Source organism: Athene noctua, chromosome 1, assembly GCF_965140245.1.
Source record: "Athene noctua chromosome 1, bAthNoc1.hap1.1, whole genome shotgun sequence".
NCBI lineage: Eukaryota > Metazoa > Chordata > Aves > Strigiformes > Strigidae > Athene > Athene noctua.
The window spans coordinates 24,337,614-24,573,505 of NC_134037.1; the positions used below are offsets into that span (position 1 = coordinate 24,337,614).

At 40.2% G+C, this 235,892-nt stretch overlaps 3 protein-coding genes across 7 annotated transcripts; all 3 read left to right on the forward strand.

The window, feature by feature from the left end:
• The first annotated feature begins 38,873 nt into the window (after positions 1–38,873).
• Positions 38,874–45,626, forward strand: CLN8 (CLN8 transmembrane ER and ERGIC protein). The gene is made up of 3 exons (XM_074895722.1): positions 38,874–39,005; positions 40,370–41,023; positions 41,426–45,626. Exons 2-3 carry the CDS (start codon positions 40,481–40,483, stop codon positions 41,738–41,740), a joined length of 858 nt encoding a protein of 285 aa, XP_074751823.1. The 5' UTR covers positions 38,874–39,005; positions 40,370–40,480; the 3' UTR covers positions 41,741–45,626.
• A 14,117-nt stretch (positions 45,627–59,743) lies between these two features.
• ARHGEF10 (Rho guanine nucleotide exchange factor 10) lies at positions 59,744–175,410 on the forward strand. 2 transcript variants are annotated; one of them, XM_074895724.1, is made up of 29 exons: positions 59,744–59,831; positions 73,767–73,842; positions 91,152–91,322; positions 92,627–92,923; positions 94,176–94,239; positions 95,209–95,288; positions 96,364–96,420; positions 99,064–99,227; positions 102,368–102,484; positions 103,711–103,825; positions 105,692–105,804; positions 109,509–109,586; positions 109,799–109,978; positions 111,281–111,397; positions 113,498–113,590; positions 115,059–115,229; positions 117,051–117,196; positions 119,962–120,137; positions 135,321–135,436; positions 137,103–137,230; positions 137,705–137,805; positions 139,069–139,190; positions 142,306–142,392; positions 143,745–143,968; positions 145,142–145,299; positions 156,412–156,554; positions 162,497–162,671; positions 169,373–169,495; positions 171,490–175,410. In XM_074895724.1, the coding sequence occupies exons 2-29, from the start codon at positions 73,806–73,808 to the stop codon at positions 172,002–172,004; spliced, it is 4,068 nt and encodes a 1,355-aa protein (XP_074751825.1). In that variant the 5' UTR covers positions 59,744–59,831; positions 73,767–73,805; the 3' UTR covers positions 172,005–175,410. The 2 variants fall into 2 exon arrangements, with proteins under 2 accessions (XP_074751825.1, XP_074751826.1); XM_074895725.1 differs by lacking the exon at positions 102,368–102,484.
• Positions 175,411–183,172: 7,762 nt separating this feature from the next.
• KBTBD11 (kelch repeat and BTB domain containing 11) lies at positions 183,173–200,409 on the forward strand. 4 transcript variants are annotated; one of them, XM_074895729.1, is made up of 4 exons: positions 183,173–183,458; positions 192,019–192,113; positions 197,280–197,411; positions 197,836–200,409. In XM_074895729.1, exon 4 carries the CDS (start codon positions 197,911–197,913, stop codon positions 199,687–199,689), a length of 1,779 nt encoding a protein of 592 aa, XP_074751830.1. In that variant the 5' UTR covers positions 183,173–183,458; positions 192,019–192,113; positions 197,280–197,411; positions 197,836–197,910; the 3' UTR covers positions 199,690–200,409. The 4 variants fall into 4 exon arrangements, with proteins under 4 accessions (XP_074751830.1, XP_074751831.1, XP_074751828.1 ...); XM_074895727.1 differs by lacking the exon at positions 183,173–183,458 and adding an exon at positions 183,479–183,768; XM_074895730.1 differs by lacking the exon at positions 192,019–192,113.
• The last annotated feature ends 35,483 nt before the right edge of the window (positions 200,410–235,892 follow it).

Genomic DNA, 235,892 nt, shown 5'->3' on the forward strand with positions numbered 1-235,892 from the left:
TAGAAGTCTTCAGGTGAAGACGCAATAAGATGCGTAACCTGCATCCCCCGATTCCAAGGTTTGAACACTACTTTAGGTCAAAACAGTCTGAACCCAGTGAGACAAACAGCCCCAACTACTGCATTCCCTGTTTACCTGCTTTAACAAATGCAATGTATTTAGCCATAGGCAGAACAGCTATTTAATTATACTCGAGCACTTTGGTTCTTCACCTGATGAGCACTTTAAATCCAAATCCCACGCACCCTGCAGCCTGATGGATGACTGAAAACATGAAGTATCGTAGGTTATGCAGATCTGACATTGCTTCGAATCTGTTTTCTTTTTTGTTTGTTTGTTTTACATTTTCCTTCTCTTTTTCCTACAGTGTGTAGTATTAAGCATGAGTTCTGTCTTTGGAGCACAGCTGATAAAGCATGTTTAGCTTCAAGATATGAATCTTTAGAGATGAAGTTTTGAAAAGTTTCTGTGAGGAGAAAACCCTGTAAATTGAGCCTGATATCTGGTATATACTTTACCAAATAGCCTTAAACTATATTTGGAAGCAAAAACCAAGACGAATGTATATCCTTCAAAAATGGAAAAAAAAAAAAAAAAAAAAATCCCTGAAATATTCTTCTATAAATGAAAACATTATATTTCCCATCCCTTGTGTTTTCAAGGCATTTTCTATTAAGGAAAGAGCTGAATCCTAGGTAGTGTACAATATTGATGCTACTTCCTGTATTTGTTGTACTATTTTAAATACAAATGTACCTGCAGACATTGGCATCTTTAGTCTTGAAAACTGATATCTTATTTAAAGTGGAGCTGCTAATTAGAAATATCCACACAAAACTAAAGCCAGTGACTTTCCTAGATTTAAGAAATTTAAAATAGACACACACACCCCTATACATATATATATATATATATATATATATATATGGCAGCTGATACATTTTATCTAATTTTCCTGTACACTTCAAGGAGAAATCCCACTTGACTTACTCGCTTGAAAACCCCCACCTGCAGCAACAGGTCATGCGATTAAGACAAGTTGTATTTGATTCTGCCAGGAATCAGAGTTTATAAAGACAAATTGTAAAAACAACAGATTACAGATAAACTTAGATCTCAACTGACCTAATAATACTGACTTGGAGCTGTCTGAATAAGTCTTTAATTTTAGAATCATATTTTGATAGTTTTTTGATATGTTAAAATTTTATTGGATGTTCTAAGGCAAAAATAGGCCTGCATGAATGACGCCAACCCTGTATTTTACATTTCCCATGCCATTATGAGAAAATGTTCAATATAAGCTTTGGCTAGCTATGATTTCTGTTTGTTCCACCTTTGTTTCCAAAAAAAAAAAAACCAAAAAAGAAAGAATCAAAAGTAAACTAGATGCCTACTGAAAAATCTGATAATATGTTATCTGTGCATGTTACATTTCCAAGTGCAATATATTACATTATTGTACAGGTAACATTCTATCATTAAAGGCAAATAATCCATTTCTCTTTACATATTGTACATCTGGTTAGTTTAGAAAAATAGCATTATGCTTATCATACTTGTGTTGCAAATAAATCAAAGTCAAATTGGTTCAGTCCCTGACATGAGAAGCACAACATACGGTATCTTAATAAATGTATAAACAGAACAATTGTAATTTGACCCCACATCATAAAAATAAAATTCAGTCGCAAAGCCAATGTAGGAGGAACATAAATAAACATAAAGATGGAAAGTGGAATGCTTTCTACTTAGAGACTTCATGGTGTAGACCCACACAGAACAGCTGGATAGATGAAAATCATCTAGTGTTTAATTAAATACTAATCAGACTAAAATTTATTTTAATGGATGAAAATTATAGAAAGTCTCTGTTCATTTTTCATTGCCTGTAAAACACAAGTATAATAAACAGAATTCTGAAAATTTAAATAAAGAAAAAGACCCGACTGGTAAAATTGTTGATATTTGCCATACTTATTTTTGCTTTGTATATTTTTTTAGATTTGAAATTATTTGTAAATTGGTGAAGTACATTATGAAGTGTTTTATTATTTCATGTCAGCCTGATTAGAATGGCCTTTGGCAGTGTGTGAAGACTAATAACGTTGTACAGTTTAATACCAAAAAATGGCATTTTAATTCATGCTTAAACCTGGTCACTATGTTAGATTTGATATCAATCAGGAAGGAATTAAAGCGTGCATAGGAAGATGTGTGGATTTCATATATATATATATATAAAAAATACATTTCAGATAATGGAAATTATTTGTTTTAAAATAAGCCCATGTTCTGCTATATCAGTAAATTAATATTCTAGTTTCATCTTCTTCAGCACTGCATCTGGTATAAAGTGAGGGAATGTTCGGTCATTGGGTGATTTTGCCAGGAAAAGAAATAACTGCTACGCGATGACTTGCCATACGAGAACCGCAGTCTCCTCACGCCCTGCTGGAGCGGTGCCCTTGAGAGGCTCCTGGCCCCATGGCACCCCCGGGCAGCACCCCTGCTCCGCGCCAGGTCCTCCCCACGCAGGTCCACCCTGGCCCCCTCGCGCCCAGAGCAGCGTGCCTCCAGATCAGCCCATCTCAGCCCTTTGTGTTCAAAGCCTTGAGCCTGCCCTGCCCCGTCGGTGGGTTTGATGTCCTCCTCGGCGTTTCAGCGTGGGCGCCAGTGGCAGGGGGCACACCGGAGGCTCATCCATCGAGTGCTGGTTTGTGCGTGTTAATTTGAGGTCTGAAGCTGGTTTGGCAGCTCCAGGTGTCAAGCTGTGTGGGCTGAAAAGCTGCGAAAACCTATGTAGCAGGAGCCTCAGTATTAGAGAGAGCCAGTATGTAATGTGAAGCAGCATTACTCCTGTTGCTGTTCCCAGAGGATCTTATGATGTAGTGATACCACCTGCAAACTGCATACGAGGTGAGGAATATCAGTAAACCCCTTAATGTCTAGCGAGGTGCTTCCTGGTGCATGACAGGTTGACACTTACTTACATTTATACAGTGCCTTTCATCCAGAAGGATCTCCAAGCACTTTATTAGCTGACACACAAACTCCAGGCTGGGCTGCAGCTGGGACAGGTCACCCTGCCCATGGCCTGGTGAACCATCATGGCAGGACACTGGGGGCTCTCCTGCCTGTCCCCATTATGCCAGGGAGTTTCCTTCCACACCACCCTCCCAGCACCCGGGAGGACCCTTACAGTCCAAGCCTGTGCCAAAGGAGAAGCAAAGACTCGCTGAACCAAGAGAAAGGCCTGAGCGAAGCAAAGCAGAGGCGAGGACAATGCTCATATGGTCCCTCCAGGGTGTAAGCAAGGAATGAAGAGTATCGGATCAAGTTTCCAGAACAATCTCTACTTTTCCTGTTCACAGTTGCAGTGAGGGTCTTCACGGAGGAGGAGATCCCCTGGGAGGGCACCACAGGAGAGCCCTGGCCAGTGCCAGGCGGGGGAGCTGATGGCGCCTGCAGCTGAGCCCTCTCAGTCAGGGATCTTGGCAAGTCTCTCCCTCACAAGTGCATTCCCCCCTGGCTTTCTTAGCGGGAGAGACTCATCTGGGGCACATGCTGCAAAAGCAGCCTGCCCCTGTGGCATAACTGCCAAGTGCCCTGTTCTGTCCCCAGGTCTGCCCTCCAGCGAAGCTAAGATGTGGCACGGGATTTAGGCATAAGGATTATGCTTTGGTTTGGGCAGCTGCTCATTACTGAGACTCAGCTCTAACCCTAAGGGTTCTTTGTATGGCAGAGCAATGGGGACGCCTCTCTCTGCATTGGCAGGATCAGCAGACTAGAGACAGCTATTTCATACAGCAGATAACAGAAAGAGGCTATATACATGCACACATATATATGTAACAACCTTTCGGTGTCATGGTCCCAGAGAGTTGGACCTGGGAACCACAGTTAACACTCACGCTCCTCTAGACCATGCCACTTTCTTGCAGCTCAGCCTCAGCACTGACAGCCATGGCAAGTTCACTGCCTAGTGCAGCCCCATGGCCCATCTGCAACTATCCACCATGTTCACCTCCAGGGACCATCTTTGGGAACAGCTGTTTTATAGCATACTCATATGCATACACAGACTCCTGGCAGGAATTAAGCCCTCTGTATACACAGAAATTGCTTAATTTATCGCTGAAATGCAGCTACCTCTATGGTGTAATGCTGCAGCTGTTTAACTACATAATAGGCTGTTCAGGACAGCAAGTAAAAAACTGAAATTGAAATGGAAACTTGCCCAAAAGAGAATTTGGCCAGCATATTAAGACTGATTCAGCTTGTCTTAATGAGATAAAATTCTAATAGCTGCAAGAGGCCATGGCATTCGTTATATCTAGAAACCATATTCCAGATCCCTTCTCATTAAATGCATATCGCATTTCATAAACGACGATCACAGAAGAACACTGCACATTCACAGTCCCACCTTTCAACACAGGAGTGTTTCTCCCATTACCCTTCATTGCTGAAACAGAACTGGGCTTTTGAAGTCAGATAGTAGATAATGTAAATTAGTATGTATATGCAGCTTGCTCTTTAACTGAGCAAACGCAGAACAGTTTTCATCAGTTGGCAATTTAATTCTCTATTTTATTAAGGCCAAATTGTTATTTTTCTAAATTGGTTTTGTTGGACAGGATTTTTTACTTCTCTAGTACAAAACCATGAGTATTTTCACCTAAGATTAAACGAGGGGGAGGTTTATTTGAAGATATGGTCATTATTCACCAACACAGTAGTGAGGATTTTTCTTCTCCTTCACTTACTCTTCTTTCATTCAACACAGCATTTCCTATTCCTAAAGCTGAACTGTCATGCAGGTTTCTTATTTGTGAGATGAATTATTGCAGAGCTACAGGCTAAGTTCTGATCACAGCTGTATTAGAATCAATGCTAAGAAACTGAAATTAGAAAGAAATGTCAGATTCGGATCAGCATAATTCAGATCAATATCTGACTCAGCAAGTCCTACTGAGGTAGGAAAGACTCACTGTCGGAGTTAGCAACTGCATCACCACTTCGTAGAATGTAGTTCTTCCTTTCAGGTAGGTCACAATCAAGCAGAGGGCTTGGTAGTTGCTCCAAGCCTCTGATGATAGTCCTCACAAAGAAATACTTGCTTTGTTTATAATTACCTGCGGAATCCACATGCTCATATCCATGCTTTGATTTACCCTCCGGAGGTTTAATAGTACGGCCACCTCATTTTAAAAGGGCTCAGCATTTATGTATTCTTTAGTTCAATTTCTATATTAATTTCCTGAATTAATATTTCCCTTTCAAGTAGCCTGAATTATACTGCTCTAGAACTGTTCTTTCCTGAAGAAAAGCCACTATGACTGTGCAGGATTTTCTGTACAGTGACAAAATTCATACTTCCATTTATCATGTGACATGCCAAAACAATCAAGTGTGGCCTATGGACTAAATTAAATGCCTCCTATAGAATTTCAAGGAATGTTAGAACCAGGAAACTAGCTGTTTAGTTATCATTAAAAGTATATATAAATATATATAAATATATATATACATAAGAAATCATATCAACAATGAGGATGAACTGAGTGCCAAATATTCACCATCTGTATAAAGCTACACTTCACTAGAATTAAACTATTTTATGTAATTCTCTTTCTCATGCTTTTATGGTTCTTTTGATAAATTCTATTTAGTAGCATGCAGGATACCTAAATTGAATGTACAGTATGTTGTTTCATTGCTACAATAATTTCTCGCTTCTCAGTAATATCTTCTTTACCAGAATGTTATTTGTTACTTTGAAGACATATTTGAGAATTGTTTTATTATTGAGTTATTCTTTTTTCATGGTTCTCTACTCACCTCCAGCTGATTGTAAGAAAATGTGCTTCACTATTTTGCCCCATGGCTCTTTTATGAAGCTGCCTCTTTCAATTGGTTTATGTATTGTTTATGTTCATCTCCTGTAAATAATTCTGCAATTAAATTTTTTGAGAAAAATAGAGTATACTCTTTATTACATTTTAAATTTTGCATTGGGTAAAATATGCCATTTCCAATCAGACAATTTGTAGACCACGCTATTACTTTAGACATGTAGCTTTTTGAGTGTCAGGAAATTCATTTTCAGTAGAAGAATTTTTATAGGGTTTTGTCTGACTTCAAAGGAAGACATGTTTAAAACCCGAAGGAATTTGGCAAATAACAGAATCAGCTATGCAATGCTATTGATGTGTTTTGATTTATAGTCATTAATACTATAGGTATAGAATATCATGCACTGATTTTGAATCAGACCATTGTGTGTCATTAACAGAAAGAATAATAGCCTCTTTTGTATCTAAAATATCCAAAATTCAATTATTTGTAAGCAGTCATTATTGGGCAGAAGTAACTGAAAGAACTTGTTGTGGAAAGGTGAATCCTGGACTACCTCTGTGTGTGTTTTTTGCTGTTTGCAACAGAATCACCAAAAAGAATTTTTAGCCCACTTTATGTTTTTCAGCTCCTTCCAGGGCAGACAAGTCTTCTTCCGGAAATGGCTTTAGCATCTCAGCAGAAAATTTGATTAATACTTTGCATTGGCCACACCTCTTAATAAGACAGAAGCCACAGTAAGGCATGAAAGGAAAATGTGTGGAGTCTCTGAGTCTAAATAAAGGAGGTACCAGAAATACTATGATGAATATTAATTTATTTGGCAAAGTGCTTAGTTGCTGGAATCATTGGATTTTTATTACTTATTTATTCTCTATAGTATTGTAACACTTATGAGCCCTAGCTATGGACCAAGACAACATTGTACATTTACAAAATGGTAAGATTTCCATTAACCCGAAGAGTTTACAACCCAATCATTAGTTGAGAAACAACAGATAGGCAGAGAGAAACCAAGGGAAAAAGTGAGACATTATTAATTAAAATGAAGAGCGGAGGTTGCAGCAGCCCAGCAGCCCATCAGTTGTCAGTTGTTTCACAGCCATCAGAAAAAGAGAGGATAATGAAGTGGGTTGGAAGATACCCTCAGGGATCTCTTCCCAAGAAAGGAGGGAGCCCAAGAAAGATGTTTATTTGAAAATTTAACACAAAGATGATGAATTTTTGTGCCATAAGTCAACTGGAGGTGGAAGCTGACATCTCCATAATTAATGAATGATGCTAGTTACACCATGGACAAGTGGTATACGAAGAATCTGTGAAAGATCTTGGCAGTAAGACCAATAGAATTAAATATTCATTTCTCTGCTGGCTCATTATTTGTAAAAAGGAATTTTCATCTTTAATACCTGTTGTGGAAGGCTCTAAATTTTCCAGCTATATGTCAGCAATTCTAGTGAAAAAGAAATTTAGAGAGAGAGAGGTCATTAGAGCAGCTAAGCACTTCTTTTTGTCTGTATCCTAACAGTAGATGTTATGACCTAGAGCGTCGCCCACAGCAGTTCTGTACTGATGTTTTACAACTAAGAAAGGCCTTGATCACTTCTAGCTGAAATTCCAGTAACCACTTAGATTGTCTCAGCCTTGATGAGTTCCCTAAAATAGGGTGATCCTTCCTGCAATCTGGAAAGAATGTCAGGACTAACAAGCAAACTGTTTCTTGCACAATAGTATTACAGATTGTTGCACGTCAACCTTAGTATTATAGGCATACCCATATAAATTAGGACAGTCATTGCTGATGAACTAGTAAGGTCAGTAAAGCTGGAGCACAGAAGTGGCATATTTTAATTGCTGAACCAAATAATCAGGTGCAGAGTACATGTTCTAGAATTAGCATATTTATTCCAGCTGAACTGCACTGACACTGGCAGTGGGTTTGTGGAAGGCTGTTATTATTTTAACTGTAGCAGCACAGCTGAAGTGTGAAAATTTTGAAATGTAGACAAGTGCCTTACATAACCTATTTCAGCCCTAACACAATCCCTGGACAGATTCTGCTGTGAATTTTTAAACAATCAATTTATAAGTAGCTAGAGGATAATACAATGATAAAAACTAGGCAACACTGATTTGCCAACATCCTATCATGTCAACCAATTCAATTTTCTTCTTTGACAGGATGAATGGCTTAATGGATTGCATAAAAACAGTAGCCTGTTATAGATCTTCACTTCATTAAGGCTTTTGATACAGTTCCAGTGTAACATTTTTATATAAAACTAGGAAAATATTGTCTAAACAAAACTGTTGTAAAATTAAATCTGATGCAGCTGAAAATATTATTTTAAATATACATATATCCTTGATGAATTGTGGAATCTGAAGCGCTTCTGAAGTGGGAGAGAAAGGGAGAATCTTACAAAAATCTAACCTACTCTCAGTATGAGTCAATAATTTCATTGAAAATTTTGATGATTTACTAAAAAATATAACATTCATTGATCACATGATATGGATCTGGGAGAGAATCTGTAGCGGATCTGATCAAAATTCACAGTGATCCCCCCCAGAAACGGACACACTTTCTAAATCCAATATGATGTAATTCAGTGAAGAAAAAATGCAAAATGCTATACTGAAAAGATATGATCAAGCTCAGATATGACAGAAAATCTGTTTGGGAAAAAGTAGAGAAAAGAAGATGTGGTCTATGGTGGATCACAAGCTAAACGAGAGTCAACCTGATGCTAAATCAACACCAGCTAAATCACATGCTCTTAAGGAAAGGAGAAATCTAATAGTGACTGTATTACCATATCATTAAATTAGTGTGGCTTAACAAATTATTGTGCTGTGTAATTATCCATGTATACACAATCTTAAATTGTGGCATGCAGATATTATTGGACTTGACATTACAAGCCAAGCTAAAACAAATTACCCATAACAGGAAGAAGTCTTCAAATCCATAAAAATCAAACTCAGGTATCAGAGGTATGGCTCGTCCTCCTCCATCTAGGCTGGTCAGTAGCAATCTCCATGGGCACTACGTTTTGCTGTATGTTGAGTGTCTAAGGACTTCTAACAGGCTGAGCCCCTTTCAGGACCTTGGGTTGAGATTTTGCGTGTATCTGTCCTAGGTCTGAACCACAGCAGGGCTGTGTTTTGTGCTTGGCTGCCTAGATTGTCATGTTTGTGCAATGGTGGGATACAGACTCTCTGAACCTCTCCATCTTCAGTTTAGCCACATCCACCCAAGTCCTCTCTGAGATGGCAGAAATTAACCTCTGAATCTCAGGCAAATGTTCAGAATGTTAACAGGTGAGATAGGTAGACAGAACCATCTCAGAATATCTAAAAGTGACACCAAATGACCGAGTCCTCAGTCATGCCACTGAGGAAGTATCAAGCCAGATTCTGGGGATGTAGGGATGTCTCCTGTACACTACAGAGAGGTTCTTGCTTCACTCTGTTCAATATTGGTAAGTTTTTTCTTAGAGTATTAAATCCTGTTTTGGAGGAATTGAGAAGCATGTGGAGAAAATTCAGAAGAAAGTAACAAGGATTATAAGAGCTTTAGAAAGCATGACCTAAGTGAACAGAGTTCAGAAAATGGATCAAGAGAAGACCAACTTGTTTCAAAACAAAGAGGTTGTTATGAACTGCTAATGCAATTGCTTCCCCATTCCCTGAAAGGAGGTTATTATCTTAATTAGCATGAGTCTAGCTTTTTTTTTGTTTGGATAAGGGTAGTGAATCCTGGAAAAAAATATTTAGCTCAAGGACTCAGTAATACAAGGTAGCAAACATACCCTATGCAACCTTGCAGATGTGATCCACATGTCAGAATCCCTCGGAGAGCCATAGGAACCACCACCCAGCATCTGGCCGGCACACATGCTCTGAAAGGGATGTGCACAGATCACCACTCCCCTCCTCTCACTTGACACACTATCCTATTTATAAGCAACTGGCCATTTGCAAGTGTAAAAGAGGTATTCACCTGCCAAAGCTGCAAGTGCTGCTCGGAGGGTTGTTTCCCAGCTCTTCCCAGGAAGGTGGATGCAAGAGGCTAGCCTGGCCCACGACCACGGCTGGTCTCCCAGCATCACCTTGCTCACATGTACTTCAGCTGGCCCCAGCACTCGGGGACATGAGTGCTCAGGGTCATGGATGGATCTCCGCTTCTCCTGTGTATTACGGGTCTGTCAGATCACAAAGGAATGAAGCTGGGCCTCTCTTGAATAAAAGGCCCAAGTATTAAATAAAGGAATTGTAGAAAATCGATGATAGCAGCCAAGTCAGCAACGTTCTTTCCTCAGTATGAGGTTCATATCCCTTTTTATTATTAGCAGGCACTGGGCTGCTTGATTTCTGCTCCATATGAGGAGAAACGTCACCTCAGCCTTTACCACTGAATGGAAGCTCAGATCCTGACCAGGCATAGAAGTAATTAACATGCTCCACCAAAATCTCCTAGAAATCTTCTTGTGGCTGTTGTGTGGTTATTGTATTCTCTGCAATAACTGACATGCTCTGACGCTAACTTGCCTGCATAGGTGTGAGCTGTTTGGACAGTACATAAAACCACCGAGATCCTTGCTTGTCAGAAGGGCTGTGCACCCACCATTGCTGTACTTGGTTCACCTCCTTGCAACTGAACCTCATCATGCTCGCTGCAGAGCTTGGCACTGAAATATTTGAGGAGGACAGGCTTAGGTTAATGGAATGGAAAATAATGACAAATCAATTTAAATGCAGATCCTTGAGGAGTGTATGATAATAGGCTTCTTCAAGCAAATTTAAAAAGGAAATTAGCTTTGGTAAAAATCAAGGATTCTAAGTATTAAGAAGTGACATAAAACCAATCATAACAGAGGTGATAAACCAGTTTTGCCAGATAGGAAATAAATCATGAGTGAACAGTAAGGGAAGCAGATCAATGTTATGCTTTGGGGTTTGAATATGTCAAAGTAAATTTTGTAAAATATTTATAAATTTATGGAGCATTGACAACATCTTAGAAAAAGGCTGGCATTTAGAATTTTATGAATGTTTATATGTATATATTTGTATGAGTTTATATAGCTGTGTATGTATATATATACATATATGTATGTATATATCCATACAGAAATAAAAGAGGATCAGCTGTAAATTTTATATACATTTACTTTTTTAAAATTGCAAGCATTTATATTTGGTTTGGTTTGTGCATGTCTGTATCTTAGAATAAAACTATTTGCTTGCCTAAGTCATGGAAAGAGGAAACTGAAAAGAAGGATGAGGAGAACAGGGCTGAGGAAAGGAAAAACCAGTAGACCACAACAAACCTAAATGCTATATTCTTTATTCTTTGCTTAGTACGAATATATGAGTACTTTAGATGATTTGAAACAAGATTTTACCATAACTCTCCTTCAGGGTGAAAAAGCATTTTTGGGTTAATTCACACCACTTTTCATTTCTAGAGCCAGATCGCAAATCAAATACACACATCCACATTGTGCCAGAAAGCAAACAGTCTGTGCATGAGATGAGCTAATTCATGCATTTTGACACCTTCCAGACTAAATTAGGACAGGTAGTTGTATCATTTTGAGACAAGCTGCTATATAACAAATTCAAGACATTTTATTCCTCCACTCAGATTCACTCCATTCTCCCAAGAAAATCTTTCCAAAATACATTTTATGAATTGACTTACTTATTTAATGTGATATGGAATAAACAAAATTTACAAGAGCATACTCATTTGTAATAACTAGTAAGAAGCTGTAATACTCCATCAGATTCTGTAGTAACCAAAGAAGAAAAAAGTCTAATACCTAGAGACAAATGCCAATCTCTATCCCTTCAATCAGAAGAGTCATTTAAAGTCACACATGTACCAGCTGTGACAGCACATGTGGAGGGGAAGTTCCCAATGTGTGGCATTCCCCAGCTTACTTGTCTCCAGATATCAAAGTAAAATAAGTGTAATCAAAATGCTCTTGTAAGACAGGAGTTACAAAGTTCTCCCTTGAATTAACTGTTTCGAAGGAGAACAATGAAAGGACGGGGTTTGTGCAGAGGCAGACCTGAGAAGCAGACAGCGGCACTTCATGATCACTTGAAAGACTTGTTGTAGGAAGCCTCTGGGGCACATTTACCATCTGTGATGTATTTCACATAGATGGCATTTACCTTGTGAGACCTAACAGACTGTGACCCTTCCTGGGCTTCTTTCTGGGACAAAACTTTTCTCTTCTGTAAAGCAGAAAGCTGGCCTATAAACTGCTCAGGATTTGTCTTTGTTGACACAAATGAAGTATCTGTAAATATCTTCTGTGATAATCCATCTTGTTATCTAGTGTCAGATTCTACACTGGGACCATTGACTTTTTTGAAGAAAGATTAAAGGTTTCCGGTAAAGCTGCTGTTGTATTGTCACCTGTCAAGAAAGGTTAAGTGAGTTCAGGGACAAGAAGAGTGGTAACTCTGAGACAATTCGTGAAAGCATGCAGTTTGCAAGATAAAATATATGGGGGAAATCATTCCTGGGGAAGGGGGTGGGAGATGTCAGAGATGGATAGGAGGGAACAATAGCTGCTTTTCAGTCACTAGCTAAAAATGAAAGATTATTATAATCAAAATAGGATCTAGCTTGCAGTAATTCTCCTTGCATTAACTGAGAGTTCCCCAGGGACATCTGGATTTCAGAAAGCATAAGAGGGACTGATAGCCCTTTCACTCCCCATCACACCACCATACCCTCTCTGCTAATCTGCCCCCCCCTTCTGATGCTCTCAAAAGATAGAGGCATTATTTCTTTTTGCTCTAAACAAACAGACACTGTTAGGCTGCTGGGAGTACTCTCTCTGTACAACTCTGGTTAAAAGAAAACCTCCTTTGACCTTTCTTTCTTCATTTTACCTTATTCTGGAAGGAACCTCACTGTTTCTTACATTTAGCTAAATGAACCAGTATAACCAGTAGAATGAACCAGTATAAATGTGGTTCTCTCACCTTTTTTGGTCAAGAAGAAAACACAGAGATAGATTGAAGGATGCCTTTGAATACGGGGGGGGGGGGGGGGGGGGGGGGCCGACAGTCTGGGGGTGCACTATATTCTTCAGTTCTTTTTGGCTATGTCAAACAGGAGTGAAGAAGCATTCGGCAGCTTCATTTTGCTAATCGGGAAAGCTTCAGGAATGATAGGAATATATCACGTCGCCTCCCCTCCTGGGTGTCTTTCCAAAGGCGGGCGGCGTGCAGCGGCCGTGCTGCGGCCTCCCACTGCGCCTCTCGGTGCAGCTGGGCTGCGGCCCGCCTGGCAGGCGGCAAGGGGCAGCTGCAGCGGCCAGCAGGCTCAGCCCGCGCTGCCGAACATGGCTCTCGGCAGTCCAGAAGTTTATACTGCCACCCATTGCTCTGTCGGAGCACAGCTTCCCTGAAAGTAACACCAAACTCCTGAATAGATTTCATTTGCAACAGCACATTTCCCTTTCTAGAGTCACAGCAAACAGATACCTTTGGGAATAACAGGATCTGAAGTGTGTCTGGGTTGGTTGGGGTGGAAATGCTTTCTCCAGGCGAAGCAAGGATCAGACTGGAGTCACTGGATCTCTTTTAGATGCCTGCTTCTTCTCAACCAAGATTGGCCCCAGCTTTGTTCCTTTGCCACAGGGGTTTTATTCCAGATGTCAGCACGTTGCAGTGGTTCAGAGGAGAAAATTCAGGTCTTCATAACCTCTGAGCCTGAGCATCCATTGCCTGACAACAAGATACATTACACCACATGACTGGAAGCAACTGCTCCTGCAGGGCCAGCGCAATGGGAACTACGACTGCTATAAAATGAGGCAATAAGAAACCTACATTTGGTACATCTGGACCATCAGTGTGTGTTGCTGTAATAAAAGAATCTATGTTTTCCTGTAGACAGAGCTTACAAAAAAGGCATCAAAACAATATACCAGCAGTTGGGCCAATACAAAGCACCAAATTCAAGAATTTTCTTCAATGGTATTGATTTTATTCTTTTTCAGAGAGTTTGGGGAATTTCAGGTTGTCATATAGTTTTGCAAATGTTTACTTGCACCATAATTGTGTCATTCAATGACCTTTGCTTTAATTTTAATTTAATTTCCTCCCTTCAGCTTCATCTACTGTAACAGCAATGCACTTCAGGCTTGCACAGACACAAACACAGAGGCATGTATGTATAGATGATAAATTCCCTTCACACAAGTGCTTACTGTTAATCCAATTCAATCTCAGATTTTCCATGCCAATTGTCAGCATCTGGTGAAATCATCTGGCAGGACATTTTAGGCTAAAGAATTCATTTCTGTAAGTGGGACTAGGAAGAAAACGCATTTTGGTTGTATTCAAAAAGGTGAGAATCATTTCACCAACATTATAGTGCTGAGGAACCCCACGGTATGTCTGGAGTAAAGCTTGGCTGTGCATGAGCCGTGTGTGGAAAATAAAACAGAAGCCATTTGAACAAGGGCAGATCAAGGTGGCTGGACTTTGGGAGCTCCAGGGCACAGCAATGACCACAAGGCAGGACAGAGACCAGGGTTTACCCTTTCCTTGTTTCTCCCAGCTTCAGAGAGACTGAGAAGGAACTGAGGAGCTCTTGCTATCTGGAAGTCAGGGACTTTCTTTGGGGATGTTTGTGCTTTACTGTCTGGTGTTCAGGATACAAAAATGTGCCAGGGAAGAAATCCAGCTGGTACTGAGGAAGGAGGGGAGTAAGCCTGGAGGGGAGGAACAGGAGAAGAGCTGAAGGGTGGGAAGAGTATGCTGCAGGAAACAGGCAGAAATGCATGTGAAAGAGGTGCTGCACTTGGCCAAAGTGGGATGGAGCCGGACCTTCTCCTCCCCAACTCAAACTGACTCCAGGGCTATTCAATGTAAATGTTCAGCTACTCCTGTCCAATGACTCTGAAAAAACAGTAATCAGTACTTCAGCTGTATCTCAGACCTCTTACGAGATCAGTTCACATGGAGGCCAGCAAAAATTGTTGGCAGGATCTAGTCCTTTTAAACACCAAACTGGATTTCAGCTGGAGTGGAGGAGATGGGAGATTTTAAATAGTCTGCATTGAAGCCAACTGCAGAGTGCTTATAGGAGAAAAAGAAAAAGACAAAAAAACCCACCCCAAACCAAACACAAAACCCCTGTCCCTCATCCAGTAAAGAACAGATTTAAAAGAGCTCCTCTTTATGTCAAAGGAGCTGTTGGAAAGCAGAATGAGCAAGCTCCCAGCTGGAGCATGGAGGATTCCTCAGCATCCTCCCTCCTTTTTCCAGTGCTGCCACATAATATGCAGCTATGAAAAACTACAAGTAACCACAGGGATTTATAATACAGTGAGGGGAAAAATACATAGTGAAATTGAACAAAGTTCCTAACTGAACACAGAGGAACCTCAATAATTTTAATTAATGGCCAGGAGACACGTTACAAGGTACAAGACAAAGAGGCATAAATGAATAAATAAAAACATTAAGAGTGCTGAATCATAGAATACGTTTTTCTCATTTTATTTGTTGCTTTTCATTCAAATTACAAAAATACCCCACTCAGAATTGTAATATACAGAACTTGTTAATACTTTTTTTTTTAAAAAAAATCAACATATCTAACCCACTACAAAATATTGTAGATGTAATTTAATTTCAGTAATGCGTAATCAGTCATAGTGTATCAGGGAGGGTCAGCAGTATATTCACTGAACATAAGTCAAGACAGGTATGCTAGATATTACTAAAGTACCTGGTCACTCAGGCTTTGCTCCAGAGAACAAATTGCTATTTATTTGCAAATACATGAGGATTTTTGACATAAGCATTTGGGACATATTTCTGAATACTGGGGCAGGGGGAACCCTATTAGTTCCATATGGGAAGAAAAATCCCAAATTGAGAATGAAAATTTGTGGTAAAAATCAGGATGAACTGTCACAACTTGAAAACTGACACGAGAAAATATCTTCTACCGGGCTGTAATTGCCCTTCTTCCCTGCTCCAGCCCACCAACACAGGCAATGGCCAAGCACAAAAATCACTAAGGGCAGCTTTGTGCTGGGCTGTTTTCAGTCCATGCTGAGTAACTTTAATGAGGAAAGTAACACCATATTTGGGGTTAGAAAAATACTCTGTTCCTATTCTTGAAACATTAATTATCTGTTGTGTTTACCCACCTAGAGAAAAGACATAGGCCAGTTTAAAATTACTTTAATATACTACAGATGGATTTTCAAATCACTAATGAAGGATGATTTACTGGAGTCTGATACTAACTGGCAGAGTACAAAAAGTCAGAGAGTCAAAATGGAGTAGCCAGGGTACTAGTGGACATCCTGGTTGAGAGAGGACAAAGGAAATTCCTCACCATCTGTAGTTTTTATCTTCCATAAAATCTAACAGAGGTTTCCTTCTAGAAGTAGGCTGCTCTTGCACCATGTTGGATTAATATAGCTCCACTGCTATTAATATTACTACTACTTTCTTTGGATAAACACTATCTGTAGCAGAAAGAAAACAAGGTTGATGAGAAACCAAAAATTTTTTTTAAAAGTCAGTTCACAATGAACTGCCCAATCCATTCCTAATTTCTGCCTAAAATAGTCCAGTTTTGCAAATCATCTCAGTGCCAATGAATCAGAATATTCTGACAGAATGAAAAGAATGGTGAAAAGAAAAAGCAACTTTAAACAAGTATTTACATGTGAAACAGCTAGGAAAGTAAGTTCAGCTATAATTAGGCTTAAAAAATTTTCCTTGATATTTTTGATGAACTATTTCTGGTCTATATATCATATTTAAAAGTTATATTAAACTTCAGAAAATGCCTCATGGATGAGCATAGAAATAATTTAATCTGATTAGTTTATAAAAAATATCCACCCCAACCCACTCTCCCCCAAACTCAAAAAACTGGCACATCATCTGATTACAATATATCAGTATTTTCCCAAGGAGGAAATTGTGGGAATTAATAGGCTTCTTAATCTAGCATGGAAAAGTGTAAGAGGCAACACAAAAAAGGGAAGCTAGACTGCTTCGAACTACAGAAAAGGCATGCATTTTAAGACCGAGATTAGTCACTGGAACAAGCTGCTAATAAAAGTAGCAGATTCTCTATTTCTTCCAGCCTTCAAAAGCACAGTAACTGGCTTTCTGAAAATAAGCATTAGTCAAACTCAAATGATGAAGCCTGATAAAGGAACAACTGTGCAAATGTTAACCACTTGCGATGTGCAGGAGGTTAGATTACATGCTCTAGTGATATCATCTATCCTTAAATTCTCTGAGTAAATACAGCATTGTACTTGTTTCCAGCATAATGATCAGAATTCAGCAAATCCACCTTTTCCTTCTTTTCCATTTTATGTTTTTCACCAGAAAACAGGGAGACAATTACCATGTGCCTATCTATGATTGCTTTGTTATTTTCTATGCTCCTAAACCTTGATAAGAAACAGAATTCACTTTATGACCCCTTGACACTAATATGGCATTAATACAAATGAGAGCTGAGGCCATTATATTTATCACAGCAAAGTCCACAAAAATGACAGACAGTCATTGTGCATGCTGTAGCCTCAGGCATGTGGGATAAATGACAAGATTGTAGCAACTCATCGGGAGCTTCAGATCGCATTTCAATTCTACCAACAAATAAACACTAAAGATGTTTAAGTAACTGTTTGCTTAAAAAGCTATTTTTTCTTTTACCTGAAACATTAGGGAAATTTAAATTCTGAAGATTTGTATCATGTATGTTCCACACCAGCCTTCTGCCTGCCACACTGTTAAGTGGTTCTACCCTATCTATTTGCAAAGCAAGCTCCCACTGAATCTTCCACTCCTGAACGATTTCTAGCACTAATTTAAATGTGACAACAGATTTGTTAATAGTAATGTTCCTGGAAAGTATTGAAGTATACACAGAAACAGTGCCACTGCTACCATTTACTCTGGGGAGTCATACTGCAGATGAGGATCTGTGTCCCTTTTTGGTAGGCTCTTTCTAAATTCACGTGCGTCTGGCACACAGAGTCCTGATCTTAGCCTAGCAGCACTGTTGTCTATTTTCCAGAAAATAACATCCATGCATCCTTCCCAGCACCAGGTTCTTGCTGACTTGGGGGAAGAGAAGGCAGCCCCTGCTGCAGCCCTGGTTTAGGGTGCTGGCAGAGAGCGGGATGCGGGGCAGCAGCAGCCTGTGCTCAGGGGGACCCGCTGGGGAGGAGGTGGGTTACACAAGCAGACAAACGGTCGGGAGGTGCAGTAGCTGAATATATCACAGTCTGGAGCTTTGACTTTGGCATCAGAAGGTTAGCCAGCAGTGCCCTGAGAGATGATTGTGAACCGTGTTAGGACTCTGTGTACCACTGATACATCCCTGCTTCACCATCTGGGGTCGCTGTCATTTTGAAACAGGTAACAACTAGTTTCCTGCTCTGGGGAGAGTGTCCCCTCCTCTTTCATTGCAACAAGCCAGGATTAATGTTCAAACATGCAGAGCGAGACTGTCATCTCCATACACCACCAACCCCTTACCTCGCTGCATACGGACAAGCAGTCGGTGGAGAAAACGTGTGGAGGGGTTTAGGACTGCTGAGCTTTAAACCAGGTAGTTTAAGGCCCTTTAATCACACAGCTGTCATTTGTTGGGGGATTGGAAAAGCTGCTGAGGCAGGAAACACCCGGGGCACGGCCTGTCCCGCAACCGCCCGGACACGGCCCGGCCTGTCCCGCACCGCCTCTCGCGCCAGGTGGCAGCAAAAGAGCAACGTACGGCAGCGGCCGCTCCGCCCCGGGAGAACGCGCTGCCGGTGGGCGGGGCGAAGGCGGGGCGAAGGCGGGGCGAAGGCGGGGCGAAGGCGGGACGAAGGCGGGGCGAAGGCGGGGCGAGTCATACCCCCACCCCGAGCGCCGCCTGAAAGCGGCAGGGAAAAGGTGCAGGGTTTTTTGTTTGTTGGTTGTTTTTTTTTTCCGCAGAAGATGGTTATTTTTATATTTCTTTGCATAGTCTGAAAGTGAAAAATAATAACTGTGAAAAGTGCAAACAGTGAAAGCTGGGAGTGCAGGTGAGTCCTGCAACAAGTGAGGCGGGGGCCGAGCTGCCATGGCCTTGGCGGCCAGTGCTGGCAGGAGCGCTGGTCCCAGCCCCTTCGCAGTCCGCAGAGCTGGGGCCCGCAGCTCTGAGTCACGGCCATACGCTGTTTCTACAATGGGAATTCAGGGCGAGGAGAATTTGCCAAAAAGTGACAAATCCTGTGAAGAACTGTACAAAAACTGTCAGATCTTCATAAACTGAACACCGCAGCCATATTCCCATCCAGAAGACAACATCCCATTACATTTGTTTACCCTTTAGCCAGTCTTGCTGTGGTGTTTTGTAATGCCCCTTTGAAAATGATGTCTTATTTAGCAAGTGAGACACAGCAAGAAATGCCTTTTGTAGTCAATACATGTTAGAAACTGCACCCATAATCTTTCTGAGCAATGAATTAAGAGCACTGAAACTCAGGAGAGTTTCACTCTGTACTTGTATAGGATAGTCACAACACTTCTACTATGAAGCTCTTGAAAGTTTTTACCGCGAAGCTTTTATTACAGAGCTCACTCCTGCCCTGTGCTTGATCTTATTTGTAATAATTATAAATCATGCATTTAACCCATTAGTGGATAAGAATAGTACGGATTTTTTTCCATTATATTTCTTTTATAGGCTGCTTTTAAACTATATGAAATTGACTACTCAAGAACTACAGCAAGAAATCATAGAATTCTTGTACAGGAATTTAATCAGCCTCTCCCAGAAAATGCTGTCAAATTTTTGAATGACATAAGACTGCTTGTCCCCATGGCCATCCAGGGCCCCACAGACCCTGTATCGTTTACTGGATGTTGTGCCTTACAATCAACCATCAGGCAAAACTGCATCCCTCACACCTGCCTCAAACCAGATGTGGACTTAGACATTAAAGCTGAGAAAAAGATCGCAAATGCATTCCCTGATCTGTCCCTGAGCCAGCCCCCCCTGCCCCGGATGGTCAATGTTGAAAAGGCTTTGGCCCTACAGCTTCTGGAGGCATGTGACTATGCTGCAGCAGGTCCCTGGCTGCTCAGGAAGAGCCTGTAAAGCCAAATGCAGCCACAGGGTGGAGGGTAGAACTGTGTAACCAAAATTGCACCCAGTGACACAGCCTGATCCTACCTTCCCTGGGGACCACAATCTGTCATCCCTCAAGAATGCTGCCTCCAGAATATGGGTGCTACCCCCCACTTTGCTTCATTAGAGGAGCCTTTGGAAGAGTTGCGAGATACATCCATGGATGAGTTCAGTCTGCAAATATAAGTTAGAGGGCTTTCTGCAGACCTTAATTTCTGAAATAATCTAATATGCTTTATTTGGGACCACTGCAGTAGTTTTTGTGAGTAATCTCCTATTTTAATTAAAGTAAACAGCAATGTGGTAAAACCCAAATGTTAACTGGAGCTGCTTCCTCCCCAGTGGAGCTCAGCTTTCAGTCTGCCTTCATATGGTGCCTTGGGGTGTATGAACAGGTAGTACAGGAAGATAAAGCCTCCTGACATTACAAAGCTGTACTGACTGGACGTTTAGGCACACACTGCTAATGTTGAAACCTGTTCCACTGTGGGGCATGAATGTTAAGCACTACAAAGTCATCCCCGTGTGCCACGGCCCTGTCTGCATCTCCCATGTAGCTAAGCCCCTGCTTGGGGGGTCAAGGTCTCCTGGGACCCTGACGGCCACAAGGCCAAAGCCCTCCAGGATGGAGCCATGGTGGCTCCTTCCTTTCCTTCTCCTTTGGTACTAGATATGCTCTGGATCCTAGACCCTCTGCCCTCTATTCACAAGAGAGACACCTACCCTCTGCACTGCTCCAGGCCAGGGAAGGGTAAAAATGAGATAGCAAAGGCCTCAGAAATTCCTGAGGAAACATAAAAACGACATCTCTTCAATCAAACAAAAATATTTAATTAACTGAACAAAGTAGTTATTTAAGAGCATACAAGCGAGCTACCTAAGGAGCTATTGATCTTGTCCCTGCACTGTTGCTTCAACACAGTCTCTTGAGTCATGCTCTTCTCCAACACAGCAGTGCTGCGTACAGAGCTCAGGCTGTGCTCGTCCTTTGGCAGGTCTTGTCCCAGGCAGACAGTGTACCACACCGTGACTACAGGAGAGCATCATGCAGGATGGCGTATTGGCTATGGATCCCATGAACCTGGGGCAGCTGCAGTGACCTGTACAGCTCTGCAGCAGTCTGCAGATAGTCTGAAGGCAAAAAGAAGTGTGGATAAAGAAAGTGAGAAAGAATGAGCTAATTTTTACCTCCTATATCAGAAGTATAATGCTATGCTACTTCCTTGTTCTATTTCTTAATTGTCTGATCTGAGTAGATTAAGAACCAGCTGCTGCTTCAAACTCTCCTTGGCAAGTACATGGAGAATTCAGGGCAGTTAATGAAGTGCCAAACTCCATTAGCTCTGCAGCTGATGTGTCCTGGTATGCTCCTGGCCAGTCTGAACAAGCATGGTGGGCTACTGGAGATGCTCAGTCACCATGGGCTGCCACCATGGGTCCACAGCTATCTGGAGTGCCGGATGCAAGAGACATTTGTCTTCATTCTGTCTCTCAGATGGTCTTAGTACAGCAGATGATCAGTCAGCTGTTCCAGAAAGGGGCTGAAATACCAAAGTCCTGAGAGAGGGTGGTGAGAGGAACCTCTCCCTCTCTTTCTCAGACTTGCTGTGACGCTCTGCTCCTGTGCTGTCATGAATCTCCCCCAGCTGTTTCCATTTTGATACAGAGGTTGCTCTGTACCCTAAAACACCCACGTGAAGTGTCATGTCTTCCACTCCCCCTAAGCGATGCCAGATCATTTGTGGGGAGTGGAAGAAAAAAAAAAAAAAAAAAAAGAAGTAGAATATTCTGCACTTGAGGGTCAGAAATGCACCCTCAGACCTAAGGATGGTCATTCATGAAGATGGGTTGATGGGGTCCCATGTCAGACATAATGAATCCTTGTATGGTGTGGGTCTTAGAGGTCATGAAAACACATGATGGAAAAGCTGGAGACCACATCTGCCATGATTTCTCTTCTCTGAGTAGGCAGCTCTGTTAGGTTTCTGTATGGCAGGGTTTTGGTAGCAGATCAGGGGGCGACAGAGGTGGCTCCTGTGAGAAGCTTCTAGAAGCTCCCCCAGTTTCAAGTTAGATCCACCTCTGGCTGAGGCCAAGCCAATTAGTGACAGTGGCTGCACCTCTGTGATAACACATTTAAAAAGGGGAACCTGAGGGGAGAGGAGTTGTGAGAGAAATACCTATGCAAACACCGAGGTCAGTGAAAGAAAGGAGGAGAAGGGGAAAGTGTGCCAGAGCAGAGACTCCCCTGCAGCCCGTGGTGAGAGGGCAGGCTGTGCCCCTGCAGCCCATGGAGGCACCGGTGGAGCAGATGCCCACCTGCAGCCCGTGGAGGACCCCACGCCAGAGCAGGTGGCTGTGCCCGAAGAAGACCAGGACTCTGAGGGAAGCCCGCACTGGAGCAGTCTGTTTCTGGGAGGATTGCAAGGTATGGGAGAGGCCCGCACTGGAGTAGTTCATGAAGAGCTGCAGCCTGTAGGAAGGACTCATGTTGGAGAAAGTTCACAGAGGACTGTCTCTTGTGAGAGTGTGAGAGCAGGGGAAGAGTGTGAAGAGTCTTCCCTCTGAGGAGGAAGAAGCGGCAGAAACAATGGGTGATGAACTGACTCTGCCGCGCTGTGCCACTGTAGGGGTGGAGGTAGAGAAATCAGGAGCAAAGCTGAGCCCAGGAAGAAGGGAGGCGCGGAGGGAAGGTGTTTTTAAGATGTGGTTGAATTTCTCACTGTCCTAAACTGTTTGATTGGTAAATTAGTAGTGGTGATGGTGTTCAAATAAAATTGATGTTCTTTTTCTTCCCTGATCGATTCTGTCTTTTGCCCATGACCATAATGGGTGAGTCATTCCCCTCTGTCCTTGTCTCGAGTCCCAAGCCTTTTGTTTTATTTTTTCCTTCCCATCCCTGAGGGGGAAGAAGTGAGCAAGCAGCTGCATGGTGCTCAGTTGCCCTCTGGGCTTAAACCAGGACACCAGCACTGTAGAGAGATGAAGGTGTATGTAGAGGGTTTTCTTCTCAGCAAATACTATTGTACGTTTCATGTAATGGCCTGGTTGACAGAGCTCACCAAAGTACAAGCCAGCATGTTTCCAATGCAAACTGATGTGCTCACTGTTTTGTGACCTGTGTTGTACCTTCCTGACAATATCACATTTATTCTGCATCTTGGGCAGCTTCAGAGGGACATTGGGATATATGGGGCTGATAATCCAGAAAGAAACATCCCAGTGGCCCCACCTGACTGACTTTGGCAGGCACACATAGATCCCTAGCCTTGTCTTCAAAGCCTCACTGGTACTGCCTTGCCTCAGATCTTCTGCAACTCACTGTGAAATTGCCAAGGATACAAATCGCTTCCAAAGGCATGCTTGTCCTTTACAGGGATGCACATAGCTTTGACTTTCCACCATCATTGCTTGCTGCCAATGGTGAAGCTGACCTACGCTGACTGCAACACTATCTTCTTACTGCTGAGTTTGTGTTTCCAACAGCCAAGACATCAGGAGACATATGGTCCTCAAAGATCGTGACCAAGGCCCTGATGTCTTTTAGGTCCCAGATCACACAGAGCTCAGCTGCTGAGAAACACTTCCTAGAGTAGACAATTTCTCTCCATTGACTAGAGGGAAACTGGGGAGATAAGATTCATCTGACTGACAAACACCGTGAACATCCTTTCTGAAGACCTCCAGGATTTCTTTTCTCCTTTTCTCCTCTGCTCACCATCTACATTTGTGACTTTTTTCCACCAAATGATCTTTCCTAAATAAAGTATATATTCAAGCTGCACTGTTTTCTATTTTATAGATAAGTTGCCTGAAGCATGCATTCAAATCAAAGAAATCACAAGCACATGTCTACTTGTTTTTCCACATGCTAGGTGTAGGCCCAAGTCCTAGCTTAAGGAAAACTCTATAAATGTCAGTGTCTCATACATGAGACAAAAATGCTGAAATGTTGAAAAGAACTGATACATTTTTCATTCACTTAGGACAAACTATGCCTTCATATCAAAGCAACTCTCTAATGCATTGTCAATGCTTTATTTAGAATATACTTATTAAAATGAACTAACACATACAGTAAGCAAAACAACTGAGAAGTATTAGGGAAACCTATGGTAGAAAAAAACATGGCTGGCAAATAACAGTTTCACTGAGTCTAAGCAGACCTCCAATCTTCAGAGATAAATATTTTGTCATATTATCTTATTTTGCACATTTACTAAATCACAATGAAGAAACTGAAAATCAAGTCTCCTTTCAGACATATCAGTAAACATAATCTCAATTTTTAACTATAATATGAAAGTGAGAATAAGGCATCAAAGTGCAACACTGACAAGGGTGTAAAATCTCTGTTTTAAAGAATTTTGCACTTGTTTCCTATCAGCCATCAGTTTTAATATGGAAAAACAAGTTTAATACATAGAAACTCTACCCAAACTCAAAAATTAGATTTCTATTCTTCCTTTTGTTTTTCTGATGCTTTTCTAGAGCTTTTTTTCCCCACTAGAAACAGAAACATTAGATACCACAAATCCCTGCAATGAGGCAGTACACAATAAATATTGTTTGTATATTTAAAAGTGATATTTGATTCATTAGGCCCAAAATACATTTTAGGGTATTTTTCCTATAATTGGTTTTGTCTCCTCTTTTTAATTTTTTTTTCTTTTTCCTCTGCAGAGGCTTGTAATGTACTGAACAATGTTCAACACTACATGTTAAACATTTGCCTGACAGTCTGATGACTCTACCACATTATCTGGGCTCTGCTCACTACCTCTGTCCTATCAGCCATACTCTCCTCAAATATTGACACTGCCCTTCATACACAGAAATATTCGTATTTTAAATACTCTCCAATCCAAAAATACCTTGGATTTACAGGTCGTATTTTCTGTCCTCCACTTCAGGCAGTTGTGAAAAGTGTGATGTAAATCATCTGTGGCACAGCCTTCACAGTCCTCAGATGGTGCTTAATGACACCATTGCACAGCAGCTCATAAAATTGGGCACATATGTGTTTTTATGCCTATGGACTTGTATGGGTTTATTTCCATATTTCTTCCCAAATTTAGTACATTTCTGCTGAATTAGCTTCTGATCTCTTTTGCCATCCTATTGCACACCTCTCAAGAGGTTGGGGCTAAAAGCAGATAAGGTGTCAAGCCATTTGTGCCTTCAGGGTTGTCAGTCTCTTGAGAAACGTCACTCAGCTGTCGAGAAATGCTAAATAAGAAATATGTAAGGCCTCACTTCTTGACTATCTTAAATTTTTTTCTTCATGTGAGGAAGGAGCTCTTTTAAGCATTAATTTTAGAAGATTTAAGATTTGGCTGCAAAAGATTCCCTTCAGACTATCTCGTGCCATTATCCTGTCAGCAGGAAAGCAAACATGATACTAACTGAGCTGTCATAGCCTGCTCTGAGAAGTCAATCTTTAAGACACTCTCTCTTCATCTTTTAAAGTAGTCTTATGCAACCTGACCTGTCAATTGTGAGCAGGCCAAAACATAGGGAAGGAATACCAAGGAGAAGGATTAAAGGACTATGGCATGGAGATGCTGAGAGAAGGACACCCAGGAGCACTCACATGGCTTCCAGTAAAGGGCCTTGCAAGAGAAAAGGTTGATAGTTTGGCAGCAGAGTTTTGGGGATCAGGCATGGGGAAGAGAAGAGGTACAGGCTGGAGGATTGTTGTGGTAAAGAAAAGATGTTGAAGATGTAATACTTTGCAGTAGCAGAAGAAAGGGGAGATGGACACTGAAGTGAGGTGAGAGGGATTTGAGAATTGGGCCTGAGGGTACTGCAGAATGGAAGAAGGGAGTAGATGTGACAGAAGTAGTTATTAGACAAGCCTGATGACACTGACCATTGTCAATGCCCTCCCCATGAACACACAAGGACACTCCCAACACCTTCTTCCTGGGCAAGCAGCTACTGATAGTGCAAGAGTTCACATTAAGGTATGTTTACAGTAGTAGGCTAGCTGTCCTTTCTTTTGAGTAACCACTGTTCAGCAACAGCTAAAACTGGTTTATTTCAGTATGAATGTGTGCTGTTGAGTGGCTGCTGCACTGTAGATGGCTAACTGTCCGTGAGAGTCTAGTGGTGGTAGCCTGGTGTTGGTCAGCCGAAGACCCTCATGATCCACCTGATAATTTAAATTGTCCTACTGTAAATTTAAAAGTGATTTCTGACTAAATGTCCCCACATTCCTATTGCCTGAAGTCTTCTGGGCAAGACTTATACCAAACTTGGACCAGCAGTCTGCCTCACAATTTTTTCTGCCCTTCCCAGCTGTTTATATATCATCGCAGACAGGCTGTTTTGATATGGATCTGGAACATCACATCACACTTGTTTTTCTGGTTCTTTCAGCTTCATTAGTTTAATGTCTGTCTGTGAGCTGCTTTACTGAAAACAAAGAGTTTTCAGTTAATAATACGTTATAAAAGGAAGTTTTTTTAAACGTCTCCTTAATAGAATAGCTATGTCATGTTTTCTTGTCCAAAAGTGTTGACAGTACTTACAAGTGTCATTTAATGACTTTATTTAAAAATATGTGCATATATAAAGACACTTTTCTCTAAAAATGCATACCTTTTACTGACTATTTGCATGTAGATAAGACCCTCCATATTGTGTCAGACCAAAGGTCCTTCAATAATGTTTTAAGTTCACTGTCTTGTCTTTCAGGATTAGACTAGGAGAACTCACAAAGCCAATTACAGTTGAAGAATTATTTTTAAATCTATCACTTCTCAGCTACAGCATCTCAGTTAAAAACTGTGCTCAGGTGAAGAGGCTTAACACCTACTTATGTGTCCAGTGGGAATGTCAACTTGACACGAGCAAGCACACAGTGAATTAGTGAGAGATCAACATCTTGATCACATAGGGAACGTCTGCACAGCTACCCTAATCAGAAGTAAAACTGTGATGCCAGGCATTGAAGAACATAGGACATACCTCCATGACAGTGTTCAGGAAACAGATAGAAAGAAATTTGGAGATCATTCTGGTAATGTTTGTGTGCAAACAGGGAGATAGAAAATAGAAATAACATTTTCATAGTATTTTCCTACAGTTTGCTAGTAAAATAACTACTAGAATACTGTGTCCAAAGGGATAAAGATTAAAAAAAAATATAGATTAAAATGACAAAACCGGTTATACATTGCTTAATCATTCCAAAATCTATTTAAATGATCAAAGATTAAAAGCCCCTTAATCACAGTTTGTAAATGCCAAATCTAGCTGTTGAAGGTATAATGAGATTCAGTGGCTGGGAGATGAAGCTAAACTAATTCCGACCATAAATAATGCTCTGATTAGTTATCTGTGTGCATATTAACTGTTGAAATAATCTATCAAAGATTGCCCATCACTAAAAAGAATTAAATCAACATTGAATTTTTTATTTGATAGACATGCTTTAATTCAGCAACATCTATTGGGCTTGAAGCAAATTAATTAATGGATGTCCAGTGACCTGTATAACTCAAAAGGCTGGAGTGAATTATTGTAAAGCCTATATTAACCACTGAGTTCATTAATTTATCCACTGCAAATAACAACCTCATAGCTTGGTTATGTGTTGCAAGGTTTATGTCTTCATGGTCTTAGGAGCATTGGGTAGTGTTATGTAGTATGCTGTAACTTGAAGTTACATCTCAGCATTTCACACAGCTCAGCATAGTGACTTGTCTTTCACCTGTATCTGTGATGACTGACCAAGCAGCATAAAAGCATTTTTTTGTCACATTAAATGACTTGCTGTGTGTCAAGAACAATCCAAGACAACTTGGCTTTAGTCTGAGGAAGGGACAACTCTTAACACTGAAGGTATATCCCATTCTTACACACCAAACAATACACTGAAGCTCTGGGAATTGGACAAAAGCATTGACATGGTCATGTGGTGAGCCACCATACCGTAATGTTTATATGTACTACTCTTAGCAGTAAGATTTCACCCAACACTTTTATTACAGTTTGTTATTTCTCTTTCATTAGTTATTTGCTAGCAGCTACTGGCCTCACACCTGACACATGCAGGTAATAAGAAATGCATTTTCAGGGAGAGGCTGTTTCAATTTGCTGCTAGTATTAGCCAAATGATACCCTATTTTGCATTGGGTGCAGTATTGTTTTTTTCTTCTGCTAGTTACTCACATCACACACTGGCCTAACTTAAGGTCTATGGTGTACGATTTTCCCAAGGATTTTTTCTTTTGTAAAGCTCTTACACTGCTCTTTCCACCATCAAGGGCTGATGTTTTATGAATCTTTCTCATATGAAATTGTGCCAAATGGCAGTCATGGAAGTCACCACTAATTGTGGAGAGACAGATGATGGACACAGCTCCTTCTCCAGCTCCAGGCTATGTCAACTAGAAGGCCATTATGGCTTTCCTGCCAGACACTATAGTTCCCTCCCAGCTGTTAGCTGAGCTGCTTGGAAATGTTCCTTACCTACATGGAGCTAAATGTGACAAGTCAGAAAAGGGTTACGGTTCAAAGTAACCCAGCTCACTTTGATGGGCGTATCAGCAGCTCAGGAGCAGATTAGAAGGGGCAGTAAGCTGTAACATGGGTGGCTGGGGAGAGGAAAGGTGTTCGTTCAGCTGAAGATGACAGCTTCTGCTAGTACAGCCAGATCTTGGAGTGAACATGTGCCCCAGCCTTAATTTTGCTTGATTTCTCATGTCTCTAAAATAAGGAGCACAATAGGAAGCAGGATTTTCCTCTGGCAGCTTCTACCTATCCCAATCTCATCTGCATACCTCCCCATTAATGCTGAATTTTAATTTGCCCATCGAGCACTCTAAAAGCTCCCTTTGTTCTTATTCACTTCCCACTCACTTTTAAAGACACTGTCATATTGTGACTGCTGTTATGCAGCAGTACCACTCTAATTAGTACTTGAACTTATTCCTGCCTGTTATTTTGAAAGAAGCTGGAGGTATTTTCTCATTTCCATTCTTCAGGTCTGTTCATGAAAATTCACCTTCTGTGATAGAAGATGAGTTTGCAAGTCATAATAAGTCACAAAAACTTAATTTAATAGATTGCACTTAAGTGATTTGTTGCTATGGCCAATGTATTCCTTCTTTCATGCTGCTTCCAGCTACCTAATGCCAGCTCTGTATTGAATACAACATGGGAACATATTACAGCTTAAATGGGGTAAAATAAAGTGTATCTGGATCCTTATGGTTGTGCTTCAGGTGAAGTTGGTATTTTATTACTTGTTGCTGTTGCAATATGTTACTGTTGATCAGATTTCCTCAGAAATCTGTCATTCTGAAGTACTCATATTATTTTTTTTGTCTTCGAGTTTATCCTCTTCAGCAGTAGTAATGATTAATTTGATTCTCTTGGCATGCAGTTTTAAATCCAGTGACTTCAGCAGTCTGACTGTAACCTGACTAACTATAACCTTAGCAAACGGAAATCTGTTGCCTTGTCAGTGCGGAGTACCTTTATATGTGCTGAAGGGTTGAATGCTAAGCAAACTCTCCTACAATGAGCACACTTGCTATGTCCTTGGTAGTAAGCTTGATTTCTGGTAGTGTAGGTAAATTTAGGTTTCACTTTATAGGGAAAAGTGAGCTCACTCCTGCTGAAAGACCTTAAGGGACGTTTCATTCTGCACAGCCATTTCACCCCTTTCTGTTCCTGAGCTGGAAAAATGTTTTCTGAGGCATCTTTTATTTGTCCCTTAGGAAACTAATTGCCTCAAGACCAAATTAGAATTAGAATTACTTGGCAGCTAAAATCTGGTTTCTGATAATAGCCTATCTGTTGGATATGCTGGAACAGCACAGATCCTGCACCTTGCCTCTGTCAAAACTGCCTCCTTATAACAGAGGTGATGACTAATTAATTGGCTTCTATCTTCAGTTTGTTCTCTTTTTCAGACATTTATTTTATTTGGATTCCTTATATATATAAGATATGCCTGATGCGTGGGGGTTTGGGTTTTCTTTTTCAAATAACTGGTAAAGAATTTGGGCCATTAATTTCTGTATCTTGTGTAAGCAAGAATCACTTTTCTGTCAATTCACAAAAATAGCAACTTCAGTACAAAGTTCAGTCCAGTCACCTTTGTAGAAAAAAATGTACTCTGGTTACTCTAACTGGCTGCTCTAACTCTCAGTGGGGCTTTTCCCTTATTAACATAATTCATTGCAAAATAATGTCTTAGAAGATATAGGAACAGAATCAGTTAAAACAAGTATTTAGAAAATGGGGATCTTTTTTTTCAAGAGCAAGAATACCAGGCTGACTTCACCCTTAGGGAAGTTGTCGAGTTCTATGCAAGTGTGAAGATACCATCTAATTAGAAGTTAATCATTACACTAAGGCCTGCTTTATTTAGGAGTCTCCAACACTGTAAAACTGCAAAATTATACAGAATATATTCTCATTTTCCTTATGCTGTATTTTCAAATGCCTAAGTCCTCCTAAATACAAGGATTGCAACAAACAGTAACCAACACCCATCTCTGATATACCGTGCACACTTAGTAAACAGATAAAGCATTGTGCTGTAGCATTATCATTGTCAAAGAAAGGAGGGTGGGTTTGTAGCTGTAGCACAGCCTAGCCTTCAAAACACTAAAAACTGGCTCCTTCCACAGCCCATTGGTCATCAGCAGGGCTATGCTGCAGCCTAACCCTTCAAACCTGAGGAAATATTTACACATAGATTTAATAGATTACAGCCTCAGTCCACAAAGACTTACTTACGTTTTTCACTGTGAGGAATCCCACTGAAATCTTTACAGAGTTGGGTGTGAACTTTTCTGAAGACTAGACTTGAAAAGCCTGTTTGTCCTTCTGAGTAGCCATTACTAATTGTTTTAATCAAATTGTTTTGAGAGAAGCAAGGTAAAGGAAACTGGTTTCCCATGATTTTTCCACCATAGATTTCTCTCATACTTCTGTAACATATTACTCCTGGCTGCCTTGCATGGCCCTTAGCAACTTGCAGAGTGAGCTGCCCCTGTGGCTGCATCTGGCAAGGTGCTGCTGGGTTTTCAGCTATCTGTGATTACTGATGGGCCTGTAGCCAAACAGGATAGAGAAATGTTGTTTTGTGGTGCAGCCTTTCTTTTCATGTGGTACTAATTGGGGTACTACTTATTTTAAGAATATATTTTCTTTGGATGAAACTAGCCAACTGGTTCAAAAGGTACTATGAAAATCTCCTGTGGGCTGATGTGCAAAGGGTAAGTAAAACCTTATGTCTTTTAATTTTTTTCATTTGTTGATTGTGTGTTTTCCTTTAAATATCTTTAAAATACTCTAAAGACTACTATAATGGGTTATATCCATAACATGTTATGGTTTATTTCAGTGGGATTTTGATTAAGCTTGCAGGAAATTGGAGAGAATAACTTGGCAGAAAATTCTCTGCCACATTTCTGTTTCTTTTCTTCTCTTCTCACCATTGAAATATATTCTTTCCCCTCTGTGGATATGACTTTTGTGAATGGAAGGCCTTAAGTTTTACCCTTCACATTAAACTATCTGACAAAACTACTGTAGTATGCAAGAGTCTAGTGTAAATAGTGTAAATGCCAGTTTACATTTTACTGAAAGTGAAAATTCAGGAAGGATGGAATACAAAGAAATGAAAAAAGCCCACACAGGGCTTGACCATGAATTGGTATAAACCAATTCGGTGGTCATGTGCTGGATGATGACTTCTGTTTCAGCACACCAGGGTTGCTATATATAATGCAGTAAATAGCAGACTCTGATGAAAATTCTAGGCTAATGTAACACTCTGACAGATTTGTGGCAGACATCAAGTGCTTGACTCCTGACTGCTGCATGTAACGCTAGCTTTGGGAAGAAAAGAGGTATTAGGAAGGTTTTTCAGCACAAGAGGCTTAGTTTTAAATATTTATGTATTAAATATTAAGAGACTGGCTAACTGATGTTTACTTATACTAATTATAGTATACTAATAATACTAATATGGGTTTGTAGAATTTACTTTATCAGGAATAGCTGAAGTAAATGGTTAGAATCTTCTTATTCTAAATAAATTTAAATAGACTACATTAAAAAAAGGATTTCCATCTTTTGCAAGTCTAGAATAACCTGCCATGAAAGAATCTAATTCTCAGCTGCTGTTTTAAAAATATCTTACATTTCTCCCAACTATCCCTAGCAAAATTTTTTAACAAAAAAAAAAAAAATTTATTTGTCCTCTATTGCTAATATTAATTGTTGCTTTATATTGTTGTCATTATTGCACAGTACTGCAACTTGTGAAATACCTGAATGTCTCCACTTGGATGAAGCTGAAAACAGGAAAATAGCTTGTCAGCTTCCATCCTCTTTACTGCTTAGGGACTGCTTATTTCAAGAAGTAATTTAAAAAGTTGAGAACCTTGTCAATATGATAGATTTGCTGTTATTTTACTGAAATCCCCAAAAGTAAACTTATTAGTTTACTAACTAAGGTCACAGAAATGTTACTGGTTTCTGTCCACCATTGCCAAACAGTAATTGTAAGGTCATCTCAGATAGTTTTCACAGGAACTGTTTGAAGCTGTCTACAGATACAACTGAAAGATGGCCTGAGGTGGTAATCCGGGATCAAACCCCTGCTAGGGACCCACTGGCAAGCCAGTCACTGGCTGCTCTAATTTGACAAACATCATTTTTCCCTGCTGGTAGAGTCCCTAGTTTCTATTTAGGTGAGACTATCTGGAGCTAAATAAAACTCCAAAATGATAAGCATATAGCCCATGAGACAAACACAGGATTTTCCTTTGATTCTTGAAGAGGCACCTGTGTGAGAAATTAGAAAGGACTAGAGATTCTGGGTATACCTGAAACACCAGTTAGACTAACCTTAATGACTACAGCTGTGAAGCAAGAGCCTAACTACCAAGGCAGAATAACTTGTTCCAGTGAACACTGTTAAGACATGTAGATTGGTGAGGGAGGAATAAAAAGGTTCAACTGTGAACCCAAGCTTGTATCATCACCTCATGCTAGTTACCTGAATGAAGCCAACCAGAAGCAACTGAGGAACTCACATCCAGAACTGGATACAGTCAGTATTATTCTTATTTATTATTCCTACGGGCTAAAAAAAATGGTTATACTGTCACCAGTGATGCTGGGCACTAGGAGGTGAAAATCCTCGGGGAGGAGCCTAAAAAGTCATTGACTGGCCAGAGCACTAAGAGAGTTAGGTAGAAGAGGGAGGAAAAAAAAAAAATTATATATATATATATATATATATTTAAGCAGTGATTCAAGAGACATGTTTATGGTACATCGAACTTAAAGAGAAGCTTGCAAAATGGAAAGAGACTAAGAAGGCTTAGGAGTGAAGTGTGAACTTAAGCACACATAGAAGAGGTGATGCAGCAATGTCTTATACATTGCAGATTACTTTCAGGGCTAATGGGAGAGAGAAGTTGAGATTTAGAGAAATTCTTGAGAGAAATGGCTGGACCAAGCAGGAGAGACCTTGAGAGTGTCTTGTATCAAAATAGCAATAAATTAGGATTAGAAGAAAAAATGGGTAGCATATTTTACCTTGAATGGAAGTAAAATAATGAAAGGGAGGAAATACTGACAGAATAATTGCCCAAAGGCTGTACTGGTGAGGTCCAATTAAGCAGTGGGCAGGGAATGGCCAGACGTCACAGGGTCAGCACAGGTATGATAAACAACCTCAGCAGTGTCAATAAAGCTTTTTTAGTGATACTGGGATATACAGCACTACTCAACAGCAGCTGTACACCTCTAGCATTTTCATTAAATATTCATAAAGTAAAGAGAAATGGGAGATAAACTTAAGAGGGACTGAGCAAAGACTCTCCTGTTTTTCTACATTATTTGAATTATCTGGAAAGATTCAAGCAGGAACAAGCAGCCAGTTTAATTGCTGCAATTTTTCCCACAATTGGTACCTCAAAGTCTGGATGCTCAGCAAATCTGATTTTTTTTTAAATTTTGAGAATACCAAGTGCTTCAAGGCAAGCACTTGATATTACTACTATCTGTTCTGGAATTTAAGGAGTTGATTAACTCATTTAAAACTGACCATAAGTGGAATAGAAAAAGAGTTTGTAGAAACTAGTGCTAGTCTCCAGGTACTAAGCAAAGCAAACCAGCCTGGGTGGATGAAGGTTATGCAATGTAAAGACTTTCTGAATCCTTGGCACACATGAAAGGTGTAATACACGTTTTCTGAAAGAAGTCAAGTATGCTTCCTATTAGCTGAGAGGAAAAATGCCTTAAACAGTCATGTTCAAAGCGCTCATTGGAATAACTGTAATTTACATGTAGGAATACTGGATAAGTACTTGTTGGACAAGAATCAGGAGAACTTTGAGAGTATGTGTAAAACATTAACAAAGTGAGATTACAGATTTGGTATTGCCATGATGTTCTTTCAGGCGGGCATGTAATAGTAAACCTCCCACAGACCTGAAGCAAAGCTCGTACAATTAGTAGTAAATCTCCCATAGATTTGAATGCAGACTGCAGATTAGTAGGTGGTAAAGGAGCAAATCTCAGTTTAAAAAAACAATTCAAGAAGCATGTCACTGAAAATATATGATTACATGACAGGTCAGCACAAGTTGTGAGTATATGCATGGATCTGTGTCTGTAAATGTGCAAGCTTTTCTCGAACTTTGGGAAGAGAGGGGTAAAATCTTTTGAGAAGTCAACGAGGTCTTGACTTGTAAAGTAGCAGTAGACTTTTCATCCTCTACTGGGAAGATTACCAGGTCAGTTTTTATTTGTACTCATAGGACTCAGTTCAACATAGAGTACCACTGGCTACAAATTTTTGGTACTCTGGAATTAAGAAATGAATGAAAATAACCTAAGGCAGTAACCAGTTCCTTCATGTGCTACTCAGAGGATGAGAGAGTGCTATAAAATGATCAGAGAACAGCCTCATCAGGCAAGATTCCTTCCAATCTCCATCCCTTTGCTGCTAATGTAGATTATTTCTGGCCACTTTGCCGTCATGCCATGTCTCCTGCAGAGAGAAAACTCCCCTCTGTTGCCATAGCAAAAGGCAGAATTCAGAGTGGCTTGTTCTGGACTCTTCTACCCCTACATGTCCAAGGCAAATCTTTACAGGATAAAAAGTTGTCTGGAAGTGATAATGGGATTGAAACTCGTTTCTCAACACACCCCTAAAACACATTACTCAACTTTGGCAATGACAATAGAAGCACCAGTTGGCTATATTCTGTATTCCAACACACACACACACACACACACACAAGCACTCATACATGTCCTATAATAGTCATCCTGCAGCATCTTGCACAAACTGTAGGCTCCCTTCTCACTGAAGTCAGACTGCCAGTCAGCGAGGGACCTGGGGGTGTTGATTGACAGCAGGCTGAATATGAGCCAGCAGTGTGCTCAGGTGGCCAAGAAGGCCAATGGCATCCTGGCTTGTGTCAGCAATAGCGTGGCCAGCAGGGACAGGGAAGGGATCTTACCCCTGTACTCGGCACTGGTGAGGCCGCACCTCGATTCCTGTGTTCAGTTTTGGGCCCCTCACTCCAAAAAGGACATTGAATGACTCGAGCGTGTCCAGAGAAGGGCAACGAAGCTGGTGCAGGGTCTGGAGCACAGGTCGTATGGGTTGCGGCTGAGGGAACTGGGATTGTTTAGTCTGGAGAAGAGGAAGAAGGGAGACCTTATCACCCTCTACAACTACCTGAAAGGAAGCTGCAGAGAGCTGGGTTTGAGCCTCTTTAGCCTAGTAGAAAGTGACAGGACAAGAGGGAATGGCCTCAAGTTGTGCCAGGGAAAGTTTAGACTAGATATTAGGAAGCATTTCTTTCCAAAACGGGTTGTTAGGTATTGGAATGGGCTGCCCAGGGCGGTGGTGGAGTCTCCATCCCTGGAGGTGTTTAAGAGTTGGGTTGATTTAGAGCTTAAGGATATGCTGTAGGTGGGAACTGTGCTAGGAGAACGGTTGGACTAGATGATCTCCAGGGTTCTTTCCAACATAGATGATTCTGTGATTCTGTGAAGGTCTCACTGGGTTGGCTCTGTGTCCTCCATACACATCGCCTAACCCTCTGCCTTTAAGGTGCTCTCACACCACTGAGATGGTACTAGTCTACCTCTGAAAGTAGAGGGAGCTGGAAAAGGACCTGGGATCTTGACACTCTGAATTAGGGAATGAAGAAAAAAAAAGGTGATAAAACTAAAGACATTTTTAACTATCATCAGCTATCTGTATATACATAAATACAACAGAGAAGCTACTGATTCATCACTATGCAATATTTAATTATGAGTATGCTATCTGGAAGAAGTTTAGACTATGCCAACTGGTATTTTTCTAGATGGTTCCTGGATATTGGTCACTGGTCCCACGTGAAGCAGGAGTCCAGTCAAAATTACCTTCTGAAGCCAACAGTTCTATGGATGTTTTGGGAGACAGTGTGTGCCAAAATCATATTCAATGAGAAGCTGTGATGTAGCCACCCTGTTTCAAAGTAAGAGGCAGTCCCCACATGGGAGGCTGTATAGATGTTATCACTGAGACAACAAAACACAGATATTGTAAAGTGAAAAAAAATCACGTTCAGTTCTAGACTGCAGGCAAGCCCTACTGAAACAGTTATAAAGAGGGTCTTAGCTACAAGGGGCAGGTCATCCAGACTTGCAGGCAGGGTTCCCTGCCTGGAGGTGCTCTTTGCTCTTCCAGCTGTGGCATTTTGAAAATGCCAAGAAAGTCTTCCAAAGTTGAGACAGTGCAAATAGTAGGGAAATTTAGCTTTGTACGGGGCATGCTGTAGCGCCTAACCAGAATGGCTGTAAAAGGGAGAACTGAATATGACATAATATGGAAGATAAGCCCTACTGCAGGAAGACCTATTCTGAAATACCTGAAGTGATCATAATCACTATAATGAGGCACCTATTAAAAAGTTGTCACTAAGTATGGTTGTACTATCAGTAGATTCAGAAAGTAACACTAAACTATTTCATTATGGCTACAGCTGGTAGTAATTAAAAATGTAATTTTGCTTGAGAAGTCAAGAAAGGCAGCAAAGACAAGGAAAACCTCCAAGAAGGATATCAGCCTGTGATCTTGATTTTTACAGTACTATCACAGTTCCTCATATGTAAGTAAAAAAATCTTCTGCCTTAAGGTGTTAGAGCTTAAAAGAATTCTTTAAAGACAGCTATGGGAAAAATAAAATTAAGGGAAGCTAAAACACATGCTCTTGGTGCATTATATTACTTGAGAGACCAACTTCTTCCAACAATAGCTCACTCAGCTTTTGCTTGTTCAGATTTCTTATCCTTTTCACGTTACCTAGGACAGGTCCAGCATCTGTTAGGGAACAGAGGTTATTAAGTTAATATCCACCATGAGTTAGGAAACACTTCCCAAGTGACAACTCTCCAGATCTTCTACTTTGCACCTCTCAGGCCCTACCACCCTTTTTACCCTTCAGAGGCAGTAAGTGGCTCTGACCCAGAGCTTTGCAACAAATTTACTCTCACTTTTGTGCAAAGATGAATCCTTCTGTCTACAAGACCAATTTGACAGAGCACGTCATTAGAATCTGTCATTTGATCATGAGCGTGCTCTCTGCATGAAATAAGTATTTTAGCTGAAATTCCTTGCCCTATATTCACTGCTGAGCCTGGGCCTCCTGGGCAGCGGTGAGGTCACTGGCAGTGAGGTGGCAGGTGAGGTGGCAGGTGTGCTCTGGCGTGTGACTCACCTCAGTGGCACACAGGTAGTGTCTGGGTGTGTGGGCATGGCGTCAGCCAAACCCTGGCGCCCTTGGGGCTGTCTGTAGGGGAGCTCAGAGGGAAGGTGTAATACCTTACATCCAGAGCATTAAAAGGAGACACAAGTAGTAGATTTTGTTCCCAGACTTTTCCTATAAACTGCAGGGCTGACTGCTGGTGTCTAAACTATGAAGGTGGCATATGAACAGATTTTCCTTTTCACAGAGCTCGGGGTGTCCATCAGGGACAAGGTTATCACATCAGCAATTAAAAGCAAATGCACAAAACCTCTCCTGCCCAGTTATCCTGCTACTGTGGCAGGATGCAGTTTTCCACAGGGAATGGCCGCACTTCCTCTCCCCAGCTGGAAACCGAGCCTGCGTCAGGCTTCCTCCACTGATCTCCCACCTCTGGTCTCTCACCACAACTAGAACCAGTTAAGGATTTTGGCTTTTCTAGGCCAATCTTCCATGTAAAAGAAGTTGTGGCTTGATTTTATTTTAATTTTTTGTCACTCTTTGGTGGAACCACCCGGACTGTTGTGGGAGCGAGTTTTTCCCTGGCAAAACTCGCAGTGACTGCCAGTCACTCCTGCGGAAGCCACGCGGAGTCCCGGCTGCGGGGTGAACCCCCTCCGTGGTGTTTAGTGACCTCCCCCCCGTGAGGCTCCTAAAATCCAGGCGGGCTGAGTCACCGGGATGACAGCATCAAGAGAGAATCATGTAGCAGAACTCCGTGACATCCATTTAATAATTTGCTGTCTTTAATGAAACTGGATAATTACAGGTAAAGCTACTGTCTATGGCATCACTGCCACTTCTATTTTTTAGTATTATTGCTGATATTATTAACTTTTCAGCGGTGGTGATGAGCCTGCCGTTCGGTGAAGAAAACCACCCTGTAAACAAGGCTCCGCTCCGGTGGGACGGCGCGATGGCGAGGGCCCGGGGCCGGTTGCGGAGGCGCCGCCGCGTCCCCCCCGCCCAAGTGGTATCGCCGCGGCCTCCCCCCGCGTTGCTCGGTGGTTGGTGCCGGCGCATGCGCGGAGGGGCGTGTGGCGGCTGCCCAGCGGAGGGCGGCTGCGGGGGGAGCCGCGGCGGGTCGGGCCGGGCGCTCCCGGGAGGCCGGTCTGCTGTCCGGGGCAGTCCCGGAGCCGGGAGGGGCCGGCCCGCCATCGTGGGCAGCGCTGTAGGTGAGGAGCGGCGGGTGTGAGCGCGGTTTGTGCGCCGGGGCCGGCCCCCCGGGTCTGCGTGAGGTGCTCGGGGCTGGGGGGGGACGGCGGTGGGTTCTGCCGGTGCTTGTGTTGGGGGCAGAGGCGCTGCCCCGGCCCCGCTGGAGCCAGCACTTGCCGCAGCGGATCGCGCTGTTCAGGACCTGTGCGTGCCAGCAGATTAGTGTGTTTTACCCCCCTTTTCCCCAGGACACTGGGGCGGGGGGGCGCTGCTGGGACTCCACCTTCGAGTTGGTCTAGTCAGGTGTGGGGCCGTGGGCTGCGCGTAGGGCCCGCGGGCCGGGGCTGCCAGCCCACCCCCGTCTTGGGGCGGGGGGGGCATCTGCGAGCAAAGGCCAGGGTGAGCATGTCCCTGCAGGATCCGAGTTGTCGCGGTGGCATTTGCTGCGTGGTGAAGCAAGGCGACAAAATCTCACCAGGGGCTCCGTGCTCGGTGGTCGCTGTGGCTTTTTCATCTGGCTCCTGCCAAACTCGCAAACGCAATGTGGTTCTGAGCATTTACAGGCTGCGGTGGGCCTAGTGGTTATGCTCATATCGCTTAAATCGTTCATAAAATGAGCTGGCATTCAAATATTTCAGTATTATTTGGCTTTTCCCTTCCTAGAAATCTTTGTGTTTGAACTGTGGTGTGTCAGGAAGTTTCAGTTAACTTGAGGCACTTACTGCTGAGATGTTCAGTTAATTACGCTAATGTTGTTAATAACACACATTAATGTTGCTTGCCTGCATTCCATACTCTTCTTGCATTTTTAGAATATGTTTTCTGTTGGAAAGTGGTTTAATGTTTAGAAACTGATTGCAAATTCTTGTTTTGAGATGTGATTCTAAAGGCCCTTTTCTGTGTAAGTGGTCCCACTTATTGAATTAAGTTTTTGTAATTCTGTGTCCCAGAGCTGTATCTGAGATTCCGAATTGCACTCAAAGCCATAGAAAGTGGTGGAAAATCAGTGAGGGAAAAGCAGGGAAGTAGGAGAAAAATGGAGTAGAATAACTGCACACTGCTGTTGGAATACAGGTTTCATAAGTACAAAAACAGGGTTTGCTTCTTGTATTTTCTCTTCCTCTTTCTTGCCTTCCTACTTTGCTCTCTTCAGCTTTTGTTCCAATGCTTTACTTTGTACAAGTGTAGATTTTGGAGGCCAGCTGTTAATCTTTAAACACATTGCTTAGGTTTTTTTGTCAGTCTGTCTACCTGTCTTTGGGATGACTGTGGCTAATGGCAGCACGACCAAAGTTGTAACTGCAGTTGAAGTGAGTTCTCTGTGGTTTAGAAGCTATGTATATGGATGACTTAAATTCACTTAATTTTTTTCTTCTTGTTCCAGACAGAAGAGTTCGTGGTTTCTGGTTTGCATAACAGCAGAGGCGGAATAGACTATAGTGCAGGTGAAAAGTGTCAAGCCCCTTGCAAGGCTTTGCTCTGTAAAAAAGAAGAAATGAGTCCTGCAAATGATGATGCAGTGTTTGAGACCATTTTTGACTGGGACTATCTCTTATGGGAAGTTCGTTTGTCATTTATAGCTGCTGGGTTTTTAATCTACTCGGGAATATTTCTTCTGTCTCACTGGTTGTCTTCACTGATAAGTACCACTTATCGTGCCTTGTATGCAAAGGAGAAGGTGTTTTGGAATATGGCAGTCACACGTGGTGTGTTTGGACTTCAGAGCTGTGTTGCTGGTTTATGGGCTTTGCTCATAGATCCTGTTTTTCATGCTGACAAAGTATATTCACAGCAAAATTGGAGTTGGTTTAACTGTTTAATAGCTGCTGGATTTTTCTTGCTTGAAAATGTAGCTGTTCATATGTCCAACGTTATTTTTAGAACATTTGATGTGTTCTTGGTAATTCATCACTTGCTTGCTTTTGGTGGCTTGGCTGGTCTAGTGATTAATGTGAAATCTGGACATTATCTGCCTTTGATGGGAATGTTGCTGGAGATGAGCACTCCCGCAACGTGCATTTCCTGGATGCTTCTAAAGGTAAGAACGTGATAATTTTCAAATTATGTTTGTAACAGTTTTCACGCATCTTTACTTGCCCATAGGTAATCTGTGTGGTCTGTCTAGATAGCTTTTGGGCAAAACTACGTTCATCTGGCTGATATCCACGTTACTGTGATACCTGCTTTTGTTGTGATGATATTTCTGTAGTCCTACATACAGGTTTCTGTGTGATGCTGTGTGCATGTGGATAGTGAGATGGTATAGATTCATTCTGAGTTTGGGATGCCATATGCATGTGGAATATCATAGCACTACATGGGAAAAATGCCTGAGAGTGTGTGTATGTGTGAGTATTTGCACTAGTACTACAGATTGCTCAGTTCTTTATCTTGAAATTACAATCTAATTTCTGCATATTTTCTGTTCTTGTTTTTCTAGGCTGGCTGTGCTAACACCTTTTTCTGGAAGGCAAACCAGTGGGTGATGATCCACCTGTTTCACTGCCGCATGATTCTTACTTACCACATGTGGTGGGTGTGTATTTTCAATTGGAATTCTGTGATGGAAAATTTGGGACTTCTTCATTTTATTGTTTTATTCTCCGGATTATTTGCCGTTACACTAATACTTAACCCATACTGGACGTACAAAAAAACTCAGCAACTCCTCAGCCCAACAGACTGGAACTTTGAAAATAAAACAGTGGAAAATGGAAGATTAAATGGTGAAACACATCAAAAGAAGAGGATATAACACTGAAACAGCTGTATCCTATAGGGCAGCGGAAGAATACAATGCAAACTAATTCTTTGCCTGTGAACTAGAAGCTTTTGCAAGAAGCTCATTAACACAGTGATTCCTTGCTGGTAATATTCTTTATGCACCAGAAGTATTTAAAGCATTGTTTGTTTTTTGTATGTGCATATACATGAGGTCTTCAACATCTTAGTTAGAAATTATACCAACAATGTTGTCAGGTTGGACAGTTATTTCATGATTTAGTAGTGACATGCTCTCTAATGGCACCCTGTGTCCTAATGATTCAAAGTGGCTTTACAGTAAATTTGTCTATTAAGCTCAGCTTGAAACAAGTTTAGCTTGAATCCAATTTCATATATGTTGGAGATAGTGATACTGGAAATTATGTTGTTTATTAAGATCAAATATGACCCATGTGAGGTATGCATGGGTACCTTGTTCCTTTCTGCCATTACATCATTCCAAGTGGTTGAATTGATCAGTGGTAGAATGCAGTCAGGGCTAGGTTTTGGGGTTGTTTGTTTATTTGTTTGTTGTGTTGTTTGTTTTTTTTTTCTTTTAAGTGCACTTGAGGAAGATAATTGTTTGAGTGTTCACTGTCAAAGTGAGTTGTAGTTTCTAGCTTGCTCTCATGGGAGGAGTTTCCATCCACCACAGGTCTGCATGTGGGGTTGCAGACATTTGTTACACCGGTGGTCTAGCTAGGTAATCATGGTGGTCACTTCTGGACTTGAAATCATTGAAGTGCAAGCAGCAATGACAGAATGTTTGACTGTTTCATCGTGGAAAAGATCGCTGGTTGATGAGTAAAATTATTTTCTTTGTAGGTCTGACATAAGCAGTTGCGCAGTTGGTTCTACTAGTGCTCCTGCTACGATTCCTCTTATTTTTTGAAATTCTCTTAGTTATAGAGGGTTTTAGAAGCTGAGGTGACTCCTCTGTGGAGGAAAGCCTGTATCATCTCCTTTAGGAGTTCAGTTGTTCTTTTAGTATTTTTATTTTACTTAAAAGAACATACAGAATGACGCTAACAATCCTTTGCACTTTATCTGCCACATCACTTCCCTTGACCTAAGGAATAGGGTTGCTTTTTTTAAATAGAGGCTTGACAAATTGTGGTGAACGTCCTCCTACTACTAGTATTGGTCTGATGGTTCCTGGATGAAATCGTGTACAGCGTGTGAAGGAGTAAAGGTCGCAATAGAAAAGTGTGACACCTAGTGGCAGGAGAATGGCAAAAGTATTAATTACTGTTGGTGCACGGACCTAGTGGGATAAAAAGCCTGTCCTTTGGACCTTTGTTGTATAGTGTGACGACACTGCAACACAGATTTATTTTTCAAAGTAGTAAGACTGGGCAAGTCCAAGCTGTGAAGAATTTTAGGTCAAGGCATGTGTTAGAGGCTTTGTGTACTGATCTGTGGTGGAACATATCATTTTAAATGTGTAAGGGAAGCACTGTTTGGTGTAAAAACCCCCATTTTAATTAATTTTTGGTGGGAATGTCTTTGATTTTGTTCTGAGTGAAGGGAGGAAGCTAGTAGTCAGTTGCTATACTCCCTATTACACTTTGTGTGAGCACAGAGTTAAAAGAGCTGCTGTATGAGGGAAACCTACTACTGTTAGGTCACAAATGTATAGCCAGATCTTGTTGATATGATGAAGTGGTGATTATCTGAAATCACCTGTTCAAAACGGGGCTTAGAGGGTCATAGGAGTTTTACACAGCAACTCTATCTGTTATCCTGCTGATACTCAATACAGAAAATCTAAATTTTCCGCTATCTTCTTATTTTGAAGCAGACCAGTGTGAAGTTGCAGTGTGTTAGCAGTGTCACCTGTCTTGGACACCATTTTATAGAAAAAAATTATTCTCTACAGCTTGAAATTACTTTGCTCTCCTGAGGGGTTGTATGTGGGAGAGTAATGTTAAAAGTACTTTAGAAGAAAACAGAGGGATGAATTCCTCAGAAACAGAATCCAGATATGTGATCCAAATGCATATGTTGCAGAATCCAAATCTCACTTGCAGGAATTCCAGGGGAAGGGAGGCAGAGGATAAGTCACCTGATATCAAAATGATGGTGTGTTCTATGCTGCTTAAAACTTAAAGGTTTGGATTTGATAAAACGAGGTAATTAGTATAAAAATCCCAGCAATAGAATTCTGAAGAATCCTAACAAAAAATGGAAGCATCAGAAGAAAAGTAAGTTTGTGCCAAATGTGTAATTCTTATAATGACTGGCTAAAGGAGGTGAAATTTCTATGTGCTAAAATAAAAGAATATGGAGGGTTGGGGTTAGTAATGAATTTGGGACTGAAAAAAGAGGTTAGGTGTGCTCCAAGCAGACAGGTGGATAGTTATGGCAGTGGCACCAGACTTCTGAAGTTTAATATTTTGTAGTATTAATTTGTCTAATGTTATTAAATGGATTTAAAATATTTCATTAAAAGTTTTTTTTATCATAATAAGGCAATCTTTTTTTGTATACATCTTAGTGTGAGCTTTTTTTACATGACGACTGTTATGGTGTATCTTGAAAATCTTTTGCATGTCTTGACTATGTAATTAATAATACCTAACAGCACCTGTTAACCTAAGCACTGCTAGACCTCCTAGAACAAGAGAGCAATGCAATAAAGCCAGTTACAGCACTCATTTTGTTAGTTTGAGGGATGAGGGGATTTTACAGTCCAGCTAGAAATACAACAGGACATAAAAGTAAAGACAACCTTTCTTCTTCATCTTGATGGCCTAGAGTTGGAATTACCAGTTCTATTACACAGAGATTCTTTTTTTTTATATATACTAGAATGTTTTCTTCACTGTCTTTTGGCTGCTCTCATCAAGAGGATTTTCTAGTTTGTGATTGTGGACGACTCTCATTGCTTTGAAATAAGACTGAAAAAGCTCTCTTAACTGAGGGTTTTGCTATCTAATTACGCTCATAACCAAGTGATGCTTTTCAACCCAAAGGTAGACTAGCCATAGTTTGTTTATAATTTTTTTTAATGTGAAACTAATCCCAGTCCTCTTGGGCCAATCTTACAAGGCCTGATCTGCAATCCAATGTAGAAGAATAACACACTCAGCTTCAGTAGTGGCTGGATCAGGTCACAGGGTGTGTTGCTGCAGTGATTTGGACAACTCTTGCATAATATGTTTTCGGGTGAATTTTTTGTTTGCCTGGATGACTATTAGAGACTTCATCCTGCTTTCTTGTGGGTCAGGCTTATTCAAGGAGTACTTTTTTTGTCATCTTTCTGGCTAAAACTTTTTTTAAAAAAACAAATCCAAACCAAACCACAAACTATGGTGGGTGTGTTTGAGGTTTGTTTTGGAGGTTGGGTTTTTTTTTCGGGGGGGGTGGGGGGTGTGTTTTAAAGAAAAATGTGTGATCTAAGACACTCTGGCCAGGCATCTGGTTTTTACTGTCTTCATACATCATTCCTAAATCACAGATTGTGTTTGCCTCCATTTGTGTACTGTCTTATGTTTTTTCCAAAAGCTGTCATGGTTTCCCCTCCCACTCACCAATTTTTCTACAATATTTACTCTTACTTACAGTACTGGTCATGACCTTGCAACAGTCACATTACCACAGTGATGTCTTTGTCTAATAGTTTTCAGCTTGTACTGTTGGGCCCTTCTTCCACTAAATACTCATGTCCAAATCTTTCAGGTTTTTTTGCTTTTTCCTGATAACAGTGATTAAATATTGATGTCATGTGCAGTTATAAAACACCTTTCTTAAGCTCAGGGAGACTGCCACTTAAAGTGAATTTAGAAGTATTAAGCAAATTCAGGTCTGCTCTTGTACAATATAACTTCTGTTGAATGGTACAGTATCTTTACAATGTGTACATAAATAAAAGTATTTTATTGAGTAATTGTCTACTGTGAGTTTCATTTACTGATGAAAAAGCCTATTTTTTAATTGCTATTTGTAGCTTAAACAGTTTTTGCGGTGCATGCACCAAAAAGATGACTTGTTTATTTTGAAATATTCTGTTAAACTTGACAAAGGTGATGTCATATCCATGGAAATGGTTATAAAACCTTGTAAACTAATGTCCCTTCACCAACACTTAATATATTATTAACATGAGCATGTTTAGTTACATGACTAAAACACTAGCAGCTGGGCTATATGTAAATACATATTAAAAACTGTAGAAAACATCACTTGGAAGTGGCCCTTCTGGCTTGTGTATTTGAAGTGTGTGGTCTATTTTTGAATTGGGTTCTAACTGTGAAAACACTTTGTTTGGTACTACATGACACCTCATGGTTTAGTACGAGCCACCTTAAATTTAAAAAACCCAACCAAACAAAACCCCAAAAAACAAACCAGGAAAACCCACAAAACTTGTCTCACTGCTGAATAACAAAATACAGTTCTAAGCATTAAACCTGTGTGTCTTGTGTGGTGCTTTGCAGGAATGAATGTCTGTTGTTTTTCAGCATTAGTGAGTTAAAGGAAATATCATAATTACAGGTATTTTAATTATTCTTGTAAGAATGCACTGTGTAAGCAACTGGCTGGCATAATTTTGCTAGCTGCCTCAAGTCCCCAAGATTAATGGAAGCAAAAGTTCCTGTATAAAGCTCCATTAACTGGAATGTGCGTGGGTACAGATGGATGAGAAGAATAATGCATAATAGTAATCATATGAATAAAGTCCTTTTTTCTGTAAATGATCTGTAGAATGAATTTAAATGTTACTAATGTTTTGCTGTTCAGATGTTTTCAATTAATAGGTAAATATATTTTACTCCTAAGTTCCTACCATATTCCCAGAAAAGTATTAGAACGCACTTATCCTGACTATTATTTAGCAATTACAATCTTTTGATCTTGTGTCATGGCACTGGTATTTAAGTTGATAATTTAGAACAAAAAAGAAGTGATGGTCATTAAATTATGCCTGTTGTTCTAGTTGTCAGCCCTCAGATGGGTTTCCAGTGTTGGAAGGGACATTGCATGCTCTGGAACTGATTGACAAACAAGTGTGTTCTGCTAGTGGTAGTGTCACAGAGCAGAAACAAGTGTTCTTGCAGCGCACTGTGCCTTTCTGTTTTCTGCAAGTAAAACAGTTCTGAGAGAGGTGGATTGGCAAAGAGAATGATGGAGCAAATGTGCAGTGACTAAGCATTCAAGGTGGCAGACAGGCGTAGCTTGAAAGGAAAAAAGCAGGGCCTGCTCACATGTCCCTTAGGCAGAAGGTGGTGAGGAAATTGGCTGTGCCAATGCTTGCTGCTGTCTGTGTGTGTGCGTGTTTGTTCTGCTGAGTCAGCTAGGGTCACTTCTGAGTCCTTATGGATATGACCTGAGCAGAGAGAGCGGAAATTTAATACTAGCTTTATCAGATAAAGGCTGCATTACTTCTGGTCTGAAATATTTATTTATTCATATGACTCTCCTCTTAGCTGCCTCTGCTCCTTTGAATGCTTAGCTCATATTAGAATGCTGTATAAGCTGAGACTTTTCACCAATGTGTTCTCTGACATTTGCTGCAAAGACTTGTGAGGATGTGCCTTGTTTTAGTACTGATACTTGATTGTGGCAGCTCCAGCTACTTCACTCAGCCCGACTTTGATATTGCTATTGCTATATATGTCTGCAACTTCCTTCTCCTGCTTTTCTACTTCTGCTGCCAAAAGTGCTTTGCCCTGTGAATGCTGCATTTTGTTACCAGAGCTGTGCTTGCTGAAGTATAAGCATGGGGCTTGCACCAAGCTGGGGGAAAATATCTGAGAAAGGACTGGTTTTGTAGAAGGTAGAGGCCTGGCCTAGAAGCAATGCTGTGGCCGATGGCAAATTTGGTGGCCAGAGGCAGGCTGGTGCTTGTCTGCTTCCAGCGGAAGACGGGGGTGTTGAAGGAGCTGCCGCACGCAGCCATTTGCAGACCTGCACGGGCGAGAGGGACATGGGATGGGGTGGGGGCCCGCGGGAGTCTCCTGGGGCACCTGCCGAGCTGGCCCCAAGCATGGACATCCCCCTGCTCTGCGCTAGCTGAGTGGGGAGCTTGTGGCAGGGACAATCGCTGTGGGGTGAGCTGCTGTGCCAGGGGGATGGGTTTGCACACCAGGGAGGGGAAATGAGAGAAATGGGAAATTGTCTGTAAACGTTGTTGACTGGGCAGATTGGTCCTGAAAGAGAGGCCTGAGCAAAGGCTGGGGGTGCCATGGCAATCCCAAGCTGGCAGGGGAGGGGGCACGAGGGGACAGAGATGGAGGAGGGAGGCACTATGTTCCCCAAAAGTGTGTCCCTGGCCCCTCGGGGTTGGGATCAGTCCTTAACCTGCAGCAGTGAAGGTGTTGGGGAAGAGGAATGGCTGCAGGAGCCAGGGCATCAGAAGGGCCTGGGGGCCACACGGTGGGTGCCCCAGGGCTGGCTGGGCCATGGTCAGTGCAGTGGGCGCAGGTCTGGCCGCTTATGTTTGAGCATTGCTGCAGACGGAATGTTGGGGCTCCTTGTCTTCTGTCCCGCTACCAAGAGGTTTTCCTGCTCCTCCCAGGGAGGGTAAGGGTTAAGCTAAGACCTAAAAGAAGAGTTACAGTCTGGGGCTCCATGTCCAAGTGGAAACCAGTAAGGAATGATGTCCCCTAAAGGCACAGCACAAAATATGGCTTATATTCTTCTATATTTTTATGTTACAGAAGGCACAAAGACTGGAGGAAATAATTCCTGCAGGAGCAGAGGATGCATTAACACCCTTGGTACGGGCTAGTGGAATCCCAGGTGAGTCTAAATTGGCGGAACCAGTAAAAGTTGTTCTAAAATCTGGAACTGAACAGGTAAGGCAAAGCCAGCATCCTATGAAGTAGGAAGCTAGAAAGGGGTTGGAAGAATTCATAAAAAAATTTTTGAATTATGGATTGTTGATAAGAGTGTGAGTCAGAATAGAACAGCCCGATACTGCCAGTGAAAAAGCAAAATGACAAGGAATATAGATGAGTTCAAGATTTAAGAGCCGTGAACCAGATTGTTCAGGACCTTCACCCAGTAGCAGCTAACCCATATATCCTTCTGACGCCTTTGAAGGAAAAGCAGAAGTGGTTTCCTATACCTGATCTCCAGGATGCTTTCTTCTGCGTACCTCTAGGCAAAGACAGTCAGGCGATGTTCATCTTTGAATGGGAAAGCCCCGGCATTGGACGCAAAACGCAACTGACCTGGGCGGGGCCACCTCAGGGGTTTCAAAACAGTCCAACAATATTTGGCAACCGGTTGGCAACAAACTGGAAAAATGGAAAAAAGGAAAACCCAGAGGGAACGCTACTGCAATATGGATGGGATTTTGGATGTGGTGTTAGGGGCTATGATATAGGGGAGAACTTTGTAGAGTAGGGCTGATGGTTGGACTTGATGATCCCAAGGGTCTTTTCCCACCTGAATGATTCTGTGATTCTCTAATATGTAGGTGATGTTCTGTTGGCTGCAGAGACTCGGGGAGAGTATCTACAGATGACTCTAAGCCTGTTGAACTTCTGAGGACAAGGAGGGTATCGTGTATCAAAGAGCAAAGCTCAGGTAGGAGAAGAGACTGTGATTTCTTGAGGCTTTGAGGTTTCACAGGGACAACGGAGGACGGGAGCCGACGGAAAAAAGTGATCTGACAACTCCAAAAGCAAGACCCGTATGAGAGCTGAGGGCATTTTTGGGAATGATCAGGTGGTACAGACTGGATTCTCAACTGTGGGCTGTTGGTAAAAGCCCTTCATGAAATTCTGAAGGGTTCAGAAGAGAACCGCCTTCTATGGACCCCTAAATGCCAGGTAGATTCTAAGGACTGAAAAAAGGCTTTGATGTCGGCCCCTGCATTGGGACTGCCCGATTTGTCTAAACCTTTTGAGCTCTTTGTACATGAAGGACAACATCTTGCCATGGGCGTGCTGGCTCAGAGTGGGAACATGGGTAAGGGCTGTGGGATATTTCTCCAAACAATTGGACCATGTGAGTAGAGGATGGCCAGGATGTCTGCATGCTGTAGCCCCAACTGTCCTTTTAGTCCAAGAAGCCAGAAAATTAATGGTAGGACAAAGAATCACCGTGTACGTTGTTCTGCATTTGGTGTTTTTTCTGCATTACTAAAACAAAATGGATATAGGTATCTTCTGGTATTGGTTGACAACTTCTTAGGATGGCCAGAGGCTTTCTCCTGTTGCAGCAACAAAGCTAGGGAGGTTACTAAGCTATTACTCAAAGAAATAACACCAAGGTTTGGGGTACCAACTAGAATGTCTTCTGATTGGGGTCTACATTTTGTGGCAGATCCGGTTCAGGAGTTAAGTAAAATCCTCGGTATCAGGTGGGATTTACATACCCCGTGGAGGCCTCAATCGAGTGGACAGGTAGAAAGAATGAATCAAAGCCTGAAAGGGCAAATTAGTAACATACATCAAGAAACCTCTTTAAAGTGGCCACAGGCCCTTCCACTAGCCCTCTTAGAATCAGAATACAACCAAGGTCTGGGAGTAAAATTAGTCCTTACGCAGTACTCTATGGAAAACCGTACCAAGCGCCACTGATTGCAGGGGAAATACATGTCATGGAAAATACAGATTTAAAAAATACTTTTCTTTCTGATTTCTTCAGGGACAATTCTTGCAGCTCTGTGATGACACATCCTCTCGACAGGACATCTCACATTAGGCCCTCCTGTCTACCAGCATCAACCAGGAGACTTTGTCTATATAAAGACATGGAACTCTGAACCTCTCCAAGAAGAGTGGGAAGGACCCTCTCAAGTACTCCTGACAACTGATACTGCAATCAAGGTAGGAGAGATGGAACCTTGGGTCCATTATACTCAGGTAAAGTCAGCGCCATTGCCGAAAGAACCTTGGTGGCAGGTTGTCCCATCCAGCGAAGATCCTCTCTGAATGAAGGTCCAAAAATCAAGGTGAGGGTGTGTCCCTGTGAGCGCCTCGCTACCCCTAGACATGCCTGTGCATCCTTTCCAACCCAGAGAACAGGTGTATCTGAGGACACGATCAGATGAACTGTTGAAGGAGAACTGGAAAGGACGTCATTGGAAGGAATAATTTGTGTCATTCTAATTAGAGCTGTTACAGGAATCTGCATAGGTTGTGCGAAGAGAACCATTGAGAAAAACAGGTGAAAGTGGTAAGAAGATCTGCTCCGAAAGGTGGGTTTGATACCAAAAAACTTAAACAGTTTAGTTAATATCCCAATAATGGGCCCCTTTGTATAAGCTCCGTAGCAACAAGATAACAAGCCTACGTGCTGCAGAGTGACCCTTCCCCAGCTCAGTGCGCTTTGTACTGGCAAGACGAGCAAGTCTGTGTGCAAGGAGGCAGACTCACAATGTCTTGGTTTCCTGGAAATAGGCAGGTATTTAACATATGCATTAGACTCCTTAGAGATAAGCGGGTACTTTTCAGGAATTCTGCACATACTCATTTTTTACTGTCTATCATGAGTGTGTCTTTCAGGATTCAGGTTAGGGGGAGTGATCCCCCATGCATCCAGCACGGCAATAAAGAGAATGCCTGCTTCTTGATGCTGCGTTGGTGTGAAGAGGTTTGTTCCCGATTTTGGTGACAAATGGCCATGACAGCCAATGTGTATTCCTGTAGTCTGAAGTCTATAAATACCTTGAAGGTCTTTGGTGCGGCATGCTGGCTCAGTGGAATTACACCCAGCACCCAATTCTGCGCAGCCATGGAATAAATAAATTCCTCTGCTCCATGTGTATCTTGGCATAGTGCACACCGGGTAAACGACCCACTTGTGGGACAGCAGCAGCATCTCTGTGGGAGTCCCCAAAGACGACCGTGGTGAAACATCTGTATCAGCTCTAGGACTTGTTCACTGGTCGATTCTTCCTTTACATTCTGATGCCTTTATTTGGCTTTTCATCTTTTTAATGTCACAAGGGGAAGAAATAGTAAAACTCAGAGAACCAAGGTCCTGTTTTGAGTCTGAGCAAGGAGATCTGCATGACCTTAGGCCTGTTTCTGAGAGAAAGGTTATGAAACCTCCTATTTTTCTGCGTCTTCACCAGTAACACTACTTCATGATGGGAGAAGAGAGATGGAAGTGGAGAAGGGAATGGTTAAGAAGAAAAAGCTACAGGGCAGCCTGTCACAGAAGAACCTGTTATACCTTGGGGTATGCAATACACACACTGTCCTCCTCAGACAGAAATGTGAGGTCGCTACCGCTCATGCTTTTATTGCAAATCTCATGATTTGAAAGATTATCCTGAGACTCCCCCCAGGAACTACCCAGTATCTCCTTGTGTGAGAAAAGCAACTTTCATCTTTCCTGCAAGTTTTTCTCTCCTGGAGTTGCAGAGATATTCTTGGAGGAAAAAAAGGGAGCACTTGCGAAACCCAGGAGGTGAATAAAAACATTTGGCTCCCTTTCCCTAAAGTAATCCCATAATTCTGTGGACTAATCTCATGACTGCTCAGCATTGGAAGCTAACGTTGCTGAAAATGATAGAAATTGGTATAAGAACCAAACAATCAAAAAAACTCCCCCAGGGAAGGCTCCCAGAGCAAATAGGTCACCCTAGAAGCAATGTTGGGGCAGTTTCTGTGCCTGTGCCTTCAGCTTTGCAGTTCTGGTATTACACTGGGGAGTTTTTTCTCTGCTCTCCATGAGCTGTGAAGACAACTGTGGACAAGAAGAGCAGACATGTTGTTCCATAAAGGGAAGAGGCACGTTAGGTCTGCACTGTAAGCAATTGCAGAGAGTTGGAGAATTTTGTAGACAAAACGCCCTTTCCCAGAAAGGAGGGAAAATTTAGCAACTGTTTTCTCCTGTGGAATCAGATTTTTTAAAGCAGACAGGGGTAGATCAAATGTAAGTGGTGCACACATGAACAGCAGAACTCGCTGAATTCTCCTGACATTTCTGGTCATAGTCATTCTACTGGTGTAAATGGGCTGTTCTGCAGCAAATCTGGGATCCAAAGAAATAGGGAAACTTACTGAAAACCTGTGAAAGTATTGCAGAAAGCCAGGATAGGCAGCAATATATTAAAACTAAAAGAGAGAGTATTTCCCATTCCCTGGTAGAAGGAGAAATGCAAAAGGAAACAACAGCTGTTAGCGTGGCACAAGAAAAAGAGCAGTTGTCCAGTGTTGTAGGAGATGTGGTGTGCAGCCACTCAGTTGGTGGTGTTCTGGTAGGGAGTGAGTTCCAAAGCGATTTCAGGCAAGAGGGAACTTGAACAGTTTTGGGGAACACTAGCATGAACAAGAGCGCCAGAAGCCACAGTGAAGAATTTGCAGGATTTGCAGACAGAGCAGGAGAAGTAACCCTGATTGAAATCCAGTGCCAAGGCAGTTTACTGTTTCTGCTGTGGAGAGCTCATTTGTACCGGTTTGTAACTGCATAGCGACTGGGAGTCATGAATGCTTCCCAGCTGGTGACTGCAAAGCTAGAAAATGGGAAGAGCAGAGCTGCTGTGCCCCTTCAGCGACAGCCAGCGTGGCTTCCCTAAGGGCAAGTGGTGGCCGACTGCTGCGGTGGCCTTGTGTGCTGGAGGGGCGGCCTGAGTGGAGGAGGAGGAAGAGACCTGGGTGTCATCTGCCTGGAGCTGTGTGAGGAAGCCTGAGCCATGGTCCCCCCAAGGTTCTTCCCTGTTGCTGAGGACAGGCAGAGCCTGTGGCTTCTTGTCCCTGTTGGCTACTTGCCCGTGGCAGCCTGGAGGAGCCACCTGTGGGGCTGCAGCAGGTACCTGAGGACAGGGCAGGGTGGCTGGGAGCAGGTAGAGCAGCCTGTGAAAGCCCTAGGGTGGGAGGGTGGTGCCCAGGGTTGTGGGGCTCAGAGGTGCTTTCTGCGCGGGCCGTGTCCGTGAGTCCTGTGTAGAGCCATCTGTCCTGGCTGCCCCGCCAAAGGGCTGCTTCCCCTGGGGAAGGGACAGGGGAGTCCCCCTCCACGATTGCCTGCACCACTGGCGCTGCCTCAGGCCTGAAGATGGCTTGGTGCCCTTTGAGGCTTGGTGGGTCTGTTGTGGGGCTCAGCAATGCTTTTGCAGATCTTGGGTGCCATTTCTTGCTGCCACCTGCGCTCCTCCCCATCCCATGCAGGCACAGAGAGGGTCTGGATAAAGGGCTTTTAATGAAAAACAAAGAATAAAACAATCATGAAAAGGTAGAAGATTATCAGAACCCCCCTTCCCGCCCTCCCCAGAACCCCCTGATCCCTGCAACAGCCTAATCTCTCCCTTCTGCCTCAGCACTGGCTGCAGGGGCTTTGTGCTTGCCGCCTGGGCAGTGTCCTCCTCCATGTGGACATTGGTGTCCAGGGAGATGTCCAGACCGCATGGATGGGTGCCCTGGTCCATCGCTACATGGTTGCCTGGGGGGCTGTCACTGCCCAAGGGTGCTCCCGAGGTTGGCTGTGCTGGAGAGGCCGTGCTGTCTGTGCTGTCCCTTGAGGTGGTGGCAGCTGCGGAGGGACGGTGGCACACTGGAGGGGCTGGAGCCGCTGCTGTCTCTTGAGGGCTGTTGGGTGGAGCAGCTGTGCTTGGTCCTGGGGCACCCGTTGTTGTGCCCAGGCCTTGGGGAGCCGCAGCCTGGGGGTCCCCACAGGTAGAGGTCTGAATTTCCTACCTTTCTGGACCATGCAGTTCTGCTGTCAGGATCTGCTAAGAATAAATCAAGGTGATAATTACAAAACCTTGAAAAACAAAGCTATGCAGGCAGACTACACAAGTACAGAGAAGTGGTTTGCAGAGTAGACATGGAGCATCTAACAAGAGCTTGATCATCTTATCTTGTGGGTCATATTTACAGGAAGAAAGTGTATCCTGGAAAGCAGCAGTAGCCTTGCTTAGGAGTCAACACTGGTTGAGGATAAGTTTGAGGACCCATTTTAGGACATCAAAGTTCCCAAGTAAAGTATCACCCAAGGCTGATGTAGCCTACAGTGTATTCTAATTTATAGTAATATATTCTTATATTACCATTGCATTTTTATTGTAAATAATTATTTTTTACCCCTGGAGGCTCTTTTGCCTCATGAGTAGGCAAAAAGTACTAAATGTACAAAAATGTACATTCATGAGTACAAATCCATCTTCTTTTTTCCTAGCAATCCTAATAATTTTTATTTGCAATTTTTCCCACTTGAATTATTTTCTCTTAAATGTTCGTGGCTTAGAGTTGTACATAGTATTTCATAAAAAGTCTTCTCGTTACTGAAAATCTGGAATAGGAACTTATTGACACCAATTTGATGCAGATAAGCAGACACTTCTTTATTGACAGCCAGGTGCGTGGGTGAGTGCTCTCACCAACAACGCACACCAGTCACAAGAATCATTCAGTTTATATATTATTCGATCATACGTATTCATTAGGTATTCATACATAAACACAAGAATTCCTGGAAATCATTATCATACTTCCCTCCTTCTTCCGATTCTGTGCCCTAAAGCTTAGAAATCTCTAGAAATGAGTCTGAGTTGTAATTTGGGTCGGTGGTCGCAATCTCCCCCTGCTGGAATTACCTATTACCTAGTTTCACTGTTCCCTGGCAGAGATCTGTAAGCTGTTACAGTTCATTCTCCCCAGTTCTCATTAATTTCAGGTTGTGGTACATCTGAGACCTTATCCAATGTACTCTAGGTAATAAATTACTTCTGTGTCAGACATCTCTCTAACAACTTCAAACAGAATTATTTTCAATTATAAATCTAATTACCTAAGCAGTATCTAGGTGTACCTAGTAAATGATTACTGACCAATTCTTCAGCCTTGGTACAGGGCTATACAGAGGAATTCACAGTAGCATTGGTTTCTGGTTAGATGTGTGAAATGTAAGATAAATGTAAACATGTAACCCTACTAAAATATCTCTCATAATTCTGTATTCATAATAGAATCAAACATTATTAATTCTGATTGGTGGCAAATCAGTGACATTCTCAGTACGTTGTGTTACACTACTTCCTTTCCGCCAATGCACATGGCTCAGCTTCAGCTGAAGGTTGCATTGGTCTGTCATGGTTGCATGACCTTAGTGCTTCATGGTCCCCCTGTGGCAGTGAATTCATTACAGTTTTTTCCCTTTCTCAGCTTCAGAGTGAAGCAGAGCACCACAAAATAACCAAAAGTAGGAATTCTGTGTTTTAGAAGTAACTTGTACGTGTTACTGTACGGTGGGCAGGTGCGGTGCGGCGGCAGCGGGGCTGCCCCGTGCTGGACACAGCCGGTTCCAGCCGGCTCCAGCCCGCCCGCGGCAGGGCACAGCTGGGCCCCGGCACAGGGGCGCCTCGGTGGATGTGTGTAAGAAAGGGCAAGACCACCAAACATGCAGAGAAGGAGGGGGGGGGGAAGAGTGAGAAACAATTGTGTGAGCCCCAAGGTGAGAGCAGAAGGAGGGGGAGGAGGTGCTCCAGGTGCTGGAGCAGAGGCTGTGGAGGAGCCCACACAGGAGCAGGTTTATCCTGAAGGACGGCAGCATGTGGGAAGGACCCGTACTAGAGCCGGGGAGAAATGTGAGGAGGGAGCAGCAAAGAGGAGCTGTTACAGACTAACCACAACCGCTCTTCCCCATCCCACCATGCCTCTTGGGCTGGGGAGGCAGAGGAGTTGGGAATGAAGGAGTGAAGTTGAGCCTGGGAAGAAGTGGGGTGAGGGGGAAGGTGATTTTGCTTTTGTTTCTTACCATCCTACTGGCAATAAATTAAATTTCCCTGAGTCGAGTCTGTTTGATTCATGACAGTGGTTGCTGAGTGATCTCCCTCTCTTCATTTTGACCCATAAGCTTTTAATCTTATTTTCTCCCCTTGTCCTGGTGAGAGGGAGTAAGAGAGCACCTGGGTGGGGTCTGGCTGCTGGCCAAAGCCAACCCACCACAATAAGTTAGAGCAGCAGCTCTACTCTCATGTGCCGCCCATGACAACAAGTTGCTGATGTAACACAAGGAGTCTGGTGCTGAGGAATATTAAAATTTAGGAAAATTTGTACCTGGTGTGTCTGAATAGGCAGTCTGAGAATTTGACTTGCAAAGACTCCTCATAAGCAGAGAGTTTTTAAAGAGAAGTTCTAGTGCTGGTATTATAAAACTCAGTGGTCAGGTTAACCTGTACTGATACGCTCAGAGTTGACAAAACTGTTTTGCATTAGAGGTGCTTCAGGGAGACAGTGGAAGACAGTCCAGCAGTAGGCATCATATCAGAATGGGAATGAGCAATTCTTTTATAAAGCCAAATGTTATTTTGATGTGATAGTCTGAATTTAAGAAAACTATGTGGTTTGCCTTTTAAAAAATTATTTTTACATGTAAAGTATTGCCACTCAACCTTGTTTGGTAAGGGAAGTGGAGGGAACCTGTAACTTTACAAGGCTCCGGCATGAGTTCTGCAGATGCTCAAGTAAGGCCATTGGATGTCCTGGCTTTGAGTGTTTTCTGAAGCATTACAGTAAACAGATGACGTACTGTCTTCGCGGGGGACACAGTGGAGAACAACAGGAGAAACTATTTCTGAGTTTCCAGTGGATGAAAACTCCATAAGAGAAAGTGCCAACTACATCAGCTTGTAAATAGAAGGAAGAAACTGAGAAAATCAGGCTTCACTGGAGAGTTTGGTAATCTAAGTTTTAGTTACATTGTTCAGATTTCACGCAACATTTTGGAAAGCAAGCCATAGGAATGATGTTGTATGTCCTTAGATGTCATAAATTTAAGTCTACATTCAACCACCCCAATTTCCATGAAGAGAGAAAAAAGGGGTTTGTCCTTCACAGCATTGTGTCATGTGGGCCAGGACACTGCTTAGTGTCCATGGTATCCTTAAGATGCCTAGTACATGTACGGCAGTAGATGCATGACCTATGGCAGCTTGGAGGCGAGAGGTATCTTTGCTGAAGCCCCAGTAGGCAGCAATTAGAGTAAGTAAATTCTGGTGAGGTCTCGTTGTACATGTATCACCAGTGAAACCCTTTTAAACATCATAATTTTAGGACCTGGTTATGAAAAGCGTCATTTAACTCTGGAGACAGCCATTATCTGTACCCTAATTATTGACAACTAATTATAGGTGGATAAATAATGAATTTGTGATTGCAATGATTAGGATGCTAATTAGGACTGCCAATAGGATGTTGCCTTAGAAAATAGTAGGAAGAGTTAGTTCTTTTGAATGTTCATTTTGCTTCTTTATAAGTTGATCTGCTATTGTTGGATTTGTCCAACAAGGTTTCCACAGTGACCTTTTATTAGAATTAGAGAAGATTATTTATGTATGGTCACCAGAATCAAAGGAGTGAACGTCAAAGATCAAAAAGGTTCAGAAAAGAACTGCAGGAAGGAGTGTCTCTAATAGTGAAAGATAATTATGAAAGGGAGAAATTAATGCACATGGATAATGAGTTGGCTGCCAAAAGGAGAAAGATATTGCTAGTAAATTATATTTTTCATCATGGAAGTGAGCTAGTTGCACTTAGTCTAAATATGTGTCTGTTCTTTAACATGGCTTCTAATGATAAACTGTTTGCCAAAGGCTGATTCCCTGCCATTTCAGCTCCTGAAGTGATAGCTTTATGTGAATGAAGTGCAACATATAAAAAAAATTACAGAAACAACAGGATAAAGTGGTCTCTTTGCTGGAAGCTGAACTGATTGCCATAACAGTTTTCCTGGCCTTAACCTTTACATATGGCCCAATTTTTTAATTCTCATTTTCTTTCTTATGTAGACTCTATAGAGCTATGTGAGAACTATTTTATGTTCACACTGTGACAAATTGCATTCAGAAGTACCTCTCTGAAAACAAATAAAAGAAGAAAACTTTTAAATATTTAATTTGTAATTCAGGTTGTATGAACCCACCTGAAGACATGGGATACTTGTGAAAGGGTTGTTAAACTATAGGAAAATGAAAAATGTAGAAAAAAGGTGGATTAATCAAATATCTTTTGAAATGCCACCATTTCCTACTAACATTTTCATGTAATGATAATGAATTGAGTATACCTGAGCATATTTCATTACTGGCTGTAGCATGAATGCACTTAAATAGGCAAGGATTGCTGCTGGATGCATGGATCTTTGAACAGCATTTAGCTTGAAGTTTTCATGCTTAGAAGTGGTCCAAAGTTTTAAAATAATATTTAGCAATATTAAACTGTTCTAATTGATATCAAGAACTTATAATATATTTAAAGACTGGTACTTAAAGAGCATTTATTTTCATCAAAGTGTGATGGATGTGTACAGGGATATATTGTACATGTTTTCAAAATGATTGCATCTTGTAAAGGTTTGGGGTTTTTTCTTCAGTTTTGTGGAAGGAGCACGTTCGGTCCTAACTCATATTCACATGAATGTGCGAGTGCTTGACCAGGACCAGCGTCAGGTGCTTGTGTGACGGGGCTCTGGAGTGGCCGTGTGCGTGACACGGTCAGCACGGGTCTGCAGCGAGTCTTTGCTGTGGGGAAGCCACGCAAGGACAGAAAAGAGCAAAGATCGAAAGGTCGGGTATGAGGTGCCAGCATCTTTAGAAAAACTTTGATTTTGAAAACTATTGAAGAGTTTCGGGTGATACCCGAGATTAAATTCCAGAATAGCCACCGTGGCCTTGTGTGCCTCCCAGCATGCTCGTGGGCTATTCGGGAGAATACGGCTGAGGGTGGAAAAAAGTCTGTCCCGCGTGTGCCCCGTTCTCCCGGGGTGGGCCCGGCGGGCCGCCGCCGCCCCCCGGCAGCCGGGCCGCTCTGCCCTTCGCCCGTGACACTGCGGACCCCTGGCAGGTGCCCCCGGGGCAGCAGCCCCCGGCCCCGGCGGCGGGGTGACGTGCGGCGGCAGGAATGCGGCGGGGGTCCGGGGAGGGACAGACAGACAGAGAGGACAGACCCACGCACACCCCCACACGGCTGCCCGCCCCGCCCCACCGCGACCGGCGGGCCGCTGCGCCAACCGGGAGGCGGCGGGGCCTCGCGCTGCCCCAATGGCGGCGGGCGCTGCCCGAAAGGCCCGGCAGCGGGCGGGGCGCGGCGGGCCGGGAGCGGCGGCGGCGGCCCCGGGAGGCGGTAACGGCAGCGGCGGCCGGGGGCAGGCGGGTCCCCGCCGGGACTCAGGAGCTCCGCTCGGCGGTGAGTGAATGCGCGCTCGACGGCGGCAGCCCCGGGCCGGGGTGTGTCGGGGGGGAGGAGGGGAACGGGGATGTGAGTGACGTGTCCGGGGAGCCGGGCAGCCGCCGGAGCCCCGCCGGAGCGGAGCGGGCCGGGCGGCGGCTTCAGGGCTCTTGGCGGCGGCCTCAGGGCTCTTGGCGGCGGCGCCGGCCGCGGCGGAGGAGGTGGGTGTTCCCTCCGTGGCTGGGGCCGGCGGGGAGCGCCGGGGTCCCGTTCCGGCGTTCGTCACGGAAAGTTTCGTCCCCCGAGGCTGGGCTCGGTGTCGTGTGGAGACACCTCTCCTCGTCCCGGAGCTGCCTCCCCCTCGCTTCCCGCCGCCGTCCCCGGGGCGCCGGGGTTGCCTCGCTGAGGCTGCGGGGGCCCGCGGGTGGCGGCTGGGGATCGCCGCCGCCTCGGTGGAGGAGAGGAAAACCCGTTTTTTTAAAATGTATTATTAAATAGGTTCCGCCAGCGTAACGCGGCTTGGAGAGTCACCGAAGCGAGGGTGCAAAGGGGTTGTTAATAAACGCATTTACTCCTCTTCCGAACTCCTAGCTCTTGATCTTTGGTGAAGTCTCTTCCCCAGGGCTCTCGCTGGGGTTTTTGCTCGGGTGCGTGCCTCTTCATGGTGTCCGGCGTCGGGAGCTGCCCGGCCTCAGCTGCCCTCTCCTTTTCGTCAGGTACAGACAAAGCTAATGGAAATCCGAACTCCCAGGGGAACTTGACTTTCTTTCCCTTCTTAAAAACTCTGTCCAGCTTTGGAGTTGGCATCTGCAATTAAATTGGTTTTCTTGAAACAGAGGAAAAATGCTTCAGTACAATAACTGTTCATTACTTTTTTTTTTTTTTCTATTTTCAAAGGAGGTTTAAAATTGTCTTGCTTTCTTTGTAATTAACACTGTAACTGTTGGAGGAGCTATATAGTTGCTTGTGGTGATCCCAGACTTTTGAGAGATTCCCTGTTCTTACAGAGTAAATGTAGGGACAGCTTTAAAAGATTGGCCAGTCGTTCATCTGGATGAGTGAGTGAGGTTTGTCAGTAGGCTTGGAAAGGTTCTTGGGAAGTAAGCTACTAATAATTGGCCCCTAGCAAAGGCTTATTTTAAAGGCCTTTAGGTGGTGCTTGTATTTTTGACCAGAAAGATTTTATCCATCCTAAATTCTGTCCTCTTTCATTTAAATATTTGTTCAATCCTCTTTTATTTGTTCAATCCTTTTTTTTTTTTTTTTTCTTCTTTCCCTGAAGTTACTAAGATCGTGGCTTTTTAATTGCAATGTAAAAAGTACCTTCTTTTTTTTCAGTTGTGCAGTTTAACTGCTACCACGAAAAGGTACAGGATTTTTTTGCATGAATCAGAAAATAAGAAAGATTGACTGTTTAAAAACTGTCTCATGCTGAATAAATAAATAAATACAGTTAAGATATATCATTGTATGTTAATTTGTGACTATCATTATTGTAAATAAAATAAATGTTTTCCCAAAGCCTTTACTCTGCTCAGTGAACCCCAGTGACCAATCTGTTCTGCAATAGAAATGAAATACTACATTTAAAAATTTTTCTTTTGGTGCTCAGGAGACACAGATTTGTTGCCTGAACGTGGGATATGTTGGGCGCCTACAACTGCAAGCCCATTATTCAAGCAGGGGTTCTGGCTGTTCAGCTGTTTTCTTTAGCAGGCCCTTCAGTCTTTTCACTTGGGTGATCTGTTTGATCTTGATAATCTGTCTGACTTGCTTTGTTTAATCCATTTTGTGGCTTTTTTTTTCACCCTCAGGCTTAGTAGCCAATGAACTAGTTACATGTGTTTATCTGGTTATGAACAGTAGTTTTTTAGACACTACCTTGAAATCTGATGTTTCTGAAGGCTTTACAGTGAGATTTCAAGACTTTTATAGTACAGTCTATGGATTTCTTAACTTACCTGTGGTGTTGTATGAGAGACATGACCTACTACATGAGTGGCAACAAGTGTCTTGTGATGGGACAGGCACCAGGTGCCCAGTGTGTGGTGCTTTAATGGCTGATGCTCGCAGGTGGATGTGGTGAGAGAAAGGACTGGAAGCAGATAGATGCTTGAGGAATGTGCTGTCCATCAGCTCCTGCAGAGTGCCAGGACCTGGCAGGATCCTTCAGAGTTCAAACACCACAGGATATGGAGAGGACCCACAGTGCTGTGTGATGGGTGTGTGCAGGCTGGCATTGCAGCTCTGAGACATTGAGACCAAATGTGCAAGTCTTGTGCTATTCGCTTTGGCAGGTCGGTGGTGAGCACACCAAAGTACTGGAGAGGCGGTTCCCTCCCTCCTTGGCGATGCAGAAGGAGCTTTCTTCTGACCAGGAGCTGTGGTTGCTCCCGGCAGATAGAATATGGCTTCGCTTATTGTTAGACTGTGACAGTCCTTCCTGGAGTAGAATACTGTGAAACAAGCTTTAACATTTATTGAGATTAACTTTAAAAATTCAAAATACTACAGAAATCATATTTACATTCTCATTTTTATTGTGATTGAAATCAAGGGTCTAGGTACCTCAGCATCTTTTTTTTTTTTTTTTCCCCCCCTCTAGACTATTAATTTTCGCAGAAATGTTCTGACTTACACTGGGTTGGAATTCTAAGGCTAAACACTTACTCTAGTCATAGGTTGAATATAAAAGGTTCTGATTATCCTAAACCTAGTAGCTCTGTAGTGTGTCTTAAGGTATGGCTTTAGTTTTGAGTAGGCTGAATTTTTAATGTTAGATATCACAGCTTTTTTTAAATGCTTTTGGAGTTTTTTAGTGTTCTTCAGTCTATTTAAGTTACTCGTTTTTAACAGAGCTTTTCCTTTGTTTTCTTGGTTATCATTTTATATAAAAAATATAAAGTCCATTTAATATATAAAATCTTGTACTGATTTTTTTTTTTTTAAATTTTTGCCAGGACACTTCTCCTTACTGCTGGGTAGGGGGGATTGTATTTTGTTTTCCTTTTCTTTAACATTTGAGGGTATTTAGTCTTAGCACTGATAAATTTGATATGAAGAAATCTTAACACTAGAGAAGTTCTATTGAGTCTAAGCTGTGTAGGAGTCCTTACATAGTTTATAAACATTTGAAGGAAGACAACAAGCTTGTCTAAAACCTGAAGGGCAATTGTCAAACTTCATAATTGTTAATGGAATTTAATGCAACTGGGAATAGTGTGTTACTCATTTGTAAAACAGGAAGTCTATTAACTGCTTCTGTATACAGTAGAAATTATTTTTAGAATTTGTTGTAGAAAATTTATAAACTTTGGTATGTTTCTGAAGTAGCCAGGAAAAAAATTCTGCAATCCAGGAGGAAGAGGAGTAGTTTTGATTCAGATTTTCAGATGAAAATTTATATATTGTGTGGAGCTGCAGTCAGTTTATTCATGCGTCTGTAATACTACACTGCTCTCAATTCTGTATGTGATGGAAAAATGAGCAGTGTGTGGTACTTATTTTCTTCATCTTTACATATGCAGGATAGTAGTTTTCTTTCTGCTTCTGTAAAGTGACTTCTGTTTCATTTTTTTCTTTAATTATGTCTTTCCATTTTACAGTTTTAGTTTAGAACTGTGGAAGACGTCTCACAAGGTCTGAGGGCCTCAAATTTAAAAGCATTTTTGAAACTCTTTCCGTAAGTTCAGCTTACTGATGGACATGCACTTGCAGCTCAAAAAGCCATAGTATCCTTGAGTGCTTCTTGTGTAATATCTAGTGTAGCAGTTGCCCCTGAGAGAAACTTCCTTTGGAGTTACAGTGGAGTTAAATTAAACAGTTGTCAAATGAGTCTTACTTTTTGAACATTCTCTATGTTATAATGGGGCTTCATTGATAGTGTTATGAATTAGTCTTTCATTTTGTGTATATCCCACAACATGTGAGGGAGGCATTTTTCATATCCAAAACCGTCTTTTGTTAAAATCAGCATTAACTGCAGATACTTTTTTTCACTCCTCTTTCTATTTATACAAAGTTTTTTTTGTTATTACATCTGTTGGTGGAAAATTAATATTGGTAAATTCATTTTTGAATCTAGGAATAGTTTAAAGAGTGGAAAAACTACAAGCCTGGATGCTTGGAAGTTATCAGGTATTCATAAACTGAAGCTTGAGAATTAGGGAGACTGAAGGCATGTTATGAGGGTGAGGTGTTCTTTATAATAAGAGGGGAGGTACATGAACAAGATAAACCAAAATTCTCACTGTGGACCTGTACAACTATGTCTTAATACTCTTTCTGTTTTCAGATACATCTTTCTCACTAATGTTGTATGCATATGTGGTTTGCAGAGAGCAGAATCTTGGGGGTCAAGGTCTGTCACATACCTGTGGAAGGAAACTGCTGCATTATTAGCATCTTTCTATAGCATCTGCACTATTAACATTTAACATCTTTCATTTAAATGACTTGGACATTTTCTTACAGTAGACAATGAATTACTCAAACCAAAATACTTCAGGTTATTTTGAAACCAGGGACGTGTAAAAGTACAATTTGTTTTTAAGGGAGCGATGACAGGTAATGATAAACAAGATTTGAAAAATATATTCTCAAATTGTGTTTTCAGATCAAAAACTTGACTTATATTTTATTCGGAATTGCCTGAATAAGCAAGACTGTGGGAAGTGATGCATTAACTGCACAACATTGATTCATGTCCTACATGTTTGCTGCTCAGTCAGGAAGCCTGAAGCTTAATGTCAAATGCGTGGGTGAAGCAGTTAACCAGAGCAAAATAAATTGTTCTACTTTCGTAGTGCTGAATAGGAGCATTATCTTGGGAAAATCTGTTTCAGTGACTTACTGTACTGTACAATACTTGTTACTTGGGACTGAACCATGAATAAGAACTATTAGGATCCAGGCTCAAGGTCAAACATTCACTCTTTTTTCTGTTCTATAATCTCTTTTCTTGAAATGGTCTCAAAAATATTACAGAAATCCTTTGAGTTGTGGTTTGTTTTTTTTTTTCCTTAGAGATACAGAATATATATCTTGGAAATTTCAAGAAAGGGGATGAACATTATTTCCTCATCTGTAAAAAGGGATCATAAGTTATTGGGAAGTAGATGGCAATATTTAGGTTTCCTGCTAGGACCACAGTGAGTCTTGAGCTTATGACTCTTGACTTTATCTTTTTCACCTTCCTAAAGCATTCAGTGTCTCATCCTCAGTGTTCTTTTAGATTTTTATATGTAGTATTTAATGTTGTTGCAAGCCATGGACTAATTTGAGTCTTAAAAACTTTGAGTTTGAACTATAGAAGGTGTAGAAGAGGTCTACTTGATCATTTCCAAATCAAGGAAAGAGTGAAGATCACTGATGTTAGGACTAGATGCAGAACTTAAACTTCCACAGAAAACTGCCTTCCATTATACATTTTTTGAAGATGAGGGCTGTTTTGTGCAGGTGCTATTACTATTTTTCTTTCTTACTTTAATTGATTTAATGGCTGCATTATCAAATTTCTGGTTTATTTGAATAATATGGTGTTATAACAAGAAAATCAGTGAAAATTGTGCTATTTTCCTAAAGCATGCATGATTACTCTGATTAGAAATGTATTTCCATATTTTATTCCAAATAGTTATTTTAGAAACATAGAAATAAGAGTCTGTATTTATATTCTTAAGTTCTTCAGGTAAAACAAATTTGTTCAACTGGACACTTTTGTAATGATCAGATGTAATGGATTGTTCTCAGTTAGAAACACAGTGGTTACTTTTTCAAGGACAGTAGTACCCAAAGAACTGAAAATGTTTCTGAAAAGTGTCTGTCTCGGGACTAGGTTTGCAGAAAGCAATGGAAACTGAATCTTCAGTTCAATGTATCATTTCGTTTGTATCATTGGAAAGAGCTTCTGATGGAAATTTTTACCAATTGTCATCAGTACCTTGAAAGACAGTCTATGCCTTGTAAAACTAGGACTCGTAGATTTAATGCAAGCTTGACCAGGACTTTCTGCTTTTGCAGTGGATGTGCAGATGAACTACAACTGGAGGGGAAAATTGTACTTTATCAACCATGTCCGTAAAAAAAAAGTCTTTGCCTGCCTCTTTTTTTTTTTTTTTTTATTGAAGCTAAGAACTTGATTTACTGGGCAATCAAAATAGGTTTCAGGAGGGGGCATTTTCTCTGTGAGAAAAATACTGTATTTTGCACATGAGGATGATCAGAATTACTAGTGTAAATTACTGTTGTGGTGCACTTTAAAATAACAAAACCATATATAAAGTCTCTGCATAATGATGCTAATAATGTGCATTATAATTATATGTATGCAACTAAACCATATGTAGCTTTACATCACAACTGAAGTGTTGTGCAGCATGCTAGGATCTTCTCTGACTTAGAAGTCTTGCTGAGGATTTTTCCAATTAAGTTAATACTTGATCTCCAATATCAGAAGGGGCTAGTTCGAATTAAGTTTACAAGAGCAAATTTCAGAAATAAGATTACTTTTTCTGGATGAAGTTACTTGATTGTAATCAAATTAAGTAAAATGCTCTTAGTATTCATATATTTTTATTTTGCCTGTGCATGTGACATGGAAGATCATGGTCTTGAACCGGTGACAAAGTCCTCTAGTTTGTGTGGCACAGAACAACAAAAAAATTCAGTCCTGACTAAAAGTATGTGACACCAGCATTCACTTTTAATTCTTTGGATGCTTGTGATTTGTTATGTTACACTTGACTTCCAGGATGGCTTCCAAAATGCAAGGTGATGACCCTCTTCTTCTTTTGGGTATTCAAACAGTTGCCAGTGCAAAAGGTAGGAGCAAAGGCTTATTTACTAAATGTCAGGTTTCCTATGTGCATGTTTGGGAACCTGTTGCCTTCCCTCATTTCTTTTTACCCATACTCCCTCTCATTCCTTAAATATTTGTAGGTTTTGTCTTTCCCATCTGTAAATTAAGGATAGTACTACTGGGCTTAATAAAACTGTATGTTCATGTTGGTTTCAGCAAGGTCTTTTACAGAATGTTGTTGATCTGAGTGGGTGTACTACTAGATGGGTGAAAAACTGATGAGATGGTTGGGTTTGGAGATGGCTAGTTGGTTATAACTTACTTGAAGGGTCGTAGTCAGTGGAGTGCCCCAGCTGTCTGTCAGAAGATGTATTCTGTTTAGTGTTATGCATGACTTGGAAGTCAACAAGCCCTTGCTCATGAAGTTTTCAGGTGGCACGGGATTGGGGGAAGTGGATGTGCTTGAGATCAGGACTGTCATTTAGAAGAACCTGGGCAGGTTGGAGGACCTGGCTGGCAGAAACTTTATGAAATTCAGCAACGATGAGGGCAGCATTGTGCACATGGGAGGGAAGAGCTCCTCTGAGGGGAAGGGTTCCCCTTCACTCAGCCCTTGTCAGACCACACCTGGAGTATTGCTTCCAGCTTTTGTCACCACATCACACCTCACCCCACCGTGCCCCAGTGCAAGAAAGATTTGGATAAACTAGAGCAAGTTCATCACAAAGCCACCACGATGTCAGGGAGTTGTAGCACTGCCCTGGAGAAGAGGCTGAGGGAGCTGGGCTTCTTCAGCCTGGAGAAGAGATGCTTTGGGGGTGCCTAATGGCTGCCTGCCCCCACCTGCTGGCAGGTTTTCAAGATGTTGTCAGGACAAAAGGCAATGGTCGTAAACTGAAGTAAGAGTGATTCTAACTAGATATTAGGGCAATGTTTTTCTCTAGGAGGACAACCAAGTAGAAGAACATGTTGCTTGGCAAGGTTGTGCAGTCTCTGTCTTTAGAGATTTTCAGGATCTCAGTAGATAGAGCAGCCTCGTCTCACCTGACAGCTGACCTGGCTTTGAGCTGCAGGATGAACTACATGACCTCCTAAGGTACCTGCCAACCTGAATGAGTCTATCAATCAGTGATTATGTATTTCGCCTTGCAATAATAATCTGTAGAGGGAAAGAACATAAATATTTAAAAAAATCCATAGTGCTTTCTGCTTGCATTGTGGGTAGGAGCCCTCAGACAAATCTGCAAATGTAGTCTTTGCTTTCTTCCTCTTTTCTCCTTCTTCAGATGATGTATTGGGCAGGAATCTGCTCAAGGTGCAGAAATGTTGTAAATAATATCCTTTAAAAACAAGGATCAGAAAACCAATCTTCAGTCATGTTCTCAGGGTGTCCCTGAAGATTGCTGCTTGTTCAGGACTTGCTGCCACATGGTTCTCTAGCTTTGAGCAAGATGCTGGTTGGTGCAAGAAAGGTTGGCAGAAAAAGAAGCAAAGTAGCTTTTGGGGAAGTGGATTCTGCATGCAGTCTTTAAAAATGTGCATCTCTGTGGATCTGACCTTGTTTGCATTGCAGCTGGTCATAGAATTTCCCCTGACTTGAACTGAGCCGGGAACTGGCCTTCATAGTTATTTTCTACTTGAACCTACACAGTTCCTTGTTATTCTATTGCTTATGATTTAGGTGATTATCTCTGATAAATTTAAGAATAAAATTGGAACAGTGCAGGACTGTTAGCTATTAATAAAACAAAATATACATTAAAAGAAATAAATGTCTAGTCTTGATACAGCCTTCTATGGCTTACAGCATGTGATGACAAGCTGTCATAATTCAAATGCCTGTTTTATTCACACCCACTGTAGTATAAAAACATCTCTTAAAAAAATTTTCTACAGTATGTGTTTCTCTTTTAGCCTTGTGTGCTATCACTTTTTATTTTTTTTCTGTGTAACAGAGCCATCTTGAGGTATAGGGGGAAAAAAGGAAATGAACCTTCCTTCTTCTGTGTTCTTTTCTCTCCTTGCTTCTCTGCACTCCCCAAATAGTCTATATATCAAATTTCAGCAAGACTTACTTTACAGCAGGAGTTCTGTAGTTATAGGTGGAAAAAGACTCAATGGGGCGTTATGCAGCAGTAGTCAGTAGGTGATGTGGACATGAAGATTTTGGACATTCACTGGCTTTGTCTTCACAGTTTTTATTTTTTATTTTTTTTTAAATTGTATTTAATTGTTAGGCTTTCAGGCTTTCTCAGCTTGCCTGCACTAAGCTTTCTCTATGAGCTTCTTGGAAATCGGTCTCCTTGTTTCATCTTTTCTGTTTTCTATTAAAAAATGCTCACTGACTCATTCTTTCTGCAGTGTTAAGAATGAAGAATCCTGATGTCGCTGCAGTTATAGTGCACACGCCTTCTTAAAGAGAAGATATGTTGTCTTTGCAGTTCACAGGGTGATAGAGCTGGAAAAATTGACAGTGTGTGCCCCCTGGTCTGAATGCTGTGCTGCCTCATAGTTTTGGCAGAGTTTGCACTGGTCCAACTTCTGTTACCTAGTGACTATTGTACAAGTAATGGCTTTGGGAAAATAGTGTCAATAAAGTGGAAATTCAGATGTTGATCAGTATTGTATTCCTGTAGCTGAGAAGTGGTGGTCTGTTGTTCATTCCACAATTAGAGGAAACTATCAAACAAAATCTGTTGCACAGCTGTAGCTGAGAAACCTAGTCCTGGAGGCAGAAGGAGTTACCAGAGGTAATGGAAAAGGGAAACTGAGTCACAGAGAAGAACACTGACTTTCTTCTGTAGTCTTTGGGCAGGTATAAAGGTGTCTTTATTTTCTTTGCTAAAACTGCCATTTGCTGTGGAATCAGAATTTCAGTCTCACGGATGCCAGGCCACCAGCCTCTTATTATACACGTGTTAGAACTCTGAGATTATAAGGTCTGCTGTGGAACACTTGGGACTCCCACTTCTTTCCACACCAGCTTTCATAGTCGAAGGTGAGTGCTCTTGGTGGAAAATTTAAAATAAGTGTTGGGATGCTTCCTTGGGGATCATTTCACACTCATCTGATTCTGCTTTCTGTGCGAGTGCCATTTGAGATCTGACGGCTTTGACTGTGTGGGTATTCTCTGCATGAGAAACTTTGTCCAGGAACATCTGATTGTAATGTGGTTTTTAAATTTTTTTTCCTCTTAAATATCTATTTAAAATTTAGAAATCATTACAAACTTGGTGAGAACCTGAATATATTGCAGTGTATTAAAGAATCTGATATTTTTTCTTTCAAATGGATGCATTCAACAATGCTTATTGATGATTTTTAAAGCCAAACTTGTGAAGTTAATGGCTAAACAGCTGGAATAAAAGCATGTTACCCTGCTACAAATAGTTTTGGGTTTTGTTTTTTAACAGCAGTAGTCTCAGGCTTGGAGTATTTGGGATTTTCTCAGATTGGTTCAGTGACCAACCTGTTATAAGTTAAACTGGGAACCTACAGAGTTGGAAAGCTGCCTTTCCTCTTCCAGTCTGTAAATACGAGTAAGAGTTACCTGTTCCTCCTAACAGTTTGACAGGAAGGGACCAGGTTAAAACATCAGAAAGGAGACAGGGGAAGCAAGGGCCATTATTTTGGCCAGAGTGGGTCACCTGCCTTTCATAAGTGTCTGGGAGCTCCTTGGCTTCTGTCCCTGCATCTGTTCTATATTGGATATACAGGGGAAATGTGCGGGAAGAGGTGGAAGGGAGGCAGTCTGTAGACCACCACTGTGATCCACACCAGCCACTGCTACCTCCACCCACATCTGAAGCAAAGAAGGTGATAAGCACTGAATCAGGTAAATTAGTCAGACATCTGGAAGCCCATGAGAAATCTTAACACTTTGGGTTAGGTGACTTCAAGAGCTTCTTTCTGTCCCCGTGTTTCTGTGATTGCTGTGGAGCCTGGAAGGGAGCAGTTTAAATCATTAAGCAGAGGCTATACTACATTTGAGAAATCAATTTTACATGGAAAAAAGCTCCGTATTCTTATAACCTCTGTGTCACATCCAGTATGTCAGGGCAGTTGTTCAGTTATTTGATTCATAATTTTATAATGCAATACACATGAATATAATAGATCATATGTTTCATGTTTAATAGTTTTTTTTTTTATTTGCAGTTTTTAAATACATTTGGAACAGAATTTTAATATTCTGTGTCTTAAAAGCACATAGCTGTTGAATTTCTTAAATAATTTTATGTTAAACTAAATAACATCTACTCAGTGGTCATGATGTTGCATCTGGAATTCAGTGTTTATTGTGGGGCCCCAGTACAGGTGAGGGACTGGCAAACTGGAGCAAGTCCAGTGAAGGCCACTGCCATGGTTGGTGGTAGGAACAGGTCAGAAGAGGCTGAGGCAACTGGGTTTGTGTTGTTTTAAGAAAGGACTGAGGGGCATTGAATTACAGGCCTGTGCTCACTAAGGTGGGGTTGGAAAGAAAACATAGCCAGACTTTTTTCAGAGGTGCCCAGCAGGAGAATGAGAGGCAACACCTGCAAGCTGCTGTAAGGGTAATTCCAGTTGGGAATAAGGGAAAAACTTATCCCGGAGTTGTTGGCTACCAGGGAGGTGGTGAAACCTCCACCTTGAGAGGATTTCAGAACTTGGGTGGGAAGAGCCCTGAACAACCGGATCTAATTTTGAAGACACCTGTCCTGAGTGTATGAGAGAATATTCAGGGGTCTATTTCAGCTTAATTTGAGCTGTGATTGCCATGAGTATTGTTTGAATACACCTGTAGAGTCAAATTAAATCATATGGCTTAATCTTGATTTAAATATCTTTGACTCGAGTTGGTTCCCCTCTCAATAGAAGAGTGAAAAACTCTTCAAAGTATGGTGCAGTTAGAGGTCGTTCATGAATGTGCCATCTGCTACGTAAAATGGAAATTATTTTTATGGAGGGTGTTACTGGAATGTACAATACACAAGCTCACTTTGCTGCTGCAATGTTTTTCTCAGCATCTAAAAAGTAGAGAAAAATCTGTGGAACTTCAAGATGAATTAATGCAATGTATAAGTCAACCCTTAAGGCATTCTTAAGTGAGAAAGTGTATCTTTCTTCCTATGAATAACTGCACTGTTCAGATGGGAGCAAGCAGGTCAGTGGCTAGCACTCTAACACTGGGTCTGTGTCTTTCCTTGACATAATTCTTATGTAATTTGAAGTATGTCACTGTAAGATGTATCAAAATGGAAAGCAAGCTGAAGACTTCCATAGCTCATTTCTGCATATTGTTAGTATTTGAGGAAGAAACTGATTTTAAAAATCATTGTCGAAGTTAATTTCCATAGGTGTTTAAAAACTTGCATCATACATTTAACTGAAAAAAAATATTGTGAAGACCTTTTAGCTCCTCTCTTAAAGGTGTATTTGGAAGAGGTGCTGAGACTAAATTTCAGTGATTTGCTGGTTATTCAAGTGTTTCACACTTGAAAATCTGTGTTCCAGTGATGAATCAACTTTAAAAAAATAAAACAACCTTTTCTTCAAATCATAATTTTCCCTCATTTTGGCTGACAGTTTTGATGTGGCAAGATGCATTCCAGTCAGTTGTAAGCAGGAACACACCTTTGAGCTCTGCAGCTATAAATTGTAGAGAGAAGCTTTAGAAGCGACAGTGTATAGTGAAAGCACATAATGGCATATTTTCTGTGTTACAGACTTATGTTGTATATGTGGATGAATCCTTTCTGAGCCTTGGCTTTGAAGCTATTTGGTTTTGTCTAGGATTTGATTAAGAATTACCAAAGCTTAAGACGATTTAAAAGGGAATTTTGTATGCTTAGAAAATGCAAGTTGTTATGAATTGTCTCATTATATGAGGATCTTGTGCTACCAGAGTTTTTATCCTTCCTGGCATGTCTGTCCTGATGATTTGCCCTTGCATACCCGATGTCAGGGAGATTAATTGCCTGGTACCTCCTAAGGTTGGAACCTTTTTTGAGGCACTTCCTTCCATTCACTGCCACCTCTTCTGTAAGCAGCAATTGATTTGACCTCTGTATCCCAATTCATTTAGTTCATTATTTCTCCACCATACCTTGAATTTCACGATCTCCTTCAACTTACTTTTTCCATACTTCAGCTATGGAGACTTTCCAGGAGCCTGGGCTGTTTTGTGTGCTGTTGCCAGCAGAAATGGTAGCTTCTGAGATTAACATCTATGGGCTACTCAAGAGTAGGACAGAAAATTCAGCATTGGCTCTTCCACTGTCTTGTGTGGCTTTTGGAAACTTATTTTTTTCCTCTTCACCCTTGTTCTGAAATCTATCTTTTTGGTGTACTGTCTCTTGAATTAGACTGAAAACAGGTTTGGGGCAGACTGTGTGCATTGCTCAGCACAACAGGTCCAGTTTTTCCTTCCACATGATACTGGAATATCACTATTGAGTATTGTTATGGGGAAGGAAGGAAAATTTCTCTTGTGGGTTCTGGGCTTTGTTTTCTCCCAGTGTGTGATCAGGACCAAAGTATGGAAATGCTTTGTAGCTTTATCTTTTCCTCAAAATATGAGATCAACGGCATTTGAGAAAAGAGGAGGAAAGAGAAGGCACTCATGAGACAGCTTGCTTACTTCACTGTCTTCAGGAGAGGTGAAAGTAAAGGGGATCATGCGGAGTTTTTTAAGACTGACAAAAAAAAAGAAAAGCAAAGCAACTTTGTATAAAGTATATAGTTAAAACTTGTGATTTCTGATTGACAAATGGAGAAAAGCATCATTAAGACTGATGAGCTTCCTAGAATTTTTATCTCTCTCCTCTTCATGAAGATTTTGAAACAGAATATATACTCCAAACAGGCACTGAAATAACATGTTTTAGTAATCTGCTTGTGATCGTCACAGTGGGAGCTGCAGAGTACCAAATAGTTTGAAAACTTCATCTTTCTTCAGCTGGCTTATTGAGATCATTAAAATAACTGGCTTCAATACTGAGGGCTGTGTACATAAAAATTTGGACTAGATGTATTTTGAAGCAAGAAACCAGGCACATTTCCTCTTTCCATAATGGTATTAGCTAATAGATATGAGCTTGGCCAAATTGAAAAGGAGTGTCTCAGTATTTGGAAATTATGTTAATCTACAAAACATGTTTCCTTCATTTTTGCAGGGTTTTTCAGTCTCCTAAAGGTGCAGTGGATATACTAGGATGGACACAGAGGAATTTCCTCCCCCACCACCAGAAGGTAATTGAAATAGTTTGGGGTTTAAAGCCAATTTTATTGTAACAATTTAATTATATTTCCAAAAGTGGTTTTATTTCTCCAACACTCCCTTTCTCCATATCACCTTAAGACTTGCTCCCAGTGGTATTTTGGTGAAACATGAGCTCCTGTCATCTACCCTGCCTTGTTCTTGGACTTTGCTTGCTAGTATTGCAAGAGTATGATGGGAAGAAACCTGGGGAACAATTGGTCCTTACAGTCCTGCGAATATGTGTTTTCTAAGACAACACTGTGTAAACTGTATCATCACACCGTCATTGTGTTCTTTGGCAACCTCAAGTGTTCATGCACATGGTGCTCTGTAGAGAAAAAACGAGTGAAGTCTGTGGCACAGTCAGGATATTTGGATGAGTGTCTCAAATGCCAGGACTAGTTTGGAGTCTGAATTGGGAGGACGGAGAGGGGGCGAGTTGTTTTCAGTTAGAGCAATGCTGCTTCCACCAAGCATACTTAATCTGGGCAATGTCTGCTGAGGGCTTTAGCTGAAGGACCACCTTCTGATGCTGCAGTTCTGATGCTACATTCCTATGGGAAGCATGCACAGCTGAATCCCCCTGTGTGGTCAGAGCACAGAGACTTACGGAAGAGTGTTATGTATGCTGCACTATGGAGCTGGTTCTGTAAATCTAGCACTTGGTGCCCCTTGCCTGCTGTATGCTGGTAGCTGTATGGCCACTGGTATAGCTCAAGTTTCAGAGGGCACAAAGGTAAGATCTACAAAGACGTTGTGTCATTGCCTTCTGTGTTTATGCTCTCTCTAAGAGATATTGCATGTGGCTCTTTCTTTCCCTGTTTGATTTCCTGTAAACACACCTTTCTGTAGTGCTTGTTATTGCGGATTTTAAGTCTTAAAAGGATTTGGCTTTTGGTAGTTGGATGCTGGGAGACTTCTTGGAGAAGAATCATATGCTTGTTCTGATCACCCCACAGCACAAATCTACAGAGAAATAGGTTAATGGAGACCTGTGGTTGAACTTGGTACAGCTGTTCTTATTTCAGTAAAGTTGCTGGTATAGTTTGCATAGATAGTGACTTCCCCATAAATTGTTGATCTCTCACTTACATAGGACATTATTACTTATAGACTTACATTCTGTAATACACATTGATATATGTATATATTTATAAATAAATAATATACATTTTTTTTTACAGCACACTTTCTTTACTGTTCACACAGAACTTATCCCTACATGAAGCCGTTTAAGTATGAAAGGGAATTTATGTTAGTTTTATTCAGCCATAACTCTTTAGAAATCTGGGAATTGCCATCCCAGATCAAAAGTTCTCGCTCTCTAGCTTAGACACTGCCACAGATAGAGGTCTGTTACTAGGTACTACCTAGGAAACTGGGCATGTGAGAGAAGCAGAAAGTTGTGAAATCAGCTTTTAGTGGGTTAGATTTTTGGCCAACATTATTGACAGTTTTATTTATTCTCTGAAATGTCACTGAGGTTATAGTTGGCAAAAATGCTTTTCCTGTCTTTCTACTAATCCATGTGGTCAGGACCCTGAATTTAGCTCTGTTTTGTTTAGTGACAGTTACTGTGAAACTGTCTCAATTGAATAATCCATCTCCAAAGCAATGTAGTGCTGTGGGGGAAGAGTCATCCCTAAGGAATTAATATTTCCACTTGAGCAGGGGCTAAATATTTCAAAGACAGCTAATAATTGAGCAACGGCTCCAACTTTGTGTAGTATGTCAGTGTGTGGTATACTCTGACAAAAATTCAGAGTGGCGTAGTTCAGTACAATTCCAGAATTCAGGCTTTTTCTCTGCAAAGCTCTTTGTGACATGTAGAACTATGTATCACATTCTTATTTTCAGACATGTCACTCCTTAATAGGCTGATGTTAAATTTATTTAACATAAATTGTGATTCTGCTCTACCTGATCATGCATCAGCAGATGCTTTTTGCCTGTCATCTCAAAAAGCTTTGTCTGACACTGTTGGAACTTGCGTGTTTTTTTACTTTATCGTTGCTAACTCCGTTAAACACATTAATAAAGGGAATATCAGTGAATATAAATTTTAATAATTACACTTTAAAATGTACTAAAATGAATTAAAAATACACTTTAGTTCACTTTCTAGATAATTTCAGTGAGTCATTTTGTAGGTGGAAACTAAGTGAGGATTATAGGCCCAAGTACAACCACAAATACACATAACAATTAAAGGAAAGAAACATAGGATTTTTTTTGTAACGGTTGAGGGGTTTTTTGGCATGCATATACACTGGCTACCCATGGTGTCTGCTTAGAAGGGATGAGCAGCACCTGCCAGTACCTTCAGACAGTGGGTAGATGGGTGAGTTTCTGTGGCTTGTAGTGAGGATGAAGCTCCTGCTGGGTGCAGGAGCCTTTGACACATCATAAAAAAAAAAAAAAAAAATTAGTTTTTGCATAATGATTCTAAAATCCTGAACTGGGTCCACAGATTCACCATGTGAATTTTTTCTCTTATCTATTTGTTGTCCTAACAAATATAGCCGTAGTGTTTAAAGCTGCGTGGGTTCCTTTCCGTTTTCAGGTGCATACCTTGAATTATCAATTTCAATTTTATTCTTGTCAATTAGATTTTTCTATGGTTTTGACAAGTAAATGCCACAAATTTGTTTGTATCTATCCTCATGTACACAAAGAGGGAAAAAAATGGTAAACCTTCATCTTTGTCATGGGGATGTTGTAAGAATGTATAAGAAAGCTATACAATTAATGTTAAATAATGTATTTTAGCAATAACCATCTTAATCTGTGCCTTGTTTAAGGTACAGTTAGTATCAACAGTAGAGCTTCTCTGCCACTTCTCGATAGAGAATAACTACATGTGATGAAAGAACGGAAGGTAACATATTTTACCTTTATTTAATTTATTATACTTATGCAACATATCTGCTCATAGCTGTTTGGACATTCCATTCATGCATTGTTAATTACGCAGTGGCAAGTCTGTGCTGGATAATTCCCCTACCTCAGAGCAAATTCAAGTACTGAGTAACTTTGGAAAAATTAATGCTGATATGCTGTTTCCTCCAGACTACTTAAAAAAAAGATTCTTCTAGCCATGATTAAAAATTCTCTAGTATTTTTTTCTCTGTATATTTTGAATGAATATATGTGTTAGCAACCGGGGAGCAGTTGGAGAGGGATGGATGCAAAGGCTTCCTTGGATAAGAGCATAATCCAAAAAAACTACTTCCAAAACTGACACTTGAGATAATAGTACTAGCTCACATTCCCTTCTTTAGTGTGTCTGTGCATATGAATGTATGCACAAAGTGCTGGCGTTTTAAGATTTCGTAAACAAAAATTTTCTATGATTATTTTGTGAAATAAAATAGAGAATGATTCTTGTTCTCTTTATCAACAAAAAAAAATTCCTTTTTTAAAAGCTAAATGAAAATGGCAAATTTTATCATGGCTGTAAGTTATAATTATGTTTTTAATTGGTTGCTGTAATGGAGTGTCCTTAACCAAACCCATTTAGATGAGAAAAGGGTATGGTGTGGACTGCAGACTATGCAGCAAGGAATTAAAAAGCTAGTAATTCTGAGAATCAGGAATCACATTATGCTTCTCCTGTAAAGGAGTCATTTTCATGCTGGCCACCTAGGAGTGGAGACTGGATGCTTAATGCTAGGATGGTGTTTACATGTAACAGCCTGTGCTTGTGCTCTTACTGCTTTATTAGGAGATGTGGTCTATGGCTGTTTTTTATTTCTTTACTTGAAAAACACCTTATGATCTTGCAAAGTGGAAGTCCCTTTCTTCAATTGAGGACTTAAGAGGTGTTTATCTGGGCTTGTTTCAAGAGGAAAACCAGCTTTGTTTGCTCAGCAGGATGGATACCTGACAAACAGCTTTTTGCCCAAGGGAAGCTGGGAGGGAGAGTGTATTCTCTGTGTTAAATAGACTTCTGTTTTTTGCATTTTTATCTCTATTTCTCTCTCTCTGCTATTTCTGGTACATGGCACTATACCTCATATGATTTCTTCATGAAAACTATTAGAAAACGTTGGGTGTATTTCCTCATACTGAGTATACTTGCCAACAGTTCATCCAAGTTGTCATACACTGAGTTGCCTTTTACAGGAGTTGTAAGACATAAAATAAACTTTAAGCTCTGTTTTATAATTAATTGAGTCTATCAAGGTAGGTTAATATATAGTGAAGAGGTTTAGAGTATGGCTGGATTGCAATACAATTCTTGAATCATGAACAGATGGTATATTTTGTTTCCTATTTATAGGAAATGAACCTATTATTTATATTTGTCATAATTTAACCCCAGCTGTAAGGAAGAGTAAAAGTGAGAAAAATTGTGGGTTGATATGAAGAGGGTTTAATAGGTAAAACAAAAACCACACATGCAAGCAAAGCAAACCAAGGAAGTAATTTGCTGCTTCCCATCGGCAGGCTGGTGTTCAGTCATCTCCAGGAAAGCAGGGGTCCATCATGCATAATGGTTACTTGGGAAGACAAATGCTGTAACTCAGAATGTCCCCCTCCCTCCTTCTTTATATGCTGAGCATGATGGTCTGGGACATCCCTTTGGTCAGCTGGCGTCAGCTGTCCTGGCTGTGTCCCCTCCCAACTCCTTGTGCACCCCCAGCCCACTTGCTGGTGGGGTGGTGTGAGAAGCAGAAAAGACCATGACCGTGTGTAAGCACTGCTCCTCAGTGACTAAAACATCCCAGGATTATCAACACTGTCTTAAGCACAGATCCAAACCAGCCCCATATGAGATACTATGAAGAAAATTAACTACCACTGCCAAAACCAGCACAATATTAAGATTTTAATGTGAAATACGGAAATGTCAGTGTTTGTATAAGGACATTATGAGCATTAATTTGATAGTATAGTCTTTGTATTATTGCCAAATACTCTCTTTACCTGAGAGAAAAGTACTTGTAACTCTTAATTTGGGAAGGGTGAGGGGGCTTTAAAGACCAGGTGTAGTGGAAAGCTGGATGTTCACTCAGCTACACCACTGTCCTTGGTATTGTGAGTAAAGCTAGGTGAGAAATCTTGTTCTGGTGAAGTTTGGGATTTAAGATGTTCTTCAGTGGAATGAAATTTGGTTTGTTGGGATTTTTTTTAAACTGAAAACAGACTGAGGATCTCTCCTAGACACCGACTGTAAAAGCGCTTTATACACCTTTATACAAATGATCAACTCTCTAGGGCTATGAGTGGGATATTTCTTTGTTCCTGATATGGAGAGACATAGAGCAAGGAGGCCGAGGACTTAAATCTGGATATCCGGTATGTGATCGAGTGCTGTGATTGTGTCTTCCTGTGGTTATTTTTTGTTGTTTGCCTGCCAGCGCCGGAACACTAAAATAGTCATTGGTTCCTCTGTCCCTAAGAAGGAAGTCTGACTTGAGTCTGTGGGTAAGAGTGAAGTAGGAACAACTGTACTCTCATAAAAGTTCCTATTAGGATGACTTTACAAAAAAAACTTAGAAAAGTTTTTGATTAACCCTAGTAGGGAGCTGCTGGACGGCTGCCGTGTTTCGCTGTAGAGTGGACTGTATGTCTCTGCTACAGGAACTGCTTTTTATTGTGTGTCCTGTATATGTTTCTCTCAGATTATTTAGTTATTTCTTCTGCTGCTTAGTGAATGATTTCACATTTTAGATTTTAACTATTTTAAAAAGCTGATTTTGTGACCGAGACAAGAGGCAGTTAAATGGGGACTTTTACAATATTGACAGGAGAAGCGCTTGTATGTTTTATGGTTTAGTTTATAGAGGTGAAGAACCCTGGGAGTACCTAAGCTTGTATTTTGAACTAAAGTAAAATGAAAAGATGTTTCTTGCTATGATTAGGGGATTGAAATAAGAACACTGCTTAAATTAAACTGCGGCTATAAAGGGAGTTGGTCTTGGGCTAAACAGCATTGTTTGTTAGGTATCTATTTTCAGCATACAGACAGTTACAAATGATGGTAAAAGAGGAGCCAAGATTTCAGAAGAATGAGAACAGAATATGAATTGTAGTTATGAATGGTCCCTTGTTTTTGAAGCTGGCAGTAGCTTGCTGGTGTCTGACATCCCATCTGTAACAGAACAATTTATTTATTTCTAAACATCACATTTCTCTCAATAAATAAAGGAAAATGCATTGTTTAAGGTAAGGATCAATTATTTTGTGTGACAATTCAGACAAGCTGTGTAACAAAGAGTAACAAGAAAATTCCCATTGCAAAAACACAGCTATGGTGTCACTTTGCTCCTAATTATGTGCTTTTTCTTCTAGCCAAATATATTTGACTGTTGGGAAAAACAAGAAAGAGAAAGAAAATAAATAGATTAATTAAAAGCTTGTTTCTGTTTTAACATCCTCAAAGAAAACATAGTTTACATAGATGTAATTATATCTCATTTAGTTTTGAAGTAATACAGTAAAATCTTTGCTAGATATTTGTCATGTGTTAAATGATCAAATGTGATTTGCTGTCATAGGTTTCTGAAGGTTGACTTCATCCTTTTGATAGTATTTGGTGTTTTCTTTCTGAATAATAAGTGATAGGGTTTAGTATTTTTTTTCTACTCATGCAGCCGCTCTGTAAGTTGACTTTACTTCTGGACTTGTTAGCTGTGTGCAGGGATGAGGCCCAGACATGTTGATCAAAAAGAGCAACTGATGATGAGATAAAGGGCTTCCAAGGGATTGCAGCAAAACTTTATCTTTGGTCTGGGGTAACTGGTACTGTTTGCTTAAAATCTAAGCAAATTATGAAGGAATTGATACTGATTTTGGGGTATTCTTGCAATGAATATATATCTAAGTGAAGTTCTGAAATTTTAATTTCAAACAGTGAGCTAATGTATAAGGAGAGGTATGAATTGTCTTTTCCTTTCCGTCTCTTGCCTTTTAGGACTTGTATCTAGCATTAACTGGCCAGGAGAAATTGCTGCCAAATAACTGAGGCATTTTTTAGTTTGGGTTTTTTTAATTATGTTTCACTGATCCCAGTAAATATTCACTCACTATGCATAAAAGCTCTGTAATGATTCTACTCTAGAGTTTACTGAGATTAACTTTTTTTATACATGGTTATAATTGTTTTATCTTGTGCATGAGCATGGATAAAACTGAGGAAAACTTATCTGATAAACATTGTTTTTGAAAAAACCCTCCACCCCCTATATAGATTCTTTTTTTTTTCCTCATTGAAATAGTCTTTCCAGGAAATGAAACCTTGTCATAGTTTCAGTAAAATAACCATAGAAGATGATTTAGTCTCACAAAGGTGGGTTGTTTCAGGAATTCATCTCACTGTTGAATAGTCTGTTGTTGAGCTCAGTAACTTTGGTTGGTGAAAGCATGATAGTTCCTGAGAAATCTTCTGTTACGCTGGTGCAGGTTTCTCTGGGGGCTGGAAAAATGTGTGTGCGCTCCTGTGCCACAGGGATGCCGATGCTGCTGGTTGACTTCCTGGTCTCTGTATTTCCCAGTCCTGTATGTTGCAGGGAGAGACAAAGGGAAATCCAGGTGCTGCCCCGGGAGCAGTGATTTGGTTCAGTGTAATGTGTCCAGAGGATCTTAGCAGTCTCCTGTATTGCAGAGGAAGGTGGAAGTAAAATGAACTTTGGCTGGGATTGCTCTTTCCCACTTGCATGGTGACCTGCTCATGTTTGCACATGAAGAACACTTGCCAGCCAAATTCTTCAGAAGACTCTTCCTGGTGGAAGAAATTCCTTCCTGTCTTCCATGTGGACTGGCTGAAGCTCTGAATCATGAAGTTTGGTTATGGCAGTTGTCTTCAGCCGATGTTGGGCTTTTTTCCCCTCCATGGCCTATGAAAGGAGGCAATGAGGACTCCGAGGCTGATGGACTGAAGGGTTCCAAGGAAACACCATTTTGCCCAATTCAAGCCATTGTCCACTGCGGTGATAGAATTTCTGGTAGAAGCTGTGTTAAAGGGTATTGTAAAACAGAATTTTGGGGAGTTCGGTTAGTGAGTCTTGATGTAAGAATTACTGTTTTCCTGAGTTTCCTTGAATTCCACAGGTATACTTTTTTGAGCTATAACAGGATCTTAGTATGTTAGGGCAAAGAAGCGCAAGACACATTAAAACAATAGTTAAAACAAATGCTACGGAAGGGGATGCTTTATAAAACTGCCTCCCCATTAGTTGCCAGGATAATGGATTTTTCAAACTTTGCATATATTAAACTTTGTTTACAAATCAGTCTATCTGCATAGTGCTCTTCAGGCTGAGTGAAAGGGTAGTAACAGAAATGAGTGGGTCAGAAGCCAGCTGAAATCCACAGTATTTCTAGTATTGTCCTGGATTTACAGGACATAATGGTTCTGTTCTAGTCCATAAATTTTCCTGTAGTAAATGATGCTGTAAGTTGCTGTAGAAGTTGATTTCTAGATTGTTTCCTTGTTCAGAATATTTTGATCTAAGTTAGTTATTTTTAAGTGTGTGCACAGGCGGCATACAGTGCTCTGGGAGTGTCAGATGGAGTTATTCTTGCGAAAAAAAGGAACCTGTGACAGTGTGTCCAAAAAGATAAATTGATTCCCAAAGCTGCGTGCATCTTCTGAGACCTGCCTGGGCCATTGCCACAGAAGGAGGTTGAGCATATGAATGATGCTGATAAGCAAGTCAGATGCTGTTATGTGTTCAATGTGCTGATTTTGGGAGTGCCAGCAAGTGCTTCAGTTTCGACATTGCTAGATAAACTGTTGAGCCTGGACCAGTGACTAAGATTTAGGGATCCCTTTGCCTAAGTCATCGGAAGGTTCAGTCCAAGAGGTGTGTACAGTAGTTGGCAAAGTAGAGGAAGAAACATGACCTGAAAATGAAGTCAAATCCCTTGCTACTTCATATCCAAAATATGTCAGCCTGGTAAAAAGGTGTTGCTAGTCATGATACAAGACCTAGGATACTTAAGCTTTTGCTCTGGGTGGGTTTCAGCTCTTTTAGTACAATACACAGTTTATGTACCCAAACTGTATGTTTACTTTCTGTAGAAGTGGGATCTCATGCTCCCTGTCTTAGGCTTCCAGGGTTTCTTTCTGCCACTTTCTGTCCTTTCAGTCCAAGGTAAGAAGAGATGATAACAGCAGTTTCATGTTGCTAATTAGAATTAAGCAGACTGTATTAGAGAAATGCATAGTCCTCAAACCATTAAACAGTAATTGCTTCAATGTAAAAAGTAATTACTTGTAAAACTAGATATTAATAGATGTCTGCTAAAAAAAAAAAAAAGTGAAGAAATAAAAGAACAAGCCAGACTTGTTCTTACTGGTGGAAATTTCCTTAAAAATTGTTATTTTCTCAGAAATATATCAACTACTTGGTCAAAACTACATTTCCTAGAAAATTTTCCTTTTCCTTCACATGACACTTGTATCCTGTGGTTAACCAACATGTATCCAGCTCTGACAGTGCAGGGATGGAGCTTCATTTTTCCCAATGATTTTGTAGTCCTTCTGCTGTTTGATTTCTGTTTTATTAAATCTCTTTGGTTTTCCCATTCCCTGTGTGGATTGTCCATTCAGCAGCATGTTGTAGGCAAGTTCAGCAGTTCATATCAACTATGGAACCATCCTCAGCACCTGTCTTTACCAACAGACATGTCTGACAGCAAGGTAGCTTTTGTTATTTTGACTCATACTTCATGTTAGGTACCTGGTGGCATTTACACTAATTCAGACTGGTAACCTTGGCACTATAAAGGGTTAAATGTATTAATATTCCTTTATTACTGATAGAAAGCTAATAGCTTTTAATATGTATAGATGCTTTTCATTGTAAATAGGGATCTATCATGTATTTATGCAGATTTTCAAATAATTACTGTACATACTTTCCTTACAGCATCTCCTTTTGAGGACTTCACTTGCTGCACATCAGCAACATTTCTTAGTGAAATTTTAATGGCAGAATCTACTCGTATGGTGTTGAGGTAGAAAAGACCTGCTTGGGATCAGGCTCTCTGTTTCTAGCCATGGCAGGCAATACCAGTGTCACCAGTCTGCTGAGTGTTAAAGGTAGTTAAAGTAGGTGGTCACAAAATGCCGATTTCACATAGCAACTTTTCCAATTATAGTGTAGTCAGCACTGAAAAGCATCTTGTGGAGTCACAAAGGAGTACAGGTCTGCTGGTGTTGCTGCCACTACTCCCTGGGCAGCCTAGTTCATGTCTAATGTTTTTATTTTAGACTCCTGATTTTTGGCAACTCTATTCCTTTGATTTTTAGCTAACTTTGAGCTTAATTTTTAGCACTGTGAGTAGTTTGTAAGGTTCAATGTTTTCAGTACTTGTAAATCTTTCCTAACATCCACAGGTCTGGGCTTTATTTCAAGAAATAAATTTTTTTAGTATTAAGCATGCTGTTGTTAGCAGTCTCTCTCTGAAACTTAAGGAGGGAGATTTATCATTCTTTTGACTTCAATTTTGACTTTGTTTTTTATCCAGAAGAATGATCTGTTGTGCATGCTTGACAACATAATTAGTATGTAATGTGTGTGTTTATGAAATAGTAGAGAGGTTTTTTTACTTACTTTATTGTTTATTTGCAGGAAGAGCCTATTAATTCATGTGGTTTTGCTTTTGTTTCCATTACTGGAAACGCTTTTTGCATGAATGTGTACTGTTTAGTTTTGTTGGGTTTTTTTGGTAACTGTTTTCCACAGAGACTTGTAACACTGACATTGTGGTCATGCTTTGGATGCATCCATGAGCTGTGTGTAATTAGCAGCATGCCTGTACTGCAGGGACCTGGGTTTCCTGCAGCACCAGCTTAGCACAAGGGGCATGTAAGTCCTTGGCTCTGATCTGCTTCCCATGGGAAGGAGTGCTCACCTGTGTGTTTTTGAATACAGTTTTGTCTTAAACTTTTCTTTCCCCCAACAAAATAGACGTTTTCCATCTGTGTGGCCGTATGAGGAGTTGACTTATGTATGCCAGTGGTGTGCTGGCAGATGACATGGTGTGACTTGGAGTGTCAGTGAAGGGCAGTGTTTGCAGGAGCACTTGATCCTAAAAGCCAGCCTTCCTCTTAGGGGTGCCTGTGGTCCCCTACAGGCTCACTCTGCACACCTTGCCTCTCTCCCTGAGCAGCTGCTGGCAGAGGGGTCTCTTGGGGAAGGGCAGGAGAGAGACGTGTAAGCCAGGTACCAGAGCAAAAGAATATTTAACTTCAGGTTTATCTTCTGATACCGCAGTAGTAGTGGTCACAAGTGGGAGATGGGAGCAGGTAGAAAATACTGTGTTGCTTTCTATAGCTGTAGGAACGTAGTGTAATCAGTGCTAAAAAGTTGGGAGAAGCTAGAGGCTGTCCAGTGGTGACTAAGTCTCTTAAAACCTTTTTTGCAAGTTCCTGCTGAATATGAATCAACCATCATTTTCCAAAAGTTTACAAGTTGGCCAAATTTGTGAACTTTTGTAGGCATGAGTGTTTCCTAGAACAAGGCTTACCTTCCTGACAGATGCCAAGCCTCTGTAATGAAATTTCACCTGAAACAAAAAGTGAACAGCTTAGGAGGCCATTCATCATGAAGCACAGTCAGCATGGCATGTTTGGGCCCAAATGGTTAGTTTTACAAAAGTAATGATAACTTTAAGAAATCAGTTATTTCCTAGTATCTGCACATTTCCAGTTCTTACTTCTATTTAGTCCCTTGTACACTTACATAAGGAGCTGGGTATATTTTAACTCTTTAGAAATAAGGATCTGAAAAGGCAAGTGTGTTTCATCTGAGAATCTCTGGAGTGTATCCAGGTTAAATAGGAAGCATTTAGGTTGCTACACCTGGCCATTTGCTTTGATCTGTAAGTTATCAAATTTTATAATACCTAAAAATATTCTTAGATAGTAAGCTTTCTTTATAGTTTTTACTGAAAAGTTTTGCATATTTCAAGATACTCAAGAATTTGTAGAAGGTTGAAACATTTTGGGAATTCACTTTGAAGGAAGGTGGGTCCATGTGGTCCAAAGTGTCTTGTTGCAATCCAGAATAAATGAGTAAAAAAGAAAAATGTTTAAAACTGCACATTGGAATAAGAACAAGCAGTTCCTGCCAGTCTGCTTTAGGTTCAATTGTATTAATATTTTTTTCCACTAAATAATAATTAGGTATTTTCTATCTGAAGCATTGTACACTTATTTTCTTCACTGATCAGTGTAAGGTGGTGATATGGTAAAAGTGACTAAAAAAGTTTATCATTTAGAAAAAAAAAGAAAATTTGGCATTCAGTGAATATGCAAGAGAGATTACACTCTAGAGCCCTCCCCCTCCAGTTGTAAAAAATTATGTGTTGGAAGAAAAGTGACTATTAGAGGGAGAAAGGAAAAATAGTTTTCCCTTCTAAGAACATGCATATTTACCATGCCCTGCAGTCTTTAGAAAATTCTTTGTCATGGAGTCTTTCAAACCTAATAGATGCATTTCTTCTTTTTGTTCCATAGTTCCCTACTAAATTTAATTGAAAAAAAAATTAAAAAGACTACAACTGATTGCAAGAATGACATTCCTAATTATATGTAAGCCTTACTTCGATTTCTAAAGATACTTTTCAAACCTTAAAACATAACATAAAATATTAATATTTCTTGATGACAGTGTGCCTGTTTATGTCCAGGGCTTCCAGATTTGTTGTTACCATGCTCCAGACTGCTGAACTGTTCCTGCTTGGGGTTCTGTTTCTTTCTTTATCATGGTTTTCCATGATACAAACTTAGTTGACTTTCTCAGGATCATTTCTGATTTACACCATTGCAAGGGAGGACAGAGTTTTGGGGTGCTTCCCCCTACCCGTCCCCCATGTGTGTTTGCACTGTATTCAAAGGGCACTTGATAGTAAGTGCAGAGCTATTTTATCTTCTGTATCTCTAAAATAAACTGTTGAAGAAAACTATTAATGAAGCTTCACTGGCTTAATCTCATCTTTAAAATTAATGTCACTCTTTTAACTCTTTAGCTGTATTACATTGAACTATAAATAGTTTAAGGAAAATAAATGGGAAAGCAGATGGTGCCAAGAATGCTTTGCAGTTGGCAGAGCAACTAAAAATTGTTTAAATTTGCTTATGCCCCAGCAGGTCTCTGTAAACACAGCCTAAGTTAGCTTGGTTTTGAAGTAAGTCTAAGAAAAAGACATTTCACTAAATAACATACCTCAGAAAAAAGTAATAAATCCATGTGTTTTGCTAACAATTATGAGAGTATATATTCCTTTTCCTAATCCTAAATTTAGACTTTCACACTTAATTTAACTTGAATATAATTTTTCTATTATATCAGATTCATTTTTCTCATGCTTTAAAACTCCAAATAGAGATTTTTAGAAACACAAGAAATTCCTTGAAGCATTTGAAAAGCAAATGCTGCAGAATGGTATTGGCATAAGACAAAAAACTTTAATCAATTATTGTATTCTCATTGCTCTGGTTGGCACATGTAAAGTTAAGGATGTGAGTAGTGGTGAAAAAGCAAATTGGATTTTTAGTAAGTAATTATTTGAAGTAATTCCAGGCAGACTCTCTAATGCTAAGCAGTCTGTGATTATTACTTTGGAAAAAAAAATAGTGAATTTTAACATTATGTTAAAGAAAAAAGTAGTTGTCCTCTAAATGACTTTTGGAGAGGGGGCTGTGGGAGTGCATCGCTGGAAATACTCCCCTCACCTCAGCAATTTTTCTCAGCAAGCACAGTTGCCTGGAAATGAATTTTTGGTTTGATCCTTGTGATTTACAGTTAAAGGGTTGGAGGCACTGCAGCTTTCTTCATGAACATGAAATTTTGCAATATCTGTGGTGGTTTTTTGTAGCCAGATTCAGTCCAAGTGTAACTATGCTGTGTGTCTTCCTAATTTATTGTAGAACTTCACAAGTGCTTTTGCGTGTGTGTTGTTTTGACATAACACAAACAACTCTAGAAAAAATATGTATTTTCAAAACTGTAGTTATTTAAGACATCTTTTTTGTATGACATCTGTATTAATCTGTATGCTGAGCAGCTCTTCAGTTGAAGCAAAAAGCTCCCCACCTTCTCTTTATTTTTGTTATAAAAATACTTCTTCCATCAAATGAAATTGTATGCCCTTGAGATTAAAAACTTAGAGGAGTATGTATGAGACTGAAGGGATGAGTAAATTTAAAGACTTAAAGTTTATCCCTTAGAATTAAGCAAATACAGAGTGATGCAAAGCTGAAATACAGATTTAAAACTTTCTGTAGGGAGGATATTTGTCTCCAGTCTGCCCTTTCTAAAGGACATGTAATCTGAGAAAGGAATTTCTCTTTTTTTTTTTTTTTTTTTTTTTTTTTTCTGTTTTGTAATCTTAACCCATTGCCCCATCAGTGATGTGATTTGAGGGATCTTTCCAGGCTGTAATGCCCAGTTATAGGGTTCTGTGCCTTGTTTATTTATGATGCAAAGTAAATATTACTGAATAAACAAAACAGGGTAGCATTAATAGCCATAACAGAAAAAAATTAGGTGCCATCTTTTTTTTAACCTGAGATGAGAAAATCAATTCCTGTGTTAAGATTTCTTCCCACAGTCATAAAGTATGGGTTGGTTGCCTTTTAAGGGGGAATGGGGAGGCACATTGAAGGGGAATTGTGCATCAGTTGGCCAGGTTTTGCTTCTGGGCCCAGAGTAATTCCTTTTGCTTTTAGTGTCTCAAATTACCTTTTATTTTGCTTGTGGCAGGTCTTTTCTGTCTCTGACAAATGTCACTGGCACTGGACTTGAGTGCCTGGGGAATTGCATCTGTGTAAAAGTGCTAGAGTAGAGAGTTATCAGGCATCTGATACGTAAGTTACCTGTATATGCCTCGGGAAGTATTTGGATCTAGAAGCTCCCTGTGCTCACAGCCACAAAAACTCAGAGGTGCCTGCTGCTCCCACGATGTTTTCCTGTGTGGCTGGGATGTTTTGTAAACATACACACTTTTTCTTTTGCTGATGACTAGAATTCACCTCCAGTAAGCAGGTGGCTTCATGACTCTCAGCTGAGCCTTACTCCAGCAACATCCCAGTTTTCTGAGTGGTCCAATCCTGCAGAAATGATCAACTCATTCCAGTAACCTCATCATCCCCTCTTCCTGCCATATGAAGTGTAGACAGAGCTACTTCATGTATTTGAAGTGGTTGCTGCTGTGATCCAGTTGTATAGCACAGAGAGAGGAGTGGCAGATAGCAGTGCATATACATGAAAAGTTGTGGTTTTGTGGCTGTTACCTGCTTGTGACTGCCGTGTACTTACTTATCTTTCTAGTCTGCATGGCTAACCAACATTTCACACATTGGTAATCACAAAACCCACTCTACTTAGTATTTCACAGGTTTATGCTTTCCAAATTTGAAGTATGCAGACATACTGAAAACATAAACAAAAAAAGCATAAATAAAATACTACACACAGAAGTCTTTTTTCTTTCTTTTCTCCATTACTGTCAAGCAGCAAGTAGTAGAGTCTAGTCGGATGGATCACAAATCAAGAATAATGCTGTGGTTGTCTTAAATCACTTGGAAGAGCTCTGCAGGATTTTTTACATCTTTGAGAAAAAAAAAAATGCAGCTAATGAGCAAAAGCAAAAATGAAAAGCCTGAATCCAAAGGTTGACTTTGACAGAAAGATTTTTGGAAAGCATCACAATTAAATGTCCTGCTGCCTCAGCCATAAACCATGACAATAAATGCAGGATAACCCCTTTTTTGTTCCTTACTATTTTTGCAATTAGTTCACTTTTTCTCCTGCTGAGAGGCTGCATGAAAGATCTTGTTATTTGTGGCTGTGATAAAATATGCTGGCTCAGCCTGCCTGAAGAAACAGAAGCCTTGGCAGGAATGCTGATTACCATGACAATCTAAGCAGTCTAGAGCTGTGGTTTGTGGGTTTTATCATAACGATACAAAACCTGTCCTCGATGGTAGAAAAGCTGATAATATCATCATGACTCAGGAGATCCAATTGTCCTTGAAAGACTTTGTCTTTCATATTGTGTTACCTGAAGAGGGGGCAGGGGAAATCCTATCAACTTCTTGTGTATTTTTATAACATATTGGTGTACTTACATGTTTATCTATTTTAGTGTATATATGTATTTTTTTATAATGTTCTAAATACATTTTTGAACACATTTGTCTAAGTTAGGTGTCAATAGTGGATTTGGGGAAAGTTGTGGAAGGAGGGTCAGTCAGGCCAAAAAATTTCCACAGATGACATTTCTGCCTCAAGGGGACCTCTGATAAGAGTTTCTCTTCCAGAATGTGGGAGATCAGCTAAAGCAGGTCAAGGGAGGGAGGGATGAAGCCCTTTTTTGGGGGGGAGCTGTGGTGAAGGCTTCTTGAAGCAGGTATGAGGCTGGCAGGTTTAGGCATCCCTCCCTGCAGCTGCTCTGGCTATGTCTCCTCTGTGCAGTGTCTCTGACAGAAGCTTTGGATGCTGTGAGCAGGTTTCTCGTGATGTGAATGCACAGCAAAATCATCGGTAGGTAAGGCCATGAAGGAGTTTAAATCTTCATGGATTCTCCAGGCTCCTGCAAGTAAGAACAATAGAATGGAGGGAAACTGCCCAGTGCTTCTTTCTTCTTCCTGTCCCCAGCCCTATGTACAGTGCCACATCTGAGTTGCAGAGTCTTCACAAGCAAAGACAGAAAAAAACACTCCATGCTTACACCTCCTATCTGTATTAGGGTGTAATTATTTCAGCCATTACTTCTTCAAAAGTAAGAACTGAAAAGTCAGCTTCCTCCACCAAAGTGCACCCTGTATGTGGTAGTAGGGCTAATAGCATGCTGCAAAAGGTCGTTAGTTTAAACCTGTCTCAGATTGGAGTAGGAAAACTGATCTGCTGGTCCCTCATAATATGTGTGAAACAAGTCACTGTCACTGGCATTGTGACACTGTTAAGAAAGGGCAGAGTTAGAAAGAAAAAATGACTTGAAGTTATAAAGTCCCAAAGTCACTGTACAAATAAATCAATCTGTGAACTCTTCTTGTTTAAAGTATCTGCTACTTAAGTGTTTTCCTAAAAATGTTCTGGTTTTGGTTCACTATGACAAAAGCAAGGGTATTTGCATTATCACTTCTTAATTGATTTCAAATTATTTTCATTGTGTACACTACAGGACTGATTGAAAACTGCATGAAGTTATCTTGTTATGTTCCAGTAACCTAAACATCTAAGAGTTCATTGTATAAGCCTCATTTGTAATATGGAACACTTACTGGTCGCTTGAAATCATTATTAAGAGCAAACAACCAAAAGCATGTCTTTCCACACAGTTCTAGAGCATGAACCAAAAGCCACGGGTACGAACGATGAAGAGGAGGACGAGGGAGAACAGTTTGACTTTGACAGTGGAGATGAGATACCAGAAGCAGACAGGCAAGCCCTTTTGCCACCTCCTCCTGGTCCTGGAAATAACCTAGAGCACCAAGAGGTTACCGCCACAGGTAAGTCAGCCCATCAGGCTGTGCCTCTACTAGGCTAAATAGTGAAGACTGATTACAGGATGGATTTTCTTAACAATGCAATAAAAATACTTATAAAAAGAGGTTTCCATGGAAATATACAAGTGTTTTGAATATTCCTTCTAGTTACAGTCATGGCAGATTTGACAAGGCAAATATGACCATCCCATGTAATTCCTGTGAGGTTTCCCATCCAAAGCAATGGATTGGTCTCAGTCACAGTCCCATGCTATTGGAAAACTTTATGCCCTTGCAGCTCTAATGTCATGTGGATGGCTTGAGATAAGCTGCTTTCATAGCTAAGATTGCTGGTTGCTGATCTCAAGATGATGTGCATAAGAATAAATGAAGTTAATGTATGAATTTTGCTTATGAAACAGAAGTCTTATTTTATTAAACATAGAACATTTATCACACATGCAGATATTCCCAGTGCTGAGGTGTAGGGTGGAAATTGCTGTGTTCTGCTCAAATTGACAACAGGTGGTTTTACTGACTTTGATCCAATTTCCTTTTGTAAGCAGAGTCATTGTGCTCATGGCAATTAAAGATGGAGAACTCTTCAGGTTACTATGCAGTTTGACAACCTGGAAGTTAAACACCATCCTTTCCCTGAAAATTTATTGCTCTCTCTTTTGTGAAGTTGTATTTACAGCTCAAAAACTTTTGATTGCTTGGGCTGCAGTTCTGCAGCTTGCTTCAGAGGGGCCTTTGGTTCTGCTGCAGCTCAGCTTGTCTCAAGGAACATCAGGAATTTTGTGTAACAGGAAATAACATCTTTTCAAAGAGGACAACTTTGAAAGTTATTTTGTTTCCCCTTTTTTAAACAAAGCATTTTCAGGACTGTTCTTTGAGGAGTGTCTATCCAGAGAACTTCTTCTCTCCTCATGGCTATTCCTAAAATTTTTCTTGTTTTTGTGTTTTGTAAGATCCTAATTCATCTAGAATCCAGATTTTAAGCTTCAGGGTTTAAGCCTGTTTTGAGACATGTGCTTATGACAAGCAAAAGAGGGCCCTGGCTACTTGTCAGAAACCCTCCTATTTGGGATTTTGAATCCAGTTATCATTTTTCCATAGGCATCCTTGTAACCCAGCTTGTTTTGCTACTGTTGTGTTCCTCTTCTCTGTAATGGGAAGGATACCACTACTGTGTGATAATTTTATGATAGATTGTAAGCAATATAGTAAGGATCATATTAGTGTTTAGGATGTTTGCAAAGAGCAATATTAAGCGGCTTGAACAGGTATTAAAAATTAAACTTCATTTTTTTTGTTTGATTTTTCAGCTAAAGGGGTTGATAATGTAGAAGACAGTGAGAAACTACGAACATCAGAACCTGCTGCGGAGGGCACTCCAGCCAAAGCAAATCCCTACTCAGTCATAAATATTTCGCCAATCCAAGACAAGGATCCATCCTCATCACCAGAACCAAGTCCTCAAGATGAATGTCCAAGTCCAGACTTGTCTGGTGGATATTCTGTTCCTGTTCCCTGTGGCTATGCTGTGCCATCTAATTTACCTTTGCTACTGCCAGCATACTCCAGTCCTGTCATAATACGCAGTGTTTCTGTAGATGAGGAAGGTACTGTTTTCATGCACCTTACTTCATTTGAAGGGGAATCCTCATTTAACTTCAGTTCCTATGCTGTTTTGTAAATGATTGTGTAGCACTCAGCCTGGACGTGTGCGGGAGATTTTGTGTCAAAATAGAAAAAGAACTCTATTCTGCAGTATGAACTAAAATTTCTTGTTAGACTTGGAAGAAAAATGGCAGTTTCTTTAAAAGAAAAAAAAAAGGAAAAATGTTCCTATGGGACTCTGCTTGCCGTACTAGGATTGAGATACCTAAGTAAAGATCCATAAGAAAAATCAAATGTACATAGTCAGTTCTTTCTCAACCCTCCTTTAAGTTGGTGTTGTTTGACCTTTGTTTTGCTGGCACCATATTACAATATGTTGTACAAGGGAAGACTCCTGTCTTATCTTGCCATTAAGAGTGATTAATGCTAATTCTCTTTTAATGTAATGAAATAATTTCCAGAGCCATGCTTGAGTGTTCAAGCCAAATGGTTTCTTCTCAGACCTTATCGTGCTTTATCTAGGTCCTAGCAGAGTTCCCGTCCCTTTTAGATACACTTCTGTTTGTTTATTTTCCAGTCCTCATGGATTTGGAGTTACTGTGGGATTTTTTTTCCTTGACGAACTGATGAATTCTGTTTGTACTTTCATACAATTTTAAGATAGAAGAGGAAACTTGAAAGAGACATAATGATGGATTATTACAGAAACAGGAACAAACCCTAATTTTGTACCCAGAATCGGAAAAACTGACAGCTTAATGTAAAGAGAGCAGAAGGAACAGAAAGCTCCCCATATCCTGCCTTTCTTTTCTTTCATGTATTTTGAATATACTATTCTTTAGCTAGGCAGCAATTCTACTGTAATTCCATGTACTGTGATACTTTGTTTTTGCAGCCTTTGCTGCCTACCACTGTTATGAATATTGGCAAGTAAAAGCAAATGTTTGTGTGGTTGTTACTGCCTGTAGAGGAATATATGTTTGAGAGATTAGAATTAAATGCATCAGACATTGTAACTTCCTCTTATACCAAATTGCTGTGTCTCTGAATTCTTTCATTTGCAAAAATGAGTAGTGTGAAGAAACTTTTAAATATTTTTAGATGTGTTTAAGAATAAAAATGTTGTATAGAAGTAGATTGTTCATTAGCAATGAACTAGTAAAATCAGTTTCTTATCCTAAAACATACCATTTGAACCATACCAACATTTTATTACAAGCATTTTGGTGATATATATTTTTTTCTACTTAACAGGTACACAGTCAGCAACTGAAGAATGTCATTATAATTCTGTAAACTCAGAGGAGCCTCAAAATAGGTGATTGCCAGTTCAACATGTTTTAATCTGTAAAACCTTAATTCCGAAGAAAGCTTTCATTTGATAAGTATCTATTTTAATGTGTGGTGCTTCCATGTTTGATTATTTTCATTTTCTTAAATCCATAACTCTGTGTACCAAAATCGGCACTTATTGAGGTCTTGTATGTATAACTGTGCATGGCATTTTTGAAGGAACTAGGTTTAATTTTTATAGAGTCATAGCAACGTCAGCTGCTGGAGGTAGTCTAGCCTGCTGCTTTCAGCAGGACCACTGCCAACACACCATTAGATCAGCCATGGCCTTCATAGCTGAGCCTTGAAAATGAAGGATGGAGGTGCTGCAGCTTTCTTGGGCAGTCTTCCCTGCTGTACTACCTTTTGGTGATTTTCTTTTTTTTTTTTTTTTCCTAATGTCCAAACCAAGTCTTTCAGTGTGCAGTTGGTTGACCATTACCCCTGCGTATCATCTAGTACTGAAAAAAAACAGCCTCCAAAACCTCAAAACAAACCCGGACAAAAAAAAAACCAAACCAAACAAAAAACCAAACCCAAACAACCCACCTCTGTATCTCTCTTTCAGATAGTTGTAGCTCCTGTTGGATCATCCTATAGCATTCTTTTCATAAGACTAAATAAGCTCCAGGTCTTCTATCTCTTTCCTTGTGAAAGAGCAGCTCTCATTTCACTGCTTTCTGAGAGTTTTCTGTGTTCTGGTAGAAGAACTAAAAAGAAAAATGTTTCTTGAGATTGTAAGGGAAACATTTTCAATTTCTTGACTAAAAGTGTCAGACTTAATTAGGAGATTAATAATCTATTCTCTTTACATACTGAAGTAGTGTTTTTGAATAATCAGCTTCAGAACGGGAACTGGAAGGCAGCAATATATTTATTGTCTTATCTTCACAGTTGTTGAAAAACATTGTGGTGTGGATTTTAATGCTTTTATTTTATGGCCTTTTTTTTCAAGTGGCGATAACCAGACCAAGAGAGAGGATGATGCACTGGCTAAATGGGTTTCAGATCCTGCAAATACAGCATGGATGGACAGTAAGTATCAATTAACACTGAAGTAAAAGTATAGAAAATTGTCCATTTTACCTTTTGATCAACAGTGTGTGTGGATTTATCTATTATAGAGAAATGTCCATGTTCACTTTTATTGTATTTTTTCAGATATGTTCCAGAACATTCAGCAGTGTCATAAAACTCTGTATTTTAGAATAAAGTTAGCACTCACTTTTTTGTGAAGTGCTTTTTGGAGTCTGTGTAATCACTGTCCTAAGGAAATCATTTGGCGACATCAATACTTGTACAGTGGAAATTTGCTCAAGTTCAGAGTCTGCTCTGTGGCTGTATATGAAATTTTTCTTCTCGTGCAGTAACTGGCAAATATGTTCTTGGACAAGGTGGAAGGGAAGGAATTGCTGCTTTTTCTTGGTGTGTGCCCTTGGCTGGCAGACACAGAACAGAGCCTGTGTCGTCAGAGGACAGGTTATCTTGTCTGTTCTCAGCTGTTCCCACTGGGCTGGAGATTCATCTTACATATCACTTGAAATGACTGAAGAATTTGCACCATTTTTCTGCTTCTTAATGTACTGCAATGATCATTATATTGTTTAGTTTTGGTTCTTTAAAAAAAATGTCTGTTACAGCTTCTTTAGAGCAGCCCTTGACAAGCACAGAACATGCCATACTACTGTGAAAAAGAGAGAGAAATGTTGGCTGTTGAAGTGTATTTCTGTTTTCAGGCTACTGGAGGTGGTCATAAACAATGCAGATAAAACTGAAATTTCACAGATACCTTATACTGGTTTTGTGCAGTATTGTATTATTTGAATGATTAGATGTACTAGCACAATGCTAGAGGAGAATGAGTTATATCTCCATTGTATTCGTATGTGCCAATATAAGCAAAATTCTTTAGAATATAATAGAGTATTTCTGTTGGAAGGGACATACAGTGATCATCTAGTCTAACTGCCTCACTGCTTCAGGACTGACCAAAAGCTAAAGCATGTTGTTAAGGTCATTGTCCAAATGCCTCTTAAACACTGTTTATTGGTCCCGTTCAAATTTTAGCAGGTTTCTCATTTGGTTGTTTTTTTTTCTGTTTTGCTTTTAGACCCAGATGAAGTAATTTATGATGATGTGCCAAGAGAAAATTCAGATTCTGAACCAGGTTTGAGGTCTTTGCTTTCAACATGGACTGTATTACAATGCAATATGGAATTATGTGCATGTCGACTGAATAGATACATTAATTAAGGACCTAAATTATATGGAATTAACACTATGTCAGTAATCAGTAGGTCTTACAAAGTTCAGAATTAAACTAACTCTTGAAAGACTCTTCAACAGGTCTCCTACACTGCTCTTCTCAGAAGCTGAATTCTGCTTTGTTCTATAGATATGTCCCAAACTCTGGAGTGTTCTGTATATTAGAGAGTTAGTGTTGGGTGTTATAGCTATAGTGACCTAAACAAGGCAAGGTAGGTGGGAAAAGGGTATTTTCAATAGTTAAATAATGTATGATAATCCATCGTTGTCACAGTTATAGAGACACCTGTTATTTTCTTGAAAGTGGCCCTTCAACATGAAAATACCTGAAAGAGATGATTCAGAGAGGCTGTTTAACTTCCTGACTGTGACTCTACAGAAGTATTTTATTTCAGCTTTGGAGTGGTCCAGCTCCTGATGATGTTACCATGTTTGGGAGGAGCAGAATAGATCTTGAAGTACTTTCTGGAGCCAAGATTCTACCTTTACTGGGAATGGTGGAGATAGGGCTCAAGAAGCTTATCTGAATAAGCTTAGATTTGTTTTGGAGTTTTTGGTTATAGTGAAGACTGTCTTTAAAGATTGGTTGCTGCTAACTGATTTTGTGTTTGAGTGGATTGGTTTATTAGGAACTCAACATCTACTTTTCATGGCTCTCAGAATGTGTAGGTGTTTGATACTGAAGTTGTTAATAATTCAAGAAAACACTTAATCTTCCTTGTGTGAAAACCACATTTATCTTTATAGCTGTAATATTTTAATTTCTTGTCCTTAGTGGTGTTCAGGCAAGGTGATTTACAAATTATAACTGAAATTTGTTTCATTTATTATTTGAAAGTATTATGTTACATTTGTGACTTGAATGCTTTTATTACTGAAAGGTCTCTTCATGGACTGTGCTGCTTTGGGCAGGAACATCTTTGCAGTGTTGCTGCTCAGTCAGGAAACATGTACACCAAGGCCAGAAGACTGAGCTGGGGAGGTATATGGGACATGCAGCAAAGATCTGCTGAGCATCTTGGTCAGAATTTTCAGGTTAACCCAGAAGACAGTAATTAAAATTTTGGCTTTCTGTTTGTCCCCAAAGACATTGAAAGATTCTGAGAAAATAGGTAGTGAGGGAAACTTCATCTTTGTACATGCATGATCTTGATATTTATTAATTGTATATTTTGTCAGGGAGACACAACTATTCAAAAAAATTCACAGTCAGAGCTCAGCCTACATTAGCATGTGGACAAGAAAAGTCCAACAAATCACTGGGTAAATCCTGCCCCAATACTGACATTGCAAATGTTTGACTTTTATGGAAGTCTTGAATTATTTTGACTTACTGTGATGATTCTCTTAAATTATTCATTGTGCTAGATTACCCCTAAATTTTCATCTTCAGTAACTATATTTTAAGGACAGTCTTGATATGCATGGTGGTTTTTTTTAAAAAAAAAATCCTTAAAATTTGATTCTTCCAAACTAGAGAAATTCCTCTGTATTAATTATAAATAATTAATGTTAATAATAGAGTATTATTATTGCTCAAAATATAGGTTTTAAATCACAGAGTCCACGATTTAGAAGTGTGTGTAAAATATGTCAGCTTTTCTTTCAAGTATATTTTTTTCTCAATTTAAATAAAACTTCAATCTTAAATTATGTAAGCACAACTTTTGTTTATTGAATTTAATACGAGACAGTTTAAATGCTGCATTATAACGTCTGCCAATAGGGGTCCCTGGCAGAAGTGTCCACACTTCTCTACTTGAAATGACAAATGATGTTGTATGTAAAGTGCATGCCTGTTTACTGATAAATAATTGGCACTAAAAATTTTTCATTTTGTTTTGAGTCAGTTTGTTGTACTTGACATCTGTGCCAACGAAAAGACCTGTGTCTTTAACAGGTAATACTTTGGTCAGCCTTTGCAAGATCACTTTCTGTATATTGAAAAGGTTAATACTTCAAGCTCTTGGACTAAATTATGATGGGTAAAGCAACCTGAAGATATGGGAGACTACTAGTGATTGGTGGAGTTGCAAGAATGACGAGTCATGAAATATCATAATGTAACATGTTTCTTGCTACTTTGGTCTGATCTGTCCTACTTGAAGTAGTGACATTTTCCTTTGATTCTTGTAATGTTTTAGCATTTGTCATTTGAGCTGATGATGAAGATGTTCCTAGGGACAAGTGGTAGGCTTGCAAATGGAAGGATGCTTCTCAGTGCAGATGTGTGTTCACAGCTAAAGTTTGAATTTCCTTTGAATTTCTTCTAAAACATGTTGTGGGATTTGGACATAAGTGCAGTTTGAGAAGGGCATGTTTTTAAAAGGATTTGGTGTGTACCCATAACACTGTCCCCTTTTAATACTCTGTTTCAATAAAGATGACCCACTTTGGCTATTTGAATATTGGACTTAATTTACAGTTAAAAATGTGTGTACAGTAGTCTGTATATTTCTTTATAGTATATCCTGAACAAGTTTTTTGGTGTTAAAGCAATCACAAATTTCAGTGTACCTTTTTTATTTTTGTTTAATTCTTGCAGAGGAAATGATTTATGATGACGTTGAAAATGGTGATGATGGTGGAAACAGCTCGCTGGAATATGGGTGGAGTTCAAGTGAGTTTGAAAGCTATGAAGAACAGAGTGATTCTGAGTGTAAAAATGGAATTCCCAGCTCCTTTTTGCGAGGCAATCACAAGAGACATGTATGTATCCCACAGGGCTGCTCAATCATTGAGGTTATCCTGATTTCCAACACTTGCCTTTCTCACCTGTATTTCTCTTCTCCTCAATTCAGTTTCAAATGCCAACAGCATCTTTTTAAAGGAGACATGAATCACTGTGGGAGTGACAGTCCACAACAAAATGTAACAGAGAAGATAAAAATATTAAACAGAAGCTCTTTAAAAAAGAAAAAAATCAAATTGGATAAAAGTGAAATTTAAAAATTGATTATTTTTGCATGTGAGCAGTTTTTCACCTTTTCTTCTTTTTCAGTAGCTGGATTAGTGTAAGTTGTAAATGAGTGTGGAAAATGATGTGAAGAGCAAATGGGGGTAAACCTGACAAGACTTGAAGTTTTGGGGTCCTTCAGGTTCTCAAAAGTCACAAAACTATTCACCAGTGTTCCCTACCTTTCAGTCTTAGATCTGGATCACTTTGGTTGTTTGAACATGACAGAGCTGAAAAAAAAAAAATCCTGAAAATAAATTTCTGTGATAAAAGAGAAGTCTGTAACATTTATTAAGGAGAGAAGAGAGGAGGTGTGATTAAAATGATCCATTTGTGACACATCTCTGGTCTAGTGTCCTTGGCTACAACTGTGCTACAGGAAGCAGGAAGACACTGATGCCATGGGTGCCAGCCCTCGCTGCCTGTATCTGATTGCACCTCGGGAGGAGCCCGGAGCTCCTGTGCTCTTGCTGCTTCAGCTTCTCTCCTTCTGCCCTTGTGCCCTTTCTGTGTGATGGAAGCCTTGCCTGGGACCTGGGCAGCCTTCCACTGCTCTGAGCGCTTTGAGGACTGGGGTGCAGGGCACTGGGAACAGGCAGGGCCAAGCTCAGTGCCTGGAGTTTCTGCAAAATCCTCAGGGCCCCCCAGTGTGCTGGCTGGGGACAGACACTCAAAGGCCACTTCACAGCTGTGTACTGTTGAGTGCTCCAGTACCCCGGGGCTCGCAGCCAGGATGTTCTTCCATGGGACCCTTATTTTCATTTTACAGGTTTCTTATCTTCATGAGAATGAAAGTCTCACTGTCTGTGTTTCCCTCCAGTACACATTATCTGCTCTCCCCCCACCTCCATCCATGCTGTCTGCCCTTTGGAAATCAGGGAGCAAGCAATTAACTGCACAGCTTGAGCCCACTGAAATCAGCACTTTGTAAGCTGATTGTTCATCTTCTGATTTTGTTTTGGTTTTGTCTTGGCAAGTTTAAACTATTGCAGCTGTTTTTCTGGGGAGTTTTTTAACTAGACTGGAGAAAACTGAGTTTGGGTTTTTAATACCTTTGGAAGAGACTAGGAAATGACTTTGCGTGTGAGTGTGTAAGTCTTAACATGGCTGCTGGTTTGGTTTGGGGTTTTTTTCATCTGTTCCTGTTGTCTTGTAGCTTCAGCTTTGGCCATAGTCATAGGAATCTATTTACACATGTGCACAAAGCAAGGTTTAAAGCTTTTTAAACACTCTCAACCCACTTTGATCTGTTGGCAGTGGGTTGAGAGTGATGGTGCCAGTATCAGACACAGTGTATCTGAGCAAGAGATCAAGGGGTAGCAGGAGGAGAGAAGTGTGCTTGGGGGTACTGCACTGCAGCTAACTTCCAAGCCTTTGACAAAAGGTTTTGACAATTGTTTTGTGAGGATGGGGACGTGGAGCCTAGGGATACATTAGTTGGTCCATAGAAAAGTCAGAGAGGCCGCTGCACCTGGTTAGGGAGGTGGAGAAGTCAGGAAACTAGAGAAGGGGTTTTGCAGAGAATGAGGAAAGGCGGATACTTTAAATTTGTTGAAAGAAAAAAACCCACAATAAACCCAAACAAAAAAAAAAACCTGACCAACTGACCAAAACAAAAAAAAACCCCAACCCTCCATGCACCAGCACTTCAGCACAGGCAGAAACTACTCCACTTTATATCTTTTCTCTGTATCCATTCTTTGCACTAGCTTTCACTTCTCCTCGGGTCTTGCAGTGGATGTTTTTCCCAGTACATCTTCTGTAGCCTTTCAGAGTCTACGAGGGACTTGCCTTGCTTATTATTTTTAGTGTCCGTTGAAAAGTATGGGAAGGTTGGAGGTGGGAATTTAATTTTAAATGCCGGTATAACTTCCCTCAAAGTCACATTAGTCACTTTTTTATAATGACTCTTGGTTTGTTTGTTTTTTTTTTTTAAAGACAGAAAGGTTTTTGTGCTGTTAAATATTTCTAGTCAGTGAACCAGATGCTGTTCTTAATTATACTGCTGTAATGCCAGAATCATCATGTTAGAGGTAATCGCATCCTGACCGAGCCTGGTTGAGCTAAACAGTTGGACCTGTCCCTTTGTTCTCAACTCAGTAGGCCTCCTCTTTCCTGATGCTTTTATCTCTTGCCAAATAACTCTGTTGACATCAATCTGAGAGTTTTTTCATTGGAATTCTATTATAAGGTGCACCAAATATTTTCTTTTTTTTTTTCTGGTTACGTTTTAACCTCTCATATCTGGTGCTTTCAAAATGTTTAACAAATGTTAATTAGTATTCCAGAACATTTCTCTGCAATAGTTTCCTTACCTTACAAATGTATGAGATGGTTACACCCATGGTCATACAATCCTGTGATAGATGCATGTGGGAATTACAAGTCTGTGCCTCCTCCCCTGTTAGTGTCTCCTTACCCAACTTGCTGGCACTGTCAATCTCCGTGTTCTCAGGTGCCAGTAGTGTCCACAGGTTCTTCAGCCTTTGAGAATTCTCCCAATTCACTATTTTGGAGGATAGTCAAAAATGTACTCACAAGGGTTTGTCCTCCAATGAATGGTGCTCGTGGTTAAAGCTGATGTGTTGTTTCCATACAGTTTAAAAGAGATGTACGCAATACAGTTAATACAGTTAGCTTAGCCTAAGTGACTTTGCTTCTCTCTTTACATAATTGCCAGTGTAGTAGAAAGGCGCCTGTCTGAGTTTCAGAAAGTTCAGTGATGCACTGGAGTGATGGTCCATTTGACAGGTTGGAGCTTCCGTAAATTTTCCCTCAGTTGTCTGTGTATGAGTCGGCAGATGGGGCAACATGCATGATATATGCAAGTACTTTAGCATGAAGTTTGCACTACAGGATTTTTGAAAAGACTGTGTCTTTTTATACACTGTAGCTTTCTCATGACCTAACGCGTTTAAAGGAGCATTATGAAAAAAAGATGAAAGATTTGATGGCAAACACTGTGGGAGCAGTAGAGATTCAGCAACTAAAGCAAAAACATGAGCTGAAGGTAGTGTAGTTGATTTTTGTAACTAGCTATGTTTAACTGATTACTTTTCCAACACAGACAATGTTGTCTTTTTCTTTTAATAACTCGAAAAAAGTGAACAATAATTTGTATGAAATGAATTCTGAATGTGCTGGATTTTTGTTATTATACAGTTTGTCCTAAGTACTTTAAGGACCTTTTCTCATGCTTATTTTTAATGGTAACACTTTCAAAAGACAAGATAGGGCATTGTCCTTCCCTGCTGGCTGGTGCTTGTATCCCAGAGCATGAACCAGTGTACAGCCCCGGGACCTCTCCAAGACCCGGGTGAGCTCCACAGCGCTAGCCTTGACCCTGGCTCTCCAGCCATGCAGGATCAAATTGCGGGAGTCAATCTCCCTGCTCTCCATTCTGAATGGAGGCAGTATTAAAAGGCTGAGTTTTTGCTAAAAGCTTCAGCTCAAACTGAGAATTTAACTGATTGCAGCAAGACAGCTTTGTTTGTGTTCCAATGTCACTGATCCATGACAGCTCTGACAGTAGTGGGGATTTTTTTGCTGTGGTGGCATTTTTTGAAAGCAAAAATACAAAGCAGGTGTTTTTTAATAAACATTTCGTAGTGAAACAACACTCCTTTTTTTTTTTCCCATAAAATTTCTTTTTGTTTTAGTAATGTACTATAAAATTATGTAATTCTTAATTAAGTCAACTTATTTCTTCAGTTAATAAAATTGTTACTTGTAACATTTTCTGCAAAACAGTATTTATTTAAGAATATAGTTAATATAGAACTGAACCTAGGAGATTAGGTCAGAAATACTTTGGCAGAGATAGTGGGACATTGGAAGATGAACAAGAGCCCTGGCCATTAACTATGAACTACTGTTCATAGTATTTATTCGTTATATAACGTAAAGCCAAGCATTTGAGACTATTTTGAGTTCAGATGTTTGATTCAGAAGAGTTAAGCATTTCTGCCATTTTAGGCTTGCATACAATATTGCCATGAAGTAAGTCCCTTTCTCCAGGTTTGATTTTTATTAAGAAAAAGTACAGGTGCTCAGATCTCAGCTTTGATGGATCTATATACTATTTATATATTCCTTTGACTTTGGGCTATATTTGTAGCATAAACTACTTGACAGTGTTCTTTCTCAAGCTATTTTGATCAAAAGTATTTTGCATGGGTTGCCCAAATGCGTTCCTATTATTCACTGAACATGTAGACTGTATTTTTTATCTTACAGATGCAAAAGCTTATGAGAGCTGCTAGAGAAGGTACCAAAGATGGTCTCGAAAAGACAAAAGCAGCTGTGAAAAAGGGTCGTTCTTTCATTAGAACAAAATCTTTTATTTCTCAAGGTATGTGCCAATTATATTGTCTTTGTTACTCTCTTCAGTCATTTCTGAGAAAGGAAGTGAATGGCTTAGCAGGCTTTTGTACTGGGAGCTGACTACCAGGTGCATAAAATCAGCTTTATAGCAATAAAGTATGGTGGAATATCCAGTTCAGATGAGGGTATGGTCAGTGCATCTTGACTAGTTCTAGGTTGGGGACAAGATCCTGAGTGATGTGAGAAACCTGCGGACCACAGAGAAGGGTCTGCTCAAAAACAACAACAACAAAAAAATCCCATCAGTGTCATACAGACTATCTAGGTACACGTATATGGGAGTATGGAAATTAAGTTAGTAAGTCTGTCCAGTTCCCTCCACCAAGTAACTCCTGAAGGTCAGGAAATTCTTCTGTTATGACATGGTTTTCAGTGGAGTGACAGTTGACTATCCCTCTCATGGCTGAGGGATAACAAACATTTTTTGTGCTTAAGAGTGGAAGTAGATGAGACTGTTCTGCTTTATCACAGTTTGATGATTTTTGATGAAAGCTGAATTTGAATTGGGAAAACAGAAAGTGATCTAAAATCAAAAAGCTGAAAGTTGTTGTGTTCTTTCTCTAGTTAAGAACAAATGTCAGCCCTCTGTCATGAGCCTCAGCAGCAGGAATCCACAGTTAATTTTTGCAAGAGGCAGGGGATAGATACTGAACACAAATTTATTTCTTCTTCAGAATAAGTTTGAGAGGTAGTATGTCTTTCTGCTCAAGTTTCTGCCCAACTAATTGAATGGTTGTAACTTCAGAGTTTACAAAACTACAATGTTAGGAAGCTAAAGCCACAAGACTGGAACAAGACATTTTTAGTGAGTGAGCTAACATAAAGCAGCATCCTATCTGTAAGGACCAGGACATGTCTTGCATCCCTGTCACAGCCTCTAACTGCTTCTGAATCTACCTAATTCACAGACAGAAAATAAAGTTTTGTGCAAACTTAAATCGTCAAAAATGTATCCTCAACTTCTTGCTGTTGTGCAGGAGAAAATGATCTGCTTCAGCAGGGCAATGTTACAATGGACCTGGCATTCCTCCTTACATTTCTAGAAGTTGGGTAGCAGAGACAGGATATTTGTGGATGGTTTAATCCCTAAGCCACTTAACAAATTATCAGGGAGCTAGTGACAAATTTGTGTAATAAACTCATTAATTCCTCCCAGCCAACAGATCTGCTTCCCTTACTTGTCTTTCTTTTTTTTTTCTAAAACACAGTTTCTCATACTGTTCTTTCTTTATCTGTCCTTTGTCCGTGTCTGCGTCTTTGGCTGGCTGCATACTGCCACCTATCACTGTACCTTGGTGGTGCTTTTTCCATAAAATTAGTATGTAATCAGCAATGCAGAATCCCTTACACTCATTTCTGATGAAACCCAACATTTTGGTACATTTGGATACTTAGTTCAGTTACGGAAGGGTGTATGGAATTTTTTAAGCTGGATCATATTACATGTGTGTTTAATTTCTTTCCAAAGGCCATTTATTTCAAAACTGCTGGCCCGGGAGCTGAGTATTTTAACCCTAGTTGTTCTCCTGGCTGTGAAGAGAGAGTAGAGGTCAAGCAAAAGGTGCATAGGCTGTCTCCTTCTCTGTGGATTTTAGGATTTTGAGATCCCTTTGAAAAATTCTGTGTATTAGAACCACTACTGGTAGTGGTATTTATGTGATTTCACAGGTGATAACAGACATGGGTGATACAGAAGTGGGAGATTTCTTCGGCAACTGAAAATAAGACTGCTGTGTAATTACTGTGCTTGGATGACAGAATCTTTGCTTTATTTTTTTTCTTCTTTCGATCAATGTTGTAAAAGTTGGCATTTTGGTTATTCAATTATTTGTAGATCATAGATCATCATGTCTGGAAGAAGAGGAGCTAAATTTATTTATTGATGTGGACTGTATGCATACAGAAGCCATTATGACTCCTATGCCTGAAGGATTATCACAGCAGCAGGTAGTAGGCTTTTGGAAATACGGTCTTTTGCATTTTTCCTCTCCTTCAGCTCTGTGTCAATGGCTCCCAGGTGCCTTGCTCATCAAACATATTGGCATTTAACATAAATTAAGTGGACATCAAATTCAGAACTGAATAAGGAGCTTATTGAAAATTGGTATGAGTGCATATATTTGCATCAGTCCTGAATTCAACCAGAGATGCAAAATGTTGGAAAATTATAAAATTATCTATAATAACTATATTGTTTTCCTACCTGAACACTTAAACTAAATGTGATGGTTTTGAGTGAAAACGAGAATAATTTGAACATTTCTATTGAGTCAGAAGACATTGTTCCAGGTGCTCCAAGTTTTCTGTTTTAAATGTAGAGAATATCCTGTATGCTGTCTGAATCTTAAGATTAAAAAAAACTTGTTCCAAATAAAGTCAAGTCTACAGAAGAGTATATTTTGCTGTTCTGTACCTCAAACTGTATAGTCACTGTGGAAATCACTTCAAAAACCACAGAAATCAGCATCAGTTAGAAATTTTTGGCTGAAAATAAACCCTGTGGGTTCCTGTTACTGTAGTTATGACAAGTAGTAACTATATAGAATTTTTAGCTTCTTGTGGTGTCATGACTTGGTCGGAAAATTAACAGAAATCCGAATTAGAGGCAGCTGAAGAGACTGGTATAAGTTTTTCCTGTTGCTTGGTGAGGTTTATTTTTCTAATGTGTTTAGAACAGTGGAATGCTAATCTTGTAACAATGCAACTACCAAACTGTGTTATGTTACTGTAAGATTTAATTATAACGTAAGATCTCAGCATCAATCTGAATGCTGTCTTTTCCTTCTTTCCACACAGGGGTTTGAGAGTTTCACTGGGGTTTTTTTGTAGGTAATTACAAATAAATGTACCCTCTTTTGGAAAAATAGAGTACTCTTAATTTGAAGAAAACTAGTGATTGTTGTGTAGGTCATTCTGTGTGTTGCTTATCTACCCAGGAGGAGCTGCACAAGATGGTAGGAATAGAGTTTAGGAAAGCCAAATCTCATCTTGAGCTAGTGAGGTGTGAAGGGCAACAACTAAAGGTTTCTTATATGTACATTGACAGCAAAAGGAAGGCTAAAAATAATACGAGTCTGCTGCTTGATGGGTCAGGGACCTAGTGACTAAGGGCATTGAAAAGGCCGAGGTACTCAGTGCCACCTTTGCCTCAGCTTTTACTTGGTGAGGTTTGTCCTCAGGCAGGTCCTGCTGAAGTGAAGTATTGCCTGCAGTTAGGGGGTACTGAGGCCAGTTGGACATAGAGGTGTCTGTGGGACCAGTTGGGATAGATTTACGGGTGCTGAGGGTAAGGCCGTTCTCTGTTGTATAAGATCACGGTGATCAGAAGACTGGAAAAAAGTAAATGTCACACTCGTGCTCAAGAAGAGCAAGGAGGATCCAACTGGTCTCGCCTCAGTCCCTGCAAAGATGATGGAGCAAATGTTCCTGGGAGCTATTTCTGGGTTCAGAAGGACAGGAGGATGATTGTGAACAGTCAGCATAGGTGGACCAGAGTCCATGGTTGTGCCTGACCAGCTTGAGTCCCTTTGAGATGAGTGTCTTGCAGACAGAGAATAGCAGAAGATGTAATTTACCTCTGCTTTAGCAAGGCTTTCAGCAGTCCCCTGAAGTACCCTTGGAGACGTATAGGTGAGATCGAATTTGTATGGGTGGACTAGAAGGTGGGTGGAAAACGGGTGAGGACATGATGCTCAGAAATTTGTAGTCTGTAGTACAAATTCCAGTGGGTGACCAATGTTCATGGTATCCCTCAGGAGCAGATACAGGGCCTGTGGTGTTTAGTGCCTTTATTAATGATCTGAATACCAGCTGCAGTGCGCCTTTGGAGGGGTACAGCAGGCTGTGTGTGTGGGGGGGGTAGGGCTGCTGGTCAGCTTGGCTTTGATGAGCTGAGGTTGACAGAAAAACTCAAGCAGCTCAACAGAGGCCAACACAAGTTCTGGCACTGGGATGGAGTGACCCATGCCATGACACAGGCTGGAAGCCGGCAGACTGCACATCATTCCTGGGCATCCCAGCTGGCTGGAAAGGGTGAAAGTCAGAAATCCCTTCCAACCTGGACTGCTCTGCCATGGACGAGCTGACTTTATGAATGTGCTGCTTTTAAACAGCAGGTGGCACGATAGCTTTTGTTTAAAATCTGGTGCCTGTTCAAATATTACGTCCTGGGTTGGGTCTCAGTCATGTTAGCTTTTGCTTTGTTTTAATACTGGGGCCTGAATTCTTACGATAAGTTGCTTGTTTGCTACTGTTACTAGCAAAAATGTGAATATAAATGCAAGACTTGCATTCAAGTTGTGCATATCTATTGCAGTAATTTGTAGGCACTCTTAAGTATCTATTTTGTGTATTACAGAGCCTGAAAAAAAATTTCTACAGATGTTTAATCTTTTCAGAAGAATGAACTGTGACTAAAAGTAGAGTTAGTATCCTTTACCAGAACAGCTGATACATATACCAAATAAGACACTGCTAAATCCATTATAGACACAAATTAGACACAACTAATTTGACCTTATAGATCTTTCAGCATTTTGAAATCTTGCTTTGAAATGACACTACTTGAAAGAAAATCCTCACATAGCCTGCACTTAACTTAATAATGCAAAATACAAGTGTGGAGGAGGCAGGAGGCTGTGGGGATCAGGAGCAGAGAGAAGCAAGTCTGAGATTTGAGTTTCATGGTCATTTAGCCTAGCTTAAAATAGCAAAAGAAGCAGTTTTGCCTTTCCTTGTAGTTGTGGGGAAAGGTTTAACCCTGCCCTTGTGCTGTCTTCTCCCTCAGAGTCCTGCTTTTGAAAGCCCTGGGGATGAGCTGGATTAGGAAATGGATTTGGGTGAAAACAAATCCTTAAAACCAGTATGAAATCTAATCAATAACAGTAAGAAGTTTAAATTTTAAACCAGACCAGTTTCCCCAGTCCTTCCTGTCATGTCACCTGCACATGCATACAAAGTGCATTTCAGCTGAATTACAGAAGCAGGAGGTGGAGAAGGAGGTGTGATAAATAGCCTGTAGTTTGTAAACATGAAATATGGTGGGCTTTTTTGAAGCTCTTACAACTGTCAGTGGGTATGAATGTAGATGAGATGGGATTTTCATATGCATGGTAATGCCTAAAGAAGAATGCTGACTTCCTTAGATACTTTCTCAATGGTACAGTTTATATGACCTTACCTTAAAAAGATAATTAATGTTTGCTGGTTTGTCCTTCAGGTTACTCCTAATAAATTTATAAAACATATTACAAAAAGAAAATTAATCTCGAAGACTGATTTTGAAAACTGGTTAGCTGTTTTGTTGCAGCAATTCACTGAAGTAGCCAATATCGTCTTATACCTATTATTATTTATATTAGTACCTAAATTTATGCATCTAAAATTTAAAAGTAAAGTTTAGGATTTCAACAGTCAGCAGATTATAGATATAGATACAGTTACTATTGTGTTCTTTAAAATAAATAATTTTAGAGTAACAGTAAATCTAATTACTTTTGAGGAGGTAGTGTTATTTTATTACAGTTCCAGTATTGAAATTGCTCTGTGTTTCTTGTGTTTTATTAATGTGAGAATTTTATCATCAGCATTCCCAACTATGGTGAACATATTACCTGAATAGAGCTTTAGAGAAAACTCTGTTTCTTCAACAGGTTGTGAGAAGGTATATTTTGGGCTCTGTAGTTGACAGTGAGAAGAACTACGTGGATGCTCTCAAAAGAATCCTGGAGGTACCTTAATATTTTTTGCATTTTATAATTTGGAAATTTGAAAAATAATCACATCCTTAAAGATCTGTAGTATGACTCACATAGATTTTGGTACAGATGCTTCATGCCAAATGCTTAGAGATTTTGTGTGTGTATACTGTTACATAAGTTGTTTTCTTTCTGCTTGTAGAAGACCTTTTTTGTGTTTAATTTTTTTTTTTTTTCCCCCACAGCAATATGAGAAGCCCCTTTCAGATATGGAACCAAAATTACTGAGTGAAAGAAAACTCAAAATGGTCTTTTATCGAATTAAGGAGATTCTTCAGTGCCATTCAATGTTTCAGATTGCGCTGGCGAGTCGTGTATCTGAGTGGGATGCTGTTGAAATGATTGGTGATGTCTTTGTTGCTTCAGTAAGCAAATGCATCTGAATAGATAATCTGTTTTTAGTTTAGGCTTGTTATTCCAGCTCCGTATCTTTCTGTCCAACTTGGCCACTTTACTCCCATACTCTCCAATGCCTGTGGCAACTGTCAAAGTATGTATGTACCATCCTGGTAAGGAAATTGACACCAACACATGTCTTTGGCTTGGTTGGCAGATATGAAAGGATTGTGGGCAAAATTTTCAGGCTTTGATCAAGCTTTTACATGTTTAAGTAAACAGTTTCTTTTCCTGAGGAGATTCACAAACCCACCAAGATTAAGGTGAGATTGAGGCTCAGCATCTCTTAAAATGTAGGTAGTCGTACATATTATGTTTGTTGGGAATAGAAAAAAAGCACAGTAGGTGATGTCCTAAATCCCTGGGTTTCACCTGAGTCTGGGGCACAAGTAAAGAGTATTTGTAAAACACTATTCCACCCTTAATGGAAGTCCGTCCAGTAAAGGACTGAACTAGCCACTGCTTTAAATCAGATAAAACAAGAAGTGGCTGTGGTTGATAGAAAGACATTGTTCTCACCATGAATGTGTGGATGGAAAAGGCTGCCTACCTGCTGGTTTGACTGCTTTGTTCTGTTGCTACCCAGCTGCTGGAAATTACCACCTTTTCATGCCTGCTGTAAGAGAGCTGGGATCTGTGTCTTCGAGTGCTTTGACCTCATTTCAGTCAAGATGAAATGTTACTAAAGATTTGATGTTTAAAGCAAACCTGTCCTGTTATGACTGAAGCAAGTTAGGTAGTGTTAATGTGGCCAGCTCTGCAGAAGAAAGAGGGATAAAATTATGAAGGCAGTGGGCAGATCTTACCCTTCATAAGGCCGTTTTCAGGCCACACAATCTCTCTGTTTTCTTGGTAAACCCTTACCAGCTGAGGATGGGGCATGAAGGCCCTGGGACTTTGCTGGTTTGCTGAATCTGGAAGACATGCAGCAGTGAGAGGATTGGAGCATCTCAGAAGCTGCTTTGAATCTCAGTGGATGCCCTAAGATTGCCCATAGCGCTCAGGCTCTGCCTTAGTGTCGTAGCCAAGGTGAAGTTATTTCTCTAAATTTAAATTTTGTAATTCATAGCTGTTACGTCTTTAGTTTTCTAACCTGTTTTCTACAGAAAGGTTATCTTGGTCATCGTCAGTATTTCTGTAGATCCAGCACTAGACCAACCAAAGCCCTTAGCTCCAAGCAAGGCAAGTCCTTAATGGTCAAAGGTCTAGATAGTTATGCTTCTAGGAATCTTTTGTATTTATACTTAAGGTTTACCCTTTTATCTTTTCAGTTTTCTAAATCTATGGTATTGGATGCATACAGTGAATATGTAAACAACTTCAGTACAGCAGTAGGGATTCTCAAGAAAACATGTGCCACCAAACCTGCCTTTTTAGACTTCTTAAAGGTGAGTTTGTTCAATCTTAAAACAGCTGGGCATATGATATAAATAAGACAGTATAAGTTAAGAGGAAATTTCACTGCTGATACTCTGTATTGTATGACTGTTTTTATGGATTTCGGTTTTATGTTTTATGGGTTTGGCACAAAAAAATCCCCAGAGAATTCACTTCCACTACTGTATTTTCAGAATAATAACATGATGCTAGATCTAGGATGTATTTTGAAATGCAGGGTAGTTTTGTTGTTGTTCAGATCAGTTTATTAGTGTTTGCATGACTGCACTTAGCAAACCATTGTGATTCTTTCATGTCAGGAGAGCTTCAAATAATAGTTCACCATCAGAGGCCTCCTCTTATTTGGAATTTATTTTACTTCTAACTTCTTTATTGCATTGTGCAGAGTAGTGTAACTAGATTTCTGTTCCCCAACAATTTTCTAGTATTTTGAAAATCACTATTTCCAATTTGGTGTTGACATTGAAAGTTTTTTTCAGAATGTATACTGCCTTGATGAATATGGTGCTTCTAATGATGTACATGGAGAGCCTAGTACATGCAGTAGAAGTGTTGTGAACCCCTAGGGCTTCTTACCTTTACAGAGGGTACACAAAATCCACTGCAAGGCTTTTTAGGCTACCTGTATCACTGCTGAGGGCCTGGAAGCTCTGCTTGTCCCATTCCCCAAGAGTCCTGGATTGAGTTGTGCCTCTCAGAACTGTCGCCCTGTTAGGTCTGTTGCAGTGGTCCACCAAACACTGGAAGTGGGTGCTCTAGGCAAGCTAAATAGTGAGGCTCTTAAGTTGCCTAGAGTGGGGTGGCAGGGGGGGCTGATTCCTAATTTGTCTTCAGATCTTAAAATGAACTAACTACTTTTTGGAGTGTGGCCAGCACTACACAGGATTATATTCTGGAAGCTTTAGGCACCATGAAGATCATACTCTCTAGTGAGCGTGTAGTCGCTTCATACCTCTGAGACTGTTAAAAGCTCTCATCACTGCTTGTCAGTGCTGGCACTGGTGCTGCTCAACTCCGAGGACAGAAGATATTTCTGTACCTTTCTTTTTTTGTTTGCTGAACAGCAACGAAGACCAGAATCTTCACTACTGCTGTTTGGCAATAAAAAGGTTTGTGGAGAGAAGTATGGAAACAAACTGTTGTGAAGCTGATAGTTGTAGAAATAAATTTCAATTTAAGCACAAGACCAGTTTAATATTGTTTAGGTTTGCTTTGTTTTTAATATTGAGTATTTCCTCTGCTCTCCTTATTTTGGGTCAGCTGTGATTCTGACCAAAATATTTCCCGATGTTGAAATGTCTTATACAAACAGGACTTTTCTGCACATGCAAATGAAATTTGTCTTGTTTTATCTGCTAGTCCTGATAACCAAAATAATGGATTATTATGTTTTTCTTTCCAAACATAAGTCAATGTTCTTTTCCTTAGTTTCTTTTACTAAAGAAAATAAAAATCTTTGTTTGCATAGCACTGAGATTATGATGTTTCCTTAGATTTCATCTTTAGATCTCAAATGTGTTTTTTAGTCTCTTAGCCTCAAGAAACAGAGCAGCAATAGTAAATTACAGGCTATAAATCAACACAACACTTAGATTTTTCAAATTTAAGACCTTGAAGTTAAGCAGACATTTCAGTGCACTACTTGTGTACACTTAAATGTGCTGGCTCTATCAGTACATACATAGGTGCTGCATTGCTGGTGTGGCCTTTCCCAGCTGTATTTATTTAAGGAGGAGATTACCATTCAGTGTCATGCCATCATTTTAATAGTGTTTTGGGTTTTTAAAAAAAAAAATTTAATATTTTAAATAAAATCTTTATAGTAAATGGAATCTTGTGCTGGTTTTGACTGGGATAGAGTTAATTTCCTTCATAGGGAGCTAGTATGAGGCCATGTTTTGGAGGAGTGAGCGAGAGCTGCATGGTGCTTAGTTGCCTGCTGGGGTTAAACCACAACAAATCTTTACAGTACCACTGTTATAATAAATGTAAATGATGTAGAAGAATTTTCAGGAAATGTTTTCCTTCCATTCTGTAACTGATGGAAATAGGCTCATGGTAGTAAATAGTGTGGCTTCCTTGCCTTGCAGCAGTGCCAGGAGTCAAGCCCTGATCGAATTACACTGTATGGTTTAATGATGAAACCTATCCAGCGCTTTCCACAGTTCATTCTACTATTGCAGGTAAATAATGTTTACCAAAGGGATGCTGTTGTCGCATTCTGATGTGGTTTGCTTGTGGGATTGCATGGTAGCTGTCTTCTTTTGCAGGAGCACACTGCAGTGGAAGTGACCAATGGATTATGGGAAAATAACCAAGAAAAAATTTCAGTGCATCATAACATACTGATCCTGTAGTCTGATTGCAGGGATAGGCAGTAAATACACTGCAGGAAAATCTTAGTAGACTAGATGTACTCTAGATTACTTCCCAGGTTAGATTTAGTTTGTCAGTTTACAGTAAAGCTGTAGTTCAAAGGTGCTACTTTTTCATATCAGTTTGTTAGTTAATAACACTTTAAAACACCACTAGAAACTTTGTGGCATTACTTTCCATTTAAGAAAAATATATGAGGGTAATTCATGCCTTGGATAGTTCAGAATATATGTGGGATGTAGAACAAAAGCACTCTCTCTCCCTGACTACTAGGCTCACAGGACCTACTGGAGTGGGTGGCAGTTTGCTTCTGACCTGCAGCATCTTGTATTTCCTTCCTGTGGAAACTGGGGATTTGACAGGTAGACTTTGGGTCTCATCTGAACAGGCACTTGAGCTGCAGGAAGAGCACAGTTCCCCAGTGTAGACCAGCTCCAGACCAATTTACACTGTTTGTAACTCCTTCCAGACCATGACAGCTCTGTCCCAGTGAGTGCTACAGGTTAGCTGTGTGTTGCGGGTGCCACAGAGAAGGACAGGCTTTGGGATGCAGATCTGGGTATTACTGTGGGAGAAGGAGCAGAGGTAGTTTTGGGGGTAGCATGTGGGTAGGAAGCCACAGTGAGAATTTTTGAGGTAGCAGAAGAGATGGAGTTTATTGTGGCAGGAAGTCATAGTGAATATGTAGGGATTTTGAAGTGCTGTGGGAAAGGAGAAAAAATATAGTTCAAATTATTCCTACTGTATGCCCACAAAAGGGGAGGACTTTGAGAACCTGTTGTCACCTCCACAAAGTAAGTAATGTCTCCTGCTTTGGGATGAGCATGCTGTCAGTGTTTTGTTGAGGAATCATAACAGTAATAAATAATACAATATTATTATGACAGTAAATATCAGAAAAGTTTAATTTAAAATAATTGTTTACAGATACCTACATATACTATAATATTGATTTTCAAATTGTGTTTATTATGTGCATCTTTTTTATATTTATATTCACATTTGCAGTTTTTACATTTATTTTCAAATTCTTTCTCTGTAATTTTGTTCTGTAAATAAGCTGTATGTGACCCCATCCACTATCTTTTTTAACAACTATTATGATATTTGGAAAAGTAAGCAGTGTGCTGTCTGAATATTCGTTAGGTGTTCATTAGTCTTATTCTTTAGTAGTACTCAGGTAAAGAATATAGTGGTAATTTTATATCCTGTCATCTTTTGAACTTGACTTTGAAATTAAACCTGATTTTTGTTTTGTTTATCATTTCCCCTCAGGATATGTTGAAGAACACTAATAAAGGACATCCTGACAGATTACCTCTACAGATGGCTCTTACAGAACTCGAAACACTGGCAGAGAAGTTAAATGAAAGGAAAAGGGATGCAGATCAGCGCTGTGAAATAAAACAAATAGCTAAAGCCATGAAGGAACGTTACTTGAACAAGGTTAGGGAAGTAGGAATGTATGATGGAAGAGTTGGTTTCTGGGCCTTGAGCAATCTCTAAAATGGACATCAAAGAGATGCCTACATTTTTTTCGGTAGAGCTCAACAACATGGGGTCATTCTAGTGTTAGGTGTGAGATATGACCTACCTCCAGAAATGAATAGGCCTGTTCCACTGTGCGCTGGAGCAGGTGACATGCTGAAGGAGTGCCAGTATTGGTGTTCTGTGGCACTGTAGGAAATAATGCTTGTATAGTAAAGTCTCATGCACGTTTTCTGCACAGGAGAATAGAGCTTTAAATTTATTCTGGAATGGAGGAATTAGTGCTGTATAAAGGAAGGAACCAGTTCCTTATACTGCAGTGCTTCCAACTATGGAGCAGTTCAAGATGTGCTACTGAATGTGTCCCGCATCATGTTTGTTTTAAGGAACATCCCAGTGTATTTCATTCATGCGTTTGGATCACACAATAGAAATGTCTTTAAAGAACTGTAGAAGACATTCGGTAGAAAGGAAGGAACAATTTTCTTCATTTGAGTTTGTTAGCAGGTCCATGTACTGTGGATACATGTATGCTTGTCTTATTCGCATCATGAATGGTTCCCCCTTTCCCATGAGATGGGGCATAAATGCTTCAATTAATTGCTTTTGTGAAGTTACGGATGACTATACTCTGGACTCATTCTGGGATGGAGTAATGGGGACCAGCTGCAGGAGTGCAAGGAGTGGGGGTTTTTTTGTGATGCTTAAAAGCATGGTTCTTAGGATGCTGGTAGTCAACTACAACACACTTGTTTTAAGCTTTTTATCAGAAATGGGATGCTGAATTTATTGTCATACTGGAACAGTATTTTCATTCTAAGTGCATTAGAAGATGGATTCAGACATTTTACTTTCTTTTACAGTTCTCATATTCCTGCTTCTTGAAGCAGTTACTGATGAGCTACAAATAGTTGAAGGAGTTCAAGGCACAGAATGTGCTTTTTAAGAGGTAGTCCAGGTTTCCTTTTGTCAGTTGATAACAACTGTAAAATCTTGTATGATATGCACTGGGAGGATGAGTTGATACGTATATCAATAATCACTCCAAATCACATAGGGCTCTGTGTGTTTTCTGGGTTAATATTTGCATATACAGTTTTGGAACAATGCTGGACAGGGTGAAACAGGTGGTGAAGGATGTGGGTGGGTAGGAAATGAGTGAATTATGGACCATTTTGTTCTCTTGGCCACTAGAAAGGTGTGTTTGACCTGTGAGGGATTGGTTCACTCTTGCACACAGTGCTGATCCTGAGTCCCTGAAGGTAAACAGCAGCTTGCATGCCATACATCTCTTGTACATGTTATCTTCTCTGCAGCCTGTGGCCACCTGCCAGCCTTGCTCCTTGGCCCTGGTGGGCAGAGCAGTCAGGAGCATGCTTCCTCCTCCCACCCTGACCTTCCCCTTTGGAGTAGCTGGAACTATGTGTAGTGCGTAACTGGTCTGTGAACAAAGGGATGAGGGAAGGAAACCACAGAAATTGTGGAAGCTTATCTTTTTTTGGCTGGGGGACCTTTATCAGTGTGGAAGTTTTTCAGAGCAATTATGTTTGATATTAGGACTGAAAACCCCTGCAGGCCATATTGGTGGCAGCAGAAGTTACTGTTTCTCTAAATGAAAATCAAATTAGTAAAGAGGCTTAATTCACTTGGCAAATCCACATGTGAACACTTGTACTAGGATGCCAAGTGATAACCCATTGCAATTTTATTTTTATTTTTTGCACCAGATGTTAGATGTACCAAATATAATATACAGTGTTGATTGTTTTCAAAATCTAGCTACTCAGCAGTGGAAACAGATACCTCATACGGACTGATGATATGGTTGAGACTGTTTACAATGACAAAGGAGAAATTATCAAAACCAAAGAACGGCGACTTTTCATGTTAAATGATGTGCTGATGTGTGCAACAGTAAATATTCGGTAAGATTTGATTTTTTTTTTTTAAATGATCATTCAAGCTTCAGCTGGAAAAAATTGCACAGAATTTTATTTTTTTTTTTACTATGGCTAATGATTTCTAGGAGTAGTCATAATAAATGGGTAAGTTGCTTTTTTACAGTCCTCTAAATTGCGTGATGATGTTTGGAAGTTCTAGAGTAAATTTGTAAGAAAATTATAACAGTTGGAGATTACCGATAGACTTTCTCTGCAGTGTCTAATTATTGCTGTGTATTAATGTTTAGTGGAACATAGGCATGCCAAGGTAGGATGTTTTTTCTTTTCTTCCTTAAATTCATACTGTCATACATGCACAAATCTGTAACTGGACACAATTTGCAAATTAAAAAAAAACAAAACAAAACAAAATCAATGCATGTAGCCAGAACAAATCTGGAACTCACTGACAAAACTCCAGCTGGGGAAGGGTTTTAATCTCTGAGACCAAACATGGAAGGATTAAAGCTAAAGTGCTTTGAGGAAATTACCTTCTGTGTTTTAGTTGGCTGTAATTATTACTGTTACTATACCTCTTTGTATGCCAAGACCACACATTCAAATGCTGCTTGAATCATAAATTCTTTTATGTGATGGTACAGTGTGACAAAAAAGAAGGTGAACCATTAAAATCTGCCAAGAACAGCTTTTCTTAAGCATAATATGAGTTGATAGTTTATTACTGAAGTATGAATACAGTACATATTTTTGTAATTGTGTGAATGCTTGGTCTCCTGTTAGTGAGTAAGAAGTGCCATGTAGGAACTGCATTTCAGAAAATGAATAAGCTTATGTCAATTATCCTGTGATTCTTTTCCTTTACAAATTCTGTAGTTCTTTAACACCTGGATATTTTCTCATGTTTGTTTGCAAGAAACATTAACCATTTATATTTTATCTTCTTCCATGCCATCATCTTGGATTTTCTGTATTTGTCCCTGAAGTGGAAACGTGCAATCTGTTTTTGTTTTCCATGTGAAAAGTTCATGATTATGCCAAGCCTCTGGGTACCTTATTAAGTCAACAGTTCTGGTTATCACAGCACTGTTTCCATGGGCATTAGCTGGTTCTGAGCAACCTCCTTTGGGATGGGAATTGGGTATGCATGTGTCATGGGGGTTTGCTAACTCTGAAAAAGTTAAATTATGGTTTTCTCTAGAAGTTAAGGTTTGCTTTCCAACTGTTCAAATAGTTGAATGCACTTTTAGCTTTATTCACTAGCAAAAAAAAAAGGTTCGTGACTTCTTTGGGGTGTTCAGTTGTGGATGTGCCCACCTGCAATGTGTGTGTGTGTGTATTTAGGATTTCCTCCATGATTTCATGGGCTGCTCTTAGATTTATTTAATTTTTTTACTGCAGAAGGAACTGCCTTTGTCGTGCAGAATATAGTTAGAGAGCAAAGGAAATAATCTGCCAGATTTCATACAACACCTGTATCCAGTCCAGAAGTTTTTGTTCAAAATAAGCATATGCTATAGAATATACCACTTGCCTGTTTGGCTTATGCAGGATGAGCTTTATTGCTCTTCATTTTAGCTGTATAGAAGTTAGGCATCTAGGGTTTTGTTATAGCAGTGGTTTTCAAGGTGAAAGCCTACAGATTTACTCTGGAGCCATAGACTTCTTCAGAAGCTTTACAGAGTACATGACCCTCAGAAGGTCCTTCTTCACATGTAGTCTAGATGATCCGCTCAAACTGGAGACCTAACTTTTAAGAAGCAGCAGTTGGATGGGGTGGATGCTATCCCTAGTGACTGAACAGCTGTGTCCTGCATAGTCTTGTTTTCTTTCTTCTGAACTAGCCCAAGAGTCTATAAATATTTACTTAAGCTGTGGCACTTGTGGTTACTGTTTGTACTTGACTCTTCATTGAAACAAAAATATGACTGTGTTGCAGATAGGTAGCTGACTAGCTGGACATCAGCCTTTAGGTACTGTTTTCAGTAAATGCATTTTGCCAATTTCTCCCAAGCATTTAATGTCTCTATTTCAGTCAAGCTTTCTGTGAAGTAAACCTTTTTTGTTCACTTTAACATCTCTTTTGTCCTTGATAATAAATGTTTGTTATATGCGCTCGAATGTGGATAAGGGAATAAAGAAAACAAAGGAAAAAGAGTATTAATGCCATTTCTGTTCCAAGTGAGCTTCCTCAGTGTGCTTTTTCCTCTGAAATGCCTGTTGTGATACACACTTCCTTTACCAGCAGCTCACATGGGATTACTTTCAGAAGTCACAGCAGTTGCAAATGTCTGCTGTAAAGAACATCCTGGGCTGTGGGACTCGGCAGAAATGTTAGCTTGTTAGCCCTTGGGAGGTTACTTTGCCCTTCCATCTGCCGGTAGTCATTCTAAGGTCCCATCATCCACACCTCCCTAAACGTAGCAATTACTTTTGAGCACTGTTTCAAAAGAATTAGGAAAACATGGAGCCAAAGTATCATCCTAAGCACTTGTATTAGATGTCAAAATACACGTTGATCTTAAAAGTTAGTAATTTATGTTTTGTTATAGAAATGTAGGGACTGTTGTTGGCAGTCCTATGCTGTTTGTAAACAAGATTATCTGCACCTGCATAGCTGCTCTTTACACTTCAGGAAAGGTCAGTCACAAAAGTCAGCCTGATGCATGTATTTGTTTCTAGTTGTGCATGGTACTCAGACTGATAAACAGCAGATTTTAGAAGCTAAAATAATTAATAGGGTGCCATGAAACACAGTTGCTTGTCACAGCAATAATTTTTGCATGTTCCAGCTCTTCCTATGAAAGCAGTGGCACCGTGGCAACTGGCCAGAGATACTTATTGAAGTGGAGTGTACCACTGGGACAAGTGGAAGTCATAGAGTATGGCAATGGTGAGGGCCAAGGAGAGAACTCCAGGTTTCCACCCCAGCACTCTGCTGAAAATGTCGTCATTAATTCTAAGCCAAGTAAGTGACAGAAGTTACTGACTTTTACAGACTTTTTTGTGAAAATCCATATTTGAATTTCAATGGGCTACTGAAAACAAAGGAAAGTGTATTGTGCATGAAAACTTCAGTAATGTGAACAGTAACACAACAACGTTTTCCTTTGGAAACTGAGAATGTTATAGTGATAGCCAGCCTCCTGCCTTGCAGCATGAATTACTTGCATTTGTTCTAGTTTAAAGTTTCACGCATGAATGCATAAAGAGTTTTAAAGCATGAATGTGTGTGGGCATGCAAAAAGGTTGTTTTGGTGTGGTATGCCAGCAGTCCCATGGTAGCTGCTTGTACATACGCTCTTTATCCATAGTTAAAGCAAGGAAGCTTCAATAGAAATGACTGGCCACCCTATTGCTCTGGAATAAGAGTGGACATGAGTGGTTACTGCAGGGCAGAAGTTACTTCTCTCAGGCCCATAGTATCCCACTCTTCAAAGACAGTAACAAGTGCTTCAGAAAAAGAATGTAAATTTTAATTTTAATGAATATTTTTGAAACAATATGCCAATATGTAATTTCCTCCTAGCCTCTTTCCAAAAATAACTTCAGGCTCTGAAGTTTGCAAGTTTTTCTGTGCTTGTTAATCCCTCCTACAAACCTGCCAATTACCCTCAAGAGACGTATGAATTTGAAGAGTTTATTTGGTAGCTAGCCTTTCATTTATAATGAGTTATTTTTATATCCTGTAATTTTGCCTAAATACTGTATTTTTAACTGCATTTAATATATCTAGATTGTGATCCCTATTAATGGACTATAATTTACATGGATTTCAGTGCTAGCTCTGGGCATTGTTTCACACTACATTTATTTAATATTGCACCCTTGGCCTCATGAATTTTCCCCCAGTTGTGCTGTGAGGAGGCATAAATGTTACACTTCAGAATGATCTGAGGTGCAGCTGCAGCATTTAATACCCTCCATATTTTCCATGATGGTTATTGTCAGGTTGTCTTCTCCTCCCTTTGTAAATAGCCACAGAAAATTTGTATAGGTACTTCTGTCTCAATTTCAAAGATGACTCCATTCTTGTAACTCCTTTTAAGCATTAATGGGCTGCTTAGAAAATGAGATTAAAGCTCTTCTGTTATCATCTACCAGCTGCTGCACTCATGACCCTGAGAGGACTGTATATAAGGGACTTTTATATAAGGGACTTACTTAGAACTGGGGGTCCCTCTTGTAGGTGACTGTGGGAGGGGCAGCTTGTTGAATATTCCTACTGAGACTGTGCAGCAGCTTCACAACCAAATTGTTGCCTGGCAGCAAGATCAGATGGGGAAGTGGAGCATGAGGGGAGATCTTGCCCAGACAGTCCTGTAGAACCTATTTGAACCCCATGTCTTTGAGGTTTCTTAGCTTCATGATGTTTGGTGACAATATCACCAAAAAATGAAATAATTTGTACATTGTTTGTAGTCTCAACCTTCAGATTAAATGGTTCTCAGTAGGTTGACGATGAGCTGAACTAATTGTTCTCTTGGTAAGTTCTGATCATTATATTCAGCCTTCTAATAAAGGTGTCAGAAGATAAGAATTAAAAAAGATATGAAGGTTACTGGTCATAAAAATGAATAAGTCTTCCCTCAGCTTTAATCAAACATTTCTGCCTAAGGATTCAACTAAATTGAATATAATCAATCATGAAAGAGTAAGAGCATAGCCTTGCTATTTGCATGTACTGCTGTGTCTGTGCTAGCTGCTACTTTGAATGCAGACTTGTCCAAATTGGCCTGTACAGACAAGTTTGAATACACACCTAACTGTATTAGTTATTATGTAGAGTTGCACCCTTAGTTCCAGCCTCGGCTGCTAAAGATTACAGAAGCTCAGAAAGTACAACCTTCTTGCAGAGGGAAAGGACTGTTAAGACTTTGTGTAATGGTTCACTTGTTGCTTGTTGCACCTGCCAAGATGCTGCATTTTATCATGGTAGTATCTCATCATTGGCGAGCCTACTGGCTATTTACCGCAAATTGCAAAGCCCTACCAGCAAAATACTGTTATTCGCTGCCTGAAACTCTATGACTTTGCAGTTGTCATAAAGTTATGTTATGTTTCCCTCTGTTTTCAAAGTATACCAAGGAACTGCTGTGGTGAAATCCCAGTGGCCTCATAGTATACGGTTTTAATAATATCTAATGATCAAGAACAATTTGGGATGCTGCAGGAAAAATCCTGCTTCAGTGAGGTAGAACTGTGTCTCAGACCTTATTTTCAATTCTCATTTCCTGTTTGTGGGAACCAGAGAGATACAGAATAATGAGGATTCCATGTGAAAGTAGTAAGGGGGTCTTCTCTTCCATTTCTGACGGGCTGAGAAAAGTTGTTTTGTATTTGCAGTGCTCCAGTTTAAGTACTTGACCTGTATTAGGTATTAGATGAGTATTCTCACCTTGCTGTGATTAGCAAGGATTCTTGATGGATTCTGGTTGTGTCCTTGTGAGGATTACTGGTTATTAGTTACATTTCTGTTATGATGGCACTTATTTTCCTCCACCAAAATCTTTTTTTATGAGGAGGCAACTGTCATAAGCATATCTCACTATTTATTATTACCTAAATGTAGTTGATGCTTTCAGCTTTCTGATGCTGCAAGAAAGGATAATATAGTTTAAAGATACAAACTTTACTGTGGGTGCTACAGAGAAATTAATAGATCAATTTGAATTCATCTCATACAAACTGTAATATGCAACTGCTGAAAGGTTGAAACATTTTTATGAGTATGTATAAATCAAGGACATGCTTTAGTACTGTTCTAAGGTGGAAAGCAAGGGCTGCATGAACTTGTTTTTCACTTGGCAAAATCATCAATTTGCAGTTTTCTACCCGTTCTGCTTTGCATACCTGTCTTTTGTCTCTGAATTCTAGAGGAGAACATATTTAGGGTTTGTTAAGTTCATGTCTTTTTTTTTAAGCCCTTTGTCTTTTGGCAGGAGAAACTGTCGTCTGAGGGTGTCAGGGAGAAAGCAGGAAAATTTTCCTAGAGCATATTCTGCTATCCTGCTCCTGTCCTTGATGTGCTTTTATCTTATTCCTGTTTTTCTCCCCCAGCACCAGAAGTAGACTATGAGTTATTTTAGTTGTGAACATGGAGAAGGATTGAAGTCTCAGCTGTTTGGCAGCGTCCTCTATTTGTCTAGTTCTAATATTGTTTCCTAGTGGAGTGCAACTATAACCTGTGTTTGCTTCCTGTAACGATATTTAGAGCAAAAAACATTTCACATTCTCAGTCTTCAGAAGAAATCAGCATGCTTATCAGATCACATTTCTCTTAGCAAATTAGGCAAAGTCCTTTTTTATGTATTGGAGTTAGTCTTGCTTGAAAGTCTGTGAGCATGAGTCTCTGGCATCCCAACTGGACGGTTTCTGTGGAAGTAGTTAACTCTGTGACAGAGGCCTGATGTGTTAAGTATCTTCTGTAGAACCATTTGCAGAAAGATGCAAGATAAAATTTTTTTCTCTAGTAAATCCATGTACTGTTTCTGGTAGGCTGTTGCTATTCTTCTCGCCTTTCCAATTAGTCTGTGTGCAGAAGCACAGACGCATTCATAGTACTGAAAAGGTGAATTAATATAGGAAAAGAGTATTTTCAGCATGAACTGGAAGCTGTATATTTTTGGTTTTGATTTACTTGTGCTGGAAGAATTGTGTATTGTAATGGAGTTCAGTAAGAGGCATTTGAAGCATGTTTTAGGGGGTTATGGGAGCATTTGACTTGATTCTATGGTAAGATATGAAAACTGCTGTAATGGTAGGTGAGGTTGCTAAGTGGAAGGCCCTTTAGTAGGGCCTGTTCCGATAGGACAAGGCGATCATGTTTTAAACTAAAAGAGAGTAGATTCAGACTAAATATACAGAATACATTTTTTACGAGAAGGGTGGTGAAACACTGGAACAGGTTACCCAGAGATGTGATAGATGCCTCATCCCTGGAACCATTCAAGGTCAGGCTGGATGGGTCTCAGAGTAACCTCATCTAGTTGAAGATGTCCCTGCTCATTGCAGGGGGTTTGAACTAGATGATCCTTAAGGTCTCTTCTACCCCAAACCATTCTGTAAAACAACGGTGATTCAAGACCTGAAAAGAACTCAGCAAAACTATTATGTAATATAGAGATGACTCTAGTTTATAACGGATTGAAAATCTTAAAAGGAGACACTTTCCTTAATGATACAGCTTTCTTATGTAATGTTAACTAGTGAATTCTGTTCTTCCACACAGTTGTGTTGATACATGCATTGATTTCATGTCCTCTGTCTGTCTGAACTACTGAAAGTAATGGAATCAGCGTTCACATCTGAGATACTGGTTTGGTTTTGTTTGAAAGAATAATCAGTGACTATTCAAGTACTAGGTTATTGCTAAGTATTTTTTTGGTGAATTTTCTGTCTTTCTTTATAATTTTAGATGCTCATCTTTTAAATATGCCTTCAAAAAATATAGAAAGTATAGTCAAAGGCAAATTTTTAACTTCTTAGCAAAATGTAGTATATTCCCCTTTAGAAGAATCAGAAGTTGACCCTCACTCAACGAGTCATCCATCTATCCATAAAATCACTGAAAATACTTGTATTTCACTGCCCTTTAAATGGGAAAGTCAAATACACTGATCTGAGTTTCAGTTTCTCAGACTTCTGGCACATGTTGTTAGGAGTTTGCAGCACTTTATGCTAACTGTTGATGGGTCATGAAATGCAGTTTCTGTGCTGAGACAAATACCTGTTTCATGCCACAGTGACAGCAACCACCCTGAGTTGTCTGTTCTCTGGTTCCCAAGAACAAAAAGGGTGAGCTGTAGAAGTTTTTCGCAGTGATTTTATTTAAGACCAGCAGACTACAGCTCTCTCCGCAGAGAGCTAAGCATCCTGCCGTTTCTGGGTGGGAAACCAGTGCCTGTCAGCAGCATTCTGCTGCTGATCATGTTGCTTAGGAGCCATATACAGCATAGCATATTACTTAAGCAAAGAACCATTTAATTTGAGCCTTATGGCTAAAGGATGAAAGAGAAAATGAGCAAGACCAATCTGTACTATATATCATACAGGGTTGAGTGTAAGAGATAGTTAAAATGAGAAAACAGGTTAGCATATTTATGTGTATGGCTGTATTTAAGTGTTGGTTTTTGTTTTACAGTTTGTAACTGAGATCAAACCTCAGCACTGCTAAAACCATGGTTTCTCTCCTTTCCTGGTCAGAATTCCAGGGGTACATTGGTACTTCATTTTCACTTGCTTGTGGTTTTGAACTCTGTGGGTTTTGTTTACTGTCAAATGTAGTGGTGACACGATGCTGAAGTGCAGGCGTGATTCCTCTCTTCCAAGTTTCCTTCTGCTTGATGCAGTCACTTCATGTAGGTCTCTTGAGTGTTGCCAGGGAAACAGGTAGGAATGTTTGATGGGCTACAGTGTGCACTTGTATTTCTGTTAATGTCTTGCTCAGTGAAAGGACAGCTCTTCTCAAAACCAGAGACCATTCTACTGTGATAGCCATTAAAGCTGTTTTTTTTCTGCTAGTTTGTCTAATGAGAAATATAGAATTGGTGAAGGAAAAGAAAAAGGTTAGATTTATCATCACTTTAAGGCTGGACACTCGTAATACAATGTCCAGAGTAAGCAAAATTAAATATTAAGTGGCATATCAACTCTAGCATTGGTGATGAGGTTTTAAAAAGTATGATGTGGCATGAATTGCTAGTTGAACTAACTTTGATCTCTGTGAAATATGTACAGAGTAATGATGTAAATCTTTATTTTATAACTATTGAAAATAATACTATACACTAAAGGAGATGTAATATGTTTTAAATGTAAACTATGACTGATACATGCAAACATAAGACTGGAGATTTTAAATAAATCTAACTCAAAACAACCTTTTCAGCTAAGTAAACCGGCTGACATTAAATAGTGCACTTGTTAAGTGGATATATATTTCTATCTGGTGGATTAGGCATAGAATAAATTAGGTGTTAACATATTTGTGTCACCCACTTAAGATGAGATTCTTCTCTTTGCCTTTCGTATTTGTTATAGTGACTACAGGACTTAACATTCACTTCCTATAACCCTTTATCTGTGTTGCCAGGGGTCTCATCCACATCTTGACACAGAGTAGTAAAAGGAGTAGAAACCTAGCTATAAGTGAGTCTGCAAGAGGGAGGTAAGCTCCCCACAGTACAACTTCCACATGGGTTGTTACAGATAGCCTGGTGGGAGCTCCAGTGTAAACCTGTGGCAGCTTGGCCAGTTTACGAACAGACCTGTCTTGAGATCCCTGCGGTACTTTCATTGTTTAAATGCCTTCATGTGTACTTTAACTGCCTGTTTATGTCAGTGATTATCTTCTCGCACCCAGTCCCTCTCTCACCATTTGTGCCCATGCAGGCATACCTCAGAGGTCCTGCATGGCTCCTCTCCCTCCTTAGACGGGGAGGCACTTCTAGGTCCATGCTGCCCTCAGCCTTCCCCTTTGGAACCTGTGTGAGGAAAGGGCTATGGCACCTCTTTTCTTTCATTCTGAAGTCTCTCTTCTTCCAGGATTTTCCTTCCTCGTGGGAACAGAGCCAGGAACTGGAGTTCCTCTGATCCGTACCTGCAGTCAGTACGTAGTCCAGGAAGACACTTGACTCCTATCCGGGCTAACGTGATGTTGAGGAGCTGGGCTGTGGGGTCACACTTGTCAGCATATTGGGGCTCCAGTATTCCTCCCTCCTGTTCCCTACTGCTTTTGCTTCCTTCCTCATTTTTGGCTCAGCACAGCTGCTTCTGTCAGAAAAAATATTTATGGCATTTTTATCTCTGAAATTCCCTGTGCAGTCAGGATTAGCTGGAGTTTAATCCTGAAGCCATCCTCTCAGTGTTTGAGCTGCTTCTCACCATCTCAAGAGGCTTTGTGTTTCCTTGATGTTCTTGAATAATTTTACTCACAAATGGTATGGCACTATGAATTTAATACGTAATCCAATATTTGCAGTTGCAAGCTATTGTTTTTATCTTTGCATTGGTCAGGCTGTGTGAATAAGCAGTTTTGTGGTTGGACTGTAGTTTTTGTGCAACCTGTTTCTTTGGTGTTCAGATCTGATAGAATGAGCATATAGTAAGATATTCACATAATTACCAATTGAGAGTAAGGTATTAACAGCTGACAGGGAGATGAAGCATGTTAAAAATACTTTGTCAGAATTGAGACTTGGGAGGTTTGTTTCTCAGTTCTGTTCTGTGTGTACCGGGTGGCATGTGGTATTTGGTTCTTTGTGATTAGGACTTGAAGAACTTCCCTGTCTTGCATGGCAGTGAGAATAAATACATTACAAGAGTTTTAGAGGCTCAGATTATCAGATTCAATAATTAAGATCATAAAGATTACCTTTAGGTGCTTACATGATTAAAGTATGATTAGACTGAGTGATGTCATTTAATGTTTATGATAATACTCTTCATGCTGGCTGATAATGATGATAAGTCCTGACTGTATTGGTAATTAGGGTTGCTTACTCCCTGTCTGAATTTAATAGTTTGTGTTCTCATAATCTCAGAGGTTTATTGCTTATCACTTAATATTATGTATGTGTTTGTGCTACTTCTTTCTGCACTAGGTTACTAAATCTAATTTGGGATTATGCTGTAAAGCTACATGTGAGTAGCTGCTCAGCTTTTCATTGATGGCTGCCAACTAAGCTCTTGTTTTCTGAGATCATTCCTGACTCTACATTTGCTTCAGTTTCCAAATTCCTTTCCTAAATATTTGTGTAGTTTGGACCTGAGAGTACGATGTAGTCTCAGGTGAGCTACAGTTGAGCTACAGTGGTTCAGATTTTTCAGGAGCATGCAACTGTGGATATCATGAGTTGGACTTGGCATGAAAGAACAAATGGGGGTAAGACAGAAAGTCTTCTTTTCTCTTATGAACTTTAAATTGACCTATGGGCTTGTTTAGGTCTTAAACCAGGATTTTGAATTCAAAAAATTATTTACTTTACTGAAATTTCAATTGGCTATCAAAATGCTCTCATAAATGAGAAAACATAATCCACGCACATGCTTCTCTGAGGTGTCTATGGAAACAGGAGCAGCATGAGTGAGCAAGTGGAAAGGCACAAATAGGAGCAGGGTGGTGCTGGGGGGAGCTGTCAGGGGCTTTGCTTACATAACACAATGTGCAGGAAGCTTGTAGTTCAGCATCTAAAAATAAAATCTCATCTGCTTTGTCACTGGCTTTAACACTCATACAGAATTTCCAGGCAGAAGGGATCAGAGGTACATAGGAGCCTCCCTTACGTATAGCTGGTGCTTGGATTTGTCAACTTCTGTGCAAGAGAAGGTTTCAGTGCAGCAGAGGATACTCATCACTGGCCTTTCAGTGAAAGCTAGGTGTTCTGGTGCAGAAGGCTGTGTAAAGGGCAAGGGAATACTTAGTGGGCATCAGTATCAACTGCTAAATGAATGACAATGTTCCTGGTATTTCCAATATTCATAATCTTTTTGCTAGTTCTGTTTATCTTCTGTAACAATAGATTGCTTGTATATGAAAATGCCACATAAAGGTCTCCTTTTCTACTTACACTGAGAAAATTAGTTCCACTAGACCTCCTCAATGAGAATGTTTTTCCTCTATTTGACAACTTTTCTCCCCAGAGCAGCTGTAAAGCCTTTGTCCTGTGTATTCTGTGTACCAGTGTATCTGTAGAAGCAGGATCCAGTACCAAGTAGAAGGGAAGAATTTCTCATTGGCAGTAATTGAATCTTGGCCCTTATTAATGGTTTCTGCTTTTCCTTCTTTAAATTAATTATCAAGATCTTCAGAGAACAATAAACTATTTCACTTCAGGTATAATGTTGTCTCTCAAACAGCCTTCATTCTTGTCCTTCTTAAAGGTGAGCAGGCATCTTAAACTGAGCAGTGGGATGCTGTCTGCCTATTATTATTTGATGAAAAAATCTGAAACATTTCCAGAACAAGTCACATTTAAAACAAATCAGTTGAACAGTTCTGACTACACTTAAGTAGTTTTAAATATATTATTGCTCCAGCATCATAGTTTAACCTAAACACATTAACAATCTCATGAAATCTGTCCAGTTTATTATGAACTCATCAAGAATTCATCTGGTATCATGATGCTTTGCTTTCCAGAACACTGTACAAGCTTCTCCAGTTTAAATGTAGACTTAAATGTTGTGGAAAGGACCTGTGTTTTTTATTTGTTCTGAGTGCATAATCGATACAAGTACCACTTTGTTATGCCTTCCTCAGACACAGCAACCTTTAAAGTTACCTCCCACGTATATAACTTTTCCCACCATCTCAGGTGATTTTTATGCTCAAGATGAGGATTGGATCTTTTCCAGATCTCTTCCCTTCATAACGCTCCATGTTTCAGTATGCTGCCTGGATGCACACAGATAGTTCAGTGGGAGGAAGTAATACAAATGCGCTCAGCCTCAAAGACCAGATTGCAAATGACAAGTCAAATTTGGGATCTACCAGCCTTTCAGAGAAGTCTTCAAACCTGGCACGTTCTTCAAGTGTATCACTGATTTTGTGATATCCCTCAATAATGCTGGAACATAGCCTTTCTCATTTTGGTTGTGGTTTTCACATGTGAGCATTCCTGAGCTTCTATTTCGTGTAACTCCTACTCTGACTTCAGGGCTCTGTGTCTCTCAGAAGCAAAGTAATCTAAGGACCTTGAATTTCCATGATGCATCAGTTCTTACTTCATGTCAAATTGCTTTAGAAAAAGCCGTATGATATTGATATATTGTGGTTTTGAACTATGTGGGGGAAAGGTCATTACTATAATCATACTCAATGCAGATCTTGTCAAGATTAGTTACTTCACAGTAAAAGAGATACCTAGGAGTGTATCTGTTAAGAGTCTTTGGCTTTAACATGATATACAATACAGAAATGTTTGCAAGAATAGTTGCAATACTGAGAGCATGCTCAATGAGTCTTTTACTTTATTTGCATGTCACTTGGTTTTATGAAACACTATTACTTGAAAAAATCTTCCTAACTGGGAACAAGCAGGAACCTGAGCCATTATATTTTCTTACCCTTGAATAGATGTTTAGATTATGGGTGACTGCATCTACTGTAGGCATTAGAACACTTTCTTTTTTTCCCATTAGTAGCATAAATCTGTGATAAATTAGTAATTCACAAGTGAGAATCAGAGCACACAGCAAAAGCTACTGGAAAATGACAAGTAACAAACCACCACAGTAAATAAACATGTCCCTTAGTAATTATTTGAGAGGAAGAATAGGGCATGATCAATTCAGGATTACAGTATCCAGTATGTTTCTGGTGCCCGTGAGAACTGAAAATTTAGATGAACTGGATAGACAGTGATCCCAAGGGAGTGGTGGCTCTGCCAGTGCACATTAAAGCAGTTGCTGTGCTGGTGATGCAGGGAAAGAGCTGCAGCTGCTGCCCTTGCTCCCTGGCAGCCTGCTGCCAGCAGTGGGACGTCGCCCCCTCTGCCCACACCCGAGCACTTACACAGGCACATTGCTTACATGTGTGTATATATATGGATGGCCTCCCAAATCCTAATTTTGCCAGAATCAAGTTAAACTGACTTTAACTACATCCAGGGAGTTTCCTTGCAGGCTTTGAAAATGCTTGGATGTAAACGGGATAAAATTGCTTCTGTTTCAGTTGTAAGAATTACTTCAAACCAGGCAAAACTGGTGAATTTAAAGCTGTGGTGCTGACAGTAACACTGGGAAACAGAGCAGGTAAAGTGTTTAGTATTGTGCTCAAATATGCCTCTGCTAAGGAGCAATTGTTATAAAAAGTGGAATCTTCTCACCCCAATTTTACCTAGCAGCAAAAATCCGTCTAAACTTTAACCTCCTCTCCTCCCTCTAAAGCAAGTGGCAGTTTTGTTTTCAATCTTGAATGTATTTCATAATAATGCTGAGCAAGGAATTAGGTATTTTGCATGAATTACTGGTTGTTGGCAGTAAACTTGCCTGTTGCAGGGAGGCAAGAATTCCTCTGGTAAATTTGTAGCAACAAAGGAGTTAAAAAAAAATCCTGCTAACTTACATGTGGCCAGGATTTCACCCTTGATCTGTAGGCGGAATGCAAAAAACGTTGGTCTGAAGCCACATATGTGGTTATCGGTTACAGCACGCTGCCTTCATTCCTGCCTGGGCACACCATCCTCTGTAACACGTAGGATGTGTAGAGCTGGGGAGAACCTTCTCTAAACTCATGGAGGGTTTTCTTCCCATTGGAAAATTAAGTTGGTTTGGAGCTTGATAATTAGCAAGAGTGGCTTAAAAATGGGAAAGAAATGGCTTTATAATTTGTGAAACATTTCAAAGTCCAGAAAGAAACGAACTACATATCTACTTTGGAGTGAAGCCAAGAGTTTTTCAGTGCTTTTATGGAAAAAAGAAAGAGTGAACACCCACCACGAAATAGCAGCAATTGAATGGTCAGGAAACGTGTGGGCTGAAGCAGCCAGTCTTTGAATATGAACTGAAGGGATGTGTCTGGTGAACAGGCTAGCGTGTCCCACCACCTCCTTCACTCATGAAAAACCCTCTGTCAAACAATTCTCAAACAGATCAACGGGTAGTCAAAGTTTTGTTAACCACTGCAAAGCTAATCTATTTTAAGAGACATTGAGAGTAACCCTTACAGGACCTAGTTCAGAGATGAAGTTGCTATAACTTGTAACTCGTTATCCAGACATAAACCAAGTGGCCAGTTCTTAGAGAACTCTCTTCTGATGTGTCCACCATTGTTGATCCCTGACGCAGAGTTGCTATTTTTTTATGTTCCAGTTTGTGCCCACTAAGGACATCTATGAAAGAATTATATTATCCATGGCTATTGATCTAGGCCTTGATTGACTATTAAAATTTCTTCTTAATCTGGCCTTTTCTAGAAAATTAAAGGATGGAAACAGGCCCTCTTTAATTATTTATTGATTTGCTTTTTGGCTTCCTTTCCTGTGCTAAGAACATGGTCTTTAATGAACGAGCCTAAAATGTCTTCCATTTGGTTTTTCTATGTGACAGAATTTCAGATGCCAGGTTAGTTTATTTGTTTTGACACTCTTATCCTTTTTATCTTAACTTATTAAAAGCTTATAAAATATGCATGGTGAAGACAAAATAGACTCATGTGACAATTAATGGATGAAGTTCAATATTTATGCCTTATTCCCAAGGCTCACACAATGATTTTTGTAAGAGCTTTTGAAGCTCCAGAAAGAGGATTATAGAGGACAGCTCTTTTCAGGCACAGTGAATGTATATACTGCACAGGGCAAGTCCATCTGTGTAAGTAGTTAAAGCTTTCTTTATGGCCTCAGTTGAAGACCATGGCATAAAGTCCTATAGCATCTAAGAGCTGCCTGAATGCTTGCTGATATATATTGCAGGTTAGTGTTCATTCTCCAACCTGCTTTCAATAATAAAATGAAATATCTGGTAACGCTGTCTTTATGAAGCTGTAAAGTGGGGTCCTAGCTTTTAAAACTTAAAAATAATTTAATTCAAATGAGTGAAAATATCCATCCTATACAAGGAAATCCTCACAAACTTTCGGGTTTTCACAGCCTGGCAGTTGTAAAATTTTTCTCTCTGTTCAAACCCACAAGGATAAATTTCAGAAATGTTTGTAGTAAGTAGTTCAGTGGAACAGTTTGTTTGGTAGTGGAGTTTAACATGACAGGTAAGTGAAGGGACTTCTGCCAAAAACTCAACTAAACTACCAATTACGTCTAATCATTCTAAATTTTGTTTTGCAGAAGTTATCTTTGTTACAGAAATTTGGGACAAGAATGATTTTATCTGTGTTCTTTAGAGTGCCAAACACATGATGTCATTTGGTTAGATTTTTACCAGATTTAACAGTAACCCACCCCTTTCTTTGCAACTAACCCCATCGAAGTCAACAATTTGTGTCTAGGAACTAGCAATTCTGGTGCTTAACAAATTACAGTTGTTATAAATGTTAGTAAGAAGAGAGTGAAAATACAGCTTAATGAAAGTATGTAGTTGCAGTTACAGAAGAGTGTTTAATTTTTTTTTTAACCAGATCTGTAAACACACTCTACTGACCATAATCTCAAAACTCTTCCTCTGAGGTCTGTTTTGCAGTCATTTTGTTTCTTTGTGTACAATAAATATAATGATCTTTTCTTATGGACTGGTTTGTTTCTAAGGATAAGAAAAGCTAGCTTGTTCTTCTAATTAACATTCAGAACAGGCAAAGAAGGGTGGATGAAAGTTGCGTCTATTCTCTGGCTGCGTAAATAGTAGTAAGTGCAGTCATTCCCCTGTTTAGTGCTCAAGGGCAATACACAGAAAGCCTTCCATTGATTCAATTTACCAGGAGATTTAAAGGCAAGAGAATAATATGAAATTTTATGGGCATGTGTAATATCTCAGTTTTATGTTGCGTTTTCTTGCAGTGAAGTGGAGAATTCAAAGATAAAGTGACCATTAACATTTTCCTTAAGCCTTGAAATTTTATACTCTTCAAGGTTTAAGGCAGGTTCCTAGATTAATATAGTGAATTGCATTAAAGAAAAACATCCAGTGCTGGCCTTGATTGTATGATGCCTCCAAACAGGAAAATGTCTTTAGAAAATAGTTACTTTGATACATAACTGAGAATATATTACTGATTTAAGAAGAATTTTCTCATGTGGGTTTATTTTTCATGTTTATTCTGGTTTATGCTTTGTGTTTAATTTGTTGCATTTCGGTTTATACACTGGTCCCTGCAGCAGACTTGGGGGATTATGGTGCTAGCAGTGTCTCGGCTGGCAGCTGCTCTGTGTCCGGCACTGATCTGCCCTGGCAGCCAGACCTGGTGGCATGGCTCGTGTGTCTGCTCCTGATCAGTCTGCAGAGCAGGTAGCCAGCATAATATTTAGATTGTGTTCTTGCCAACACAGGGTTGAAATCCTTCTGCTCTAGGGAAGCAGACTAGCTTCCAAAATTGTGGTAAGGGTGAAGGATCCATAGTTTGGATACTACACTGTGAGCGACATAATCTGCAGGGGTTTCCTGAAAAGATAATTCAGGCCAGTTCCTGTCATTCAGCCAAAGGGAAACATACTGACTCTGTAAGAGCCAGGGTGGAATTTTTTAGGAGAGAGGGAGAGTTGTTCCCATAAAAATTAGATAGCCATCCTGTTCCTAACATTATGTCTGGGAGTCAGAGTGTATTAGCAGGGTTCTGCAGCCTTTGTACATTTAAATAGACAGTTTATCCTACTAATCAGAATATTTTATAAGAGTGTTATTTTATGAACATATGTAGTTATTGATGGTTAGGGCAAAATGTTGAGATTTCTTGATGATCTCAGTGCAGATCCATTTTTTTTTAAATTTAACCGTGATTGCAACAGTATTTCAAGTGGTTTAGTGAAATTGCAGGCCTGTGTTAGTTAGGATGTGGATAGATGAACCATCTTGCGATCAATTAAACAAATTTTGAGTTTTAAATCAGCATAGTGAAGGCTTCAAATTGTTTTGCTTTATCATGTGACTAAAAGCAACCTTTGGGAAGGATGTTTAAACTAAGGTGTAGCAGCGGGTCTGCTGCTTGGGGCTAAGCAAAACTTACATGTCAGCAAGAGATTTTGGGGCTAGTAAAGCTTCAGTGTTTGTCACAGTTCTTGCGCGTGTTTATTAAAACTACACATAATGCTCTCCATCATACTAGATGAACAAACTTGAATATGATTGTAACTGTAAAAGGCGATGAGAAGGTGAGCTAAAAGGAAATGCCTATGGTAACACCTGTACCTTTGAAGCTAATATGTAGTAACATACTACTACCTGTAATTTCCTGGGATACATTTCACAATTATCTGTCTGCAGGGACATTAAAAGCACCTGGAACAGCAAAGTGAAATATCAGTGATATATGTATAAATAAACCACTCTGATTTTCAGAAGTAGTGAAGATCCTAGCTGCACATTGGTGCATTAGTTGTTAACAGTTTAGAGAGAGTGTCACCAATTTTGATGAGCTTAATTTTCATAGTGTTAAGAAATAGTGATAAATGTTAAAAATTATTATCTTTGTCATGCTTTCCTCCTTCAACTGAGAATGACATCTTTTCATGTATATATAACTTTATGTTTTTATTCATTTTAGATAAGCTCTATATGGGACCAGGGCAACTGTACCATGACCTGCAGAACCTTTTACATGACTTGAATGTAGTTGGTCAAATTAGTCAATTAATAGGCAGCCTTAAAGGAAACTATCAGGTAATAAACAAAGCTGGATTTATTTTTCAAATATGTTCCTGTTCTAAAGTAGCATAATTGTGTCTCCCTAGGATCTATGCAAGACATTGTTTAGTTCTCTCTCTAAAGAGTGTAATAATTTTTTACCTCTGGTAATGTATTTACTGTTAACTGTTTAGCGTTATAAGTAGATTACGGCTGTCTTTCTAATCTTGTTTTTCTTTATTGTTTTTAAGCGTAGGTGGATACTACAAGTGTTTGCATTTCTGAGTAGCTGATAAGCTTATATAGAAACAGAATTACATTTTGATCATAAGAAATTGGATTCTTGCGGTTAGACAAGGTAGTAGGAGGATGGTTGTTTGGAGGAGACCCTTGATGCCCACCCGAGCTCATAATCCTGGTTTTCAGGGGAAGCTGTACTTAAAGCTGAGTGGAAATCACAAAAGTATAAAAGGATTTTCAGAGGAATTCTGCATGTAATTTGCTTTGGTTTTGTTCACGTCTCTTTTATTTGGTTTATATTCTGGCAAACAGATACAGTACTTTAACATCAAATTTCCGAATGAATTTTTCACAACCTTAAGACTGAAAATTGTTTTTTTTCCTTTTGTTTTCTGTGATTTATGTATGCTTAGGCACAATTTTTAACTCCTACTTGCCACCATAGGCTGTAAATATGTGTGTGTGTGAATATGTATTTGAAAGCCAAGTTTCTCTTGGGATATCTTACCTTCAGAGTCAAGGGCATTAAATAAAACACAACTTTTGTGAAAATATGTACTGTGAAGAACGTTTATGGAAACTACTTATGTACAAAATTCCACAGGTATTTGAATGAGAATTTCAGCTTCATTATTGGGAATATGTGTAGAACAGATACAATAAGGCATTCGGACATTAACATATATGAAACCTTTCTGCCTGTACTGCTGGTCAGAGGCAACTACATTTTGAAAACCTAAAATTTGATCAATGTTTACAGGCAAAGATGTGTAAGATAATTAGAACACCTTAGTTGAGGAATAAGGTCAGTGTCTATATTTTTTGAGAAAGACTTCAATTTTCATAAAATTGGGACTGTGGAAAATTAGTGTACTTTTGTGTATGAATACTCATTACTACTGATGATTTAAGTGTCACTCAGGTGCGCTTTTACCCTCTGTGACTGAACACTCAGCTTGTAGAGGGTTGTTGTTTAGCATCCTACTTCACAGATTTCAACCACACAGACAACTTTCATGATAGCCCTGTAAACATTTTGGCTCAAAGATATGAACAAAACTGTATTGTTGCTATGATTTGTAGACATCTTCATGACATTTTCTTTTAGAAACAGAAATTGTCAGTTCTGTATAACTACTCCTTGAAACGAAGTAAAAGGATTTTGTGTATACCTGATGGAAATTTACAATTCTTAATCTGACAGATGCTTGGGAATGTCATTTGTGTGTCATCAAACTGAGCAATGTGAAATTAAATAATCAAATAAAATATGTTAGCAGTTTTTTTACAGATATTTTGGAAACTTTTTTATGAATATGGCTAAATTATCTATTATTAAAATGTGGACTAAATGAGGCCCTGGTGCCAGGAATTGTTTGTTATATGCAAAGATCACCTTAGTTAGCCTGTTGGAAATAGGCCAGTAGGCTGGCATTGAATCTTAGCTTTTTTAATTTTTCAGAACTTAAACCAATCTGTAGCCCATGACTGGACCTCAGGTTTACAAAAACTGATTTTGAAAAAAGAAGATGAAATCAGAGCGGCAGATCGCTGTAGAATTCAGCTGCAACTCCCAGGAAAACAGGACAAGTCAGTAGCAATCTTGATTACAAAACTTTCTAAATGGGTTTATGTATTAGTCATGGATGTATCTGGGAGGATTTGGGAATCTTTAACTCTTCCCCCCTCTTCTGTCTCTACTGTTAGATTCTGACTTCTGCTCTCATGCCAGAAAGCTGAGTACTTGCATGTTTCAGGGCAGAGTTGTAGTTTTTCTCCTGTTCCTCAACCCTGTGTTCCAGATACAAGAAGCAAGAGATGAACCATGGCAGTGACAGCTAACAGGGAACAGCCGCTGTTACATTCCTTCACCAAAGAGTGTGGTGTTCTCATACCGTTTCATGTCAAGTGTAGGAACGTGGGCATATGGCATATCATAACCAGCATGATTGTATCGGACCTGTGTCTTTAAGTAGTAGAAAACAATGAAATTTCATCTTGCTCAATATTTCTAGCCTTGACTGTATCTCAGTACATTTAGAGTGTCTTTTTTTTGTCTTGCAGGTCTGGGCGGCCCACTTTCTTTACAGCTGTGTTCAATACATTTACCCCTGCTATCAAACAGTCTTGGATCAACAATTTACAAATGGCTAAACTGGCCCTTGGTAATTCCTAGTTACTTAAATTTCCTAACAGGTTAAGATAGCTCTCAATGTATAATGTAATATTTTTATGTTTATTTTTTAGAAAATGATTTTTTTTGTGAAATCTTCTGCAGATATTAATATTGCAATACAATAAATAGTAATGATTGTGTATCACTACAAAGTAATGTTATAGATAGATTGGGGGTTTCATTATGAAGGAATATAATTTCTACAGTATTTTAATTCTGTGGTAATCATTAATTATTATATCTAAATCAACAAGAATGAGATACACTACAGGACAGACAGGTGAGGAAGTTATTCTGTTATAAACTTCTTTCTTCAGATCTCATGAAGTTTTTAAACTCCAAATTTCTCAGGTTTAGCTCAGAATTATTTTATCTAGGAAATATCAGTAAAGCTGTTGGGTGCATTTGTTTAGCTTTGTGAGCATGAAATAAACATGGGTGTAGTTTTAATATAGTGCAATATTTTTTAATGTAAAACTCAAGTTATTTGGGGGGAGGTGTGGGGTTTTTTAACATAAATCTGTAGTCTTCACTGGAGGGATCATCACAAACCTGATCTAAGTGGGAGCAATAAAGAATATGCTGTCCTGTGATGCTATTAGTCTCCTGTGTTTGCATAGGGGCTATAGTTTTCCAAAGATACCTGGGATTTTGAATGCCTAAATTGAGAAACTTTGAAGATATGCACTTGCTAGAAAGCGAGTTTCATCAGCCCATCCTCAAAATACAGTACTTTCATGGTATCTCACTGAAAGAAGGCAAAATAACAAAAAAACAACAAAACAAAACAAAACAAAACAAAACAAAACAAAAAAAAAAAAAAAAAAAAAAAAAAAAAGAGAATGTATGTCTCCATCATTCCAGGAGGAAGATCCTTATGATAGATAGTAGTTGGTAGTTATGTCACTTACACAGGCAGAGAAATGCTGCTTGCAAAACAGATTTCCTAGAGTCTGAGGAGAGGTTTGATGTGCCTCTTCCTTCTTTAATAACCTATTACCAAGATCATTAAGACAACACCCTTGACATTTTGCTAAAGTGTTCTTTTTTTGCATGATCAACATGTATGTTATCTATCATGTTGAATTCTTGCTCATAGTTTTACATTGTCATTTATGTATATATGGCATAAGAACAGCCTGATCAGTATTAACCAATCCTAAAAGAAAATTTTCTATTCCTGTAGAGAGTTGTAAGTGATTCTTCAGTCAAAGTATTGTGGGATGTTTGTTGTTTTTTCTTTCCATTACAGCAGAGGATAACCTGTTAGGTTGGTTCTGTGTAGAAGATGATGGGAATCAAATCAAAAAGGAGAAACATCCCCTCCTTGTTAGACACATGCCAGTGATGATGGCCAAACAACAGGAGTTTAAGGTGAACAGAATGTTTATATGAGACTACAGTTGCTTTTCTTGTGTGATATAACTGCTAAAGAATACAATGTTGTAAATGCGTCTATTAGTTCTCTTGGGTTACTACCTTGGTGTAAAAGCAGTATCAGTGGAAGGTCCAAAAGGGTCACAGGAATGCAAAATACATCAATCTTTGAGGCACTGAGGAACGTAGGGTTTACTTTTATGTAGTATGACGTTCACTTTCAGATGTAAGCTCATCATGGAATGAAAACAAAACTGCTGGGAATTTTGAATTAGTCTTGAGGTTTCCAAGCGTTTGTTTGAGGCTCCGAAGTAACCTGCAGCTCACAAAGTGCAGGAAATCTCATCTCCATGATAGCTGTCCTGTACCTGTGTAACCTGTACCTGTGTTGAATCCTCCTCAAATTTCTGGTTTTCATTAGTGCATAGAGAGTTTTAAAATAATTTTTTAAATTCAGTTTTATGGAGTTTTATATAAAATGTAGTTCTGTTCTGAACAATGATGCAGAAATCGTCTTAATGGTTCATGTCCTAAAGTAATGTGTCAGTTGGCAGTCATATTGACCACAGACGTCAGTGATGAAAGTACATACAGCATGTCCAGCCCAACAGATGGAAGGGAAGTGTGCTGGATACTGTTTTTCCCTATGCGTCAACAGGATTTCTTATTGACCATCAGTCAGTCAGACTTGTGCAAAAACACTAACGGAAATAACATTGTATATGTATGACCAGAATCACAATGTTAAATTAACATCATCAAATTGGTACTGCCTAAGGCAGTAAGTCTGCAGACCCTCATTGCTAGGACAGCCTACACAAGAGGGAAGTTCAGCTGGCAGCTTCACTTCAAGTGTGATTATATAGGCCTGGATGTTGGGGGAATAACTGCTAGCTGGAAAAGCATCTGAAATGTGTAACGGTGTTAAATCAGGCCATTCCTATGACACTGGTTTTCAGAGCAGAACTGTGGTTTACAGCAGCCAAAGTCTACTGAATGTCTCCAGTCTCCACACAAGCATTCTCATTTTTATTAAACAGTCAGCTTTTTCAGTATTGAATGCTTTCTAAAGTCACCACTGGTGAAATAACCAAGCTAATTTAATTTTTTTCAGAAAATTAAAATACTGTTAGAGCCTATGTATTTGTAAGTCCTGTAGGTCTGTGCCAGGAGCATTGAAGGCCCCGACTCAACTTCTGTAATCAATTTACAACAGGATCTGTTTGTTTTCAAAGGAAAGAAATAGCTGTTGCCCATCTGGGTGATGGTCTTTGTCTTGGTCACCTCAGGAATAGTGTGTGGCAGTATTTGTCTGAGCTCTGAGTCAACTTTGCCGGTTTGCAGCTCCTAAAGATGGCGTGAATGTGAGCCCAGCTGTCATGCCTGATGCTCCTAAGTTCTCAATATTACTGGAAAAGATGATCTAGGTTTTCTGCAGCCTCAGCTACAATTTGGGTGTCAGCCCACAGCTTGGGGTGGGAAGAGACCTTTTGCTTCGTTGATCCTGCTTGTTATCTCTCTGTGAATTGCTTTTGTGAATATATAACATTATTTTTACTACTGCCGATCACCTGGTGATGCCTGCTGAATTCAGGGAGATTTGTGAAATTCTTTGCACTTTTGAAAGTTAAGTAAACTGGAAGTTTAGAACTCTTAATTTATGCCTGCTCTTTTCCTTTTTTAAAAATTATTCACATTATTTGGGACGTGATGTTGCCAGGTTATGATGAAGCTGTCGAAGTTAATACTAACCAGATTGTCTCCAGTACTGCAGTATAATTGCAATGGCATTGATGTCTGAGACGAGAACATTAGTGTGACTTATAGAGAATCTTATCTAAAAATGTAGAATCATGCCTCATCAGGAAACTTTTTATTCTCTACAGTTATGAATTGCTTGTATATATTATAAAGTGTTTACATAAGCTTTAGGGAGCTCTGTCATGGATATTAGGGAAAATAGAAATCCATAACTGCTCGCAGAATTGCCTGTTTTCAGAGCCTTGGGGCTTGAATGATTTTCGGAGTTGGGCTGGACTTAAATACATATCTTGAGTCTGGTGTAGCTTTCAGACTTTTCTTAAATGGCCTGCATGATAATATCATAAGTATGGTTATTAATTTACTGACAATAACATGATGACATGAAGTTGGAAGGAAGTAGGAGTATTATGGATTATAGCATTAGCATTCAAAATGAGTAAAGCACTTGGAGAAATAATTTGAGGGGAAAAAAGGAACAATAATAAAAAAAAAGGGATATTAGTAAGACAGACACTTGCTGTGCTCAGGCAGAAATAAGAGATTCACAAGTACAGACTGAGGAGGTGGTAGAGTAGAAGGTCTGTAAAAGTAATTTTTAATAGACCAGCAAGATAAGGATTGGTTAAGAATGTAGTACTACTAGAAAGAACAAATAATCAATGTATGAACAGACTTCATGAACAGACTTCAGAAGAGGTAACTGTGATGTAGTGCTGCTAACAACTCTGCTAGAATAGCGTGCTTAGGTGAGAAAGTTCTGCATTCTCAAATATATGAACCTGATCTATCTGCTGGAGCGATACCCGTTGGAAAAGTGATAAAAATCAAGAACGTTAAAATAAAGAATTAAAAAAATAAATTAATTTTAAAATTTTAAAATTTAATTAATGAAGCGATAATGTGAATTTAGCCTAATGAGAAGGAGACTCAGAGGTTCATGATGTATATCAGCCGTAAAAGGACACTGCTGCAGGAGAAGTACCTGGTGGCTGAGATGAGAAACATCAGAGTAACAGTTACAGCATGGATGATCTTAGCTTGGGTATTTGAAGAAACTTAATCAAGGTCATGAAGCATTTGAGCAGATCACCTAGAGAATTTGTAGTCTTTGGCTTTTAACATCTGTAATGTGTCAAGGAATTACAGGATAAAGAATGATAAGGAACATGTAAAGAACAACACAAGTGCAGCCAACCCTGCACACTGGAAGCTGGATGTACTAAACTGACTTCTTGCCTTCTGTGATTCTTTGATATCCTTAAAGGCTTTAGTTAATTACAGACTAAATTAGGAACAGGCGTATCTTTTTAACGTGGTAACAACTCTCTTTTTCTTCAAAAAATTGAAGATTGAATGTGCTGCTTATAATCCTGAACTGTACCTCCCTGGTGGAACAGAGTCAGATTCCTGTGCCATGGAACATGGTTTTCTTTGGGTAAGTGTAATCTTTAAAAGCTAAAAAGGGAGTTATCTCCTGTTCTCTGCATTGTTTTTTGTGACTCCAGAAACATGGATTTGAAATACATTGGGGGGGGGGTGTGTGTATCTTTTTATTTGTTGTTCATTTGTTTTAAGATAGACTTCTATGAAGGTTACCTGGTAATTTTGTCCATGTGATCTCACTGTTCTTTGTAAGGTGTCACTTACATGTGTATGATTTGTTAGTGCAGCTCAGAATGAATTCCAAAGTGTTGAGCATATTCAGGAGTGAGTTATGTGCTAATTTGTAATGAGGGCTGCTAAAATCCATATGAACTCACACTGTCCTGGTCTTTGTTTCCGTATTTTAAAAATGTTTTTGCCATAAATAATTTAAGTCCATACATAGAAAAAAGAACTATTCTGGCATATTGTTATGACTCCAAATATGCAGATATTCCAGCAGACTAACTGAAATAGCCAATACTTTTTCTTAAAAAAAGCTAATGATTTCAATAGCTTTTCTTGTTACTACAGTACTGAGATTTTAAGGGAACCCTTTGTGAATTAGAAATTAGAAATAGCTATCATTGGCTTTCTTTTTCAAGGTGACCCATATAATTTGTCTTTGCTATTTGTAAACAGTCATCATAAATATATGCCAGTAAAATCTACTGCCACAAAATGTTCTTTCTTTCCCTCTTCTATGTTTTTTTTCTTTTATTTCATATAAAGAGTTACTACGTAGAAACACTTACTGCTGCTTGTGCAGATTTCTTTTTTTTTAACTCTTCCCAGATCCCTAAAATGTACACATTTGTGGACATATTGATAATACTTAGTTCTGCATCAGGGACAAGTTTAGGATCTTGTATCAACAAGTTTACAAAAGGGATTATATTAATAATCCCTCTTTCTGTTAGGACAGAGCATTTATTTGTGGACCTGTTACTGTGCAAAGGACTGGTGTCAGCTATGTTACCAGTTTTAAGAGACTCTGATATAAATTAGAACACTGGTTATTAAAGAAATATATGACAGAGGAACTTCTTGTAAATGCATTACATTATGTATATATGTATGAGTCAGACATTAGAATAGGCCATAGTATTCCTCCTTTCAAAAAAGAATGAACTGTTTTTCTGAGTATACAAGGGAATTTTGTGTATATACTGGTTTGACCTCTCTTGTATTTGCACTGAATTATTTTGTTTATATCTTAATACATGAAAACTCATATTCATTAATATAACTTGAGATGCACTCTTTCTTCAGTTAACATTCCAGTCATTCCTTCATGTTAATGCTGGTCTTCTTGGACAAGGTATCAGTCTTGGTCTTTTTTTTTCTTTCCTCTTTCCAATTCAGATTGGCAGTTGTACTAATCAGATGGGCCAGATTGCAATAGTCTCATTTCAAAGCTCCAGCCCCAAGGTTATTGAGTGCTTCAATGTGGAATCACGGATTCTCTGCATGGTCTACATACCAGAGGAGGAGAAACTGAAAGAGCAAAATAAGGTTCTCGACTCTGAAAATGTTCTTCCGAAAGCTTCTAATGTGCCTACTATTTGCCTTGGCATGGAAGAAGGAAGGTGATTCTCATTTCTAGTGTACTGTGTATGATTTATTCATTTGGTTTGCTATTCTGTAGTATAATTGTGTGGGATACTTTCAAGAAAATGTTTTCTTTTTAAAAAAGTATCCATGTAATAACCCAGTGACCTCAACTTATCCTTTCCACCTAAATCAAGGAAAAAATACTCTCAACGTGATTTTAAAATCATGCTATGTAGTATTTTAAATTAAAATAAAGTGTATCTTTGATGAAAGAGGATTAATTCATCATACATCATGTCTGAAAAATATAAATATTACTTTTGTAATGTTATAATCTTTAGATATTGGAAAATTTTCAGAATGACAAAGTGTTAATCAGAAACCCATTATCCTTCTCCAGTGTGGTATCATGCAGGATTTGTCATGCAAATAAATAATATTGCTGTTTACTATTGACATGAATTATTTTCCTCTCTTTGAACTGATGACCTTACGGAGTCAGAGCTCTCACTGCATTGCTAAGAACAGAGCTACATTTTCTAAACTTATAGGTCAGTAAGCAAACAGATTTTCTTACAGCTAGTGAGGGCCTAAGTATGTAAATACATGTGACTTTTGAAGGTGTTTCTAACTGGTATAAATGAAGGAAGACAAAATTCTCCAAAGAAAATGTAAGTTTCCAGAAATTCGAACATCTAATTGTACTGATTATCTTTGCTTGCGAAGGTCAATTAATTCCAGATTTAACTATTCAATATTCCTAACACACCCATGGTAATAATCTGTAGGAATGGTGGGAATTTTAAGTGTAATTCATGTCTGGTAGTGAGTTTTTCTTCTTTTCCCTAGTTCTCCAGGTAACACTTCTTTTTTTTTAAACTAATAAAAATTTTTGGATAGACTCATAATAAGGACTTTGAGCAGAATTTTTATAATGTATCTTTGTTGAATAAATATTTATCCAGAAAAGATAATATGAAAAATGTTGTTGTATGTCAATGATAAGTAATTGCAGATTGTCTACATAGACATTTTGGAGAGTCAAGAATACTCCTTTCAATACTCATACTCAGTACTTCCTGTGAATGGAAGGAGGAATTATTTGTTTGCCCCCAATATTTTATTCTGAACCTCTTTTGTGCATATTCTAATAAGAATGAATAAATAAATAAATTATCATTTCACTGTTTTTTTACTGCTTTTTATAGCATTTCTATTTACAAAAGTTGCCAAGGCTCAAAGAAAGTTCGACTGCAGCACTTCTTCACTCCTGAAAAATCGACTGTTATGAGCTTAACATATATGTCTCAGTACTTGTTTGCTGGCTTGGTAAATGGAAACATCTCAATCTACACAAAAGCAGAAGGTAATGTACTGATATGTTTTGATAACATCCTGAGGAACTTGCATGTTAGTATATTTTGGCAGGAGTAGTTTTCCACTATTATATTTTCCAAAAAGTATCTGCAAAACTGCTGAACTAAGATTACTGCACTTTTTAGTACTTCCAAAAAGACCCGTTTTCTCTTTTTGAAGGATAGTAGAAACTTTGATACTGTTCCCACTTTTACTGTAGTATACATACGAAAACTGATTTGTACCCCTTAGCTTGAACCCTGAAGTCTTCAGTGTTACAAGAGTCCAGAAGTTTATGTGATAACAGACAGTATACTGTATTTTACACAGCACAAAGCTATTTCCACTCAACTACTCAGTACTGGTGTTTATGAAAGATAGAAATTCCCTAATGGTAGACATTCCTGTATAGCTTATTTGAAATGACGACTCCATTTTTGCTGTACAGTTAAGAGAAGTCTTTTTCATGTGTATGGCTTGTGTATTTCACAGTAGGACTCCTTTTTGCATTAGCATCACAGTTGATTGTTTTGTATCTAGCTAAGTAATTGGCTAAAATAATTTGAGTAAAGGAGAATGCCGGGTAATACTTCTGAACCAGAGCTGTCTTCTCCAGAACTGGTTCAGGTGCTTGTCTGTGTACTTCCAGTACATCTCACTAACTGGAAGTATTGGTTTCTGCAATATTGTACACATACATAGTTAATTCAGCTCAAAATTAGTGAGGCTTTACTCAAAGTCTGAAACCTGAGTTTTTAAGTGATATGTTAACACAGAGACACTTAACCTTGCAAAGTACAGAGCCAGCAGAGATCTGATGTACCTTATTAGTGTGAACTGCATAACAATGGTTGTCATACTTCTCTAATGAGGTGGGCACTGTAAACAGTGCGGTTGCATTTGTGTGCACTATACCTCAGCTACTAAATCCTGCCAGTCTATCACTGTGGAACCAAGGTCAGTATCTTGAATCTTGGAACAAATTATATGTCAAGTGTTACATCATAGAACACTTAGTTTGGGAAAGGTACAGGGTGCAAGTTTTTTTTCCAAAAAACAAAGAATCTGAAAAAATGTGCTGGAAAAGAGATTTCCTTTCACTAGTTATCATCTTCAACTCTGTGGGTTGGTTTCCTGTTGAGCTGTTGTCTCTGATCTGAATCCAGACATTAGATCTTAGTTCCCTTTAAATGTATTTCTTTTTACCACTGAATAGCAAATTTTTCTTTGTTTTAGAGGCACAGGAGTGTGAGGCCTTGAACCTAGTCTCACAATGTAATTTTTGATGTTTCAGTTTCTGTATGTAGCTAGGTGGCGTAGTCAAGTGAATCTAACATTTTCTCTGAAAATAATTGGTGTATTTTAACCTGTTTTAAGACTGCAGTTGTTGTCACTCAACTATTTCCAGAAAAGGCCACTTCAAAAATACAAGTGGCATCCTTGGCAGTATAGGTAAGAAAAATTGCATGGGTTGACTATCTACAGAGGATGTTAAGGATGGGGCAGGGTTGTTAACCTCACTGAATTATGAGATGGACGTTATGTTGTATGGACGGGATCATAGCATCCCTTGTTTCTCTTCCTCTGAAGACACCGGTTTTGTGCAGCTAGATATTCATAGAGGCTATCGCATCTATTTCAGGATCGTTGAAGCTCTGAGGCGGGAAATGTGCATTCATGTTTTTCTGACTCATCTTGTAGTCTCTTTTCCTTATAGTTTGGTCTCTGTGTGTTATTTTGGTTCTTCATGCTTTGTAAAGTTGTGCAAATCAGCTGCTCCCATGTTAGCCTTCGTAGTCCTTATAGTTGTCTGCTGTGGTCATGTGAGACAGCCAGCCCTGGAGGGGTGTTTTTATGAGCACTGACCTATTTTACCAAACAAAGGAATCCAAGTGGTGAAACAGGAGGGAGGGGGAATGCAGCCTCCGAGGAGCTTTGTGCAATTCATCAGGGTCACCTTCTGTTGTACAGAAGGGGTCACTTTCCAGCCATGCACTTCAACTTGAGTTTTGGTCTGTCAGCATAAAGGAGATTAAGGGAAGATTTAAAAGTGAATGTGAAATATGGGCATGACATTACAAGGCATCTTGATTTGAAGCCTGAAAAGAACAAATGCTGTAGGACACACAGATGAAATGGTTGTGCAGCCTGTTGTGGGACGCCATGAATGAAAAACTGTAATCTTTCTTCTAGGATGAAAATCCACTTCGCAGTCTCTATTGGAGTTGTGATCCTTGTGTCTTGCTCTCTGGGCAGAAAGTGTGCTGGATCAGTTCAGTAACTGAAGCTTGATGCCTTTATATATGTTGTCAAAGACCCACAACTTCTGTCATTCAGTTTTCAGTACCCAAATAGCCCTAATTTCTCCTGTTGTTTGCATATGGCTCCGTGCATGTATATATACAGCTTGTTTACAAACAGCAAGTGCCCTTTTCTGACTTTCTTCACAAGAGAACTTTGTCAGATTGGCAGCATCCAGAGTGCCCTCTGGCTGCAGAAAGTCTTGTCTTGAAGTAATTTAAAATGGAAACTGCGAAGTATGTATAGTAAACTGAGGAACACATGCCATGTTAGTTGGAGACTTGAAGGTGCACAGTGAGATTTCTGCCTTTATGAAGGGTAGTCATGTTTTACTGAGACACCTCTGTATCTGTGTATTTTCACTTATGAGTTAAAAAGTACTTAAGACTGAATGAACATAAATTAAAAGCAAAGTCAATGAGGTGCTGATATCATAAAATCTACTCAGTTCTTAAATGTAAGCTAACGTGGTGATCTGTGAAAATGTCACAGAAAGACTAGGTCAGCTAATATGTTAATCATAAAACCAGGAGCTCTGATAATTATCCTCAATAATCCTTAATTTTATGTGGGTGGGAAGTCTGGTTTGGGGAATCATGAAACAACTATTGCATTAAATGCTGTTATATATAGGAATGGTGGTGATGCAGATTGTAAAGTTTCTGACACCTTGTGTGTTGGGAACTGGTTTACAGTGATGTTAACTTTTGCACAGTTATCAGTCTGAAATGCTGAGTATTTCGTGTTTGCCTCAGGCTGAATTATTAGGAATATTTCCAGGCAAAATACTTCTAGATGAGATTAAGGAAAAAGTACATTGTATTGTATTGTCTTTGTTTAAAAAACATTACAAAACGCCTTTGTGATGATTGCAGACGGCCCAGCAGATGTGGTTTTTTGAGTGATGTAATAGCAAAAAAGGTCAGCGCGTGTTTGACTTCCATTCACAAAAGTATCTTAGGAAAGGGAAATCACAATCTTTATATAATATAGATGTATTGTTCCTGATATACTGTAGTCAGTTCCAGCTACTTCCTTTCTTCTGGACACTGATATACATTTCCTTTCCATAATGTCCTGTAAAGAGTGTGGAGAGAAACAGGAAAAAGAAAATAAAAACTCAGAATGATTGTGAGAAAAAGTGGGAGAATTAATATATTAGTAGTTTCAGAAAGAGTTTGGTTAAGGTGAGAGAGCAGATGCACAAACAAGACATGCTGCTTTGACTGTAATGGCTATACTTTCAGCACATGATTGGTATGTGCAGCCTCTCCCTTGTGTGTACAGCACCCACAGCAAGCTCTTGCACACTCACCCCTAGAACTAAATTCACAGCACTTGTCATGCTCTGTGACCCTTCCCCTCTGCTCTGCACTGGTGAGACCACACTTGGAGTATTGGGTCCAGTTTCTGGGCTCCTCAATACAAGAGACATGGACATGCTGGAGGGAGTCCAGCACAGGGCCATTCAGATGATGAAGGGACTGGAGCACCTCTCCTGTGAGGAAAGGCTGAAAGCACTGGGACTGTTCAGCCTGGAGAAGAGAAGGTTCAGGGATAACTCTTCAATGTCTATAAATGCCTGCAGGGAGGGTAGAAAGAGGATGGAGCCAGGCTCTTGTCAGTAGTGCCCAGTGACAGAAGCAGCAGCAGTGGGCACAAACTGAAACACAGGAGGTTCTCCCTGAACATCAGGAACCACTTTGTTACTGTGAGTGTGACCAAGCACTGGCACAGGTGGACCAGAGAGATTGTGGTGTCTCCATCCTTGGAGGTATTCAGAAGCCATCTGGACACAGTCCTGGGCAGCCAGCACTGGGTAACTCTGCTTGAGTAAGGGGGTTGGACAAAATGACCTCTAGAGGTCCCTTCCAACCTCAACCATTCTGTGACTCTGTAAGTAGACAAATGTCCAAACCAACCAGTAAGACATTGAAACAAGACGTTTCTTACTGTCATCCTACTTCCAAGTGCAGCTGAGCTAGAGAAGGGCCACTTGTGTTTCACAGTGCTGAGCTTGCACCTATGATCAGTTTCTGAAGCTGAGGGTGAATCGTGCCTCTCTTTAAAAACAGGATAGGAGAAATAGGACATGTAATTTCTCATATTGTATCCTAATGGCTAAGGCACTAGGCTCTCAGCTGAAGAGTTCTCTATTTTATCAAAAGATTACTTAATACATAAACTTTTGCTCTGTTGCCTCTCACATAGTCTTTAACTTTTTTTTCAACACTGGCTCAGCTTTAACATGAGGAAGGGGTTGGGAATCCTGCTGTTGCCACTTTGAGTGGTCCTCGCCTGGGTAGCTAGGGGTCTCTTCTGGAAACCCAAAGATACTGTTGTGAATCTTCCTTTGCTGTATAGAGAACACCCATAATAGGAAGTTTCTTGCATGTTTTAATGAAAGCTGTATTTTCTAGCAGGTTTTTGCGGAGCCTGTTCCTGTAGGTGTGTGCTGCTAGGTTCTGGCCCTGAGGTGTTCTTAAGGAAGAAAGCTCAACTTTGAGGATTGCAGTTGAATGTGAACAAGAACAACAGCTGAAGCAATTCTGGCCATGCACAGAACAGAAGTTTGCATTCTTCAAAGAGACTTCATTGGTAAAAACTTAAGCAGCTCTGAAGTTGATCAAGAGTTTTGATGACTTCAGTCCAAAGAGGCCTCATGACACTAATCAGTGATCATTTGCAGAGGATTAATATCAAGGAAAATGACCAAAACCGAATCACAGAATCATAGAATTGGGGATGGGACATCCACAACTTCTCTGGGCATCCCGTTCCAGTGCTTTACCACCCTCACCATGAAGAATTTCTTTCTTACATCTAATATAAATCTACCCTCTTCCATTTTAAAGCAATTACCCCTTGGCATTACATACTCTTGTAAAAAGTCCCTCTATGGCTTTCCTGTAGGCCCCCTTTAGGTAATGGAGGGCCGCTGTAAGGTCTCTCTGGAGCTTTTTCTTCTCCAGGATGAACAACCCAGTTTTCTCAGACTCTTTTCATAGGAGAGGTGCTGTAGCACTCCAAATCATCTTCATGGCCCTCCTCTGGACTTGCTTGAGCAGGTCCATGTCCTTCTTATATTGGGAGCTCCAGTGCTGGATACAGCACTCCAGGTGGGGTCTCATGAGAGCAGAATAGAGGGAGAGAATCACCTCCCTTGACCTGCTGGCCACACTTCTCTTTATGCAGCCCAGGATGCATTTGGCTATCTGGACTGCGAGTGCACGTTCAAGCATGTTGGGCTTCTCATGAACCACCACCCCCAAGTCCTTTTCCTCAGGGCTGCCCTCAATCCATTCATCACCCAGCCTGTATTTGTTCTTGGGATTGTCCTGATCCATGTACAGGACCTTGCACTTGCCCTTGTTGAACTTCGTGGACCCACCTTTCAACCCTGTCAAGGTCCCTCTTAGATGGCATCCCTTCCCTCCAGCATGTCAGCCACACCATGCAGCTTGGTGTCATTGGCAAACTTGCTGAGGGGCACTCAATTCCACTGTCCATGTCTACAACAAAGATCTTAAAGACTTAAACAACACCGTAAAAACAATACTAACCCCTGAGGTATGCCATTTGCCACTGCTCTCTGCTGGTCTTCCAAAACTGAAAGGAAATGTATGAGTAAGAGGAGACAGTTACAACAGTGAAGGAGTAACAGGTCAGTTCATTAGCAAGATACCTTGATCGGTTTGACAAGACAATTGTATACTTTGACAAATGCAGGAAAGGAGGAATATGTGAAATGTAAGGCACTGATGTCAAACTTCAGAGCTTGGGTGGATCCACATGCTGTTCCAGTAGCTGAAGAGTGTGGTTCTGGCATGTGATCGCCACTTAAAGTAAATGTGGTGAGAGGTATTGCTATGCAAAGTAAGGAATGGTATTAAGCTGTTAGGGAGAGGACTAGAGCAGTGATATCGAAAAATAAACACACACTGTTGTCTTGACTGTGTTATCACTGTTAGCAGTGCCACCTAATACTTGTTACTAGAAATATATTGACATTTCTCTCAGTCTTATTTGCCTGTCTCATGCTGGGACTTCCAACACCAGCCCTCTCTATAATTTTAGGTACCTATTTAGCATGAAGAATTTGTTACTTATGTATGAAAAAATGACTATCTGCATGTGTAGCACAGGACATTCCTACTTACACCTTGTTTAGAAGAGCAGACCCAAGTCTCTCAGCTTATTTCCAAGTGATAAGAAATGTGCTAAACTTTTTACTTCTGTAGCTACCATCTTATTCCTCAACAGTGCTGGTTTATGTACCATGTGATGGAAAAAATGTTTGTGCTCCACTGCACAAATTAACCAACAACTGCTGTTCCCAGGGCTGTGTTGGCAGCTCTGTTGAAATCATCAATAGTGCTGCTGAGCAAGAGAGGAAGCTACCAACAGAAAAGCATGTTCAGTTCAGCTTGACTGAAGGTGTAAAGGAAGGGAAAACTACTACAAACTTTAAAAAGGCCTTCTGAGGAGATAAACTATATTTTATTAAGTTATCTCATATGAAAACCTGAAAGCACCGACAAATTATTAAAAATACTAAATATTAATAAATTATTTCTAAACTAAGTAATAAAAAGAAACTTATTTTTATGAGTTACTATAAAATAATATTACTTTCCTTCATTGGGTTTTATGGAAACAAACCACAGAAAGATAGTCAACATTCTGTCCTATAAAATGAACACTGTTTTAAAACTTTTCCTATCTGATTAAATTGTAGTGAATAGAAGGATAACTGATTTTCTAAAATTCATAAAAATCACGAGACTAATAACAAAATGTACTAATGGAACTAATGTCCTTTTATATTAAGGTCTTAGAAATATTTTATGATCATAAGACACCTTACTCTGATGCAGCTGGTACAAGCATTGAAAGATACACTGGAGAACTGTAACTTGCAGAGTGTATCACAAATAGTGGCATAACGGATCTATTAGTTCATAGACACAATAGTGCTTAAAAACTGTGTTCTCATGTTTTAAATATTCATCTAATATGCAAATATAAGAAGTTATGACATCTTATTTCTAAAAACCCCGAGGTTTGTTTTTATATTTGACCCTGTTCTCAGATTCTGTAGGCACATCTCAGTCCTGCAAATACCTGTACCTGCAATTCAGATAGCTGCCTATATTCTATTACAGTAATGTTATAGAGACTGTCATGTCTTGTGTACTAGGCATTTGGTGTATCCATAGTAAGAGTCTGTACCTGCTCTGATGTGGTTAGTTTAAGATTTGAGTCAACTAAAACTTGCAAATACAGTAATCTTTATGTGGTGTCAATACTCGTGTAGACTTTTCTCACAAAGCAGAAGGAAACACCCCCTATCTCTTCTCCCAGTTTCTTTCCTGTTTCCGCAAGTGTCAGGCTTCAATCTTATATTTGCTCAGGGTGCAGATAACTGATTTTTCCACATACAGACTAGCCTCTGGTTGTAGGATATATGTACTGCATACTGCCATCTCATTCAGTATCTATATGCTTACCTAATATGTAGAAGACAACTGTCTGTGACTTTTTAGCATTCTAGAGACAATAAAATCTTCCTAAAACTAAAACAATGCTTATTTAGAGATCAGAAACAAGGCATCGATTGAACAGATTTTTAAGACCTGCTTACATAAGTATGTCTTGAATGTGTAGATGTTTACACAAGTACACAAACTTGTTTTCACTTACATTTTAGAAGCAATGAACTTCGGATCAGACCGTTAACATGATAGCCAGTAATAGCCAATGTCAAACATAAAGTCTGCAGGCAGGTATTGAATAGGGTCTGCTGAGATCTGAAGAGAGAGGCAGAGAGAGTATTACGCTTTCTTAAATATGATTTTGATAGTCTTGAAACAACTTGTGAAATAGACACAGACTTGCTAACTAATCTTGGTGATGGGCGATTAAAATTCTTGGTCAGGAAAATGAAGTTGTGATCTTTCTTTTAGCCAGCAGCCTGTGGTTAAAGCATTCACAGAAGTTATTTTGGATTACCAGGCTTAATCCCTTGCCTTGTTTGAGCGGATTTGTGCCCATGCTTCCAATTCTCAAGAGATTTCCCTGGCTGACACAAAATAAGAGGAGAGAGATGGCCTGTGTTTAATTTCTCCTCCTGATGCCGTTTTACTTTGTATAATTAATTAAGCATTCACTGAGGTAGGGACCAGAACACAGCTGACCCATCATTTAAATACTGCCCTAATTACCAGGCTAAGTGTGTCCCTGCTGCCCTTTTTTCCCCTTCATCTGTCTTAGATGCTGTCTTATCTGAACGACAGCAATGTTAGCAGGAAGAAATGAAAAAGTAATACAGAATAGCCTTATCACATGGCTAGGGTCTCTGGGTAGAGTGATAGCTTTGAATTTTTCCTGGGCTGATATATCAAGTGAGATTGCTGTTTCTTTGCATGAAGTCATGGTAACATGAAAGACATCAGATCTCTATCTTGCCTGTTTCATAGGTCTGATCCCACTCAGCTCTTAAAGCTAACTGGATTGTTAAATGCTGTAGTAACAGCACCAACATAAAATGGTGTTGTACGAACTGAGTTTTGATTTTTAAAAAAAAGAATTGTTCTGATATTTGTTGAATCAAATATTCATAACACTGGTAAAAATATTCATAATATTGGTAATATTGAATTCGCCTTCTTATCTTGCAGTAAGTTGTTTTAGAATTTTTATTTTGTAATCAACATCCACATGACAGCAGTACTAATTTTCCTTTTCACTCAAAACTATTACAAATGCTAGATAATAATTTTAAATAAGATTTGATTAAAATTAATAATATGGCTTAATGTTTAGCCATTTGAGGAGTTGCTTGGAAGTTGAGGGCATAAAGATCCAGTTTAAAAAAACGAAACACCTTAGATGATTGAAATGAAAGTAAAGCAAAATTTAAATCCGAGTCCACAGATGAGATCCTGAAAATCCCTATTCACCTGTCACTTCAGTATCAGCTACGCTTTATGCATAGATTAATGTATAGCTTGAACATATTTAAAGAAAGAGCTGTTGAGTTTACCGAATGGTTTTGTCTGTACATTAATCAGTGTGAAAATATAACTGCAGAAGAAAAGATAGCTGCTTGCTCAGCATATCTGCTTTTTGTCCAAATTCATAGCATTTGCGCAATAAAAGTCAGGACACACACATGCGTGCAGCTCCACTCTGAAGGCTTTGCACTGAACTGCCCACAGTGGTTAAAGCATTCATAAGGTATGGGCAGCCTCTATTTAAGAATTTAATTTGAGGATGTTGTTGCTAGGAAATGAAAACTTTTCACAGAGTTTCTTTATTACTAATAGTACATATGAGTCACGAAGAACACAAAGTGATTTTGACATTGCTGGGAAAGTTTGCAGGCTAATAACTAGAAACACTCTTCTCACTTGCAAACTAACATAATGAAAATTATTTTGACAGCCTGAAACTAAATGTCATTTTTACAAAGATGCTTTTGGAAGAGGGCCACATCCTGAGAATGACTCAGCGAAGGTTGTATCATGCAGATGGCAGAAACGATGAGAAGTACTCCAGAGCTGAGGCTTCTTGTTGCTGTTGCTGTTATTGTAAAGCGGGAAATTTTGTACCCCTTTACCTAAGCAGATAATTAAAGATGCACTTCTTGTTGAGGAAAAAAGAAAAGCTGTTGTACTTCAGTGCTTGCCTAAAGATGTGTTTACCTTGGTCTCATCTATCAAAATTAAGTGCTTACTTAGTTGAAACTGGTGTCAACACAGTAGACAACTTTTCTACAGTTTATACAGGAAGAAAGCTTTAAAATGAGGAAGTGGGGCCTTCTTGACATATTTTATCTCAATGTAAAAACAGCTACTTTAACAGATTTTGATATTATTAAAACATAATGGATAGAAATGTGGTCTTTGAGACTTCATGTTCAATGAGCACTTACAATAGAAGTAAACTAATATAAAAGTATTAAAATGATTACTGATGTATTTAGCATGTCAAATTGTATAAAAGACACAGCAACAACTATTTGAAGAAGTCTATGTTGTTAGCTCTTAAATTTGGAGAGAAATAATCTACTAATCCTTGTTTCAAAGAGATGGCAAGTGAGAGTGACCAGAGTGGTAAGTGGCAGCATGCCGTTTTTCTCTGAAGGTCTCTGAATAATTGATTGTGCCACAAACACATGCATAATGTAATTTGGATCTGCTAAATGCAGTCCACAGAAAACACTGTGGATTATAGATGGGAGGAAAAATAGGAAAAGTGAACATGTGACACAAAATTAAATTTTTTAAAAAAGGAATTAAAACTTCCTTAAATCAAGCATCTAGTAGCAGGAAGTCCATTCCATCAACATGCTCTTAGAGAGTCATCTGATCTCACTAGAGCCTATACTAAAAATCTTGCTAACTACTTTTCACATGAAAGATGATTCTGTCCTGGTGGGAAGTTGATTCATCTTGAAATAAGTTGTGAGCTCCTTTATTGTCATATATTTTATCAGCCATGGCTTCCTGACTGTTTTTCCTGTGGAAAGGAAAGCAGTTGTATCAGAACAGCAGTGTGGGATTCCTTGTTTATCAAGTAATCCAGATAAAATTTCTTCAGCTAACAAATATATGAGTGTTTGGGTTTTCCCCTTTGTATTACCCTTGCAAACTTTCCCTGGAAGCTAAAATTAAACATACGAAAATCACGGTGTAGCTTAAAGTGGCAGCTTGCAGAGATTTGAGCAGTAGGCTTGAGAGGTAGTGTTTTTAGAACTGTTTTAAAACAAAGGTTACCATTTTGTTGTGTATAACTTTCTTATTCTTTTTTGTTGAAGATGGGACGTGGAACACGGAACCTCAGAAGATAGTTAAACTGGGGGTTATGCCTGTTAGAAGTCTGCTTGTGATGGAGGAGACCATTTGGGCTGCATGTGGTGGACAAATTTTTATAATCAGCACTGTGACACATTCCATAGAGGTAAACACTTTTAAAAGCATTGCTCACATACCGTGCTACAAGGTATATAGTGGTGAAATTTTAAGCATTAAAATCTGTTTAAGAAGTCTCACAATTCAGGAAGCATATAATGAAATATGGTTTCAGTTCTGTTAAATTCCACTCTCTGTAGTTTGAAATTCTGCCATTTCGTTCTCTGCTGATGTCTCATTAGAACTAGGTTTGCTGCCATATACCCCCAGGTTTCCATAAGGTGCTTCGAACTTGTAGAGTATGTGGGGCAAGAGGTTTGCTTAAAAATGAGATCTGAGGAAGGGTAGCAAGGAAGTGCATGCCTATAGGAATTGCCCGTTAATTCTGGAAGACGATTTAATTAAGAGATGATGATTTCATAACATATTTCTTCAGAGTTTTGCTTCCCAGAGCATACAAAAATTTTCTTTGTGTAAGGACATTTTCCAATGAATAAACATGCTAACTCAGCTTTTCTGGAAGGAGAGAGAAGACTGTTAAGGAATCAAGCTAATATTTGTGACCACATTTTACAGAATGTGTTAAGCTCTCCATTCTGTCAAAATTGCAGCCTCCACCAAAAGAATGTCTTAGTAGTTTAAAGTTTGGAGTTGGTGAAACATTAGGAATTAAGCCTCTCCTCCAACCTACAATAGAGTTACACTGAGTTGCATGATGTTTACAGCCATGAAGTTCTTCCAAACAGGAGTCGTGATGAGCTCACAGCCGCCTCCTTTGTGTGCTTTGTTGCTGCTTTTTTGTTTCATTGATGATCGTGGTTTTTCCCAACAATTGTCTATTTGGTACAATTGATTCTGTGAGTCATTGTCATGGGTTCGCAGGGAAATAGCCAACATCCTAATTTTCTCTGTCTTTATCTGTGCTTTCTGGGTGACTTGTTTTGTCCAAGTAGATGCTCAGAATATATATTTTCCTACTTTGTTTTTCTTTAAGGCTTGTTTTCTTGATAGTTTGAATGGTATGATGAGGGAAGTGTTTTGGAAGAGTGATTTGGATAGATGCCTGAAATTTGTTAGCATCACTGCGGGGCAGGGTAGCCTCTGGGATACCTGGTTACTGTCCTACAGACTTTGATGATCAATCTCTGATTCTCTCAAAGAAATACACAGCAACAATAAGAGATCACAGCCAGAGTGTTGCTGTGTGAGGTTGGTTTCATACAACCAGATCTCTGTAAATAAGTTTGGCAATTCTGACCTGATTCTGTCAGAAATCTCTTCCTAAATCAGGTTGTATGGTGGAGTTTGGGCTATGCTGTGCTGGTTTGGCACAAGAGAACAAAAGCAGAGTTAGACAAATTTTGAGGATTAAAGAATGCATAAAGCTTACTTTATCAAAATGTAGTATAGCATAATGGATTGCAGTATTGAAAACAGAAGTTAAGAGATAAAATAGCAAATATTCTATCCATATCTCTCAGACATGGTAGTTCTATTTTTCAGTTATTACTACAGGTTTTCCTACAAAAGCTTCACGGAAGGATTCACTTCATTTCCAGAGTGCTTTGTAAACTAACATGTCCATTGTATTCATAGCTCAGATTGTTATAGATGCACTGACTTTTATACCTATAATTAATATACTGGGAAGGAATGCTGCAGCAAACAATGTATAAGAAATGGTGCAACTGGAAACAGTGCATATGAGTTAATAATGTTTTCTCGACACGGGTAGTTTTGTCAAGAACATGATGATTTTTTGTATGACTGGCTGAGGGTCATTATTCCGCACAGATATCCATACCATAGCATGTCATCTTCCTCCTAGAATTGTGAACAAATGATGGTTTTCTGTTGCCTCTTTAGTGGCCCTATGACACACACAAGTACTGACCTTGTTTTCATCATCTTACCAGACTAAACAGCTCACTAATATTTCCACTATTGCTACCTGCTTGGTCACCTGACTTGTTCTGATAACTTCCTGGGTTTATATTTCCAAGAGTGATCTGCTATGATGTGCATACTGTGTTCATGGGCAATATTGTTTCAATATTATATTATGCACGAGCCAATTTAGACTGTTTATAGGGAATATTTTAACAATATCAGCAGCTGAGTACATCTGAGCTATCTCTTACTGTGCAGGGCAGAGGCTTTGCAATATGAAGGGAAATAAAAGCAAGGAAGTATTTGCTCTCCCTATAATTCTCTTGTTGAGAGTTAGTAGTAATGATTTGACTCGAGATTTTTTGCATACTATTAATCTTTGCTCTATCAGCAGGAATCCAAGTGTTGCACAGGGCTCAGCTGTTATTTATATCACCATATAATTCAAATTACAGCTGCTTCTTTGTTGATTGCATTTTACTATCATGCATAGATATTGTATGCTCTGTCCCATATAAGTTATTTACAAAAGACTTGAGTAGTTTTTAAGGCCATATTTGTGCAAGCCCATGAGCATATTCAAGACCATGTTGCAAACTTTATGAGGCACTCCCTGCTTCATGGGTACCTCATATTTACCTGTCTGTGTATTTGCAAAGTACAAAGGATATTATCCGTGAAAACAATCTCATTCTATGCCTCCTTGCTTTTCTAAGATTCTTATTTAAGTTTTTTTTAGTAACTATTAGTAAATGAACAAGTTTGGCATCCTATGTATTGGGTTTGGATGTTGCTCTCTTTTCGTGATTCTTTTCCCCTTTGATATGGGTAACACTCAATTCACTTGTTTTAATGATATGTTCCTGCAGTAGAATGTTTTAGGAAATGTCTTTTATTGGCACAGTGCCCTAAATGGGCACAATGCCTCAAGCTTCTTGGCAAGGGACATGTGAAAAACTCTTCAATTGCTGTTATATATTAATTACACACTCTGATATTCTTTCTGTGAAGAAGAAATTTGTCCCCAGTCTTGACCCTAGATCTTACTGTTGTGTTGCTGTTTCATACAGACCTTGATTCCCATAGTGGTCTCCGTGCCTGTAAACCCTTATGCTCTGCAAAGGTGGTATGTGGGTTTAAAAACAGTGGTCACCAATTGAATGGCATTCCATCCTGGTTGTTTTGTCTTGTTTTTAAAACTTGACTAACTATACACCAGTTACTTTGAAATGTTAAGCTGAATAAACAAAAACAAAAATCCCTATACAGGAGTGTATTTTGCCTGAGTACTGTGACTTCTTTCAAGTAGTAAAAGTAATTTGTTTTACCTGTGGACAATGGTACCCATTATACATTTCTCATGAAGCTTGAGAAATCACAGTTCAGTTCTTGGCGCAGCTGTTTGGGGCAAGTGAGCACCCCGTCAAAAGAAAGGCTCCAGCTATGACCCGCACTGCTGAAACAATAGTGAGTTATGTTGGGCTACACTGCTGGGCAGGCAGGCTGCAGCATCCCAAATGTCTTCTGCAGCTCTTGTGTTGCTATAGAGTTTGAACGAGAGAGCCTGAGTGGGAGAAAAGCTGGGCTCTGAATAGAGAGGAATGTAGGTATGGAAGACAAAAGTAAAATGAATTTTTTTTTTTTTTTCTTTTTTTAACAAAGGGAGAAAGACATTTTTGTCCTTTTGTATCCGTATTTCTTGTTATGAGAAGAAAAAAGTAAAAGGCCAGCTATTGGTTTTCAGATAGACATGTTATTGAACCAGAGGTAAAAGCTATCCTCTATATGAAAACCTATGCATTTGTAAAAGAATGTACAGGTTTGGGGTATGTTCCTGCTCCATGTTAGAAAACCCTTTGAATGAGAAGAACAGTTCTTTTTACATGCTTCTTGTGGCATTGACAGTATTACAGTTTTACTTTAAATGTGTCTATGTGTTTCAGCAGACAGCTGTACAAATGGCAGGACAGAGTAAGTGGGAGTATAATGAGTTGGCTGGTAAAAATGGAATGTGACAAAAATGCATATGCAAGTTGTTTACAGTGGTACTAGAAGAATTGTCAGCTGTGGTCAGACCACTCCAGAGAAAATTTATTTCTTATAAATTGCTTCATTTTTCTTCTAATGTCAAACAGTGCAAGTTCCGGGTCAGGTTCACTTCAGTGGTCTTGGTTCTGTACCTGAGAAGTTTTCAAGAGTTAGGTTGTCATCAGTGTATGGATATATAAATCTGTAAACAAAAGTTACTATTTTTAAATCCTTTTTGCAGTGAAACATGCATGATGAGAATATCAAGAATTTTAGTCATGAGCTGTTTATGGCTTTGAAAGATGTTGTACATGGATGAATTCTATTGAATAAATCTTATGATTTTCAAATTATGTATATCATTTGGTAAAGAATAAATGGAGGTTACTTGAGGAAAGCAGTGAATATAAATGTGCCTTCCAGAGGTGCTTACCTTGCATTCTGCAGTGTTGTTATTCAAAGAGTCAAAAGGTAATACAGTAACATTCAAAAAGTGAACCACTGCCTAATAGTTGAAGAGAAACTTCTCTGTTCATTTATTAAAAACTGGACATTTGAAGAATAGTGTTAACAAATGAAAAGAAAAAAACTAATTTGCCTTATTTTTCCACAGTCAATTTCTCAGTGGAAAATACTAATTTATGGAATAATAAAGTATGAAAAGAAAATTAAGTGCCTACTAAGTATAATATCAAGAGTTACACTTTGTGAAAGCTTAAACTTCTATTCTTTATCTCAGATCTTATCCTGTTTCTTGAATTTAGATGGTAAAATTGAACCATATATCTATAACCATAATATATTAAAAACATAGCTATCTTAAGCTAAGAGCTTATCCTGAGAATCATGTAATTTTGATTTTGATGCAAAATGACCAAAATGTACCTCTTAATTGTAAGGCATGGAAAATTTAAGTGTACTTTTACAAGGGGGACTTTCGCATTTTTTTCTGACAATATAATTGAGAGTATACAATATGTAGTGGGAATATTAGAGCAGATATTTACTTCTATATCCCTCAGAGAGAGACTTGTTTCCAAGGAACAGTTTGTCATTTATTTAGACAAGGAAGTTTTATGTTTATCAGAATAGCGCTCTCTATTTGATAATAGCTGGCACAACATTAAAAGGCTGTGTTTAACTTCAGAGACAGTTTACTTACAAGACAAAACCGTAAAAAAAAATCCCTACTTCTTAATGATTAAAGAACTTTACTACAGCTTTATCCCGCATGTTAACAGGGACATATAGAGAGGTTTCGGCTTTCACGGAGCCCTGCAGAAGTTGTAACTGTAAAGGTATTAAGGAAAAAGATTTATCCTCAAAGTCTTTTATTACTTATCTTCAGAAGGAGGATTTTGGCCTTTCTAATGAGAAGCATCAATATTTTGAAGGACAGAAAAACAAAATAGCTAATCCTTGAGAAGTTCAGAAGTGTCTGAGTCAAAAATCAAGCCACAGTATCAAGGCTCACATTGTTATATAAGTAGTTGAGCAAATAATTGTGTATTTATATTCATAAACACTCTACTTTCTAAATATTGCTTTTTCCTTGATTCTGTTATCCTTGTTCTGAAAAGACCCCCTAACAAAACAAAAGAAAAATATTTTTTTATTGTTTAAAGAGGAATTCTGCTGTAGGTAAGTAACATATTAGGAAAAAAATCTGCCCACTTCCAGGAACTTCATTGGTGGTAGTTTTCCCAAAGGAGTATCAATAAAGAATTACAAAATCCTTTGAAGTCTGAGCTGTGGTGGGCTTGACAGACCCAACCATGCAATATGTTTAATAAATATATTATTGAAGTTACTGTGAATTTACTTTCATTAGGTAGAACTTTGGCTCAAGAGCTGAGAATCCTTCCATACTAATGATGTATTTTCAAAAAAAAGTAACAGGAAAATCAGCACATCATATGCAGCAGTCAGAACATATCCTGAGCAAAGCAGAGGAAGGCAGCTTTGCCCTTGACACAGCAGACAGATACAGTGCCTACACTGAAGAGCTGATGTGGCAGGTTAAAGGATGTTGTTCAGATGCATGTCCCCACAGAGTCCTTGTTTTTCTTACAGAGCCATTTTGAAGCCCATCAAGAGGAAGGGATGGTAATCTCTCACATGGCTGTTGCTGGAGTGGGAATCTGGATTGCCTTCACATCTGGATCTACGCTTCGCCTGTTCCACACTGAGACACTGAAACACCTCCAGGATATTAACATTGCCACACCTGTTCACAATATGTTGCCAGGTAGCTGAATCATATTGTATGATAACATTTTTGGTTTGTCTTTATCACTGGTGTTCTCCAGAGTGTTGTAGATTAGGCCAGAACCAGAAGGTCCATCTTGGACTTTGATAACTGTTTTGTGACTATTTGCTTTATTATATCACAGTCCGTTGCCTGCCCAGAAGACCAGTGTGTGCAGTGAGCTGGTGGTTGAGTAGCAGCTCTCCTCCTTAGAAGTTAAAATGTAATTATATAGATAAGCAAGTGGATTCTTCTGTTTAATTTTTTTTGTTGTTTTGGTGACAGTGAAGCAGTAGGACAATGCAGTCTCCCATGAAAATGTGTTTGCTTTGCAAAGTTTAGAATTTGCTTCTGGAGCTTAGTATCAAAGTACATGATGGAGTCAATTTGTTTAGGATCCAGACCAAAAAACGACTTGCTTAATTTTAGTTACATCAGTAGTCCCAGTGAACTCAGCTGAACCACTCATATGCTGCCATTACGAAGTTCAGTGTTTTACTGATTGGAGCTTTAATTTCTTTAATTAAAAAGTCTTGTAAGTAAAGATGGAACCAGTGATTGTTAGAATAAAGTTTAGCAGATCTTGAAGTGCTTTAAGACAGAGGCTGTTTAATCATCCTCAAATCATCAGTGTCACAGACAGTTGCACCGTCCTGTATCAGTTATGCAAGTGAGTGGCTAGGACCTCGGCATCAGCAAGCACATCAGGTGGAAGCTGTGGCAGTGCTACAAGAAGAGACAGACAGAAAAGGGATACTGGCATGGCTGAGCACGAGGTGTTCGTGAGGGGACAAATGTTCTTTCTGTCTCTCGCGCGAGCTTCTGCAGTTTTTATGGGCAATGTGTGCGCCAGCTTTATCGCTTCATTTCTAGCAGAAGTCAGTTCTTCCTGCACTGAGATGATGTTTATATTCTTACAAGAGTTAGCTATAAATCTTGCATCAAAAATGGTTTTCTTCTTCAGTCTCTGTTGTCTTATCAAGTTTTCTTTCAGATGATATTAGCTTTGCAATGAAGCTCTATTTTAACTTGTGTTCATTTATATCATGTTCTAGACAGGGTGTTTTTTACATGTGGTGTTTGACTGTAGCTCCAACACTGGACAGCAGCAAATCACATGCCTTTAAATAGGTCATTTGATTGAATTCATCACAGTTGCCCTAAGAACTCAAGATCACTTGTAAAAAGAAGATAAACTTTTAAAGATATTCTGCTGTTTATAGCGGCGGGAAAAAAGGGGGAAGTAGGGCCTCTGTTATACATATTTTCTGCATAGAAAAATCTTAAAAAATCTAGCTGTAATGTTCATTGCCATGGTAATAAAATTGCTGATGTAACATACCATCTTTTCTTGTAAAAGAGTTTTAGCTAATTATATCTCCTTGGTGTCATTCTTACCCACTTTAGTTCCTTTTTTTATCTTGGTGTCTTCACAAAAAACACGCTAGTGAATGGAAATGGAAATTAATTTCAGGAGTAGAACATTATTACAGCAAGTGTTCCAAGGGAAAATCCATTCTAAAAATGAAATGAATTTCAATTATTTAGCAGCAGCTCTTGGGCCTGTTTATATGATCCCAAAAATGCTGCAACAACAAGGTTAAAAGACAGAGGAGTAGGAGGTTTACATAATAAAGCAGCAATAAGGACCTTTTGGAACGAAAAGCAGCTGAAGCATAAATCAAGCTCTGTGTAGTATATACTGAGATTAAAAAAGAAAAAAAATTAAGTGAAACAGAAGAGTGAAATAGCTGTGTATTTAGAAAATATCCATAGCTCTGTATTTAGAAAATACCATTTGCCTTTACTGAAGATTTTTAGGACTTTTAGTTTTAAAGGAAACAGCTCTGTTAGTTTTCTGAAATCCATCAGGATCTCCTTAATATGCAAAAATAACAGATAAGTAAAAATTCAACTCGTATTGAAATGAGAAGAAATAGGTGTAAAAATGTTGCTAAGTGTCTTAAGAAGAGAGATTAAAAAGGCAAGATCTTGATATAACTTCAAAGAAGCTAGACTTCTTCTGCCAAAATTTTAGTAGGAACAACAATATGTAATATTGGCCTGGTAGCTACCTGGAGATGTCATCTGTCTCTTCGTTTAAAGCAATGTAAATGAGGGGAATGTCACTTCATGAAGTTAATGAAAATATTTTGTTGTTATACTGCAGAAGTAAAAGAAAAATTTACTGTCATGGTCAGGAATGGATACTGTGAGTTACAGTGCTGTATTTAAAGGATAGCTGTAGTAACTAATTAAGATAAAGGAGTAGATGTTTCTCATAACCTTCGTAATCAATTCTCATAGCATTAGATTTTCCCAATTTTGTTCTTAGGAGAAGATGACTTTACCACTGTCTGCTTTCCTTGTTGTAAAGGATGTGCCTCATTTGCTTTGAGGAAGACAACCCTGCAAGCACAACACAGAGGACAGAATCAGAAGGAATGAAGTGTAAGGGAAATGGCACAGGAGATGATTGTTCTTACGATTCAGCAAAGTTTAGTGATGTAAAAAAGTAGACCTTGTCTGGTAGAATATTTTATCTGCTGGATGGAACTTTTTAAATCTGTGGCAGTCTACTTATGAGAATGGAGCTGGGACGGCTCTTGCTTTCTGGTGTTATGAGAAGTTTGTGTGTAGGAATGCAGGACTGAAAATTAAACCAGGGTCGTGGAGGCAACCATGGGATATACATTTAGTCCAGAGTGGTCCTCAGTACCTTTACTTCACTCATCACCAGAACTACTTCTTATTAATGTATAACAAGCTTGTGTTCTGTAGCAAAACATGAATAAACCATAAATGCCATGTGAGAAAGGAAGAGAATGGTTGAGAGGAAGAGCATCATCATTGTTATAGGTCCAGGTAACTATTTAATTTCACTGTCTAGAAAATCGCAGTACAGCTGGATTACTTTGAAGAGACCCAAGCACAACTCTGTTAGCGGAGCAGAGGGCATACTGAGCAGCAGAAAAAAGAAGAAAAAAGCTATTAACATTTGAAGACAAATATAAACAATTCACTAGTGCAATGTACTTCATTTGTAGAGAAAGCTTATGCTTAGCATTTGTGATCTGTAGTTGAAATCTCAACGAAGGCAGCTTTTCTCCAGCCTTTATCTCGGCTCGCACCAAAAAAAAATCATACTGTACATTAATAGATAGTCCACTTGCTTTTTCGTAGTCACATTCAATGTTTAATTATTCAAGAGTATCCTTAAACATGTTTTTCCTTTCAGTTGTAAAATAGTTTGTCCTTTTAAAGAGATTACTGTGACCTTGATACATGTAATTTCATTGCTTATATGGACCATGGCACGTTATCTGTTTAACAAAGGGATGGTTTCTGCTTAAGTTGCTGTATTCTGTTTATATCCATATATCCTGTAATGGCATGTGTGTTTCCTGGAAACAGATGAGAAAAGCAAAGTTTTAAAAAAAAAAAAAAAAAAAAGTATCATTTCCTCTCTGTGCAAAACAAACTATAATTTGAGGCTTACAGCTTTCTTTTGTGTCTACCCCACCAAGTGTCAAACCATAAAATGCAGGGGGTTTTATGATTTTATTGGTGGGAAATGATAAACAGATTGGGGGACACTTTAGGTCAGCCCAATAGATCTGTCGACTGGGGTTGTTTTTATGTAGTAAGGGCAGCATGGTCATGTAAGAGGGTATATACCAGTATGCCCTTGCACCTACCTGCGATTGACTTCAGAAAATCTATTTGGGAACATGTGAGGATTTACCCAGGTCTGGTGGTCATTGTAACTCAGACCTGAGAAAGGTGAATATGGTGCAGAACATAGGCAATAAAGCCATTTGTCCATGTATAAGCTTAATTGCTGTCTTCAGTTCTTCATAAAGTCAAGATCTTGGTCAGATAATTTTACAGGTTTTAACAGTTCTGTATGAATTGGGACAGTGTGACTTAAAAGTTGTCATTTAAAGATGAGTGATTGGTTTTGACATTTATGTTTATAATTTTCCCTTCTTATTTATTTCTGTGCTTACTGTGTAACGCATTCTAGAAAATTGGTTTTACTTTTTTTTCCTCTAAATTTGAAATATATTACAATAAAAAGTTACAAAATAACAAATAAAAGTATGATTTCAAACCTTGGCTAGCAGATAACAATATTTTAAATTAGTGTTTTAATTGTTTTTTTTTAAATCTATATATAACTTTTTAAGTTGTTGTTACATGCTATTTCAAAGTATATTTTCAGATGCACATGATTCCTGCTTTTCCAAGATTTCAAAGCAATAGATTGTCGGTTTGGTCTCACTATAGATGGTTCATGCTTAAGGTTGTTGCTCAGTGTTTAATATTCTAAGTTGCTGGCTGATAATTTGCTGTTTTCACCGATGGAAACAGTAATGCATATTACCAGTAAAAATTACTGGTTAGAAGTTGCTTCAGGGTTGGAGTATGAAATCATCCGTGTTATTTTACCTTTGAAGTGCTTAAAAAAATCATTAAAGTTCTATTGTCTAAAAATGTGTCTTGCTTCTGCAAGGGGTTTGAGAGGCAAAAGTACAATTGGAGGTTTTGATCATTTTAAAAGTTTAAAAATTGTACTTAAGTATTTCTGTTTGTAAAACAAGTTTTAACTGAAATGGACTAAGATTACAGTAACCTGCAGTTACTTTGCACTTGCTGTGGCACTGGCTGTGGGAGAGGATTTGTGTGTCATAACTTGAATGAGCCTGAGCTCTAAATCCCAAAACCTATGTTTTGAAAGCTAATACACAGAGGTGTTTGTGCATCACCATTTGAACTTCTTTTGTGCTGAAGGAGTGCCTTTGTGTGCTTTGTTTTGGAAACTAAAGTAATCCCATTAATGTCTCAAAAACCCAAACCAAACAAACAAAAAAAAAAAAACAACGCACCAAAACACAGCCAACCAACCAACCAACAAAAAAATCAAAAGAGCCAACTCCAAGCTTCAAAAGGCTTCTAATTTATCTATAGGCATAGACCATTCACGCTTATCTAGCTGAAGAGGGATGATGCAGTCCTACCAGCATAAACACCTATAGTTTATGGAAAACAATATCGGTGTCTCTGAAGGGTCTGCATGAGTAGATTGAGCCTCTTCACCTTACTCATGCTCGTTACCCCTGCTGAGGGTGACCTAATCATCAAACCTTTAGGGTATTCTAGAATGTGCTTTTGGGTAGAGAGAGTTGGGATTCCAGCTCTGGCCCTACATGTACCTTGTACCACACACCATTGCTGGGTTAATGCTTTGGTTTTGTAAAGCTCTGTGAGGAAAGACTTGAACTGTGGTCCGCCTCCTGCTTTCCAGTTGAGTGCTTTGGGCTACAGCCAAGCTGCTCCTTCCCTGCTTTATCACTGGCTCTGTGATTCATGTATTTGTGGATGTACATTGGCTCAGCTTCAAGGGATGAGCTGGAAAATGCATTCATTTGTGTTATACCATAATTAAGGTCCTTTTCCAAAGTGTGGGACATAGGGGTTCATCCAGATTATATCAGATGTGGAATCCAAATTCCCTACTTACTGATGAAGTGATTAACAACTTCAGAGCTGTGATGAAGATGGCAATGAGTGCTCTCTTGTATGTAAAGTTAATCATGCATCCAAGAACATGTAGGTTTTGAACCCAGAGGATTCCAGCAAGGTTTAAATGCTCCTCCACGTAAGCTTGAGCCATGACAAGAGTTTGGGCAAGCCTTAGTTTCCATTTCTGAAACTTGTCAATGCCATCTGAAACTGAATCAGTTTCATCTGAACTGAATCAAACCTATTTAGTAAGCACTGAAAGCAAAACTGACTTTGTTTTCATTAGAAAAATAACAATCCGATAAATAATACGTTGTAGAAAATAATAGAATAATTTTGATTGGAAATTACTCTGGAGGTCATCTTGTCCATCTTTCCTGAAGCAGACCTGATTAAATCTGGTTGTTCAAGGACTTGTCCAGCCAAATTTTTAATATCTTTGAATTCCATAACCTCTCTGAGAAACCTCTTGCAGTGTTTGACCACCGTTACGATGAAGAAGCTTTTCCCACTTCCAATGCAAATTTCCCATGTTCCAGATTTGATCCGTTGTGTCTCAGCCTATCTCTGTGCATATCTGAAGAGAGTCTGACTCTGTCTTCTCTGCACCCTCGAGGGTGGGTGAAGACAGCACTTCTTTTAACCTTTCTTTGTACGCTATCTGATCATCTTGGTCACCTTCCATTGGACTTGTTCCAGTATGCCAATGCCATTCTTGTACGAGGGGACCCAAACTCAGACAGCGGGACACAGCACTTCTGATACAGTTTCACAGAATAGAAACTAGGAGAAAAAGGTAGTCACGAACAGGTTTGAGTCTTGAGTATAGTGTGTTATGGCAATACATTATTGAGCATTGTGAAGTGAAATGCCTTTCAGTTTTACTACTGAGAATATGCAAACATAGACGATTTGTAAAAGCCTATTTGTGAAGATAATCTATGTCTACTTTTACTTACTGTGGTTTAGAGATTTAGGACAGAATGTTTCAGAAGTTCAGTAGTATTTAAATTGTCATGTATGTAAAGTTTAATACCACAGTCCACCAAAATATTTGCCTTTGCAATGAATGCTTTGCTGAATGTGAAGATACAGCTGATTGTGTTCGCCTGAAGTTACTTTGATCTAGGCAGATCATCACTTGTAAGTAATGAAGCACTTCCTGAACTTTGCAGGGCAGCAGCGTGTTTCTGTGACCAGCCTCCTGGTGTGTCATGGTTTATTGCTGGTTGGAACAAACCTGGGTATAATAGTAGCGTTACCAGTGCCACGCTTGCAGGGGATTCCCAAAGTAACTGGTGAGTGAAATTTTTCAAACAGATCAAGTACAATGGTTTTATACTTAAGATTTCATTTATCTTCTGTCAGTAGTTTAAGTGAACCTGCCAAATTATCTGTATTGTTTAGACATATATCAGAGCTTTGTAATGAAATCATATTTGTTGTTCTTCCTGAGCTTTACAGTATATCCAGATACTTGTCTAGTTTTGTCTCAGTCATTTGAGTTGGGACAACTGTTTTTCTTTAGGGTGTAAGAATAGGATAGGCATTAATCCTGTTGAAATACAGTCAAATATATGGGGATGAGAAAAGAATGCAAACAATCTTTCTTCCAGGTTTAGGGAAAATAGATGCATTAGGTTTAGAGACATAGATACCTAAAATCTAATATGTTGTCTGACTGGTTATTCAGTAAATTGGTTTTGTGCCCTTTCTCTCCAAATGCAAATACTCTTGGAATGCGCAAGAGTATATATTTAATTTCTTTTATAATCAAGATTTTTGCATTTTGGAGAAATGTATTTATTGAGTTACTTTCATACTACCCCATTTGAAGTACAAATGCCTGAATGCTGCTGTATCACTTTGCAAATGTTTAAGCTACTAGCAGAAACAAGATTTTAAAAATGTGTTTAATAGGGGCTTTGCCATGCTATGTTTTGGGTTCAGAATTCTGCTCAAGCTTCTGCACAGTGGAGGGAAGCTGGCAGATTTTATGAGGCAAGCTGTTTGCAACTTCCTTCAGGGGGAAAAAAAAAGCTTATGTAACTGCAAAATGAAAGCGAAATCCTCTGTATTCAGCAAAATATGCAGCAGTAATCCAGTATGATGCAGGGTAAATGCTTCTTAAAAATGTGGAACCTGTGATAGGTGAAAATAAATGCAATGCAAAAAAATCTCTCGTAGCAGAATCAAAAAATCTCTCATGTTATGCTTCCATTTTCTGTTTTGATTTTTGTAGTTTGTCGTCTGTATGTTCTTGCATTTATTCTGTGTCAAGATTTGTCAGATTTCACAGATTTATCAACATTACATTTAGAGATTTATTTTTATAGTCTTTAATCCCTGTATTTGGAGTTTGAACTGAGAAATTGTGACTTCTTCCAGTCGTGCTTCCAATAGTGATAATTCATCTTTATATCATTGCACTTTCTACAAAAGTGTTTTATTATAACCTGGAATGCATGAGGGAGTTAGGGATGGACAGAGTGATTTGTAGGGTTATGAAATTTTCCCCTTGATAACCTAGCTCTTTTCCATATTGTAGCTGATTTTGCAGAATCCTACTCTCTTTTTTTTTCTCTTCTTTTTTGCTGTAAAAGCCTCATATACTGATACTGTTATAGCTTCTGAATTTGGCTGTATGCAGTTTGGTTTTCATACATTCTAATGATTTGCACAGTGTATATCTTCCTTGTACTGCCAACATCACAGGATTTAAGTACGTCTAAAAAAATAAAAAAAGTAATAATTGTTCAGTCATTTCCTTATGATTCTGCCATGGTAACTACACAACCATTCAGAAGGATGAGTTTTAGTTCCTGCTGTATAGTGTGGAGAGGTGTGTTACAATTAAACAGATGTTCTTATGCTGTTTTGGAGAGGTACAGAGGTGAAATAGGATTCGTTGAACACCACATATTTCGTTTGTGGATTACTGGAGAAAACTCACAGTGTTTACATTCGTGTTAATGCCAATAAAAAGAAGTTAGCGGCATTTCTGTGCTCTTGCTGTTGTGAGAACAGAGCACAAAAGTAAGTCAACTAAAATTCATAATGCCATGTTTCAGCTGATTTATTAGTACAGTCCTGAAACTTGTGGTACAATAGATTTTTTTTTTTGGTATATTTTTTTCTGTAAATTGTGTACACACAGAGTGAAAGACAGACTGGATGCATGTAATAGGGTTTTAAGAGTTATGCTTTTCTGAGCAAATTTCATGAACTAATTATGGTAGAACACTGGTAAAATAAATAGAGTTCTTTAATTGTCTTTTCCTGTTGGTTCCAGGAAGAGGAATGGTGTCATATCATGCACACAATGGCCCAGTCAAGTTTCTTGTAATGGCTACATCTATAAGCAAGAAGAACAGAAACAAATTGAGGAACAGCCTGCCTCCTGGCTCAGAACCGAAAGATGATGACCAAAAGAACATTCTGCACAGTGAAAGACCAGGCTCTTCACTTGGTAACACCCATGAGGCTGCAGTTTGGCTGGGGGATTCAATAGGATCCATTGCACAAAAAAGTGACTTGTCGTCATCTTCTGGTTCCCTTACTTTGTCTCATGGATCAAGTTCCCTAGAACATAGGCCAGAGGACAGTAACATTTATGAGCTTTTGAAGGATCAGAATATCTCATTTAAAAGCAAAAAACAGAGATCCAGAAAAATGAAAGCAAGTTCAGTATTAGTCATTTCTGGTGGCCAAGGACACAGAAGAGTGAACAAGAAGACCAAGCAGCAGCGGCAAGATGAACTAGTTTCTTCAGTGATGGTCTGGCAAATCCCACTATTAAATATCTAGCTGAACTAAATCCAAGATACTTTCTGCTATTAAAAAAGTCTGATATCCTTTTACAGCAAATGCAGCTTAGGACCCAAATGGATAGGCTGTATACACCTGGGAACAATTTCAGTAGGCTTTGATCACAGGATTAAGGGTTGCATGACAGTCTTCACATACTAAAAACATTCTGCAGTGTTAGGGTGTTGAAAAATGTTTAGCCCTTGATGCTGTTCTTGATACTTAGAACAAAAAAGATCTGTTAGACACTTTTACATGGTTTTAAAATATCTATTTTATTTATATTTACATTTATAAATACCATAATTATGTTCTATAGCACTTAGGGAAGGCAGGAAACACATGCCATGTCTCATGCTGGTTTTTGCTTATGTAAATCAGCTGTTGTTTCTTTTTCCAAAGTGACATATTGCATGGACTGTAGATTTTTACAAATTAGCAAATATTTTTAAACAATAAATAGTCTAATGTAAGTTAATTTGGTAATCACTACAATAGTTTGTAACATCATTCCACAAGTCAGAGTTTGGTCTGGATAAAAGCAGTTATATTAATTGAGGGGTATTTGTTTATTTCAACATAGAAACTAGATTTTATTATTATTTCTAATGCTCAGTATTGTTAAAAATGTTGTAGTAAAAAAGCGTATTAATTTTCTTGGTAGGTGCAATGTGTCTGTGACTTGCCTTCTTTATACAGAGAAAGTTGGAAAGACGCTATGGCTTAGGGCAAATAGAAAATACAGATACAGAACAGCTGCGCATGGCAGTGCTGCTGACACATTCTACCCCTAGCAACTCATTATCAAAGCTAGACATGGACTATGCCATTTTTAAGGAGGCACATCCAGTAAATTACTAACGAAATTATTAATTAAACCATTAATTGGGAAGAAATATACTAATATTGGAATATCTGTAGGAAATGCAGGTAATCGCTGTGGGTATAGGTCCTACATGAGTTGATTTGTGCTATGTCCTTAGGCAAACACCTATCAAGTAATGTCACAGCACAACAGCAACAGCAGAGATATGGTCATATCTGAGTGGCGATCACCTCTTTTCACCCAGAGTTTCAGCAAAGCATGATCATGTAAATGGGTATTGTGAAAACAGCACGCACAGCTTCATTCACTCATTTGGGCAAGTGGTTGCTTTGATAGTGTTAGAGGGCTGAATTCTAAAGGAGACCTAATCACTGTTTCTTAATGAATAGATGTATTTTCAGAGGAAATTTTGAATTTGGGATTCCTACTGAAATAGCTTTTTTGCACTAGCCTCTGAACATGTGAAATACAAGACAAAGCTTTTAGCTCAGAAAGATATTGCCAAAAACATAACACCTTGAATGGAATCACTGAGAACATCCTTTTCCTTTGTCAGTAGATTGTAAGATACAGAGAAATTAGAATGATTAAGTTTCAGCTGAATATGTTAAGAACCTCTGCTATTGTCCATCAGTGCAGTAAAATGAAAATTAAATGTATCTGAAGCAGAACATTTGTCAGGTGTATGCATTGACTTAGAATCAAGTAAAACTTTTGGCTACTTTGGTACCATTACTACCCCAGTAATGTGGTGGTTTGCCCTGAAATTATTTCTGCTACTTCTAATATGAACTCCTTTATTCCACCATGTTCTATTTCAATCTGCCTAGTTTAAATCAACATCAGCCATAACTACAGTGTTTCCCAGCACATGACATTTCAAGGGAAACAGTACTAGAGACCGGATTATTTTGTTTGATACAAGATGCAGGTTGGTTTTTTTTTTTTTTTCAAAATAGTAGGGTTTTTTTAAAATGTTGCTGAAATTTATTTCTCTTTATTTTGCAGCAGGTTTGTGTATCTCTTAAATTCTCAGTCTGTCTGTTCTGAAAAGCAAACCTGTATCAAGGTGACCCCAAAAATGGTGAGTGGGTTGACTTACCAAGTTTGACAGAGCACCAGAGTAATGTCAGGTCTTCCCTGCCACCTGACACCAAGAACGCGGGACAGGGAATGCCAGTGCAGCAGTCTTTGCCTGCTGGGTGGCACCAAAACAGGTATTTCAGAAATCAGATACGCATCCTGATATCTTTTCAGAGGTTTTGCCCACATCCTACATCCTGATCAGAAAAGAATTCTTGAGCCCTAATAGCATGGACTTCAGTGAGTCACAAAGGACACTTGTTACAGATGGGATTGTAGGTGTAGGTCTTCATTACTGTTTTGTGCTTTTATTCTGTGTCTTTCACCGTGTATCTTGCAACTCTAGTTGGGTGTTGTCAGTGTTGGCATGGGCTTAGTATTGGCATGAGTCCTAATTTAAACAAAAAAAAAAAAAAAAGCAGAGTGCCTCTAAGCCAGGAAGCTGGCAACATTTTCCCAAACTTTTCCTCTTCTCCCTGGCCTACTGCCTAGGCTTACCTGGCTTGAGGGATCATGGCCAGTTGCATCTTCTACACTCTTCCATAGCTATGGCCCTGGGAGCTGCTCTTTGCCCACTGTGTGGAAGTACTACATTGTACAGTTTGATGTATGTATATTGAAAATCAAGTTAAAAGATTCTTCTGTGTATAAAGCATATATAATCTAATATCCATTTGCTACACTGCAGTAAAAAGACCACAGGTTTTATTCTGCATGCTCCTTGGATGTGGGATTCCATGTACATGCCTTTGGGACTGGAAGATCACATCCACTCTATCATGGATCTTTATCAGTAGCAGAGTAAGCAGAGTCCACCAGACCTTCAACTGGAAATCCATGCATGGCGTTATTACAGGATCTGCTAGCAGTAATGCATGAGAATTTTAAAGTGAAATTCATCCTATCTTCCAGCTGAAATGTAATTCTCTTCATTTTTTTTTCCAATAAAACAGTAGAAAGTACAGATCTGGTTTTCTGAAAGTACATTGGAGTTTTGCCAGTGACTTCAGTAAGAACAGAAGTGGGTCCCTCATTTACATTATACTGTTTTGAAAATACGTGTTTATCTTACTAAGTTGTAAATCAGAAGAGAAGCTGTATGTCTGTCTTTAAAAATACACATTGTCATGAACTAGATGTTTAGTAACTAACTGAGCACAAGATGCAATGTTTGTTTTCTGATATGCAGCTAACTGATATTATCTTACTATGAAAACAGGCAGGAACCAAAGTTTCTCTTACAGCTGGCAAGTAGTCTTTATAGCTGTTGTAGACTGTGCTGCTAGGTAGGTTGGATTTTGCGTTCTGATACGGCTTTTCTAGATTAATAGAAGTTACAGAAAATATTAGGAAAAGAAAGAAGCAAGTGTAACCACTATGCTTTATTCTATCTATGTTTTCTAACACATAGTAGTGTCTTTTATAACATGAGCCATAAAACTTGTGTATTTATGTTCAAAGTATAAACTGAGAAAAATGTTTAATAAAAAATGTGATAAAAATTAACTTCAGAAGTACATTTCTTGTGTTGTCATTTTAACTATAAGGCTAGAATTCGTGGCATGCACTAGTGAATAACAACGGACTCATGGAAGGGAAATTATATGTGACTAGGACCACAAAGATGTATAATTTTTTTTAGTTTTATAGTTTCTAAAATTTAAACACCAACAAATGCGATTTCAGAAAATGATGCAGTCTCATACAGTAATTTTGATCCCCATAACAATGGACCCAGAGAGTGTCCAAGCAGTAAAATTTCTACTATGCTGTCTACATGGAATATACATTAGCACTTGGGCAGCATGCGTGATGTGTAAAAATGAGAAGCATTAATATTCAAAATTAGTATTGCAGAGCAAAAGCATTAACAAATGCAATTAATTTTCAGTGGCTAACTGGCAATTTGTTTTAATTAATCTGCCCTAAAGGATATATACAGAATCCCATGATTGTGTTTAAATACGGAGACTTGTATTTATCAGACTCAGTAATAACCTTTTTATGTGTACCTGCGCTATTACAAATAAACAAGAAGAGTTACTGAGAACCGATTGGTTGCTAGTAAAGCCTACCTTTTATATCACATCTCTTTTTGATTCTGGAAATCATCAAGCCACATGAGTGCAGGATATTGTACATTTGCACACCTGAAGACAGATTCTGTCCCAGTGGGAATTTACAAGTCATTACTTACGGGTGTGTGGCTGAGGGCCAAAAATCGGTTACTGCCTTTTTGAGAGAGGACTGAATATTCGGAAGGGTTTCCTCAACGGTGAGTCAGTGCTTAAACTTCACTGTTCCTCTCTCTTCTGTCCTATTTAACTTTCTTGCCACATACAGACAAATTAGTTTTTGTAAAATGCATTTGGGGGCGAGAAAAATTGTGGTTTGAAAGGTGCAACTATAAGGGGCAGTTCTGTAAGGGTTAATCCATACTGCAATGAGTGATATCATGGAGTTGATACAGTATTTTTAGTTTGCTTCATATCTTCTTAGTAATAATATTACTTCACATAATAATAGGTCTGTTAAGAAGGCAGATTAGTATCATCCGTAGCTAGGAAGAAACTGAGTTGGTGTTTGCCTGACTTGAAGCCACATGCTGAGTCTGTAAAAGCACACAGATTAATGCCATCGCTGCTTTCGAAGCCCATGATTAGCCCTTTAAACTGCCTCGTCCTTGCAGGCATCCTGTACATGTGGCTGTTGAAACTGCCTGCTAGTGAACAGGCCAGCACTAGGGCAGCAACCTGAGTGATCAGAGTAGGCAGTTCTCTGGGACTGCGCCTGGCCCGGGCTGCTCCCATCAGACAGCACTGACAAGGCCACTTAGCTGGGGTATTTTGGGGACTGATTAATACATGGCTGTAAACTGTGTGGTGCCAGTTGCAGAATAGGCTCTCTACCTCTGGTTTCTTGACACTGATGTAGCCTAATGTATCCATACAACCTACTTCACATGGGATGGTTGCTTAGTATTCTGTGGCTTGAAGCCAGTCTCCTACAGTCAGGAGATAGAAATATGTACTAGCATAGACTTGACACCTACCATACAGGTATCAGTGGCTGGTGCAAGGAATCTCATCGTTACTTTGTGATGGTTCATCAGCTGCTTGTATCAGGCCACAGTTCAAGCTTCTGGTTTACTTCCTTCCCCTTCCTGAGTTAGGGGTTTTATAGCTGTACGTAGAACCTACATTCCATTTCCTCACAAATGCAGCATGCACACTGCTAGATCTGCTATTTGATTTGAGAAATCTAGCTCCAAAATTTTTGGAATTAGTTGATTTGCTGCTGCCTCATACTTGTGCTTACTTGATCATAGCATTTTCCTTGAAGGCATGCCTGGCTTCCAAACTGCCAGAAACACTCTTCAGCTCCTAAAACAAAGAATCAAAATAGCAACACTGAAACAGCTTCAGATGAAAGGATCTGAACATTTCCTAGGCAAATGAAGATTTAGTGTCTGACTCCATTTGAAATGCAACAATGTTGATGTATGACCAAAAGCACTTCAGGTGCTTTGGCCAAGCTCCATAAACCACATTATAAAGGCAGTTAGTCTTTCACAGCACGACCTTCAGAGGTGTTCAAAGGGAATTTTTTTTCCTCCAGCAAAACAGGCTTTGACAGCAGAACTGCAAGTTCTCCTGTTGTGCATATTGTTACACTCCAGGGATAATCACAATTACTATTGTGTGTCCCAACCTGGAAGATGAGCCAGAACACCTAGGATTAAAATGACACACCTTGGGGGGAGATGAAATCATTGTAAGAATTGACTGGAAATCCAGTTTAAGAAGTATTTTGACACTGCAAGATTCAGGTGAGCCTCCAGCAGAGTCTTCTGAAGCACTGGAGTACCTGATTTCCACTGAAATCTGGGTATTTATATGCCCAAATGCAGATAATGACAAAGGTTTAAAATTCAAGAAACCAGATACAGCTTAGCTACAGAGTTAGAGAATTTTCATTTTTTGCCTTCTATTATTCCACACTGGAGAGAAATTCTGTGGGTTTCACCTTGAGCATCAGAGTCACCTTGAATGTTGGCACAAAAAATGTATTAACTCAGGCCTTCCAAATCAAATTGTAAAAGTTGTTTCCTGTGGGCTTTTCTGGTTTGTTTGTTCTGTGTGCATTTCAGGTTGCAGAAGATGCCTTTCAGACTACGCCAAATGCTTTTGTAATGTTCCCTTTCTAATTTTTTTTTTTTTTTTTTTTTTTTTTTTCTGGAGAGTTGTGTAGCACAGACTGTGTGCATTAATGAGGAGGTTTACCCCTAGTTCAGCCAAGATTTGTAAATGCAACAACTCTTCTGCAGTGTTGCTCAGAGCAGTCTGTGATGCTCTTAATCCCAATCACAAGCAACTGACACCATCAGTTAACTTAAGCTGCATCTACACTACTGAACTCAAGAGCACTTCAACGTTACTAACACACATGCTGGGGCTGTATCAGGTGGGATCCAAGTGCCTGTCCCTTCCCTGCACAAACCCTACTGTCCAGGCAAGCAAAGCTGGTTATAGCCTACACCTATACATGATGACGTTTCATTGATATACTAATATTTTGGGAGAAATGTACCAATCACAAGGTATTTTATTCACAAACTATAGTCATAGATGCATGTTTATGAGACAGGTGCTGGGACAATACATGGCTGATTATGGCTGGGAAGAAATGTTGACTGGATAATCTTGGAGCACCGTAAAGAACAAGGGTAGGCTTTCATTCTCTCTTTCAAATTATTTGGGGTTTTATTGTCCTTTTAGTGAATTAGGAGATGATGTACACATTTTCTCAATTGTTCATCTAAGTAAATGCTGTGTGTTTCCCTTTTAACCTTACCAAATGCTTTCAGCTTCATTAAAAGCTGTTCTACCTGTTCAGAGCATTGTTTCAGGTGGTAAAAATCTGCACTAATACAGTCTCTTATCACGCTGTTTTTATTTTTTCTTAAATTAAAACCAGTATTGATCGGTCTGCAGTGCATAGCAGTATGCAACCCAACACTGAGGAAATCTTTATGATCTGTTTCTCCTTATGACTACTACCACTCTATCTGCTACAAGATGATAACCCTCCCGATACAACCAGCCCTTTTCTTTCAATTCTACTATTTGGGTGTGTTAGAGGGATGTCTGAAAGCTAAAATGCAAAGGCAGATCAGCTTGGGTCACCATCAGACATATACAATGTATCCTGTGCAACATGCCTACAGCATGAATGGTTTTTATATTGCAAATATACAAAAGGTATTTTAGGCATCTTTGGCTGCTCAGCAGAAATACAGTAAGCATTTTGTCTGCGCCAGCAATAGCATCAAACCAATCCTTGAGGCCATTGTGTTATAATACCAAGAAGCATTTCACACAGGAGTGTTCAGCTGTCAAACATGGGCTGAGCAAAAGGAGTCAGGTTTTCTTTTCGGTTTTCTTTTGTTTTTACATTTTGGTTTCTGGCCATGAAGCAGATCTCAGGGTAGTGCAGGGACCACTGACATCAGCTACTGCTACTATGTATCTGATACTCCACTATGCACAGGCGGAATCCTACTGAGTTTCACCCATGCCAGACCTAGAATTTTGATGCTGCAATGTTTATTTTTCCAAGACATCCTTGTGCCAGTCTAAAACACGAAAGAATAGCCTACCAACAGCTTTGCATCTGCAGAGGCTGGTAGCAAGTCTAGACTGTGTAGACATACCAATCCTACCTAGTGTGCCAGACATGTGCCCTCAGTGTAAAGCACTCAGTGAGGGCTGCAAAGGCCCCCTAATTAGCTGGGAAAATTATTGAGCATGGACCCCTGCTCAGCTCCGTGCTGCCATCAGTACACTACCTGCAGGATTCTACCTTGCTTACTTGTAAAAGCTAGCCTGAGTACAACTGTGTGAGCTACACTGAGCCCGTTATCTAGGGAGGTTTAAAGCCTCTTGGTCCATAGGATATAGATTATTTCATCTGGGTAAAATAACAGTTTTGTTAAATGATTCCTAACCTCCTTAAATGAGAAATTCTGTAGCTTCACTGGCCAAGAATCACACCCCCCCCCCCCCCCCCCCCGAGACTGAGACGATTCATTTTTGATGTGATCCGCTGGTTAATTTTACTGAGGAACAGTGCATTTGCTCTAGCTACCAGGGTAACCCAGTCCTGCATGACAGCCTGAGAGCTGGGAATCGCAGCAATGCAGCTGCTACTGCAGCCAGTGGGAGAAAGAAAAGAAATGCAGCACCTCTCCCAGGAAGAGCAGCGCCCTGATAAGCTCTGAGCGAATGTACGGCTCTCTGAATTGGGACACCATTTCGTGGCACTCAGCTCTAGTGCCCATCTCTGCACTACAGATGTCACAGTCTGATGTAGTCTAGGAAGAAGAAATTGAAAATCTTTTGTTTTGTCTGATGTGGATTTAAACAGACAGAAAGGTGTATAAGATGTTTCTTCATCTAGATTTTTTTTTTTTTTTTTAACCAGAGGAACATCTGATACAATTCTTTTGTTCCAAACTGCATTCCCTTTTTACTATTGAGCACTGCTGCTGGTGTATGAGAGACAGAGAGGATGGGCTGTATGTCCAGAAGGAAGTCTGCTGTATGTGACCAGGCAGGAATTAGCTAAGGTTACTGGGACAGAGCAGAGCAAACACATAACTCCCTGCCTCTACTCACCTTACTGTGCTCACCACTCTACTGTTGTTGCTTCAGAATAATTGCCCCTTGAAGTTCAACACAGGTATGTCAGTGAGTCCTGGTGGCCATCAGCAGCAGTTAGAAGCAATCAGTCCCTCTGAATATTTTTCATGTTGACTGGGCTACAGAAATGCATGACAGGCACCAAATTATGTATCATGTAAGCTGTGTGATACCTGATTTCTGTAGGGCAGGGCCTTTTCTACACTGGGACAATGATGCATGTAATTTAGGTGTTTATAAAGAAATTGTCTACAGCTGTACCAGTCTGACTTTACAGCTAATGGAGAGAAACAAGGAATACTGAAGGATGATTCACCTCATCCTAAGATAAGATGTCTAAGATAGGTGAAAAAAATTGCCCTCCAGCCATGGTATTCCTGTACAGTAATTATAAATGGAGCCTCAGGGAACTCAAGTTAAGTAGGGAAATCAAACAACAAGAACTGAGATGATTTCTACAACGGGTGTCCCAGTTTTTAGCATAATCTCCAGTTCTGAAAGGCTAGTCAATGAGCAGCCTTATTCTCATGGGAAGTTTCCCAGCCCCACAGAGCAGCAGTATTTTGTAGAAGTTGTGCTAAGTGGAGCAGCTCTCCTTTGTATCTGTTTTCACTTAAAGGTTTGATGATGACAAAGGTGCATGGGGGACTGGAAACTTGGAACTTGGAGGAAGGACAGTAGACTGAGGCTCACAAAGTCAGGAAATCCCTGCCCAAAACGAAACTTTCGAAAGCAGAACTGAGTTCACTTTTTTTCCCCAATCAGCTTCTGGCAATGTTCAGCGAGGGTGGAAGATAAAGTCTGTAACAGGCAAGTGCTACCTGACTTCTCAGGCTAGGAATTCCGTGGAACTTGGATTTTGTATAGGTCTTTTGCTAGCTCCAGCCACAGATGCAAGTATGGCCCATAAACACACAATCTGCTGATTCCTACCCAGCACTGATTTTCAATTGTCTCCAGAAACTTCAGCTCAGACACATCTGTGAACACACGGACTGGAATGTGATATGGCACTTAAACCTGAAGAGGAGCTAAGAAAATCCAGTAGTGTTTAAAATTGTCATATATTCAGAAAGCATGAGTCAGAACGCTCTCAAATTATCTTCTCAGACACGATACTGCTGCCACAGCCACATAATTCTCATCAGTGTGAACAGCAGTCAGGCACCTCCAAGGAGAGACGATCCTCCAGAGAAGAATAGAACAATGGGCATTTTAAAAGTGAAAATAATTTCCCAGACTCGTATCAGTTGTCAAATTTCAGTGCCATCTTAAAATATATAGTATTTAAAGTAACATGAAACAGCAGAAAGATTAGTTCCTGATGTCAGGAGAGAAGAGTTATTCCTGGCAGGGTTTAAGGGATCTACTGTATCACACGGAAACTTCTTCCAGCTAGCTAGGAATAAAATCACATACAGAAACTATGAGTTCAATCATGTAATGGACCCATATCAGAGGACAGCAGGAAATTCACATTTATGCTAAAACCACATGTAGTTGTTACCAATTATTCCAAGACCCCTGTGACACTGTATGACTATTACATATTTATCTTATGGCACTAAGAAGCACGATGGCCTCTCTCAGTAGGCGTGAGACATGACCTCAGCTTGAAAACCAGCCCTCTGGATAAGCGCTGCACTTGAGTAAGTGCTCAACATGAGCAGAGCCCAGGGTTTCAAGTGGTTACACTTACCCAGCACTGCATGCAAGCACTTTCGTGTATTAAGGGCTAACTCAACACATAAAGAGTTTTAGCAAAACCAAAGTCAACAAGTAGTAGCAGTGAGACAAAATGAATGAGAAGACACCCAACCACGCTTAACCATCACCTCCAAGAAGCTGGAAGAACATACAGATGCAATGGTTATGCTGTCAGCACAGAAGAAATTATTTGTCTGGTTAATTTGAGAGGAGACGGCAGTACCTTTGCAAGTCTTGCCCAAAGTGTCTGCCAGGGCCAGGAGCCACTTACTGGGCGGCTGCAGGAGAACCAGTCTGACGGGACCCTGGAGTCAGTGGAAAGAGGGGAAAAGAGAAACGCTGCAAGTGAATAGTGTTTTGAGACTGCAGTATTATTGGAAAACTATATCTTGCAACAGCAATATGATATATCCAGGCAGCAGCAATGGTTTGGAAAGGCTGGGGTAGCACGGCGCCAGTGTCTGCTGCCTTGGTAGATGTCAAGTTTGCGGTGGGACTTGAGCTAGGTAAGCTCCACCGACTGGGTCAGGAGCAGACCCAGAGTACAGTTACCGTAGCATGAGGCTTTTTTTCAAGAAACTGGGAAACAGGTCTAATTCTGGGAATCCTGATGAGAGTCTCAGCTTTGAAGACCAGGCCAAAATGGGACCCAGACCAAAAGTGCAGCCAAACTAAACCACCTGGCATGCATCTCGTTGTTCCTCCGCCGGCAGAAACCCCAATAACCCAGAGGCTCCGGCTGGAAACCCTCCCCGTCGCGTCCCGCGGCGAGCACGGCCGGTGCCGGACAGTGCCCCGGCCGAGGCGGGGGCCAGGCTGTCCCTGAGGGGCCGTGGTCAGTCAGGGCTCCAGCCTGGGAGCTCCAGGCCGCCGCGCCGGGGCCGGGGCCGGGGCCGCTGCGGCAATCCCCTGCCTCACGCAGGGCCGCGGCGCCGCCGCCCCGGTTGCCTCAGGGACGGCTCCCCCCGCCCGCCCGGAGGTGAGGACCCGCCGCTTCCCCGCCCGGCGCCGCCGGGAGGGACTTTCTCGTCGGCGCGGACAGGTGGGGCCGTTCCGCCGCCTCATCCCAACGCGGGAGCGCGGACACCCGGCCCGGAGCTTCCCGCCTCAGCGGCTGCCCCTCGCCGGGAGCAACAGGTCTGTGCCCGCTCCTCCCTCCGCTTGTGTGCGAGTGTGTCGGGCGAACAAAGGGGCTGAGCGCGGCCCCGCGCCCCTTCGCACAGCGGCCGCCCGGCCCCCTCCGCCAGCCCGGCCCCCGCGCTTCAGCCATTTGCGTCGCCTGGCATCGAACCGCCGCTCCCCCCCCACCCCGCCTCCCCGCTTCTCCTTCCCGGCTTCCCCCGCCAGCTCCCGCTCCGGTGGGCAAGGCGGCGGGGCCGCTGCGCTGCCGGCAGCGAGGCGGGAGCTTCCCCGGAGCGGCGCGGGGCTCGCCGGTCGTGGCCGAAAGGTAAGCCCCCGCCTGCCCGCCTTGACGGGGGGAGAGCGGAGAGGCAGCGCGGTGGTGGGCCGGGAGGGGGTCGGGCACGTCCCGGGGCCCGACCCCCCTCCCCTCTCGCCCGCCGCCGCGCTGCCTCTGGGAGGGTTAGTGCCGGTATCTGCCGATGGCTGAGGTAAAAACCGCGACGTGGAGCCACGGTAGCGGGCGGGGGGGGGGGCGAGCTGGGGCACCGTCACGTTTAATCGTGCTTTTCTCTTCCCTCAGTCACTCTTAATCCGCCTCCCCTGGCCAAGAGGGAGGCCGGGCATATCCCCTCATCCCTTCTCCATATGTCGCAGACGAGCCAAACCTGATGTTTGCGTATTTTTATTTTTTTCATCCCGCTGACCTATTAAAATTCTACGTGACTCTTTACACTAACGTTTAGGGATGTGTAACAGCAGCTGATTGCTTCCCGCTATAAATTCTTCATGGCGTGCATTCCCATCCTGCTAAAAGCACACACGAGTTGTGCAAGCCCTGGTTGTACACATGCGGGCACGATTTTGCAGGGTGGAAGGTGCCTGAAAAAAGTCCTACTGAATTTAATTTGTCCCAAGCTGCTAGGTTTTTATGTCTGGTCCTTTAAAACAGAAAAAAGCCATCTCCCAACCCCAAACTTACATGTAATGCAGAAAATTATAGTATTAAATCCTATAGCCAACTTTTTTTCACCCAGCAAGGAAAAATAAAATCCTCTAGAAATAATATTCTGTAAAGCTTTTCCACAGCTATTAAATCGAACAATAGAAAACTAGAACAAAAAGCTAGAAAAATCTAGGGCAATAAAAAATAGAATAGCAATAAATGGAACAATCCTTTTATATGATCAGAGAAGCTAAAGAGCTCCTCCATTTTTCAGAGGCTTAACTATCTGTCTCCCAAAAATAATGAAATGCAATGTTTATGGAAAATAATAATTAAATTGTCATTAGTATTGACAAAGCAATATTTGCTCCCTAGTTTAACTCTCTGGACCTTCCTGCCTGTTCTGCATTCTCCTCTTCCCAGGGCCTATCACACAGCATCTATTCACCCTTTAATTAGGACATCCAGTGCATGCCAGTGGGATCCTCCTGTCATCCAGTGCTAATGGCACTGTCTGGTGAGAACCCGCCAAAGAGCAGAGGACTGGTCGCTTGCCTGCCCCAGCTCCACCCCGCTCTGCAGGGACTTGCTTCTGGCAGTAGTGGCACTGAAGTCAATGGTGACACTCTTAGAAGGTGCAGTTTGAAGGACTGTGCCTTGATAACATCAAAAGGCTGAAATCCTTAATATCTTCCTTCCTTTCTTCTACAAATCCTTTGCTTGCATCACTTTTCAGTTTAACAAATAGTCCAAATAGGTGGACTGATTTGAAATGTCAATAAGAATTAGAGCACCGTTATTTGGCAGGAACATTCAATGAAAGCCATTAACTGGCTTTACTATAGTAAAGCAGGATTATAGTATTTGGGGCTGGCCTAGGTAATCGTAGAGACAGTGATGTGGTTAGATGACTGGGTCCAGATCCTACTTAACAGAGGTTTCAGCATCCTGTAGTATCCTGTTGCAAGAGGATATTAGGGGCAGCTGGCTGCTGAAGAGGGGTATAATACAACATGAAAGGAAATCCTGCAATTTCTTTTAAAGTAGATTTAAACTTTTTTTTTTTTTTTTTTTTTTTTTGGTGAGATCCTGTATGGATTTTGCAGTTTATTGAAATTCTGCAGCATTGCAGTTAGGAGGCCGTTTTTTTCCTGTGAACAGAAGCTGAGAAGTCACTTTATACCACTTCACATTCTTGAGAATACCCATTTAAAAAATGAGCTCATTGTGTGTGATCTCATTAGCCTTCTTGGGACATGACATTTTTATGTCTGCTGTTTTAGTTTTCAATAGAATTGTCATCATCGTTCTTTCTGCTTCATTTTTGGTCTCAGTGGTGTTTTTTCAGAGAACAAGCATGATTGGTTCCTTTCACTGAAGAAGAATTACTTTACAGCAGGTCAGGATTTGACAACCAGTTTAACCTGATCTATGAGCTGTCACTGAACGGGACAGGACCCTGCCCATTCCCTAGACTGGGTCATACATTCCTGCCCACTTCGTTGTGCCAGCACTTGTAACTGTGTGACAGTATGGTGACTGGATAGAGATTTTTGCCTTCCTCCTGCAGTTAATTAAGCAAACGCTCAGTTTACGTATGTAGATGTTGGCATTATGAGTGGGGCTAGTCCTGTGACCAGAGTATTTAAATCTGCATGTAACTCTCTGCAGGATTGGGACCATACATGCTGTGTTTTCCTTAGACAGTGTTGACAATTCTGTAGCCTTTTTCATGTCTTCATCCTAAAATGTTCCTTGGATGCTAACCGGCAGCTTTGGCTTTGAAAGAATTACAAGCCTGGGTCAGTATTGTACAAGGGTGATTGAGTGTTAATGCAAAAAAGAGTTGGCTAGGTCCTTTGTTCTGCACTGCACGTTTGGTACTTTCCAGTTTCTTATACCTCATCAGTGAGGATGGCAGAAATTCATGATCGGTTAAGTCAGTTTACTTAATGCAAAACAAGTTAGAAAAAAAATCCAGTAGTTCTACAGATTTTGCACTGTGTGTCAGAGGGAGAAGAAGGATGTGTCACATAAACGCTCTTCAGGTGCGATGTTTCATGAGCTGCCATTGCTGTGCCTCTGGCTAAAACAGACCGGTTGACAGCCTTTTTTAATTCACTCGGAAACACGCCAGGAACCACAACCTTTCCATACAAATCCACATAAATTGGACAAGCAGCTTCCATGCTGCTATGTTGTCTGTCACAACATGATTTGCATTAATTAATAGCACTGAAGTTATTTTACACGTACACATTCACAGATTAGCACAAGCTGTTTGTTGTTTTTCTGGATGCTGATTCCTTCAGGAGTATTTAAGGAGCAGAGTAAGATTTGCATGTGGATCTCTAACTGCTGGAATGCTCCTGGACTTTTGAATCATTTCAGACTGTCAGAGATCTACAATCATTTTTATTTTTTTTCTTGGAAGCGGTTCTGCTTTTTTTTCTCTCTTTCTCTTGTAAGTAGATAGGAAGAACAGGCCCTAAGCTCTAGGGATAAACTATTATTTCTGTGACCCGTATTTTAAAGTGTTAGACAGTAAGAACCAAAAGCCAACCCTTTGCTACAGGAATGGCATGTGAACAACAAATGTTCTGATTCCGTCAGTGAAAGACAAATCTCTTCATGGGAGAGCTCTCCTCTTATCCTGTAGCTTTCTTTCATCTCTCCTTTACTGCAACTCCCCCCATTGCCCTAGTTCAGAAAAGCTACCATACAAATCTGTATGTACAGTGTAGAAAATCCAAATGCTTGTGAAGTTAATGGGAATTTTCCCTCGACTATAAAGGGGATGGGATTTAAAGTGATGTCACACTCTGGCTTGATCAAAAAGCTCTGTGAAACTTAGGTGGAAGTTTCTCGCTGCAGGCTACTAGCACAAGCCTCGTTCTCTCCAAAGCCATAGAAGCGGGCAGTACACAGATACGTATTTCTTGTTTAACAACAACTGATAGTAGAGTCCTGAAGGAGCTGGGTTTTCACAGCAGATGCAGAAACAGTAAAGTAAATGTCATTTGAGTCTATTGCTTTGTGAGCTTTGGAGTTGGTCAGTGTCATGTGTCCCAAGTTTTACACTGTGATACAGGAAAAGGAGGGCAAAGACTGTTCATGTGCATTTTTATGATAAGATCCACTGCTGCTGCTTCTCATTGGTCAGGATGAGGTCTATACCATTCATTCTCTGTGACAGAAGACTTTCTGGTCTTTATGATGGGCAACAGAATTGCAAGGATCTATCAGATTTTTGGCCCAGTGTCTGCCTGGACTATACCCCTGCCAAGACATTTTGCAGCCTCACAGAGCAATAAATATTTCTATGGACACCCAAAATCAGGCAACTTTTCAGAGTACAGTGCCTGAAAAGACTCACTATCTGCTTTAAGGAGATGTTGATGTGTATCTAAAATCTCTCCCTAATCAGAAGCAATCAAGCCTTAGATTTATGTGTGCAATATCAAAATCTCAAAATGGTCGAGAACCACCAACCAGGACCCGTGAATCTGGGATTCTTCTCATACCTCCCAAATCATAACCATAAAACCAATCACTTCTCTGCCTCACATACTGATTTGAAGGTCTTAGTTCTTACTCCAGCTCCTGACTGTTCAGCTCTGTCCAGATTGCTACCTAATAAATGTGAGAACAGCACAATGACTGTTGCACGTGATGCAAATTTAACTGGATGCATTAACAAGCCTTTATCCCATAGCACTTGCAAAGGATATGTTTGATCATAGATTAGTCAGCCATACTACAGTCTTTCCTTCTCCCCTGTGTCAGGAAGTCCAAAACCAGATGGGACAGTCTCGAGGTATCTGTGGTCATCATCACCATTCACGATTGTGCTGCCAGTCTGTATGTCTCTTCAGAAAGAGCATGGATCATTTTGGGAAAACAGAATGCTGCCAAGACAGCAGATAGAAAAGCATAGAAGACAAAAAAGTTAAGTCCAAAGTGAAAAGGAGCATGTATATTTCTTCAAGGTATCCAGGATAATCCATTTGACACCTGATTTTCCATCAAGGTCACTGACCAAAACAGAGAAACCATACAGATGCAAGACAGATTATTTGAGCAGAACAATACTTTGACCTAATTCAGCCAGAAGTTATTGGCTTGGTAGAGGAGTAAAATTCTTTGGCCTGTTCTTGCATCAATAAGATTAGATAACCAGGCAGTCTTTTCTGTCCCTTAAATTCAGGCATCTTAACTGTTATGTATCTGCCCTGTTGAATGGAAAAAAAAAAAAAAGAAAAAAGTGAGATCTATTGAATTGCTTGCACTAAATTCTAAATGTAAAAGTTGAGTATAGTCAGAGAAGTCAGTGCAGCCAGAAAGCCTTTGCCTGAACACCCAGGCTCAGCATATGAAATTCACATTATAGTAAAAAATGTTGTGCATCCAGTGCAGAAAGTATCAGGCCATGGAAATAAGAGTATTTTAATAGAAACCTATTTTATTTCTGTCTCAGAATGGCCAGCAATTGTTACCTTCTAGTAACGTAAACAGCATGCATTACACTCAGTTTTCTGTTCTTCCCCTCTTCAGTTCCAGTGAGGGCATGGAATAGCCTCGTATTTTCTTAAGCCCTCAGTTACATAGTTGCTGTTAAATACATTCCCATTGCGTGGTGAAATCTGTGCAGACAGACTATTTCTGATAGTAAAGTCTTGCCACAAAAGTACCTATGACTCTAGCATGTGTTTCTCTCAGCAAAGGTGTTTTTCAATCCTAGCACAACCTGGGGTGGCTTGGATCTCCAGGCAGTGTACCTGAGCCCTGCCCCACCAAAGGTAATGGGAAGAAGGATGGAAAGTTCCCTTTCATCAGGCAACAGAATCCAGGATTCTTCTTTCTCTCCCCCAGTAACCTTTTTTATTGTTCCTGTGAAAAGTAATGCAGCTTTAGTTTGAAGGACAGTAACCCTCCTCTCACAGTCTTCATCATCTGGACACTCAGTTGGCATTTGGGGGTTTTAATCCTGTCAGACAAAGGAAGGAGCAGCAGCAAGTTTCCCATGGGGGCTGGTCAGAGCTGTAACCACTGTAGAGAAAGATGAAGTAGCAGCAAGAGTCAGTACTGCTATCTTTTAAAATAATATAGTTTTATTTTGGGGAGGATTCTTGGCTAAGGCACCCAAAGCAAGAACCCCTGATTGTACAGGTTAAGCACTTCATCACCATACTCCATTATTTTTCTACTGGCTAGCCCTTGGTAGCTCTTGTGTGCTGTTTTCTGAGGATTCCAATCAACAGGCACCTAACTGTACCCACATGATGTGTATGGGTACAGAACCTGTCCATATGTTCCAGATTCCATTCCAGGAGCTGGTTAGAAGTAGATCAGCAGTACTGTACAGCTCAGACACACAACATCTGTCTCTGCCCTTGCAGGAGAAATGGGAGGTGCATCCTACCCACAGATCAATTCCGTGTAGGAATACGGCCTCAGGCCTGCCCCATGTCTCTCCACCTTGACTTGCTTTCCATGAAATAATAAATAAAAGCAGTCAGACTCCCATGAGTCACCTAATAGTTATAGGCCAAACTCTACCGGCAGCACTTCTGCCATGGCAGAGAGAAGTCTGTGCAAGCTATTTCTTTGCCTTCTTTCAGATTAAGGCAGAAGGGGGGTTTTTTGCTATCTGATCTGGCTGGTTTAGGTCTTATATCTCTGTGGCATTGCTATCTGCCAGATAAAACTGCCCTCAAAGGCAGCCTTTACCATGTTTAGCATTGCAGCACATCTCTCCATCTTTGAATCCAGTTCAAAGTCTGTGTAAAGATAATGGCTGCAGAAGCCTGGAACTATTTTGTAAGTCTAACTAGATGTAGTATAATTTTTAGCTGTGGCTAGAATGACTGTAAACCTTAAGTTTGAAAAAGTATCTGGGCAAAATACATGATCTCCAAAAATTAGAAGAGTGCCATTCACCATGTATCTGAAGGACTGCTGCCCTTCTAAGCATCTCTTAATTCATCAAGAAATCCATGAACCTTTTCAGTCTTTAAAAGTGAGGCTGTTTTCTTTTAAGTACCTGATTTAGAGTTTGTCTGGGAAAATAAGTGTTTCCATTATTACCTCCTCTGTAAGTTTTCCTTTTACTTTCTTTTCCTAGGCATAAGTCTCGGAAGAATGGGACTTTATTGGTTTTCCTTTGAAGTCTATTGTTACTTCTCAAATTCTGTCTTTCTCGAGCACAATGGTGACACACTTTGGCAGATTTCTGGTTGTTTGAGCTATTTAATCTGTATGTCCTTTCAATAATGATATTAAAAGCAAAATCCAGTTTTATCTTAAGCAAGGAATTTAATTTGCTCCAAATACATTGGTTCTTCTTCTGTATTAAATGCAATACATAGCAGCTGTGTTGCAAGAATGCATTACCTTCATGGGGATCAATGCTCTTCTGGAATGCTAAACTAAGCCTGCCGCTTTTATTTTCAGAAATCTATCTGAAGGAATCTGCTCGTTTGTTTGACTTGGCTTCTCAGTGGATATTCTCCTTCTCCTTTATTAGTACGAATGTTGCCAAAGTGTTCTCAGAGACTTTGAACATGTTTGCAGTTATTTGTTTGTTGACAATACAGTTTAATGCTGAAAAGCATTTCTGCAATCAACATTACAGCAGTTAACCACACTAATGCTCAAATGAGGCTTTTAATCATCATAAGCTGATGCTTTGCTTGATGTCAGTACTCCTGGCGTATGGCACTTTCCAGAATTTAAGGTCAGAATGGATCACTAGATCAGCAAGTCTGCTCCTGTCAAATTTCATTCCCTCTGGACTCCCAAGTGCCTTCCAGCAAGGCACATGCTCCTGATCTCCTTCATCACATCAGAATAAGGGTCTTCCCATGTCAGATCAAATGTCTGCCCTAGCCCAGCATCCTGCCTCCCACATGGACCATAATCCAGTATTAAAAGAAGTGTGTAGCAGGCTAAAAATATGTATTTTGCCATGGGATACTACTTATCTTTGAATATTAATACTCTAACCATTTTCCAGATCAGGGTCTTCCTAAGGTGGACACAGTTTTAGTGTTTAGTATGTATTTTGTCACCTTCAACAGATTTCTCTTACTGAAGCCTGTTCTTCACTCTCCCCATCAATGCATGTAAACTTTCAGTATCCATAATATGCTGTGGTAGTCCTTTTTTTTTCCTTTTTTTTTTTTTTTTGTTCGCTCAGTAGTGTAAATATTTTGCTTTGTTTATGCTTCCACCTCTTGATTTGTTTAGGGCTTTCTCCACCAGTCTAAAAAGGCCATCAGTATGCAGAATTTTCATGTGCCTACACTTGGGCACAGTCATCAAGTCACAGAGCAAACATACCAAGCCCTGAAGAAGTGTTAGCACTGCATTTCTCAGGATGACTAAGGCTTGCTCTACCTGTTTTCCAAGCTACTAGCACAAGCCACCTTCTCCAAAGCCATGGAAGTATGGCTATGAGGTGGTGCCTAAGCTAGGCATCACCTTGTAGTTTGGAAGTTGGCTCAAGACTGGCGTATGCTGTGTGGAGACAGAATAAGCTTGTGTCTGGTTGCAGAGTGCTGTTGCAAGTCTCTCACTGAAGTGTTTTTCTATAGCTCTTAAATAATTTGGTACTTTTCTCTGTCCTCCCAGACTGTTAAGTACTACTTCAAAAAATGTAAAGCCTGGAACATCATCCATCCATCCATCCTGTTCCATTGCAAACCTACTAAAGCTGTAGATGAAAGGTAACCTTTTCCCTACTGTTCCCCTTATTTCCCAGTATACACATTCATGGACTGCATTCATTTTTTTCAGCTGTAGCACTATGCTGGTATGTTATGCACAGCTGTTCACTTAATGCAGTGTTAGCTGTGGCCAGGTATGATGACAGTAACCAAACTTCAGTTTATCACAGACACGATGACGTGCTCTCATCTTATATCTAGAACTGTAATTGTGAGGCCATGTCTAAAACTAGCAGCAATTCTCCAGAAAAAGTTTTGTTGCATTCAGTATGATATTGCCATGCCATTATCACCTGTAGTGCATTAGTGATGAAGACATCACATTAGCCCTGGAGTTTTACCTAAAGGTATTGTAATTACTCAAAACCTTGTTTCTGACCTTTTTTTTTTTGTTAGACTTTCTTTCTTCTAAGAGATATTGGAGAGAACCTGCACTTAACCTTTGCTAGTTCTTGCTTTTGTGGGAGTGTTATTTCCTTTTTGGTGTGAGAACTCCTCAGAGACACTGCTCCTCCCTAACTACTTCTGAAGAGTCTAAACTGGAAGGAACTCAGGAAGATACTTTCCTTTTTAGAGAATGTTTGTCTCTGTGGATATCACTTAAGAAATCTCTTGTCATGATGGTTGTTTAGAACTTGTATATTTATAGTCTATATTTGCTAGCTATAATATTGATTTCATCAGGCTTTTGATAATATTTTTATTATGAGTTACTTCCTCTCTCTCTTCCTCCCTGCCCAGACACACACACAGCCGTTTCTTCCTCTGAATTTCTGATGAGGAAGTGCTGCCCACGTTTCTTGTGTGGGCTGTAATCATAAGCTGCATTTCTTACATGTTTATTTTTCTTCATGGTTGTATGAAAATTTTGCATTTATGAGATAAAAACATTCATACCTCCATTACATGTTGTGAGAAAATTACAGCTCTTTGAGAGGTCACAAGGAAGCTGCATAGGCAACTTGAGTGTGGATGCTATACTCTGAAGACGTACATCCAGTAGGTAGGGCAAGAGACAAGGATTGTATTGTAACTCCAGTTTTGAGCACTCCTAATTTTAAAAAAGGGAGAGAAAAAATTTATTCTTCCTGGAATTTTTCTTGAGGTGGGACATTGAAAGATGATTCTTTTTTCTTACAAGCAGGAGGTTAATCAAGCGGCTAAGATCTAGAGTTTAAATCTATAATAGGATGCAAGAATGCAAGTGCTGCAAGCCCTGTCAGAGAAATGGCACCTCTATGCTCCAGACAGTTTCTCCAGCTAAGAAGAGACCGTTTTTTTCCCCAGAAATTTCACAGATCTGCTCAATGGGTAGGAGTGTAACAGACCATGTTTATAAATATGCAAACCTCTCTACACTTGACTCTACCCTTCAGAAGATTTTGCCTTCTGGGCTGAGCTGGATGTCTTCACATGGGCCAGTTTTACTTTTAGCCGTCATCTTTTAGTTTTTAAAATAAATACAAGGCATGTTTTCTCTCCTTTGATGATCCTGCCTCTTTGGACTCCTTAATCATCTCAATCAGATGACGCTCCTATCCTGAGGGAATTCTCTACTGGGGTAAAATTTGGCAGTACAAGTTTTTACAAAAGCATTTCCTGGACTAAGGTGGAGCAGAATGACATTCTGTCAGTTCTGAACTGCTGTAGTGTCTCTTGGGGAGGATAGCCTGCTTATGTAAATCAGAGTTGCTTATGATAGGCAAAGCACTGCTTTTATTTACCCTGGGACTGAGTCAGAGCAGCTTCCATTTGTGAACGGGAGAGCAGTAACCCAATTCCTCCCACATGTGCATATTCCCCCGAGAAAGTAGGTCTTGCTAGAGGACAGGGTTTGGGTCAAAGGTTATTAGCACTGCAAAAAAATTAGAGAGAAAACAATGAAAAACAAGCATTTAATTGGATTTTATCAGAAGAAGTGCCAAATGAATACAGTGCCAGGAAACTTTACCTGCAGGTCTTCATTACAGTTCATCTGTCAGAAAAAGCTGCGCCTTCTTATCTGTGCTGTTACTTGAGCAATGTCTCACAGCATCTGAGGTTGGGGGCACACATCCAGGATATTGTAAGTGTGTCATTGCCAAGTCTGTAAATACAGTTCATGTTTGTTGGCAGTTTCTCTGTCCATTAACATTACATCATCCCTAGACCAAACCCATGATAATGAAAAGTTTCAGTCCAAGTAATTCAGCTTCTGAGTTAAAAGTCCCCAGTATAAAAGGTGACATCCGTCCACAAATGCAATGTACTTTAAACAGCTTGCTTCCTTTTCCAGTACCTATCCTGTTCACAGATTTTGAAAAAAGTGCTAAAACCAAGTCTGTTTTAAGCCGAACGAGATTTCTAGTAGCTCAGATCCTTTTGAATCAGCACAGCTATCAAGTATCTTCTGCGATCTGTAATTTTTGAATCTTCTGTGTCACCAGAACAGCAGTGCAACTCTTTGATCACTGTAGATAAGAAAAGAATGAAGGAGTTTGGTATTGTATTTCCATCAGCCCCTTTCAGCTTCTTCCTGTTTTATACTAAATCCATGACCTTTTAACTCAGATTGGTTGTGTTGCTCAATAGTGGGAAAGTTCCAGAGCTTCTCTGAATTGTTTTTTCAGCTTCATCTTTCTGTAATTCCTATATTTTGTTTTCAGCTAGACAGAGGTGCTGAGACTGCTGGAGCAGTCATTGCTCTGTCATTGACAGTCCTCCAAAACCTCTTTTAGCTTTTCTAAGTCTTCAGCTTCCCTGCAGAGTTCCTTGTTGCCTAAATTGCGTGGGATACTTTGACTCAAGTCTTCCTCATGCTCAGCATAAATTTCAACATATTCTTGCTAGTTAACTTTAAATATACCAGAAGATAATTTTCTTCAGAATTCTGCTGCTTGCCATTAGCAAGCTGGATGTTAACAGAGGTGGTTTTGTTAGGACTATGGTGGGTGGCAGTTTCTTTCTCAATAACATTTCAGTGTCAAGTTAAACTTCTAAGACAAGCGGATACCTGAATATGGGAAAAGTTATGATTACTGTGCTTGAGGAGGATCTCAGCCTTTTTATTTTCATTAGCAGAGAAAGTTGAAAAGATTACTTTTTCTGGATGCTGTTTTTAACAACGTTGAATACTCTAATTGCTGCTTTTCCTTCAAGACATGATGCAGGAAATACATTTCACCATACAAAATATTATTGGTATTACAGTTACTGTTTTTGACTTCTCACATTTAGTCACCCACACTTTTTATTTTTGGTAGCATTCTCTTTCATTCTTCCTTTATAGTTTCACTTGCAAATTAAGCAGTAGACTGGGAGCTTGATAATATCTGAAGCTACTCATTCATCCTTGTAGAAGGGGAACATACATAGAAGTTAGGAGAAGTGGTCTCAGAACTGGGGTGTGTCTGGATCCAGGAAAGATCATAATAGTGAGAGCAATGGGGGAAAGTGTATTAGCACCCTTTTAATGTTCATGATTGAGGAGATCAAGCTATCCAGAACTCTAGCAAGATAAGGGTTGAATATCAGGGCACTCGGCCCAGGAAAGAGCAGAGGAGACACAAAAGTTTTCAATTACTTACGTATGTTACAAGTGGTACACTGGTAGCATTTTCCTTAGTATAACAGTACATCAGAGTTTAACATTCTAGGTGTTTTTCTAACCATTTCCATTTGACCTTTGTCATTTTGCCAGTGTCAGTTACAGTAACTGCTCTCGAACACAGCTGATCGTCAGGGCTCTGGAAGGCCTGGAGAGAAAGTAGATTAATCTCCATGTCTACAACATAAGAAATCAGAATAAAAAATGGTGACATAGTGAATTCAGTGCTGTGAAGACTCACTGAAAAACAAAATCCCATTGACAGGGATGCTGCCCAGTTTAAGTTATTAATGAATCGATATATTTTCCACAGACACACTGAGTGTACACAGAGATCACTGCATTTTGCCTCGTCTAGTTAAAGCTGCAGAAAAGCCAGTAAAGCCTAACCTGCCGAGTTTGAGTCTGGACCTCACGAAATTTGCCACTAAGGCTATCCAAAGTTCATAAAATCTCACAGAAAGTTCCTTAGTGCCAGATTTTTAAACACCCAGATGAGCGATACAGAGTTTGTGAAATCCATTCTAGTAAGGAGTTTTCGCATGCTGTTGAAACCTTGTTTTGGCTCAAAGACTCAAATATCCAGAAGTCAAACCTCAGTATTGATTTATTGTCTAACTGAAAGTGATCAAATGTAGTAGCAAGTCCTTCACAGGGCAAGTACACAAAATAAAAACCCATACGAAAATACTGATACTATCCAGTGAAGTTTGCTTGTGCAGCTATGGGCTTCTAGGTTTCATGTCTGTGTCAGGAGTTTCCAGACAATTTCACCTACTAATTACGCTTTTATTAAAAAAAAAAATCAAAAAGTTAGATTTTCCTATTATTAATTTAATAGGGTAAATAAATCATCTCTGCTGAAAGGAGGTCATAACATGTTTTACATAGAAATGAGTGTTCTTTGAGGACTGTGAAAAACCTGCCAACAGGGATTTAAAGGAAATTAATAACCTCCTTAAAAAATGGAATCAGAGCTACAGATACTTATTAAATGAATTTAAGTATGTTTGGACAATTTTCGTGCATCATTCATCAAAACTTAAACTGAGCCTGGGAAATTCATAAACAAACATAAGGCAAGCAAACAACACTTTGTTAAATTCTAAAAACTACATTTGTGGAATGAAGATACAGCTGGGTGGTGATTGTGCTGACAGGGACTAACCTAGTTACAGCCATGCCCTGTAGCCTGCCATTTTCCCAGAGAGACTTCATGTTCTAAGTATCTATTGTGATTTTTGATTGCTTTTACTTTTTATTAACAGTTATTAACAGAAGCTGTAAATCTTTCAGACATGAACCAGTCCCTATGAATCCTGTTTTACATCTCGCTAATGCGTTACAGCTACATATGCTGTTACATACATGTCAGATTGCTTTTGTCATAACAACCAAAAAATATATCCTTTGATGTGTTTTGTAAACCATTAGAATCTATTAGCATACTTCTGGTCACTTTAAGATACTATAGATATCCTGTTAAAGGAAACATAACTCTAATAGTCCCAAACTTCTGAGCGAACAGAGAACATACAGATTTTAAAACTAATAAACTTTTTACACTTTCTTTTAAACAGGGGGAATGCCTCTGAGGAGCGGTGATATGAAGAAGCCTTTGTGAAGGTCATGTAAAGGAAAACTTGGCTAGTGGGGAATCTCCTTCCAGAGTAGATTGCAGCCACTACCTTCCACTGATATAGTTGCACAAGGTGAATAAATTACGGTAGTTCTCCCAAGTATCTGCCTTTAAAGGATGTTTTTCCTCATTGCCCAGCAGCGCGCAGGGACCATTTGTCATGAAAAGGACGCAGTGCCTGGAAACTGCTTACAAATTTTGCATAGCATCAGAAAAACCAGAACTGCTTTTCAGGCGCACTGGGGAGATGCTCCACCAGAAAGGGGTCGGGTTTTCGGGGGGTAAGCTAGTGCAGTTAGCCCCGGGCAGCGGGAGGCGGCGGAGCCGCGGGATGGATCCTCCGGGGGAAGAAGCGCGGGCTTAGCCCCGGAAACCGGCGACAGCCCCGTCTGCGACAGCGGCGGCTCCGGCTAAGCCGGGAGGGAGGTGGGGGGGTGGCGGCAGCGGGGAGCGGGGCCGGGCCGCGGGAAGCTGAGCGCTCTGCCGTCTCCCCGCAGGTGATGGCCGCGCCGCGGCGGCCGAGAGCCCTCCGCACGGGCGCGGCGCGGCGGCGGCGGAGCTAGCGCGGCTCCATGGAGGGCAGCGGCGCGGCGGGGGAGGAGGAGAGCGGGGCCGGGCAGGCCGGGCAGGACGCCCCGCCGCCGCCGCCGCCGCCCACCCCGGCCGCCCCCTGCGGCTTCAGCTCCTCCCTCTGCTTCAGCGCCGCCGCCGCCGAGCCGCAGCCGCCCGCTGCCGGCGGCCGGGTGGTGGAGAGCCAGTGGGAGATCAACAACGCCGCCTGCCAGCCGGGGGAGGAGGAAGAGGAGGCGGTGGGGACGCGGGACCGGCCGGCGGAGGAGCCCGACCTGGTGATCGAGGTGTCGGGGCGTCGCATCCGGGCGCACAAGTCGGTGCTGGCGGCCAAGAGCGACTACTTTCGCGCCCGCGCTTCACGGGACGTCCTGCGGGTGAAGGGGGTGAGCTACGGGGCGCTGCGGCTCCTCATCGACTACGTCTACACGGCCCGCATGGGCGAGGTGCGGCACGACAACCTGGCCGAGGTGGTGAGCGGCGCCCGCGTCCTCCAGATGCCTTGTGCCTTGCACTGTGCCGCCGAGGCCATGCGCGCCCAGCTCCGCCTCGACAACTGCTACCAGCTCCTCTGCCTGGCCAAGAAGCAGCGGCTGGCGGAGCTGCGGGAGGCCGCCTACCGCTTCATGAGCGACCACTACCTGGAGGTGCTGCGGGAGCCCAGCGTCTACGGCCGCCTCAGTGGCACCGAGCGGGACCTCATCCTGCAGCGGCGCATGGAGGCAGGCCGGCCCTGCTTGCTGGTGGCTGAGGTCAGCGATGCCTTTGAGCGGCCGGGTGGCGGCAGCCGGCCACAGAGCCGGGAGAGCAGCCGGCCGCAGAGCCCCTCCTCCGTGGTGTCGCTGGAGGAGAGCGGCTCCCTCGTCCACTGCTACCAGGAGGGCAGCGGTGAGTGGAGGGTGCTGACGCGCCTGCCCGAGGAGGCCAATGCCAAGGGCTGTGCCATGTGCGTCCTCCACAACTACCTCTTCCTAGCAGGGGGTATCGTGGCGGGGCCGGCGGGCAGCGAGCCCCGAGCCCGCCTTTCTGACAAGGTCTTCTGCTACAATCCCCTCACTGACGCCTGGAGCCAGGTGCGGCCGCTGGCTCAGCCCCGCTCACAGCTCAAGCTGCTGGCCCTGGACGGTTACCTCTACGCTGTGGGGGGTGAGTGCCTCTTCACTGTGGAGAGGTATGACCCGCGGGCTGACCGCTGGAGCCCCGTGGCACCCCTGCCCAAGGGTGCCTTCGCTGTGGCTCATGAGGCCACCACCTGCAACGGGGAGATCTATGTGTCGGGAGGCTCCCTCTTCTACCGCCTGCTCAAGTACGACCCCAAGCGTGACGAGTGGCAGGAGTGCCCTTACAACAGCAGCCGCCGGCGCTCTGCTGACATGGTGGCCTTCAAGAGCTTCATCTACCGGTTCGACGTGAGCAGCGGCCGCGGTGGGGAGCAGGGCCCAGGTGGCGGGACTGGTGGTGGAGTCGAAGTTTTCCGGTACAACACAGTGGCCAAGCGCTGGAGCCAGTGTGCCAGCCTGCGGCCCAGCGGCGGCCCCATCCAGCCCTTCCGTTGCGCTCCCTTGGGCAACACCATCTACTGTGTCAACCGGACCGGCACCCTCCGCTTCAGCCTAGCCCAGGACGGGGAGGTGGAAGCGGATGGCGGGCTCAAGGGCACCTTTGACGGAGAGCTTCTTAAAGCTCCCTTGGATGCCAAGGGTGTCCTCCTACCCTTTGTGCTCACCCTCCCCGAGAGGCTGGACAAAGCAGGGGACCAGGAGGGCTCCCTCCCTCTGTGAAGTGGCCAGCCTGCCTCTGGCTTCCTGAGTGGGGAGCTGGGTTGCAGATGCGGGGGACCCACAAACTCCCCCCTGCAGAGGGGACCCCCTCTAGCATGTCTGCAGAGAGAAGGGGTTCCCCCTTTCCTCCTCTGCTCCCAGAATGTTGAGCTGGTGTCACTTGATTGTAACTTGGTTGTCACTCTTGTGTTTGCTGTGCTTTGTGTGAAAAGCCAAGCACATGAAAGGAAAAGCTGCTATAAAGGATAATCTCTGGATTATGTTTGTGCCAATTCCCAATCTGAGAAAAACTTTTTTACACCTGGATTTATAAAAAATTCCTGACAACAGTGTCATAATGGATGTTACTGTTAGTGTTGGTCGTGTGTTTACACGTAGTTGCAGTCTGGGCTGGAGCCTTTTCTGCCGTTTGTTTTCTTTCTCTCCGGGATGATACCCAGAGATAAACACTGCTGGCAACGTAGCTGCATTTGTTTTTAAGTTAAACCAACTATTTCCTGTGTTAGAAAAGTATAGAAAGAACATGTCCATCACAGCCTTTCATTTCTGGTGCAATAGATGGTTTAAGGAAGACGTGGCACTGTGTGGTCCCAGGAATTTCAACCACAAATGATTTAACAGATACCAGACTTAAAGTTTTAAGTAACACAAATGTGTGCCGCATGTTTGTATTTGGAATAAAAAAAAAAAAAAGGCAAGTTATCTTTTTAAAATGTGGCATATTATAGCAGATATGAAATGTTGATACATTCTTTATTTGAAAAAGGCAATGATTTCTGTATAAAACAGATACCATTTTATTACCTTTTTTATCAGAGATTTTAAGTTATAACAAAAATGAACTGAAGCTGTTCAGACTGCAACCGACTGACATGACCATGTATGCCATTAGAGTTGGGGGAAATATTTTGTACTTCAGCTGCTCTTTAATTAACTGCAGGTCAAGGAAGATTAACTTAAACCAAATGTAAATTCTTTGAAACTGCACACAGCTTAAATGTTTCACTGTATGTTCAGTATCCTGTGGCAAGAAGCTTTTCCAACTTAGTGCAAGACCATCAAAGAAGGACATGGAAAATAGGAATGTGCTACACATGTTGATTATATTGTGCACTAGCGTGATGTTATTCCTTTATCTTTTGATTGAGAGACTGCTTTATTTATTTCGATCTAATGATTGCTGTAATCAGTAAGGCCTTGTTAATTGCAGTACCTGCTGATGGTGTACTCTGTCATTGGGATTCTGAACTGCCTGAGAGTGCTGTTTGTGGAGCAGCATCCTAACAAGACAAAACCACACAAGGATTCTTTCTGCCTGTGGAAAGTTGGAGCATACTTTTTGTCATGTTACTCAGAACTGGAAAAGTGTAAACCATACAACTGTGTAAAATACGCAGACAGACTGTATTAAAAAGGGCACATGCGTTTTATTTTATACATTTTATATAAAAAATCAATAGCCAAGGCAAATGTTTTAGCTTTATGGTAAATCGCTGAGAAACCTTTTCTGAAAAAAAGAGAAACAGTGGTTTTGCTATTGATAATTCAGCCTGGAACTGTCATGGACCGTGGAAGGGAATTGTTTATACTCAGAGCTCTAGCATAGATTCATTTTAGAAAGACATAGGGATCTTACATCAAAGAAAGCGGATCTTTTTATGTTTTATTAAGGTATTTCTGTTAAATAGGACATTAGCATTCTTACACATTATCGCTAGTTCCAAAGGAAGGCAGCAGGCTCTGTCCTAAGACACCATCTTCACAGAATAGAATAGTGAAGTTTATAGATACTTCTTTGCTTTGCTTTCATGGCTTTTTTTTTTCCTTTTCTCCATCTGTCTTGCACACGGTTTTCATGCAGCTGATCTGTTTAACCATCCTGTAGAAAACAGTGGACCATTTCTAAAAGTTCTTAGCCAAGTGAGCCTATTCCCTAGTGAGCTAATTAAAGCATCAGCCAGGTAGGAACTGCAGGTCTGCAGAGTGTGACACTTATTTTAGCCTCAGTACAGGTAGGTGCAGTGAAATTTAATACCACAGCTGGCATATTCATTAGCAATTCACAAAGAAATTGATTTTTTTTACCGAATGATGGACTTAACTCTCAGACAAGAATCCTTGGAAATGTTGACTCTAAGTTAAATTACAGCATTGTAGCTTGAGCAGGAGAGAATAATTACGTGTTTGCCTCCAGCATCATTTTTATGTTAACTGTAGAAAGTATGTCAAGCTGTGTAGTGAAACACTTAGGTGCATACTTAAACTAAAGACATAAGCGCTAGGCCAGATTTTGAGTTAGTAGAGTCACCAGGAACACACAAGGAAATGTCTTGTTTATCTTACAATATAATATGATTTTGTAGTTCAGTAAATTATGTAGTATAGTTCTTATACTGCAGCATAGTGAGTAATCAAGCCAGCTTTTGCATTCCTATTAATTAAGCATTAATTTAGCATTTTCATTCCTACTAATGCATGAAAATGCTTTTAAATTAATTTGGGGCAGTCTTCATGATTTGAGCTGTGAAAAGATGCCACAGACTTTAGGGAAAGGATGAAACATATCCTTTCTTTCAGTATTTGTTGCTGTACACCATGAAGAAATACATTTGGAAATAATCTTTACAGTAATAAGCATTCTATGAATCTGCAGTGGTCTGTATTTTTGCTATTGTTCGGAAAGGTTGAATCAAGTGCTACCCACTTTACACAGTGTAAATGAGGGCTGAGTCTGGTCTTCATTAGTAGCTGTCCATCAAACCTGTTTCCTTTGTACACTCTTTGCATAATCACAGCCTGATGATTGACAACAGGGGCATGTTTCTAGCCAGATTTCCTACTCTGTGGCCTCTGTTTCCTCCCTGGTTAAGCCTGAGGCAGGTTTGCTGAGAGTTGTTTTACCCCTCAGTTATATCTTCAGCGTATCCAAAAAAACCCCACTGAACTTGGCTACTAAAACTAGAATTCAGGGAGACTTCATGTATTTGAAGACTAGAATTGTCATCCCAGAACTCTGATTTATTAAATTGAGCAACCACTGTCCCTTTGACATGCAGAGGTGCTGAGCCATTCCCATCCACCCATTCAGAACTGCTCACCTCCGAGCAGTTACGCACCTACCTAGCTACCACCTCCACTCCTTTGAAACTAGATGATGCGATACCCAGAAGCCACTGAGGTAATATGGAACAGACTAAAGGGCCGGGCCACCCTCAAATTGTGTTTGCATATGTTTTGCTTTTAAAACAGAGCTCTTTTATCTAGTGGCCTGAAGGGTACTGTATTTGCATGGGAACGTGGAGATATGTGTTTGCTTTCTTAGCCTGCAAGGATTCAATCCATATCTCGACCGCCTGATTGGCAATGGATTGAAGGACCTCTTGGAGCTAAATGTCTGATGTCTAAATATTGATGCATTTTGTATTATACATTAATTGGCTAAAAATCTCAGAAATTGTCCAGGCAGGTGAATTCAAACCCTCATCATCACTGAGTAATCTGAAACTAACTGGTCCTCTTTGCTGTCTTTCTTCTCCATAAATCTCACAGTCCCCTTCTCCCACTTTTAATAAGACATGCAGGAGATGATTTTTCTGCTTCCTCCTCCCTAGAGTACTCCTGTTTTCAAGACCATCTGCTAGAGGATATAGGCTTGGATTCCCTTAAGCTGGGTAAGGACTGAATTTAGGCCTCCCACCTAATGTGTGTGTGTTCTCAAATCTAGATGACTGTTTAGAAGAATGTTGGCACCACCTCCTAGGGTTCTTTTTCAGGGATGAACCTAATGCAGATTCTCCAAAAGCATACAGAGGTTCCTGCACACCAAGTTCTGGGTAGATTCCAGGCTCCATCTCCCGGATGGGTAATTCAGGACAGTTGGTACGTGTTGGTGCAATTGGGCAAGCTTTCTTCTGTGGGAAGCTTTTCCAGACAGGCTCTGTATTTTGGGTTGCCAGTCTGAGGTGAGGGACTCCATGCATTGTACTGGGAGGCCAAGGAGGTAATTCGGATTCTTCTCAGGGGTGACGCCTTGTTAAAGAGGCATTGCAGTGCCTAACTTGGAAATGCCCAAAGCCTTCATTGTATCTAAAACTAAATCCCTGCTTCAGTAAAGAAACAATCCTTCTTAGCAAATGCTAATAACAGATGGAATTACAATGTTTCCATCTATTAACTGATTCTGTAAAAAGAAATCTTAATTGCAGCAAAGGCATGTGTACAAATTCTGTTTACACTTGGAAATTCAGTCAAAGGAAAAACTGGCAAAAGAATAACCCTATTTGATCAAAACAGGCACTGTTAAGCAACATGGAAAGGATGTTAATCATACCCTGTTAATGAATAAAATTATGCAGTAACTGATGTAAATTCTCTCCACAAAATAATTTCTTTGTAAATAAGTACCTGGTAAAATTTAAAGTGATAAAAGAATAAATTATTCACATGAAAGCCGTAATTCTCCTGTGCTGTTTGATTGGCTCTCAGAGTGTTGTATCCTGATGATTGGTATTTGTGAGTAGCCTATTGCTTTTCCTGCTTTACGGAATCCATTCCATTGACTGCTCCATAGATCTGTTACCCTTCACTATCACAAAGCTTAACAGTGGTACTGGGGTGATTTCCTTTGTGTCTGGACTGACATGTAGTGCTTTCTGCTTGAATGAACCCAGAAGATTTAGACAGACTTCTATCTTTCTTTTTTTTTTTTTTTTTTTCCCAGTGGCATTGCTTCTGGGAAACTTAAGAAAGCACAAGAAAGGGAAATGGTGGTACTGTTGAGCAGCTGTAGTAACAAGCATGTAATTAATTTATTTTTTTGTCAGCTGTTACTCTGCACACCAGATTTGCACTGGATTTAACAGAACATCTCTGTGTAGCTATTACCAGCATGAGTCCGAGTACTATTATAACAAAGTATGTTTTTATTTAAGTATATTTACTGCCTCAGCTCCTACTCTGAGATGATTTAATGTAGCTTTGTAATAGTTCCACACATTTAGTAGATTCCTGGAACTATTCTGACTTTACATTACTGCTGCTGAAAGCAGAGATTGACACACAAGCTCAGTAAAATTGTGTACTCAGTATATATGTAATCACACACTTTTCATTTGTTTTAGCCTACTGAATGCTGAGAGCGGCTGGAATGAACCCATCAGTATTAGGAATCAGCAGGCTATTTTGGAGACTCTAACTTTCATAAATTAATCAACAGAAAGAAGTGGGAGTGTGGGGCAGAGGACTAGGAGGGAAGAGAAGAATTAGGAGTCAAAAATACCTACTATATATCCAGTTGAGTCAAAGAAACAGCAGGGAAGGGAAACCAGAGTTGGTACTTGAGACAGTGATGAATACAGGGCCAATTTTTTCCAAATATTTCTTAAACAGCCCGATTTTTTACCAGTTATGTTGTTATTCTTACCATTTTGCACCTGCAATACATTTCAAACAACCACAGTGTTTAATAAGCTACTTTTTTTCAGGGGTCTTGTGCTTTGCTTTTAAGTCTTAGTGGATAAACCTTGGACAAATTTGTAAAATCATTAAATAACAATGTCGATGCTGCCACTTACAATAGATTAACTAATGCAAATGCTTTAGACACTGTTCACAGTTCAGGTGAATTGTGTGTGTAACTGATGTACTAACAGTTTAATTTCTGAAGTATATAGGTAAAGCTTTTTATGTACTCCAAGTTATGCTGTAATGAAATAAATACATACAAAAAGCTTATGCTCCCCCTTAGGGATTCCTGGGTAATTGGTGTTTTTTTTTTGTCATCCATCCAATCAGTAAACAGTATTATATTTATTCTTACAAAGCAAAGACAAAATTATATGTATTAGCATAAGTTCCAGTTCAGTTACATTTTGTTTCATTTTTATTTTTTGTCAGTATGTTAAAGTACATTATTTAATTTATAAAAATTACATGTAGGTTTTCCCAGAATACCCTCCTGTCTTAGCGTCACATGTCAGATCTTCGGCTGGAGTAGTTTACATCAGTGTAAGAAAAGCAGAACCAAACAGCTTGAATTTTGTATTTTCTCTTCTACTTACTTTCTCATGAGATAGTTTGCTTGAAATTAAGTCATATAACCTGTTTGAAAACTCCAAGACTGTGAGACTAGGTGGGGTTGCACTTGGTGCAATTTCCATTATTTCCTTAGCTGCCCCAACACGCAAGCTCTACCTATTAGAGCTTTCTCACATTTTCTTCAGAACGGCCAAATTCTGCTGCTGGTTAAAGCAGGGTAGATCTGGAAAAACTCAAGCAAATTCTTAGATCGCTAGAAAACTTGTTCCATTCAGCCCCAGAGTTTTGAGTCTGTTGTAATTTACTAGGGACCTTCACTGGAAAAGAGAAAGAAAATCTCATAGAATAAGACTCAGGCAATCACTATACTGATTTATTTTAACTTCACTAGAACATAAATTCCTTAACTGCCGTTTTTCACTGTGCTGTGAACTACAACATTGGGAACCTTAGTGCCAATGAAAGTGTATCTCAAGTATGTACTCCTGCTTGGTTAATTGAACATTTTGCACCTACCTCTCTCAGGATGCTTAGGCCCCAGGCTTAAGTTTCAAGTGTATCCAGTCTGGTAAATGATGTGGCTGGGTCCAATTACTTGTGCCATGTCACAAGATTAATTTTTCGATTCTGGAACCCTGAAACCACCAGCTGTAGCACAAAGGATTTGGGTTTCTAAGTCCTCTTGATTTGGGTATGGAGGATCCCCCATTATCATCCGTTTCCCGGTAGAATGCATGCTTTTAGCATCATTTGTGTCCATGTATTGGACTTCAGAAATCACAAAAAGATTTTGTATGAAAACATCTGGAGGCAGGCGGTGTTGACTTGTATTCCCCTGAAGGCAGAGCAGTCTTGCTGGAAAGACCAATCTGCTTCAGTTCCTAGACTGCAAGCTGGGAAGTCACGTGTACCTGGGAGCTCCCATGTCATACCAAGTAATTATCAAGTGTACAGTGTCATCAAACGTGAATTTACAGCCTATGGACAGATATACCCACTGTGGGTGGGGAAAAAGGCAACTCAAATTAGTAACTATCAATACTGGGACCATGCCTGGAAACAAACCCAACCCTGTTTCAGGTTGTGTTGTTTAGGCACCTGTAAACAAAAGAGAAAGAACTCATAGTCTAAACAAAACTACGTGGCTAAAAGTAGGTTGGGGGAGCAACAGGTATTTGTTACTCAGATACCTGCAGGCTTCTTTCTGAAGCAAGTGTGAAGAGCATCTGCATCTCATAAATACCACCAGGAGCAACTAGTAGTGAGCAGGCTCAGGTGCTGAGGGCAGGGAGCACGGCCTGACCCAACAGTGACACCTGCGCCGCGGCAGGTCGCTCCAGCCGTAAGCAGTGACAGACAGGAGCTGAATGGCTGTCCGATGACAGCTGTCCTGACACGACGTCCTTCGGAAGGAGCGAGGAGACAATATGCCTGGCAGTCTTACACCATGTCCTTCATGGCCAAGCTCTCAGCGTGCTGGCCACGCCAGTTCTTGATGCATTCCCCAGGGAGCAGCTTACACATGGAGAGTTTTGAAGGTGATGCCTTTTTCTCCTTTTATTTTTTTTTTTCATTTTTTTTTTTCCCATTTTTTTCTTTATTTTTCTCCTTTCTGTTTTTTTCCTCATGTCATCCTCTTTCCTCTCTTTTTTTCACCTTTTCCCCCCTATTTTCCTTCTTTTTCTCTCTTTTGCTTTTTGTTCTTTGTAAATTGCATGCATTTCTCTCTCTGCTTGAACATTCCAATAGGTCATACAGGGGGCCGGTGAATTTAGAAAAATTACCTATTGGAAACCAGTGAAACTCCTTTTCCTTTCCTCAGGAGGCAGACTTTTCTTCTCTAGCCTTCTAATTTTTTCCCTTAATAAAGCCCTAAATTTCTAGATGAAGTGGGGAAGACTTAATCCATCTGCTTCTTGGCAGCATGGTACAATAAACCACAAGCTGTTTGCATCCTGAAGGAATAAATAAAGTTGTGAGCAATTAAATTAGTCATGATGCAGACCTAAGGTGAGAGTTGTGTACCTTTGTTTAAGCTTACCCATGCTTTTAGTCAGGGTACGGCTGTGTCCACAGGAAAAAAGTAAATGCAGGATTGAAGTACTGACCAGGTAGGAGGTCTCTGAAGAATGAAGCAAGAGCACAGACTGCTGAAGAATTAAGTTAATTCCCACACCATCTAGAAACCATTATCTCAGTGGTCAGGGTCTAATTTACTGACAGCTTGTTAATGCATTACATATGAATGGTTTTTTTCTCCCCCCCCCCCCCCCCCCCCCCCCGCCCCAACCTTTGCTGCTTGCAGTTCTCTGCACATGTGAAAAATCATTGCAGAGTTGGTGAGTGGAAAAATTGTAGCAATTTTTAACCATTCTGCATAAGTAAATAAATCTGCCATCTGCAATGATGGATTATATGTCTCTCCCATATTTTTCTAATTAAAGAAGATGCTGAATCTTGATTAGAATCAGAGAAATAAAAGCTGAGATTAATAACTTTAGGGAATGCAAATAAGACAATTTTTGCCATCATTGCCAGTCTCTTTTTAGATCATAATGAAGTTCTAGACAGGCAGAGAGTCTTCTTAAAAAGATGACTTTTAACCATTAGGAAAACTCAAAATTATGCAAGTCCCTGAGCGATCTCCTGGCCTGGGAGCAGTGCTGTGGGGTAACTTCCATGGGCTAATTAAGAGAAGCTGAACCTCTTTCCTTTGCCTTCCTACTCTGGTTCTGTGCTCTTAAGTATCTTTGAGAGCAATACTGATTTTGACTGTGTGATTTGTTAACATACCTAGGAGATGCAGTATTCTATCACCCTATCATAAAGCAAAATGAAGTGTCAAAATACTAATGGAAAAACCATTGAAAGAAACCCCTTAATTCATCAGCAACTTCCTTCATATCTTCTTGTTAAGCACTACTTCAATTAATAAAGTGTTATTTAAACATAGATTCTGTCTATGTCCCACTCGTTTGCCTTTGACAGAGTTGGAGTATAAAGGTATGATGATAGTGCATACTGGTCTTTGTAATGTTTTTCTGAAAAGCTGAGCCATACAAGTGTAGGCTGTCTCTTCCTCAGCTGACTGATGCACTAATGGCAAGGAGCACAGCCTGCCATTTAGCTCAACATCCTTGCTGCCATTGCTACTTTAGACTTTTCAAGCAGTTTGTTGGTGTATAGGTGTATATCAGCAGATGTATCACTATATGCCTATAACATGCTTTTATCCCAGTCTAGCAAGGGGCAAGGTGCCTTCAGCCAAGAAGAGGATGGAGCAGAGGCTGCTCACCTGATAATCCCTGTTGCAAGCAACAACTGGAAGGACATGGGGAACAGAATTTGTTCTGGCTCCTGCTGCTTTCTTGACCAAACTAGCCTGGCTCAGCGCCTGCAGAGAGAAGCAAAGCTATATATCCCCTCTCCCAAGAACAAGAGAGGCACAGCAGCTCAGTCATTACCCGTTTTATAGGTCTCTGGGGAGACCACAGTTCCAGGCTTCCTCTTACTCAAATTACAAGGTTGCCCTTCATTCTCAAGAGCTAAGAAAAAAGCTCAGCTTGCACGTAGTAAAAGAGAACTTGTAAAAGAAGTTACTTTTGAAGGGGCAGTGAAAAAATCAGTATTTGCATTGGCTACTCTTGATGTTGCTACTGTATTTGTAGCAGCTGGAATGTGCTGTGGGTTTCCTTATCGGTCCCAGGGCTTCCTCATGCACAGTTTAGATGCGAGAGGATCCAGGCAATACGTTCACTTGTTTTTGAACTTGTCCTGCTCTCTGAGGGCACTATAAAGGGTAAATGAGCCCAGCCAGTTGAGTGACTGCAGCAGTTCATATTCCAGAGAGCTATGCAGAGACTCCCGGCGTTGCTGTGCCGTGGCTGATGGCAGCAGAGGGGGAAAAGAGTGTGGGGAGTGAAAGGAGGCTTGAGCAAAGCATTCTCAGTGAGAAGAAACTGTAGGTGCAGATTACCTGGGAAACAGTTCCCCGTTAAAGCTCTTCTGACTCCTACATATGCTTGCATATGCTCAGTCTGATAAAGAAAAAGACAAAATTTTATGAGCAATAACTGAACAATGGAATTATGGTTAGTTTCTGCTGCTCTTGGAATAGGAAATAGAGGCATAAGGAAGACCTAGTTTTATTTATGGTTCTTCCATAAACTTCCCTTTATTACCAGGGAAAAGCTGTTTAAGCTTCAGCTTTCTCTGAAAAGTGGGGGCAGGGAGGGAAAGATGACTAATCCCATCAGGTATTGGAAATAAATTCACTGTTTGCATCAGTAAAACGCTTTGGGAAAATTGGCTAATACTGTGGAGTGCATTATTTTACTATTTATTTTTTTACTGCCTTTGCTCCATGTGAACAGAATATTTTCTTCCTATGGATCTGAACAGAATAAAAAAGATGGAGTGGAACTGTTCCTACTTGGGTCCTTATCTGTGACCTTTTGCAGCATCCTTTGCCCCTGAAGCCAGGATGCTCCTGGGCTCTGAAAAGGCAGTGGGATCCCTTCTTTTCTCTTTATGCATGGAAGTCTGCAGTGGAGGACCCAGGTGAGTTAATACACAGACATACACAGTTCAGGAATGTTAATACCGCTGCTGTGGCTATTCCTCCACCTTCACATCTTGCCTATGTATTTTATACTGAGAAAGACATGTAGTCTGGAGAGAAGTGGGATGAAAAAGTAGAGTTCTTCCTTGCAGTTTCTTCTCTGCTCCCTTTATTGGAAATGATGTTCAGTGCTTTGAAGTCTGAACATAATTAAGGTTGCAAAACGTTCAATTTTTAACTTTTTAGCTTCAACTTTTTAAGATTTTGGGGCTGATAATGTCTTTAAGAGTCAAAAGCACTGAATGGGTCATTAAAGTCCTTTGTGTGAATTCACATGGAGAACCTCCCTTTTTTTTTTTTTTCTCTTCCAGTCCTAACAGGGTAAAATGTCATTACAGCATTGTAGGCTTCAGAGAATTTAGAATTCTGTCCGTAAATTAATAAATAAATAAATCATAAATAAATGTGGTAAAGTTAAATCTCCTAATATTAGGGGGAAAGAAACAACCAAACATGTTCCCTGGAAAGGGTTGCATTTTCGTTAAGATTTCATAGGTCTTGTCAAGGGCTGCAAATCTGGATACATGAAGTCAAGAGAACAACGCTGATTTGTGCTTCCTGAAAATCTGCTTGCTGGGTCACTTTTGTCAGTGTCTTTCCATGTGCACTTTTAAGGATCTGAGGTCATAAGGGTATCTGAAATGCACTACCCATCCCTGTGTCAAGACCTTTTAAATATTTTTGGTGGTGTAGTTCACTGAAGTCAGTTCTTGCTTCTGCCAGCCAGCTGGTGATTGCTACAACATCTTTGGTTTAAAATTTCAAAACAAAGTGTGGGGCAACCCTCACCACTTCCCCTTGGCAATGAGGCGACTCTGTCCCTCCTAGCTAGCAAGGGTGCTTTGCTCCATTTCAAGGGCACAGCCTGCTTACCAAAAGAGCTGCTTCCTGCAGTCCTCCTGCATATAGCTTCCCCTTCCTTTCAAAACTGGAAATCCTCTACAGATACTGGTTTTTAGCAAACAGAGACAATTGTTACTTCTGAGTACTCAAGCATCTTGCGTAACCTTTCACAATCACCATGGCAAGCTGTGTGGGAGGAGGGAAAACCCATGTAGAGGTGATATAGAGAGAAAACTTATGATCAGTTTCCCCCTATGTCCACTTGCCAGTTTTCTCCTGGGCACTTGGCCTACATCTAAGTTAAAGCCAAGTATATCTAGGCTTAGCTGGGTTCTTTTGACAGTAAAGAAGGCATTTTCCTGCAGGCAGGATGGGGCAGCTGGAGACATGGATCCAAGCCGGCATTTGTGGGTATTACTTACTTTAGACTGATTACAGTTTCAGCAGAGACTCCACTTAGGAAACCACACAGTGTGCAGGTAATTGGAAACAGAAGCTGGCACAAGCATCTTCGAAAGTTTAGCGCTGGGTTTTAATTTGTCAATAGAAAAGGCCTGTGGCTCTGCAGTAAAACGGTGGTTCTCCCAGTATATTTCATGAAGGAAACAGAGACCTTATTGTTTTCTCTCTCCCCATATAGTTCTCTTTTCCTTTGTTTCTCTCTTTGATCTAAGAAAACTCCAGAACAGCTCCTTTAATTAAGGGGCAGTAGACAAAGATTGTCTGCAGGGCCGTGTTTGTGTTGACACACAAAGCTAAGCCTACAGGCTCTGTTTTTCCTTCACCTTTTTATTCTATTTGGAAAAGCAAGACACTTTTCATACGACCTTTTTTTTTTAAAGGTTATAATATCCCTTGTTTTAAGAGATACCTCTTTCTCCCCTCCTCAAGGGTTTGTATCGAGGCAGACTACATGCACTACTTTTCTTCCTGTTGTATTCACTGGTGTTTTTATGAGCACAGCACCAATGGTAATAGCTTACATAATTCTATATAAGAACCATAAATTTCACTTCTGTGTCCGTTAAGTGAGCAGGATTTCAGCAATTTCCTTAGCCTCTGTCTTACTTCTCCATCTTACACTGTTGTCTTTTCTGCTTCTACCCAACTCCTTTTACTACTCTTTTTAAAGTGCTAGATGTAAGCTACATTTTCAAGAGAGATGATTTCTAATATTTTATTTTACAATAGTCATGTGGACAGCTTCCCAGCTAAAGAAAGGATCAGTTGATTCACCCTGCAAAATAAGCCTTTTCAAAATTATCTGTGGCTAAACTCCTACTCATTCAGCATCTCCTAGGTGACAGTGACTACACGTACTCCAAGATATTTTAAAATAAAATATCCCATGGTTGCAATCACTGGTTGAACTGTGATGATGATAGTGGAGTTTGGTATCTAGCCCAGAGAGCTCTAAGAGACTGCTGGGATTGTACATACTGTGCTTGCTCATGCAGCTCAAAGAGATCTATGTGAGACAGAATTTAAACTGCTGGTGGCAGTATTTTAAGTTAGGTTAGGGTGTCTGTCTGACCATTGCAAGCATCAGTGGAAATGGATTGGTTACAGGAAAAAAGAGGGGGAAAATCGGTCAAAATTATCCCAGGATAAAGAAACAGTATTTTGAGTTTTTTGATAAATGGTCCTCCAACTGTTAAAAAAATCAGATTCTTCCAGAAGTAAATTACTTACTATGAAAGGAAACAAAACTATTACCTTTCTGCTAGTAGGTGGCATATAAGTCTAAATGAAGCAAGCAATAGTAAAGAAAGACAGCCGATATGTGTATAGACATGTGAACTTGTGGGTTGGATGACAAGTGATACTGGCAGTGCAGAAGTGCTGGGACAGGCAGGAGGGATAATGATCTCTCACAGTAGATGAGAATGACTGCAGCATAAGCATCGAGGGAAGATAAGAACTGTGCTCAGACAGAAGGGCTGTTCCCACACCCAGCCTTCAATTTCCTTCACCAGCATTGCTAACTGCTACTCTACTAATTCCTAGCATAAACAAAGCAAAGGTTTGAAAGTGATGGATGAAAAGTTTACAGGCTGCGTGTTTGAGACCTGTGCTTAACTCCTGCTCAAATGCCTCCCCTGGATGACGTATTTGGTTTGCTCTTACTTACAGTGCTTCCTTGAAATCAGTTGCTGCATCATAGTTGTGGCTGCCCCCTCCCTGGCAGTGTTCAAGGCCAGGTTGGACGGGGCTTTGAGCAACCTGATCTAGTGGAAGGTGTCCCTGCCCATGGCTGGGGGGTTGGAACTAGATGGTCTTTAAATCCCTTCCAACCCAAACCATTCTGTGATTCTGTGATCATGTAGCCTGTTGGAACAGGTTGCCCAGGGAAGTGGTTGAGTCACCATCCCTGGAAGTATTTAAAAGACGTGTAGATGTGGCACTTCGGGACATGGTTTAGTAGTGGACTTGGCAGTGTTAGGTTAACTGTTGGACTAGATGATCTTAAAGGTCTTTTCCAGCCTAAACAATTTTATGATTCTATGATCAGATGAAACACACCATTTATATTTTGTGGTTTCAGTTTGTTCTATGGAGGAAAGACTGATATGCTTACAAAAATGTTATTGGTTTGTTTTTCACCATTTTAAAGATTTGAAAGAGTTTGTCATTTTGGATCGCCAGGCAAAACATCATTGAGTGTTATGCATTGCAGGCTTAATCTAAGTTTAAGAACACTGATGGCATAACATGCAGTCAGAAGTTGTGTGAGAGGAGGGTGCCAAACCTGTCCTGTCTCTATCTCCAGTCTATCCAAAGTGCTTAAATCCAGAGCTGAAATGATATGCCAGATACCCTTGCTGCCACCAGGGCAATCTCTCCAGCAGCCAGAGGTGAGCAGGGAGAGGGACTGGGAGCTGTAGTCTGCTCCTCCTCCCCTCTTGTTCCTCATGTCTCATTTGACTTCCTATGGTGCTGCTCCCATCAGCAACCACAGCAGCAGCAGCAGACCAGGGAGGCTGAGGGGAGCAGGCAGGGAGAGGGAGTAGGCTGTAGTAGCAGAGACATTGTCTGCGGGGGCTTGTTCAGTTGCATGGTGAAAGAGGGACTCATGGCCCTTGTAAACAGCTCTACATCCTATTTACAGGATGGAGGAAACCTCTGATGCCAAATCTACCACCTCTCCACACTGTTTCCTCTCTCTCTGGGCTATATCTGAAGCAGCTCAGCTTTATAGTCATGCCAAGAGCACCCAGTTCTGCAGAAGGCTGCAGTTCCCTGATGCATGGGAAACCCCTGACACCTGAACATCTCCCAGCCACCTCCATCTCTCCCACCTTTCTTCATGGTGAAATCATGACCCTTATTAAGCACATGCTAGATGGTGTTGTCTTTCCTAGGAGAACTCTGATGCTTGCTGTCCAAATGGCTGGTTTTAATGTGTCTGGATTCCTGCTTTATACAGAGGCAACATGGTGTGGTGAGTGTCTGAAGCACTGTGGTCTTCATACATGAGACAGCTGGTTGTGAGAATGTCCTGGTGTAGATGGAGTGAGTTAAACTGTCAGAAACTCCTTGTATGATTGATTCTGGTCAGGGGAAAAGGTGCAATACTGTAATTAAGAAGACAGTGTTTTCTGCCAGTCAAGCTGCAAAGGGAGGCTTCATGGCAGAACTAAGTAGGAAAGGTGGTATGAGCAAAATCTTATGATTTAAGACATCAAAATGCTTGGATAAGCCAATACTCAAGATTATATTTAAAAGATCCTGAAGGAGTCAGTAACAGCTGACAGGAATGCATGTCCATTCCCAATGACTACTCTCCAAACTAGGATATAGTTATTTCCCTGTTACGGTCCGTCAGATGTTTCATTAGTTGATTCCATATATAGCAATTTGCAGAGAAAAGACTGAGAAAGGCATCTAGAAAACCTTCTGGACTGCTGATTGTATCAAGGGGATGTGGTGATAAGAATTCACATTTCCCTGGGCAGAGAAAAGGTCTGAAACAATTTTGCCCTCATTTCCATTAAAGCTCTGACAAGTTGCCTCTGATATACAGGACCAATCTCTTTCCCTTCATTTTGTACAGAACCTGACCTAAAAAGGAGGTTCCGAAAAGTCTGGCTGAAAGAGAGCTTCTAAGTGTAATAGGCCTAGTTGGTGGACTTGGATGGCACATGGAGATAATGTAGATGTGGAGCTGTATCATAGTGTTGTACTTTTCCAAATGTGCCCACGGGGACATTTAGGTTCTCAGGGCATTTAGACTCCGTCTGCAATGTGGTGGAGATAAGTAGTTTGAGTGTGCCTGGAAAAAAGGCTGATGCTGATGAATTAGTTTCATAGAGTAATAGAATCATTTAGGTTGGAAAAGACCCTTAAATCATGACGATGATTGGCATGCTTACAGGGGTGGCAGGGAGCACAATACTGTGGTTTGTGCCAAATCTTCTTTCTCTCTGGAACAGGAGTGCTTCAGCTCACTGGGATTTATGGTGCACATTTATCACTTGTAGCTTTTCAATGTGAGACTGCCTTTGTCCCTTTAAAATCTGTGGCAGTTGTGCTGCCATAACCTTCCTTAATAGTGTGGTCACTAAGTCCCCTCCTGGTGCCTTTTGTAATTTAAGAAGTTTAAAACCACATTGTCCTAGGATGATGGCAGTCTCATCCTCTCTTGTTATGACAGTGTGATGATGCTGAGAGATACAGTGTGTGAGAGACAGGACATGAGAAGGTGCTGGACACTGCAGTTTGCTGCAGACAGGTTCAGACGCTGGTCCCTGCTCTCAGCGTTGTTCAGTTGTTTATGCATCAGTGTTTTAATGCAAAAGACTCGAGGGCTCCAGAATCAGTTACAAAAGACAACACGGTTGGTTTTTGCTCAGCTGTGGGCCACCATTGCTGCGGACGGTGATGTCTGTTGCCATTTTTCCAATCTCTTAGAGTGTGCATTCATCTCAGCAGAGAAGGCCAGTTGCTGCTGTGCATCTGTCTTGATTAACAAGGGAAGTCAAAATGCACAGCAACACAGTGTGGTGTGTGGGAGTAGGCTTATATTAAACTTTGCTATGTTAGTTTTACTGCAGCTTTAATTCACCCCAGCTTCTTCACTGACTACTGCAAGTTCCTCTGGCATCCCATATTGGTTCAGCAGCTTGGCAAATCAAGCTGATCGCTGGAAACTTGATGCAATGATTAAAGTGTCAGCTGTATTTATTATTTTATACACAGTTCTCAGACGGTTCCTCTGCTGCATCCTTTCACAGCAGTTCCACTTGCTCTACTGGGTTTGTGGTAAGTGATATCGCTAATCTCCCAGGCTGGGCCTCTGCACACAGAATGTTTCCTCCTTGCTGACAACTTGCCTGGGAGGGATTTTGTGCTGCAGACCTTGGAAAAAAAAAAGATAAAAACCAGAATAGATAAATGTTCCCCTTCTTCCTTTGTTCATGTGTGAAAGTGAGAGTGTGGGATTCTGCGTCTACCACTGCACATAAGGGCCTTTCTCTCCACCCGTCCCCAGGCTGAGTTTCCTCACTGTTCCCACCGTTATTCCCTCTGGATACCATTCAAGGGACAAATTGAGGTAATTAAACGTCCTCTGCTGTTCAAAGGGGTCATTGCATCTTACATAAAATACACCGACTCTTTAAAACCATAACCAATTAATCAAAGTCATTATTCTGTGTAACACTGTTAATTCTTTCCTGTATTTGAATAGCTTTAACAATGTGTAGAGAGTATTGTATAGTACTGCACACATGCATTATTTTTCTTCCTAAATACATGTAAAATATCCTCAATCCTTAACTAGAGCAGCTGCTGCATCAGCAAACTCTTGTGCTTAGCTTAACTGTTTGTACTAACATAGTCTTACTGGTGACATGCTGTACCCAGATGAGTCAATGGTTAACACGTCTTTTTTACTGTAATGGGATCAAATTTCACCTGTGGGGTTCAGTGGGATTATTTTGTGTGGAAACAAAGCATATGTCAGTGCCACATTGGTGCCATATTTGCAAACAAGCACAGAAAGAAAAACACCTCAGGGAGAAAATGTCATTTAATGACTGGTAGAGATATTAAAAACATGTGTTTTCTGGAGGAGGATTTTGCTGTAACAGTTTAGAACTGAAGGGAATGCCTTAGCTTTACCTTTCTTATCTATCAGAATGGCTTTGAAAATGTAGGAAATTGCAGGACAGATTTGGACAAGCTGACTGCAATTCTGTCAGCGGAGGTAGCACAAAGATGGTAAATACTAAACGTAGAAGAACTGGAAGGTGCACCAACATGACAACATAAAGTCTCTTGACTAGAGAGCCTAGTATATTCAAAACTGTAACAAATGGTGTGAATATTTTCGTAGGTGTGGATCTTGCTTTTGCTACCTCAGGATATGACTACAGTCATGCAATTTTCAGGGACACACCTGAGACTGCCTTGCCTTGTATATGATGTTCCAGGTGGGCAGCAAGTCACTCGTATGCTCCATGACCTGCTTGGTTTTACAGGTAACTGAAGTGAGCTTAGACTGTTGGCCTGAATGTGCCTCTGAAAGCCTCTGAATTTTGAATTTTATTCTGTGAGTTCACCAGAACAAAGTTGTTTGTTCATCTTCTGGACATAATGAAAGGACAGTTTTCTTCCATCCCATTCCCAGGCTGTTTAGACAATGTGATACTTGAAGTAAGCCTTATTTTTTAAAAATGTTTAATGCTGTATAATTTGTTTCATGTCTACTTCCTGGACAAGATCCTAGATACCTTACACATGCCTGCTTTAACCATTTGGTCTGTCTCATGTTTATCTCTGTCTTGTAGTAACAAGCGTACCGGTTTCCTCCTGTTTCCTTTTCAGATTTTGCCTTCTGTGTCACCCACATGGAGGCTGAGTGTGTGTCTTTTTTCCCCATATGCAGTGGCTGGCGATAAAAATGAGCTTCATGATGGCAAGGAGAAGTTTGCTCTTCAGAACTGTTTTATCACACGAAGTGTCTCAGCGTGCATCTTCGTCTGGAGATGGAGTCATGCAGTGAATAGATATTGCAAAAATCAAGGGGCCTGAAGTAAGACATGAAGACTGTGAGCTATTCCTAAGTGGAGTAAAAATCAGGGCATTTCCCTCACACCGTAAACAAAAGTAATGAATGGCACAAAATACTGCTCTTGTGGATGAGAAATTAAATGTGAAATGGGGGTAGGGAGTAGCTGGCCAGGTGGCAGAATCCCACCAAGTCCCTTGGGGTGGTATTGGAAAGCAAGGGATATTGGGTTACACTGTGATTCTGTTACTACCAAATTTGCCATTTAAGAAGAAGTCTGAATAGCCTAATTACCTGTAAAATGGGGATTAATTACACTTCTTTTCTTGGCAGGAGTGAGACCAGCTGAACTACTGCACCTACTTTCCAGGCATTGTCTTTGACTGGAAATGTGGACTCACGAGAGAATTCAGAGGGCAGCTAAGGGTACATGAAGTTTAGGAAATTAAGAAAGTTTCAGAACACTGACTATGTTTAATCCAAAAAATGAAACTCTGAGTGAGGAACATGAGAAGTCTTTCATTATGTAAAAGGGTACTATTAAAGGTAATGATCAGTTGTTCTCTTTGTTCATTTTGGAAGTGCAAGAAGAAATCATTCATTTTTGCTTACTCTGAAGGTAAAAAGATTCTGGCTGGATATTATGAAAATTTTGTTAAAGTAGTAACATTCCTATTAGTCTACCTAAGGAAACACAGCATTCTCATTCCTTTATCTGTTTATTACTAAAAGTCTTAATGCCTGAACTGTGCTTTAGATACACTTACTCTGTATTTTGTAAGTTCTTGAAGTGTCTTCAGGCCACTCAGGACTATGGAGTAATTTTTGGATAGATTGAACAAAGATGTCATGTTTCTACCAATATGTGCTTCTACTTATCTTGAGAGCACTGTCTGAGAGCTTATAGGCTCACCTGTTCACACTTAATTCTCATGTTGAGCTTTGGAGAGAGCTAAGCAATCTATAGTCTAATAGAGCACAGGAGAAAAGAACTTGAAAAATCAAAAACCCTCGAAGAGGATAATATAAACATGGAAAACGATTGATTGATTGATTGATTAAATAATTAATGAAAAGAATGTCTGGAGATGCTGTGGGGAGAAGAAACAGTTGCCAGTATGTGAGAAAGTGACCTCGGCAAAACAAGACGTGCAGGTGACAAAGGAATATATTCCTGACATACAGCTGTAAAAGAGCCTTGTGAAAGCGAGAGAGTGGGCAGATTAAAGCAGTGGCAGATGAAGCGTAGGAGGCAGCAAAGAAAAACTGCAACATACATAAGGATGAAGTAATGCATCTCCTGCCCCCTTCCTTAATTACTGGATGGGATGTGGGTCTGGTTTGAAAGAGCTGTAAAGGAGCGAGAAAGCATTCTTCCGTCTGGACCTGCCCTGCACAGCTCCTGAGGAAGGCTTAGTGTCATCAGAAACCAGTGGCTCTCCCCATGCCTGCCTGTTCAGAAGCACTTTCCTATTTTGGTCACCGCAAATACTCTGGTATTTGGAGCTCATGTTCTTCTGTGCCAGCCTGTGTGGGCATAGAAAAGTCTTGATTTTTGGTTTCAAAGTGGTTTTTTTTTCAAAGTTTTGGTTTCTTTGCTTCAGTTGAATCCTGAATTTGCACATTAATTATTCCATTCCTTCATTTTAATTTTGTCAGATCTCTTATGACATGCTGTTCTACCCTGTTCCAATTACAAGCTTCCAAGATTGGTGGTGACCTTCCACAAGCTGCTTCACCTTCATACTACTCCTGTGGTGCATATCTCTTACCTGACCTCACTCCAAATGCCAATATTGCTTAGCAGCTTTTATGTTCTCAGCAAGTGGCTCCATTTTTAAATCTACCAGGTTCTGGGCTTACCAGCTATATATATGTACTGATAAAATGAACAGGGTTATGGCTGTCGTGGCTGATCCCTAGGACTACCAGCATGGCCATGTGTGCACTATAAAGCTATCTTAGCTAGCAGAAATGGAGGACCACATCCAGACCTCTGTGGGTGATGATGCTGTGCTCAGACTGAATCCTGCCTGTACTCAGGAATTGTTTGGGAAAGTACCGTAAGTCCTAGTCTGGAAGGATGTCAAAAAGCACTCTTAACACTTCAACAGCAGTGATGACTGAATTACCATGCCTGGGAATCTCCTGTTAGGTTCATGAGTAGCCAGTGTTTTCTGCCTTCAGAAGTTGCTGTTGGAGAAGGCTGGCACCCAAAGGTCTGATCCAGGCAGACATAACAGGGTAACAACTCAGCCAACCTTGGCTTGGCTGTTGGCCTTTTTGTCATGAGCAAGTCTAGCTTGTCTTCATGCAGCATGGCTGGTGCCCCTCACCACACTTTCTGCTGTACAGAGCTGATACAAAAAAAATAATTTTCCTGCAAGCTAGTAAACATCAGAAGTCTGATTTTTCATAAGAACAGAAACAGACCATAGAGCTGACAGAAGTTTGTGTGGGACAGTTTATGGTGTTGTCTAACCATAGTGTGACTAACCTTTCCTGGAATAATTAACTTTAAGGCTCAAGGTTTATGTTTCTTTCTCCTGAATGAGATTTACAATGTTAATAACCTCCCACCCTGCATTTTCCAAACTTCCAGACAAACTTTTGAAGCTTTTGCAATTAATAGTTTCTTGCTTATCTTTGTAACTCCAGGCTTATACATTTAAGTTAAAAGCTGAAATTTTGTCACTTGAGGAGTGGGAGGCTCCCAGAAAAGAATCAGATGTTTTCAGGTAGATGGTTGTAAATTTGCCTTTCAAATCTGATGAATCTGAGAGAAAAGTTTGTGGTGTTTACTCAGAAGGCTACTACATGTGTTGTTAAACACAAAGCTAAGAAAATGTGTCTCCTCTGAGTAGTAGATGCAGGGGCCATTTTGTCCATCTCTAAAATTTCTGCAACTTTGACATCTATATGTGAACTACTTACCCTAGGAGGACAATTTTTAGAGATTTACTTCAGAATGGGATGCATTGTGTTTGTGAAGTGGCTTTCTCCACTGGCAGTAAAGATAACCCATGGCAATGAGCTCAGGTACAAATGTGGGGATAAGCTATATAATAATAGCAGTCTACATTCACACTGTAGGACAATTGCCTACAAGATAGTAAATCATCAGCTGAGGATCAACTTTGAATGGATTAAATAAAGAACAGTTGTGGGTCAAAGTGAATCCAAATCAGAATGATATCCTGGATCAGTGGTTATGGCTCTGGCTGAGAAGTGCAGAGATTTTTGTTTCTTGACCACTTCTCTTATTTTACATGCAAATATCAACATTTTCTGTAGGCATGGATCTATGAAGCAGAAACCAGGCAGCGAAACTGTTGCATTTCTGTGAGAGGCTGAGTGTCCAGCAGACAAAGCCATGGCTGAACGGTCTCTAAGGACTATTGCATGTTGGAAACATATTTTCCTGAGAGATACTGGCATTGCTGTTGTTTGGACGAACAAGGAAGAAATACATGATGCTGCTTCTATCACATAATTTTGTCCATGTCCTCCCCTAAGGGTAGGTGAAGCCACAGTTCTTTTAAATTTTATTTGTAGAATACAGAGACCTAATTTTTTTTAAGGATGTTGGGTTTTAAGGATTGGGTAGCCAAGAATTTGCAGATAGAGGGTCTATGATTTCCTTCTGGTGTAGGGGCTAATAGAATTCAAGTCCCCTTGTGAACTAGGTTCCAAATTCAGTTCGAGCTCATAAACTCGTTTGTGGTTCTGATATTTCAGACCACTTTTTGCCCTTACTATATTTCTCTGGAAAAGCAACTTCTCAGGGTGAACCTGGCGTTGTGAGCTGAGAACTTCTTGCCTTAGGGCCCCATCTAGTGGGTAGAGGCCAGCTGAGCAGTACCAAGAGCAACTTTGTGTTGCTGTGAGAAATAAAAAAGCGGTAAAAGGAGCTGATACGAAGATTCCTTGCAGAGTTTAATAATCTCAAACTAATTCGCTGTGTGTTCATTCTTCTGCTGCTGACATTTTGTTTCTGTATCTCTCCATATAGGCAATGTTACTTTGCATTATGTGCTGAAACATTTTCATCGTGTAGCAGAAGCATACCCCAGTTGGAGAGGAGAGGAGAGGGAATAATCTATTCCTTCTGTAGCCCTGCATTTCTTGTAAAGGAATGCCTGCATTATTTCACTGAGTATGCTTCAGTCATTGGTAAATGATTCAACGATATCAGTATTACTCAGTGAAGTTGTCCATAAGTTAAGAAGCTTATTAGGTAACCTTGAAAGTAGGAAACATTCCAGCAGCACTAAAAGGTCTGCCAGAGTCAAACATTTAAAATCTGTGTTTTGTCTTGACAGAACTGTTTATATGCCAGATTGCTAAAATGTTATAACCATGTTCAGACACGAACTGTTTGTTGTACATACGTATTAGGAAAAGAAAAGAAAGTGGCTTGAGAAATGGAAAAAGGTTTTACGGCTATATCCAAGTCACTTGTACAAATTTTTCTAGTCCATCTGTCAAATGAATTTAGCAAGCCAAATTTGGATTTCAACTGCACTTAAGTCATTCAGTGTAACCCAAGGGAGTAAGATGAATAGCTAGACAGAACATATGGCCCTGGATCTCTAAAAATTTGCTTTTTTAAAATAAAAAGGAAAGAAGGAAATAGCTAAGCTATCTGGTAAGGATAAAGCTGTTTTCTCTGGCAAATGTATTTTACAAAACTAGCTATTTTCAAGAGAGTGCCTGTAATTGTACATAGCTTGCAGTCTTTCAGTTCAAAACGAACCTTTATGAAAGCACTTTCTGGAGAGTTTCTGTGCTATCTGTATCTTCAGAGAGGATCATAAGGGATGGAGACTGAATACTCCTGAATTTGTGTTATAGGGTGGTTTTGCAAAAAAGTTATTTCATAAAGGACAGGATGATTATGTTCATTAAGGGGCATAGTGGGGTTATTTAAAAACACTGCATGAAACTCACAAGGTAGGGATATTGGAATGCAAATGAGACTCTGGCGAAAATAAGAAGAGTATTGTTGGGAAAGAAGGCTTTTTAAACTTTGACTGTTGAACCATGATTTTGGACTCCTCTTTGCCTTAGGTGGTTTTTTTTTTTGTTGTTCTGTTTTGGTTTTGTTTGTTTTTAATTTAGTGGGGGAATAAAAAAGACAAGTGATGCAATATCTAGAAGGCTTTCCAAGCCTTGAAAATCTGACTTTTCAGTTTACTGTTTATAAAGGAGGAAGAGTTTTAAAGGAAGAATGTGTGAGTGTATGTTTTTGTGTGAAAAAATAATTCACAAATGATTTTTCCTTTTTTTCTTATTGACATCATATCCATTTGCATTATTTTCTATTGGTTTTCAGCAACTCTTATTTTGTTCTTTGGCTTCTATAACTGACTTCTCTTTGGCAGTACACTTAGAGTTTTCTCTTTTGATAGCCTAGGCTGGTTTTACACTGTCTTGGGAGTCATGTAGAGAATGGGCAAGGTCTTTAGCCATTCAAATCCTGGAAAAGCTCTAAATTCTCTCTTGGCATGGAGAAGGTATAAATGACTTTTTTTCCCCCTGTGTTTCTCAGTCTGTAGGGGCTAAAATAGTTTCCAAAATAAATGATCCTGGAAAAAATTACTTTCAGAATAAATGATCTGAAGCACAGTGCTGGAATTACAGCAGCTGGAATGGTCCCATAAGACCCATTGCACTGACCAACAATTGTCCTAGTTCAGCTCCCCAGAAAAATCATGAAGGGCTGACAAAGGTGAATGCTGATAAGATTTCTAGGAAATAGATCTTATTTGTGAGAGAACCTTTGTATCACAGATATATTCTACTCTAGATTACACAGAAAACTTATTTTTCACTATGATTTCTGAGCTTCAGAAAAAGTTTTTGAACTGAAGCAGTACTGACATTCATGTTAAATGGAAGTCCTTCCTTTGCCTGTATTGAGGGTCAAGTCCTGGGCTTGTGCTTCTTTAAGTTTTCCTAATTAAGTTATTTCCATTTGATATTTGACTATTCTAATTTTAGAAAGACTGGGCACAGTCAAATACAGCCATTTGGAGAGGGAAGATTTAATCCCTTTTTTAATTCAAGCAGAAGTTAATACCAAAGAGGAGGAGTTGCTGTGGAGGAGCAGAGGTGCTGCCAAACAACATGGAGCTGAGAGGAGGGGACAGGCAGATGCAGGGCAGAATGCTACGTCTCAAGCTGCGTGGCCAAGGGCTGTGGCTGCCTCCTCTTGCAGCTCAAAGGGCAGGATGTCTCTGAAGATATCTCTGGAAAATGGTCTAGTGCTTCCTTCATGCTGAGGAAGGTCTTCTGACCTTGGGCTCGGCTTGGTGAGTCAGTAGCAGTTACAGCGACAAGGCTGATGGGGACAGGTTCACACCCAGCTGCTTGCCTGGTAGGTGCCTGCCCTCTCATCTCTTTCTCAAACTACACGGTACAGGTGGGAACCCATACCCAGGGCTAATCTACTCTCCTGTGCTTTCCCAGTGTGAAAAGGAAGGCAAAAGTGTTGCCTAAGAATTCATATATATATATATATATATAAAAATACATCTTCAGTGTGGACTGAAAATCATCCTTGGACCTGAGAATACTTTCCTATCAATTCCATATCCACAGATGTACTTATCTGGAGGTAATTTTTGTTGAATTCGAGCTAATATTTCATATACTATAAATATTATATTTAATATGAACTTTGATATTTATCAAGTTTATGGCAGCATGAAGTTTGAATAATTTCAATACTGAAATAATATCTCACTGAAACTTGCTTATTTGAAACTGGAGTTTGTGAATCATAATATATTGCAGAAGTTAAATGAGGCTTTAAAAGAAAATTGACCAGCTTAATGGGCCAATTATTTAAGTGCAAATAAAGCTACCATGGAAACCCTGCTCTGTTATTTAGGATTCCTTACTCACAAAAAGCTATATCTTGTGTTATAAGTGAGACAATAGACATTTCCTGATCAATGCAGTTTCACTGATGGCCAACACTATGCCATGTGTCTGAAGAGAAGTCAGAGGCATGGAGGAGGCTTTCACCAAGTCTCCAGTCCTCTGCAGCCCTGGGCACCACTGTTAAGATCCTGGCTCTGTCTTCTTTACACCCTCCCTTCAGGTATTTATACACATTCACATGATCCCCTGAGACTTCTCTTCTCCAAGTTGAATAGTCAGGCTCTCTCATCCTCTCCTGGTATGTCAGTTGCTCTAATCCCTTAATCATCACCATGGCATTTCAGTGTAAATGCTTATGTATGCAAATTTTCATGTAGCGTACGTAACAATAAATCCAAGGATGGTAAATTAAATGCTAGTTGGTAGTCTTGTAAATGGTGGCTAAAATTAAGTCATTAAACTTTCTTGAAGTTTAAAAAAATCTGAGGTGTTTTCTGAATATTGTTAAATTTAAACACCTCATATAGACAGTCCCATCTTTGGACAGCTGCTATTTAAATTATTTCCTGGAGGGAGCTGTTGATCTTTAGTGATGATCTTAACCTGTAATGTATCTACCTAGGAAGATGTCATTGTACTTGACTCCTCTTCTGATCTCTTTTATATACACTCTGATTTGTCTTTCCTACTTATTTGGTTGCTGTTCCCTAGTCTTTTCTTCCAACAGATTACATTCACCAAGCAAATGTTCATTAGCTTCTGGAATGCAAATCAATTCTTTGACCTTTTCCTCTTTAAGATCCCTGGTGCATATTTTATAAGTGTTGTCTTAACACACGAATGACTTTATTAGACCAGGCCTAGAGGTATATTTAGTGTCTTCTCCCTGACTATGGCAAATAGCGGGTCCCTAGGAAGGTTTCAAAGAACAAAGCAAATGTATGTTGTGCTGCTCCCTGGAGTAGTTTCCATTCTCTGACCCATTTCAGCTCAAAGGCTCTATGAGAAGAATATAGTAACTCTGCAGCTGTGAGTTCAGAAGGTCTAGTTGTGGAGGGTTGCTTTCTGGGCCAGCATTAGCCTACCATGTTCCAGGTGCCTGTGAGGTCCATCAGCAGGAAGTGCAACTGCCCATAGGAGGCCCCATCAGAAGACTGATGGATGGCATGATTAATTATGCTACTGTTATATCTAACCATGCTTGTTCTGTGTCTCTGTGAGCGGTGAGAGGTGGTGGCATTGTCTTCCTGGTCCTCCTCTCACCCCCTGGGCTGGCACTAGTAATGGGACATGTGGACATGTCCCTTTTCTTTCTCATTAAGAATTATTAAGCGGGGTGTGGTGGCTGGGAAGAGGAGATGCAAAAGGTAATAACGAACAAGACACACAGCTAATGTGAAGTCCAACTATTGAGACAGCTGCTCTATATTACTTGAGACTGGAGCTTTAATGGACTTATTTCCATGGGTTTCTCATGAGGCACAACTGTTTCCCAGGGCATGTGACACACTAGGAAATTGCTGGCATGGTTCCATTAGAAAGGGAGTAACACTGCATACATGTGTCCTTTCTGCAGTAGGGAGATACACATGTAGTCGTCTGTTCTCTTTTCAGTGCCATATTTTTTTAAAAAATGAAAATGGAGGCAGTATTTCTGTTCCAGATGTGTCATGCATGAGTTTAAAGTGTGAGATTGATCAAAGATCCACAGAAAAACAGCCACCATTTTTAGTTGTCCATCTAAACTCACTAAGATCAGAACAGAGCTCTTTCCCTTCCACATGTCACTGTTTGCTGGCTCCTTTCATGATTCCTGTGAAGACACAACCTTCCAAGCTGTCAGGCAGCCTCACAACCAGCAGCTATCTCAATCAGCATTGCACTCTTTACACCTTTATCCTAACTCTACCTAAGTTTAAGCAGGAAAAACCATGTGCAAAGTATATTTGTCTTTCTATATGTACACAGCTAAAATTCAAGTTGAAGCTTTTACGTTACAGTATAGGACTGCAATGCACTTTGCCCAGTTAGTATTTGCCAGAAAGCTTCTGAAAAGAACATAACCCTAGGAAGTGCTTTTGACGAGGGTCCTCTTTTTACAAGCTTCCTCTTTCTGGAAGATTAATTTTTGTCTAATGTACCACTGCAAACTATTTCTTCCATTGCTTAATGTTTGCTGTGACCTATGTCTAGCCCTTATCTTTGATTATCCAAAGGTCGACACATAATGCCATCTTCCTTGTTACTTCATTGTCCACTTCTAGTATTTTCTAAACAATCACTCTCTTTTCTTGCACATCTAGAAAATGACAATTATAAACATCCCAGAACAAGACTTGTTCTAATTCTTTGGTCCTTTTTACCTTGTTCACAGAAGTCCTGACTGCTTTGTGCTAGCCCGCTGCACCAGCATCATACAGTCAGAAACAAATACTCTGTCTAGTAATTGCAGTGGGAAGGAGAAGAACGAGGATTAGTGTATGAGCACTTTCAGAGGAAGTAAATATGGTGGTTTTCTTTTAAATCTGACATGCCAGCAAGAACAACTGGATGGAAGGTAATGCTAGGCAAATTTTAACTTGGGAAAAAAAGGCACAATTTTTTACACTGAATATGATTAACAGTTGGAGGAATGTACAAGCAATAGGGAAGGATTAATCCTGGGATATGTCCAAATTAAGACAGATTTCCTTTTATAGAACAAGTACTTGAGCCAGGTGGTGTTCTGACCACATGTTTTGTCATTTGCATGGTGTCACCGCACAAAAGTAGCAAACATAACTGAATAGATGGTGAGGTATAAATAAGACGATCATGATGATTCTTCTGGCCTTAAAGTTTATGTTTCCAGTCAAGAGTTCCCACATACTGGAAACTGAGCAGCTGATTTCAGTCCCTTTGTCAGGGAGGGAGCAATTATCTGTCACTCCCTGAGGCGTCCTAAGCAGTCCCAATGGTTGCTGTGATGTTATGATGTTGCTGTTGTTGTCCTGTCACAAATACCCAGACATCTTGACGACTGCACTCAGCTCAGGATTTTTTCCTCTCCTGCACGGCTGTAGTATTTGTGTCACTTGGGGAACACTGCCAGTGAATGGGATTGGGTACAAGTGTAACCAGACAGGCCACTGAGGCAGGGAGGGAGGAAGGACAGCTGTCCTAAGCATTCAAAGCTTTACATTCTGTGCTGCTCTGATATGACCTGGGCCTCAAGATATTTATTAAGCTGGAAGAAAGCCTTTTTTGGTCTGGTAGCTCTCTGAATCTGCCTATCTGTTATTTAGGATATGTTACAGTGGAATACAGAGCAGTATCTAATGCTGCCTTATTGCAGTAGAAATACAGAATAAAAGAAACAGGCTCTATACTGCCCATGGAGAAAAATTTTACAGCCATCTCAGGCTATCTGTGTATTTGGAACCCATAACTTCCTCAGATTAAAATTAAGAATAATGAAAAAAATAGTTTAATTCAGATATCAGTAAGGTAGGAATCAAAATTTGTATACTTATATCTGTAAAAGTTTTTCAGTCAGCAATGTAAATATTTCAGATGATATATAGTTGCAGAGGAATACTCAGCCAGCCCAGCATGTGAGACAAGACACAGGCTAGATGACTTGTGAAGAAAAATAAAAAAACCAAAATATTGATAATGTCTAAGCTGTGTTTGAATGTGAAGGGTGTTTGTGTGGGGAATCCTCGTCTTTATTTAGGTAAAAAACCCCTTTGAAATCAAATAAGTCCTTAACTTGCAGACCAAGGATATTAGTGGGTGACTGATTTAGTGACAACTGAATGTAAAAGAACGAAAATAGTAAATAATCAGTTAAATGGCATGGACCAAGAATTCAGTGAAACCTTCCCATCAGGAACACTTGCAGCTGTATAGTAATGGAGGAGCAGTAGCAGTAATGGTGAGAACTGGTGACATCCAAATGTAGGTTGATCAGAAGCTGGACCATAGAGAGAAACAGTAGTTAAAGGCTGGAATGAAATAGTCAAGTAGGACTTTTCAGTCTGTTTTCTGTAATGAAATGTTGCTTTATTTTATGAACTATGGCATTGCTCTTGAAGACCGAGAGAAGAAACTACAGAGCAGTTGGAGAAGAATCAGTGTGACTCATTGGTACTTCTGCAAAACAGTGGTTTCTTCCTTTGTTGTTACTAAAAATGACAAATTCTATCTATTAAAACATGTAAATTTGGGGCCTGCCTGGGACTGGCAGTCTTGGCACACTTCTTATTGTATCTACTTGTGGTGAACTCAATCTTTTTGGTTGTAACAACCAAAGAATCAAAGAAATGCAGCAGTAGTGCAGAACAGGAATTAAAGGGTCCAGCTGCTATCATTCCTAAAGAAAATTGTACCTGGGCTGCATTTCCAATAGTTCTTGCCTGTTTATAGCGAAACCTGGTAAGACTTCCACTGTATCATTCCTCCAAGCTGTTGTGGATGTGAGCCATTTAGTCCTGAAACCAAACCATGTAATTTTTCTAATGACAGTTACCTGTTTCCAGGAATATACTAAAAGCTCATTACCCTAGAGCACATTTATGATAATATATAAGTCAGACAGTACATCATGTGTGGTTTGAGCCATGTGCAGCATAGCTACATGCTTTCATTGATATGAACTGATGGATATGTCACACAAAGTTCAATAACCTTAAAAAGTGGGATATGCCTGAACTTGATACCATTTGATATTTTCATGTCAGCTCTCACATTGGACTCATCATGCAGGTGATCTGCCATGTCTGTCACGTATTCCTTTCCTTCTCATTTTCCTCTGTGAAACAGGAGCATGTTATCTGTGTGAGGATATGTGGAGTGTGAGAATGTTTTGTTCTGTAAGATTATCTGACCAAGGATGGTGTCAAATGGGATGATAAGGAAAAGGGAAGAGCTAAACACACAGACACTAAAACCCTGACTGACTATTGGTAATGAAGTCAATAACCAGAAACAAACCTAGTTATTAGCACTAACTGATAAGGATAGTGGAGAGTGAGACTACTTACTCCAACAAGATGATCTGATTGAGTAGCACCTAAAATCAGCTTGATAAGAAAAGGTGAATGCAACAAACATACAGAGACGCAGACCTCACAAACAATGATGGAGACTATACGAAGAAACAAACCTTGCCATTCATACTAATTGATGAACTATTCTCGAAAAACTACCCTGCACATAACAACTGATAAGATTATAACTGCAGGAGTTGGGATGGAGTGGGTGAAGATCCTTAATGGTGGACCAGAGGAGTGGGAATTGGTAGATCTGTGCAAAGTGATGAAGAAATGTTTAGAGGAAGGTATCAGGGAGAAACAAAGAGAGGAACAGACAGAAAGGGGTATAAAAGGGGCTGGTTTTGTGTAAAACAGGGCAGGTCAGCACTCTTGTCTGACTGAACCCTGCACCTGGTCACCACAGTCTGTCCTGTCTTCTTTAAAACCTTTCTTAACTATCTCCCAATGTAATCTTCATCCCATGTGTGTGAGTGCTGCATGGACTGAGTGGCAGTTACTGGTGGTCTGACATGAGTGGTCTGGGAGCCAGCTATTGGAGTCAGACTGGGGGTGCAGGTGCGCCTACACACTACATGTAGGTATTGGGGCAGACTCACAGGTGTGGGGTGCCTGTGGCGTGGGTGTATGAGTACATGCATCTGTCTGCAGCGAGCACTGACCTAGACCAGAGAAAGAGTAGGTAACCAGACAGCAAATGTGTGTGTGCTTGTGACCGTGAAGACCATTGTGTGTGTGTCTGCACTTGTGACCTTCACTCTCTGTTGGCCCAAGAGGTTAAGGGGACAGGACCAGAGACAATCGGCACAAAACGAGACACAGGAGCTTCTGAACATCAGGAAACTTTTTTTTTTTTTTTTTTTTTTTTTACTGTAAGGGTGGTCAGGCACTGCAACAGGTTGCCCAGAGAGGTTGTGTAGTCTTCATCCATTTGGACATGGGCTCAAGTAACTGGATCTAGGTGGGCTTGCATGAGCAGGTGGACTGGACAAGATGACCTTCAGAGGTCCCTCCCAATCTCAACCATTCTGTGATTTTGTAATTAGGTTATTCATGCTCATGTCTGGTGTGAGTCCTGTATGTAGGTGCTGTTATAATCAGTAACCCCACAGCTGGCAGCTACTAAAGCCCAAAGGCATTAAAATAGACTTTGCATGGTGCTACCCAGTGGTGGATTTGGGACTGTAGCTGTTTCACCTGCATTTCCCAGATGAATCCTCTGGCTCACATGACTGCAGTGTAACTAGTTCCTGTCTCTGCTCTCTTAAAACCACAAGTCATGTCTAGGTTTAATCTGTTGTGGCTGACATTGAGATTAGTTGATAGAGATAACTGTTACCACAGCAGATCTTTGCAGAGCATATTGTGTGACACCAGAATAAGTATACCACATGTACTGGTTTTGGCTGGGACGGAGTTAATTTTCTTCACAGTAGCTAATATGGGGCTAGGTTTTGTCTTTGTGTTGATAATACAGGGATGTTTTTGTTATTGTTGAGCAGTGCTTACACAGAGTCAAGGTCTTTGCTGCTTCTCACCCCACCCCACCAGTGAGCGGGCTGGGGGTGCACAAGGAGTTGGGAGGGGACACAGACGGGACAGCTGACCCCAACTGACCAGAGGGATGTCCCAGACCATATGACATCATGCTCAGCATATAAATCTGGGGGAAGAAAGACGAAGGGGGGACATTCAGAGTCTTCTTGTCTTCCCAAGTAACCATTATATGCATGATAGATCCCTGCTGTCCTGGAGATGGCTGAACACCTGCCTGCTGATGGGAAGTGGTGAATGAGTTCCTTGTTTTACTTTGCTTGCATGCATGGCTTTTGCATTACCTATTAAACTGTCTTTATATCAACCCATGAGTTTTCTCACTTTTCCCCTTCCAATTTTCTCCCATAACCCACACGCATGGGGAGCGAGTGAGCATCCGTGTGATGTTTAGTTGCCGGCTCGGGATAAACCATGACACCAGGGTAAGACAAAAATCATTATGGTCCTTATCTTTGCACTTGGTTGAAAAATAGATCTCATTTTAATGGTGAATGAAGAGGTGTCACTGAGCTGATACACTGCTAGTGGGGTCTCCTATGTTATGGTTTGTCTAAGTAATGACAGTTAGTGAAATGTTGTAAGTGCTGTTGTTTTCATTAAGGTTTATCAGAAACACTTCCAAAAGATTTGATTAAATTACACCCCCACCCCCAACATTTGAAATATGAGCTGCAACTTCACGTCACTGTCAAGAGACTGTAATTTTCTTGTCTCACCCTAAAATTTAGCAAAACATATTTAGCTAAGCATTCCTACTGGCTGAAACCCCAATTTTAATTAAAGGATAACTGTCAGACCGTTACCAGCTCTAGAGTATTTTATTCTGTTCAAAGCAGTGGAAAGCATTGCTACTTGCAGTGACTCACAAAATAAATAGTTGAAACATTCTGCTGCACCAGGAAACTCTGTATTTTCTCTTTGTGGCTGAGCTAACCTTCTGTCAACTTTTTAAAGAGACATTAAATCAAGAAGGATGCGAATCAGAGTTTTCCTAAGTCAGTAAAACCTTACCACTGACTCTCATGTGCTCTCGAGTGGGCCCTTGGACAGCAGAGTAACGCATTAGCATGTAAATATCCTATAAATGGTCAACTCACTGTAACTCAGTGGTGTGTTTGTCTTCTTAGCCATAAATAAGGATACTTTCTAAGAGATTCGCTTTATCTTATAGTGCAGAGAAAAAAATCCCAACATTTTATATATTCAGGTATTTTAGTATTTGCTCAAAGGCTCATACTGGAAGTGTCTGATGTTCTGTATGCAGCTCAGTGTAGGTCTGTTAAATTGCAGTTGAAAATCACTGTTTAAAACAACTCTTAACAAGTGGGGTTTTTTGAACCTGCTGTCATCCTCTCTCCTGGGAGCTGTACAGCCTTCCCTTGGTTGCAAGCATCTTCACCTTCTCCTCCTCCAAATGTCTTGACTCTTATGGTCTCATCTCCACACAACCTATCCTCATTTCTGGGAGGTGTAGTTTTAGTTTTTGGCAGTTTGCAGCCACATGTAGCCAGCCTTAAAATACTAGAAAGTTGGGCTGCATTAACACATTTACAGTGCTGTCAGCAGTCAAATGTGTCTGCTACTGGTCTCTTGTTAGCTGATCTTCATAAGTAGGTCCACTGCCTCCAAAAGTTTTTTGAATTATGTGTTTCAGGTAGTAGTATTCTCTTTTGAATAAAACACATTCTATTTGGTACATATATGGACCCCATACTTGATAATCTTGAACTTCTGACCAAAGGCAATAACAGAGGAAAGAGTACAATTTATTTTTCATATGGTTGAATTAGTATGCTGTGTTTTGTCTTTCATTTGTAACACCAAGGGAGATGCTAGGACTGGGGCAGCTGTGAAGGAAATCCAAGACTGCTCTATGGTCACCAGTGCACTGTATCCATTGTTCCAGCATGGCTTTAGAAAACTTACTCTAGGGCTCTGTGAATAATTAGGACTGTTGCAGAGATCAGGAACTTCATTGCGAGTTACCAATCTTTTAATTTATACAAAAATATAAATATACTACAAGCATTTGAAGAAATCAAGAGCTAACATACTAACATAGACTCCAGAAACTGCCATACAAAGATGCAGGCACTCTTACAGGCTAAAAACATACCTCCTCTAAAATGATTACCCTTCATTTCATTACTGTTTTGATGTTTCCTCCAGTAGCTTAAAAGCTAATGCATCTTTTTTTCTGAGCTCCATTTCAGGTCTTCTTCCCCTTTACTGGAGTAGTTGAGCCATTACTTAAGCCTGTATCAGTTAAACAACCTACATCAAGGAAATGGTATAAAATCAAGAGGTAATTCTAAAATACCACATTCACAAAAGGATTTTAGCACATGCTGAGTTTTAAATGCTTGAATAATCCTTTTGCTATCCTGCTAAACCTCTGCTTTGAAAAAGCACCTCTTAGGGAAGAGCTTCTATCTGAGAAGTGGAAGGATTGGGAGAAGATGCCTTCAGAGCCAGGGAGGAAGTTTGTTAGAGGACGTAATGTAAATTATTTCATGATTAAAATGCTGGATAATTTTTGGTGTTCTGCTGCCTAGATTTCAACACCACTGAATAACACAATATTAGAGTTTTCCCTTCTATCCTATTTTGTGAATACCTATGAAGAGAAGGAGAATTGGTTTATTGACTTACCCGGAGACAACCTGGGACTGGCCCCACTGCATGGTTTGTTCTTGCATATGGCATGTTGCCCACAGCCCTTAGGATGCACTTTCACATTTTTGACATCCAACCACACCCTGAAGAAAGAACTTAAAATAGAAGAGAGCTGAAGTGTAAAGGCAGAGAGAGCAGGCTGTACATTCCTTCATTTCTTTAAAGCTAATAAATATAGAACAAGAAATTAAAAGCAGAGAGTGTAATGAGAACTTTAAAGTTTTCCTGAAAACTGATCCTTTACCTCCCACAGGAAAATGCAATATGAGAATAAGAGAAGGAGCTGTGTAAGTAAAGTGGGTTTGCTCTGGATTATTACATGCTAATTACTTTGACAGCTGCTTCTGAATCAACATCTATGCTCAGTGCATGTGCACTCATTGCACTGTGTCTGTCTCTGTAGATCTAATTCTGTCAGACTGTTACCATTTAAGATCGATGGGAGGAAGGGAGAAGTCTGTGTCAAGTGAATGGTAGTCCTAGATGATAAGAAAGTAGGAAAGGTCCTTACTGGAGCTATTAGGAAACTTAGATGAGTACTGTGGATGTGGTAAGAATCAGTTGGTTAAAGGCTTTTCCACACCTTGCGTTGCTTCCCGTGCATGTATGCATATGAAGAAAACATGACCTAAAAGTTCGTGTATCAAAGTTTCTTATATCAAGTGCTGGAAGATCTTAATTGTCATTTAGTGACTTTGGTCTTGACCCCACTGCTATATAAGTAAACTGAAAATAGATCTTGCTATTTTGAAATACTTCGAATATCGATGAATTCCCTACTTATTGTACGTTGCTGACTCACTGGATATTTGAGTCATTATGGGCAGAGTCATGAGGTGTGATCAGATCTGCCATATAGCCAGGTTTTCTGAGACATATTGTCCTATTTCCAGACAGAACGAGAGGACTGTGATTATTTCTTCATGCTTATCACAAAGCCTTGTCAGAGATCCTATCCTTCCTTCTCTTTCCCCATATGGGCTGACGTCACAGGACAAATCCCTATGGTGTTGCATATACCAGAATGGGACAGAGGGACTGAGCCCATGCTCACCAGCTCTGCAGAGCAAGTGCTGCTACCCTATCACATCTGGACATGTCAGAGCCACCACCATGGCGCCTTGGAGCTTCTGGATAGAAACCTAGGGCTCCTACAAGCACCAAACCTCTGGTTTAGGTGGTGGTAATCAGGGATCATCAGGGTCTGACAGAATTGAGTGATTTGGCTGTGTTTTTTTCCGTGCCTGTATATACCTCTATGTGTTAATTCCTCCTCCTTTACCAACAAGACACAGAGAAATCTCTCTCAGGTTGACTGGTGACATTGTGGAGATAGAAATAGTGAGTAGGAACTAGACTTTCTTTAAATTCACGTTAATAAGCTTTTTATGCAGTTGCTGTGCCTTTGCATATTGTAGCCATGTTCTCAAATCCAGGGAGATCTTAAGGAGGTAATGGGGAGGCTCAGTTTACGGCCTGGGGCACCAAGGGGAACTCATGTCTCTCATAATAAGATTCTGGAGTTTATGTCTCCTCA

Coding starts and splice junctions, on each gene's coding strand:
- CLN8 (XM_074895722.1), top strand. CDS start 40,481: ATGAGTCCTGCAAATGATGATGCAGTGTTTGAGACCATTTTTGACTGG. Junction 41,024..41,425: donor TTTCCTGGATGCTTCTAAAG/GTAAGAACGTGA, acceptor TTGTTTTTCTAG/GCTGGCTGTGCTAACACCTT.
- KBTBD11 (XM_074895729.1), top strand. CDS start 197,911: ATGGAGGGCAGCGGCGCGGCGGGGGAGGAGGAGAGCGGGGCCGGGCAG.
- ARHGEF10 (XM_074895724.1), top strand. CDS start 73,806: ATGGACACAGAGGAATTTCCTCCCCCACCACCAGAAG. Junction 96,421..99,063: donor AAATTCAGATTCTGAACCAG/GTTTGAGGTCTT, acceptor TAATTCTTGCAG/AGGAAATGATTTATGATGAC. Junction 117,197..119,961: donor TGTGCAACAGTAAATATTCG/GTAAGATTTGAT, acceptor TGCATGTTCCAG/CTCTTCCTATGAAAGCAGTG.